At 37.1% G+C, this 232,366-nt stretch overlaps 3 protein-coding genes across 8 annotated transcripts; all 3 read left to right on the top strand.

Annotated features, from left to right (window-relative positions):
• The first annotated feature begins 5,873 nt into the window (after positions 1–5,873).
• Positions 5,874–37,567, top strand: helz2b (helicase with zinc finger 2b). Of its 2 annotated transcripts, XM_051882421.1 has the most exons (19): positions 5,877–6,014; positions 8,099–8,686; positions 10,723–10,830; positions 10,919–11,439; positions 18,068–18,718; positions 19,180–19,972; positions 20,292–20,367; positions 20,550–24,639; positions 24,861–24,946; positions 26,093–26,230; positions 26,332–26,487; positions 26,572–26,716; positions 26,843–26,965; positions 27,179–27,371; positions 30,238–30,372; positions 30,454–30,675; positions 31,388–31,547; positions 36,821–36,988; positions 37,152–37,567. In XM_051882421.1, the coding sequence occupies exons 2-19, from the start codon at positions 8,189–8,191 to the stop codon at positions 37,262–37,264; spliced, it is 8,376 nt and encodes a 2,791-aa protein (XP_051738381.1). In that variant the 5' UTR covers positions 5,877–6,014; positions 8,099–8,188; the 3' UTR covers positions 37,265–37,567. The 2 variants fall into 2 exon arrangements, with proteins under 2 accessions (XP_051738392.1, XP_051738381.1); XM_051882432.1 differs by lacking the exons at positions 30,454–30,675; positions 31,388–31,547; positions 36,821–36,988; positions 37,152–37,567 and adding an exon at positions 27,776–27,862 and having other exon boundaries at positions 5,874–6,014.
• Positions 37,568–76,630: 39,063 nt separating this feature from the next.
• Positions 76,631–192,811, top strand: LOC127506204 (adhesion G protein-coupled receptor L2-like). Of its 5 annotated transcripts, XM_051882486.1 has the most exons (23): positions 76,631–77,288; positions 96,048–96,251; positions 111,712–111,925; positions 115,243–115,352; positions 120,769–121,569; positions 136,799–137,080; positions 138,554–138,657; positions 141,159–141,344; positions 145,295–145,333; positions 152,064–152,247; positions 161,558–161,680; positions 162,170–162,375; positions 163,458–163,634; positions 166,711–166,920; positions 168,477–168,697; positions 169,527–169,593; positions 177,169–177,260; positions 178,612–178,780; positions 179,998–180,126; positions 181,883–181,979; positions 186,380–186,493; positions 189,690–189,725; positions 191,004–191,152. In XM_051882486.1, the coding sequence occupies exons 2-22, from the start codon at positions 96,176–96,178 to the stop codon at positions 189,722–189,724; spliced, it is 3,636 nt and encodes a 1,211-aa protein (XP_051738446.1). In that variant the 5' UTR covers positions 76,631–77,288; positions 96,048–96,175; the 3' UTR covers position 189,725; positions 191,004–191,152. The 5 variants fall into 5 exon arrangements, with proteins under 5 accessions (XP_051738446.1, XP_051738408.1, XP_051738419.1 ...); XM_051882448.1 differs by lacking the exon at positions 189,690–189,725 and having other exon boundaries at positions 76,651–77,288; positions 191,004–192,811; XM_051882459.1 differs by lacking the exons at positions 145,295–145,333; positions 189,690–189,725 and having other exon boundaries at positions 76,673–77,288; positions 191,004–192,811.
• Positions 192,812–209,844: 17,033 nt separating this feature from the next.
• prkacbb (protein kinase, cAMP-dependent, catalytic, beta b) lies at positions 209,845–232,121 on the top strand. Its single transcript, XM_051883052.1, has 10 exons — positions 209,845–210,222; positions 219,984–220,045; positions 221,857–221,985; positions 222,299–222,397; positions 224,174–224,256; positions 224,892–225,018; positions 227,905–228,000; positions 228,082–228,204; positions 228,294–228,458; positions 230,285–232,121. The coding sequence occupies exons 1-10, from the start codon at positions 210,177–210,179 to the stop codon at positions 230,408–230,410; spliced, it is 1,056 nt and encodes a 351-aa protein (XP_051739012.1). The 5' UTR covers positions 209,845–210,176; the 3' UTR covers positions 230,411–232,121.
• Positions 232,122–232,366: the final 245 nt, after the last annotated feature.

Raw genomic sequence — 232,366 nt, 5'->3', positions numbered from 1 at the left:
CACCTTTTGAATGCAATACCATATGCATACCACGTGATGAAATCAGATAGTCTTGACTTAGAAGATGCTTAGCACAGTAGAACTAACAGTTGTAAGTTTAGCTTAGATCATTATAACCAATGCCCAAATCAGTATAACTACATCACATGATATGGTGATAGTGTATAGATGCTAAAGACCTGAGCGTTCAATCATGTAAATTACTTACATCACATTAATTTATTAATGTAATTTAGTCTGCAAAACATCCATCGTATATTCTGGCATAATGTGTAGCGTGGCATTCCAATATTCTACTGTTACTGTTACACTTATATAACAATAAAATTGTTTTTCCTAGGAGCAACTTTGATCTGGTTGTTTTCATTGTACAATGGTTTGCTGTAATTATGTAACTTTCTAAGGTTTTCTGACCCCCAAACTGTTGCAAATTTGCAAGGTCAACTTGACTTTTAGTGTATGACATTGTCACGATCACCAGCACTGTCACAACATTTCCAAGCATTCCTCCTGATCCACACCTGCACTCTGTCAGCCATCACCACACCTGCCACAGATCACCTCCTGATCACGGATTCCCAGCACCTGCACGTTCTCATCAGCACTCTCTTTTACACCATTATTTCCTTCACCTCCTCGTCTGGTCCTGTCAATGAGAAGCACCACAGACCCTATCCTATGACTCACCTGAGTGCTACCTGTTTGCTCATCGGAATGTTACCTGTCTACTCACCTGAGTTACCTACCTGTTGTTCCTGATTAGTCTCCTGTTTTCCGTCTTCTGTTCCCCATTGTCGTCTTCCTGGATCCTCTGTTCATCACCTCGTCCCCTGCACCAAAAACACCGTGTCACACCCTGCGTTCCATTCGGAAGGGCTCATCCCTATGCCCTAATCCCTTCAAAGGGTTTACCCTCCAGAGTGAGATCTTCGAAGGGATGAAGGGTGTAGGCGTCAAAAAAACTATTTTTTTTTTGGAATGCACTTCTGCATCATCTTAACGAGACAATCAAGGAGGCACCTTCGTCGTCCATTTTGTACCCTGGTTGACCCCCCAAAAAAACGATGAGTAGATGGCGCAGCTTGCACATTTTTTTTAACATTAGTTTATTTATTTATTTTTGGTTTATCGCACTATATAGTATATTGTGTCTATGTATTTTAAACATTTGAATGGACTGATAAAGGAGGCTGTAAAGTATTTTTGTTGAAGTACAATGTCGTTTTGACCATAATAATGTACCAAATCTAACTCGTATTAATATTATTCATTCCGAAGGGCCCTTTGAAGTGGCCAGTTTTGAGCACTTCAGTTTGGAACGACCCTTCAATATGGCGGCCATGATTGTCTTAGTACAGATATGTAATAGTGTAAACTTTTCTTTTTTTTTTTCTTTAGATCTCAGGGCCCTACTCTTTCTTCAATAGACTTCAATTTGTAGGTATTATACGTGGATCTTGTCAATCACAACATTTAGTTATACTTTACTATTCTAATACTCATTTGAGTGATATCTTTTGCTTTTATTATTGTTCTTAAAATAAATATTTTCATTTGACTTTAAATTCAAGGTAGTTCTTTTATAAGATGTTATAATTTTATTATTATTCAATTTCATCTTTTAAAACATCTTTGACTTATCTGATATAGTATATTTTTATTAGAAATACAGTATATGAATTAAGAAACTGGGGGTAAAAGCTTGTTGTTTGGTTAATCAACATACCAGTCTATCCATTGTTTGGGAATTTATCACGTCTGCATATATTCTTCAACCTGTATTTTCTATCAGAAACCTTTTAATTTGTAATGTTATGAAAGTGAAATATTAATTAAATTATAAAAAAAAAATAAAAATAAAAAAAATTAATTGCGCATGCGCCACCATTTCTTTCTTTCTTTCTTTATTTTTTATTTCGAACAACAACCAATAAAAAATAAAATAAAATAAAATATGAAAATACAATAATTGTGTTACCACATAAAAAAAAAAAAAACAATATCTACGAATAATCATCAATTAATTACATGTGTCCGAAAAGGAGCGGGATGAAGCAAAAGCTTATTATTTACCCACCCCTTATACAACCATTCAAAATTCCAATATATATTAAATATTTTCTATATATACTATATATTCATTGCACAATAACAAATAAACCTTTTTTTTTTTTTTTTTTTTTTTAAACTCAAACCTAATTTTACCTTTTATACCAAACAACCCATCACCCTTTAGTCTTAATACGATCAATCTTTTAACCCACCCTCACATTCCCTTTTGTTCATCCTCATATCCTTTTAATAACTCGTTTTTATACAACTTTTTAAACTGTTTAAAGTTTGTACAATATTTTAACACCTGCTCCAAATTATTCCACAACCTCACCCCACATATAGTGATGCACATACTTTTTAGAGTAGTTCTTATGTTGAGCTTTTTAAAGTTTAATTCATCTCTCAAATTATACCCACCCTGCCTCTCCATAAACATTTTTTGTAAATTTTCCGGAAGTAAATTATTTCTTGCTTTAAACATAACTTGTACCGTCTTAAATTTAACCAGATCAATAAACTTTAGTGTATCTGATTTTAAGAATAGTGAATTTGTATGTTCCAAATATCCTACATTATTTATGATTCTGATTGCATAACAACTGTAGGTTGGTTTTGTAGGTATTTCCCCAGATTTCCACACAATAACTTAAGTATGGCACTATGAGTGTATTATACAGAATATACAATGATTTATTATCCAGAATATGTCTTGCTTTATTTAATATTGCTATAGTATTTACCAGTTTTGCCTCAATGTGTTTTATATGTGGTTTCCAGCAGATTTTGTGGTCTAAAATAACACCAAGAAATTTATTTTCATAAACTCTTTCTATACTAATATTATCAATTTTCAATTCTACTTCAGGTTTAGTATACTTTCCAAATAACATAATCTTTGTTTTAGCTGTATTTAATGATAATTTATTTACATCAAACCATCGTTTTAATTTAATCATTTCTTTTGCGATCGCCTCCAAAAGCAGCTGTAAATTGTCCCCCGAACAGAAAATATTTGTGTCATCAGCAAATAAAATAACTTTTAATATATTTGATACTCTACAAATATCGTTAATGTACATTATGAAAAGTTTTGGGCCTAGGACCAATCCCTGTGGTACTCCACATGTTTCTCAAATAGCTACTTACCCAGCCCAATCCAACTCCTCTGATTCCATACCTCTCCAATTTCTGTAATAAAATGTCATGATTTATGGTGTCAAATGCTTTCTTTAAATCTATGAATATTCCTAACACATATTTTTTAGTATCTATACAATTTGTAATTTCCTCAATTAATTCCATTAGAGCTAAAGATAATGATCTGTTTGTCCGGAATCCGTATTGACTTTCCACTAGCAGATTGTGTGTTTCAATAAAATCATCAAATCTTTCTGTAAACAGTTTTTCTAGGATTTTGGAGAACTGGGGCAATACAGACACAGGCCTGTAATTTGTGAAAAGGTGTTTATCCTCTGCTTTATATAATGGTATTACTTTCGCTACTTTCATTTTTTTCTGGAAATTTACCGAGTTGAAAAGACAAGTTAGCGATATGAGTTAATGGTTCTGCAATTTCTTCAATTACTTTTTTTACTATATCAATATTATTCCAGTCCATGGAAGATTTGTTTTTACACTTTCTTACAATATCTATTATCTCATTCTTTTCCACTGCTTTAAGAAAAATAGAGCTGGGGTTTCTATCCCAAAGATCCACATCCACCCCTTCTGTAGTTTCTGAATCATTTATTATTTTTGCCAGATTTGGTCCCACATTTACAAAAAAAAATTATTGAAACCATTAACCACATCTTCTTTGTTTTTTATTATCTAATCTTTATCAATAAAATATTCCGGATAACTTATATTTTTATTTTTTGTTTCATTTCTAATTATACTATTTAGAATGTTCCATAAACCTTTCATATTATTTTTATTAATCTCTAATATTTTATTATAATATTCTTTCTTACACTTCCTCATAATACTAATTAATTTATTCTTATACTTTTTATATTTATTTTCTGCTTCTGGGGTACGATATTTAATAAATTGTCTATAAAGTGTGTTTTTCTTCTTACAGGCATTTAATAAACCTTTTGTGATCCATGGACTATTTGTTTGGTTATGTTTGTTACTATATTGTTTTACAGGACAGTTTTTATCATACAATGATGCAAAAATATTTAGAAATTCATTATATGCTTTATCAACATCATCCTCTTCATGTACTACATTCCAGTTTTGTTTTAGTAATTCATTCTTGAAAGCATTTATGTTTTCTGCCATTCTTACTCTTTTGTATGATGTGATATAACTAATATCATTAGATTTCCTATACTTACAATGATAAACAATAAAAACAGGTAAATGATCACTAATGTCATTATATATTAGTCCACTCTCTATATTGTTATCCATAATATTTGTGAATATATTGTCAATTAATGTGGCACTATGAGATGTGATTCTACTGGGTCTACTGATTGTTGGATACAAACCCATGCTATACATTATATTAATAAAATCTTCTGTCAATTTATGCTTTTTTTGGATTTAGTAAGTCAATGTTAAAGTCTCCACATATGAACACAGTCTTTTAAAATGTTTTTGTAAATATTTTTTCCATCCAATCATTAAATATATTTTAATATTTGATCCAGGAGTTCTGTATATACAACTCACAAATGTTTTTTGACTTTTCCATACATATTTCTATTGTAATACATTCCAACAAATCATCAACAGCTGCTGTCATACCCTCCACCACCTTATACTTCAGACTGTTATGCACATATATTGCCACACCTCCTCCACTTCTATTCACTCTGTTTTTATAATTCAATTCATAGCCATCAATCTCAAAGTCCAACCCTTTTTCATCATTAAGCCAGGTCTCTGAAATTGCTATGATGCTGAATAGATTCTTTAATTGTCTTAAATAATCTTTAATGCTTTGGAAATTGGCATATAGGCTTCTGCTGTTAAAGTGGATCATCGAAATGTCGTGCACTAGTTGGAAGGTTATATTGAATTGTTCATCTGTATAATAACTGCAACTGTTATTAATATTAATAAGTAAGTTATTTTCTGGATCAATATTATTTTCTATGTCCTGCATTTTATACTCTGTATATACAAAGTTTACTAGTCCCGATATACATAACTTTTTATGTTCAACAAATGACATAGTTGTCATTTATGTTCTTTTTATTCTTTCTTTACTACTGGGTTTATTGTATTACCTTATCTCATTTTCCTTATTGATATTTCTCCAGCTCCTCCAGATCCCTAATAACTTGCACTTTGGCTTGTTCTGGTGTTCCATTCGTCTTGATGAATATTTTACAATTGGCTGTCCATGTGGATTGTATTGTTCCAGATCGGCCACCCGGTTTTCCAACGACATGATCCGTTTGTCTTTCTCAATGTTTTGAAGCCTCAGGGCTTTAACTTCCTCCACCAAGCTCATGATGGTTTTCTGCTGTTGTCTTACAACAGAAACCTCCTCCGTCAACATGTCGAGTGATCGCTTTATATCGTCAACCTCCTCGGCCTGTGCAGGATACTTTTTTGGTGGCATGGCATCGTTTTCTCAACAAAAACAATTCTCCGAGTTGATAAGATCATTAAAAATACCATTAAAAATAAAGCAATAAGATAATGAAACAATGTGGCAAGAGTTTGGGGATGAGCCAAAAAAGAAAAGGAGGAGAACACCTGTGAATGAGGTCATTGGTGTATCTGTTGTTATGCAAAAAAAAAAAAGAAAAAAAAAAAAAAAAAAGGACGTGACCAACGATATCGTCACCCCTTACTCCCTCCCAGGAAAACGAAACTCAAGCGGCTGAGGGTTAGCCTACTATAGAGGGTCATGAAGTTGGTTTGCGTTGTGCGCACTTGATTGAGATGGTTTCGAGTGCAGCTGACCGCACGTTTCCCTCCTCAGAAATGTAAAGGTGGGTTCAAAAGTTAATTAAACTGCTTTATTGTGTGGAACATGTGTGTTGTTCCGCATAACGCTTTCCGTTTTTACAGTAGGGTACGTCAGGCGTCTAATTACAGAGCGCGCTGCTCTTGTTTTTTGTTCATTAGCGCATTATAAATCAATATTTTAGTGTTCTCAAAGATATCGCTGTCTTTAATTAGGCTACTTCTTTAGAACTACGTATAGGTTTAAGAGTTTTTTCATTTACTGTGGTGTATTTCAAAGCCAATTTTCATTATAGTGCAATATTGTCGTATTCTTGCATCGGCCGTTGGGTGCGACGCGGCAACTGTAAGTGTAACCTATAATTTACAACAGAAATTTACAACATGGCCCTTTACAATATTCATAATAATACAAAATTACTCTCGTTGCCATTTTGTCGTAACGGTCATACAAGCATTTTCCACCTGACGTTTGACAGCAGGGGGAGGATCATTTGCCTATACTATCGTAGGCTAAATGAAAATAAGTCTGCACCTGCTGTCTACTTGTAAGATTAACATTTAAAATATCACAATTAAATAACAAAGAATGTTTCAGACAGAGCATTTCAAAATTTACCTACAAACTTGGGTAAACACACATAGGAAATAATGAATGACTGTTCACCCATAACTCTAAATGGTATGAATGTGTGGAATGTGATGTGTGGGAAGATATGGGGCCATTCTTTGGCTTTAAAGTGATAAACTGTTTATTTAAATGGAATATGAGAGCTCAAAAGCCGTTAAACTGGTCAAATTTCCTGGTGCCACCACCAAAGCGTATGCATTCTTATGACATGAGGACATATGACAGTACTGTATACAGTACTGTCAAAAGTCCTCGTGTCATAAGTATGCATATGTATACAGCTGTTGGGCACTGTTTAAAAAAAAAAAAAACCCTCAGTATTTACTATAGGCAACTAGTCTGAAGCAACAACCTCATAATAAGGCAGGGCTGCCCAGCAACAGCTGCTGCGTTTTGATACCTGAACTCTGTCTGTGTACCACAAGATAAATATGCAATTAAATGAATCCTTAAGTATATATGCACATTTTGTGTAATATTTACAAAGGCACTTTACATAGTTTTCATTACATAGACTTTTTCATTACATATTGACCTAAAATAATCCTTACATGATCTGAAGCCAACATTAATCTGAAACATTAATCTGAAAGCCACTTAACCCAAAACCTGTTCTGTGGCAGTTCACATGGAGTTAATATCCCTTTCACACACCGTTTAAATCTGGTTGCTAGGTGTTTCGAGCAATTGTCAAATAGGAAAATAAGTCTTTTGTTTTGTCTTCTGTCCATGATAAGCTCAACCTTGTATTGTAATCCCCAGCTTTTCTTTCTCACATAGTCTCAATAACAACAGCTCTGGCCAACAATTACAAAATGCTTGTCTTTCTACAATTTAATCTTTGCTTGGTACCAGTAAATTAAAAGTATAAATATTCTATTCTTTAAAATGTGCAGCATTTAAAAAAATGTTGGTATGTGACCAGACCCCAGTTATATGCACACATTTGCATACAGCATATCAAATGGGAAATCACAACTTTAATTTTTGTTTTAATGTGATCTAACAACTCAGCAGTTATTATCAGACTGTTTTATCAAAATGTTCAAAAAAGCACAATTCATTTACATAAATGAATTGTGCTTTTTTTAAGATAAAATTAATACATTTAAAAATTAAAATGAAAGAATTACCCATAAAATAGTTCAAAAGCTAGTTACCAGCAATATCATTTTAAGAAGCAACATCTGAAATAAAGGATACCTTTTATAAAACGTGAGACACTGCACATACAATATGAGCAAAATGTCAAGCGGAAAGTTTATTGTTATCTCTTCAAACGAAGTCATAATTCATACTTTATACTTCCCTGTAGCTGTTTAAAGGTCTAAATATAGTAATTGTTTTCACTGGGAGTTTTATGTTCTTTTGAATGGTATTTGCATACTCTCTCTCTCTCTCTCTCTCTCTCTCTCTCTTTCTCTCTCATGTGAATACAAGTCATCTGATGAGTTTCCTCTTCCTCTTTCCTCACCTTAGGTTGAATTTACAGCAGTATTTGAAGCTGTGGGTGCCAGTTTAAGGTGTTCATGTCAGACTTTATGTGTGTTATGGCTTGAATCTGTAGATATGTCTACAGTACAGTCTAGAGATGCTCAGCTGCAGGAGTTCATGCAGGTGTATGAGCTGAGAGCTGCTTGTAATGTCTGCACTCATAAACACTCTCGCATTTCCTACTCCATCATTGCAACACCTCACCGTTGCTCTCACGATCTGCTGCTTGTCAGAGCAAAAGTCAGAGGTCACAAATGGAGCCCTGTGTTCTTTCGTCCCTCTCATCTACGACCTATTCGCTATGAAGTTTGTTGGTATTTCAAGGAGGATGTCGGATGCTATGTGCATCATGACCGTTGCACCTTTGCCAGTAGTCCAGGAGAAGCTGCGGTGTGGAACTTGCAAAAACACACAAACCTTGACCACAAGAGTTTAATTCATCTGATCACTCAAAGAGAACGACTGGATGAACAGAGCAAGCAAGGAGATGGTCAGTCGAGCTCTCATGAGCTTTCCTCATACCAGGAGAAACTTCTGGAAGAGTACAGACGCAGCAGCAATGAGATTCTTATTGTGAGTAAATCCTGCAGATTGCAACTCTGCACAACTCCGCCCATGTAACTTTAATGATATCTTTTAAGTGTTTGAAACCATGTAAATTTAAGGGACAGTTCACACACACACACACACACACACACAAAAAAAATTTGTCAAAACACTTAATTATATTTCATTTAAAAGATGTAATGCACTACACAACTTTTGCACAGATTTTTGGTCCAATTTGCAATCTGGACAAGTCGATGCTAGTTGCCGAAAGTCATAGCCAGTCTGCAGATTTTGGGCAGTTGGAGTTACACAGAAAATTCCATATGTATCATGGGCACAGACAATTTTTGATTCCATCCAGTTGGAGGATATCGAACATGTTTAATATTTTGAGCTGATTTTAGAACACATTGTTTTCATTTCAATTGGTTTCATCGAGTTTGTGTTCAGACTTGAAAGTCTGGTAGTGTGTGATACTCAGTTGTTTAGTGTATGATGCTTAGTTTTTCTTTGAAACCATGGTAGATTTCCCCTACCACCTGAATAAATTAAACCAGGTGTCCCCCGACACCTCCAAATTTATCCTCAGGTGACCCCACTCTGACCGCAAAACCTGGATGCCTAAGAATAATATTCTGACTGCATAAGATGCCTAAAGGACTGTAGTTACTCTGACTGCATTGGCCCCAGATGAAATCTGATTGGCCCCTGCCCTGTCGCTCATCGCTGATCTTTATCAGTTCAACCCGTGTAAACACTGCTCATTCAAAGACGTGCGTTTACTGTATGGACGGCGCAACAGCTTAACTTAAGGGTCTAAAATGAATGTGCAGTTGAATGATAAAGTTTGCGCTCTTTAACTGCCTATTTTGGGGTGGGAGAAAAAATGCGCTGATTTGGTGTGTGTACACCTTTAAATGGTCGTGCTCTCCACCCCCAAGCTCACGACTCCATTAAACATTGCATAAGTACTACAGTAACTCTCACAATATAACAAAATATAACTCTCAAAATGGATCTTTACAAACTGTTTGTGATGCAGCATATCAGATCACGTAAGCATGTATTTTTGTGGATGTTTGCTAAAATTCGATTCTGAATGAGTTTAATAGTGTGCTGCATGGCTAACTTGGCTAAAGCTACACACTGTTGGAGAGACTCCCATAAGAATGAAGATGCGTTTATGAATTATACAGACTGCAAGCATTTTCAGGTTAAAAATGAAAATAACAACATGGCTCTGATCTCCGTGAATACAATAAGAAACAATGGTAACTTTAACCACATTTAACAGTACATGCTAACGAAACATTTAGAAAGACAATTTACAGATATCACTAAATATATCATGATATCATGGATCATGAACAGTTATTATCAATCCATCTGCCATTTTCGCTATTGTCCTTGCTTGCTTGCTTCACAATACCTGCAGAACTTCTGATGATTCGGCTGTGCAGCTCCACAACGTTAATACTGCCTTGCCTTGAACATGAGCTGGCATATGCAAAAGTTGGGGGCGTACATATTAATGACACCGACTGTTGCATCACAGTCGGTGCTATGTTGGGGTTCGCCTGTTTTTCAGTGGTCTTTTGCACGAATGAGATTTACATAAGAAGGAGGAAGCAAAGGTGTTTGAGACTCGCGGTATGCGATTACCATGTACAGAACTCTAATTATTCATTTATGCCAAGGTAAATACAGTTTTTCATTCTAAGGCACCTTTAATGTCTTAATGACAGAAATTTCATTTTTGGGTGAACTAACTCTTTAAAATCTGTTCAAATGTTAAAAGTTGTGTAGTGCATTCCTTCTTTTACTCGCTAAATATGCTGACATTGATGATGTTTGTTCTTGAAATGATTATGAACAAAATCACAATATACCAAGAATCAAACATATGAGTGCCATATAATAGAAATGAAACTTTCATTTGTGTATTTATGTTAACTTTTAAGTTAGCAGTTAATTATTTTAATTAACTACTAACTTAAAAAGTAACAAAATCCACAAATGTATTTTCATGTATATCTTAGACATGCGTGTGTATTTTGCAGATCTCTGAGCAGGTGGACGATGTGTGTGTTACACACGATGAGGATCTCAGTTTAGACTGTTTACAAGAAGACAGTGAAATCAGATGGAAATTCACAATCACTACTGAGGTCAGAAAAAACAAACTAACCTGTATCATCTTCAATCAACAGCCTTATTGCACACTATAACCTCCTTCTTTTTCTTGTGAATGTGTAGAGGTCCTTGGCTCATGTGGCTCTACTGAAAGTGGAAAATGGTGCTGTTTTCTCTTTGAGTGACAGTTTAAAGAACACCTTCCCCCCAGTCACACATACTGCAGGCCATCACCTTCGCTCCTCTGACTCCACCTACCAGCTGAGTGTGTCTTTCCTGTCGTTCCGCCCTGGTGTGTACGAGCAGTGGTTGGTGTTTGACTTTGACATGCGACCAGTTCTGCTCAGGAAACTGAAGGTGAGAGTCGGTCAGCAGTTTTACGTCCAGCCAGATGAGGCAGAAGAGAGTGAATGTGCTGAGATTCTTTCGGATGAGCGCTGGAACAGAGGAAACAAGGTTATCGTGCCCTTCTTTGCCAGAAAGGAGGACGAGCAGTTGCTTAGTGAATACAAACCACCCCAGATGAACCTACACTTCAATCCCCATGCAGATCACAGTTCCCCACTTCACCGAGACAACTACAGAGAGAGAGCTCACCATTTTCTGTTCAGAGAGGAAATTGCAGAGGAGAAGCTCATTAGCAGGTACAAACAGCTTATAGAAATAGTACACCACTTGAAATGTATGCTATGTTGTAAATTTTCTAATTTACTGTATTTAAATGAAATATAAATACCAGTTAAGCACAAATCCCATCCCACAGTTGATTTCATTGGTCACCATCACATAGTCATCTATCACATAGTTCAGACTTAATGGATTCAGTTTAGAGTTCAAAAACACCATGGATGGATCCGATCACGGCAATGCTATTTATCACAATCACTATCTTACACAAAGTAAAAATGGTGTCGTGGAAATTCCCAATACTAATCTAACTTCACCACTGACAATTCAAACAACCTCCAGTTGTCAATATAATATAATACAATACTACAGTACATGCCTGTAGGCAGGGGGGGGTTCGGGTGGTTCGAACGAACCCCCCCCTCACTGCCAAAGGTCCAGAATTTAAGTCGTTTTTTTTTTTTTTTTTTTTTTTTATGTGATTATTGTCATCATTGTTTTAATCAATGCTTGTGACAAATATTCTGGGTTGCTGTTTCAAATTAATATGATACATTATTGTAGCTGGACGTGTGTGTGTGCCGCGCGTGCAGTTCAGAGAGAGTTCGTTAAGATACCAGCAGACAAGCTAATCCAGCACAAATTAGTGCATAAAAGGTCACCAAAATGAAGTATTTGAACCTCATAATTAAATACAAAAGGAGTAGAAAAACTGCAAAAAGGTCCACTTTTTGAAAAAAAGAACCCCCCCTTTCAATAGGCTGGCTACGGACCTGCAGTACCAATACAGTACTACAGTACCTTCGAGGTAATTCCCATCCCGAATATAATAGAATATAATACTACAGTATCTCGAGGTAATTCCCCTCCCAAAGTAAGGTGACAGCGTCCCGTCAAGAAGCTACTATCACTACCTCAATCACACATGAGCACACAGGTCTTTAGCATCTACACACTCTCACCGTCCTTCTCAGGTGTACGCTGGTCCGACACAGGATCATTAAAGGGTTAGTTCACCCAAAAATGAAAATTCTGTCATTAATTACTCACCCTCGTGCCGTTTTACACCCGTAAGACCTTCGTTGATCTTCAGAACACAAATTAAGATATTTTTGTTTAAATCCGATGGCTCCGTGAGGCCTACAAAGGGAGCAATGACATTTCCTCTCTCAAGATCCATAAAGGTACTAAAAACATATTTAAATCAGTTCATGTGAGTACAGTGGTTCAATATTAATATTATAAAGCGACGAGAATATTTTTGGTGCGCCAAAAAAAACAAAATAACGAATTATTTAGTGATGGCCGATTTCAAAACACTGCTTCAGGAAGCTTCGGAGCATAATGAATCAGCGTGTCGAATCCGCAGTTCGGAGCGCCAAAGTCACGTGATTTCAGCAGTTTGGCGGTTTGACACGCGATCCGAATCATGATTCGACACGCTGATTCATTACGCTCCGAATCTTCCTGAAGCATGTTTTGAAATCGGCCATCACTAAATAAGTCGTTATTTTGTTTTTTTTGGCGAACCAAAAATATTCTCGTCGCTTTATAATATTAATATTGAACCGCTGTACTCACATGAACTGATTTAAATATGTTTTTAGTACCTTTATGGATCTTGAGAGAGGAAATGTCATTGCTCCCTATGTAGGCCTCACGGAGCCATCGGATTTAAACAAAAATATCTCAATTTGCGTTCCGAAGATTAACGAAGGTCTTAAGGGTCTGGAACGGCATGAGCGTGAGTAATAAATGACAGAATTTTCATTTTCGGGTGAACTAACCCTTTAATACTAACTCCGAGTATTACAGCCTCACCCCAAGGGCGACTCTATAGTCTTCCAACACTATCACTGTCTCCGCTGTGGTCTTTTGAGCGCAGAATCTTTAGTACTTCTATTCCTTAGCTGCGCAGCATATACCTAACACAACTTCCAAGTTGATCTTTGCAGAAATGAAGTTTTATTTTACGGCCCGGAGGTCACTCGTCACAACAACAGAGTGAGTCTCCATGAATAGAAAGATACATGCACATTTAAGTCTTACAGTTGAGTAAAAATCAATGTCTTCTTCACTGTGATTTGTTCTGGTGATTGGTTTGTAATGATCTAAGCTAATCATATGACTGGTCTTTGACCTGAGCATCCTTAGTCTGCATTTTCTGTACATTTCATGTTGACATAAAATATTTCTATCACAATAGCCACACCCACTCTTGCATTAAAAATAAGGTGGATATCACAGAGAGCTGACATGAAATACTCTCAGAAATTTGTCTTGCATTTTGCTATAGCAGTTACAGCTAATTCTTTCTAATTTTTAACGAAGGACATATTATGTTTTAGCTACCCATATACATATTTACTTGTTTTTAAATGTAAATTCAAGCCAATAGCTGTTCTCACGATAGTATGAAACATGGGTGAAGTTGTCATTAAAATAAACATATCTTGCTGTAATACATAGATAAAATGGAGAATGGAGAAGTGGATAAACAGGTTCAGGTTGGGGTTCACACTGAACAGGTGGATTCTATTATAATGATTGGTTCTTTAGTTCTAAGGGAAGTTATATCCTAATATGGTTATGGAGATCCAATGCAGTATGCGACTGTAAACACTATTAAAGGGATAGTTCACCCAAAAATGAAAATTTGATGTTTATCTGCTTACCCCCAGGGCATCCAAGATGTAGGTGACTTTGTTTCTTCAGTAGAACACAAATTATGATTTTTAACTCCAACCGTTGCCGTCTGTCAGTCATATAATGCATTGAAACGGTAACACCATCTATGAGAATAAAAAAAAACATGCAAAAACAAATCCAAATTAAACCCTGCAGCTCGTGACGACACATTGATGTCCTAAGACACGAAACGATCAGTTTGTGCGAGAAACCCAACAGTATTGAAGTGATGTCTCGCACTCATTGAAGTATAGGCGCGAGACATCACTTCCGTTGTCAGAGCGTGTTCAGACCTCACCAACCGGATGTGCAAGGCAGTTGGACATAGTGGAGGCAAAAAATTATGTGAATACTGTTCGGTTTCTCGCACAAACCTATCGTTTCGTGTCTTAGGACATCAATGTGTCGTCACGAGCCACAGGGTTTAATTTGGATTTGTTTGTGCATGTTTTTTTTATTCTCATAGATGGTGTTACCGTTTCTGACAGACCGCAACGGCTGGAGTTAAAAATCATCATTTGTGTTCTACTGAAGAAACAAAGTCACCTACATCTTGGATGCCCTGGGGGTAAGCAGATAAACATCAAATTTTCATTTTTGGGTGAACTATACAGATGAGTCACAGACTTTGGCTTAGTGTGGGTCACATGGTAAAAGTGTTTTACCACATAAATAAACTAGTCAGCAATTTTACTCCTTGAATAGAATTTCTACTACTAAAATAGTGTATTTTATTGTTACTTATTTCTCATCACATGCCTCTAACTCTGGAATTTGAACTCATACTGGGATCAGAGGCATTTCATGTTATCATATGATAGTACTGGGCAGGTATAATTGCTGAATTGAATATAAATGTTACTGAAAGCAAACTGAATGCAAAGATTAAAGGCATTCTTTTCTAACAACTTAATTGCTGTTTCAATGAATGGATGAAACTTGGGCAGGGCAGTTTCAAAAATCAACAAGCGCTGTTGTTATGCATAGCTAAGACAGCGTAGTAGTAAAAGATGAACATATTGCTGAAAGGAAAGGTGGATGAATGGGTTGGTGTTAAGATTCAAACTGAATAGGTGGAATGTATTATGAATACTCATTTATTGTCAGTACTGTTGTCACCCTTTTGAACTCGAAGAACAGCCAAACACTACACTACAAAACAGGAACGTGTAATTGAGAGCATTCTGAAAGACTTCGTATGTGTGTGTTATCAACATGTCAATTTACTATAAGCAACACAAGACTTTAACAGCCAATGACACTTACAGCTGGAGAGACTGGACTGATTTTCTACTGTTTAGTGTCAATCACCATCTAACTCAGCCAGTTAGGATCTAAATTTAGCCTTAAATGTTATATTAATATAGTCCATGGAGCATAGGTTTTATCAGCTGGCAATTTTCAGTGCACATTTAAGAGTGCAAGTTGCAACTTCACAGTAATGGAAAGATGAGGCTTATCAGTATGTCACAATATCACCCTGTTTGGACTTTGTTTTCTGTTTTGCATCATTTCCTGCCAGTTTGTCATCATAGCAAGGCCTAGTAAAAAAAAATTTAGGAGCACAGTCAAAAATGTAGGAGCACTTTCCGATCAATAAGAGACATGAACTTTCCCATTGCAGGGCGATATTTGCCCCTTTAAATTAATAAGATAGACAGATAGACAGACAGACAGACAGACAGACAGATAGATAGATAGATAGATAGATAGGCCAATTCTTAATAATTTTTTTATATAACAGTTTTATCTTATTTTCCCTTTCAATAGAATGCTACTATTTTCACTTTTCTACTGTCCAGTGACAATTTAGAAAGTAAATGCGACGGAAGCCTATACTGTTTTAGTAATGAACACAACTTTATTTATGCAGAATGGGGCCGTTCACATGGAACACGTTTATCAATTCCATTGTGCTACTATTGTTTTTCATTGTTTAAACCAGACCCGGTTCTTGGCAGCTAGAGAAGGGTGGGCTGGCAGATATACTGGTTGGGCAATTTTTTTTTTCTTCTCCAAAACACAATTATTTGCCCCCTTTTATTAAATACTTTTTGCAACCTCCTTTTGCCAAGATAACAGCTCTGAGTCTTCTTCTATAATGAGTCCATTCCTTCATACAGAATCTCTCCAGATCCTAAAGAGTCCCAGATCCATGTTGGTGCTTCTTCTCTTCATTTCACCCCACTGACTTTGACCGTTGCGCTCGCGTCTCGCATCCACAATTTTGCAGCGTCTCTTGTATGATGCGGTGTTCTAAAAACGTGGCGCTTAAGTTAAAATAAGTTCAACTTTTTAAAAAGGCGTCTCTAGACGTGAACTGACCTGTGTCTTGCGATTTTAACCACAAAAACGCGTTCTGTGTGACTGGTCCAAATATAAACAGCGCATTCTTACTTCAGCGTTGCCTCGTACATTCAGTTTAACAGCATTAACAGCAAGCCAAAGAGGACAAGGTTTCAAATGAAATATGCATATGCATTTTAAACACTTGCATTATATTCTTGCTCTGTCCATGCATGCTCAAATCAATTTTCACTGCTCATCATATGACCCATTTTAGTATGCGCCGGCAGCCAAATGGCACTTTAAAATCAATCAGAGCTATAGAAATGTATATAATATTTACAAGTAATTTAGGCTACAACACCCCGTAATTCGCACCTTCATAGCACGCAAATTTTTCTGCCCATTTTGGCTAGTGTGATCGCCAGCCTCTGCTTTTCCGCAACACACTGAAGCGCATGAGTGTAATGCATCTCACCTTATACATTCAGCTAAGAAAAGAAAAATTAGCCTACTGCAGTTTTTCTTGTTATTTCTATTATTATTATTATTATTGTTTGGGCATTCTACAGCCCTTTATCAAACTTCTCAACACACAGCCCACCTCAGACTGTTTTGATTCAATGCACAAATCATAAAAAAACTGATATACGCTGTCCTAAATTATGATTGGGTAGGCAAGAGCCTAGAGCCGGCCCTGACTGATGCACCTAAATATTTTTTCACAGTCGCGCGTAGTTATTTTCACTCGCAAATGCGCCCGAAATGGTCGCAGCGTAGAGCCCTGCATAGTTATGCATTTCGATTCACAAGCTTGCAGTTCGATTCAATATCAGTTATTTTGGATACACTGTATATCAAGTACAGTACAGTCCTGAGGTAAATGTGACATTGTTTACAAACTTATTAACGTCTTTCCGCGGTTGAAACACTGATTAATTCATTACACAAGACATGATATGGATTTCGTCAAGTTAACATACCTTCAGATGTTCATACATGTTTATTTCACGCTGTAACTGGTATTAAAGCGGAGGAGAGGATCAGTTCACGTGCGTGATCTGTCACGCTACATTAAAGAGTGGCAAAACGGTACTTGTTTTTTTTTCTTAGAAAAATGGGCAGAATTTGAAATGAGACTTTGTTTCATGTAAAAAGCAACAAAGCACAAAGTTTATTGCGATTTATTTTATGGCTAGGTATCCTTGCTCTTTTTTAAGTAGGTATACGGAAATCGTTGACCTTTCCTAGTGGGTATACAGCGTATACCTGTGTATCACGTAGACTACACCACTGGTGTGTAGCCACTATCACATTACAGTATTATTGTAATTCTTTTCTGACCTTTTTTTTTTTTTTTTTACATAGATGTCTATAGCTGGCCATATTACTGTATGGTAAAAGGTAGTAAAATTTGGCATACTAGTCAGTCTGTAAAGACATCAGAACAAATAATCCTTCTATAAACTGTTCAACATTCACCAAAGTTGGTGTCCTATAATCATCAGATCAGAAACCACATAAAAGTAAACAAATTGTTTAATGCTAGTATACACTATATTTCTGTAGCATATTGTGTTTTGGTCAATATTAAAGATTTTTTTTTTTGAGAATTCTACTTATATATATTTACAGTTGCTCACACTTTCTCTCCCCCCCCCCAATTTGCAGATTAAATATTTGTGGGAGTGTGTCTCTCACTGACCAGTTGAGTGATGGCATATCACGGTTTTTTGCTGCACCAGGGAAGCTCTTTGCCACTCTGAAGGTGTTTTGCTCGCTCACACCAGACTCTCCTGAAGGGGTGATGCTTAAACGAGGGGTGCAGATGGCTTTGGTGGATTGCATACCAGCAAAAGCCAGTGTGTCAGTAGAGCACAGAAACCAAGTGTATGAGGCATTGGTGCTCAAACAGGCTGCCGGCGAGGGTCACATCGGTCTTCAGCTGTCTGCACGGTGTGTGTCTGAGCTACATCTGAGGAAAGAAACCAGGTGTGAAATGGAGGTTCAGTTTCAGCTGAACAGACTGTCATTCTGTCAGATGCACCAGGCTATTGACTACCTACCAGACTTGCACAATGTTTTACCTGACCTCAGTAACTGTTGTGTCCCTGTGAACATAACCAAACAGACTGAATTGAACAACAAGCAGCAAATCGCCTTGAACTTCATCCTTGGCAAGTGCGAGGAAAACAAAGTGGCTCCACCCTTGCTGATATACGGGCCATTTGGCACCGGGAAGACACTCTGTCTCGCCTCAGCAGCCAAAAAGCTGGCTTTCCGTTCTCAAAACAAAGTGCTCATCTGTACATATACTAACAGGTAAGTTATAAATAAAGGATAATGCTGTTTCAGCCAGTCATTAGCACAAAATAAACCCTACAGAGGGATCAGGATCATGCATCAACCAAAGTTTATTTAGTTTTTAACTTTAGACATTGAAGTTTGAGTTATTATATATATATATATATTTTTTTTTTAAAAAGTTAATTTTACATAATTCTTATTATGTGAGAATAAAGAAACTGAAAAGTAATACTAGACATACAAAAATTATTTAGTGGTCATTATACAAAAATATTTGACCGCAAAACTGATCAATCAGAACTCATTATTCAAAAGAATGGTGTAATAAAGTTACTTACATGTCCATAAAATGCAATATTATCAATACCAGATATTTAAAACAAGAAAAAGAACAGATAGGCAGTAAATCTGCATTCAGTGAATATATAAGCTCCTGTCCATTTAAGAAATCTAATTTTGAGTTTTGTTCCTTATAGCTCTGCAGATTTATATGTCAGAGAGCACTTCCACTCATACCTTACAAATGGACACCCAAACCTCAAACTACTCAGGATAAAGGCAAACAAGGGTGGTGCCTCCATCAAGGCAACTGATGAAATCACTCTGAAATACTGTCTCTGCTCTCCAGATAGACAGTCCTTCATCCTCCCAGCACGTTCTGATCTAGAGTCACACCGCATCATTATAACCACCACATCGATGGCACGGCATCTCCGTGAGTTAAAGCTTCCTGAAGGTTTCTTTAGTCACATCCTGATTGATGAAGCATCTCAGATGCTGGAGGCTGAAGCACTCATGGCTCTGGGCTTAGCAGACAAACACACTCGAGTGGTTTTAGCAGGGGACCACATGCAGATGGCTCCAAAACTTTTCTCTGTAACTGATGACAAACGATCAGAACACACCCTGCTCAATCGTCTCTTCCACTACTACCAGGATGAGAGCAGCAACATTGCCAAGAAAAGCAGAGTCGTCTTTAATGAGAACTACCGTTCCACCACAGAAATAGTAGATTTTGTATCCACTTACTTCTATGTGAGTGATGGCATCAAGGCCAAAGGGAATGTCCCACCCCACCCGAGGCTATACCCCCTGATCTTTCAGCATGTCAGAGGAGAATGTCGTCTGAATTCCACCTCCATGTCCTGGTTCAATCTTGCTGAGGTCAGCAGTGTGGTAAACGTGGTGCAAGGGCTTCTGACTGACTGGCCAACGGAATGGGGTGATAGAGAGCCAACGCAGATCTGTGTTCTTAGCGAAGGCCGACAGGTACTTTAGTGATACAAAGCATTTATCACTCTGATATATGACAAATGTGTTATGACTAAAAAATTGTAATGCTATACCATACAAGTACTGCATGGTGACTTGTTCTATGAATGATAAATATAAACTTTTAATATTATTCAAGCATTTGAAAAAAGTTATATTTCCAAATATTGATAATGTAGTATAGTAGTATAGTGCTCAAATTCCATTACCATCACAAATGTAATATTCACGTATCAGGAGTGATACTAAAGTCACAAAAATACAAACCACAATTCTGTTCCACAAATTTTACCTGCTTTCTCTTTTGATTCTTCAGGTTGAGCTAATCAGAATTCATCTCCGTCAGAAAGGGGTTTATGGAGTGTCTGTTCAGAATTTAGCAAACATTCAAGGTACTGGGGGGTCAGAACATCATTGTCTACTAGAACTCAGGGAACTTGTTTGATTCATCAAGAAAAAAAAATCTCACATTTTATTTCATTTACAATTTGTGTCAACATGTATATCCATTTTAAAAAATGTATTACTACTATATTTAAATTACAACCTACCCATTAAAATTCTGTGTCTGTAGGAAAGCAGTTCAGGGTCATCATCATATCAACAGTTCAGACAAGAGACAGACTTCTTCAATCAGAGTCAAGCTGCCCAGAGTTTTTTGATGACATTCGAGCACTAAACACTGCCTTGACAAGAGCCCAATCAATGGTGGTTGTAGTTGGAGATGCTGGTGCTCTTTGTTGTTTTGGAAAGTGTTCAAAAATCTGGAAGTCCTACATAGAACGTTGCATCAGCAAGGGCAGCACCATACCAGATAATTTCACCACAGATGTTCTACAACAGGAAGTATTGGAAATTTCAAAATTTCAGAAGACAGAAACGGTAGAAATGGCTGAGAGTGATGTACCTTCCCAGGCCGAAACTGATACTATACTGAAAGAGATGGAAGACTATGAAAGTGATGTACAGGACTCAGATGAAGAGAATGAACAAAAGAGGCCTTTATTCTTTTCCTCTGAAAAGGAAAACCTCTTGGAGTTGGTCAGGAAACATCCTGCTATCTACAGGCATGGGGAATTGGTGATGAAAGGATACCAGTCAGCTTATGTAATACCTTACGACAACCCATCTGAACAAATTCATATTGAAGGGAGGAAAAACATTGGCATGTCTTTCCCTGGTGATGAAGTTGTGGTTGAGACCAGACAACATGATGCTGACCATCTTACTGGGACAGTTTTAGGTTGTACAAACAGACTACCAACATCCTCTGAATTTGTGTGTACATTAGAGGCTGAAAATTACCACAGACGAACACAAGATACTGACAAATATTTGGTGCCAAAAGTGATGATACCCCTCAACAACAACACTACCAAAATACGTATCTTGGTAAAGAAAGAGACTCGCAATTGTATTCCAATATACAAGTTTGTCAATGGCAATTGGACAATAACAAGAAATGTTCGTCTGGATGAACAAACAAAACAGAACTATGTTTTTGTTGTTCAGATTTTGGGATGGAAAGCACATTGTTCCTTTCCGCTAGGCAAAGTTACAGATATTCTACCAGTTGGGACATCTTTAGAGGAGGGACTTATTATTTTAAAATCAGAGTTCAAACTAATGTCTCCTCCTCTGATGCAAGAAGATGCATTTTCAGAGATGAAAACTGATGGAATTGATGACAAGAAAAGAAGAGACTTCAGAGGTTTACAAACCTTCACTGTTGATCCACACATGGCTGTAGATTTGGATGATGCCATTAGTGTTAACGATCTGGGAAGCTGCTATGAAATAGGGGTTCATGTTGCAGATGTGGCTAGTTTCGTGTCTAAGGATAGTTCACTTGATAGCTTTGCAAAAGAGATGGGAGCAACCTTTTATGGCCCAGGAAAAGAACCTTCATTCATGTTCCCAAAACATCTTGCCACCACCTTTTGGAGTCTTCTCCCAGGTGAAGAACGTAAAGCCATTTCATTAATTGTTCAAGTGGAAAAGCAATCAGGGATCACAAGAAAGAACTTCTATCTCTCTCTGGTCAATTCTAAAAAGAAGCTAACCTACAAGGAGGCTGAGGATATAATAAGTCAGTGCGATGGTGAGCTGAGATTTGATACTTTGGAGGACTGTGTCAGGGTGGCTTACCGTTTTGCCAGAAGCCAACGCAAAGCGCGACTTAAAGACGACTGGAACTATGCCCAACCTGATAAACAACGAAAAGCAGGGGAGAGAGAAGCAAATCTAATGATTGAAGAGTTAAACATAATGTTTAACCATGAAGTGTCAAAATTTCTGACAGAGAACACAAACACTAAACTCTGCACTCCTCTGAGGTGTCAGGCTCCTCCCGATGCAGAACAATTACAGATGATCAGTGATCAACATATGGAACTCGTTCCTTTATCCTCACACCTGACATTTCATATCAACAGAAATCGAATGGACCTGAATAACACAATCACCTTCACTGTTTATTCTCCAGGTTCTAGTGATGTCCACTCTGACAATAATCCTAACCCTGATGATAACCTCAGCCCTTTATCAAGCCAGTTACAAGATGCCATCTCTGTCAGTCACTCTGAATATCATTTTGAAATTGGAGTACACAAAGCAGATTTTTTTAGCTACGTGTCTGGGGACAATATTCAGAACTTGGGTGCACAATCAGACATGTGGAGTCTGATGCCAGGCAAAAAGCGTCGTGCCATCTCTTTAATATTGAAAGTGGAAAAGACAAAAGGCAAACTAGTAGAGCAAAAGTTGGTGCTTTCCTGCATAAAGTCAAACAGGGCATTGTCCTACAGTGAGACTGACAGGATCATCAACCAGCCAGGTGAAAAAGAGGCTGCATCTCTAGAAGGCTGCATCCTTGTGGCTTGCCATTTTGCACTTGATCACAGGAAACAGAGACTCTCTGGACAAGTGGACTGTTCCAATCCTGCTGATCTTGGATCATCAGAAGACAGCAAGTGCAGTTTAATGATGGAGGAGCTGAAGTTGATGTTTAAAAGAGCTAGTGATCAACTGATTGATCAAAAAACCCTGGTTCCGAACACCTTTAGCTGTCCAGTGACAGCTTCATGTGAACTGGTGAGGAGACTGAAGAAAGACAAGGAGGAACGCGAGTCCCTACAAGCACTGATTAATCATCTGGATTCAAACAGTGGGCAGAACAATGGAAGTTTCACCATTCTGACATCTGTGTGGAAAAAGATTGAATCAGCAGCTTCGACATGTGACTTTTACAAAATGGCTGACTTCATTTCTACAGATGACATTCATCCACAGTTGGTTCCAGCAGTTGTTCAGTTAAAGGCCAGTATCAAAAAAGCTTCGTTCATTCGTTCTTTCTCATGCACAAATGCTTTAATTGGCCACTATTCATTAAATCTGGACTCATACACACATTCATCCTCACCCATTCGCCGGTACATAGATGTGGTTCTTCAGAGGCTCATGCATGCAGTTCTCAGCAATCGTCCTGTTGAATATTCACAGAAAGACATTGATCTGTTGTGTGACAAGTGTAAAATAGGAGAAACAAGGGCACAGAAGTATGAGAGTAAAGCGGAGTCACTTTGTCTGGCAGTCAGTCTACATAAACAAAGCACATACAAAGTGGCTTTTGTCACAGTTGTTCAACGTGACAGCGAAAGTTTCAAATTATCATTTCCATTTGATAAAGGAACTTTCCCGGACAAGCTTCCTGTTAAGTACAGAAACTTACAGCTTGAGGATCAACCGTTATTTAACAAAAAACAAGTGAAACTGACTTGGAAAAAACGGATATATTCACTGAGCATGACCCAGAGCCCACTGCAGAACTTGAGATTCTGTTCAGAGATACAGCAAAGCACCTGGCACGCCATTGTTGAGGCAGTGAGAGACGAACAGTGGGAAGAGGCAAAGTCCCTCATACTGGCAGCAGATGTGCAAGATCACAGTGAGACCAATGAAATGCATACATCTCGATTGAATCCTGATAACACTTTTATGTCAGAAGTTGATCATTACTCTGACTTCACACTCTATTTGAAAGTTGGAGACACTGTCCAGGTCCAGCTGACCTCAGAAAAGGAGAGGGGCTACTGGGCGCCAACTGTACAATTATTGAGTCTGAGTTCAAGCTTTGAGATCTGTGTGGAACACACTGACAATCCTATAAAGTGCTTTTCCAAACTTGCAAACCACCCATCCAAAGGACACTATAAGGATGTAGAGGAGTATGTGCAGATATGGAAGCCCCTCTGTGAAATGGAGTCTGCTGCGACTGCTGTGGATGACAGTGATTGTGTAGTGATAGAGAATGTGCACATAACTTGGATGACATCCTTTGATAATTCCAAACTCTCTGGAAATTTTTCACTGCCTGTAGAATGTGTCAAAAAATGGGCAATTGAATTTGACCTGGCCAAGTGTTTCCTCTGTATACGAAAGAGAGTTTTGAAGGAGAGCCAAGCAAATCAGACAGAGCTGGATCCAGACTACTTTACTTGGGTGGCCCATGGTCTGACAACTCAGTGTTTAGATCCTCCAGAGATCAGTGTGAATAAGTCCAAAATTATTCACTTTAGCATAAACTATGCATCCATGAACATCCCAAAATTCAAGCGGGATGCCACATTCACAGTGGAGGTGATCCCAAAACTCATTCCAGACATGTAAGCATATACACATAACATCACAACCATATTATATTTCAATACACTACAACTAAGACCATTATACTGCAAGATACTGCATTACACCAGTCTCATTACATTACTTACATTTTGTATATTCATAAATCAGTTCATAAATATATTTTGTTCAGTGCATAGAGGCAAAGTCATGACAATGAGTTGCAATGATGTGTGATTTTTTTTCTGCTTGATTTATCCAGACGGAAGGAAAGTGCAGTGAATAATTTAACAGCAGCTAACAGGCTTGTTAAGAACATTGCACTAAGACACCGGATTGGGAAAGAAAGTATGCATTAAATTCATAATATGTCATATGTTGAGAGAATGTTTTTTAAATACATAAAATGTGGTTCTAAGAAACTATGCAGTCAAAAATTGTGATTTTGAAAGGTATTACAAAAGTAAAAAACATTGAAAAAAAACATTTGGTAGCATTTTTTAAACACGTTTATGTTCTTTGCACATTGTGCCACAGTGAAATGCAAAGTGTGATTTCTATTGTGAATTGAAACAAAGCTTAATAAAAGCAAAAGAAGCATCACAAAGCAAAAAAAAAAAAAAAAAAAAAAATAGCCAAAATAAAGCTCAAAGGGCCCTATCATACACCCGGCACAATGCGACGCCAGGCACAACTTATCATTTATCATTTTTAGTTTAAATAGCAAATGCACTCGCGCCCATCTGTTCGCCCGTGGGTGTGCTGGTCTGAAAACAGACACAGGCGCATTGTTGGCGTGTTGCTATTTTGAGGCAACTGAAAACAACTGCACCATTGACCAACAAAAACCTGGTCTAAAGTCACACAGGGACGCGCAGCAGCACACAAACATTTTTAAATTTTAAAAATAAAAAGATTCCTTTCTGGAGAAGCATTCAGTCTTTGGTGCAAGCGCAACAGGCTTTTAAAGGGAATGGGAGATGAGACTCTGATTGGTTTATAGCACGTAATGCCCAAAACACACCCATGACTCATTAAGAGACAAGGTATCACCCTTTTGGACCATGCTCCTGGTGTGCTGACTGTATTTTCCATCGTTAAACTAGCAAAAGTGGATTCGGACCTTAAGTGCACCTGCACCTTGCGCTTCAGACCATGTCCTTAGATTTGTTAAAATAGGGCCCAAAGTGTTGCAAAAGAATTGCTGCCAAAAATCAGTTGCAGAGAAAACTACAGCATATTCGTTTTCATTTTGATTTCATAAGAAACATTTAAATTTTATACTTGTTTTGTTTTATTTACTTATATAATATACCTACACAGGGTGTTAGTGTCTTGTTTAATTTTCTGATTTCTTTTTAATTCTTCATTGAACACCACATTAAACCTAAGTCATTATGTGAGCTTAAAATTATATATTTGCACTTTATATGTTAAACATGTACTGTACATGTACTTTAGTTCATTGGCTGTTTCGGCTCTTTCAATCCACAGGCTCCGAACCAGCTGTACACCTATATGTGCTTATGAGAGAGGAACCACCAGCAGGTCTGCCTCAACTGAATGAAAGCCAGTTTAAAGCTTTGGAGCGAGCTCTAAACAGCAAATTCACTCTCATTCAAGGGCCTCCAGGTTAAACATTCTGAGCATATACATTTTTGGTTATCCTTAAAGGCTAATTTACACTGCACCGACAGGCACTGACCATTCTTTTGTATGTTTGTCCTTTATAGGAACAGGAAAAACAGTTGTAGGAGCTTATATAGTGTACTGGTTCTCTCAGCTGAACTTTAAGAATCCTTGGAAGCTAAAGGAGTCGAAAGACAAAGAAAAGAGAGAGGTTATTCTTTACTGTGGACCCTCAAACAAGTCTGTGGATGTAGTTGCAGGTATGTTGATGTTTGTGTTCTAGGTAACTAGTATTTTTGTGAAGAAGAAACGTATGTATTTATGTGCTTGTGTTGTGTGCACAGAATACCTGCTCAAGTTTGGAGAGCAGCTGAAGCCATTACGTGTGTACAGCAGACAGATGGAGATGCAGGAGTATCCCTATCCCGGCAGCAACCTCCAGTTATCACACAAATCGCTGCGCCAAGAGCAGTCTAAATCTGAGCTCAGGTACTGCCAATGAACCAAAAATTGCCTCAACATCTTGTCACTCATCATCATGCTATTGCAAAAAAAAAAAAAAAAAAGGCAACATTTTACCTTGACATAACTCAAACTTTACATTGCTGTGTCTAGGAACATAACACTACATCATAGAATTCGAGACAACTCTGACAACCCTCATTCTCAAGCAATAAAGGACTTTGATATAAGAATTGCCCGTAACCCCCATTCACTGACAGATGAGGACGTAGAAGAGTACGTAGATGTTTTTGTTGTATTAATGCTGTTTGCTTCCACTTGAAAATGCTAAATGGTCATAAACAACTTTAAATACCTGTGGCTTAATTTCAATTGCCATCATCATCTAAATCAGTCTAAAACACATCTCTGTATCTAAGAGTGTGTCTACAAGTTTGTAACTGTGTGTGAATGCATGTCTGCATGACACCAAATTGTGTGTATTCTCAGATATAAGAAGCTGCTAAATTCTGCACGTTTGTATGAACTGGAAAGGCATGATATTATTCTATGCACCTGCACGGCTGCCTCCTCCCCCAACCTCACCAAGACACTCAGTGCACGACAGATCCTCATCGATGAGTGCGCCATGGCAACAGAACCCCAGACACTTGTCCCGTTGGTCAGCTTCAAACCTGAGAAGGTCAGAGTGAATCTTGACACATCTAACAAACAAGTCTGTCAAGAACAATATAAAATGGGCATAAATTGTACAGAAATGTTAAGGAACTTGCTGTAAAACACTAACACATAACCTAGACTTCCAAATAACCAAGACCCTGCACAGCCTAATTCACTGAAGCACTGAAACTAGATTTTGGAAGAAAGTTAAACTTAAGACACACTTTTTATAGCATACTAAACAAAGAATCCACAGGAAGCTGGACACAAAGAACTCCTTTTAGTTTTAATAATATTATGTTCTCATGCTCCTGCCATGCTTGCTTAGCTTGTCACTTTGTTCCTGACTTGCTCTGCCCCAAAAATTACTGCTTGCAGCTATATTTATGAATGCTTTCTGTTTGCCAACATAAATGACGTTATCAGGATGGGTATTTTGGGTGGAGAATCCCCTCAATGGCCTCTCTTGAACTTGTGACACAGTGAGGGGGGACTCTCTGTTCAGAAATATTGGTAAGCTTTTATATTAATAATTGCATTGCTCAATGCCTTTCTCGTTTTCTTTGCTAAAGGCCCATTCACACCGTGTACAATAACTATAATGATAATAATATAAATAATATAAAACTTTTCTAAATATAAAAGAATAGCAGAGTCCACATGACAACTATAACGATAACGTCACACTGGCACATAGAAACAATATTGTTGGATTCACTTTTAGAAAGAATTTTTCCAGCTGATGAACAATAAAAACATTGACAGCCAATCAGAATCCATCCTCCTTTTTAAGAGCTAGAGCATTTAAAGTGGCAGACAACAAACCTGCAGCACATGCTTGGAATACAAAAAGCATTATTGTTCGCTGGATGCTAATATAGTTATCGTTATGGTTATCTTTATAGTTATCGTTCTTGGTGTGAACGGGCCTTAAAGGAACACTCCACTTTTTTTTTTGAAAATAGGCTCATTTTCCAACTCCCCTAGAGTTAAACAGTTGAGTTTTGCCTTTTTCGAATCCATTCAGCCGATCTCCGGGTCTGGCGGAACCACTTTTAGCATAGCTTAGCATAGTTCATTGAATCTGATTAGACCGTTAGCATCTCGCACAAAAATGACCAAAGAGTTTCGATATTTTTCCTATTTAAAACTCGACTCTTCTGTAGTTACATTGTGTACCAAGACCGACGGAAAATGAAAAGTTGCGATTTTCTAGGCCAATATGGCTGGAACTATACTCTCATTCCGGCGTAATAATCAAGGAACTAAATAATATCATTGCGCCTGCTGCACCCATGGTATGGCAGCAAAGTTCCTTGATTATGAGAGTATAGTTCCTAGCCATATCGACCTAGAAAATCGCAACTTTTCATTTTCCATCGGTCTTAGTACACGATGTAACTACAGAAGAGTCAAGTTTTAAATAGGAAAAATATTGAAACTCTTTGGTTATTTTTGAGCGAGATGCTAACGGTCTAATCAGATTCAATGAACTATGCTAAGCTATGCTAAAAGTGGTACCGCCAGACCCGGTGATCGGCTGAATGGATTTGAAAACGGTAAAACTCAACTGTTTAACTCTAGGGGAGTTGGAAAATAAGCCTTTTTTTTTTTTTTTTAAAAGTGGAGTGTTCCTTTAAGAGCTTCTATGTCTGCATTTACTTTTTGCCTTTTTACAGTGCCTACCAACTCTCTCTATTCATGGACATCTAAAATAAATCAATAGCACAAATCAAACATTACAAAAATGCATTAAAATAGTAATATTTATTAAGTTTAACAAATATTTGTCAGTGCTAAACATTCCACATTTATCTGTATTATATGCTAAAATTGCTATCTAAACAGTCAGACTGTCATTCAGTGTAAAGAATGACACAGTCGTGTAACAGAGAATTTGCATCACAATGAATGTCAAAAACATTACTCTGAATGATAAAACTTCTACTTCAGCTTATATTGCAGGCTATCAAATGGCCACCTATGTCAAATAGTGAGCTTGACCAGTAAAGTTAATCACAATTATTCAAAACATTTCCTTGTTTTTCAAATAATCTAATAAAAGTATGTTTGGCATTTTACTGAATGACATGTTTTTGAAACTTAGGTTACCACACCATGAAAAGGTGAAATTATCGAATATTTATGAGCAATAAACTCACTTTGCTGTAGCACCACACAGTCTTCAGGGTGCCTTTTGATGATGTCATAGACTGTTGAATGACTATCAGTTTTTTATATAATTTCAGAATGGCTTCTTGTTCCTGTTACACTGAATGACCTATAACAAACTGCATATTCGGGACAAAAGTCCCCTGGTTATTTTAGTACTTTAAAAATCAGTAAGGCATAGTCCTTTTAATATAACACAGCCAACACTTATTTGAAAATGCCAAGAAACAAATATATTTTTTAACTTGGTATTTTATGTTTATTTAAAGATATAATGGTAAAATCAAAGTCCGGACTGCTATGCTGAATGACAATTTTACACTTTGAAACATTATTTCACCCATATTTGATGCAGACACCAAAAAGGTGACATCTCATCTTTGACCCTTAAGCATTTAAAGATAAAATAAACTGAAATGCAAAGAAAAAATGCAGTATATAATAAAAGATTTGTATTTTTTGAGTACTTTTAATTATATAATATGATATAATAAAATATAATTGAAATGTGACAGCAAATAGTGACTCAAGTCTGTTTTCATGCAACAATATATAATGTTTTCAACCATGAACGGTTAACTAGCATAAGCTAGATAAAGGACCTACTTCTTGCTACATTACTCTGGCCTTACTTGTCCATCAAACATTTTCATTCACAACCTTCTGTGAGAGTTTTCTAATCCTTGTCACACAGTCTAATATACTCAATCTTGCAGGTTGTGTTGTTGGGGGATCACAAGCAGTTGCGTCCGATCGTGAAGAACGAGCATGTGCGGAGACTGGGCATGACACACTCTCTGTTTGAACGTTACATGGATAGAGCACTACTGCTTGACACCCAGTACAGAATGGTACACATATGTGCTTCACACACTGTATACGCACTTACACACATTTATTACTGTTTATTACATTTATTACTCTTTCTTTAGCATGAAGAAATCTGCAAATTTCCATCAGAAGCATACTACCATGGTAAGCTGAAAACTATTGTGCCTGAACGAATCAGCATGCTATATGCCGAGACTGAGACAACAAGACAAAGCAAACACACTCTGTTTGGAGATATACGTGGAAAAGAGATCAGTTTGGTTGTTTCAACTGCACGGGGAAATGAGAACTCAAAAGCCAACTTGGCAGAGGTTAAGAAAGCTGTAAGTAAAATATAGCATGCAAACAAACAAACAAACAAACAAACAAACAGAAAAGACCCCATTTACACATAATTATGTGTAAATTCTACAAAGAATCCACTGCATGGTTGCAATTACTGAACTCAGCTTACTACATACAATTTTTAAATTTACCAAAATTTGGCACTTTGTTAACACTTTAGTATGGGGAACAATTCTCACTTTTAAGTAGTTCCTTACCAGCTTACTAGAATATTACAATAATAATGACTGTTTAGTAGTACCTATAAAGCATATATTAATGCCCTGTTTTGCATGACCTTATTCTACATCCCTTAATCCATACCCAATACCTGAACTTAAATGCTACAACAACTACCTTACAAAGCAGTAAATTAGGAGTTTATTAAGGCAAAAGTCATAGTTAATAGTGAATATGTGTTCCCCATACTGAAGTGTTACCAGCATTTTTACCAAAAAAAAGTGCCCCTTCCTGTTCAACATGCCAAATATTCATTAATTTTGTATTAAATAAAAAAATTAGATTAATCCTGGCCTGCTTCTCATATGGTCCACCAGTAATTTGTCCACTGATCACATTCTGAGGACTTAACTCAGTCTATAAATTGTCACCCATATAACATATTGATGCCAGGTTTTGGTGTTAATGAGCTTGCACCTACACAAATCAAGCCTACATTTTTTTTTTTTTTTTTTTTTTTTTTTTACGCAGGTTGAGATTTGTAGACAGCTGGTATCAGTGGGCAGTGTGAAGCAGGAGGACATTGCCATTCTGTCACCATATAACGCACAGGTGGCCCAGATCAGAGAAAGACTGTCCAGAGGCTCCCAAATGAAGAGAATCACTGTCACCACCATTACAAAGAGCCAAGGTGATACTCTAAAATCATCTCTATTTAGATCTCTGATTTTTTTTTTGTTTCCTTTACTTGATAATGCCAATGACATCTGTTAGGTTAATGTTCTATTTTAATCCAATTCACATTTATTTGTATAGCGCTTTTCACGATACATATCATTTCAAAGCAGCTTTACACGGAGTGCGTGTCAACATTACAATTTAGAGTTATCTGTTATCAGAGTTGACTGTGTCCAAATTATGTAATTTCAGAAATGTACATATATAATCACGCAGTTAACAATGTAATAATTTAGGCAATTTAATTTACAGTCACTGTTAGCAAAATAATTTAAGGTAAAATTAATGAATACATGTTAACAATAATTAGGATATGTTGGCGCCGATAGCCTAGTGGTTAGTGCACCGACATATGGCGCAAATGTGTTCACAGCGACCCGAGTTCGATTCCTGTCTTGAGGTCCTTTGCCGATCTTGTCCCCTTCTTTCTGCCCAATGCTTTCCTGTCTGCTCTCTACTGTCCTCTCCAAATAAAGGCACAAAAATCCCATAAATATATATATATAAAATAAAAAAAACAATAATTAGGATATATAGCAATATTTGGAATGTGCATATTGATCCAGAGTTTGCGTCATCTGAAGTTCTCGCAGGAGTTGGCGCCGTCTCTTCACAGGTGTTGGTTGAATAGTTTTGAATTATCAAATGTTTGGGAGTGTGTCACTTTACAATAAGTTCTCATTTGTTAACATTAGTTAATGTATTAACCAATGATAAGCAATACATTTGTTACAGTTTTTATTAATCTTTGTTAATGTTAATAAAAATACAGTTGGTAATTGTTTGTTTATGTTAGTTCACAGCGCATTAACTGATGTTAACAAATATAAATTTTGATTTTACACTTTTTTTTTAAATTGCTTACACACAAGTTCTGAAAATTTAACTCTTCTAAAAATAGTTTTTGTGTAGTAACTCTACACACAAACCATCAAATGATTAGCCATATAAAAGTCAAACTACACATGTCTATTGCTTGCTTAGTGTGCAGTGGAGTGTACAGGAGTTTGTCATAGCACTCACACATATGGGTATGTGCATAAATACACTGTCTATGCAGTATGTATGCACAGTTGTTCCACAGTTGATGAATTTTACAGTTATTGAACTGAACTGAATCAACACTGAAATGACTTGAGCTAATTAATGACACTATTGTCTTGTTAGAGCTGCTTTTTAGGAGAATTTGAATTTGTTACTACAGTTTTTTTTCAACTGCTTACAGATATTTTCAAAACTTTGCTTCTTTTTTCAATACTTTACACACAAATCCAAGAATTGCACACACAAAATGCAAAATGCCTCACATCTCTTGCAAAATGAAGCACTGCATGCAAAATATTACAAACTCAATCTCAAAAGCAAACGTTTGTCTTACGTTGCAAACACCTTTGCCATAATATTCTAATTTTGGATATACGGTTGCAAGAAAAAGTATGTGAACCACTTGCAGAATCTGTGAAAATGTTAATAATTTTAACAAAAAAGGGAGATAATACAAAATGCATGTTATTTTTTATTTAGTACTGTCCTGAGTAAGATATTTTACATAAAAGATGTTTACATATAATCCACAAGACAAAAATTGCTGAATTTATTAAAATAACCCTATTCATAAGTATGCGAACCATTGATTCTTAATGCTGTGTGTGGTTACCTGGATGATCTACGACTGTTTGTTTGTTTTGTGATGGTTGTTCATGAGTCTCTTGTTTGTCCTGAGCAGTTAAACTGAGCTCTGTTCCTCAGAAAAATCCTCCAGGTCCTGCAGATTCTTCAGTTTTCCAGCATTTTTTGCATATTTGAACCCTTTACAGCAGTGACTGAATGATTTTGAGATCTGTCTTTTCACACTGAGGACAACTGAGGGACTCAAACACAACTATTTAAAAAGGTTCAAACATTCACTGATGCTCCAGAAAAAAAACATGATGCATTAATAGATGGGGGGTGAAAACATTTGGAATTTGAAGATCAAGGTAAATTGTATTTAATTTGTCTTCCGGGAAACATGCAAGTATCTTCTGTTGCTTCCGAAGGGCAGTACTAAATGAAAAAAAAAAGATATTCAAGTGAATTAAGAAAAATTTGGACCTCTTCATCCTGTTCAAAAGTTTTCACCCCCCGACTCTTAATGCATCGTGTTTCCTTCTGGAGCATCAGTGAATGTTTGAACCTTTTTTAATAGCTGTGTTTGAGTCCCTCAGTTGTCCTCAGTGTGAAAAGATGGATCTCAAGATCATTCAGTCACTGCTGTAAAGGGTTCAAATATGCAAAAGATGGTGGAAAACTGAAGAATTTTTGGGACCTGGAGATTTTTTCTGAAGAACAGAGATTAGTTTAACTGCTCAGGACAAACAAGGGACTCATGAACAACCATCACACAACAAAAAAACAGTCGTAGATCATCCAGGTAACCACACACAGTATTAAGAATCAATGGTTCACAAACTTTTGAACTGGGTCATTTTAATAAATTCAGCTATTTTTTTGTCTTATGGATTATATGTAAACATCTTTTATGTAAAATATCTTACTCGGGACAGTACTAAATAAAAAATAACATGCATTTTGTATGATCTCTCTTACTTTTAAAATTTTGCACATTTTCACAGATTCTGCAAGTGGTTCACATACTTTTTCTTGCAACTGTATAATATACACACAGTTATTCAAAACCTAAAGCTGTTCTTCCATGAGCTCCTATGTACATTTCTGTACAAGATTGAAAGTAATTGGCAGAGAGATGTTGAAAAATTCACGGTAAATACGAAAGCATTTGTGGTTGTGAATACAGTACTACACAGTACGAAAGAAAAGAAATACATCAACCATGCGTAGTTGGACATGTAGGAAACTTTTTCCACACACTTCAACTGCATTTACATCTTTATCCATGAATCCAGTATTGCTATTGCCCTCTAGTCTACAGAAAGACTGTAAGTCAGGATAGCTTTCATCTGACTGTTGGTCTTTTGAGTCACATTTGGTTGAGGCTTTGTTAAGGCCCAACTTCTGAGTGAGACGAGACACTCGAGTGTGCAACTGTTTGTTCTGCTTTTCTAACTTAGCAATACGTTGGATTTGTTCTTGTACAATGGATAGAGTAAATTTTCTGTGGCAGCAGATAATGCCCTTCATATTTTTCTTCCGAATACAAGCACCAAGTACCTTTTTGCATTCTTCAATAGACCAAACTTTTTCTGGATGAATCCCAAATTTCTTTGTCAAATCCAATCTGACTGACTCAGTCACTATTGAGTCCATGTGCTTTCCTAACAATGATTTGAACTCACTATCTGTCCATAAAGGGGTAGCTAGTCCACCTTTCTTAGTTGTTGGAATTAGTCTAGCGTTCTTTCTCAACATTTTGTAATGTCTTTCTGGCACAACAATACACTTCAACACTTCCCTGACAGAGCAGAGGTTAACCTAGTTAATACACATCGTAATATATTCAACCTTCTCTGGTGAGCAGAGTAGAACCAACTTGCTTACACACTGTAACAGTTGTAACTTTCCTATTCTGTTACTATTCTGTTAACACACCACCTTCCCTGATTATACAGAGGATAAACAACCTTCCCTTATAAAGCAGAGGATAAAACTTCCCTAACTTTACAGAGGATAAACCAATATTAGCCCGTAATGCTAATCTTCCCTGCCTGAACAGAGGATAAACTTCATCTCTAAAAGAACATTTTTAGAGGGTAACTTAGTTAACCAAACCCTACAGCTGTCTGTTAACTCTTCTCTGACGGCGCAGAGGATAACAACTTTGTACTGGTCTTAATGGTTCTTTTGGATAGAGTATCACTCACCAACCCTTGGGTGTACAGGAAAATTCAGCTTGGATCTTCTTTTGGATCAGATCTTTGTTGTGCTTGAAGTTTCAATCAGGATTGAGGTGAGAAGCTCTATCCGGGTCACGGCTCAAAACTGTAGGAAACTTTTTCCTCGTCGAAGCAGAGACCAGGAGACGTTGGGATATCTTTCAAGCAGAAGTTACTCTTTATTGAGAAACGCGCTGTGCGTCGCTGTAGTCATCCAAGTCCAACTAAGGCAGTGTACTTGGTAGTTCATATACATTCAAGGGGGAGGGATACATAGAGCAGAGGTGGAGACAATCTAAACAAAGCATGCAAATGCAGTGCAGGAATCAGCCCATTCCCTACATTTCCCAGCCATGATCTAATCAGCATAACGGTGTCATTCAAATGCATAGGTGCTAATCCACTCAGTCTGACAGTATCAGCCCATACCTTTACATTATCATAGAGACAAAGGCACCGCTGTATCTTGAGCTTTGTCCTGCCAAATGGTTAGGAAGTGCATGAAGACAAAAGGTTAATGTTACAGACACCTGGGCTGCCTGCCTTGATCTCCTTAAATTGTCATTATCTTTACCTCAAAATGTTAAATACAATATACTTCACCTTAATATTTCATGTGAGGTTATGTCAGGATGTAGGATCAGCAGATCTTAAACAGATTCTTAAATTTGTAATCCCACAGACAGAAACAATAATTTTTGTGTTACATAGAGAATTATGTGTTGTGTTTTGCAAAAAGTGTTTTATGACTCGAAGGCTGATAATTAGTATGGTTTTGCAGATTTGGAATGTGGTTCTGGTGTTTGAGTGTCAGGTTTCAGAAATTGTGTGACAAGTAAGGATTTTGTGTGTAAAACTGTATTGTGAAGCTGCTTTGAAACAATCTGTATTGTATAAAGTGCTATAGAAATAGAGGCAACTTGACTTGTATGCATATTCAGTATATGTTTACAAAATAAATGCAATGCAAGGGTTAGTTTGTTAGTGTCAAGGCTGTTAGATTGAGTGATGTGTCTAATGTAGAGAACTGCGTTTAGCATTTTGCAAAAAGTGTAAAGCAGATAATGCGCTTGCCGTCTGGAGTTTTGCAGACTTGGTCTCAAGATTTGGTATATAAGTGAATGGTTTCACTGAGTGGGCCTCACCTTTTTTTTTTTTACCACTTAGTGTGTAAGCAATTAAAAAAAAACTGTAATAACGTATTAATAAATGTTGAAATTATCATTAGCTAATTAATAAATGCTGTAGAGATATTCTTAGTTCATGTTAACTAAAGTACTTAACTAATGAAACTTTATTGTAAAATGTTACAGTTTTTTTTCCTAAAAGATTCTCATGTTCTCATGTATACAAAAATCTGATGACAAGGAGCGTTATAATGATGTGACTGCAGGTAGTGAGTGGCGGTATGTGATTCTGTCGATGGTTCGCTCCTGCCCCAGCGAGGAGATTGAATCTCTGCCTTCAAGGGAATGGCTCTCCAAACACATTGGCTTTGTGGGTGATGAAAACCAAATCAATGTTGGCATCACAAGAGCACAGGAAGGGCTATGCATTTTGGGTAATCCCTACATTACATTCATCTAAGAATTATTTTAAATGATTAACAAATGACTAAATATACATCCCAGTATCCTAAATCACAATGTTTTATACAAAAGAATTTAATTTTCTATATTGACTATTATAAGATACTAATATATTTTTTAAATTCTGTGCTGTAGGTAACCAGGAGGTACTGAACTGCAGCCCAGCGTGGAAGAAACTACTGAAACATTATTCAGGTCATGGCTGTGTGGTCTCTGCAGACCAGATAACAGTACACAGTGTCCGTTAAATCAGATTTTACATTTTTAGTTAGATTGATCTTAAATCATTTTACAATCAGTGTAAATACTTATTTTTTAAGATTCTATTTTTAATTATACATTCCAAATTTCTTGTATCATTCCACACCATTTTAAAATGGTTATGATTATATTAATGAACTTTTCCTGACATTTTATATTAATTAATTAATTTAATTTTTCTATACAGCAGCTTATGAGAAGAATTTACACATATTGTAATATATATAACTATACAAACTCTTGTTAATTGATTGTATAAAATGTATACTTTAAATACATTTCCACAAAGACTTGCAGTGCATTACTTATCTTTCTTTTATCTCCCTTATCTGTGTTGTCTTTAACTTTCAAGATAACAAAGTTATCAAACAGTTTTTAAACAATGAACAAAGCTTTCAGAATCATTCTGTAATTTTGCTTGATTTTTTTTTAAAATTTTTATTTTTTTATGGCAGTCAATTTACCACAGTCCAATTGTAGTAACTATTGTTGTAACAATAAGCGTAGCAACTATTTTTGTATGAGCACTATATCACATTCACTTTGAATTATAAACAGAATTTGGCTTATATATTAATTAACTGCTTTTATTTTGTACATTTATGAGTAGAAAATTAAGTTATTAAGGCGAGACACCCCAGGTGAATAGGGTAAAAAATTAACTAATAGATATCACCATACTTCCCCAGCTGATTGATTACATTAAAAATTGCAAAAAATTTTTGTATTACAAGTTTTCTAAAATGGTATGTTTAAATATGCAAATGAGGTGTTATCTAATTAAATATGCACTAATTTGCATACATTTCTAGAACAAAAATCTGAATATTGGATGACATCAGGTTCAAAATTCTCATTTAATTTTTTGGACATATTATAATTTTCACATTTTTTTTAGGAATAAAATGTTGTATAAAATCAGGCAAATTATGTATTAACAAATCCCTCTATAAAAACTTTCAGAATATAGATAGGAATAAAACTGTAAAGTTTGGTGCATGTAAGTTCTGCTGAAGTGGAGGTTTCTGACTCAGAGCAGGAGAAAAAACTCATATTGAGAAAACGGCCTTTAAAGATATTTACTGTAATTGAAATCTACAGATGTAAATAGATAAAGTGCTATAAAATACACACTTAAAAGTGTATTTTGGATGTTTCCTTTTCACCAGTCCGAAAAAACACTAAGAAAAGCCAAAAAGCGCAAAATCTCAAAATTGACAAGTGCCTGAAAAAACAGTGTTTTTGCCTGTAGTGTCTCCCCTTAAACATTTACTTGCAAAATATATCAACCACTTGCACTAATATTGTCTGGTGTCAGACTCCTATTCTATTGTCACTGATGTAACTGTAAAGCACAAGTCCTGAAAAGTGAAGCCAAAGCATATCATTCGCCTCAAGGTGGTTGGTCCCAGTATAGGTCATAAACCCCACCCTCTCCATGTGATTTAATGCGACATGAGACAAACTAAACAATTAAACTACACTTAAAATGATTTGTTTTCCATTTTATGTAGTTTTTATCATGCTGATGTAAGTTCAATTTTTTTTTTTTTTTTTTTTTTTAAATAAGTTTGGTTTTAGTTAGTTATTTGATGCTATAAGGGACCATTCACATATCGTGTCTTTTGTGCGCGCAAATTCATTATTTCAAATGTAGCCGCGCGGCAGGCGCGCTCATAATGGAAGCTGCAACTCTAAAAGTATTCAAGATATCTTAATATTCTTCTAGATTCTCATTCTTAATAAACTTTTCTTCTATAATCTTCATTTTTAGTGCCCTATATAGTTCAGTCCCATAGATATTGGGACCCCAATGTGACTCCATGTTCAAACTGTTGAATTTTACCCATTTTTAATGGTCAAAAACCAAATGTAGGTAACTTTTTAAACAGTGGATAGTTATTGTGTTTAAAAAAGAATGTCTGAAGAACAAATTGAAACTAGAAATGTATCTTGTTTCCCTCTATTAAAAATGCCAAAACCAAACATTTTTCCAAAGTTTACATGTCTTTAATTCAAGAAGTGTTAAAGATATCTTAATGTCATTTTAGATTCTTGTTCTTACGAAAGTTTTCTTTTGGAGTCTTTATTTTAAAGACCCTATATGGTTCAATCTCATAGATATAGGGATGTCAATGCGGTAACGTATAGCTACGATACTGCCTATTTAAACTCTTGGTAGCTGTTAAAATGAACAAAATCCCATAGATTCTAATAATACATGTTTGAGAGCAAGTTAATTTGCCTCAACTTAAACATTTTCAGTGGATTTTTTGACAGAGGGAAACAAGATACACTACAGTGCATGCATAATTATTATGCAAGTTGATTTTCTGATCATATTTTTTTCCCAGGCACATTTTACCAATTCCAAACCACATCAATCTTAATAACTACTATTAATTTTGTATTTAATCATTTACAAATGATATATAATTTTTCATGAAGGCTGGGAATGAAAAACGCCTTATATTCAGGTGTGCATAATTATAAGGCAGGTTTTCTTTTACAGGCAAAATGAGCCAAAAAAGAGATTTAACTCAGACTGAAAAGTCAAAAATTATTAAATGCCCATGAGAAGGATGCAGTGCTAATGTAATACTAGACATTGCAGTTAAGGCATGACCATTGGATAGTGAAATGCTCATTGGGTCAGCAGGGTCAGACAAAAACAGGTGAAAAAGAAAAGACATGTTAACTGCAAAATAATTAGAATTAAGGTGAATAATTAAGTGTGAAAACATCAGGAATCCTTTAGTCTCCAACGCCACCATTTTCCAGAATTGCAAACTACCTGGATTCTCCAGAAGTGCAATGTGTCAGGATCTTAAATTAGATTAATAAGAATCCCCACTTAATGAGAATCACACGCTGAAGTGTAAAATACATGAATACTGGTTTTTTATAGGCTTTATAGACAGACAGATTGAGAGTGACTCTTGAAGGACCAGCACCACCCTCTCTTATACCACTGTTTGAAGAATTTCAGAATCTGGATTTCTTCCAGAATCTGGCAGTAAGTTTTGGAAGATCATTTTTATCATGGGCGTTCATTTCTAAAAATGAACGCCCAAAACTTAAAACCACTGCTCTACCTGTTGCTTTGGTCTTTGTCAACACCCGCTTGCACCACCTGCTGGTGAGCCGTACTCATTCCTACAGTTCACCGATGTGCAGTGTTGACTAATCTGCTGAATTTGAACCACTGAATTTGTGGAAGTGAATTTGTACAGTGAAATAAAATGGACCAGAAATTACATATATACAACCATGTTGAATTTCAGACCCTAAAAATAAAACCCTGAAAATACAATGCATTAAAATGCAAGCACTGTTAATGGACATTTTGAAAGTAACTGCAAAACAAAACTGCAGTGCGGGGTATCCTCATTGCCAATTTGTAATGTTGTAGGATGTAAAAGAATGAAGCAAATGATAGATCCTATCATCTGTCTCTAATGTCAGGAAGCATCAACGAACAGATTATCAGCAACTCAATAACTCAACTTCTGCTTTAATTTGATTTATTTACACTACCAGTCAAAAGTTTGGAAACATTACTATTTTTAATGTTTTTGAACAAAGTCTCTTATGCTCATTTTTTTTTTCATAATAAATACAGAAAAAACAATAATATTGTGAAATATTGTAATAATATTTCACAATATTATTTTTTTTTCTGTATTATGAAATAAATGCAGCCTTAATGAGCATAAGAGACATTAAAACATTAAAAATAGTAATGTTTCAAAACTTTTGACTGGTAGTGTATTTATTTTATTTTTATGTTATTTTTTATTTATTTATATTATTTTTCTCCTTGCAACCCCCCTTAAATGTTTGAAGATTATGCTTTTTTTTATTGTACTAACATGCTGTTTCATTTTATACACATGAACCTATCTAAGCATAAGTCTATATGCACATATATACAAATGGAGATTTAATTACATGTCATTTGTGTATATTTTCATATGCATATTACTGTTCCCTACTTAAGTTTGTATATTGATAGTGTCCAATAATAAATAAATAAATTTAAAAAAAAAAAACTCAACTTCTTCATCTCATAGCTTTCTTATTAGGTTTTACTGCCATCTAGTGATAATACTCAGAATCACAATGATTCACCGAACACAACAATTTGGGAAATATCTAAGTATCTAAGTATCTACTTACCTGAAGTTGTCTCCCATGGATTCCTTATACTCCTGAGATCTCCTCATATACCTCCAGCGTTAGTATGACTCTCCAATTACCTTCCTATGTTTCCTCAACTTTTCCCCACTCTGCTGCTCACATGTTCCAACTATCCAAGAAGTGTGTGCTCTCCAGTCTCCTCCACTCACCGGTCATTGTCATCGACATCTGCCTTTAGTGATAAAGCTCTAAACTGGCCTGCTATAAGAGCAAAAGATGGTCCTGCTTTGAGATCTTGCACACTTTTCTTGAGAAGTGGCTTCAATACAATGCAGGAAGTTGGTTATGGTGAAGATATGGATATGAAGATATTATGCAGTAAACTGCAGCAAACATAAAGGTCATTGTGTCTAAACCGCCTTTAATTTATGTGACAAATGGAGATTTGTTACCTGCAGCATACAAGAAAATGACAAACGAAAGCCAGAGTTCAGGGATCTCGTCGCATTGAGAAACAAGCACAAGACGTTCTTGATCCAGTTTTTGAAGAAATTCAAAGTCCAGCGGATAATAGAAGAATTCCTAAAACATAACAACTTAAAAACTCAACAATAAAATGACCAGCAGGGGGAGCAGTTTTGCCACAGTAGTCACTACAGAGACTGAACAATCCAGTAATTAAACTAAATTAAACTTCAAAGAAAGACCAATCAACGCTTTCTCAGTTGCTGTTAGGAAATTTCATTTTGTGGTATAGACCACACAATGGAGATCTGTGACCTGTTAAAAGGGAAATCCAAAAAAGAAAAGGTGGAGTTCTTGAAAGCCAACTGAATGTGCTTTGGGCTCTTGAGCAGCAGTTGTCAAAGATGTTTGATATGTCAGATTTGTAATACCAATCATCCTACAGTACTTCATATTGATAGAAAGGAAAATCAAGAAAAATCTAATGAATCAAAAGTTTGAATCAAAAGAATCATCAAGTGTTTTAGTTTTCCATGGATGCTGGAAGCCATGGCTAGTCTCACGTAGCCAGACCTTCAGACTGACGGCAGAAGGTCTGGACTCTATCGCAGCTTTCATTAGCCAAGGACCACCCAAGAGGACATTTGACTGACATGTAAGGCAACCAATCACAGTTCGCTTTGTTCCGCGTCATGTTTAGGGGCATGAAAATGTGAAGTCGATGTCCCTATGATAACAGACCGGTGTGCATCTAATAAATGATTCATTTAAGAACGCTGTGCAAGTTTACTGCAACAAATGAGCCGCAAACTTCACATACTTTTAAAAATCCAGCGTTTATTTGATCCTGGTAAGCGCTCATTGTCACAGTTGTAAACATGACAGCGTTCTTCTTCCACAAGGGGGTTTGGCGTCACGGCATTTGTTACCAGGCGGACCATTAAAGAACGCGACACACACATCTCCGGGACATCCTGTAGAATTCAACCAACCAGATGACGACTTAGAAAATCCTGAAGTGTTTCCAAAAATCTCTGGAGATATGTAGTGGTGTCAGGATGCAGATTGAGGAATGAGGCAAGGGCTCAAGGATGCAGAATTTGGGCTTTTTATTAATCAAAAATTAAACAAAAACAAACAAAAACTAACCGTGGGGGGAAACATGACTGGCAACTGGACAAGACAGAACTGGGCAAGGCAAACAGGGAATAATAAATAGGGTGCAAACAAGTCACGTCAAGTCAAGTCAAGTCAAGTCACCTTTATTTATATAGTGCTTTTTACAATGCAGATTGTGTCAAAGTAGCTTTACAGTGATAACAGGTAAATAATTTTGGCTACACAGCAGCTCTTAAAGAAAATGGTGTCATTGACCAGCTTAAATAAATTCAGTATTGATTCATTCAGTTGTAAAAAAAATTAATAGTTATTAATTTAGTTAATTTATCTATATATCAGCACTGGAGAAAACAGTGATGCCATCGTCCAGCTCAGTTCAGTTTGCATACAATGGTGTCAATGCAGGCAGATCAAAAACATTGTTGAATATCAAGTGTCCCCAACTAAGCAAGCCAAAGGCGATGGCGGCAAGGAACCCAAACTCCAACAGGTGACATCAGCTGACAAGCAGGTGATAAAAATGGAGAAGGAGACCAGTTCTCATCTGGCGAACAGTGCTTGATTATGATTCAGGCAGCTTTACAGGTCATAAGTCCGATTGGGATTGCAACAGTCAAAATATTTAATCCAGTTCCATCTAGTTGAAGATCATATTCATCACACCGGTATGGGACGGTTGTTGGGAATCTGTGGCACTGGCTGTCGTGTCGGTGAGGCCTTCACAGGGGATGATGTAGTTGACACAATCAGGCTGACACTTCAGGGCTGCGTTTTCATTGTGTCTAGGTGCGGGTCCTCCATCTGATCTGGATACGACCCGGATCCGGCTGACTACGGTAAACCTCAGGATAAACAGAGAGACTAATATTAATGTAGATGCCATTCTTCTGATGTAATGAGTACATCTGGTGTTATAGGAAGTGTTCCCGGTTCCAGCTGACCTAATTTATGCAGCCTAACAATCCTTTAACGGATTTAAAAACATAAATTGGTAATGTGTTATGTGTATGCCAGGTTAAAGAGATGCGTTTTTAGTCTAGATTTAAACTGACAGAGTGTTTCTGCTTCCCGAACAATGCTAGGAATATTGTTCCAGAGTTTAGGTTCCAAGTAGGAGAAGGATCTACCACCTGAGGTTGATTTTGATATTCTAGGTATTATCAATTGGCCAGAATTCTGAGATCACAATAGATGTGAAGGACTATAATGCGTTAAGAGCTCGCTCAGGTACTGGGGAGCTAAACCATTTAGTGCTTTGTAAGTAATTAGCAAGATTTTAAAATCTATATGATGTTTAATAGGGAGCCAATGCAGTGTTGACAGAACCGGGCTAATATAGTCATACTTCCTGGTTCTAGTAAGAACTCTAGTAAGCTGCTGCGTTTTGGACCAGCTGTAGTTTGTTTATCAAGTAAGCAGGGCAACCACCCAGTAGAGCGTTACAGTAATCTAGCCTTGAGGTCATGAACGCATGAACTAACTGTTCCACATTTGTCATTGAGAGCATATGTCGTAGTTTAGATATATTTTTAAGATGGAAGAATGCAGTTTTACAGATGCTAGAAATGTGGCTGTCAACTGAAAGATTGGTATCAAAGAGCACACCCAGGTTCCTAACTGACGACGAAGACTTAACAGAGCAGCCATCAAGTGTTAGACAGTATTATAGGTTGTTATGTGCAGAAGTTTTTGGTCCAATAATTAGAATCTCTGTTTTTTTTAGTAGTAGGAAATTACTGGTCATCCAATTTTTTATATCAGCTATGCATTCCATTAATTTTGTGAATTGGTAAGTTTCGTAAGGGCGCGAAGAAATATAGAGCTGAGTATCATCAGCGTAACAGTGAAAACTAACGCCATGCTTCCTAATGATATCTCCCAAGGGTGAAAGGGTGAAAAGCAACGGAGCCTTGCGGTACTCTATATTGAACTTGTGATCGATATGACATCTCTTCGTTTACTACTACAAACTGATAACGGTCAGATAAGTATGATTTGAACCATGCTAATGCAATTTCACTAATGGAAACATCATTTTCGAGTCTATTTAAAAGAATGTTGTGATCGATGGTGTCAAATGCAGCACTAAGATCCAGTAACACTAATAGAGAAATACAACCACGATCTGATGATAAGAGCAAATCATTTGAAACTGTAATGAGAGCAGTCTCAGTACTATGGTACTGCCTAAATCCTGACTGGAAACCATCGCAGATACCATTTCTTTCTAAAAAGGAACATAGTTGTGATGATACTGCCTCCCTCGTTTCAAGGCAGGTAACGAGGGAGGAAAGTGGGGCAAATTAACCAATAATCAGATGACAAGAATCAAGGGGTTACACAATAGACATGCGAGCACATGGCATAAAGAAACAGACATGACAAGCCATGTGCTTACACAAAAGAAAACAAAACAAAAACACAAGCACATGGCCAGCGAAAACAATCACAAGCCATGTGCTCAAACAAAACTAGACACGAACACGCAGTTAATGAGAACACTCACAAGCTGCATTCACACAAAGCATAACATAAATACATGTGGCTGATGTAAACATGAACCCGACCTGTGCGGTCTTAACAGAACACATGGAGCACGAATGCCCGAACCCCGACACGGAACCGAAACCAAACTAGACCAAAGTGCTGGGATCCGAACATCACATTCCACACACAAAACGACTCACGTGGAAGGGAGAGCGTACAGCCCGAGCAAACTCGGAACCACACACTTACGTTATAATACATCCATAATGCCTTATAATTATTATGTTGTAGGTTGTTTATAAGGCATTATGCATGAATTATAATGCATTAAGGATACCTTTATAATGCATTATAAATACAGGCTTCATAGAAAGTGTTACCCTAAATTTTCCATATATTGTAATCATTCACAACTCATAATAATTACTTGAACAAGCTCATTGTTTCTGCTTTAATACATTGTTAGCTAACTGCATGATTTATATATGTACATTGCAGAAATACATTACTTGGACAAAGTCACCTCTGATAACAGATCACTCTAAATTGTAATGCAGACACATGCATTTTCTGTACAGCTGCTTTGAAACGATATGTTTTGTGAAAAGCGCTATACAAATTAAAATAAATTGAAATTAAAAGAATTGAAAACTCAGATATAGAAGTAAAAAGTTAATTTAAAATCATTAGTGCAGCATTAAAAGGTAGTTTATTATAGAAATGTGGTTATTTTGAAATTGTACAATCTGATTTTAAGGTGTTTATTCTTAAACTGTACAATTTACAGCAATATAGGTATGTTAAGAAAGTTAAATTAAATTCTTATGCATAAAAGAATGGGTTTCTCTAAGCTAATGGGATATTAGCAAACTAAAATGACACGTTTAAAAGTTAAAGTGTCAGTTTTAAAAATTGGCCCTCAAAACATTTGCATATACACAATAAAATTGCTCCTTGCAATGGGATATGGAGAACAGCTGCAGGCCATGGAGATGGTGACCAAAACACAATAATTGTGAGTCAAATTTTTCTTGACACTGATCCTGCCTTGTATGGGGACTGTCCCAGAATGTGAGGCGTCCTTGGCAGCTTCTTCCTGTCGTTCTGTATCGTTACATGTCAGTGTGCTGTATAATTTTCTGGCACCCTCACGCCAAAACAGCACTCCCTGTATTGTTCGCGGTGACATAATCTATTTGTCAGCAGCCACTCCTCAGCCTCTTTGCAACATTTCATCCTGACATTGCTTACTAGGTAAATCCACAGAACGTTCAGTTTTCATGTAAATACAGCTGTCAATAGCGCAATTGTTGCGGGCAGTAAATAAAAATACACTAAACACAACAGGCCCGGCTAGCACTACTTAGACAAGTAAAAACAAAAACAAAATATGTAGCATAATGTAAGCAAGATACTAAACCAAATAACCACAGCAAGGATGTCAAAAAATACTATATCCAATTTACTGAGATTAGTGTCAAACCTTCTGTCAGGCTTGTTTGAAAGATAACAATGGTGAACTCTACAAATCACTGCTACACACAAGTAAATGTCTCACTACACTGAAAGAAACAATTCTCTTTTTAAGGTGCAATTTTGTGAAAGCAACAAACTTCGTCTTACCAAAATTGTTGTTATTGATATATATAAAAATATAAACAGAAGAAACATACATGCATAAAGAAAAATACTAGAGAAAAGGTGGGGATAAAGTAAATATGAGTGGGTTTGAACGAAGAATTTTATTAAAAAAAGTTTTCAACTAAAAGAAAACAAAGAAAGAAAACAAATGGGAAGAACAAAAAAAAAAAAAAAAAAATTATATTTAGGTAAGGGGCCTAAATTTCTTCCAATGGTATCTATATTAATTATTTCTTCTAATGGTACTTGCAATATTAAAATGCAATATTTCTTTTAGCAAATGATGAGCATGAAATTCAAAGAGCAAGTAATACCTTATTTTATTTTTAAGGTATAATTTATTGACTTTAAACCGGCTGTGAACATCAGAGAGTTTTGAATAGAATGAGTTTAACTGCAATGTTCATTTGTTTGTTTTTATAACAGTCTAAAAATCGTATAAATCATATAACTGGTAAGCGTTTATACTGATTTAGTTTAAAAATACAAAAATATTACAAATGAATTCATATTAATTTTGGATGACTATTGAAAAATTGTAAATATATCCCCTTTTGGTAATCACTCAAAATCATATTAATAATCACAATATTAGATGATCATTTCATGTGTCTCTGTGTGTGTGTACATTGAATGCTATTCCCTCTCCATTTTGATTACTCTTTTACTTTCACTTTCAAAGATATAGGCCTACAGGTAAGATTAGATTAGTTACAGTGGCTTTGATGCTGAAGACGTATCCGTTTCCCCCACTTCATTTTGTGTTTTCTTTTCCTCTTTCATTTTTATCTGTTCCAGGCTGTTTATGAAATGGAATAAAAGCACTGTCATTAAACACTGTAATGTCGGGCATAGTAGCCAGGATTAGGATGTATTTTATACATAGGCCCAGTGGTCAAAAAAAAATTTATTTAGCTATTATAAATTAAATAGCTAGCCTTACACAAAGATTACAAAATCTGTCTAATTATTATAACATTTTTAGTAAGTTTTATAAATTGAATTTTTAGCCATCAAAACACATTATTTTCCAATATTTTCACAATATTTTCAGGGTTTATAAGTGTTGGTTCCTCTCCCATTTCATCCTAATCATAGCTTTATCTGCGGAGGTTAAATGAGGAGAATAAATAAAAAGGATACATAGGAATTGTTCTTCTGATAATGTAGTCTTAATGAGCAGCAGACTCACTCTTGATGTTCACTCTCACTCTATAAAGGGTTTATATTGTACTCATTATCACCAAGCTCATTTTAAACATACTTTTTAATAGAAATAACTCTAAAGGTAAGACTTTTCAGTGCTGCAAAGCTCTCACAGTGAAAGGTAAAGACTTTACCATATAATGGTAAAGATATGGTGTTAATTTCTGAAAGGAACAATCTTCTTTTTCCCTCAGAATTGTCGTCTCTCAGTCCCTCAGTAGCTCAAGTTAAACTAAAATCAGATTTTTTAAAAATAAAATAAAGAAACACACTTAGCCTACATTTACCTAGCATATGTGTTTTAAATAATTCAACGTAACCTTGACATCGATCTATCAATGAATCAACGTACTTTATGTCTGTTATTCTTTCTAATGTTACATCAGAAGAATGTCCTGAAACACTAAATTTACCTTCTGTTCTCTTCTGTCTTCCATTCATTTTATTGAACGTCAAAATATGTGCACCTTTCTTATGGCCGTTTTTGAAGAGCGCAAATCTGTGTGACTTGTGTGACCTGGTACACAGCTTGTTGTAATACTGAGATCCAATTGGACAATCACTGTTTATTTATAATTTATTAAATGTAGAGAATTTTAATTTTTCATTTGCATGATAAGTTTTACATAATGTAAATGGCACTATGAATGTAAAGAAGATGGTCAGGGGTGATTTTATAGAGAGGATGCTTTTTTTCCCAACAAAAGTGGATGCCATATCCCCTCGAATTCCCCTTAATTTGCGCACGGATCTATTCAATATCAACCCCCTAGGGTCGGCGGTGGTGCTGGTGTGATCACTTACATTTTTTCCTGATAACGGCGAAAAGAACTTAAAATATTCCATCAATTTTTGTCATACAGAAACAAGTAATACATCAGTTGAAACTGTAAAGGTTTATTTTTATTTGTGTACACTCACAATCATGACAAAACTTTTTGTAGATAAAGAAAACAAAAAAGGTGCGCTTTCTGCCACCTCAGTCTCTGTGAACTTCTTTCTGTCACAATAATTAACCGAAACTCAGCAAATACTTGCCACACAGACTGTAACATATTAAGCAGGGAAGAAGAGAGGCTGGATCCAAATGCAAGGAGAAACTTAATAAAACAAGAGATAATCCAAACATGAACAAGAAATCTGGAAACTGACTGACAAAACTGACTGAAAGACACACAGCTTATATAGACCCGGGTTAACAAGATAATGATGCACAGGTGGATGTAATCACAATACTGAGTCCAGGCAAAGGTTTATGGGAAATGTATTTTGTGATGCAATAGTAAAGGACTTGGGAGCAGTGCCCTCTGGTGGAGATTAAGGACACTCCAGCTGGTGGATGTGACATAGCCCCCCACTTAAGGAATGGATTCCAGACACTCCTAAAAACAAGAGGACCAGGAGGGTGGTGGAGTGGAGGCAGAACCAGGGGTGGGATGGAGGGCCAGGTTCATGGAATGGAAGAGGGCTTGGAGACTGAGGCACAGCAGGCGGTCAGGGCGGAGCAGGTTGAGCAGGTGGCCAGGGTGGCACAGGCATTGTAGATGGGCTTCAAGACCCCCACGGTGGAGCAGACAACCACCACAGCAGAGCAGATAGGATTGAAGACCCCCACGGCAGAGCAGACGACCACGACAGCAGTGCAGATGGGCTTGAAGGCGTCCTTTCCTTTGTCTTCGCTGGTCCCGCCCAGCTCCATCTCTCCTGCGTTTCTGCTGGTCCCACCCAGCTCCATGTCTCCTGCATCTCCAGTGATTCCACCCAGCCTCCCTCTCCCACCTCCTCTTCCTAAGACAGTCAGTTCTTCGTCCCCGCCTCCGCTGGCTCCCTTCAGTCACTCGACTCCTCCTCTGACTCCACTCTGCTGCGTGGATCTGCCTCGGGTCTTCTGGTCTCCAGCTCGACCTTGGCAAGAGGATCCCCTGGCTCTGCCTCCAGCCACAAAGTCTGTCAGTCCACCACGGCTCATCGGTCAGCTTGCTCCTCCAGAAGTGCCAATCTGTCAGCAGAAATTTCCTCCAGAATTTGGAGATTAACTGGGGTCCCCTATCAGAGACCACATTCACCAGAAGACCGTGGATCCAAAAGACATGGTCTACCACCACCAGTGTCGTCTCCTTAGCAGAGGGGTGCTGGACCGCCTTGGAAAAGCGATCCACCACAGTCAGGATAACTGAATTGCCACTAGACGGGAATATGAGACCACGGATGGGAGGAGATAGGGAGGGGTTGGAGCAGATCAGCAGGAGGCTTGTTGGAAGATTTGCTCTGGGCACAGACCTCCCCAGCAGCCACAAACTGACAGGCCTCCCCAGCCATAGAAGACCAAAAAAGGTTTCAAATGGATGCCACTCATAGGTGGCAAGCAAGCTTAGATGAGTGGCCCGACTGAAGGACAAAGGGATGGATTATTTTAGGTTCAAACAAAAGGTTCTCTGGGCATTCCTCAGGCACCTCAGCCACCCAAAGGGCCTCTCAGACCTGTCTCTTCATGTCCCAAATGACAGCCGCCATCACATGTTCAGGATGTATAATAGGTTCAGGAGTGAGGCTGTTGTCTTCGCCAGCAAACTGGTAGGACAGGGCATCTGGCTTGACATTTTTGGATCTTGCATGATAAGATGAAGTAAATCTGAAGCACACAAAGAACAATGCCCAGTGAGCCTGTCGAGAATTGAATCTCTTGGCTGAATGGACATACTCAATATTTTTGTGAAATGTCCAGACCAAGAAGGGTTCTGCAGCTCCCTCTAACCAGTGGCGTCACTCTTCCAAAGACAACTTAAAAGCCAGCAGCTCCCTGTTACCTATGTCATAGATCCGTTCAGCTGGGGACAGGTGATGAGAGTAATAGGCACAAGGGTGCACTTTGCCATCTCCCAGGGACTGCAGGGAAAGGACTGCCCCAACCCTGACCTCTGAGGCATCCACCTCCACAATGAACTGCTGCTCAGGATCTGGAAAAGACAAAATAGGGGCAGAAGAAAAACAAGCCTTAAGCGTCTCAAAGGCAGCCTGAGCCTGAGATGACCGCAGAAAGGGAGTCCTAGTAGAAGTGAGAGCCATCAGGGGTGCAATGATCGATCTATAATTCTGCACAAATCTGCAAATAAAAATGACCAAAACCTAAGAATCACTGCAAAACCTTCAGGAGTCGGCCAGTCAGAGACGACCCTTACCTTGGCTGGGTCTACACAGATCCTCTCCACCGAGATGATAAACCCCAGGAATGGACCTAGCATGGAACGAGCACTTCTCAGCCTTAACATACAGCTGGTTCTCCAGCAGCCATTGCAACACCTGTCTGACGGATGTGTACCTGGAGGAAATGGGAAAAAATCAGGATATCATCCAGGTACACAAAGACAAAATCATTTACCATGTCTCTCAGTACATCATTGACCAGGGCCTGTAAGACAGCTGGGGCATTGGTCAGCCCAAACGGCATGACCTGATACTCAAAGTGACCCGTGGGAGTGTTGAAGGCTGTATTCCACTCATCCCCCTCTCTGATATGGACCAGGTGGTATAAATAAGATGGATGGATGAGGCCGGATGCCAGGGATCGCTGATGTACTTGTCCATGTCCTCACGGTTGGCACGTGAAAGGGAGCACAACCGCCCCCGAGGAGGAGAAGTGCCAGAGACCAGATTAATAGCACAATCATAGGGACAATGCGGAGGGAGACACACAGCCCAGGCCCACTGAAAACCCACAGAAGATCATGGTAGACCACCGGAATGCCAGACAAATCAGCTGCCTCCTCCTGTGAAACATAAAACAAAGCCAGGAGACAAGGCAGCACTCAAACAATGTTTAAGACAAAAAAGGCTCCAGGAAAAGACAGAATTTTTAGCCCACTCATTGTGGGGGTTGTGCTTTACCAAGACTTACAGGGACAGTAGAATGGGAAATGAGGGTGAGACGCAGCCCATTGAGTGCGCAGGCTATCAAGGGAACTTGAAGAGGAGTGGTAGGGAGACCCTACTTAGCAGCCAGGGAAGAGTCCATAATGTTGCCCTCAGCCACAGAGTCCATGAGAACAGAGCATTAGTGAAAGGAGTGATCTCACTGAAGAGTTGGAGGAAAAAGAGTGGGTGCTGTGGGAGGTTCATTGACAGGAGTTATGCTTACCAGTACCTTCGCAGCTACTGGCTAGCATTGCGTTTTTACAGACAGGTTGAAGTAAAGTGTCCAGATCTTCCACAGTAGAAGCAAAGGATTTTGGCAATGTGGCACTGCCTCTCCTTGACCATGAGTCGGGTCCGGACAATTTGCATGGGCTCAGGCTCTGGCAAGGAATCAGGACAGGGGGTGAGAGATGGAACTTGAGCACCCCCTGGTGCCTAAGCCAGACTGGCAGTCCAATTATGGCAACGCAGCACCAGTCGATTATCCACCCTGATAGCCAAGTCCACCAGGTCATCATGTCATAGGAAGCTCATGGGCTTCATCCTGGATTTCATCAGTGAGTCCATAAAGAAAATGGCCCATTGAGCCACTGCATTCCCATTACAGAGTCGCCCTTGGACAAATATTGGCTGTCCTCAGCCAACAGCACTGTGAAAAGTCATACATGAAGAGTTGTAAATACTCCCACCTCACAGAAAAATAAAGCCAAATTATGAGAAATACTGACATACATGACAGTTTTTAACTCATCTAAACATTTCATCCAAGGATACAAAAAGAAAAGGTCATAAGCAGACAGAAAAAAAATTACATTAGGCATTTCATAAACCCATGGCAAAATACCTTTTACAGGATAAGTTCTCCTTTTATGTTCATGAGAACAAAACAAAACATTGTTAGTTAACCTAAAAACAGTCAACAAAAACCAATAACAGTATGGAATGGTGTCATGTTATTAAAGTAGACACTAAACAATACACACACACCACATTCACACGCTCACTTTAACCGGTCTGTGTGAAATGCTCGGGTCTATCTATTGGTTGACCAACCTAAATTGAAATCCTTCCAACACTTCCAATTCTTCCAACACACTCGCTTATGCCCTCTCCACTGACATCATTAAATAAATCAGACAGAGAAACTCTGACATCAGATTCCAAAAGATTGCAGACATTGTCATTAGGATAGTCACAGGATTTCACACCAGGACTTTCATGACAGGACCCCCCTTCACCCCACAAGGTACTGTCCTCTGGAACTTCCGGAGGTGGATCCACAGGCATAACCTCCGACACATTACCAGAATTCCATGTACAAAAGAGTTCTATGTTTACTACATGAAACACCCTAGCATTCTCCCTTGTAGTCACATCAGTAAGTCTATAATTTACATCAGACCGCTTCTCAGCGACACAGTAAGAAAGAAACAAGACGACGCCTCTTGTCATAGTAGTGACTCACCTCAAAAAAAGACCTGACATGATCAGAAGCCTCCTGGACTGAATGATTCAGGGCATCCAAAGAAGTATGCTTGATTCCAAACATACGCTCTAATGGCCGTTTTTAGCGTTCGATTTACTCTCTCAGTGACATTGTTCTGAGGGTGGTAGGCTGTTCTAAGTCTGTGCTCAGTACCCAAGGCAGAAACTGTGTGTTTGAAGAGATCACTCATAAACACAAAACCTCTAGTTTATATCAAGTACTTTAGTGCACCATGCAGAGAAAAAACTTCACTGAGCAGCTTACTGGCAATAAAAGCCTTAGCTTCCCTCACAGCACAACCTTCAATCCACTTTGAAAAGTAATTTACAAACACAAGGATGTATGCATTACCACTTGGTGTCTGAGGCAAAGGGCCTATGAACTCCACCCCTGTGTACTCCCAGGGATACTGGGGATAGATTGGAACCATGAAACCACCAGGCTTTCTCTGGGATGGCAAGTGAATTGGCAGACAGCGCATGAACCCACATACTTTTTCACATCTGACAGCATGTTAGGCCAGAAAAATCTCTGTTTAAGTCTTGCCACAGTTTTAGTCACAACCAAATGACCTGCTGTGATCATGAAAGTACTCCAACAGAGACCCCTTGATAGTCTGAGGAGCATAACTGTTTCATAGGGTGCAATGTACAAGAAGATTTTGGGTCTTTGTGATATAGAAGACCATCAAGAACAGCTTTCAGAGTATCTTCTCATGGAGACAAACTCTCACCACCCTCCAACACCCTGAACACCTTCCCAATGTCTGGATCATTCAGCTGTAAACTTCTCAAGTGATCCCTGTCTGTAAACAAGACACACAGCAAGGAATGCAAGTCCAGACTCCTCAGGAAGAATGTCAAGCGGCTGATAGGGGTTGAGCGACTTCAGATTTTTTAAAGTCGACATGTCATGAAAGTCGAGTTGACATCGACTAATCGCTGATGACATCATTAAATAACAAATAAGCTTGAACCTTGAGCTGACAGCTGAGACTCCAATGTGTTGCCTTGTGCACAGCTATGGCACATGACACAGCGCTGCCCACATGGCTATTGCTCCTACATAACAGCTAATTTTTATCAGTTCTTTTGTCTTTGGGTCGTTATATTTTTCAGAGACTTCTGCTCGTTCTAAATCAGATACAGATAAAGTAGCACAGAGCACAGCGAGCGATTGCGCATGTGAATTAATTCTACCTGGCAGTGTCTCTCTACTAATAAGGAAGCTGTAGGTTTTAGTTACTAAGAAATACATGCTGGAACTTTTCAGTTTCTAAGCTGTTTTATTGAGAAATCACAGAACAGTGTTGACAATACATTTCCGTGCTACTGAAAGATTCTGTGCACACGCAATCTGCATGTGATGTGCGCGCTACTCTGTATGTGTGTGCGTTACAATGCAGCACAAGTTTAGAACGCGATTAACTTACCTGTACAATAAGCTGTTTAAAACGTGCATTCTAGCGTTCATTCTAATCTCAAAATCAAACTTCGGCAACCGAAGTGACCACTGAGCCAACCTTCCAGTAGGGTTTGGTCATGACATCAACCACTTCAGACTGTTGTGGTCAGAAAAAACTGTGACGTGCAGTCCCTCAGTGTACGGTCTAATACTCAAGTGCCCAAATCACCGCTAGGCACTCCTTCTCGGGGATAGAGTACGGCCATTCAGACTTGTGCAAAGCATGGCTGGCATAGGCCATCTACCTTCTTCATCCCTCTGCTTCCCTCTACATTAGGCAGTTGTGGCCTAATGGTTAGAGAGTCAGACAGGTAACACAAAGGTTGCGGGTTCAATTCTTATTACCAACAGGAAATGACTGCCGTGCCCTTGAGCATGGCACCTAACACCTAATCGCTCCCTGGGTGCCACAGCAAAAAAAGAAATGGATGCCCACTGCTCCGGGTGTATGTGTCACATTTTGCAGTGTATGTGTGTTCACTACTCACTACTCCTAATATGTGTGCACTAACTTGGATGGGCAAAATGCAGAGAACAAATTACGAGTATGGGTTACCATATTTGGCCTTCACATGTCACTATCAAAGCACCACCCAGACCAACATCACACACGTCCACGTGAATGAAGAATGGAAGTAAAAACTGCAGAAACCTCAAGATAGACGCAGATGTCAGTTTATTTTTGAGGAAATACATAGTATTTTGACAGTCTTGTGTCCACACAAAAGGAATGTTGGTTCTCATAAGTGTGAAAAGAGGTTCAGCATGTTGTGCATATTCGTGAATGAATCGCTGGTAGTGACTCTTCAGGCCCAAGAACTGTCTCACCTGCATTGCATTTACTGGAGTTACAAAATAAACCACCGCCTTCACCTTCTCCTCGTTCATTAGGATACCATCTTTGGTGACTCAATAACCCAAGAAGGTAAGTTCCTTCCTCTAGAACTGACACTTCTCCAACTTGATCAACAGACCAGAAGACTTGAGCCTTGCCAGGACCTCCTCTAGGTCTATCAGGTGTTGCTCAAACGTGGGCGAGGTGACTACAATATTGTCCAGATACACTGTGCATGACTCGTAGATAAGGCCTATCAGCACAGTGTTCATGAGCCACTGAAAAGTGGCTGGGGCATTACACAGGCCGAAAGGTAGAACATGGAACTGGTACAACCCACAGTGAGAAATGAAAGCCGTCTTTGGCCTTGATGATTCCTTCATGGCCACCTGCCAATAACCCCTGGCTAAGTCAACTGTAGGGCAAAATTTCCTCTAGCTAGAAAATCAAGGGTCTATTCTCGGAAGTGGGTATGAGTCTTTCACCATAAACCGGTTCAGCCCACTGTAATCTACATAAAATCTTTGTTCACTGGAATTCTTTGGAACGATGGCATGGCCCACGGCCATGACGCTGTTTCAGTAATGCCTTCCACCAATGTCGATTTGCCTCTCAATCAACTCTTTTTTCGCAGGCAAGTAACGGTAGTAAGCAAGATGATAGGTCTGGCCAGTCCTGTGTCAATTTTGTGCTCAACCAAGGATGTATGGCCTAGATGTCCGTCGAATAAATCAGCTAAAGATCTCAACAACTTAGCAAGCTTAATTTTTTGCCATCACTTGGAGTAGCCTCGTCAACTGTTGTGGCCAAACTAAAAGAACTGGACTTTAAGTCAAGCATACTGTGACTTGCCGTCATTAAGTCACCTCCTTTCAGCTCATCAGAGGCCTCTGGCACATCACCCAAAACAACTGTTCTGGGAGGAACCCAAATCATGACAGAAGCTCTCATCATAAACCCATGCCTAAGACAAGCACCTTTTAAAGATTTTGGATGACTGCAAAATGATGGTAAAAGAGTTGGCTCATGAAACCAAACTGTAACCAAGCTAAACCTGAGGGACAGCACATTGCCCCATCTGCAAACTGTAAAGGAGGTGCAGACCAAGCTGTTGTTTTGTAAGTCCCCCCAGAAACAATTATAAAATATCCAATCGCACGGCCAAAACAGAAGCACCCGTATCCAGGGTAGCTTCAAGTACCTGGCTGTGAAAATTGACCTAAACATGGAAAGGTGTGTTCCAGTAAGATGAGGATGTGAGGTCTTCCATATGACCAAGAGCAGGTAAGTGACGCACAATTACTATCTTGCCCCTCTGAAACATCTTCCCCCATCTGAAGTTTCCTGACCTGGGCCTAACTGAGGTACCCGGGCCCGCAACTACTGTACGCAACACACTACTTGAGTGTTCCAAACTCAGCATTTCTATAGTCTGTTTAATCTGCTGATTGGGCGAACCTCCTGAGCGCACATTTAGACTATTCTGGAGTCTACAGGATGGACAGTTAGGGGAAGTATACCCTGGCGACAAACACTTAAAACAATTTGCCACAGGAACTGACTGCGGGGCTTGGGGTGCATAATGACCACACAGACCCAAGACTGCATGCAGCTCATGCACACACAAGAGAAGGTCCATCACAGACATTACTGCAGTATCATAGAACGCTACTTGGTATTTCTCCACAGCATGCTTAAATATTAGCTCGATTTGCTCCAGCTGAGGAGGCATTCTCAATTTTCAAAATTCACTCAGCATGTGGGTGACAAATTTAGGCAAAGGTTTGCTAGCATCTGAACCCAGTCCAGGATACCCCTCATAATGCGTTCCTGATTATCGAATGGCAAAAAAAACTACCTAAACAGATCACAAAACTGAGACCATGTGGAAACATGGGAGCTCAGGATATTAAACAACTTCTTCAGCTCCTTGGAAAGAAAACAGGGGAGCTCAAGTAACATCTGGGAATCAGTAAGGTCTAGTAAAGTCCTTTATATGTTGACAGACTGAAGCCAATCATCCAGACTCATCTTTCCTTCACCATCAAATAATAGAAGTTCAAGATGCAAATGATGGAGGACAGAGGCCAAAACCCTGGACGTAGCTGACAAATCAGCCAAGGCTGGTTGAGCCACCACAGGCACACATAGCAAAAACTGACCTCGAATCTCCAGTGCCGATCCTATACTTCTGGGGGCCCTAAGCAAAACTTTGTGAAGTGGACCCTGTCAGTGCATTCTTAAAAACCCCAAAATTTCCATAATCTTAAGTAATAGTTACAGTTGTTTTCAGTATGCAAGGTGCATTGCCTGTTTTCTATAGGGTAATGGAATTAAGACATCAAAGAAACAAACTGCAAGTTATGAAAAATGTAGATAAATGTGTTTTTAAAAGGGAAACCCATTAAAAATTGGCAGTAAAAACAATTAATTAAAATTAAAACCAAATTTTCGTTGACAGCTAAATAAACGTTTTTTTAATAGTAATGCTCTGACCCAAATCTGGGTTGAAACAACCCAGCATTTTTTAAGGCTTAGGTAAACATACGAAAATAACCTATTGACTAATGGGCATTGTTTTTAAAGTACCTGAGTCTCATGACAGCTTGTAATACTGAACAGGAATGTCTAAGCAGCTAAAGGATAAGATTTTGGTCGCGACTCAACAGGAACGATACCTTCATCTGAGATCATAAGTCTCCATCCTCACACCGAGATGTGCTCTGTCTTGGCAAATAGTCAGAACATGCCAGTAAGTCAAGTAGTTCACGATTTTCAGCCATCTTGTACATGTGTGGTATAACAGCAAATTGCAAAACTATTAACGGAAAAGCAAAACAAAACATTATATGCAGATGCACAAAATTTACAATGAATCATCAGGATATAAGCAGAATAAACAGTACATCAACCAGTATGTTCCCTGAGTAAATATGCTTGTGCTCATGTATGGTCTCTGTGTTAAAGCACTACAAACAATTAACTCAGAGAAGATGCACAAAATACAGTACAAACTGAAATAAAGTCCAACAGATGGCGTATTTTCCCCAGGTTTAATAAAATGACTTAAGCACCATCACACTCACTGACAAAAATTGGTAGAGCAGTTATCTCTTATCCTGTTCACCTTTCACATCTCTTCCAGAGACACCCTCTATGTATATGCACAGTTGTCATTCTATTACAAATTACCATAAATGGTTTAAGTGACTTTTACAGTGGTTGTGTTTATTTATTCTGGTGTTACCTGGTTGGATTTATTAAAGCCTGTTTTTGTTCTCTACTCCTTTAGTTGTGTGCCATGCTGTGACAATCACCTCCTAAATGATACTTACAAAAATTTGGGATTAGTATGATTTTTTTTTTATTTTTTTTATTTTTTTTTTTAAAGATTCTGTACTGTCCAATGCTGTAGAACTGTACTCTATTAGTATATTTTAAACTTTTTTTTTTTTCTTTTCTGATGGTAAATCTCTATTTTCAGTCATTACTTCAGTCTTCACTTCATCAGCAATGTTCAATTTGTGACATATAAAGAGGACAGGAAATAAGCAGTGTAGATTTACGGGTAAGGGTCGACTGTAATTACCATGGTGGTCCTGGTGTAACCGTGAATGCTTAAAAATAGTGGACACCATGTATAAAAAAAAGGGTTAATTGTAGAAACAACAAGTCGGTTGCACTTTCTTAATTTGTGACCCTGGACCACAAAACCAGTCATAAGTTGCACGGAGGTGCATATATATATTTGTAGCAATAGCCAACAAAACATAGTATGGGTCAAAATTATTGATTCTTCTTTTATGCCAAAAATCATTAGGATATTAAGTAAAGATCATGTTCCATGAAGATATTTTGTAAATTTCCTACAGTAAATATATCAAAAATTTATTTTTGTGAGTGGATATGCATTGCTAAGGACTTCATTTGGACATCTTTAAAGGTGATTTTCTAAATATTTAGATTTTTTTGCACCCTCAGATTCCAGATTTTCAAATAGTTGTATCTTGGTCAAATATTGTCATATCCTAACAAACCATACATCAATGAAAAGCTTATTTATTCAGATGATGTATAAATCTCAATTTTCAAAAAATTGAGCCTTATGACTGGTTTTTTGGTCCAGGGCCACATTTGTGATTTAAAATTAATACCATTTTTTTTTTTTTTTTAATGAATGGGTTATCACAAAAAAGTGCTTCCTATTGTTTCATTACAAGATAAATCTTTGATCATAAAGCTTGAACTGCTCCATATAAATCTGCAGCATTTACAAAGTAAGCTACCAGTAGTCTGCACATAAAGCTGTTCAATGATTAACAATAGATTCAAGTCCCTGGAGCACATTCATTTACAATCAGGGGACCTACTAATTAACAAGGACTGCTAAATCTAATAAAATTGTTTTTTAAAGGGGCCATGAATTGAGAAATCAAATTTTCCCTGATCTTTTGACATATAAGAGGTCATTTATAATTATGTAGTAGATGGGCTGGTACAGGTCCTGAACTGATTTTTAGTCCCAGTCTATCCCTGGCAAGGAGTGGCAGACCTGACTGTGTTTTTAGTCCTTGAGGACACCTTATGAAAGTATGTTTTAAGAAAGACAATACGGTGGATTAATCACTGCCAGAAATTTTAATAGAGTTTAATCCGCTGAGAGTTTATAAGAAAGTTTTTAAAAGAAAAAAAAAAAATGAAATAGAAAAAGAGAATTTGGTCCCTTTTTATATTAGGTGGCCTTAACTACTATGTACTTACATTTAAATTAATAATTTGATACAATGCACTTACTGTGTACATACATGTTTTTACATTGTACTTATATTTTTAAATTACCTGCATGTAATTACATCTGTAATTAATTTCTGTAATTACATTTATAATTACATTGTTGACCCATCCCTTACATCTTAACCCACACTTAAAGCTACCCATACCACCAAATCTGTCCCTAACCTTATCCATATCCCACCTCAAAAGCAGCAAAAGTGTTTTGCAATACAATACGAACACAATTAGTACATTGTACTTTTGATTTTTTGATGTAAGTAAATAGGAGTTAAGGCCACCTAATATAAAGTGGGACCGAGAATTTTTCTAGAACATTTCATAGCCACAGATCTTTATTCTATTGCACAAATGTGACTAATTTGTAGTCCCTCTGCGTCCATCCATGCATTCATTTTCTAAATCACTTTTCCTATGTAGGGTCTCAGGGATGCCTGAAGCCTATTTGGGCCATGGCCAGTCCAACACAGGGCTAACACACACAGACACACACATTCACACTCTCAATCACACCTACAGACACACCTGAAGAAAACTAAAACTTTCAGGAAACAAAAAATTTGCATTTTCAAAAATGGTAGTAACTCTTCTTTGCTGCACAAAATATATGTAGATTCTTTTTAGGCATATATTTATTCCTTTGACAACCTAAGTCCCCCAACTTTCTTTATGCCCCTCAAACCAAAACACAGTGCTGCAACATTTTGTATTTGGAAAATCAGACTAATCCTGTTGGTTGCATTCTAAATAAGGACAAAGAAAAAAACATTAAAGTAAGGTTTGGCTGGGTAACAATCAAGCTTTTGTTCCAACAGTTAGGAGCACAGCGATGAGTCGTCCCAGGGTGGCAGCTACAACACAAGGAACGAATAGTGAACTTACAGATTCCAATGTCCTGAGCATTTTCCTTGGTGTAGGCCTACAGGTTTTCCAGTCCTCAGTCTCTGTCTGGCATCTTACCCTCAGCACATCCTGTGGGAGTAGAAGCCTGGTTTGAAGCAGAGGCTCTGCGGCCACATCAAACAATGGCTTTTTGTTGTAAACAAAGACAGGGCAGGCTGCCTGGGGCCTCCATCTCTCTCCCTTTCTGTCGGTCTCTTTTACTCCACACACCAGTCATTCCCCTTTTGCTCTCCTTTTCTCTGTATAGCTTCTAGCCCTCTGGATTGTGTCCAGTCTGCTTCCCCATATGCCACAAGTCTCAACTGTCTGTCTAACAAATTCACACTGGCTTTCACTTTTATTTGTATGCATAACCCCACAAACTTGTCAAACAAAGAGAAGTGTGTGGAGGTGGGGGAAATCAGAAGAGAATGTAGCAAATGCATCAAAGCACTAAAACAAAATAAATCACATTTACTAAATATTAAAGGGAGACAGAGGCCAGTTGTATATTTTTTAACATATACACTGCTCAAAAAAATTAATGGAACACTTTGAAAACACATCAGATCTCAATGGGGAAAAATATCATGCTGGATATCTATACTGATATGGACTGGGTAATGTGTTAGGAATGAAAGGATGCCACATTGTTTGATGGAAATAAAAATTATCAACCTACAGAGGACTGAATTCAAAGACACCCTGAAAATCAAAGTGAAAAAATGATGCAGCAGGCTAGTCCATTTTGCTGAAATTTCATTGCAGCAACTCAAAATGGTACTCAGTAGTTTGTATGGCCCCCACGTGCTTGTATGCATGCCTGACAACATCAGGGCATGCTCCTAATGAGACGATGGATGGTGTCCTGGGGTATTTCCTCCCAGATCTGGACCAGGGCATCACTGAGCTCCTGGACAGTCTGAGGTGCAACCTGGCAGCGTCGGATGGAACAAAACATAATGTCCTAGAGGTGTTTAGTTCAGGCGAGCGTGGGGGCCGTTCAATTGTATCAATTCCTTCATCCTCCAGGAACTGCCTGCATACTCTCGCCACATGAGGCCAGGCATTGTCGTGCACCAGGAGGAACCCAGGACCACTGCACCAGCGTAGGGTCTGACAATGGTTCCAAGGATTTCATCCCGATACCTAATGGCATTGTCTAGCCTGTAGAGGTCTGTGCGTCCCTCTATGGATATGCCTCCCCAGACCATCACTGACCCACCACCAAACCGGTCATGCTGAAATATGTTACAGGCAGCATAATGTTCTCCACGGCTTCTCCAGACCCTTTCACGTCTGTCACGTGCTCAGGGTGAACCTGCTCTCATCTGTGAAAAGCACAGAGCACCAGTGGCGGACCTGCCAATTCTGGTGTTCAATGGCAAATGCCAATCGAGCTCCACGTGCCGGGCAGTGAGCACAGGGCCCACTAGACGATGTTGGGCCCTCAGACCACCCTCATGGAGTCTGTTTCTGATTGTTTGGTCAGAGACATTCACACTAGTGGCCTGCTGGAAGTCATTTTGTAGGGCTCATCCTGTTCCTCCTTGCACAAAGAAGCAGATACCGGTCCTGCTGATGGGTTAAGGACCTTCTAATGCCCTGTTCAGCTCACCTAGAGTAACTGCCTGTCTCCTGGAATCTCTTCCATGCTCTTGAGACTGTGCTGGGAGACACAGCAAACCTTCTGGCAATGGCACGTATTGATGTGCCATCTTGGAGGATTTGGACTGTCTGTGCAACCTCTGTAGGGTCCAGTTATTGCCTCATGCTACCAGTAGTGACACTGACCCTAGCCAAATGCAAAAGTAGTGAAAAACAGTCAGAAAAATAGTCAGTGGCCTCCACCTGTAAAACCATTCTTGTTTTGGGGGTCATCTCGTTTGTCACACCATGGAAAAATGTGTTATTAACCACCCATCCATATTTGAATGGTTAAAAAAACGGCAAGTAAATGAAATAAGTTATCAAAATCTAGAAAAAATAAGCAGTATTCTCTGCTCTAAAATGCTGGGGGCGTGTCCGCCGTTAGCGCCGGAACCACACCTACTCGCGAGAAAAAAGCCGTGTCTCTCAACTTACTTGTTTAATGAGTCAAACATACTGATGCATTTAAACAAAAGAATCAGGGTTATAGGGTTGCAAAATTTAGTAGTTACCGTGGACTACCTACTAATTATAACATAAGAACACAAGGCAACTTACACTCATTGGTGATTGGTAGGCACGTACTGCCGACTGTGGCACCAGACGTCGGTGCCGCGAGACGGGAGGATGAACGCCGGCACGGGAGATAGTCAGTCCGGCACCACATCATCTATTGTTGGCGGGACGGGAGGATGAAGACCAAGGCGGGAGATTGTCGGTTCAGCCCCATTCACCAATAACAGCGGATTATTAATGAATCCCAGTTGTCTGTGATGAAAGTTTGTAAACCTGTCCGCTGTCCGGTGTTAAAATATTACTGCAGAGGCGGGTGTTGGTGCTGATCGTCAGAGAAGATGCATCTGAAGTGGCATTTAGATGTATTAACACAGAATGTTTACAAATGCATAAATATTGTAATAAGATTAATGTTTTAAATAAAAAAATATATTGAATAAAGAAATATGAAATTTTGGAAAAAAATGAAATAATACTTTAAATATGAAACTAAAACCACCAGTAGGTGGCAACAAGTCATTGTTTAAATAAATGATTCATTCATTCATGCATTCATCCAATTTGTTCAGAACGACTGATGCATTCAGGAAGCAAGTTTATGAATGGGTCATTGAATCATTGACTCAGGCGATTCAATAAAAAATCATTCAAGAACAAAACACCACTGTGTTCAGAAGAGATGCAAACGTTCTGCTGTGACTCTGTTTGGAACTATTTTGGAGTAAAAACACAGTATTGACAATATTGTGTCTAAAATGTAGGCTAAGTCAATTAATATTAGCTTAACCTCTTGATGTTCACTGACCTGACCTCAGGCTTGATGTCACTTTGTTTTTGGAAAACATTTACTATATAGAATACTGTCTAAAAATATTAAGAATGATAACAACTTATACTTACAGTATATTAATTCTGAAACTTGAAAAACAAAGCTCCATTTATATTCTTCTGACCACAACTATGCTCAAACTCTAAAGGGTTTAGGAAAGACAACCATTTGAGTTCAAGCATGTCATTTTCCTGTTTTGGGCTCAAAAGGGGGGTGTACATCAAGAGGTTAAACTTAACCTATGTTTTAATTTAACTATTTATTTATTAATTATATACCATTGGATAAAGTATAAAATAGTGATGATTTTAAAAGGAGGACAAATGAGCGTCTGGCTCAAGGCTGTGCCGGTAGACGGACATGGTATTTTAAAACCGGACTGTCCGACCTAAAACCGGACAGATGGCCACCCTACTTTACATTTTTATCTTAAACAGTTAGCAAATATTCCTGTAATGCTGCGCTGGAATTACTGCTTGGGGTCGACTTCTGCCTTCTTTGATTTGATTGGCCATCTCAAACATTTTGACATTGACGATCGCAGTTAGACCACTGCACAGAGCCAGAGCATGCTAAATAGGTTAATCATTTTGAGTCATGTGGGCCGCGTGGGCATTTGCCTGGGCCTGCGGAATTATATGTAAATACTATTATTCCTTCTTTATATATTTACGTAGCAACGGGCCGACCCAGATTGTCCAGCGCAGTGGTTCTCAAACCTGTCCTGGAGTACCACTAGCCCTGCACATTTTGTATGTTTCCCTATATCGGACACACCCATTTCAGGTCTTGCAGTCTCTACTAATGAGCTCATTAGTTGAATCAGGTGTGATAGATAAGGGAGACATACAAAATGTCCAGGGCTGGTGGTACTCCAGGACAGGTTTGAGAACCACTGGTCTAGCGGCCCACCGGAAAAACTCCCGGTGCTCCAGATGGCCAGTTCGCCCCTGGTCATGTCAAATGACCTGGCCAATGGTCTCTCCATATTTTAGGGCTTTATGAAAAAAGTTTTCCAGGATTATTTCCACTGCTTCATCCTACATCCTAGTATACATACATACATCGAAATGAAATCTGTTCATCATATAAAGCGATCGTGTCTCTTCTAGTGATGTTCGGTTCTTGAACGAATCGTTCTTTTGAGCCGGTTAAACCGGTTCATAGGAAGTAACCGGTCAAGCCGGTTCACTAATCGAATTGAATCAAACTTTAGTTCCGGGTTGATGACGCAAGACGCACAAGCCGAAGTAGCACGTCCGACTCAAAAAGAACCGAATGAGCTGGTTCAACCAGCTGTCAAAGTTTCCCGAGGATCACCGAGAAGTCTGATGAGTGAGTTGACGATACCATGCAAGCCTGAGGCACGTAGCTACTGGAAATATGCTTATTATGACTACTGTTATTAAATACCATTTTTTTAAACCTGTAAAAACCTTTTTGTCGAGAGATGTAAATAAATTTTACTGTGGCATATTATAAATGCAGATTATATTTTAAGTTCTTAAGTGAAACCAATGAGTTTATTCTTTCTATACTTTAGACATGCAGAACATATCTGCATTTGTGCATAAACGTGTGTTGTAGTTGCGAATCTTATCCAAGATGTAAGCTAATAAATATTGATCAGTCATATCCGACATAAAGGATCCGCGAGACAATGAAGCTGTGACCACAAACTTGTGTGAATGTGAATGAAAGTGAATGAAAGGCAATAATCAGCAATATGCGTTCACACAAATAACTTTTTATTTGAATGTTTCAGTATGTGTTGACACAAATGACTTTATTTGAACGTTTCATTGATATAACATGACACTTAGTTGTTAGAAAAGAAATGCATAGTGGCATCAGAGCATGATGACATCAGGAACCTATGAATCAGCTTTTTGAACCGCTTCATTGAGCCAAACTGTCCGAAAAGAACCGGTTCGCGGAAATGAATCGGACTTTGCATCACTAGTCTCTTCAGAAGACTTGGATTGAACCACTGTCACGTCTGAACAGTAAAATGATGAGATGAGGCAAAGCGGATCTATTTGCAGCAATTTTACTTTAATAAACAAATTTAAAAAAAAAAAATACAACAAGGTGAGAATCCAAAGAACACAATAAGCATGCAAAAGTGTGACCTATACACAAACTACACCAGACAAAGAACAGAGCAAACTGATGAACTAAACAAAGAGCAGGTGAATGAAATCAATCTAACAATGAGTAACTATGACAACGAATGAGAACTTTCTTAGAAACCATGACAACAGAAAGGAAACACAGGAAAACAATGATGAGAGAGTGACAGGACCAGCGGCAGAAGAGCAGGCAGTGACATAGACAATGGAGGAGCTGGCAGAGGAAGGAACCACAGACAAGCTGGTGATGGAAGAGCCCACAGGGAATTTTTTCTCATGACCTACCTGGATATACTCAGCAGGGCTGGCCACACCTCTGCAAACTTTGATAGGGGCTGAAGCACTTTGTACAAGCCAGCTCGCCGCTCGGAGGTAGGAAACTGTTCATAGTGAGAGTGAGTGTGAGTTGAAAGTGGAAAAGAGCTCTGATGTTGAGGTGTATTGTGCATTTTTTCAACTATATTACACTGCACAGTGGAACAGCTGGAACACAATAACACTTTTTGCCCTCATCGCCCACAAGCGATGACAGTGGGATGTGAGCTACATAAAAACAACAAGCAGACTTTGCTGTCGTACCATGTTCAATGCCATACAGCAGTTTCCTCTTCTGAGCAACACTGTAGGAACAATGTTTTTTCTCAAGCTTGTTTGTCACTTGGGTGAGGACCTTCACACTCTGGAAAGGGGTGGTACTATGGCCACAAGAACTTGGCCTTTACAGCTGGCTCAGGCTCTCTACATGGGGCTGAGGCAGAGCTGGCTGGTGGTCTGGCAGAACGTCGCACAGATAAGGAGCGATAGCGAGTGGGAGGGGGTGCTCCGGCGTGCTTTAGCATGAAATGATGACTTCTGCCTTTTGTCTGCTTCTGAGTATCTAGGAAGCACTCTGATTCAACCGCATCCCCAAAAAGGCTAAATGTGCTGTCTCTCTGGTCACTCAGAGCCAAATCCATGGCACTGCAAAGCTACTTAATCAGCACTGGGTTCGGGCTGGGAAATAAGTGTCTGGTTTCTGAGGCCCGACTAGAGAAACCACTTATCCAATCAGCTCTGTGAAGGCTTGACAGAGGAAGACCACTCTAGGCCAAGTTTCTCTACCAGAACTCAAAGCAATTCAAAATCCATGGGGACAGAAGTATTGCCTGCTTTGCCGAGTATTGCTGCTCCATCGGGCCCACGCAGGAATTGTACTTCTTGAATGACATGATGAGTTGTCCTTGCCGGAGTGCTTCAGAGGAGCAGTGAAATGTTTTTCATACTCTGAAGTAGTGCAGATCAATGGCAAGGAAGTTGTAAAGGATTTTTTTCAGACGGAGCACTGTCTGAAGGAGAAAGTTTCTAATGCAATGTAGCCTTATATTCAGGAGGTGCCACATTACATACCGGGTAGGCTCACCTCTTTTTTGTACTCTGAATGTCATTGGTCAGTGTACTTATGTATGATTCAGTAAGGTCAGCTACTGACTCAAATGTTGAGCGAACTGAAGTTGAAAGAGAACCATGAATGTTATCCAAAAATCGGCTAATACAAGGTGAAGATGACAGGTAACATAGTTGACAATATCACCATTTTAACTCATAATTCAATGGCATGCCTTATCTGGCCATCAACATCTTATTTTCTTGATCAGGTTAACCTCAAATTTGATTTGAATTAAAATCACAAAGTGTAAACCATAACAATGTACCAAATCTTCACAGGTCTAGACAGAGACAGAAGATAAACTCAAATGCAGAATTTATTGAATGTTATAGTAAATGACAGGAATGCAAGTGAGCAGACAGATGAATAATGATACCAAGGCCTTAACTCAGAGAATAGCAGTCTTTCTTTGCAAATGCTGACAGAAACAAGAGAGAAAACACAGAGAATCAATGATGGAAAGAACAGGTGATGGATTATCAATCAAAATAAATTAACATAGATTCCAGGTGTGTGTGCATTAAAAATTACTCTGGAAAGAGTAAGCAGAGTGTGCTGGGAGAGGGGCTGTGACATTAAGTTGATGGTCAGGTAATTTACTCTGTGGACAGTGAACATGAAACACACCATAAATTGTAGTGTGACTCACATGCACAAAGTACTTAGCACATTCAAAAATTCAAAAATCTTCAAAAACCTACAGTGCACAGGGCCCTAATCCACTTATTATGTATCGATTACTGTTTCCGAGTTCAAGCCTCTTCCTTGTTTGAGAATACCATCTCAACAGTCTTTTATGTGCATAATTCAAACTTTTAAAGTGATAGTTCACCCAAAAATGAAAATTATCCCATGATTTACTCACCCTCAAGCCATCCTAGGTGTATATCTTCTTTCAGACTAACACAATCAGAGATATATTTAAATTATATCCTGGCTTTTCCAAGCTTTATAATGGTAATGAATGGGGGGTGCAATTTTGAAGCCCCCAAAAATGCATCCATCCATAACAAAAATAATCCATATGGCTCCAGGGGTTTAATAAATGCCTTCTGAAGCGAAGATACTGGGTTTTTTAAGAAAAATATCCTTATTTAAAATTTTATTAACTAAAATAACTAGCTTCTAGCAGACGGCCGTACATATCAATTTGTGGCGGAAGAGTAATCCCTGATCCGAAGAGGAGTTTGAGTTTGTTACACAGCACTACTTGTTTGAACCGTGAGAGGCGTCAGGATGGAGGAGTTTACGATACTCCTACATCCTATGTCATACATTGCGTCAGTTGTTACTCTTGTGGCGCAAGTCTACTTGCGCAGTATGTGTACGATCGTCTGCCGTAAGCTAGTTATTTTATTATTTAGTTATTATTTTATAAGGTTTATATTATATGGATAACCCATCACTTCGCTTCAGAATGCTTTTATTAACTCCCTGGAGCCGTATGGATTATTTTTATGATGGATAGATGCATTTTTTAGGGGCTTCAAAATCGCACCTCCCATTCACTACCATTATAAAGCTTGGAAGAGCCAGGATATTAAAATATATCTCTGATTGTGTTCGTCTGAAAGAAGATAGTCAAATACACCTAGAATGGTTTGATGGTGAGTAAATCATGGGATAATTTTCATTTTTGGGTGAACTAACACTTTAAGCTAAGTGTAGCATGGTTAGTTGTTCAGAGAAGAATGAGGCAGGAACCGGATTTAATAATCAACAAAACAAACACCAACACAAAACAAAAGTAAAAGCGGCAACCCCTCATGGATAACATACACATAAACAAAACATAACATAAAGTCCAGGCCTGGTCCTCTCTTCCTTCATTGTCATCACTCCTCCTTTTATGCTTCTGAACTCCTCTGTGAGATACGGGACTGGTGCGGTGCACAAGTGGCACTCATTATCAATCACACCACTTGCCTCGTCCCATTCTCTCTGCCTCATCCTTCCTACCACCTACCCCCATCGCCCCTCGCAGGCCGGGGGTACTCACGAGTCTGCGCTCTACTCACACCCCCACCCCGTTCCAGGGGGACCCGTCACGGTAGCCGCAGCATCTGGGGTTAAGGACAGACGAGGTGAGAGGAAAGGAGACGGAAGCATCAGGAGTGACAAAGACGAAAAAGGGGAGAGAGGAAAAAAAAATCTTTCCCGGACACACTGCCGCTCGGTCCTCAGCCAGCTGAAAGGCTCTCACTCGCGGAATTGATTGGATGGTTGTGATTTGCTATTGGTCGATCTCATGTGACTGACAGGTAAACACATCATCAGAGAAGAGAAGAGATGTCGCTGCAAGATGGAGGGGAAGTTATTCTGAAAAAGATTATGAATTATTCATAATATAAGTAATATTCCATAAAAAAAAGAATTGTCAATTTTGATTTCATGTTGACTTTAAAAACCGGATAAAATCAGTAGAAATACAAGAGGGTTCCAGTAGACACTAACTCAGAAGTCTTTTAAACTGAACAGTAGAAGAGATCTGGCTCATCAGATTTTGTTTAATTAGTGTTGAAATCAGCATCACTGTTTTCAGTCTCTCATAGATTAATGAGCAGGCGGGTGAAGGATAGAGTCGACTTCAACAGCAAAGAATGCGATTTAAAAAGTGGGAGATAGTTTGTGGGTGGAGTACATGGCATGTGCTTTGTGTCCCATTAAAAAGCACAGAAATGTGTTTCATCACAAAGTTTTTATGGAGAGTCATCTGCACAACATTGTTTTTTTTCAACCCAACTAACCAATGAATGACTCATTTACAACAGATATATTTTGCCACAGTTCTCCAGTGCTCTCTTATTAGTGGTGAAACACTTTCTGAAAAGTTCTCAGTTCTTTGTGAAGTTTTCCCAACATAGAGAACAATGTCTAAAAGGGAAACACATGTACAAATGGAGAGAGTACAAAGCAGAGGCTGGTGAGAAAATGAAACCCTGTGCATGTGAATGGAAAATTTTAAATATTTTCCTGCTGAAATTCTTCTTTAGATGTCATCATTTTTTTTTTTTTTTAGGCTACGCCTATTGTACATGAGAAAGATACAACAAATTAACCTTAATAATTAAAAATGGACAACAAACATATTGAACACTGATCATCAAGTGCAACACATATTTAGTTGTTGAATGCTATATGAAAATGTCCCTCCTTCTAATATCACTACTGCCACTAACTACAGTAGTAAGTGGCAATTAAAAAAGGGACTGTCCCTTCTAATTGCTATTTTTTAAATTGATATTGAATTTAGCTGTCTCTTTAATAGACACCACAGGTGCAAACTACATATTAAAATATTTTTCATGCATGACAAAAATGTGTGCAATATAATCACAACAAAACATTTTAATTATTTTTCTTACATACATGAACTCGTCTCCCATGTCCCACCAGCTTTGGGTTTTAAAAATGTGTCTGGATGGAACTGATTGGTGAGATTTGCCACTTGCAGTCGGGGAGGAAATGGAAACTGAGAAAAACTGAGGCAAATCAGACACTTCAGATACGTCTATGCTGCCTTCAAAAATTGATCAGATGAAGGTATCTCAGGAGACAGGAAGTGAAGCTAACAATGGATTCAGACTTGCCTTGATGCCTTCCTACCTTGAAATGTGTCCTCCGAAGGCAGCATTTTCCAGTTTTCGGACGCAGCCTATATCATCGTGAATCCGGCAAACCGCAAAACAGCTGTGTTTTCATCAGAGCTCGAACAGCAGCTCTGGAAAAGCTGCACAGAATGAGCCGGCCGACTGCTCTTGAATCACTCTCGAGGTACTTTGATGGCATACATCACAGTTGCTATGTTTCATCCACCTATTTTTATGCGCATTTTGGGATATCGCATTAAAAACTGTTGGATGGAAACACCAAGATGTGCATAGATTCTAAAAATGTGCATAAAAAACTAATGCGGTCATATGAGTCAGATACATTTTTTATGTGATACGGAAACATGCTCATAAACTGCAATAGAAACACTTTTACCGATTAAATTCCTTGATGCACTTCAAAAAAGACGTGACTTTGCGGTGGGACGGCATATCTGGACCAACTAGCGGACAGATCTCTTTGCACAGCACCTGAAATGCTGTTTTGAAATGCTGACATAGCATCGTTGCCATCTCAAGTTGGACAAAATTTCTAACCAACTTGCGCTGTTTCAAGTCAGATGCTGATTGGTCTGTGCAGCACTGCATAAAGTCAAACACACCTAAGGACTTGTTGTCACACCGGGAACTCAGAAGAAAAAGGAAAACAGAACTGAGCTCACCAACAAAATCATTCAAGGATCAAGACCAGAAAGATCAACAAAGACAACACAAAGCATTAAATAGACATGGGTTAATGAGGGGAAACAGGAACAGAACATAGCTACATACTAAAAGTCCCCAAAACAAGAGCATGAAGACATTAAAACATTAAACATAAATAAACATTGCCGCTCCTGGCAGCCCAAAAGGCACAAAAACATAGAACAAATGTTCTTTCGAGAGGTGGCGGTGGAGAGCACTAGGGGGAGGGATGGAGGGCCAGGACCATGAGGTGTAATTGGCCTTGGAGACCACAGTGGCACCAACAGAGATGGAGACCACCATAGGGGAACTGAAGGGGAAGAGAGGGTGAAGGCTTGGGAGAGCAACTTTGTGCCTGCCTCCAAAAGGCGCTACTCATTCACTGACCATAGCTGGCAGGACTGAGGACCAGCATTCTAGATCATCTGCAAAAGGTTAGTTGTGCTGGCTGGAAGGCCTGCCAGTAAAACATTACAGTAGTCCAGTCTTGAAATGACAAGAGCTTGGACAAGGAACTGCACTGCATACTCTAACACAGGGGTGCCCAATCCTGTTCCTGGAGATCTACCAGCCTGCAGAGTTCAGATACAACCCTGATCCAACACACCTGTCTGTAATTATCAAGTGCTCCTTGAAATCTATTAGCTGGTCCAGGTGTGTTTGATCAGGGTTGGAGCTGAACTTTGCAGGAAGGTAGATCTCCATGATTAGGATTGGGCACCCCTGCTCTAACAGGAAGGGTATAATTTTCCTGATGTTATAAAGCACAATTCTACATGATCAGGCCATATTGAAATGTAGGTGGAAAATCATTTAGTCATCAAACCCTACCTCCAGGTTCCTTGCTGTCCTGGTTGTAGATCCCAGTGATGTAGATCCCAAATGAACAGTGATGTTATGTTTGACTGACAGGTTTGCAGGGATTACAGGAGCTCTGTCTTTGCAAGGTTGAGCTGTAGATGATGCTTTATTCAAGCTGAGATGTCTGGAAGGCAGGCAAAGACATGAGCTGAGACAGTGGGATCATCAGGTTGAAATGACACAAAGCTGCATATCATCTGCATAGCAATGGTAGAAGTCATGTGCCTTTATGATCCATCCCAGTGTAATTGGAGAAAAAAGAGGTCCAAGCACTGAACCTTGAGGTACCCCAGTGATTAGCTAATTTGACTCAGACACCCCTCCACATGAAACCTTGAAAGATTTAAATTTGAGGTAAGACTGAAGCCACAAAGTATCTGTGATGACTAAGTCATGAAGGTTGGACAGAAGGATCTGTTGGTTTACAGTGTCAAAGGCAGAAGAGAATAAGAACAAATGATCAGAAGTTTGCTCTTGCCAGCCAAACAGTTTTAGCAACAGACATCTGGGCGGTCTCCGTTGAGTGTCTGGTTTTAAAGCCTGACTGGTTGTTTTCAAATAGGCCATTCTGTGAGAGAAAAGCAGAGAGTTGATTTGAACAAAACTCTTTAAAGAGTTTTTGACAGAGAAGGAAGAAGAGAGACTGGTCTGTAGTTTTCAACTGCTATATCAAAGAAGGCAAGCTTGATAAATTCTATTTTTGATTGAAACATTCAGGTTTGAACCAGATCAATTTTCCAGTTTTGGTATAAGATGTTCTCACTGTAGGTAAGCTGTAGTTGGATTTTCCTTTTTTTTTTTTTTTTTTTACAGTCACATTTATACATTTATTGTATATTCATTTATTTGATCTCTGTAAAAAACGTACATGCATTTGCTGATTCATTAGCTGATTGAGTATTTTATATTTTACGCTATTACCAACGCATAGTGAAATTGAAAATGAAAAATACTTATTTATAAATCTTTGTTAATGTTAATTTCAACATTTACTAATAGGTTGTCAAAATAAGTTATTTTATAATGATCTTTTAAAGTTATATCTGTTCATATTATTTAATACATCAGAGCAAACATAAACTAACAATAAACAGTTGTAGTTTTATTAACTATTGTTAACAAATGTTAATACTTGAAAATGTAATCTACAACCATTGTATTATTCAGTGTTAGTTAAGGTTAATGCATAAACTAAAGTTAACTAATGTGAATTTATTGCAAAGTATTACAAAGTTTTTTCAAATATTCTAATTTTGAAACTTTGCATTACATTATAATGGAGACTGACTTTATGTTTTTAATAATAAATAGTTTATAATAAATAGATAATTATAATTATAAATAGATAATTTGCATATATCATGCAAATAAGAGTTAGCTTTACACAAGAAAACTATAAAAACACATTGAATGTCAGTATCTATTTCCTCCTGTTTGTTCGACCCACTTAAACATTTTTTTGCTCAAATAACAATATGTGGCTATGGTGGTGGAAACCTGCGGTATATTCTGCTATTTTGTATTATGTAAAATTATGCCAATTAATACATGAGAGTACACCACTAATCCACCTTGTGAATCTGACCCAAATTCATAGCTTCCCTTGTGTGCTTCCTTTCCTTTTTTAAAATATTATTAATATTGACACCACATGAGATCCTATGACCTATGTTCTTATTCTTGGAGTAAAAAAGAAAAAGATGGAAATTAATTTTTCTGAAGCAACGTGAAACTTGTTTTTGTATTTGTGTAAGCACAGTAGCAGAGTGAGTTCTGGTTCAAATGAGAAAATCTGTCATTCCTTCAGATATATACTGGTGAGACAATAAAGATGGTGTGTTTGAAACCAATCAGAATGCTTAGTGGTGTGATATAAGACAATTCCTTGCGCTTTTTAAGACTTAGATTCCACTGAACTACAGTCCTCAAATTGAAAGTTGTTCTTTTCACAATCACACTGAATCACAATGACAAAATGCAGTCTGATATGTTTCAAAGAACTGACTATTGTTGCAGCACATATCATTTGTTCCCTTGGCTATCTTGGTTCCTCCTGGAAGCGGGCTGGGGCCCCCAGAGGTATTACTCAGGGGAGATACTACTGACACCACTGGGAACAAATGGCTGGACAAACATTTTTTGTTGGTTGAAGTGTTGAGATGACTGCATGGGGCTCAAGTTACCACTGAGTCTGCCTAATTCATTCATCCCTCCTGTTCCACTCTCCACTTCCTGCCGATCTGACTCTTCTCTAAATCTCATTCATCAGCCGAAAGGATCTTTCCTCAATGTCCTCCTTCATCTAAGAGAAATGATTCAGCTTGTTTTCCTTCTTGATTCGAAGGGAGAGTGGGATCAAAATGGCCAAACATGATGTGCAATAATTGGAGGTAAAACCATGGATGTCACCTCATTTCACTGTAATATGTTAAAATGTGCAGTTATTTTTTATAAAGAACTTTTGTAAATAATTTAACCCTTAAACTAACCATAAAATAAAATACTTAGTCATATAAAAATACTTTGACTTAATTAAAACCAAGTTTAATTTCTTCAAAAGTTTTTTTTTTTTTTAATGTTTTAAAAACTTTTTTTCTTGCCAATAAGAACATTAAGGGAACATTCCATTTTAACATTCTTCAAACATTATGGGAATGTTATGTTTGAATGTTCTCTGAACATTCTGAAACAAGTAACATTTCAAAACAAAAAAAGAAGAAAAAATTTAAATTAACAGTTTATAAGTGTTATTGTGCTAACGTTTTGAGAACATTTGTAAAGGTCAAATAACTTTGAACGAACATTCATTAACGTTAGTGGAGGAACGTTTGTTTATAACTTTGAGAGAACCTTGCCAGAATGTTAGCTAATGTTCTCTTTTAGCTGGGCAGACATGTTTTACTGTATGGTTGTGAAAAACAGCCCACAAAACTGTAATAGTTGTAATGAAAATACAAAAAGTTCTCATTCTCATATGATTCATGAATCAACAAGTGTTAAAATAATTGTAAAGTGATTACACAATTGTGATGTGTTTAATAATAGATTGTGATGTAATAATCACACAATTTCTATACAGCTGATCCCAAAGTATTACTGTAATAGTGTAGACTAGTGCTCACACAGAATTTAGACAATAATATTAAACAAAAGTGTAGAATGAGCAGTGTGTGAGACGAAGACAGATTTTATATCACTATCCCAGAGCAAAGTTTTGGCAGTGTTTGAACAGTTGTTGAGAAGAGAGACTTCCGTGAGGTTTATGGCCCCTTGAATGGGCATGACTCCGTAGGCCAGGTGCTGCTCCGGTCCGTCTTCAGGTCTGTGTGAACTCCAGGTCGGGTTTTCCAGTGCGCCTCTGCAGTGAGACACGCAGCCGGCTCGACGCTCTAGCCGTCTTTCTGATCCTGGATCGAGACTCACTTTCCGCAGTACGAAACGAGTGGAATTTCCTTAAGTTGTTTTTTTTTAAATACATTCTTCCAATTGAGTGTGGGGCAAGTACCGCCTCGGTACTGCAAAACGGGGGTTTAGAAGTAAACCCGTCGGGCCACCACGACGACGGAAAGGCGCGTGGCTTTGATTTAAACGGACATTCATCGCGCTCTCCCCTAAACCGAGTGTTGCATGGAGCAGGACAACTCCGGCTGCTGAAAACGACGAAATGCTCATTCTAAATGAGCACTCGGGGTTCGTTTTCCTCAGCATTCCATATTGGTAGGCCTAATGGGGTTATCTGGACTGCACGGATCTGCGATCTACCTGCGCGAACGCACTGGACGCGATGAAAGTCTTTGTGCGCTGATTTAGAGGTGACTTATAAACCCTCGTTTTATCTTGCGTCAATAGGTCCGCTGGGACTATTCCTCAATCTGTGAGTATTATTCACCTTGCATATTTTCATTGTACGGTCACAGTGTGACTGAATGTCGTGTTTTTTTTTTATTTCATGTCTACACATTTAGCGACTCCATTTGAGTCTTAAGACACTGGGACAACGAGCATCAAAACTGCAGTGTTTTTTTTTAAACAAAACATCAGCAGGATGAAGATCTTTCTTAATACTTTTTAAAGATTTAATGTCTAAAGGGGTGAAAGCATGCAGGGACGGCTAATGGCGCGTGCATTGTTTTAGTAATATTGATAACACGGCAGTTTATCTTAGAAAGAAATGTTTTTTTTTTTCTTTAAAAAGAAAAGGATGAGGGCCAGATGTGATTTCATAGGAGGCTATACATCATGCTTATCTGTCCAAGAATTATCTCTATAGGAGAAATATAGAGACCTGTGCAATAAAACAAAAATTTAAGGGGCAAAACACTATGAGAGACTATGATGAGTATAGTTTCTCAAACTATAGCTACAACAAACAAAAGCCCACTTTCATTCTGCATTGTAGCTCTGTTTATTTATATATATATATATATATATATGCATAGAATGTAGAAGCTTTAGTAAAATAAAATGAATACAGTAGTAAACTTTTTATTTAACAGAATGGCTTATGAGTAGTTTAGAGTGGGATATTTTGGGATGAGCCCTTTCTTGATAAAATGGGAATAGGAGTTTATTTCAGATGACTTTTGAAGGTCCGTGTGCTGCAGCTACATTAAGATCATTTTACTGCACATGCATTATTCACCATGTTATGAGCTACACATGTCACAATAGCTCATGAGAGACAAACTCATGGATGAGCCTATAATTTGTCATTTGAATAAGAAGTCATAAAAATGGCACTAAAATAAACAGCAACATGGTTGTCAAATTTGAATTCGGATTAGAAGGTGTTCACACAGGATGTGTTTTGTGTTCAAAAACAGTAAGAAGGAGCGCAGCAAAATAAACCTGAAAGCAGACACACGCGTCTGAACGTGACATGAGCAAAACAGTTAAAAAAGAACATGTTGTCTGAATGAATCCTCTTTAACCAAATGCATTTTACTTGAAATAATTCTGTAAGTGTGGATATAAAACAGAATGGTATAGAAAAAGGACAAATGAAGGACTCATAGTTTACATTTTAAATGTATGTACAGTTTAAATGTATTTCAGATCTGTATTATGAGTCATTGTTTAGTGCTCATTCATTTGAATTCAGAGACTGAACTTGCATGAACAAATGCACAGTTGTGGAGCGCTCCGTTTGTTGAGGAAGTGCCATCTCAGCTCACATCAACTGCCTGTGATTTCTGCTGCTTCATTTCCAAGCTTGCATTTACATAACAAAGTGGTTGAATCTCAATTGCGAAAAACTTGAGTCGCCACCATCCCCCTCCCAAAGTATGGCTGAACTGAGGCACACAGTTGTGTTCAGAGATCTTTGAAACTTACTGATTTGCCATTTATACTAAAGTACATTAAATCTGATTTTCTTTTTCATTGAGCCTTTTGTTTTCAGATACTAAAAGATTCAATTAAATGAGTTATTTTCCAATTTTCCAAAAATTCCCTAGTCAGAAAGGATCCAGATCTTGATTGTCAGAAGATTTAGGACTTTTTTGACTTTGCATTGTTCTTAGATTTAAGTTAAACGACTTTAAGAAATGTAATTTTATTGTGAATTTGTAAAAATGCACTATAGCCTCTCAGTATCTCGATTTGTTGTTTTTGTTTTACAGCAGTTGTGCTTTGCTCTTCTGTGCATTAAATCTGATGGTTTGCAGTATTCTCATGGCTGATTGTACCAGAGTTTTCACCAGTATTGTCAATGTCAAGTCAAATTTATTTGTATATAGTGCTTTTCACAATACACATTGTTTCAAAGCAGCTTCACAAAGCAGCTTTTACATTTTGCAACGATTCAAGCAATCAAGCTGTATATCATAGTTTATACAGTAAAACAGTCCAAAAAGAAGCTAAATGTCTGATTGTTGAAGTCTGCTAAACTTCTTTTAAAATTTGTTTAGATTCTAGTAACAATGGTTGGTGGAAACTTTAGTTATGTTTTTCTAAGTGTTATTCTAAGGAGATAACAGTGATCTGATCAATTTTACATTTTTATTTATATAGACAATTTCAATATCACCTAACTGATTCCCTATCAGCACTTCACCATAATGATTAGGCTACTGGTTTGATGATTTAATCACGATCATGCACTGTAACACACATAATGAGTTGTGGCACATAGTGAATGCAGTTTCACACATTACATTACACCGTTGGTGTGAAACCGGCTACTTACTGTATCTTTGAAACAATGCTGTCAGAGTCTGTAGTCTTGTGGGATGTTCTTCAACACACTGTGCTTTTAGCGTCCCAATTTTGAGTCCTGGTGGCTTGGGGTACTTTTTCTGATTCTCTCTCTCTCTCTCTCTCTCTCTCTCTCTCTCTCTCTCTCTCTCTCTCTCTCTCTCTGTCAAACTCTCCTCACTGTCCTTTTGAAATAAAGCTAAAGAATGCATATACATACATACAAACATATATAAGGTATTCTTTAACTTTATTTTCTATATGCTGTGAACATAGCTGCACAGAAGAAAACGTCATTGAAGACAAAATTCAGCTATATCATATTACACCGCTGGTTTGTTTTACCACTATTTACTGACTCCATCCACCAAAAGACTTTGTCTGTCGAAAGCAATAATGGCTCAAGAACTTGGGGCGAAAGGCAGAACGAGGTTAGTACTCGGAGTTGATGGAAAAAATGGTATGGAGCTGTGTGCAATGAGGAATGAAGCATCTGGAAAAGTTCAATGATGTTTTGTACAGTGGGAGAATTCAGTTGTTGCGCCGACTACCTCATGCATAAGGAATGATGATAATTATTTAATGTTTCTCATGTTACACAGCACAATGAATGGATGTCATAGTTTTAATCTTTAGTATTATGAATTGGCAAATGTGTGATTTCGTGACCTAACTTGCCACTTGCCTGTACCTTTTTAATTGTGTTTAAATTAACAGCTCCCCGAATCTGTTTCACTCTTTAAAGTCGATGAATGAAGATTGATCTCTGTAGTTTGCTAATGTTCCCACAGAAATGATCTGGATTACTCAAGTGCTTGACATATCTTATTTCTACTGTCCTAGAAAGTCTTGTGTTTTTCTCGCGTTACTACTTAGACTTCTTGATGCATGTAAGCAAGCTGCCACTATCATGTGGTGTTTAGTAACCAAAAATCATCTATGGTTGGTTACTATATAACACTATACAACATGGCTTATTGCACACAAACAATTGCACTAAACCCAGTATTACAGTTTCTACATCAGTAACACATTATCTAAGTTGTTTTCTCTTTACTAAAATGTTCTAAATCATGCGACAAATTCAGTAACATATTAGGAAGTATATGAGAGAGCAAATGGCAGCCATGCAGAAGAAAGCCAGAACTTTATGCATTCGTCTTGCAGTACAGATGTATATTTTGTCAATGACAAAACAAATAGAAATGTGGACATAACCTAAACTTGCATGTTCATATTGTCTTGACATGACCAAGCTCCCTATTTTGAATTTAGATAGCATTTTAATGCTCTTTTCTAAATGTAGATCAACATAACCATAATTTACTATTACGTTTAAGCAGAGTTGTAATCTATAATTGGGATGTTGTACTTTTTCAGGTACATAAATAACATTGTAATATTTCCAAATTAATAACTTTTATTTTATTTTATTTTTTTACATTTCAGGACACAGCACACATTATAGAGAATATCAATAGCAAAAACACAAAAAAATTAACAAAAAACAAAACAGATGGAGGTCAAAGAAGGCCAAGTTGTAATTGCATGGATAGAAGACACTGGCACAAACAAGTCACTTACATTCATACATCTGTAAGTCATAGTAATATAGCTAAATAGCCAAAAGACAGCATGAAAAGTTACCGGTAGTAGCTTTTGCAGTATGTAATTTTATGCCCTTATTTTTTATTTATTTTATATTTATACTCCAATGCAAATGCGTTGTGCATGTGGTGAAAATATTTTCCATGCTTTCACAAATCTTACTTTGCTTTTTTTCCCATTATTTTACTTTGATAAAAAAAAAAAATTGGTGAGAGTCCGTATATCCGTATAACCTTAAGTAGCTGCAAAGTAACACATAGTGCTCTTTGAGTGACAATGGTGAAAGTTATTGATACAACTTTTTTTTTTTTTTTCAGATATTTTGGGAACAAACAACATAGGCCATTAAAATAGTTTTTAAAGAGAGCTCTGTTAAAAACCTCTCGTCTTGGTTTTTAGTCTGTTCAGTGTTTTGTATTACGAGAGGCCAAACAAAGCTCTGCCGGTCACATTTATTACTGATCTATACATGAAAGAAAGCTAGTGTCCGCATTCCTGTTACTGCAGTTCAACTGGTAGAACATGGTGCTAGAATGCCACTGATTCCTATAGAGAAAACACAAACTGTTCATATGGCCTTCATCACTTATTATTTCTCTAATGAAGGCCAAATGTTGGAGAGGAAAAATTTACCTGGAGAGGAAAAATTTACCTGTAGAAGAAGCATATCTCACCAATTAATCTGTGTGAAAAAAGACTGGAGAAATGTAGGGAAAGAAAATGCTGGTTGGAAGTAGCGCTGGACAAGCTACAATCTGTCAGAAAACATGTAACGGTTGTGCGTGGATGCTTTTGTTCAATGTTTTATTTTTTTATTTAACACTGAAAATGTGTTTTCACTCATTTAATCCACAAGATTAGACATTTGTGTGTGTGTTCGCAGTCACAATGGTTGTGAACAGTCTTTAGAAAACTCAGAATGAAACTTATAATCTCTCTTTAAACATTTTTAATCTTTTGTTATGAATACACATTTCTATGTCTGTGAAGGTGTCAGTCAAGTCAATTATATATATTTTTAGTGCTTTTCACAATACACATCGTTTAAAAACAGCTTCAGAGAAAATCATGATGCTAATGTTTATATCTTTATCTTCATGGCTAAACGTTAGTCGACGAGAAGAGACTTAGTCGACCAAAATTTTGTTAGTTGCAGAAAAAAAAACTGCACAGGAAGTGGCGAAGTCGTTAATAGCGGGTCCTTGTGGTAATTACAGTATGTCGGCTAGGAAATCCAAACGTTCGCCTATCATCTATCGACCTCAAATATGGCTTATCATTTGAAACGTAAGTAGTAGCAACTTTAAGTGATTACTCTTAGCATTTTAAGCGATTAGTCGACTAATCGCACATTTATTAATAAACCATATAAATCATAATAAAGAGCCTTTAATGCCTACAGCCTAATCAGCGTTCAAGAGCACACATAAAGCTTGCCACAGCGCACCGACAAAAGTAGTGATTATGAATGCGTTGGGGAAAAACAGCAAGGAGATTGCTTTAACATTTTAATAATTAATTGATGAACGAGTGTTTTCTGTATTTTCGGCTGCAGTGAAGAAGTTGACGGTGCTGACTCGTCATCTCTGCAGTTGTGGACGTGCCTATATGCACGTTTTATACGGATCACATAACCTAAGAATATTTGTTTTCCATTTGAATTGGTTCATTTAAAAGTAGACATTTCGCTTTCTATAGATATGTTTTTCATGTCTGTGAGGGAAGTTTACATGGAGTTTTGGTTCTGTTTTTCAGAAAGTGCATCCTGTGTGCTTTCATTATTTTACAAAAAGCATGTTTTCTTGTTATTGTGAGTGCACACAAATAAAAGTAGACTCTTCACAGATTCAAAAGATGTATTAATCTTATCTGTATGGCCAAAAATGAGTATTTTAAGTGCAAGTGATCGTACCGGCGCCTCTGTTAGCTGTCATGCAGTAAGTGTGCTACTATTCAGCTTTCACACTCCGCACAAACACTTGAATAGTTCACATTTTTCTAGGTTAACGTTAAAGCAAGCGGCCATGTAAAGATGCTACTACTTACATGTTTCAGATGATAAGCCATATTTGAGGTCTGTGAATGATAGGCGAGCTTTTGGATGTCCTGCCTGATGTACTGTAATTGCCACATAGACCAGCTGTTAACGATCTGTCTGTCATAGACTGCCTGACTTCGCCCTTTCCTGTGGAGTTTTTTCCTGCGACTAATAACATTTTTGGTCGACTAAGCCTCTTTTCGACTATAAAGGGGCAGCCCTAGTTATTATTAGGCCCTAGTTGTTGTTGTTATTATTATTATTATTATTATTATCCAAGTGTTTGTGATAACAGCGTAAAATACTTAAAATACTGTTATTTTTGTCATACAGATAAGAGTAATACATAATTTGAAACTCCTTTTATTTGTGTAAACTCACAATAACAATAAAACGTTGTGCTTTTGTAAAAAAAAGAAAAAAACAGGATGCACTTTCTGCCGTTTTGGTCTCCGTGAACTGGAGCGTGTCAAAAAAATGGCTTAAATGGAGGACTACTATTTGACTAGAAATATCTTTAGTCGGGGACAGCCCTTATATAAAGTATATAGTGCTTAAAATGCTTTAAATTAGATGCTGTCAGTATGTTAACTTTGTATGCTTCATTGGTGCTAAAACAACACTTCATACAAATGTATGAATACTAATAAATCATGTTGGTGAAAAGAGTTTGGAGAATTACAGAGAAACTTAAGTGTAAAACCAAGCTTCCAGTTTGTTGGGTAATGTATTGTAACCTCACCTTTGTTCTCTTCTGTAATCTTGACATTTTAAGTAATGCACAATGACGTGTGTTAGAACCTGTATTGCATACCTAGCATGAGTTCTTTCCGCTGTGTTGGTGAACGGGACACATTAGTCCTCCATGCAGCTTTTTAGAGAAGAGTCTTTTAATCACACCCTGTTGGAGCTGCCAAGATTGACGGATGGATATTTGTGAGACCCTTTGGGTTATGTATTAAGCGCTCTGTGTTGGGGCAGCACATCCAGTTGGAGCTGTGGATAGGAGGTTGATGAATGGTTAAAGGTCTTGTAGCTCCATCTATCAGAGGATTAGCATTGACCTGTGAGACCTCTCCACCGGCCCCTGGGCTCTGCCGCACAACAAATGGCTACATTAACATAGATAAGAGACCACAAGCTCTTCAGAGGCTAGTGCGATAATGTATTTGTATACCTCTGTGGGAATTTCTAATTAATTTTTTTAAAAAAATTTTAGCTGTGAGGACGCATACGGTGGCTGGGAATGTTACATCTGTTGTGTTTGTTTCAGTTAGGGCTGCCCCCGACTAGTAGTTGTTCATTTAAGCCATTAGTTGACTAGTTGCATGTTTATGATTTTAATTGCTTCGGAAAATGGTTTGAGTTTCAGGGCTTATATTATATGTAATATTGCTAACATTGTTCTACATTAGAGAAATGAACTGAACTAGAGCTGCATGATTCTGATTAAATTGAGAATCGCAATTTAATTTTTTTTGTTTTTGTTTATTCGTTTAAAATCAAGATCATGATTCTGAATGGACAACTAAACAAATAATGTAATTTACTACAGGTTATGACAAAATGTTAATTGCTGCAGTTTATTTAAAAAATTAATTTTTATGAATTATTTAAAAATAAATGGATTGAATGAATGATTCAATGACTCACTCATAAAGACTTCACTTGTTTCATTACTGAATGAGTTTTTTTTAAAGAATCTCTTGAAAGAATAATGACGTACATTTGTTTAATAGTCACTTGTCACCACCTACTGGTGAAACAGTGTAATTAATACAATCTTTATTTGAAGCATCAACTTGCTTTCAAAAGGTCATTTATTCTATTTTGATCACTACTGTAGACATCAGAACTATAAACTTTTATCCCAGTGCTTCTGTGTTTATAGAGAGAAGTGCATGTTAAGTTAAATATGCCATGCCATGCCATAAGCACAGTACTAATTTAGCTTCCACACTCTGCATGAACACTTGGATATGTGCCTAAAAATAGGCTACAACTTATGTGTTTCAAATGATAAGCCTCATTGAATGATATGCAAACGTTTGGATTTCCTGCCCGACATAATTGCCACATGGACCAGCTGTGTTAACGATCTGTCCGTCACAGACTGCGTGACTTCACCAACTCCAGTAGAGTTTTTTGGTGACCAACTAATTAAAATTTGGTCGACCAAGCCTCTCATCGGCTAATGTTTGGTTAACTATTAGGGCGCAAGCCCTAGTGTCAGTCAAGATGATACTAGAGGCAGTTGTCTTCGCCATTTTTGCCACATTTTCTTGAAGAGGAAGGCAGCACATGTGGAATCAATTGATGTGTTAATGCATAGAGCATTATTGTATGACACTCTCTTGATGAACCTGTCTGGAAAAAAAGAAAAAAACCCACAGAAAAAACGCATATGTGGAGTTAGTTTTTGCCCTTCTAAAAATATATTTCTGCAGCATTTGTGCCTGGTATTTATTTTTCTCTGATAGAACACAGTTGGCTGCATTTTGTGTTTTATTGTGCCTTGATTTCTTTTTTTAAATCAAATATTTTCTTGACAGATGCTGAAAGCCACATAGCTGTGGTGTTTAATTCGTTCCCTCCCTCTTGATTGCCTCTGAATTGTTCCATTTTAAACAGGCTTGTGGAAAAGGAGGCATGACTGTCTTACTATAGATGCGTTGCTAAAGCGAGTCTGTGTTGATCAGCCAGGCGAGCAGTAGCATGATTGCTGATTGCTCAGGGTTTTAATTATGGAAATCATGAGCTCTTAAAAATGCTCAAAGCTATTTGCTAATGGTGCAAGTCATAAAAATGGTGTATCGAATATTGTTGCCCTACATTTACAGATGTTTAACGCTTGAGATTGCTTGTGGTTGGATCCTTTAACATACTTGGAATTTTATTGAATTTTTATTGGATTTTGATTTTTTTTTTTTAACACATTTATGCTTTTTTACCCCATTGTTCCAAAGTTCCAACATGTAAGACTGCTTTAAACATCTCTCAGGAAGGCTTTTTGTTGTCACTGTTTCAAGTATGGTACATTTTCTTGAAAATGAAGGCTGTGCACTTTATCACTGCCACCTATTTAGCATTGTCACATTTTGTTAATGAAATTTGAGGTTTTATTTTATGTAGCTGTTCACTGTAAGGTGTTTTTTTTTTGTTTGTTTTTTTGTTTTTTTCTCCTCAGCTTGCATTGCTCAAGCTGAAAAAACTTGAATCGGCGCATACAGTTGTGTGAAAGGCACACTCAAAACAAGCCTTTTTTCAAGATTTACACATTTCGGTTAATAGTAAAATTCCATCAAATTGAATTGAATAATCTTTACATATTATGAATTAAGAAGAAAACAAACATTTTTGTATAGATCCTAAACTTAAATTTAAATTTAAACATTTTCATTCTTTAATTTATGAATGCGAATCACATAAACTAAATGGTCCATTCCCTTGTTCCATTAAGATTTATACAAACTGTTTTATTAAGCTCTAGTTTTTTTTTTTTTTTTTACTAATTTAAAATTCTTAATTCATAATATGTAAGGACTATTCAATTCAATTTGATGGAATTTTACTATGAAGTGACATGCGTTAATCTAGAAAAATAGCCTTAATTTTTTTTTTAATGTGCAGGTGCTTATGTTAATTTCACTTTGCAACTCTTCAGTTGTCATTAAGTTATTTGAATTTCTTTGCAAGTAAAATGAATCAGTCTTGGTCACATAGCCATTCCTCTAGTTAGAAGGTGTGGTTTTAAACACTAAAAGAATGGACTACTACAATAAATATATGGATCTCTAGATTCAGTTAGTCTGAATTGTCTTGATTGCTTCCTTTTTTGGCCTGTTTGCCAAGAATAAACCTTCTTCCCATCTTGTCATCATGCTCTTTTCCTGACCTGTCACAGACTATGTTAAGAACTAGTTTTTTAGATAATGCTACTAATGATTGTGAATTATTGAACGATTTGTTTTAGAGTGGGACCTGGCATTTTTTTGTATCACTGCTTTGCCTTGTTCTCTATTCGGTAACTAAGGGATGGTACACAGACACAAGCAGGAATTATGTTCTGGGGGACAGAAGAGGGAAAAGGCTGGAGTGGAGGATAGGGGCAGAAAATGGATCCAGCAGACCCTTTTCTTTTGTTGTATTATCAAAAAAGCTACTTTCTTTCTTTCTATACAAAATACATAGATACAAAGCCAATGAAGCTGAAGCTACTGCACATTTATTATGATTTTCCTTGCATTAATGAACAGAACATTGATAAAAGGTACAGTTGAAAGACTGGTGTCTTCATTATTCATGTGAAATGTCATGATTTAACGCTTATTCGTTCTTAGATGTTGAAAGTTTTTCACATCCTCATTCCATACCATGATTTGGTATTTAAGCTTACATTTTTAGACCAAACGTCCACATAGATTCCCATGGCATTTTTGACAAAAGTAATTTTTTAATAAATGCGAACGCAATGACAAATTTATTAGTAGAAGACTGAATTTTCTTTGGGAACTAGGGCCGTGCCCGACAACCGCGGCATCTTTATGGCTGAGCATCATTGGCGGTGAAGTGTTTGTTAAACGGCAAAACCCAATTTTGCACATGTGAAGGTTGCTGGTTTAAGCAGACATTGGAACATGAGTAAAGGATGAAGCTTTCTCAGTGAGGTTTACCATCATCAGTAGTTTATTGATACTATGTTATTTTTGTTTTTATATTACTTTTATAATAGTTTTATCAATATTTTGAATGAACCTTTTTGTATTTTTAGTGTTCATGTTAATTTTAGTCATTTTATGTACATTTTTAGTCATTTCATTATGTGCTTTTGCCATTTTTTTTTTTTTTAATTTTTTTTTATAGGTTTATTTCCAGTTAATAATTCGTCACCTTGGAGTTATAAGGTTCTATCTGACATTTTTGTCAAAAATTTGACGACTATTATTCACATATTCGTATTCTGTGACAACTTATTTACATTATGTGATGTTTATTTTTTAGTTTTTTTTTTTTAGAAAAAAAGGTTCTAGCTGCAAAGTCGAACACTAGCTTGGTTCTATAAGGTTCTATCTATGAGCCAATCAGCACAACACAAGAAGACCAATGAGCCAAGACTGTTCAAACTCAAACAAACAATTGTTAAAATTCAAATTTAAACACCAAGAAGCCCTTATAGACTAATTTAAGCTTCCATTCTACCTTCCTACTTATACCTACAGTTCTAGCTTTTAAAACTACTGAACTAAAACTTAAAACTAGGGATGCACCGATACCAAGCTCGTGTACTTGTACTCGTACCTCACGTGACGTAACTGACAGAATTTTCCGTGCAGAGACACCGACGGCAGCAGCAGAAACAATATCAGCCTCAGAGGTGTGGAAATACTTAAAAAATGTAATGATGAAAACCCACACATTGCGCACTGCATGCTTTCAATCACAATTTGTTATCAATAAGTGAAGGCGGGATAGGCGGAATCGCGCTGAATGACACAGACCAGAAGCGCTCTCTCTCTTGCACGCTCTCTCTCTTTCTTGCACGCGATCACAGTTCTCTCAGACAGCGCGCGATCAGTTCTCCTCGTGCCTGAATGGTCAAATGCACGTGTTGAGTAACCATAAATACAGTCGGTTATGGCTTAAGTGGACGTAAACATTTGGGTGAAAACAGGATATGTGTCAGTATCCATGGATTCGGTCTTAAAGGGACCATAGCCTATATTTGTCATTAATGTTAATAGAACAACAAAATGTTAAATAAATGTATACATGGTAAATAAACCTACTGTATCTGAAAAACAAGTTTATTTAATTTGTATCTCTATAGTATTTGTTGTATTGTTTGTAATTTGTTTGTAAATTTCTTTAAGTTTGTGACAAGCACATAAAAATGATTACTTTTTTCATTAGAGTAATAATAAAAAAGCTGTCCTACATTCATTAGTCTCACTGTGTTGTGCTTGGAAAACTGCAACATCACAAAAAAAAAAAAAGAGAGAGAGGAATTAATAAATGTATGGGTATCGGTATCGGCGAGTACTAGGAAAAAAGTATCGGTACTTGTACTCGGTCCTTAAAAAATGGTATCGGTGCATCCCTACTTAAAACTATTTTAAACTTAAAACTTTCCAATCCATACTGATCTCTAGAGAAAAAGCCATTTTACCTGTCCCACTTTCTGTGGAACATTATTATTATAGTAGCTGTTTTCTGTCTAACTCTAAACAACAAAAAAAAAAATTAAACTAATGTTTCCTGCAATAATGTGTTTAATTACCCACCATATTTCTGCCTAAAATGAACATCTGCACTGGACAAAATATTTATCACTGCCTTTTATGCTTAACTTGAACAAGAAAATAATTATTCGTCCAAAAAATATTAAACAAATGTCATAGAAAGCATTAAATTGATAAACTTTCTCATACACGACACATTGTTACAACACTAATTTTATGTTTTAAAACAAATAAGTAAACCGTACAATTAATGTTTTGCAAGATAGAACCTTATAATTTCAAGCGGAAAATGATTGTTTAGAATTAGAAGGTTCTATCTGCATTTGACCTGTTCCAAAAATCCCCATTTACAAATTTGAGAGGATTTTGATATTGTATATTTAGAATACATTTAGGGTCTCTGTCATTTTTATGTATGAAAGAGACAGGGATCATTTTTTCCCCATATCATTTTTGCTATGGACTGCAAAAACTTGGAAGCTCAATATCTCAAAACTGCTCAGAATGCAGATAGAGCCTTACAATTCCAAGGTGGTAAATTTTAGTGCTTCTACTTAAACTTATTTCAATTTCTTGCCATGGCAACATTTCTAATATTTGTTTTTTAACTAATATTTATATATAATTTCAGCTTTATCAGTTAACATTAACATATTTTTATACTCCTCTGAACAGAACAGATACAATAGCATACAGATTGGATAGTTGTGAAAAAATGTAAATAACATGGCTTAATACAGTTGAAAAGATTACAATGCCATAGCCAAAAATCAGTGAAATCCATCAGCTAAAGTGGAGATGAGGATGGAGGTGTCAGTTTGTTTATGTAAGAATGATGAATGAATGTGATTGAATTTAAAGGGCCACTGCAACAAGTGTCTAAACCGGATTGTTACATGTCAGATTAGGGTTGACTAATGTGGAATGTTAGAACTAATGTGATGTTTAATGTTCTACAAAACAAATACAGTTTAAAACCAAATGTTTGTAGGGGTAGTCAACCCTGCAGCCAATACTCCTTCATTCCCAATCAAACCAGCTAATCAAGGTTTTGCTTGAAAACAGACAGGTGTGTTGGAGCAGGGTTGGAACTAAAGTGTGCTGCTCGCCAGGAGCCATAAATAAACACTTAACACTCAAAGTAAACATGTAGCACAATTAGTTTAGTTATCAGTATAGCATAATAATATAGCACATACATTCCTCAGCTCTGAGAATAATTAAACAGAGCACCTGTTGTGAAACTTCATACACTCCAGATAACCATTTTTTTTATTTTTTTTTTTTTTATAAATAATTGTGGTTTGTGAATTTAACATGACGGTAATAAAAGCCTGTCAAAAAAATTAGGCAAAATGTGTAAATTAACCAATGGCATTAGTCAAATAAATTAAGGTGGGATAATCGTTGATTATCTACATCCATTGATCATAATCAGTGACCACATGTGTTGGACACACTGATCAAAATCACATTAATATTTTGGATTACTAAAGTGCTAATTTTAGAAATGCACGATTGACAAAGTAAGTGATCACAAAAATGTTTCTCACATTTTTGCATCTTAAATAGTCTCTGTTCTCTCAATGCGAGTCATTGTTATACAGGGCTTGACATTTACTTTTTTCCCAAGGAGCATTTGTGCTCCTAAGTTTAAATTTATGATTTCATTAAAAAAAACTTTATAGGTACAATGAAAATATATCAAATAATGTGTGTTTTGTTAATAAAGGGAAACAGGAAGACATTTACAAGCAGAAGTACACTAGGTTTTTTTTTAATATTTCTGCTTTAAACTGTATTATGTAATATGTAATATTACATTTATGTAATACAATTATGTAATATTTATACACATACATACTGTAATAAACAGGTTATTGTGCCAGCACTAGTAAAATTTATATATTGAATAATATGTTAATGCTCTTTCTTTCCTATGACAGGGCATCACAGACATGAGATACAAGAGTTTACATTAAATTGAGTGTTAAATACAACCATCTACAACATATTACAAAATAAACATCAAGTAAACATTGTCATAATTCATCAACAGTAAATCATAAGAAATCTAGTGTCATAAATGCACGGTATTCATTGATTACGAACTGCTTTGAATCCACGTCCCTGTAGAGCGCACAACACCAAGTTTTCACCTTGAAATGTGCAGCGCTTATTTATTTAATGAAATCATAGCCTTTTGAAGTTTAATAATCGCATTAGTTTGTATTGCAAAATTTAAGACATCTTAAAATAATTAAGACATTTGTTTTACCTTTTATTTTTATGACTTTAAATTTAATTGAAGACTTAAGAACCCACAAGCAAGTTTTATTTGCACACGTTAAATACAAACATTAAATGCATTTTATATTTATGTTTTATAGTTACACACATCTATTTTTAGATGTGAGTGAAATGCTTGCACTGTTGAGCCCTGTTATGACAGATGGATTAGTTTATGAAAATTGTACAGTCCATGTTTGAAAGAGTAAGTAGTCTCCAAAAATTAAAAATAAATCTGGTCTTGTCTTTATTTAGCTGTGTTTGAGCTTAATTGTGAATGCAGCTTTACATCTCATTTGTGCCTGCTTCACTTGCTATGCATGTATGTATGCATTCTTTATTTTCTCCCATCTTGGGCCTGGCAATTGAAAATAAATTAACATTCCAGCTCTTTTATGTTCTCCTCCTTTAAGCCTGTCAAGAATACTTGGAGGTGAACCCTGAGAGGTCAAGCGACACTCACTAGTTGTCAATCTTCCTGGTTGACCCGCCCACCCTTTTCTTTTTCTTTTCCATTCTTTTCTTCCCGTTCATTCAGTTCCACCCCGTCTTAGAAACCGGGACTCTTGGGCATTCTTTCTGTGTTCGCCTTTCCAGCCTGAGACAGGAAGCTCTGGGATGAATGTCACATTCACAAACAGAGCCATATTTGAAGTCCTCCTGCCATCTCTTCCCTACCTATTCATTTTAAGAGTATTTCTTTAATAAACATGTATTTTAATTAAAAATGGCCAAAAATCAAAAGGAAGTCCCACACACTATCAGAGCTAACAAAAGTATCAAATTTTTTATTGCAACGTTTCAGTCCCATGACCTTCATTCGGCATATCCAGATAAACTATTCAAAGCACAGAAATATAGAATCAACTCAACTCATGACCAATCACATCAATTTAAAATGGACAATGAATCTAATGGCCAATCAGAAAATTTTTCAAGATTCCAAGAAACGTTGCATTATCAAGGGTTGGCGTCTTGAAGTTCTTTGGTGTCTATGAAGTTCTCAAATGGTTCATTTTATCCGAAATTTCCAGCATAGTCAAATACAGGGGCAAACTGTGATTTGTGACATTGAATCAAACGGCTAATGTTGGTTTGTCTCATTTCATGTGTGGAAGTAAATTCCAGATCTCTCCTTCGTGCACAGAAAAATCCTCAATGGCTCAGTCAGGAATGGCACAAAGCTGTCTAATGCTAATCACTTAATCCTTTTATTTCAAGTCAGAACAAATCCAGTCCAAAATCTGCCAAACAAAGTGGTGTTTATGGGGATGATAACAGTTGGCTCCTGCGATTAAGCCTCCAGACATAAAGCGAGCATGTTTCTCAGCGGTGTGAGGGTTTGCACACAATGATGACGGGAAGTAAAGCATGTTGAGCAGACAGTGCAAACCTTCACTCCACGTCTCTTGTCTGCCGGGATCAGCATCTCTGCAGGGTGTGGGATTTTTTTTTTCAGCAGGTTATGGCCGTGGTTGCAGATTATTGAAGAACTTGTAGATTCACTCTTTCTTTGGGATATTTGGAATCCTAATCCCATAATGCAGTGCACTAAATGATTTTCCTACCTGAATGCTTAGTCAGAGATAAGGCTGATTAGCTTATATGATTAGGCATTGATTCGCCTAATTTAGTGTATTAACGACAAGTAAAAATATTCAGCCTTAACCTCCCAGTAGGGCTGTTCTATGTCAGAAATCATAATCACGATTATTTTGGCTGTTATTGAAATTACGATGATTTAACACTATTAGTGGTGGGCAATATGATCAAGCTCCTATTTCACAAGTAATTTTAGACATCAGTGAAATTTCACAATTATCAAGAACAATTTTGATACTTCAACAAAAACAAATACTAGGTTAACTAGTGTAAGTAAACGGTCCTAAAACAATTGACATTTAGCGAAGAACAAAAGCTCACAGTTGGAAGGTGCAGTAAATGGAATGCAGCACAATAATTGTTTTACCTTGATTTAGGGCTGGGCGATATGACCAAAATCTTATATCACGATATGAGTAATTTTATATTGCGATAACAATATATCGCAATATAGTTATTTTTGCGTTAAATAAGATTTTTATGATATCAACATTATCCATTTCATTGAAGTTTCATAATTATCATCAATTTCAATATAATTAAAAAAATTAATACTAGCCTAAAAAACTTACTGAAGACAAATAAACTGTGATAAAGAAAGAGCAAAGAAGACAAACTACAATAGAATAAAGAGACGAAATAGACCTACATGAAAAAACTTAAAGCACTAGAAAATGTATAAAGTAATCAAAGGTATAAAAAAACAATGCATAGTCTTTACTGTGTAAATTAGATATACATTTATTCTTATTGAAGTTACAAAAGCAAGCAGTGAGAGATTATTCTTTTTTGTTGTTTGATTTGCATTAATAATGACAGCAGGTACATTTGGATGCTGTCCCTTTAAGACTGACTGCACCGATCCATTAACTCGAGCCTTGTCTTTCTTGACTGTACCTTCACTTAAGGCATAAATGGCTCTGTTTACTTGCACATACGTGGTCACTTTGGGACATAGGTATGTGTATTTAACCGTTCAAGCCCAATTAGGCCTCAAAAAGCACTCAGTTCAGTCCTCACGTGCTCTATGAGCAGCGGCAATAGTGCAATATATTTACATACTACGATATATACGATATAGCAAAATCTCTAACGATAGACATTTTATTTCGTGGTAACGATATATATCGTCATATCGCACAGCCCTACCTTGATTGTTGTTTTCATAATTAGTGGAAGCTGAAATCGAAAATAAATTTATTATTAACAGCCCTATGCTGTAGGTGCTTCAAAGTTTGCAGTGTTGTTATTCGGTGTTGTTATTCAATGTGCCCCTGCCAATTATTTAACAATAAATATGCTCTGACTATGAGTGTTTGATTTTTAAAACCACACACAAAAACAATTTTTGCCATGTTAAAATGTCTGATCTCCAGTGCATCTGCAAAGGAAAGAACATTTCGTATAGCCGGATTCGTGATGAAACATAATTAAATTTTGTCTGCTGTATGGAACGTTTTGTTCCAGCTCTTTCTTTCTCTTTTCACCAATGTTTGTAGATGCAAATGTTTTATATTTAGGTTCATTATAAAATCATTGCACTTGATGGCGGGGAAGGCTTTGATGAAGCACACTTCAAAGTGCAACATTCCACAGGATTCCCTACCTGCGATGTAAATGCTGAGCCTGTGCGTTATGGAAATTTTCTGAGAAAGATGAAAGCATTGTTTAGTTTGTGGGTGGGTGTTTGTGTGTGTATGTGCACATGTTAGTGGGAATGAATTTGTGGACAAAGTGAGCGTGACATGTCATCTGTCTTCAACGTTTGACATTGTCTTATAAGATTCTTGGGCTCCCCAAGGTCTCAGTTATTACCTTTTGCCAATGCAGGCAAAGACTCTGAATGTGTTTTGTGACCGTGAGATTTGCTGGAAAAAGCAAAAGCATACAAAAGAGAGGCGATTTTAATAGTTTATCAACTGAACTTGTTGCCATAGTAATTATCTACTTCAGACAGGGTTAGTGGAGGGAATATGAGAAATCTGTCTGTAATCTTCATGAAATTTAAATGTAGACTTGGTATGTGAGTGCAGTGTTGTATCCTGTTGTAGTTGCAAATGTAGTCTAATAGATGCCCTCTTTTGAGTTCATTTGAAACTTTCTACAATGTTACACAGTTAAAGAGTGATCATGTTTAGTCTTACAAGGGTACTTGTGAACTTACAAGGGTAAGTAAAGAACTGGTTGTTTCAATAAATACTGTACAGTGTTTCCTTTACTCTTTACTTTAAAAACTATGTCAATAAAGGGTTATATTGTATGTATTTTAGCTCTGAGATGTGGGAACAGTGAAGAGAGAGAGGTCAAATAGTTTGCAGTTTAGCTCAGTATTGCTGTCTAATCAGCCAATGTTGTCTTAAATATCCTGCATAGCACTTCATCTTTTATAACATGGGATTTTGACCAAATGTTGATTTTGGTAAAATGTTGCAACATTATATGTTATTTCCCCTGTTTTTTTTTTTTTACAGTTTTACAGTTTTACATTTGTAGTTACTTTAAAAAAAAAAAGGGGAGGGAAAAAAAAAAAAAAAAAAAAAAAAATATATATATATATATATATATTTTTTTTTTAAAGTAACTACAAATGAGCATGTAAAGCAAATATTTATTTTAAAAATTTTTGTGCTAATTTTTCTTTCTTTCTTTCATGTGCTTTTAGATGGAGAATGAATGGTGAAAGGAGGAGAACAACAGATTGCTGATGTCCACGTGACCTGCATACTGTCTAGATCTTCTATACAATCTAAACTATTGTCCAGCATCTGGAGACGGACTTGAATAACCAAAATGGCTATGTCACTGTGGAAATGTCCCCTCTTGCATGGACTCCTGTTTACTGTGATTTGTTTACAATCTTCAGAAGGTAAGAGCAACTCTTTTGTGCAATGGTTTAAGGTTGTGAGTGTAGACACTTAAAGGGTTAGTTCACCCCAAAATGAAAATTCTGTCATTAATTACTCACCCTCATGTCATTCCACATCCGTAAGTCTTTCATTCATCTTCAGAACACAAATGAAGATCTTTTTGATCACAGAATGCTGTCGAATTTCCTTCCATTGACTGAACTTCCAAAACTTCATAAAGAGATCAGAAAACTAATCCGTATGAATCGAGCAGTTTAGTCCAAATATTCTGAAGAGAGAATATCTGCTTTTTTATGATGAAAAGATTTAATTTAGGCTTTTACTCGCATGTAAATATTGATCAGCGAACATAAGCAGAAGCTCAACCGAACCTGCTACATGTGATCAAAAAGATCTTCATTTGTGTTCATTTGAGTATGGAATAACATGAGGGTGAGTAATTAATGACAGAATTTTCATTTTGGGGTGAAATAACCCTTTAATCATAGTTTTTTTTTTTTTTTTTTTTTTTTGGACATCAGTGACTGTGGAACACTTTTCAAGCACACTGTGTGGGTGTATTTGGGGTTGATCATTTAAATTGTTCTGCTTTGATTATGTGTGTTATTTCATAGTCCAGCACAGTGTTGTCAAAAGTTGATCATATACAGTTTCACTTGTAATGCTACAAGTCTTACGGTAGTACCGAGTATAAACTCAATGGGCGGAGCTAAAGAGTGACGAGCACGCGCAGCTTTTGCGTAGCGATCGTCTGCAAGCTATCAATGGTCAGCTGAACAACTGTATTTAAACACACACAATACACCATCGCATTATCCCTGGATAACTTTTGAATCACTATAATGAATATAGCGTATAATGAATTTATGAATTCACTACTTTCGTGTTGTTTACATTATATGCACTTAGGCGCCTATTGCCAACAAAACAGACATTTGAAGCAGTTTTACTCACCACCTGCGGTTCCGACTCATGACCGGGATCATTATCACTGTGACCGCTCCATCTTTCAGTTTCAAACGATCTGTAAATCCAGCGTAGAACTGGGCATTGTTTATGAAATCATAAGCGTCGATCCTGAGGGCTCGAGCAGCCACGGAAAAACACACGATATTCTCCATTCATTTTAACCAATAAAAAAGTGATTGCAACTATCAGTTTCTATGGATATTTTATTAACAAATATCAAGAGCGCATCAAAGTAATGCGTGAGCACAAAACTCTCAGCTCCACTTAACGCTGGGTTCTTTGGGAAGCAAGGTTATCTTTCCCTCTCTCGCTCTGGTTGACGTGTGCGCGCGAAGTTTGAGTCCAACTCGTGTTTTGAAACTTTGGCCATGTTTAGCATGACAATCCAACTCTTTAACAGTGTAAATTAGTCAGAATACATGAAATAGCATTATACATAGACAGGATGATACTCATTTCATAGTTGTCAAAGTCATAACGTTCCTAAAAATAGACTTCATTTTTATGCGAAACAATGTCTTGTTTTTCTTTTGATTTTGAGGTAATATTAATTATTTTTCTGATTTTGGCTTGTTACTTTTCCCCTAGATGATCCTCTTTTTCTCCATCATTTCCTAACTTATCTCTACCATACAGTACCATATTATGAATAAAATTGGCAAAGCCAAAACAGAGTTAACTGCACTGTTTGGCATATTGTCCAATGGACTGACACTTCTCATTCTCATAGTCCTATTGTTTTGGTCTTGGATGAGTCTGATTTGGTTGAGGGCTGTTCGTTCCTAAACTATATAAACACCCATCTGTGAAACGCTTTCATGCTGGGCTTGTCTTTTGTTGAATTTTAGCTTTTGGTAGCTCATGTCTGTTGGGTGTATGTGACATGGCTTTCATGAATTAGCTCTGCTTTGCCATGGGGAAAGTGTCCACAAGCACACAGAAGATATGAGTTATCAATCTTTACTAGTGAATAAGAAATGCTGTATCTTGAGCCACAAAAGCTGGCCAGAAAAAATGCTACTCAAAACATGTCTTTGCTTTTATGATCTGGATTTCGTCATAGTAAATAGATTGTGCGTTGATTCTCTACAAATGTCTGGCTTGTCACATGGCTTCTAGTGAAGGCTTTACTGACTACTAACTACTACTCCTCTTGGCAATTGGAGGATTTTTTTCCTTCAAGAAGTTCAGAAAAAAACACCACCATGATTAGCCAACACAATTTATTATGTTTTGATTTTAGTTTATCTTTTATAACTTGGGTATTGCAAGATTTGGATCTGGAATTGGGAGCTTTTTGTTTGTTTTCGTCTGTCGTGCATCATCTCCTAGCAACGAGGCGCATGTTTCTGCGTGAGTTTGTTTTGATCTGAATGACTTATGAATAAACAAGAAGCTTAAAAGGCTAACTTTTACAACAATTTCACACCATTAACCCCCAGCTGACTGCTCGTTTGGTTTATCTGTTGAGTACTCAAGTAGACAAAATGGTGCAATTAAGATCTCAGTGTTTTACTACAGTAAAGAGTATCCTTAAATGGGTCATGACATGAGAAATCAAATTTACCTTGATGTTTTCACATATAAGAGGAGTTAGTACCATTAAAACATCCTACAAGTGTCATGGCTTAAAACATCCTCAGTACAAAAAAAAATTATGTAACCAAGCTCCAAAAATGAGTAGGGTATTCCTGCAGTTTCAGGACAGCAGTCCTAGGACCCTCGTTTATTATTTTGGTAACACTTTACAATAAGGTTCATTAGTTAACTACATTGGTTAACATGAGCTAATAATGAACTGCACTTATACAGCATTTATTAATCTTTGTTAATGTTAATTTCAACATTTACTAATACATTAATAAAATCTTGTTAACATTAGTTAATGCACTGTGAACTAACATGAATAAACAATGAACAACTGTATTTTCATTAACTAACATTAACGAAGATTAGTAAATACAGTAACAAATGTATTGCTCATGGTTAGTTCATGTTAGTTATTACATTTAACTAATGTTTAACTAATGTACCTTATTGTTAAAGTGTTACCATTATTATTATTTTTTGTATGTAACAGTTTATAATATTATTCAATTCTGAATTTAATTAATTTTCAGAAATAATTTAGTTGTTTAATTATTTCAATTTAATTGATATATTGTCCCAACCAACCCCTAACCCTAAACGTAACCATTGGTAACCGTCTTGAAATATTTAACCTAACATATGAGTTTTAAATTCAGTTTCCTGGAAAGAAAAGCCTTATTTTTCAACATGGAAGTAACACCGAATCTACACCAGACGCGAGCAGCGTGACAAAAGACAATAAAACCCATTATAATCAGTGATGTTTTCTACACTGGATGCGACGCGACACGACAAAATCTGTGACAGACTTAATGGACAGTAAACCGTAAAACTGTTTGTGTGTATATTACACAAATGAAAATATGAAAATAGATACTAGTTTGCAGTGTCAAACAACTGTTTTTGCAGCTAAAATAACTGGAGATGCCCTTACACATTCACGTTTCAAATGACGCACCCGCTCTCATGTTAAAAATAAGGTGGAAAGATAATAAAAATGTAGTAATTTCTGTGGGTCTGTTTTTCTCAGCTGTTTGTTTTAGGTTTAATTCAGGTCTCCTCTGTCTGAGTAGAATTGTCTAGGTGGCACTGTCACAAAAAACTAGGGTCCTAGAACTGCAGTCTCCGGTATTGCAGGAATATAGTATTGCCAAAAACGACTCATTTGGTGTTCTTTTTTTATTTTTTAAGTAAAGTAATATTAGCAACCAAAGACTCGTTACGTCCACCAATTTTAACTAAGGTTTAACTTGGTATTAATCAAATAAAATCGGTGAAATAACGGTCACTTAACAGTTTACCAGTTAATTATATGCATCCCTATTATGTTTTTATTCAATATAATACTGTAGAAAGGGAATGAGTTCATTTTATTTAATAATGGTTTGTTCCAGTTAGTGATGGTGGGAAAATGTGTATTTAAGCCAGTTGTCACTAGAAGGGAAAGAGTAGCCTACTAGTGAATGGATTGTGTTTTGAGTGAAAAGAAACAAGGTTACTGCCAGTGAGGGCTAAAATAGTCACTTTTAAGTACACTTGCTACAGTGTCAGACAGTGTTTCATATCATTTTGAATGATTAGGGATCATTTTAAAAGTTTGCGCATAATTTGGGGTACTTATCGAACTGACTCAGTCTAACTACAGTAAGCCTGAACAATTAGTTTTAAAGCCTTCTCATTTCCTGGAACATGTCCAGTAATTGTAAATTCTACCTCTGTGTTATGAAGAGCCTTATTATAGATTACTTCTGTAATCCCTTGAGGATTATGAGTATATGCTTCATTATGATTCAGCTCTCTGCTGGGAAAACCCGCTTTACCTGTGATTGCCTGTGATGCAAGGTCAGTTGGTCTATTAATATAGATTTGAGCAATACATTAATCAGGATTACTTGTGATTAATTACACCTAACAATAAAAATGTATAATGTATAATCGTATAAAAATGTATAATCGTAAAATTCAATACACATTGAATATCCAAGTATTCATCAGTACTTTTTTTTTTTTTTTTTAAATTTCTGAGGTGAAAACCATAAGTTTTAATAGGTATAAACTGCTAATTATTAGACTAATGTTTTTGTTGACCATTTATGACCTTTTTTAGAACATGATCAATCTAATGGGCTTTTAATTTAAATAAACTTCACAATTAACAAAAATATTTAGCGTTGCCATTATTTAGAGCAAAATAACTCCAAATGACATTTCTCTTTCTCTCCAAACAAAGCCTGTTTGAAGCATTAATTTTAATGCTAAAAAAGTAATAAGTCACTAGTTAAAACCACTTAGTAGTAATATTTTCATGAGAGGATTGACTCGATACAACATCATTGAAGGTATCGATACTTCTACATTTGCATCAGTCAGTATTTCCGAACAGTAAATCTTTGTCCATGGAAGCAAAGATTTGTTTCGAATGATTTTGTGGCTGAATGAACCTCCATTTGAGATTGAGGCTAGCGTTGGTGTGGTTTTTATCTGTGCGCATAACTGCTGGAGAGAAAGATCAAGAGTTCCAGCAAACCAAGGTTGGACCTTAAACCCAGCAAGCACAATGTATTATATCACTGTAAGCTTGAGCAAAATCCTTTACTGATTTCTGAGGCCTGAATCATTGCACACAATCAGTCATTCTCTGACAGTCCTGAGGAAAAAAAAAAAAAAAAAAAGAAGGCCTGCCATATTTTTATATTCCAATATGACAGACCACACACACAAAAAAAATACTAAGGAGACACTTCTAAAATGACCAACTTAACTATTGCAAAAATTACAGAATTGTTTTAAGTGCTTCAGGTCATTGAGTGCTTAGCTTCAGTTGAAATCAGTTTTCAGTCTAAAACAAACTAATTTTAAACCAGCCAAGTTGAAGCAATGTCACAAAACATGAGATATATTCATAAAGAGTGGTTATTTGTAGGCGAGTACATTTGCCATTTCGATTTTGGGAGTTTCTTCACATTCATGAGAGGAAATGCTTTCCATCTAATCACTGCCCTGCATTATGCATGGAATCCAAGGAACCAGTAGGTTGGGGATAAATGTTCAACAGTTATTTAAAAATTATAATACAGCTGTGTATACAGCCAAAACAGCTAGACACTAATACGCAAAAGTAAAATCAACTTGTACATGTAATGGCAAAGCAACAGTTATACAATGAAATTGCTTTTTCAATGAACATCATTGAATAAATATTAAATTAGTTGAATTTAAGACCACATTTCTTTTCCGACAATGAAAATAGTTCCTCTAGTCCCACTATCAAATCTTATTAGATTTTCTTTTTCATAATAGTTGTTAGTATTATGTCTCTAATGATAAAAAAGATGCTTGACAGTTTGTTGTCAAAAGGTCATAATTAAAAAAAATACAGCAAATGGTTTCTCTAGTCTCATTGTAATGTTTATTCATCCCTATAGTGAGTTGTGTAACAGGTCTGTTGTAGATTAGTTACAGTCTGGAACCCTGTTTTGTCTGTCAGGGTTTAGTTTTGCCCTTCAGTTCCTTTAGAAGCTCTACTACTGCACTTATTTTTTTGCACACATTGTTCATATTACTGTCATTTCCTGTGGTGGACCATATCTTTACTTTGTTACTGTACTTAACTGCAAATTTCAAGTAGTATTCAGAGTATTTTGGAAAACTTTTAGCTAACTACATTCCAAAGTATGATACTTTTTACTTAATATAATAATAAAACATTATTACTCATTAGCTACGTTTACATGGACACCTTTTAAATTAATTCCGATTGATGAATCAGAACATAGTGTTTACATGATCGCTAAATTAGTGATTGGGTTGATGTGCGTGTTTATGTCAAGCTTCAAATCAGAATAGATTTTTTGACATGCACTCACTGCATGAATATGAAAATATATATATATATATATATATATATATATATATATATATATATATATATATATATATATATATGAATGAATATAAAATACTCCATCATTTTGGTCATACAGATAAGAGTACTGAAAACTGTAAAGGGTCCACTTTTACTTCTGTAAACTCACAATAACAACAAAACGTTGTGCTTTTGTAAAATAATGAAAACAATCAGGATGCGCTTTCTGCCGTCTTGGTCTGTGAACTTGAGCACGTCACAAAAATGAACCGAAACTCAGCGCATACTTGCCTCACAGACATGAGAATTATATCTATAGAAAGCTTGAAATGTCTACTTTTAAATGAACCAATTCAAATGGAAAATAAATATTCTCCAATTATGTAATCCGTATGAAATGTGCTTATAGGCGGGTCCACTACTGCGGAGATGACGAGTCAGCATCATTGACTTAATCTCTGCAGCTGAAAACAGAAAACATTATCAATAATTTAGTAAAATGTTTAGACAGTCGTCTCCTGTTTCTTTTCATGACATACATAATCATTACTTTTGCCGTTGCTCTGTGGCAAGCTATGTGTGCGCTTGAGCGTTGATTAGTATTAGGCTATATATAGGCAATTAAAGGCTCATTATTATGATTTATGGCTTATTAATATATGCGCGATTAGTTGACTAATCGCTTAAATGAACGACTACTAGTCGACTAGAAAAATCTTAAGTCGAGGGCAGCTCTACCTCCAACATTGCTATTTTAATTTTCTTTATTTGTGGTTTTATTAATATTTCGAATTAGCTTTTATTTTTATATTTTTAGTTAATTTTTAGTCATTTTATGTGCTTTTTTGATTTTTTTTTTTTTTGAAGAAAACATTGCTGTTTAGGTTTAATTTATTTTTATTTCATTTAGTTTTAATTTTAGTTCTAGTTCTATTTGTTTTCAGTTAATAATTTTAGTGCTTCGACTTATTTCAGTTTATATTCAAGGCAACATTTAGTTTATTTTTCAACTAATATTGATATTTTTTCTGCTTTATTTCAATTACCGGAAATGTTTTTAATAGTTTGAGTTAACTATAATAACCCTGACCTCCAGCACAGATAGTCTCGACCCAAATCATGCCACTGATGTGAGTCACTGTGTTGGGAGTTTTTGGATGCTGAAATAAGCAGATTAGTGTTTTTATGATGCCACAAAGTCACTGTGTGTGGTGTTCAGTCGACTATAGCTTGTATTTGCCTTGTGGTGTATTTTGGCGTAAGTACTTTTTCTGAAGGCAAGGATTCCTTGAACAACAGCAAAATTTAGTGGCCCAGATGCTTAGAAGAAACTAACCATAAAAAGAACCCCCCCCCCCCCCCATCCATCTGAATTCTTTCAGAAAATACAGTACAATACAGTAAGCCCTGTATATTGGATTATGGGCACTTAAGAACAGTTTGCACATTTTCCTTTTCTTCTGAAGACACTTGGTGGCCAGTAAAAGGGAACAAAATCACAAATAAGACAAGCAGGCTCAAGAAGTCCCTGCTGGGTCTACTGTGGGACCTCTCAAACTTTTCTAAAGATGACACCATCCTTTTTTCCTCTCCACCCGTTTTTCTCTCTGAGAAATCCCCCGTGGAGACTGGAGTCTGGGACACAATGGAGGCTGGTCGAGGGGGAGTGTGTTGGATTTGCATGCAGCTGTTTGCTGTTCCTAAAGCTACAAAGGCCAATAAAATTTGCATTAATAGAGGGTGACAGGCAGCACCCAATGCCCAGGAATCCTGCTGGAACCAGCCCTTGCACTCACTCGCTTGGTAGCCGCATTGGTTTTCTGCCCATATGGTCACTGAGCTGGGATCTTTCCTTGAGGAAAGCTGGAAAGGATTAAAAATGTTAACAACAAAATGGCAAGCCAAGACATTTGGATGACTTGAACAGGTCAATGTTAGTTTGTTACTGGTTAGTTTAGATAACTGGAATGACGTGTTTGACGTGTACAGTAGTAGTTTATTACAAACAAAATTACTTGCCTTGAATAAAAGTTGATTTTTATTTTTTTTTTTTTTTAATTGAGATAGTCTGAGATAGTGTAGTGTAGCATTTATTTTTTAAGGATGCTGATAGTAGTGATGCAACCAAAAATATTAGTCCGAAATGGTTTTGGAGGGCCAAAATCATTGACCAAAATGGTGACGTTTAATTTAAGCTCTGCTCCAGTGCTGTGTTTTGACTGTCAATGTATATTTCATGCACACATGGATCAACTACAACAGGTAAATGTCAACTTTGTGGACATGTTTTTTTTAATCAATCTTCATTTTGATAAACTGATATCGATTCTTTAATCCAAAGATCAATCTTTTATTCTACATGGTTTTTAGTTGGTGTGTGAACAAAACTTCTAAAAATTATGTGCTTTGTGCTTTGTTACTTTTGATATGAAAAAAAGTCTAAGCTTTCAAATTCTATCCACTTTATCATAAAATATGTGGTTTTGGTGCTCTTTAATGTGGCATGACAGATCACTGTAGCATGTGAACCGATCATTTCTTTCTCTTTACTACTAGTTATTATAGCACAAATTAAACATGAATGAACATCAGAAGGAATGCTGAAAGATACAGAACAACTTACTTTTTATAGCTTGTTGGTTAGCTAGAAAAAACTCTAGAGAGGGGCAGTTTTTGCTATATTGTATACAACTTTTGAGTGTTTTGATTATTAAACGATTTTGAATTATTTTGGTGCATCACGTGTTGATACATTTTTATATAGTTGAGATTGGTCCAACAGAAAACGGGGTTGTTGAAAAGTGCTACATTGTGCGACAAAATTGGCTACCACTGACTTGAGCCCTATGGCAAACTCCAGGAGGATGCATAAGAAAATGACTTTTCCAGCCACTGACCAGAATTCCTGATAAAATTCCAGTGTCAGCAAGAAGAATGAGATCACAGCCAATTGCAATCCAGATAGAACTGTTGCCATGGCAATACAATTGAACATTCCATATAATATATTATTTATGGCTTAGGATACCCCCTTATAACATGGTTTAATTTAAAAGAAAGGGTGAGAATAAGAAGCACAAGCTTTGACAGGCTTGTTTAGGGCACTGTTGCTGCTTTTCTCTCTGCCTTCCCAGCTCAGATGTAAATCTTGACTGCTGCTGGCAGTTCTTTGCAAAGGTGAGTTTGAAAAACTAGGCTGATACTTGGAAATATATATTTACTCTAGAGAGCTGGTAAGAGGGACAACATATTTCAGACTACAAAATAAAGCAGACTTGTCTTACGGAAAGCAAATTTGAAACCCTGCTTACTTTGCACTATTCTTCTGTGCATGTTTTTCCCAAAGACATCAAAAGCTCATTATAAAATAAAGTAACTTTCTCTTCATCTGAAATGACACATGTAGTCAAGGTCATGTGGGCTAACATTCAAATTCCAAAGGACAAAATTCTTGCCCTATGCGGCGTTAGTAACCCCAATGTTTGGAGTTCTTGATGGTTTTGTAAAGGGTTCAGTTCCAGTATGTTACTATTTTTAAGGAATATCACAATGTTTCATTCATGTTTTAATTTAAACAGTTAATCTCCATTGTGCAGCACTTTTTTGATCACAAAAACAAAAATGAAAGGAGTTCATTTGATTATATTTATTGAAAGCTTAATTAAATTGTTAAACTTTAATGCATTTGATTACCCATTTTTTTTTTTTTTTTATAATATATTTGTATTAAATCTTAGAACACACTATCCAGAAAAACTGAAACAGACAGAACAGAATCTTTGAAAAAATAAAAATGCATCTCATAGGAAACTGTTATTGTTCAAATAATAATAAAGTGAAATGGATTAAAACAGAAGGGGGGAAAAAAAATGAATTTGGCAAAGTCACAAGGGCCTTACAACAGAAGGGGCCAGATTTACTAACGCATTTTTGTGGCTGACCTTATTGCATATGCATTTGTAGGAGTTTCTCTGCAAAATTTATGGGAGGAGAGTATTTACATGAATCATGCAAGGTTTAATAAGGTTTGCGCTAGTCAATTTACTGGTATTTGCACCATTATTTAACAGCAAAAAAAGCATGTCTTAAACCAGATGTTTATTTGCACTGATCTTGGTAGACTGAGTTGGTCATTATGGAAATGATCAGGCTGCGCCTGTGTTCTTTAATTTGCGTGCCATCAGTATATCACGTGCAGAACTTTCCACTCCCATCAGCGCTTCTTTGGAATTGCTCGCTTGCTAGCAAATGCAGTGTAAAGAATTTACTGGGGTAATTAGTATTTAGCTGCTAAGTGAGTTTGCTAGTGCATGACTGAGCCATGAGCGCACGGCATTATGAGAGAGTGTCATGTTTTTTTTCCCCCTTCATGAAAGCAACAGTCTGAGCGAGACTGAGGAACAGAGAGCAGAAAACAACTGGCAGCTGGAGCTCTTGAGATGAAGTGTTACTGTGATCACTAAATTTGGATGTTATAACATCTCTCTCACTTTGATCACAAACAAGCTCATGTGGTCCAGGTGTATTTTTTTTTTTTTATAGACATACACATGGACAACAGGATATTCTGGGGATTCGCACAAAATTGTTCAATTCTGCCCAAAGCCTCCTGGGTCCCACTGTCCACATACGAGGACATTATATTATAGTGAATTATTCTGACACCATACATGTCACAGTTTTAAGTCTGGATGTCCTGTAAAGAAAACATTCAGGGCTTTTCAGCGATACCAAATGTTTGGAGGTTTTACCAGGACAACAACTCCTCCTTGGTCTTTAAAATTTGCTGAATGATAACATTTAGCACTATTATGGAAATATGATATTTTGTAATTATCATTTAAATCTGACTCATTTTCAAATAGTTTGTTATAAATCAACATCTCAGGAAAATGTTGTGGGGTTTCTAATCAAAATACGACTTTCTGTTACAAAAAAAAATTAAATCAAATGGCATTGATTTCATGTTCACTGTAGAGGACACCAGGACTTAAATCATGTTTATCAGGCATTTTAGGAGACACAACAAGTGAATAGGGAAAGCAATTACATATCAATACATGCCATATTCCTATGAAATATTAGATGATATTATGAAAATGTTGCCAACTATTGCTCCCATTATTACGCTTCTTTTTTCATTACATGTTGCTCCAAGAACACATTAATATGCAAATTAGATAGTGTATAGATACATTGCATTGAATGAGAAAACCCACGTATGGCTATTTTACCAAGATATTGCATAAAGTAAAATGATATATCACTTTTTTTCCGTTATATATTTCATAACATAGTTGAGAATCATCTTTAAACAAAGTTTGGTTAAAAAAATCCTGAAACCTACAAAAAATCTCATTGTTCTTACCTTGTCATTTCATGTCATTTTATTTTTTTTTAAACAACTGAGTCCTGGTGTCCACTTATGATGACATAGTATAACATAAGAATAATATATCGTTTTTCAAGAAATTGTTTTTTTCCTGGGTCTTAGGAGGATAGAGCGATACAGCTAAAGCCAGTCATAACTGCAACAGTTTACTCAAGAAAAATTTTATTTGATATATATTTTTTTTAATGCAAAAGTCCCTACCAAGTTATAAAAAAATGTCTGACAAATCTCAGAAAATTGGACCCCAACAGCCTATGAAATTTTAGCAGCTAATAATTATTGTCCTAATCATCCAATTAGAACACAGTCAATTTACATTTGTCCATTTCATGTAGCTTCAGTATATCCAGATAGGTTTCCCTCTCACAATATTTAAATTACGGCTGCACAATTCATAAAATCTCTGTCCACATGCAGAGAACTCTGAGCATGGTTTCACTAACTGCCTGGTGAGTGTGGATGGGATGTGAGTGAGAAATGGAAATCCTGGAGTGGATTCGTAGCAGCACATACAGTACTCTGCCTGCTAGAACGGCATCTCAGCCTGTGAGGGCAATAGGGACAGTGGCTCCTGTGTAAAATACATAAAATCACACTTCATGTGCCGGGATTTATGTTCTCTAACACACTATTTTCCATTTTCTCTGTCTTTTACTCACAAATATGTGAGTAGTATCACAAGTATTTGAGAAGATATGCAGTGAAAGCTTTGAATACTTTTATTTAAATGAACTCTGTGTGTTTCTGGTAGGTGCTTATGGTTTGCTTTAGATTTGAAGTGTATAAACAGAGTGTGTAATGGGATGAAAATTGCGGCACATTGACAAACAAATGACATGACTTGTATGTGACATCATTCACTTGGGACATTAGTACATACATTATGACAAGCACAGAAATCAAGTATAATCTACAGACCTTGATGGAATAATCAAATTGTTCCTAAGAGACAAACCAATAACATTTTGGTAGATGCTACTTATGCTAAGTGAAAATAGCAGTATTTTTTTTTAAAGTGTAAATAGTTGTTAGATGCTATTTATACTTAGAAACAGATACTATTTGCACCTCAGTGTATTGTAGTATATTATAATAAACAGTATTCAATAATAACATATTCAGTGTATATGTGTATATTAAAATCATAAATTGATGCTTCTTTATTGGGACTTTAATTCTCTCTGTTCCTACACCAACCCCTAACCCTACCCGATAAACACTATTCCCACTAATAAATTAAAAGTTAAAAACTTAAAAACTAAATAAAGTTGAATTATTTCAAATAAATGCTTCTCTGAGTTATGCAATCGTAAAGAAGAGTTCAGAAAAAGCCGGATTATCAGTTAGTCTGAAAACAAGGTGTGCCAACCTCTGCCAACCTATGATGGACCGGTTGACTCATATAATCCATTCGCAAGGTCCACACTGTACAAAACTTGATACGCAAAGACAATGTGACATTCTGACTGTTTTGGCTGTGCCATTGGTGCTTGGCCCCATATGTTATTGCTTGCACTTGTGTGTAGGCACGTACAGTTTGTTCTCACAAAGTGGGAGTCTATGGCAGCCCATTGAATTGTATGCTTACAAGTTATGAAATTTGGCACAAACTCGGAGGACATTCTCAGTGTAAAGCACAGCTAATTTGGAGTTTCTACCTCAAACCCTATAGCATCAACAACAGTTTAAATTGCACAAAGTTTCTGCTTACATCTTTTAAACCCATGTGGTCTAGAAACAATATTGTGCAGCATTAGAACTGCACGATTAATTTGTTTAAAAAAAAAAAAAAAGAAATCACGATCTTGATTCAAACAACCCACATGATCTCTCATTCCTAAATGACAATGATTAGGTTATGTCTATTAAACCTTTGACAATAACACAGAAACATTCCGATCTGCTTTTGTGCTGCTGTTGACCCAGAGAAAGCAGTTTATCTAGGTATGAAACAGCTTCACAACCACACACTGGGGAAAAAAAAAAAAAAAAAAAAGTAAAATGTACTTAATTTTTCTTTTGCAAGTTTTTGCACGCATATTTAAGTAAATTTCACATATCGAATTAAGTAAATTAATACAATAGATATTGTGTAGACACCATATCTACATATTAGAAGTAACATGGCACCTGAACACAGAGACCTCAATACTTTGTACACAATACACGATGACGGTAATATTCGATTGGTCGTTTTTGAATATGTATTGAATGTGCCATTTTGAGTAGAAAATGAACTCCAAATGTCACAAAATGGCTAAACTTAACAACAAAAGCAATGATAAAACAGTGTAAATACAGCTGGAAAACTCAACCTCATTAATTAATCAAGGACCAGTCCATGATGGGAACACCAGTATCAGAAAAGTTCAGTAGTTTTACTTAATTTTATAATGTTGATATTTACGCTTTAATTTCTCAATTCAATACTCAATTCAATAGTAGAATTTACTTAGTTTTTTAAATTCTTGCCTGAACTAACTTTATGTAGTTTGTTTATAGTTCGTATATATACACTGATGTCTACGGCAGCGATCAAAATGAAGTAAAGTAGTTCCACTTTTTGAAAGGAACTTCATTCAAATAAAGATTGTATATTACATCATTACACCAGTAGGTGGTATTTGTCATTGAAGATTCAAGAGATTCGTTCAGGAACGCTGATTCATCTAGTAATTTTGAATTTGAGTATTTGAGTCAGTCATTGAATTACTGATTTTTTTTTTTTAATTTATTATTATTTTTTTTTATAAATATTTTTAAGTTGACTGCAGCAATTATCCTAACATTTTGTCAGAACCTCTAGTAAATGACTTATTTTGTTTAGTTGTCTGTTTAGAATCGTGGGAGAAATGCGTGATTCTCAATTTATCCTGAATCGTGCAGCTCTACGCAGCATTATATAAATATCTCAAATATGGGATGCCAACAGAAAACACCTCTTTATATTTTGGTCAGTAATATCTACTCTTCCTCCCACACTTAACAAAGTTTCCTGCATCTTAGAGAAGTATGACTAACCACATGGACTTAACCATAACTCCTACATGCACTCAATATAATTATATCTTATAGTATGATGGCCTTTTGAGAGGATTCAAAACAAACATGTAATTTTTATACTGGGTAAATGCAAGGATGTTTTTATGCATTAATAACAATTAGAAAACATTTCTCTATTTTTATTGACATCGTCAGTTGGACCAAAAGACATATGCTGACCCTTCTATTTCATATGGTACTCAGGGCGTCATGCTGATGCAATTTAAGAATATTGTTGGGACATTAACGCAGTAGCTGTACACATGATACATGCTAAAAGTGTGTATTTAGACATGACACCAAGCCTAGTTATTACTTCATGCTAGTAAATGGCTGGCAGATCAGATATCAAAATAAGTGGACTTGTGGTTAAAATGGAAGCCATTTGCTATTAATATGACAACTGATAAATATCTAGTAGCTACTTACGAATATCTAGTACTTAACACAATTCTTTGTGGTTAAGTGAAAGAAAAAACTGTCATGGCATAAGTAAAAACAGTGTGTTCAGTGTGGCTTGGGCATTAAACCTAATATCCTTTTTTACCCAGCTCTAATCTCTAATATTCCTCTCTTTTTTTTTTTTTTTTTTAATTTTTAGCTTTCAGTCGTGCAGCACTGCCGTTTGGTCTGGTGCGCAGAGAGCTGTCCTGTGAGGGCTACCCCATTGATCTCCGCTGCCCTGGAAGTGATGTCATCATGATCGAAACTGCCAACTACGGCCGCACAGACAACAAAATATGCGACGCTGACCCGTTCCAGATGGACAACATTAATTGCTACCTCCCGGATGCCTATAAAATCGTATCTCAAAGGTAAAGGTTTGTGTGCCAAGCATTGCCTGTAGTCCAAATGTGGATTCTATTTCCTTGTTTCCTATTCGGTTGTAGATACTGAAGTTTGCTGAGCGCATGTTGTGTCGTTGTTTCTTTTAGTGTTCTGCTTCTAGGTGATTACAGAAAGGCTCTACACTCTAAAAACACTATAAAAAAATTGTAAATAAAACAAGATTATTGGAGTGTTTTACAAGAAAATACCATTACTAGTCTTTTTTTACTTCAGAATTTCATGTTTAATTCAATGCGTTACTTGCCCATTTTTATTTGTAATTATTTGCATTTCTGAGGGAAAATTGTTTCAAAGTAAATCCTACATAGTTTTACAATCCTACAAGTTTTAGCATATAAACTCAATTTTAAGTTCCTTTCAGTTTGTTTTAACTGATTGTTCTACCCAGTGTGTCCTGATCAGACTTTTTGAAGCTGTCATGATTATTGATATATCGTCTATTCATGGTTATTCATTCTATTCAGTTATTTGAGATAACTACATTTTAATCACATCCCATCCAAATAAAGGAAATTTAAGCACTCAAAGAAATGCCATCAAATGTGCAATTTAGTGTTTTCCTTTCAGTATGTTAGGAAGAAGCAGGGGAATAAAGAACATAAAGGTATTGCGCACTGTATAGCTTTGGCACCGCAATGAGGGATTCATCCCGCAAAAATGGTGTCAACCCTGCTGTGGAGATATCAGGGTTTAGAGAGAGAATAACCTGAAACATTTTGTTTTTGAGAATGAAAATGCAGTGTCCACCAAGTTAAAGTCAGCATGAAATGGAAGTTGCGATAGTCTATTCTTCCCTAAATGGCTTCTAGAACAAGAACAAATGTAGGGCGGGGCTTAATTTTGTCTATGGGGAATTGATTAGATAGTTGGATAGTTGTAGTTTGCTATTGGTGGATTTCATGTGAGTGACAGGTTGCCCCGCCCTTGTCATCAGAGAAGAGATGTTGCTGCAAGAGGGAGGGGAAGTTATTTTCATTCAAGACTATGAGGCACATGCATTTTAAAACAATATTGATGTGCACGGATAAATCATTTTTCATATTTTGGGTGAACTGTCCCTTTAATGCCATGTTGTTCTGCTGGTTAACTCAATGACTGAATGAGTAACATTGCAAGGGTCAAAGTTAAACCTCTGACAGCCGAATCTTCAGTTTTGTGCAGCAATCATATGGACATGTTCCTCTCATTTGATTGGTTGATGCAATCTTACCATTACCTATGAACTGCATCACAGAGAAGGAAATTCATAGATTGTATTTATATTCAGTGCTGGAGGATTTGAAAGTCCTTTAGGGCAGGGTCGGGTCTCAAACTCAAATTGGCTGGGGGCCGTTGCTGTGATTGACACCTCATAGGAGGGCCATTTTAACATTCAAGCACAAGAAAGCACAACATTTCTGAAAATTTACTTTCCTTTGCATTATTTCTCATTTACTTCAAATTTCATTACTAAAATATTTTTGCCATACTTAAAAAATGTAAACAGAAGTGTCTATCGTTACATACAGTATTAGTTTTTAACAGTTAGTGCAAATATTTTCTCTTACTTTATTTTAGCTTAAATAACATCAAAATCTTGCACTGAACAACACTGTACTGAGCAAATGCAATCCCTGAATACATTTGTACACTCTTCTATTTCTTGCCAGACACCTGGCAGCGCTTTTGCTCACACAGCTGAGCCACATGTGTCCAAGATGCCGTTTGAGCATCGGTAACGTTTATTGGTAGCATCGGACACGTTTCGGTGGTTTAAATCGACGCTCGCGACTTGCGCGAGAGCTTTTACTGTAATTTAGGCAAGCGTATGCGGTGCGACGCGCTCGTTTTTCCAGGTGTGCCTATGCCGCGGCGAGATGAAAACATCTCAACTTTTCAGAATGCCGCAAGCACACCACAGGTCATGTGACAAGGACCAACCGATGAGCTTCGGCCTTTCCTTAACAGCATCGAAATCTCAGCCAAACAGCTGATCATAGCTGTACAGGGCGGGTTTTTATTTCTCCATAAATCCAGAAATCGATTTTCACTTCCTTGTCCTTCGCTTTGGAAAGAAGGAGAAAGCGGCGCATATGTGATGCGATATGTGAATGGCCCCTTAGAACGACGACTTTTTCTTTGCATATCAGACAGGTAGCGTTTCCATTAAACCCCACGAAAAAATACTACAATGTCCATCTTTCTTGAAACTGTCTGTGTTCTTCATCCACTTTCCTTTTCGGTTTGGGAAAAAAAACATTTATTTCATTCGCACTTTGCAGCCAAACAATAAACAAAATACGAAAGCCCCGAACCAGCTCTCATCAAATCTGCTTGCTTTTTTTTTTTTTTTTATAGAATTATGTCATTCTTTTGAATATGGAATATGGTATGAGACAACTAGAGAATAATAATAATAATAATAATAATATTAATAAATAATTTAGCGGGCCGGATTATGTTTTATTTTTGAGATCAGTTGCGGGCCGGGTGGAGGTGGGGCCGTAAATGGCCCGCGGGCCGGCAGTTTGAGACCACTGCTTTAGGGTTTTCTTCTTTTCTGTTTTATATTCCCTGTCAGAATAGCTTGCAGTTGCCCCGGAGTTAGAATTAATGAAATTTCTTGTTTTCTTAATTATTTTTTTTCCTGGTTAGTCCATAGCCAAGCTGTCTGCTGGTTAACATCTAGGATGTGTAATCATGGCATGAATACAGCCCGTCCCAGTGTTGTAGAACGTGATGCAAAGAAGGTGCAATTAACAAAAATAATACAAGATGTCTTTATGCCTAGGTGAATATTCATAAGCTTGATAAGAGTTTGGGATAAGGTCATGTAGGGCCATAATGTGAAGTTGTATTTTCAAATCTCAGGGAAGGTGCGTTGTTGAGTAAACCCTTGAGGCAGTTCATAACTATTTCAATATTTTGGTGAATTGGCAGTTAATTTGTATGAATTTGTACCATTTTGTATATTTTTGTACAACCTGTTTATGCCCCACTGATGGTTAGGTTTAGGGGTGAACTCCAATTCAAACTGAATCTTTCTACATCAAACTAAACAGAATGACTGAAACTTGACTTTTAATTAATCACCACAAAAATGCCATGAAGTTAAGCACTCAAATCAGAAGTAATCTTTAAACTTTATATTAATGTTACATTTTCTTTTAAAATAAATTGAGTAATCTTAATTTTATTTACTGATAGCATAATATACTCTAGTAAACTAACAGTGAGAATGGTAAACACCTCCCAAGAAAATGTTTTGTCCATTAATTCTTCTCATTAATGCTTGGTTTTTCAGGTGTAACAATCGGACTCAGTGTGTTGTCGTCACTGGCTCGGAAGTCTTTCCTGATCCTTGTCCTGGGACATACAAGTATCTTGAGGTCCAGTATGAATGTGTGCCATACAGTAAGTTATCTTCTGACAAATATTCTGTAATACTGCACATGATACCAAATAATGAGTTTATCTTGTTTATTTTACTGTAAATTGTTTGCCAATACTAGAACAGTAAAATGCTTAAATGTGACATTATGGAATTTGGTATGACATTTAAGAAGTTTTGTAAAGATAAAAAAACAAAACAAAAAAAAAAACACTTAAAGGATTCATTCTTTTTTTAAATGAAAATTAGCCCAAGCTTTACTCACCCTCAAGCCATCCTAGGTGTATATGACTTTCTTCTTTCTGATGAACACAATCGGGGAAATATTAATAAATATCCTGACACATCCGAACTTTATAATGGCAATCAACGGGACCAACGAGTATGAGCTGAAGAAAGTGCTTCCATCCACATCCATCCATCATAAACGTACTCCACACGTCTCCGGGGGGTTAATAAAGGCCTTCTTAAGTGAAGCGATGCGTTTGTGTAAAAAAAAAAAAAAAAAAAAAATCCATATTTAATTAGTTCTGAAGTAAAATACCTAGCTTCCGCCAGACCGCCTTCCGTATTCAAGTTACGAAGTGTAAACTGGCGTCGCGTCAGACTTTTTCCGTAAGTTCAATAGGGAAGGCGTAGGACATAGTGTAAGCTTTTTGAACTGCAAGAGTTTTACACTTTCTTCGTACGTTGAATACGGAACGCGGTCTGGCGGAAGCTAGATATTTTACTTCATGACTTGTTAAATATAGATATTTTTTACACAAACGCATCGCTTCGGTTCAGAAGGCCTTTATTATTCCCCTGGAGCCTTGTGGAGTACACGTTTATGATGGATGGATGTAGATGGAAGCCCTTTCTTCAGCTCATACACATGACCCCTGTTCACTGCCATTATAAAGCTCGGATGCGTCAGGATATTTGTTAATATTTCTCCGACTGTGTTCATCAGAAGGAAGAAAGTCATATATACCTAGGATGGCTTGAGGGTGAGTAAAGCTTAGGCTAATTTTCATTTGAAATTGAACTAATCCTTTAAGCCACATAGGTATGTTTTGATGGTGAATAAGTTATAGCACTTCACAAAATACTTCAAGTAATTGTATTTATCAGGTATCAGGTATCAGAGTGCAGTTCTGTGTTGTATCCTAACATCATAGCTCTGTTCCAAAACATAGTGAGCTGTCCTGCTGTCTGCTACCTACATAGGTAGCATCCTAATCGAAAAGGATCCTCATAAGTGATTTCACACTTTCTTCATTAATGGGCAGCAGCTCTATTAACAGTCAAAGTTGATGTCACCATGTTACCAAGCAAACAACACAATGATCTAATAATAAGTACATTAATAAAAACACAAACCAATTATAGGTGAAATACTGCATTTCTTTACTGTATAGAATACAAGTGAATACATTATATGTAGTCTTTATAAATGTCATTTTCCTGGATCTTAAATTAAAATTTTTGGTGTAGCACATTCTTATTTGTGAAGAAAACATGCAGTGCTGCCATAGATTTAGACCAAAATTTGGCATGTTAGCTATAGTTGCACTCCTATGTTTCCATCCACCTATTTTTATGCACATTTTGGGATATCCATAAAAATAAGCGCTGGATGGTAATGCCAAGATATTGGTAATGCAAAAATATTACAAATGCTCATAAAAAAATGTATGTGCTCAATTGAGGCGGATTATTTTTTTCTTTGATAGGAATATATGCACATAAACTATGATGGAAACATATATAAATCCATTGATGCACAACAAAATACTCATGTGACTTTGCCTCAACAGTGACATTGGATGAGACTGGATAATTGGACTAACCAGAATCTCAAATGTTGGTTTGGTGGTTCTGAAACGACCAAAGTCTGTCATCAGAATGATTTGGTTTAATTCCCTCCCAGAAGTGTCTCACACAATTGCATTCACACACAGCAGCATCCAAACACAAGATAACATGACAATGTTTTTTGCATGTAGTCTGCCGCTCTGAGGCACAAGTCATTTATAATGGAGGAAAAAAGAGCCACAGTTTCTTCCCTGATTGCAGCAACTTTCATTTTTATTACAGATATTTTGCTCCAATTTCCAGGAAGTGACTGTTTTATTCTCTTGAACACATGGGATTGAAATGTTGCTATATTTTAATTTGCGCATAAGTTAAATTCACAACTTTGGATGGAAACGTAGCTTATGAAGCCTTTAAATGCTGTGTATATACACTAGGAAGCTCATTAGGATTTGGAACAGAGCCACTGTCTGTTTCAGCATTTAGCTTCGTGCCATTGTTTCTCCATCAGTGATTAAATGGAAACGTGTTTACTCTGTGTTTAATATCTTCAGCTTACCTTTTGGATTTCTAATTCTCCGTCCAGTTCTGCAGCTGTTAGCCCTGATGGCCGTTGCATCTTTGGGGAATAACAAAATTCTCTTCTTTGTCATCTCTTCTACAGATGCTTTGTTTCTTGTGTTTGTCTCTCTATTGAAAGCCTTTGCATTTGCAGATGGTTGTTTCAGGATCATATCCATTTCCTGTTTTGGCTTTGATTTTCTTAAAGAACATATGTCTTCTGATGGAAGTTATTTTTTGCCTTTTTAACTTGTAGATTCAAGGTTAAATTAGGTCCTTCCTCATGTTGATGGGCTTAATTTGACTTTTTATTCATCAATGATGCATTACATTGATCCAAAGTGACAGTAAATACATTTAGAATGTTAAAAAAGAATAACATAAAATAAATGCTGTATTTGAACTTTCTTTTAATCAAAGTATCCTTAAAAATGTTTCACCGTTTTCACAGAAATATGAAACGGCACAACTTTGTTTAATATTTGTTTAAAATTGATGATAATAAGAAATTTTTCTTGAGCAGCAAATCATCATATTAGAATGATTTCTGAAGGATCCTGTGACACTAAAGAATGGAGTAATGATGCTGAAAATTCAGCTTTGGATCACAGGAATACATTACCTTTTAATATATATTCACATAGAAAACAGCTATTTGAAATTAATTTAAATATTAATGTTTTACTGCATTTTTGATCAAATAAATACAGCCTTGGTGAGCACAAGAGACTTCTTTCAACAGCATTAAAAATGTTACCAACCCCAAATGTTATTTCACTTTTCTTGCCTGAGGTTTTTTTTTCTTTCTTTTTTTTTTTTTTTTTTTTTTTTTAACATTATACATTAAAAACCAAAAAGAAGACTGCTTGCAATCCAAACTGTTTCTTTGGCAGTGAATTAAATGGATGAACTTTGCAGTAAGCAGTAATTGTGCTATGTCTAGCACACTCTTACCTCTCTTTCAAATAATTAGTTAAGACTACTGCACATACACTCACTTAATTAATATTCACGATCCAAACCTTCAAATTGTTCCTACACCTCTGATTTTTAAATGTTGTAGTACCCGTTTTTTTTTTTTTTTTTTCAGCATTCTTAGTCACTTTTTTGTAATACATAAATTGTCCAACAATTCATTTTAATTGATATATTCATATTGAATTAATATAAGCTTATATATATCGATGTATCTAGCATGTTACACTCTGAATTTGCCTATTGCCAAAAAATTAATGAAGTTGTTCAGTTGTAATATTATCTATTCTTAGATAATATCCGTAACTTTTAATTTTACATCTTTTTTAGTGTTTGAAAGAAAAGTTTGTGTGCTTTTCGAAATACCTATTATATGTCTACCTCTTTATCTTGCAGTTTTTCTTTCTCCTGCTCTCTTTACCACTCTAATAGCTTCTCTCTTTGTTGCTAGGTGTCCACTGATAGCAACGTGATTAATTAAACCCTATTCTCGGTAACACAGGTGCAACACTAAAAGCGTTTTTCCCTGAACAGTTTTTTTTTTCTGCATGTGCTGTATACATTTCCCCATTGGATGGTTTCTTATTTGACGTAAATGTATTGGCCTGTATATGTAAATGTAAGGTTTTTTTTGGGGGGTGCGGGTCCTCTTCTAATCTTTTCTCTCCCTTGACGCTCTTTTCATTCTCTTGTTTTTCCACGGCTCAAATAGAAGTGGAGCAAAAAGGTAAATGACTGCTCTGGCTCTCAGTCCTCAGCTCCTTGTTTTGTGTTGTATGGTTTCGAACCCTCCACACTGCTCCCCCCACCCCACCCCATCACCTACATGATATAAGGATGGACAAGATCTATCTAACCGAAGCCCAGAAAATGTTTTGTCGGAGGTTAAAATGCAATCATCTTTTTTTTTTTTTTTAATACACTGACATGGATATCTTCTATGGTCTAGATTCTATATTATCATCCATTTTCCAATTTGATGTTTGTAATTTTTTTTTAGACTATAAAATACTTTCCCAGTTTAATGTTTGGAAGCAACTATAAGTAAGTTATAAGTGTTTGTCTATTGATTTCCTGCGAAGTGTAAACACTTTTGGGCTGTCAACACATCTCTCTCTTTGTTTGAGTGTCCCGACCAACCCAACTTTGACTCAACCAGTGGTGAGATTTAGGTGGAACTGTTTTGTTTTTAAGACAGGGAAAACCAGTTTTGAAAACCTGTTTGGAAACACATTTTTTTTTGCCATTCTAGAGCCACTAAAAGCACAAAAATCACACAATTCACTTCGAGGTAAGATAGGCTCTTTGACATAGTTGGTTTAATGTACAATGAACTCTGGCTTAATTTTATTTGGCTTTTTCCTTCAATGGCACCTCTGGCCACATGATATTGATGGAAGAGAGAGGCCAATTACCTGTAGCCATCTGCATGTGATAAGCTGTTCACCACAGACTTTGCATTTCTAACTGGTTCTACGCCCAGAGACGGGTGCGTTTGGCCTCGCTCTCCTATTCATTCCTCAGAGACAAGTGAAGACACTTTCCTTTGGCTGTCATCCTATCTGTCCTGAACAGCATTATCATCCAGTTCCCTTGACCTTTGTGTCCTTTCCTTTCGCCTCTCATGTGTCGTCGGTTCTTTCCTCAGACATAATCCATGTATGTGTGCTTACTTTCGAAGGTGTGGCTTTTGCAACAAATACGACAACCCCGCCCCATACTGTTGACGTAAAAGAATCATTGCTATTAACGTAGATATTCCAAAATGAATTTTATCTGTCCATTAGTGTTGTTTCTCTCATCTTTTTTCATTTACAGGGCTTTTTCCCCTTTTGTCTGTTCCTCAGTTAAACTTGTTTGCCAACAATCTCAGGGAGCAAGGCCACCTCAAACAGTCCATGCAGTTTCTCCCACTTAACCTCTCGTTTTCTTTTGACAATGCACACAACACCAGATATGACACTGCTAGAATTATATTGTGGTACATTAGCCTCAAAAATCCTTACACATACATTGGACCCAATGAATGCATAGAAGATCATTACAGAGTGCATTACTGGTTCATTTTCTAACTCTAGTTCTTGCCTCTTGACCTTTTTTCCCCAGTTTTTATTTGCCCTGGGACTCTGAAAGCAGTAGGAGATCCAACCTTTGTCTTTGAGGCTGAACAGCAGTCTGGAGCTTGGTGCAAAGACCCCCTGCAGGCAGGGGACAAGATCTACTTCATGCCATGGACTCCATACCGCACTGACACTCTCATAGAGTACGCCTCACTCGATGACTTGAGAAGTGGTCGACAGACAACTACCTACAAGCTTCCGCACCGCGTTGACGGAACCGGGTTTGTGGCCTATGATGGGGCCATCTTCTTCAACAAGGAACGCACTCGAAATATTGTCAAGTTTGACTTGCGCACACGGATAAAGAGTGGGGAGGCCATAGTCGCCAATGCCAACTACCACGACACTTCACCGTATCGCTGGGGCGGGAAAACGGACATCGACTTGGCGGTTGACGAACGGGGACTGTGGGTTATCTATGCTACCGAGCAGAATAATGGACGTATTGTTCTCAGCCAACTCAATCCGTATACTTTGCGCTTTGAGGCCACATGGGAGACCATCTATGACAAACGCTCGGCCTCCAATGCCTTCATGGTGTGTGGCGTACTGCACGTGGTGCGTTCCACCTATGAGGAGAATGAAAGCGAGGCCAGTAAGAGCCAAATTGACTATGTGTATAACACCAAACTGGGGCAAGGGGACTATATCAATATCCTCTTTCCTAACCAGTATCAGTACATCGCAGCTGTGGATTACAACCCGAGGGATAACCAGCTATATGTGTGGAATAATTTTTACATTCTACGATACGATCTCGAGTTTGGGCCACCCGATCCAGGCGAAGGTAAGACTCATTATTGTCTCTGTTTGGTTTTGTGTGGTGGTCCAATTTTTTATGTCTGCAGAGCATAGGCTGCTACGGATGATTTACTTTTAATTTTGAGTACTGTAGTGATATAAGTATGTGATGGTGGAGAGACCCCTGGAGAGAGTCCTCTAAACCAAAATGGCTCAAGTGCAGGGGATTATTTAATCATCGTCATGTGTGATTGTCGCAGTGACTGCTTGTAAAGGCCAATTATCATAGTGAGGCAAGCAGGACGCTTAGTGACTTGACTTAAGTGGCTGATGAGACTTTGCAGGCCTATTCCCTTCTATTATGGCGTAACCCTGTAAACCTCACCCATAATTGCCATGTTTCGCAAAAAAGTACGTCATATCTAAAGTCTAGACATTGACCCTACTTAACTAAGTTGAAAATTGTCTCAAATTGTTCCCATAGAATCTGATTATTTTCCTAGAGAATGTATTTTCAGTTAATTTAGACAGTCTCAATATTGTTTGGTGTGTGGTAAAGGAAAATGTATAGTTTGTGCATGATTAGATGCATTTATCATTGGCTGCATAAAGGTTCAAGGAATGACGGCCATCTGTTATGGCCATAACCATATTAACCTCACTGCGAGGCTCACTGTGAGGCTGCACCTGCAGCATTTTTACAGTTGTACACAGTATGCGATAAGCTTAGCTATCTATAGTCTCAACTAGTTGCCATTGCTACATGACTGGTTTCTCCAGAAGTGTTAAAGGGATCGCTATTGCATGGCCAAATACATGCATCTTGCTTACAACCAGGCTTGAGGAATGACTTGCCAGGGAAGAAATGATTAGTCATCAAGAGCCATCAAATGTGTTTGTGCGCCATTATACAACACTCTTTTTCAGCAGTACCCATTCTCACTAGGCCTCTTTCTGTCTGCTCTTGAAGTCTGCTGCCCCCCTCCTTAAATACTGCTTCAGATACTATATCATGTTTGTGACTAAGCCATCTGACCAATCAGAGCAGAGAAAGCTCTCAGAAAGGAGGGATATTGGGAGACTGGATCCTTGATCAAAACTTTTTCAGACACTGAGAAAAGAGGTTATGCTGCAATGGATATTATGAGAAAATGAAAGTGCTTTTTGACCCTGGCTACATGTAAACCTATTGTAGGAGACCGCCAAAACAAAATGAACAACCTTTAATATAGCATAAAAGGGGCATTTTATCATGGGTTCAAACAGCAGCTTATCTTGACCTTTGGAAAATCGCCCATTATTAAAACAAAGAGACCTTGAACTGCTGAGAGTCTGAAATCTAAAAGTGACAGAGACCATGCCAAAACAAGATTTGCAGGCACTGCCAAAAAAATTGTTTTTTAATATTCCCAAATTTCTTCTGGAAAACTGGAGATTAAAACTTGTCTACATATGTATGTCTACAGTTGAAAAAGAAAATCTACTTAAATTACTACATTTACCCCCGGTTTCACAGACTAGTCTTAAGCTAATCCCAGATTAAAATGCATGTTTGAGCTGTTTTAACTAAAAGTAACTTGCACTTAAGATAATTAAGCAACCCTCTATGCACACCTTGGCAATAGAATCATTGGCAAGTAAATTTTTTTAGTTTACTCACCAGACTAATACATATATCCAAAAAAATCAGCTTATCTTTGTAAAATTGTACAGCTTTTTACATTGAAGGTACATTCATGATCTGAAAACAAAACTACTACACTTTTAACATCAGTCAATCAAGCATTTTTTATTTTTATTTTTTTACAATAGAACTTATTTAGAACTGACACGTGGTAACCATGTATGAATGAAAATGTATGAATGCATATTTTTCTATCATTTACATGTAGTGTGTCAATTCTATGTGGTATGTAAGACTGTCGTTCTCTGTCTTAGCGTGTGTAAGAGAGAAACACAGCGCACTCAGCTGAGTGACGGCGAGTCAGGAGCCTTCACGCTACAGTTTACGGTGCGTCAAATGTGCTGCGCATCCTTTGAGATGAATTACAATAGTGGGCTTTAAAGACGGAGAGCGAAACTCTCAAGTGCTCAGAGTGTTCAAAATGGGTGAAAAATATCTGTGCCAAACTTATACTTGGCCTCTAACTCAAACATTGACGAGTGAAATCTAACAATTTACTAGCCAATGGCTAAATAGACATTATTTAGTCGCCTAGCATGAAATTTTAGTCGCATATGCGAGTGGTTTACTCGCATTGTAGAGGGTTGTTAAGTAAATGTAAATCTTATTAATCAAAGTTAGATTTTAAACAGGTTAGATTCGACCTGTTATGATTTAAATGTGCATGCATTATAAAAACCATGTATTCAGCCAGTTTGAATATGAAATTTGAATTTGAAAATGAATCCACTTTTGAACAAATCAGGTGAATGAACGATTCAATGACTCACATTGACATGAATTACATTTTTATTATTTTAGAATATTACCTGAGGTTCATTTATAATGTTCATTAGTAAATACACCTAAATTACACTTCAAATGCAGCTTCTGATCCACTTTTGCAGTGCAAAGATGACTTTTATTGATACAAATTTATTTTGATTGGTAGCAGCCCTAAAGTGTCTTATTATTCTAATTGAATTGGATTAAATGTAAGAATTGACATAAAAGATGACTGATACATTCAATAAAGTTAAAAAAAATAGCCATAATAAAAGTAAAAAATGCCCCTGGATATCATTTTAAGTGGTCAGAAATGGAAATGGAAATGTTAATTTCTGCCACCACTGTTGTTATAAAACCAGAGCTTAAACTCAAACATCTGCTCTGTTGATGAAAATATAATTAGAAAATTCTTTTCACAGTAGCAGTTTTACATCAGTGAGCTTGTGCTGAACATACACAAAACACTTGTTTATTACCTTTAAACCTTTAATGAAATAATTTAATGTTAGATATGTAGTATTTCAGTATTGATTGCAATAAAATATTTTTCTTAGAAAATGTAATGGTACTTGCAGTGTCTCTAGCTAGAATGGAATCTCTGAGCGCAAAGATAAAATTAGTTGCTTGCATTAATATTCACTGGGAATGTGGTAAAACCCCATGGCATTACCTGCCGGCAAAGCATCTGTAGAATTTACACCATCCAGAACTGATGATGTGAGATGCATCTATGGGAACGATTAAATCTCATTACCAGACTTTATGAGCTATGTATTACACCTCAACTGTGAGCTGGGTAATTACACGTTAGCTCAATTTCCATCCTTTAAAAGTGTACCAGGGACACTGTTGTGCTCTTAAACCACTGTAACAAAACCCTGAAATGCTACTGCAAGTCGAGGAGCAGAGTGTTAAATGGGTGGTGTTGTAATCCTCCTTTACAATTCTTATAATTCCATGAGGGGCACAGACCGACATAAAACATATCTGATTTGTGAAAAGGGACCTTATAATAAGACAATTTCTGTTTCTCTTCCATAGTAGATAGAAATCATCTTGCCATTTCACACAAATTAGTAAAATTATCTCTTAAAATGAACACTATAGCATTTCTATAGTGTCTTAACAAATGTGAATTTGAAATGCATCTGCGTCTGTTCACACCAGGACTGATAAAACATTTGTTGGGTTTGATGAACAAATGGGCCTTATGGTATAACTAATTTGACATAACTTTTAATCTTCTGTGTCTTTTCTAAATCTGTGATTCCCGTGTTTTTTTTTTTTATTCATTTGGAAGGGGAATGTGGTGTTTTAGTTCAAGTGAGATGATTGAATCTACCTCTAGCCTGTGTCTACTTCTGTTGTCTTAAGTTTTACCATGGTAGTGCCATGTGTGGTTTTACCTGTGGTTATCATGATCTACAAATGTATGATACTATGGAAGATAAATGGTTAATTTTAATAAGAGAAGAGTCCTTACTCAGTCAGTCAGAATATTACTCTATATACAATTTTTACATATGTTACTCTTTTTGTTAATAAAAATATTTACATCCGCATGCCCACTCAAGCGTCACTTCTTTAATAGACCAAAAAAGAAAAGAGAGCAAGTCAAAGCTTAGAACTGTAATTTTTCAAGTGTAAAAGATTTAAAATTAATACTTTTGGTATGAAGAACCAAAGAACCAGCCACCATTGAATTGACAGTTGTTTTATTTATTTTGTTTTAATGCATTAAGTCATAAAATATAATTAACAAACCCATTTTGGTGCATATCACTCCAGTTTTGGAGCCAATAAGAGACTAAAATGTGGCTTTCAATGGCCAGTGTCCTCTGAGAGTATCCCACAAGAGTGCCTCTGTGTCTTTTGAGTTTCAACACAACACATATTTAATGTTTAATCGAGGCATTCGCAGCAAACAGAACTGAGAACAGCAAGCAAGAAAAAGGAGAGTATTGTTCTGAGCTTTTCTCCGCCTCCTCACTGTTTGCCTCTGTTTTTCATTCTCCTGCTTCACATACGGAGTATATTCCTAGAGGCAGTGTCAGTCTCAAAGTTAATAAGCCACATTTCCACTCTCTTTGGTCTTTAGCACACATACATCAGAGTTTCTAAACAGAGTCTCTGACTCTGGCACCAATTTGTTTTTTTTTGTTTTTTTTTCTAATGTGCCTGTAGCTATTCACAGGAACACACAAGTCAACCTGGTAATGTTGTTTGGTAATGGAGCGTTTGACACCTGTTAGTCTGTGGTGATTAGTGGAAATGTAGTGCCCATGTGGGGTCTAAGACTTTAAAACTTTAAAGATTCTGCAAAACAGGTGTTTCTCTTTACACGTTCACAGAAACAAAATGGCTTTAGGAAGTACTGCATGCTTTACTGCATGCTTTTGCAATTGTTTTAATTTGTTTGATTGTATTGCACCTCTTAGAATACACATTGTTTTTAAGAAGCTTTACAGAAATTCATGATGTTAATGTGTATAACACCTTAATGCCTTAATTGCCCAAATTTATCAGTTTTTTTCATATTCTACATAAGGTGATAATATAAATAATCAAGCAGTTGAGATTTGTTATATAGTATGCGTTGCTTTATGTGATTATTGGAGTAAATTTTGCTTTGTAGTTGTATGTGAAATTTATTAGCAATTTCTGAGTGAATTTTTTTAACACCAAATTTATTTATTTTTCCAGTGTAGTACATTAATACAAAATATCTTTAAGGCCCAGATATACTTCAAGCGAAATCGAAGAACAAACTGGTTTGATTTCTTTTGTTGAGATGGATCTGACAGGCTCTACTACCTTTAGTATCCCAAGGGTTGGGGGAAATATAGTAACACCATGAGATTGCTAGTGCTTCAGATGGTGTGTGCTGCTCTCGGTTAGTTACCAACTCTATTTTTTTTTTTCCTAATTCAGTTGGAAAGATTAGTTTAATGAAGTTTAATGGGTCTTTAGTATTGCTTCAGTATTGCTGTTGCTCATACTTGGGATTAGGGATTTGAATAAAACACCTTGCTGTGCAACTTCTGTTTAACTGAAAATTAATATGCAGTTTTATAAGATATGCAAAGAGATTGGATTTAATTCCCATGATTGTTCATTTTCATAGAACTTTGTTTGGTCCCACTTTATATTAGGTGTCTTTAACTACTATGTACTAACATTTAAATTAATCATTTGATACATGTGTTTACAATGTATTTTATTTAAAAAAAATAAAAATAAAAAAATACCTGCATGTAATTACATCTGTAATTAATTTCTGTAATTACATTTATAATTACACTGTTGACGCATCTCTTACACTTTAACCTTCCCTTAAACCTACCCATTCCACCAAACCTGTCCCTAATTTTATCCGTATCCCACCTCAATAGCAGCAAAAGTATATAAACACAATAAGTACATTGTACTTATTTTTTTGATGCAAGTACATACTTAGTTAAGAACACCTAATATAAAGTGGGACCATTTGTTCCAATATGGACTAGACCCCGATACTCAGACGTGAAGTGCCTTTTCCCTTAGATGACCTGATAGTCTCAGTCACACATTACTGCTAGAGATGTCATGGAAGTTGACTCTCAGTCAACAATGGAAACAGATATTCAGTCATTTAATCAATAGTAGAGCTGAAACCCTTCTGATGAATTTTCCCTTGAGGATTCTTAGGAATGGCATAGACTACAAAATGGCAGTCTAACTGACGATTGATGAAACTGTATAAATGCGAAATGTCTGAAATGGGAGAAACTAATTTGGATATTTTAAACTAGGTGTGTTACGATATGATATTTAAAAATGAAATATTGTTATTGTGTTACTTAGGGGTGTCGCAATATACCAGTATTGGTGATAGCCTTAATATTTAAAATTAATAATACACGCGTCAGTTATCCACCTTAAAGGGATAGTTCACCCAAAAATGAAAATTTGGTGTTTATCTGCTTACCCCCAGGGCATCCAAGATGTAGGTGACTTTGTTTCTTCAATAGAACACAAATGATGATTTTTAACTGTCAGACTGTCGGTCTGTCAGTCGTATAATGCTTGTCAATGGTAACTCCATCTATGAGTCAAAAAAAAACATGCACAGACAAATCCAAATTAAACCCTGCGGCTCGTGATGACACATTGATGCCCTAAGACACGAAACGATCGGTTTGTGTGAGAAACTGAACAGTATTTATATCATTTTTCACCTCTAAAACACCACTATGTCCAACTGCCTTGCGCATCCGGTTGGTGAGGTCTGAAAACGCGTTCTGATGACGGAAGTGATGTCTCGCGCTTATACTTCAATGAGTGCGAGACATCGCTTCCGTTGTCAGAGCACATTCAGACCTCACCAACCGGATGCATTTTTTTTTTTTTTCAAGAATTCTGTTAGGGCTCGACTATAGATTTTTCTAGCTGACTAGGCGTTCATTTAAGCGATTAGTTGAGTAATCGCACGTGTATATTAATAAGCCATATAAATCATAATAACGAGCCTTTAATTGCCTATATATAATACATAGCCTAATCAGCACTCAAGCGCACACATAAAGCTTGCCACAGTACACTGGCAAAAGTAATGATTATGAATGTGTCATGAAAAATCAGCAAGGAGACTGTCTAAGCAGTTTAATAATTTTTGATAATGTTTTCTGTGTTTTTCTGGCTGCAGAGATTAAGTCGACGATGCTGAATCGTCATCTCCACAGTAGTGGACCCACCTGTATGCACATTTCATACGGATTACATAATCTGAGAATATTTATTTTCCATTTGAATCGCTTGACATTTAAAGCTTTCTATAGATATATTTCTCATGTCTGTGAAGCAAGTATACACTACGTTTTGGTTTATTTTTTATTTATTTTTCAAGTTCACAGAGACCGAGAAGGCAGAAGGCACATCCTCTTGTTTTCTGTATTTTACAAAGGCACAACATTTTCTTGTTATTGTGAGTTTACACACAGAAAAGTAAACCCTTTACAGTTTTGAATGATGTATTACACATAGGACCAAAAATGGAGTATTTTAAGTTGTTTCTGCTGTTATCAGGAAAAAGTGCAAGTGATCGCACCGGTGCCTCCATGTCATGCAAGTAAGCATTAGGGCTGGGACAATCCATTGATTCTCGATTCTTCATTCGCGATATAATGATTCTGGATTGATCCTGATATTGTCTCTCTCGAATAGATTCTGAGCTTAGTTTTAACAGCAGATGGCGCTCTAGGCTAGTTTTTAATCGCACACTCAAATGCTCACGAAGAAGAATGCTGGACAGCGATCGTGCGTTCAGCTGAGTTATGTAAGTGGTTAAATATACTTGCACCTCAGCTCAGAATGATTTCATGATGTAAGATTGTGTAAACAGCCCACTGCGAACATAATTCGCTTCAACCTTTTCGAACTTTATGAATGATTATTTTAGGTTTAAGTGGTTTGTTTAAAGGAATTCAAAGCAAGGAGAGTACGAGTGTTTCTAAAGCGCGTAGTGCCATCTGCTGTAAAAAACTAAGCTCAGAATCGTTTCGAGAGAGGATCTTGCGATACATTGTATGCGTGCTATACTTTAGCTTCCACACTCTGCACAAACGCTTGGTTATGCGCCTAATAATAGCGCACATTTATCTAGGTTAACGTTAGAGCGAGCAGCCACGTAAAGTTGCTGCTACTTACATGTTTCAAATGTTAAGCCATATTTGAGGTCGATGGATGATAGGTGAATGTTTGGATTTCCTGCCTGACATACCGTAATTACCACAAGGACCCGCCATTAACAATCTGTCCCTCATGACCTGTGTGACTTCGCCACAAGTTTATTTTTTCTGCGAATAACTGACTAATAAAATTTTTGGTCAACTAACGATTAGTTGAATATTAGGGGGCAGCCCTATTGAAAAATCTGATATCGTGATACCTGTTTTAAACCATATTTTTATATTGGCCTAAAGCTGTGTTTATTTAAACCCATGTGCATGTTGATACAACAAACAATTACCACTTGAAAAATCACTTCTGCGTTATTATCTTTTCAACTTATTTTTGTTGGTCTTTTTGTTCCATTTTGATGCCACACAATTTTGTTAGACCTTGAGATAGAAATCTTGGAAGCACCAAGAACTGGCATTTATAATTTAGTGCTCCTAGACTGCACAAACACATGCTGATCCTAAGTCATGTTGTTGTGATGCAGTCAGCGTGTAATAAACCCACCTCCAAATGACAGCCACCAGAAAACTCCAGCTGGAAGAAACTTTGGACAAAGACTACATTTGCATTTGGCAACTGCTGCTTGTTGCCTGAATAAAAAAAAGAAAGAAAAGAAATTGACACCATTTTGCCAGTTATTTTTCTTAATGTTTTAGTCTGTAAAGGCTCCAGAGCAGTAATAAGCACAAGCCAACATCAATTATGTGACAGATTTGTTTAGCAGTCTCACCACTTTTCCTCTTGAAATCCCAATTTCTCAGCAGACCATTCAGGATTGCTCTTCACTGTGGGACTCATGTTATTCTTAATCGTTGTGAGCTGCTGAGTGGTCTCGCCTTTGATATGCTATACGTCCTTGCGTTCTGCAGAGGGTGATTTCAGTGACACTGACTGAAATGACAGCTAATTGAGGCTACTTTTCCTGAAAGCTCTGATGGACAATGCCTTGCAATTCCTCCTCCTGCCAGGCAGTGAAATTGTCTGGCATAATAAAAAGAAAATTGTAGAGGCATGAGCCAGGAGATGTCAAAATGAAGCAACGAGGTGGACTCAGCCATTGACAAGCAGTTTACCTCTATTTATTTTCTCTCACTTGTTCACTCTTTGTTTTTCACTTTGCCAAAGAAGAACATTTAAGTGGACACAAGGTGAATGCATTTGCCACGAGGTTTAAGAATTGAATGGTTTTCATCTAGAAAGCATTGTGTTGATGTAGGGCGGGGCGGTGTGACGGTATATATCGAGATCGTTGTATGAAGTGTCTGTAGAATATTTACATTACATTACGGATGTCAAGCAGTTACAATTTTTAATCTAATTAATTAATAACCACATCGGGTAATTAATCTAATTAATCACAAATTTATCAGACATCAAATTTGGCTGAGAAATTATCCCCCAAAGATAGTCATTATTGTGTTAAATGAGAAAAGCATCAAATAGACATTACAAAAAGTAGCTTTTAGAAAGAAATATATATGTTTTTTGATTCAACATAAAATTTATTACACATACATTTGTAGGCTTCACCGGCCATGAGGGTGAGTAAATGATGACAGAATTTTCATTTTTGGGTGATCTATACCTTTAATGGGTTTTTTAGTAATATGGAAGTATGAAATAATTTTCTAATGAAATGATACTCTAAATAAGAAACTAAAACTGCCAGTGGGTGTATGCATGTGCGCGTGTGCGCGCATGTGTGTGTATGTGTATATATGAAACATACATAATCTAATCATACATATTTATTTTTTTGTCAAATCTTTTATTATTTGAAGTTGTAATGTTGTTTAAATCATAGTTTTTACAGTCATTTACTGTTCAGCATGTTAATTATGTTGTTTCAAAAGAATGTTGTGACCTAAACAACATGTAGTTATATTCCAAAATCAGAATTTGCAGGTGTGAGCAAAGCTGACTGGATCAGTTTAGATAAACCGTTCAGATACAGCAAGCTTTCTGTCTGGTGTCATTTATAATAATAAAACTTTTATTTATTTTACTTTTGGTATCAAAATTGGTATTGAACACTGAAATGTCACTGGTATTGTTATCGACTGCTGAAATGCTGGTATTGTGACAACACTGCCTGTAAGTCAATGGTTACACAAACACACACTGGGTTGGCTTCCAAACCACCAATCTGGAACAATACTGAATTTGTTTGTGCTATTAACAAAATCAATTCATTGTGATCCAGATCTTTCCTGAACAGTCCAGTGTGCAAAAATAACCAAGACGAGGACTCAAGACTGCTACAACAAAGGGAAAATTTGTCCTGCTTGTGGCAGCATGAGACACTATTTGCCATTTTTGAAGTAGCAGACGGCTTAATTAAATAGGTTCACAGTCAATTAATTTGTTTAATGTGTTGACCATTCACTCACAATCAGCCACTTTTCATTTACTAAAAAGTTCCTACTCTTCAAGGGCTGAACTGCTGTGTGCATAATATTCAGTAAAAACGTCAAAGGTACATAACAAAAACAGCATACTGTTTCTGGTGGAAATGAAAGCATTCGTTTCTAGTTTTATCTTTATAGCTCAAAAATGTGTTTTGGCGTACCACCTCTGGTGGGGTGGTTGTCACACTGACCGACGCAGCCCTAAAAAAAAAAATAATAATAATATTGAACATTAATTTACTATTATTTACATAGTAGAATAACACTGATCATTTAAAACAAACATAATAAGTAATTAATATTTCATTGGTTCTTTCTTGTTTTTGCATGTTCATAATTTCTTTGTAAGAGAGCCTGGCCAAAAATGATGTCCATACAATTTGGCATGTTTCATTGGGTTATCACAACTAAAACAATTGACTCCAAATACAAATACGCAATATTCTTACAAAAATCTTGAACAAGTTTTTAATAATATTTGAATAAAGAAGGTGAAGATGTCAAGTTTCCTAGGCCGGACATTACCGCTACACAGAGTTTTTTGCCATTATTGGATGGCAGGCGCCAAGGGTGCTCCGATCCATCGGCACCGGTCATTATAGGTTGATAATAGCTTTATATACTAGCTTTAACGGTGGTCTTTATAAAGGCCTATCAGAAGAGCCGGTCAGATGACGCAAAACATTTTTCTAAGCGCAGCTAAAATTGCTTCACTACATTCACCCGTCTGGGCTGCGTTTCCAAAAAAGTACACTGTCAGAAAAAAAGGTACGGCGCTTGTCACTGGGGCAGCACTCTAAGGTACAAAAGCCAAAAGGTACTAATATGTACCTTTTAAGGTACTAATGCATACCTTTAAGGTACTAATATGTACCATTTAGGGGTAAGTAAGGTACAAAGATGTACCTTTTCACTTTTGTACCTTAGGGTACTGCCCCAGTGACAGCAGTGTTCCTTTTTTTCTGATAGTGTATCATAAACGTATGTTAATCGTAGAGACCACTGGTGGCAATTGTTCTATGATCAACTTAGGCTTACGATGCTTTTGGGAAATGCAGCCCTGGCAGTTCTACCAGGTGTCTTAAAAGGACAATAAATTTGCAATGTCTTTGCGGAGAGTTGAGACATTGCAACGACAGCAACTCTACAGCAATGAAAAGAAACTAGGGCTGTGATTTTTTTTTTTTAAATTAATTAATTAATTAATTAATTAATTAATTAATTTATTTATTTTTACTGCATTTCTTTGCTTCACAGCTGTGCACTTTCTTTACTCCCTAAAAGCCCAAACTTAATGTCAAATTCAGCAAAATCAGTGATTGTAGTAAAATACAGTCTACTGTTGCTAAACTGCAGGACATGCTCAATAATAAAAAAAAAAGTTATTAAAACCGCTTTAAGCCACGAAAGAGATACTGTTCCCTATGCGGCTTTCTGTTCGTTCTGAGACAGAGTGGAACACAGACAAACAAAGCTTCAGCTTAAATTAAATGGTTAAATACACACACAAATATGTCAAAATGATGGTGAATATTCACTTAAACACCATCGGTTATGTCTTAAGTGAACATAAACAGTTGGGAAATAAGTATATGTATCAGTGTATATGTTTGTATCAGTATATCAGATCCATGCATTCGGTCTTAAAGTGACAGCAGCCTAATATTCCTGCTGTCGTCTGTATCATTAAAGGGTTAGTTCACCCAAAAATGAAAATTGTCATTAATTACCTCATGTCCATCCACACCTGTAAGACCTTCATTCATATTCGGAACACAAATTAAGATATTTTTGATACAATCCGATGGCTCAGTGAGGCCTCCATTGACAGCAAGTTAATTTACACTTTCATAAGCACAGAAAGGTACTAAAGACATATTTAAAACAGTTCTTGTGACTACAGTGGTTCAACCTTAATGTTATGAAGTGATGATAATACTTTTTGTGTGCCAAAAAAAACAACAAAAAACAAAACAACTTTATTATAACTTTATTCAATAATATCTAGTGATGGGCGATTTCAAAACACTGCTTCATAAAGCTTTGAAGCTTTACAAATCTTTTGTTTCGAATCAGTGGTTTGGAGCGTTTATCAAACTGCCAAAGTCACATGAACCATTGAAATTTCTAAACACTTATGACATAATTGAAGCCTCGTTTACTGAAATCACGTGACTTTGGTAGTTTGATACACGCTCCGAACCACTGATTCGAAACAAAAGATTTGAAGCTTCATAAAGCAGTGTTTCAAAATCACCCATTAAAATCGAGAAATTAATATTGTAAAAAAAAATATTGTCACGTTGTGTCCTAGAAATAGACGCTGAACAAACAAATCTGCCATCAGAGGAGTGCTAATTAAACATCTATTTCGGTCACTGATTTTGGCCCGTTTCCGAAAATAGCTGTTTCGGCCGAAAATTTTCTGTAGCCGAAATTTTGGTGCATGCCTACTTCTAAATGCCTGACGTATCATTTATGCCATTTGGAATGCAGAATATACTTGAAACAAGAAACTTGCTGTCTTGACAGGTGGCTACTTTCAAATGTGTGTTCTCAGAACAGCGTCCACGGCATGCGGCTGTGTGCGACTGTATGTGAGCGGGAAAATGCACTTGCAAGTGTTTGTATGATGCGAAACTAATGTAAACACAATCAGTTATGTCTTAAGGGATTGTAAACAGACATGACAAAACTAATGATGTGTCAGAATAGATCATTAGTGCATTAGTGTGAATGCAGCCTATTAGAGTTGCCGCTGTCGACCATGTCATTAATAATAATAATCAAATGGCAATAATGCTAAGAAAAAAAAAAAAATCACTGCTTTTGTCTGGAAAACACTTTGGTTACTTCTACCTCTAGAATAAGATTCTGAAAGCACTCTTCAAAACTCTCTTCTGTTTTGAAACTATTTTGTTAGTTGGAAATGTTAGAAATGGATTAAGTGTCAATATTTTTTAGTCTTTCTTTTTTTTTTTTTTTTTTTTACTGATGGTTAAAATATAGCATGACAGACCATGATAACCCAATCTGTCAAAGTGACAAATAATGATTATAGCCTAACTTGTGTTTTTATCACAGTGATGTGAATTTTGTCAAGTTCTTAATCATTTTGTTGGAAGGAAAAGTGTGTGCGTGTGCAGAGATTGCGTTACACATATTCATTATCAACAGTTTGACAAGCTGGGGTGTACATTTTCCATTTTGTTCGTTTTTTTTTTTTATCTGTCAGTAAATATTCTATGGTTTCTTAGTTTTATTGTGACATGCACATCACACAAGAGCTTTTGTTGCAAGAGCGCTTTTATTTTTATCAGTCCTAGCATTGTTTCAGGTTCTTGGTTTTGTGTTTTGGTGTCCCCTTTTTTTTTCTTACTGTGGGAGTATGTGAGAGTTTTAAAACACAATAGACCAGAATTCAACTTTATTTGTTTTATCTGTCAAAATGATGGAAGCACTTTGAATTATCTACCAATGTTCTTAATTCAGTAAAAAAATAACTTTTTCTGTTAATGCAGACTGTGTCCTCACCCTTCTAAAATCCATTCAGTATAAAGCGATAAAGCTTTGGGATGACACATACACATAAACACACAAGCAAAAAACTGAAACCTTGGTCTTAGAGGCCCGTGGGCAGTTTTGTTATTGTGACTGCATTAGAATGCTGCAAATAGAACGATGGCCACAAAAAGCGATTCGACTTCATTAACATTCCTCATGGATCACAGTACAGCACACGGCTCTGAATCTACTAAATATCACAACATCCTGCAGAATTTCAGTTCCCATGATGAAGGGTCACGAAACCCTAAAGCATATATATATGTATATTTTTTTTATCATAACAGATATGTATGTGTTGCACATTATTAAAAACAATATCACACATTCCTTTGCTAGTTTTTCATAATTTGAACATTTTTTTTTTTTTTTTTTTATGTGTACAACCCTAGTTCCCTGAATGTGTTATAACTGTCGTCCACAGTCTACAATCATGGCTTCACTGAAAAGCCCCTTCTAAGACAACTGAGCATCCAAAAATGTTTGTCCTTGTATCACAGAGAGAACAAGATGGTGCTGAGCTTCTTTATATGTATGACGTGACACACACGTGAAGGGGCGGGACTTAAGCGCCATCTGCCAATGAATTGGTGTGATTTTCTGCAGTTGTCTCTCCTGAGTGACTGACATGAAAGGGAATATTTTGATCTGAGCACATTCGTATCTTGAGATATTCATCTCTACGACTTTCGTGCTGTAATTAGAGACCAATAGCCCGAAAATGTTAAACCAGTCATTGACTTTTGTTCATCAAAGCTCATATGATGTTTATGATAGTTGGTAGTATTTTGTATCTTATGATAAAGAAATTAGGACAAGCAGTAGGACAAATATGATAGAGCAAAGATTTCAGCTTTTTGTTATTTTTTTTCATTTATATTTATTTTATTTCAGTTTTGCTTTTGTTTTGTTTTTTGTTTTTTAATTTTATTTCAGTTAATGTTTATTTCATTTGAAGTATCAAAAATGCATAACCCTGGCAGTAACATGTTTCAAATTTGTAGTGAAAGAATTGGTCTCTGACTGCATACATCACAAACCATGTCAGTGTGTTACTGTGTGTTTATGAAATTAAAATGAAAGAAAGAAAATTTTCTCTCTGCTCATGCAAACTGACTCTCCTGTTCCCACAGTACCGACTGTCTCTGATGTCACGTCAACGCTACAGCCTGGAAGATCGACACCTCCTGTCATGATCACAACTACCACCATTGCCCACAGACCTGCGGCGCACATGACCGTCACTCCCAATCCTGTAGCAGTGGAGCACCCGGATCTGCCAGCGGACCCCACTGCTGTCAGCCTCCCGCCCTCCAGCAAGCGCTTCTGTGACCGCACAGAGAGAAGAGGAATATCCTGGCCACAAGCACACAGAGGAGTGACGGTGGAACGTCCTTGTCCTAAAGGAACTCGAGGTATGTCTGCCGTGGAAACAAGCATTTGAATTATTTTTACAATTAGCGTCAGGCATCTTGTTGTCAATAGTGTAGAAGTCCACACCTTTGTCCGCTTGTGCTGGTATCAGACATGTGGCGTTTCTTATTTGAGTAGTATCCAAGTCATGATGTCAAAATTATTGGCAAGATTTGCATTCCATAACTGAGTTAATAAGTAAATGTTATACAATGCTGTTTGTAATAGAAACTGTTTTCATAGCATAACTATTTTATACAAATTCCACCAGATATAGTCCAAACATTTTAAAATGTTTTAATCTTGAAATTAATCAATTTTTCATGTGATACTGTGAGTATTTGGCCAGGGTTAAAAACCGCAGTTATTAAATTTAAATTCATAATTATTAAAGACAGTCAGTATAAGGATGACACTTAATCAGTTCTTTTATGGATATCAAATAGGACAATGAACAACAAGTTTTGGTTTAAAACATTTCTGTTGAAGCTCAGTTCAGATCTTGATATCACATCTTATTTTAGTATTTATCATATCCCAAAAAAGGAAAGAGAGAGAGAAACTTAAATCACAAAAAATTTCAGGCCCAGGAACATTTACCACATTTACCATTTACGACAATAATAGATGAGTGACGCTTAAATAAATCAGCAAATAATTGAATTCAAACAATTAGATTTAATATTGCCACAATTCTTATCCAGGAACAACCTCCCCCTTTATTTATATATATATATATATATATATATTATATATAAAGAAAAAACAAAATCCATTCATCAAATCAATTCATACACCTATACAAAAATATTTTATTTAAGATTTACTATTAAAAAAAAAATTAAACAAAACAGCAAACTTTCATTTTTAAACACAAGCAATATTAAAATTTAAAGAACAGATATTAATTTGCTTACTGTGTCACTCGTTGAACTACTGGGCCCAGAAAAATTAATTAAAAACATCAAATAATATTCTGCGTGCAGCAGTGAAAACTAAATATTTACAAAATAAATCTGCAACTCGAGTGCCAAAATAAATAAATAAAAAGTCCCTGCACCAAAATCCTCCTCAAACAAACATTACATGTAATGCACTGAATTAACTATTAAACCACAAGGTTACCTCAGTCTACCGAATTGGAAAAAGTTCCCTCACAGTATGCTCCATATACACGTGAACCACTCTCTCTCAAACACAACTTTCCGATGCTTTACGAAATTCAACGAAGATAAAACATGTTCCTCAAAATAGTACAAAAAGTACAGAAAAACTCAGGACTACAACAACTTTCAACAAGTGTCTTTAAGAGAGAGAGAGAGCAACAAACACAGTCACACTTCCTTAACTTCCTTAGCCCCCCCAAGTACTAAATAGGAAAAGAACTGACAACTGTCACAAAGATGGAGACCTCCAAACTAGTGCTGACCTTAAAATCAGTGTTGAACAGATTTGCCTTTTCTGTGGTTCACCAGGAATCGCGTTGTTCCTCTGCACGACTGCCGACGGCATCTGGAGTCCAAAAGGTCCTGATCTCAGCAACTGTACTTCGCACTGGGTGACCCAGGTGGCACAGAAGGTGAGTCTAAAATAGCTGATGGTTGCTATAATGTCAAGTCAAACTTATTTGTGTAGCGCTTTTTACATTACGCATTATTTTCAGTAAAGCTTCTTTGAAACAATGTTAATGTTTTTAATATCGGAATATCTCCATGCTTTATAGTCGCATTTAGTCAAATTAGAGATGTGTGATATTATGATTTACATTTTGCAATAATACAAGCAATAAAGCAGTTGAGATTTGCTGTATCTTATCACCTTAAGGTAGTATATTGTATGTACAGTATCTTACAAAAGTGAGTACACCCCTCACATTTCAGCAACCATTTTATTATATGTCTCTCAAGGGACAATTCTATAGAAATGAAAATTGGATATACTTTAGAGTAGACAATGTGCAGCTTGTATAGCAGTACAGATTTACTGTCCTCTAAAAATAACTCAACATACAGCCATTATTGTCTAAATAACTCAAAAGTGAGTACACCCTAAGTGAACATGTCAAAACTGTGTCCAAAGTGTCAATATTTTGTGTGAGCACCATTGTTATCTAGCACTGCCTTAATCCTTCTGGGCATGGAATTCACCAGAGCTGCACAGATTGTTGCTGGGATCCTCTTCCACTCCTCCGTAATGACATCACAGAGCTGCTGGATGTTAGACACATGGCGCTTCTCCACCTTCCGCTTGAGGATGTCCCACAGGTGCTCAATAGGGTTCAAGTCTGGAGACACACTCCATCACCTTTATCTTCAGCTTCCTCAGCAAGGCAGTTGTCATCTTGGCGATGTGTTTGGCCCAGTTTCTGAAGGGAGGGCATTGTGTTCTGCTTCAGAATGTCACAGTCCATGTTTCCCCTCAATGAAGCAGAGCTCCCCAGTACCAGCAGCACTCATGCTGCCCCAGACCATGATGCTACCACCACCATGCTTGACTGTAGCCAAAACACAGTTTTCTTGGTACTCCTCACCAGGGCGTCGCCACACATGCTGGACACCATCTGAGCCAAAAAAGTTTATCTTAGTCTCATCAGACCACAGGACATGGTTCCAGTAATTCATGCTCTTTGACAGGTTGTCTTCAGCAAACTGTTTGCGGGCTTTCTTATGAGCCAGCTTCAGAAGAGGCTTCCTTCTGGAACGACGGCCATGCAAACCGACTTGTTGCAGTGTGCGGCGTATGGTCTGAGCACTGACAAGCTGACCTTCCGCTTCTGCAACCTCTAAAGCAATGCTGACAGCACTCATGCATCTGTTTTTTGAAGCCAGCTTCTGCACCTGTTGCACAGCACAAGGTCTCAACTTCTATGATTCAACTTCTTTGGCCTGTTCCGAGTGGAACCTGTCTTGGAAAACCTCTCTCTGTGACCCTGGCCACTGTGCTGTAACTCAGTTTCATGGTGTTACCGATCTTCTTATAGCCTAGGTCAACTTTGTGGAGAGCAACAATTCTAATTCTCAAATCCTCAGAGTTCTTTGCCATGAGGTGCCATGTTGAACATCCAGTATGAGAGAATTGTACTTAAAGCACCAAATTTTAACTGCTCTAATACAAGATCCACACAAATCTCAAATTTCAACTGCTATATAGATGTGTGTGTGTGTGTGTGTGTGTATATATATATATATATATATATATATATATATATAATTAGTTCTACTTGAGTGTACAGTATGGATGCGGCTAAAGTAGGATGTACTATATATCCATCTTTTAATATACTGCTGGTATGATGTGATGCAGTTTAATGATAGCAAAATAGACAGATGTAACATTTCTAAAATCAAATACACACTTTTTTCATACAATATTTCCTCAAATTTACAAAAGCATGAATTGTTTATTATCCATTGACAAGACTGTCAGAGGTGAACTAACACTTCTGTTTTTTGGGCAAACATCAGCTTAATATAACCAATTGTACATTGAAATGCTTGTAGTGAGGAACAGGTGTTCTAGAGCAGTATAATACAGGAAAAATATCAGTGAGTAGAGGGGAAGATAAGATAAATTTACAAAGTATAAAATATAAGCCAAGCAGGCACAGTTATGGGTAGATGCCATTAACAAGCCCAAGTATTCACTGAGCTGATATACCAGAAAATTAGTATTAGGACGGTTGAAAATAATGATTTCTCGATATTAATTGATTCTCATTTTGATGAACTGATATTGATTCTTAAATCCCAAGAATTTTTTATTCTGTGCTGTTTTCAGTTGATGTGGGAACATCTAACCTGTAATATTAATGCAATGATAGTAATGCACTGACTGACAGGGTTACCTGTACAGTTTACAGTTTTAGGTCAAAAAGATTTTTTCCGTAAGAAAACTGACATGTACTGTACCTGATATACAGTATATCTAAATGAATCAATATTGAATTGCAAGCTTATGAATCAAAATAGTCAAATCGTGAAATTTGTGCCCATGCCTAGCCCTAATTTTTAGTATAACTCTCCAGTCAGTTACATGGCTTTTTAACTCAATCGTTTTCTTCTGAACTTCTTACAACTCCAGATCCGCAGTGGTGAAAATGCTGCAAGTCTAGCCAATGAGTTGGCACGTCACACTCAGGGCCCTGTGTTCGCTGGGGACATTAGCTCATCTGTTCGGCTCATGGAGCAGCTTGTGGATATACTGGATGCACAACTGCAAGAGCTTAAACATGACGATAAAGATACAGCAGGACGTAGCTTCAACAAGGTACAGTACACTCCATGTCTGGTTGTGTGTGTTTTTTTTTTTTTATTTTTTTTTTATGGGGTCACATGATTGATGCTTGGTTTGATAAAGTTTGTAAAAGTCCTAAACCTCAACAGTTCTGGTTTGACAGTCTCTGTGGGAGATGCTTTTAACATGACAAATTCAGTTGCCAGGAAAAGTACATTTACGCTTTAAAACTTTAACGAAGTTGATGAGTGAGGGGATGCCAGTCCTTATTGTTAGCTGAAGTGTCATTTCTCATTTTGAGTCAAGCTTTTATGGCATTACCACCATGGCTTATATTGCCACGGAAATTCCCAAGGCTGATTTATCCATCATTGCACCTAGTCAACACTCTCAAGAAGTTTCTTCTCTGTCATAAGGCTTGTGTCCCACCCAGACAATTTTTTGACACAAAAAAATTGTTTACAATTGACATCATCCATCCATCCATCCATCCATCCAGAAAATAGAGCTCTATATAGATTTATAGGGTATAAATATAGAATATAGATTTTCTGAGACTCCAAAACCTTCAGTCAGTTAATAGACATCTCAATATGAACATAAATATACAAACATTATATTGTCCACAGAATTTGCCAAGATCACATTATCTAAACTGTATGTCATCCACATTCATTGAATAGCTCTGTACTCTGTATGTCATGTAATTTGATACTTAAAGATCTGTTTGTAATTTTTTTGACTGTACTAAAGCATAAAAATACCATATGTTTGCAGAGATTTTGGAAACATGCTCATGCAAACGTAGTTCAAATACTTATTTCTCTGGAAAACAATGCTACAGCTAGTTATTCTACTTTGAAATGTGCGTTCTGTGTCGAAATGTCTGTTTTTGTTTTGGTTTGTGTGATTCTCGCACACTGCGAATTTACCCAATAGTATTTCGACACCCCGGATTGCCAGTGGGCGGAAAACACAGCGTATTGAAGCCAGCAGACAAACTGGGTCTGAGATTGCGGATTCTACCCGACCTAAAAAGCCTCACTGTCCATCTAAAAAGCTTGATGACGTGGATACTTTGGCTGATCAACTTAGTGTAAGGCTTGTCACCTTCCATTAACAGTTGCACTCGTTCCTGTTGCGTGTCCTCAATCTGGCAACCAGCGTAAGCATGGAGTCCTAGTAGGAGGGAGCAGGAGAAACAACCCTCTCCAATATTTTGAATTTGGACTGCAGTACCCATTTCAACTGCTAGCTGTCAATATTACATACTGAACCTTTCATTGAAGTGACATATGAAAGATCAGACTCTGAGCAAAACATTTTTCCCCTTGGGTTCTCACATGTGGAAATGTTAGGCAGCAGAGAGAAACAGAGGTGACAGTTAATTCAGCATCATTGCATCATCCAGGCCTGCAAAAACATCTTGGCACAAGATTGCCACAAAAAAACAAACAAAAAAGAACCACTACAACCACCAAAAAAACTTAGTTCAAATTTGTATATATTCACATTATATTCATTTTAATATATGAAGACTTCAGACGCAAAAGCTGCTAAACGCCACCTCCATCAAAAATGAGATAATGATATTGAGCGAATGCTCTCTGCGCATAGTTATGCGTTCATCAAATACTTTTGCTTCAAATCCGCTAAATCCCGGAGTCAGAAACCGTTGGCAGAAACCGCTAAACACCACTTCCTTTTGTCAGCAAAAGCCTCTAAGTCCACAGAAGAATCCAATCGGAAGACGCAAATCGAATCATATGATTTTTAAAATGAATGATGTTGTGCGTATGAGTCATCTTTCAATTGCTAAGCTGCAAGTTTTTATTATGTTTTGTCCATTGCTACCGTGGCAATGACAGGATTTCACGAGTAGCAAGTACACATAATAGTGTTCCTTTTGCTGGTTTAAAACTGACAGATGTTTTGATATGTCTTGTTGTCCAAAGAGAGGTGGACTTAGAGGTTTTTGCAAAAAAAAGTAGACATGAACTTAGCTGGTTTTGCAGCAAAAGACAGTCAAGTTATTATGCCCCTTTTCACAAGATGTAATATAAGTCTCTATTTGGGTGTGAGCAACAACATGCCGTTTTTATTTTTCATAATATTTTTTTCCAAAATATCGCTTGGACAGAAATGCTCCTTTTTTAGCAATCGAGCTTGCCAGGGTCAACTTGCAGGCCATCCAAGCTAACGAGGCTCTAAATAGTGTTTTGTGCTCGTCTGTGCAGCCAACGACAGAGCAGTTAGTATGCTTTTGTTGTGGCTTTAGAACTGGTACAAAAATGACAGCGCTGTGGGTGGAAACATGCAGATTAAGGGGCGGTAATATTATAATAAGATCCACTTCCTATGTCACAAGGGGAGCGAAATCTGAGCGGCTTGTTTTTTTACATGCTTGCAGAGAAAGGCTTGCCAAAACAAAGTTACTGGGTTGTCCTTTTTCATGTTTTCTGGGTTGGTAGATGCACCGGGGACTTAGCACTTAAACAAGTCAGATTTTCATGATATGTCCCCTTTAAATACCAATGAATTGACTAAAGTGACATTTTTGAAAATAAGGCATTTCAATAATTGACTAATAACACTTTCATTGCCATTAAAGTGAAATTACAGAACCTAAACATAGGAGCCTGATAAAAACTGCTTATTTAAAATAAAACATTTCAGACAGACTTAGAGGTTTTTGCATTTGAGCTCTTTTTTTTATATATATATATATATATATATATATATATATATATATATATATATATATATATATATATATATTATATATAAAATATATATATATATGAAGAGTTCATTTGCAAAAACAGTTAACTCCATTTTTATTAATTCTCACAAATCATGTTTTTTTTATTGTGCATTCCAAGTAATATCAATCAAACTGCAGTTGGGTTGTTTTAAGTAATAATAACTCCAAAAAATACAGGTAAATAAAAAAATTAAAGTTCATTGAAAGTATGTTTTTTTTATATATAATAAAAGTTTGTTTTTTTAGCAAAAGCAGACAACTCCAACAGTTGTTTTTTGGCATGTTTCAGAGTTAAAACCAAAACCAAGTAATTGCTATGTAATTGCATTTAAAACACTCAAACAAACACACACACAGACACACACACACACACACACAACAGATCGGCACACGCGTATACTCACACACACACACGCAAAAGGACAACCAGTTTCAGCATGTATGTCGTGTATGGTGTACAAGGACTATCAGGAGTCAGAATTATAAATCCTTGATCACTTTTACTCAGTTTTGACAACTTCCCTCAGCTAGCGCGTCTTTTTTAAGTGACTAGAAGCCTTGTCACCTGACCTGAATACTGTGCACTGATTCGCTAAAACGGACTTATCGGTTTCTGTACACAAACAACAAGGGCGCCTGTCGGTTTCTGCTGTAAAACATGAAATTGCGATGCCTGACAGTGGACAAAACCGGCTTTTCTGACAAAACGGATTTAGGGCACAGAACGTGCTATATGTGGAGAATAACGCACAGCACTTAGTTCATTTTTTTAAAATGTGGCGTTTATCGGTTTTTGCAAATGAACTCTTCATATATAAAATCTTTTTTTTTGTGTCATCCTTTGGCTAGCGTTACATTATATGATCACACTATTAATTCAAGTGCTATTAAACCATTCCAGCATAATATGCAATAAAAGAATTCAAATCTGTACTGGCGCACTGTCTGTGAAAGGGCTCTCTTTGAACAAACACCCGAAATGCTTAAGAATGTGCATGTAAATATGCTTCATATTTTTAAATGGAAAAACAGTGGTCTTCATCTAAGAAAAAATTACATAAAAATCACTGGATCCAAGCTTATAGTTGAAGCAGCACCCATACATGAAATGGCTGGCTCATATTTGTTCTGTTTCTGTTTCTCTTTCCCTCTCTCTCTTTCCCTCTCTCTCTCTTTGTGTTGTTCCTAATCTCCCGTCTTTGTGTTTGGGGAAAAAAAGCGTCAAAAAAGAGAGAGGACTTGCAGGGCCTATACAAAGGTATATACGGACACACTCCCAGTATTCCTTTCACCTGCTCAGCTGCATGCAGCTTGTTTGTCTGTGTGTCTGGCTGGAAATCCATGTGTCTGTTGTCCTGCTGGCCCGTGTGAGTCTGTCTGATTACGTGCAGCTCTCTTTTAAGGCAGTCTCGTCTTTCTGTTCTGTTTTGTGTTGCTTTCCCTTCCTCCTCCTCACCGCTTTTCTTCCTTAACTTCACACTCTGTGCTTTTCTGTTCATACCTGAATGATTGGATTTCTTGCTGGTTTATACTCTTGTTCTTTGCCTGAGTAATTGACATCCCACAGTCATAATCGCTCTGGTCTGTCAGCTGATAGTGTGATCAAAGTGCAAATGTGGCCACTTCCTCACCCACACCTGAGGGCTTCACACTGCCGTTTCTTCCCTCTGCATTTCTTTTTTTTATCTTTTAAGCATATCTATCCTGTAGTTTTGTCATCCTGAATTACTTGTTTCAGTCAGTTATTCAAAGCTGCACTGTAAAAAAAAATAATGGCATATCACACACAATACACAATAAAATTTTTTTCTTTCCTGTGTTGATCTATTTCCTTTTGAAACAAGCTTGGACTGATACATATTGGAAAAAGAAAACAAAACAATAGGCTTTAGTTTATCGCATCCATTGACTGATTTGAGCTGGTAGCCGGTCGAGTCGGTTCACAGAATTGAACTGAATCAAATACTTAAAGAGCTGATGCAAACTTCCACATTGATATCTTATGTTTTCTTAAAGGGCAACTATTTTTATGTCTCAGGTGTCCCCAGAATTTGCCTGTGAAGTTTCAGCTTAAAATAGCTCACAGATCATTTATAAATCCGTGCGTGCCGCCCCCTCTCCACGATCACAGTTTCTGCCTCAATAGGATTCTCTGCCAAATACTAACAAGACATCTGCTTGGTTTTGATTATCATCTATATTGCGATCACTCTCACAGATAGCATACTTCTTTTCTCATTAATTAAAGTTTATTATTTCTACACGTTTTAAAGCTACATCAGTTTAAACTTCAAATGGATCGTTTTCTGAGCGCACTTATCTGAAGCGCGCACACACAGACAGCTGGCTGTCAAGTATCGTGAGTAACTTCTTTCACATTTTTTGTTGTGTTTAAACTGTCAAATACACACAAGGTTCTGTCAAAAAAAAAAACACAGTTCACATAAACACAGCCAGTTATATCTGTGAACATAAACAGCAGGTAATGTTACAGAAATCGTATGTGTATATTAGATCTGTGGCACATTCCCTTCAAAAATAAAACTAATCCATTGCGTTCAGCGGCTTAGATGTCAGGAGTAAATGAAGACTGTTATGTTCACTCTTACATCCAGCAACAAAACATTTCAATTACTTACCAGACATTGTTGTCTCTACAGCTGCTCAAACGCGGAGAAAATGGTGGACAGTGTTAGGGTTGCCAACTTCTGGAAAGGAAAATAAGGGACAATCGTGGTTCTTTATAGAAAAATAAGGGACAGAGTAAGGGACACTCAAAATATTTGTACTGTACCACACAGTATATATCATTGCAGTATCTGAATTACAGTTTGGCGTCAGATTACAGGGGGGTAAATTGACTTTAGAACAACATAGTTAAATCTGTTGACTTTAGCAATCTTTGTTGCATTATATGCCAACAGTTCAAAAATGGTAAAAAGCACATCTTGTGTTTTTCTCCCAAAGTTGGCATTTCTGTAACTCATATTACAGATATCTTAATATCCTTTTAGATTCTAATTCTTAAAAACTTTTCTTAATTTTTAAGGTCCAATATGGTTAATTTCAAGGGATCTCAATGCGCCTCCATGAGTAAGGTCGCACATTTTTCTAAAGAACAAATAATGTTGAAACTCGAAATGTATCTCATTTTTTTTCTATCAACACAATTGAACATTCCTGTCTGAGTGCCATAAATAGTATTTTTCCAAAGTTTGTGTGCCTGTAATTCCAAAAGTATTAAAGATATCTCAATATCCATCTATATTCTCATTCTTAATAAAGTTTTATTTTGTAATCTTCATTTTAAAGGCCCTATAATATGGTTCAATCCCATATAATGTGGCTCCATGTTCAAATTGTTGAATTTTACCCATTTTCTCTATATATAGCTACACCAACGGATATTAAACATCAACCTCTATTCAAAACCATAAACTTAAACCATAAAAAAAAAAAAAAAAAAAAATTGTCAGGAAGATAGGCCTACATAGATGGCATAAAATCTTTGAAATTTCAGCCAATAAAGCATTTTTTTGAACAATGGCACTTAAAAGTTTGAACTAAATGTTGTTGCAACCATGTATGAATAAATGAAAATGCATATTTTTCAATTGAAGAGAAGTAGAGAACTTAGAGAATTAGCCTAGTATGGGCTGATTTTGGTGCTTGAGACTTTATTATTTTGTTTCAATAATGAGGTTCAAGAATAGCCTAGGCTACAAGTTAGGCTACTTAAATGAGCGTAACATGTTTTTCTCTATTTACCAACATTAGCAATAGTGAAAGACGACTTCCCTTTTTGATCACGTCTTCTCTCAGGGAGATTGCATGTTTTCTTGCGTGGCTGAATGTTGCTGAAATCAAAACGCGAACAGTGAAAGGTATTTGCCGTCAGCGCGAGACCCACTCGCTGTGAAGCAGGAGCGACCAGCCGGCAGAGGAGTCTGCTTGGTCTTAAAGCCTTCCGTGAACGGCTATCTTCGCAAATTTGTCTCAAAGGAATGATTAGTTCTCAATTTAGAGCATATGCCTAAGAATACGGGACAAACTGCATTCCGTATGCCTTTCACACGGAATGCTTCATTGATGCCTTAAATACGGGACGATTCGTATTATACGGAACGGTTGGCAACCCTAGAGAGTATACAACTCGCTGAGGGTGGAAACTATGGTAATGCAGGACTGTCAGTAAGCGGCCGTGGGCGGGGATTCAAAACTGCTTGACTAATGAGACTGCTTTGGTTTAATGGGGATTTAAAATAAAAAAAAAAAAGGAGTGGCTGGATTTTTAGTCATTGTAGGGTGGTTGTGTTCACACACTGCCAACACACATTTATGTCCAAACACCATATAATGGAACAGTATACCACTGTCCACGTATTTTGAATGTCTCTTTACCCCTAAACAAAGAACGAAGAAGAACTTTGCTGTGAGTATATTGGGACCTTTACTGTGTTCTACTCCGTTCTTGATTGTCTTGTAAAAACACCCAGCTACTGGATAGTGAGCTGGGTTTTGTGTGACATTGATCTGTGAATGCAGATACGATGGTTAGATTGTATTTACATTACACTAAGATACAATCACAATACGTCTTCGAACACCTCTTTACCAGGACACACAGATCGGATAACATTCTGATAACAAACGTTTTTACACTTGTCTTTTCAATGTGTATGTGGACAATATCCGGATTCTGGTCGCATGTTAATGCCAAGTTTAAACGAGCCCAATGATTGAAAATTTTTCACAAACTTAACTGCAGAATTACTTCTTGCTGTTATTTTTGTCTGTCTTTTGGTAAGGCCGGATGTCGTCATAATTGGTAGCAGCGCATATGGCTATATGCCTTCTGCAGTGCGTCAACTCTGAAATAAATGTTACAGCCCACAAGGCCACTCACACTTCAGACAGCCCACACAGTACTCTATCAATTGCTGTACATAATAACTTGCCAACCAGCAAGAAGAGGGCTGTGAATACTACTTGTGGCTTAGCAGATGCTTTTGACTTACTGTAGACTAATTGCAGGGGAAGTCTCGCTGGAGGGATCATGGGTTTAGTGTCCTACAATTATTTAATGTCATTCAAGGGCTCTGTGGTAATGAGATCCTTTCACAATCTCAACAGGTAACAGGTCACCCCGTCTGGGACCCAGTGCATGGGCTTTTGCAAGTCCTTTAGAAGTTCAGAGTGAAGTTAAAGGTGAAGTATGTAGTTCTGCGACACTAGTGGCACCAAGTGGAATTACAAAAATAAAACATATTTTGCAAAAGCTCCTTTCGTGCGTTGGGCCTCCCCAAACTCAAACATCACACATACAGCTCTTGCGGGTGCTTGTGAAGGCATGTCTCAACAGGTAAAAGTAGGCTACATTCAATAACAGGCATAACATTTTAGGAATACTTTTAGCTGTGTAGATACATGTCATGAGTATGCAGCTGATTAGACTAACACTGTCTAAAGCGAACGCAAGCAAGGCTGAGTAAACATTATGAACTGGTACATTTGTCTTTCTGGGGTGCGTTTCCCAAAAGCATCGTTAGCCAGCTATGGTCGTAAGTCCCATTGAACTCTATTGGTAACAACGGAACTTGCGATCATAGTTCGCTTTGGGAAACGCACCCCTGAACGGGTGCATGATGATGCTGTATGTAGTATTGAAGTGTCCATTGTAGTGCATAGCATCGCTTTGCCCTGTTCGCTTTGATGTGTTCATGACCTATTTAAACTTTGAAGGTCTAAATGCAGCAGCTTGCACTTCTATAACCAAAGCTGTATGTTTTTTTTCCATGTAACGTGTTAGTCATGGTGACAGTGATAAACACCCTCTGGCTCTGCCTGCTACTGTAGCCACGCCTCCAAACTCATGCTATTGGTTGAGCAGACATACTAAACCCAAAAATGGCAGAGAATGTATTTTAACATAAAATATCTTACATACTTCACCTTTAAAATTGTAATAAAATTGTTAAATGATAAATTGTTTACACTTTCAATTTATATTTTGTAGATTATATTATACTAATTTACTTATAGCAACATAACATTTTCAAAATGTATTTTGAAACTTTTTATTTTTTATTTTATTTTAAAAGACAAATATTAATTTTAACCATCTTAAACATACATTTAGAATATTTCCTTGCAAATCGAAGCGAATTAAAGCTTTAGAGGAGAAATGGACATAATGATTTCTAAAAACTACAGAGCTTTGATCATAAAACTTAGCATTAAATGTCATCTTACTAAAACACATTATTAGCAGATACAGAGTAATAGTCATGTGAAAACAAAAGTACACCCTCTTTGAATTCTATCTTTAAAGGTCTTAAAATTAGGTAAATACAACCCAGATGAACAACAACACATGACATATTACACCGTGTCGTCATTTATTTAACAAAAAGTAGGTCAAAATGGAGATGTATGAAAATCTAAGCACTCCCTTACTGCTTCCAAAGGAATTAAGAGGGTAAACCCTCATTTCCACCAAAATTGCCCTCTAACAGTTTGTCCATGGAACTTTTTCCCCCAGACCTGTTGCTGTCTGCGTTTCCATCGCGGTCTAATGTACAGTGAAGATTCGTCCGGTGACGTACTGTAGGACTGCGCATGACTTTCCAGTTCCCACTGATTGCGTCATCCGCATATAAGCTTAATAAAGCCTGAGCCTTGTTGTCGGTCCATCGGTCGTAATTTTTAAACTCCATTGTTGATTCGAATAGCAAACAACTCGATTGCACGCACAGGGGGAAATTTTTACCCAGAACTTCATTTAGACCCTGGTCCCTGCGGTTGAAACACACAGAGTACCACCCCAGAGCCCCTAGTTCCTGGGGAAAGTTCCTGTGGTGGAAACGCGGCTTAAGTAGCAGCTGGGTACTTCTAATCAAACGCCATTGATTAATTGATCATCAGCAAGTATTTAGTATTTCATACTATTGAGTTTGTCACACATGGCTTCTATATTTTGTCTTCATTTTTGTTAAATAAATAATGACAGTGATGAAATATGTCATGTTTTTTTGTTCATCTGAGGTTGTATTTACCTACATTTAAGACCTGCTAATGGCCAGATGATTTTTTTATTATATCCTGATACATAAAACCAAACATTCAAAGAGCGTGTACTTTCTTTTTCACATGACTGTATCATACTAATTGGACCATAAAAGTCTGATGTTTCAAATATGATACATAACATAAAACATAATTTCTCTGACTATTATTTCATATGTCAGAGTTTACAGGGTTAAAATCCTCTTTTAAACCCAGAAGAACTGCAGTGTTAGTCGCCTTGGGATTCTTTAATTGAATTGCATACTAATGATTTTGCTTGGATACAAATGAGAACATCCCATTTTCTGGAGTCTTTCCTATAATCTGCAAGCCACTTCCAGTCTGATCATGTTTTTACTTTACAGAAAGATTTTTATGACAGCATTGCAGTTAGATCCTGTTACAGATAGGAAGAAATGCATTATTGATCCCCATAAGGGAATTTAATATCACAATCAAGCAGATTGTGTAGCAGTGGGTTGTTGCTGGGAGCAGAAGGGCTCCAGTTTGTGTGAGATACCCAAATGGACCCTTATGTCCAGTATAGATGCAGAGAAAAAAAGACACCATGCAGAAACTGTTTGGAAATTACAAATAATAGGTAATGGAATTGGATAAGAATGTTATTTTGGAGCCTCAAAAGATGTTTACAGTCCCAGTCATCTCTAACGAAAGGTGGCATGAACACACACACAACACATTAAATGTTGAGCCATGAAGTCAAACGGCATATTATTGCACAAATTACACTACTTGTACAGTTTCAGAAAGTGTTTCATTTCCCATTATAGTTGTTGCATGTCACAAGTCTCATTTGCTTCTGCTGTCCCCAGCGTATTCCATGTGCTGGATCCTTTTTTTTCCAGGGAAAGTGTTGGAAAAATATCAACTGCCTGTCATTTCTCTTGTTTCCATGGTTACAGGCTATTGTGGACACGGTTGATAACCTCCTGAGGCCAGAAGCCCTTAAATCCTGGGAGGACATGAATTCCACAGAGCAAACACATGCCGCCACTATGTTACTAGATACCCTGGAGGAAGGAGCCTTTGTCCTTGCAGACAACCTGATAGAGCCCGCTGTCGTCAGAGTGCCTGCCGAGAACATCAGTAAGTCATTTCATCTGAGCCGGCATCTTTTGATTATAACTGATGAAGTTTTGATTTGAGCCACCTGTCACAACTGCCACTTAATGACTAATGGAGTCTTCCATGAGTAATGGCTAATTATGAAAACCAAAGCAGAAGGAAATAGAATTGGCAAGAATGCTTGGAAGAGGAAGTAAGGTCAGTTCATACTACTCTAAGAGGATTTATTAGAGGACTTTTTCTTTTTTGTAAAACATATTCTCTATGTAAGTGTGTGCGGTTTCTGAACTTCCTGAAATGCCACCATTGTAGTCTTGAGTTTTCTTCCGGGAGCGAATACATCACTATATTCCTCATTTAAATGATTCCTACCCAAGACATGTGCAAAATAAAGGGGTGGGGCCTGGTTGAGTTAGTTAGTAGTGTGTTGAAACTCACCGTTATGGTAAGAGGCGGGACGTTTCCCAAACATGCTCAAAGCGGGTGACCAGTCACAACTAGTCAAGCTGACCAATCAGAGCACATTGTGCTTTTCAGAAGGTGGGGCTTCATAGAGACAGGAACTAAACAGAGTGTTACTGACAGACTGAGAAGAGAGGAGCTGCAGCAATTTCAGATATGGGGAAAATGTTTTTTTTTTTTTTTTTTTTTTTTTTTTTTTTTTGAACATTCAAGCATGAAAACCTGTTCTAGTAGAGCCCAAAAACAGAATCAACACTTTGAAAAAAAGGGCTAGATCTAAGTACTGTGTCAGTGTTTGGATGTAGAGATCAGTCTTGCATTGCAATCTTTCTTTTCTTTGAAGTTCTTATTTTATGAAACTTTGAACCCTTAATACTTTTGTGGTATAAATGCTTTGCCAGTCCAGTTGAGTTTAGCTGTTTGTCGATCACTTTAAATTATGAAGCTCACTACAAAGGCTTTCAAATGAAAATTTGTATTTTGAACATTCAGCAAATTTAAGATTTAAGTGCACATTCAAATACAAAAGTTGGCATATGGCAAGCAGTTGCTAGCACTGAAGAAAAAATTAGAAAAAATGTTTATAGTTTCAAATCATCCACTCATAGTCAGGTTCAGGGATCGGCCCACTGTTTAGGGCTAAAGCTGAACAGTGAATAAACACCGGTACACCAAAGCGTTTTTCAGAATGTGAACATCGTGCTATGAATGCTCTTTTTCCACAGCAACGCACATTACAATAGTGTACTCTTTGTGAAGTTTCAATGTTTTGTTAAATGTTTATACATGTTCAAAGGTTTCAGGTCAAAAAGATTTTTCTTTTTTAAATACTTTTAATCAGTAAAAATGCATTTATTTGATCAAAAGTGACAGTTAAGGTTGCAAAATATTTCTGTTCGAAATAAATGCTGTTATTTTGAACTTTCTGTTGTAATATTTAATCAAAGAATCAGCTTTGATCACAGGAATAAATTACATTTTACTGTATATTCACAAAGAAAACAGTCATAAATTACAATAATATTTCACAATATTGCTGTTTTTGCTGCATTTTGGATCAAATAAATGCACCCTTAGTGAGCAGAAGAGACTTCTTTCAACAAAATCTTACTGACCCCAAACTTTTGAATGGTACTGCACATTAATATGTAGAATGTTTGGTTCAGTTTAGCATTTTCTTGTCATGCTTATTTTAATCAGCTGAAAAAGTGAAAATTAAAATGTTGAAATATTGACCAAACTAACAAGAGATATTCCTCAAAAGTAAATGTAGGACTAAAACAACTTTAAAGTGCCCCTATTATGGCATTTGAAATGTCCCTATTTTTGTTTTGGGAGTCCCCAACAACAGGTTTAAAAGCATGCAAGGTCAAAAAACACTTTAATTGTCTTATAATATGCATTTATTGTTACCTTATTTGCTCAACGACTCCCAAACGATTCACTCAACGATTCATTTTGCCGAACCCCTTGTTTGCGTGACGCTAATCTGCGGTGATTGGTCAGATGACTTCTGCTGGTTAACACGGAGTACAGTATACAGTGCTTGCATCACTTACATTATATTATAATAATGACGGTGCTCCGCTCTGTTCTAAAAATAAAGGCTCAGAGAGGAATTAAGTTGTTTTGTGTTTATGTTAGCGAACCTAGCCCACAGCTCGGTGATTAACACCCAAACAGTCATGGTATATGCTGGCCCGACGCAGAAACGTATTGATAAAGCACTGCAGTTGTACACCAACATATTGCTCTATTCTTTATCATAACTCCAAGTAATAACAATGAAAAACATTTGACACATTTCTAGACAGTTGCGAGCGAAAACATATTGCTGTTAGCTGGTTAGCCGGAGACCTACAAGCTGCGCGGAGCGTACACAACACACACAACTAAATACGTCGTATTGTACATGTTAACAGAACGTGGTGATTCTGGCTCGGAATTTGTACGCGGAGACGTCACTGGCATGTTCGGACTGAACCGTATAAGGGTTTCAGTCCAGTAACGTTACTCTACTTAGTCCATTGAACTGAAATTAGAACCGTGTGGATGTTAGACACTGGATTTTAGTCCTTGCTAATCGCATATTTGTCTAGAAGATTTTTTATTTATTTTTTTACTTAGAGGACATATAGACTTGTGCTGTTTCAGTTGGATTGCACATCAGAACAAATGAGTCTTTTTGTTTGGGGGCAGTTTTATATCTTGGCTCCTTAAAAACTTAACTAATTTAAATTATTTTCTCTGTGAGAATTATAATTACATTCTTTCCTACAAAACAGTCAGTCTGTCAAACGTGGCAACAATTATTAATCGTACTTACAGGCAGGGGTGCTGCTAGCAATTTTGGGCCCTATGAAAGAATTTGAGGTTGGGGCCCCTACCGCACCAAACATACAAATCAACCTAGCTATTCAAAATCTTTGTCTGCAATTTAATAATAATGACCTATTATTTTTGCTATTGCTTTTGACCACTAGGTATCAGTATTTAGTCAGAGACCTCCCATGGCTGTAGCTAGCGCTAGCAGATGATTTATTATGCAAACGTAAATGTAATAGAAAAATACAGCTAGTAATCAAATACTCATATTCATACATTCTTAAACAAAACCAATTGTTTAGTCAAAAATTCAAGAAGGTCCATATCCTAAAGCTCTAACTTGTACTTGGCTTTAAAATAACATAGTTCTTGTAATTGTTAACTATAGCATTTGTTACAATAAGGATATAAGTACAGGTAAGACCATTTTTTCTTTCTTTCTTTTTATAGCATTTGTTATGAAAAATAGCAACACAGTACACAGAAACTATAGCTACAACATGCCACAGCTGTAATATAAATCTTTAGTGAAAAATTTGTTCCCTTAACAGATTATCTATAATAAATTCTACAACTAGTCAAAATTTGCCACAATAAATACAACAGAACGTGATAAATTCTAGTAAATGTGGTCTTCGTGAGTTTAAAAAGCTTGCAGGATGATGTTTTCCCCTCTTTTCATCAGACATTTTAGTTTCTGTTTTAGATCATGTTTGACTTTCTCCGTAGCGTTTTACTATTCTCAGTAGAATCCAAATGGTTCACACATTTTAACATCAGCGTCGCATAGGAACGGCTCATGCAAATATTAACACTTTTGGAGCGCGCTGGTGAACGCGCTTACGGTGATTCGCGCCCCACTCATGCAAAATTCAGTCACAGTCATATTGTGCAGACAATTGATCCATTCAATTTGTAAAGCTTATAAAAGCTCTGAATGTGCGATGTACAATTAATTAATAGTCTGATGATTCTACGTTTCGGTGTGGGCGTTCAGAGTACCGGCAACATGTGACAAGTGCTGCGTACCGGCCCACTTCGAGCACTGACTGTTACTACTAATAAAACCAATCTCTGGGGGCCCCGAAAAGTGCGTGGGCCCTTAGAATTGTCCTAACTTTCAGAAGTTAGGACGATTCTAAGGAAAGTTAGGACAATTCTAAGGGCCCACGCACTTTTCAGGGGCCCCAGAGATCGGTTTTATTATGCAAACGCTTACAGGTTGTGATTCGGGCGAGGAAAGAGCTGGTCCAAATAAACTGGGTCCAAATAAACTGACGTCAGAACGAAACGGCTTAAGATTCGTTTTACAAACGACTCGTTTAATTGATTTAGAGTCGACTCTTACTTTTGAGAGACAATAACTTTATATACGGTGCACTTTCAGATTTAAAACTTTGCAGGATGTTTTCATTCACTTAGAGCTATGTTACACACTACATGAAAGTTAATTTTCAAAAATCCATAATAGGGGCACTTTAACAAATTACAACAAAAAATTAACACAGGAACTGGCCTGAGAGCTGAAGTTAGATTTTTCATTTCGCAATTGTATGCACTTTACTTTAAAATAAATGCATTTCCCCTCTTTGCAATAAATAATATATTGTAACATGGGGCTTTTAGGGTTGTATTTATTGCACCCTTTTGTGGACTGTTGTTTAAAAAAAAAAAAAGGTATTCACTGATCTTTTTCTATAACTGAAATAATGCCTTTTAATATTTTAGTGAAAAAATGAACTTTTCAGCCTTGTTGACAGCCCTGTTACAATAAAAGTGTTGACATTGGTGGTAAAGGAAAACTTGGAAAACGGATATAGTCTTTTTGTACATTGCTGCAGTGCAGCTAGAACAGTTAAGTATCTGAAACAGGCATATTTAGGACCAGCTCCTCAGAGGTAAAGAAATCGTATGGAGAGCAGCTACATGATTAATTATTCAGGCAACTAGCATATTAGACAGTATGCAGATCCAACATACTGCAGCAGCTGAACGTCTTCAGCATTTCTTGCTGTGGCAGTTTCATGTATCCTGTTCAGCTCTCTGAGCGTTTCTGGATAATTATGTTTGTGTTCATGTATGAATTTAAACTATGCTTATCTGAGCACAAATGTTTTGTTACTGTCTTTATCTGCTTGCTGTGGTCCTCTACAGCTGGAGAGCTTTATAACAATTTATTATTCAGTCAGTAGATGTTCTTGGCTCCTAAAATGCATTTTTTTTTTTTTAAAGCATTTTGTTTCTTATGAAGCTTTTGATTTTGTACATGCTTAGATTAAGAAGGTTATTGCCGGATTAATGAATATGCTGTTCATGTTGTATCAGGTGAAATTAAGCAAGGTCACAGTGAAGTGTGTTTCGGGCAGTTACAGGTTACAACTATGTGTTTGCAGAGTCTTTTAGATGACTGTAACCAACACTGCTTTTGTTACCACACACATCCATCTCTGCAGATATCAGCTTTCCTGGTGAGTCTGTGGAATGAGCAGAAGAAACTAAGCAATCCTACACGACACTAACATCGTGCTGCTTAATTTAGAGAACCTTTCCCGGCAGATTCGATCTGGCCTCAAGAAATCATTGTGCTGATTGCTATTTACAGACACAGATATGAGAGTCTACTGTGAATAATGCAGGAATTTGAGGCTTTGACAGCTGTACAAGAGTTTACAGAGAATCTCAGGTTGCTTTTGTCAGTTTGATTTCAGGCTGAATGTAGAAGTTGACCTTTCTTGAGTTTGCTAACCAAGGTTTAGCATTCTTCACTAGCTTTAAAAATTTAATCAGTTAATATCCAGCTCTGTACACTGTAATCTGGATTACATAATCTAAACCTATGTACTTACGTGACGTTTTAAAATACTCACAATCAGAATACAGCTACTTTTTTTTTTTTTTTCTTGATTACATATTATTCACACAAGTAAAATATTCATAAATGTATTTATTCCCTCGAATTCTTCTTATCTCTTTTACATTTACCATTCTAAAAAAACTACTGCTTATATAAACCCAGGCTCATTGGAAAAACGTGCCTGTGTCGACATTTCTACTAAATATTTTGCACATTTTGCATGTTTCATGACTGTTTCAAAGTAGGACTGGACGATTAATCGAAAAGTAATCGAAACTGAAATTCAGAACCTCTAACCGATGTGATTTTCCCATGTCGGTTATTTCGTTTTTTTTAATCCTGTTAATACTTCCCCCTTAAAAACATACTACCGCGTGTGTAGCCACGTGACTCTGCCCCGTCCAGTCAGTGGCATAAAAGCAACACGGAGGTGAACGCCGGTTCAACACACAGTGATGGCGCATGAGCGGTGAGCCTTGCGTCTTCACTAAGCTTTGTCAGTTGTATTTGTTTTAAGGTTTGCCAGTTTGGACATTCAAGCGATTTTAGACGAATGGATGTATATTATTTCGAGCTACCATGTTCGCGCAGCTGCATTGTGGCTCAAACACTCATACAAACAGTAGCTTCACAAAACGTGAAGGTCGCGCGCACAGAGAGGAAACTAGTTGTCAGCGCTGTCCTGTGATTTATCACTAAAGTAGCTTAGAAACTCAAAAGTTATTATAGCATATATTTTTCTACTTTTGAAGGAACTATTTACAACCCACATCTTCGCAATTAATAGAGAGACGGTATGACTACTTCACAAACGCAATCACTCGTACTGGTACTGTACTAATTTATCTTTATCTGATGTACAACGAACAGAAATCTGTAAGAAATGTTAAGAAACATAGATACAATAACTGCTGAAAGTGAGCTGTTATGTCAGATCACTCTTTCAATAGGAAAAAATATCCCACCTTTAATAGTCAGTCATATTTACAGTACAAACCTTGTCAGTGAACTATGAGGCAAAAAAAAAAAAAAAGAAACAAAATAGTCGTTCATCAATTGTAATCGAGGTAAAATGTTCAATTAATCGAGGTTTTGATTTTAGGCCCTAATCGTCCAGCCCTATTTCAAAGTGACATGTCCAGTGAGTGGCACTAAAAGCGTGTTAGTTTTATCCGAAAAAGATGAACGTGAACCTGGAAGTGTTTTATTATGTTGGGTCTTGTACATATCTCGGCAGTTCAGAAATGAAATTTCCGGTGAGTTTGTGGTCAAGTCAAGTTACCTTTATTTCTATAGCCATATACCAATCACAACACACTGGTCCAGCCGACCAATCAGAGCACATTGTGCTTTTCAGAAGGAGGGGTTTCACAGAGACAGGAACTAAACAGCGTTACAGACTGGGAAGAGAGGAGCTGCAACAATGTCAAATATGGGGAAAATAATGCATATTTGAACATTCAAGCATGAAAAACTATTCTAGTAGAGCCCAAAAACAAAATCAAGGGCAAAATAGGTCCTCTTTAAATTTTAAATCACCAACAATTAGAATGATTAAATAAGTGGTAAAGTGCTTATAGGCATCAGGAGTAGAGTCCATAGAAAAATTAAAAAAAAAAATGTCAAGATTGGGGTTGAGCTATTATCTTGAGTGTGTTAAAAGGTGGATATTGTTCTGTTTGTAATATTTCATGTATGCATTCATCACTGGTGAAGTGCTGAAACCAAATAGGTTTAGCTCTGGTCTCAGCATGTGACGGCCTTAAACCATTCACACAGTAAGAATTCAAGCCAGGCCCCTGCCAGTGGAATTTATTAGTAATATGATCTCATTCATATAAGTCAGCTTTGTGCACTCATCTGTCATTTCACTATATAGCCCTTTGAATTACTGCAGACCAACCCCCCAAAAACCTTGGTTCAATGCTTTTTCACTCACTTGATTTTCAACCTCAAACTTGTGTGAGTGCCTGTTTTGTGTTGTTGTTTTAATGGCTCATGAAACCCTAAAACACATTTTTTGAGATGTTGACAGATATGTGCAGGCTGCACATCACTGAAAACACTAAAAGCACTCATACATTTGGTCAGTAATTGGAAATTGGTTATTTTTGCGTTTTTCCTAGCAGTTTCGTTTTTCCGGGTTGAAAAGCATTGTCCCTGAGCTAATCTCTGCATTTATTCATGAGAATTAACTCTTTTAACCCAACCACTGCGCTGTATTACGCATGAGATCGCATTACAGCGGAGAATTCAAACAACATGTGGAGCGCACACAAGAGCGGTTTCTGCGCGGAACGGCACGATGAGTTTAACAATGCTCACCACATGGATCATATAGATTAGATATTGACCGGCGCGAGCGCGTTTCAAGTTTTTTATGGACATATTTCTTATATTCAAGTGCTCTAAACATGAACAGTGTATGTACGCATATTCAATCACGTCGTCTTAAAATGAAATATATGTGCAAATAAGGACACTGATAATGCCGTACGTCATGAACGCGATAACATGATAGATTATTCTGATATACAGAAGACAATGTAGACTGAAAATTCAAAAAATTGGCAAAAAAGTAACTATGCCTTTATTCTTTGTGTTAAACTGGTGTGTATTGTTTGTTTAGAGACTGTAGTGCTTCTAAATGTATTGAAAATATTATCAGACCTTTTAAATCCTCTTCCGCGTTTCTCCCTCGTTTTGGCAGTTTGTTGTTATATAGGGTTAGATTTTTAAAATGCATCAAGGTGCCCTCAACTGTTTTTTTGTTTTCCCCTCACATTGACATATTTAAATATTCATGTATCTGTATAATGAGTGTGTTGCAGGTCTGTGTTTTATTGTTACACACACACACACTCCCATTTTTCCACAGCTTTACACACCCATTCCTAGAGACTTTTTCCAGGTCTGAGGTGTGAATGACAGGTGAAAACAGGGGCTTTCATGACACTTTAAATTTGTTCACGGTTGTATTGTCTGATATTAGAATATTAGTTAGTGTGAATAGTTGCTAAATTTCTTTCATCATTTATACATTCCAAAATCATATCATTGTTTTCTTCTGGTGTCAGAAAAAGAGAATGCCCTGGCTGCTCTTGTATATACTTTGAAAGTGAATGAAGATGGGGTCTGTCAAGCCGTAGCTCTCAGATCTCTTGCTTTCACATCAAAAGGGAAATGAATGTCAGAAATCACAATACTCAAAGTGGTGGCTGTAAAAAAAAAAAAAAAAAAAAAAAAGCAGAAAAAAAAAAAAAAAGGATGTGTCATCTTTCAGTTAAAGGTGCCAATTTTAGTAGAAGGTAATGAAGTAGCTTTTTTTTTTTCTTCTTAAATTTAGGCACATGAGAAAATATTCTCTGCTTTCATTAGAGAATACACCTTTTTATTCTCTACCTCTCGTTTGAAAATTATATGATGTGCTACAAATTCAGCTTTGTAGAGAATTAGTTGGCTGTGGCCTGAGGAGCATTAAGAAAACTTGAAACAAGCACAGTTCTATTGCTTTCTTCTCAATTCAGTCTCTTTTATGTACACAATGTCTTGTTTTAATTAAATTACCTCACATAGACTTAACGAGTCCTTAATTTCCATCTGACAGAAGAATGTGAGAACTTCCAGAGCAGTTTATGCAACAGCAATTGTTTAGAATTTTGTTTCAATCTGATTTATTTCTTCCTTCAGTGTTGGACGTGTATGTGTTGAGCACTGATGGCCAAATTCAGGACTTCAGGTTTCCACAGACCAGCAAAAGAGGAGCCACAATTCACCTCTCAGCAAATATGGTCAAGCTAAACAGTAAAAACGGTAAATAAATGCAAGATTATGGTATTTTAATGCTTGAATGAAGCTACTTCAGATGCTTAATGAAGTCAATGAATTTCCTGATCTGTAGGATGTAATATAGGCCATAAATACTCTGCACAAGTACTTAGTGCATTGCAAGTTACTGTTATACACATTTTACATGCATTCTTGTGTTACTATGTCTGTGATAAACATCAGTACTCAAGGGTACCATTGCATATTTCTACATGTTTTGTTATTCTGGTTGCTAGCAAAAAATGCTTGTAAGTTCTTACTTGTTCAACATTCTCTTCGATCTGTTATGACAGTAGTTGACCTGAAAAAGAAAGTTCAAAATAAGAAAGAAAATGTTATAGATATTTTAAGAAGGAAAATGAAATCCTAAAGCCATTTTACCCAAATTGTTTGGAGAAAGGTAAGTTCTGTTTGTCAATTGCAATCCAACAAGAAATGACATAGTATCTTCTCTCATCGTTTTATTTTCTCAAGGTATTGCCAAGCTGGTTTTTGTCCTTTATAAGCACTTGGGGCATTTCCTTAGTACGGAGAATGCCACGGTGAGACTGATGGGTGAGGGCGGAGTCAGAAACCATACCCTGACTGTCAATTCCCACATCCTCTCCGCCTCCATCAACAAAGAATCCAGCCGCGTGTTTGTGTCGGAACCAATCATCTTCACACTGGAGCATTTGGATGTAAGAAATCAAATAAAGACTATTAGTCTTTTAATGTTATTTTTGTTATTTTTTTTTTTTTTTAGTTTTTTCACAGGTAATGGTGCTTTATTTTGTCTCTTTGTGTGCATCAGAGTGTAAAAAGAAGAAATTTTTTTAAAAAATTGTTCACATTTCAACTGCTAAATATTTGGTAACTGGTATTTGGTATTGACCTTATTGTTGTCATTTAAAATATGGGGCATGTTATTTTGAATTGGCAAATAATCCGTGCCTTCTGATTCTAGGATTTGAGTTAAGGTTAGAGTTAAGCCTTGAAAAACATTCTTAACTCTTTCCCCACCACTGACAAGATTTTCCGTCATTTATGACAATGCTTCCCCGCCATTGACGACAATGATTCCCCGCCATTGACGGGTTTTTCCAGCATTCCGTGTTTTCATTGTTATACGGTATAGGGCGCTGTTACAGGTCTTCTGAAATAGTACAGCATCTCCAGATCCAAAAACAAATAAAAAAAGGACTCTGTAAACCAGGAGGAGATAAAAACATTGCTCACACACGTAAGCTAACGCGAACATCAAATATTAAACGGTGTATAAATCAAAACTTCTTAACGTTAGTGAAGGAAATGTCGAACCCATGAAGTTTAACTGTGAAGCTTTGGGGGTGTTGATGGATTCTGTCTACTCCATCTATGTTTTGGTCATCATTCTGAATCCCATCCGGATGAAGTCTTTTGACAAAAACTTGATTTTCTGTTTTTTGTTTGTTACCCACATTCAAGTATTGATATAAAAAGCTGGATTTTGTTTTGTTTTGTTTTGTTTTTTCTTTTGATATATTGACTGTTTACATATTCATTCAACAAAATATTCTGGGGGCCATGGAAGTTTGTGAATATGATCAAAAATGCTGGTGTTGACTGGCAACTTAAAAATAAAACGCTGGTCGGGGAGAATTAATAGAGATTGTTGATCAAGGAAAACATACTGTTTGGGTATAAAACATTGTGCCTTTGTTATTGGGAGGTTTTAATCCCAAAACCTTGCAGATGTCACCCATCACATGCAAATAAAATGACATGTTTTTTCGTTTATCAGACTGAGAACTACTTCAACCCAAACTGCTCATTTTGGAACTATTCAGAGCGGAGCATGGTGGGATACTGGTCAACACAAGGCTGCAAACTCCTAGCAACAAACAAGACTCACACCACTTGTTCTTGCAGTCACCTGACTAACTTTGCAATCCTGATGGCCCATCGAGATGCACATGCGGTGAGTATCAATTGGTCCCAGACCTGCCCTGTGGTGGGACATCTGGTAGAGGAAATCAAAATGTAGTTCAGTTATGTACAGTAATTATAAGTCACCAGCGATTCCTCAATGCCCATTTTCTGCTTTCTCCATGCTTTTCATATAACCATGAGTCTGTTGAGTTTCCTTATCTCTCTACAACAAAACAAATGAATATAATGGAGCACTTTCTTAATAATAGTATAATTCTTAGTTTACTTTGATGAATGAAGCTGTTGTGTCACTAGTAGGTTTCTGGGAACAATGCAATTATATGTCAGTATGACATGCCAGCAGTAGCAGTTGTCTGATAACACCAAACACTATATGATATGATAGCGTAGTAATCGTTTAAGCTGTAATGAATATGAAAATTATAGGTTTTGTGGTGCACCTGCATCTTAAATCACATCTATGGAAGTACATTAATGACAAAAGTCTTGTATACCATAGTCGAAGTGTTGAGGAAGTGAATTTATAAGGGAAAAAAATAGTAAGTGTAAAAGATGGTGTTATTTAAAACAAATTGAACTGAATTCAGGTAGCTCAAAAAAAAATTGCTGAACTGAAAAAAAAAAAATTGTCTGAAATGTTTTCAACTTAAATATTCACTTCTTAAATGCAAGCTGTGAAATAAAAGAATAGTTTTCAGCCACCAGAAATTGATTAGGGTTAAGGTTTAGTTGTGTTGAACAAATCCAGCATTAAAATATATTTTTTCATTGAATAATTAGTCCTTTTATAACCCTTTGCTACCATTGTTCCATAACACTATCTTTAAGTTCTGAAAAAACTTGCTTCTGAAAAAAATCTTTATTGACAGTACTCACAAGATTGTCAAAGCTGTGCTGTTAGTAGGGTTGAGAAATGGAAATCATGCCAAATGAATCTCACATTATTTCCATAGTTTGAACAAATCCATCCGATAATTCAACCAATACCTACAGTACTGGAGAAACCAATTAAAAGCTTCAGATGCTGGTCTGATGTGAACCTAAACAACAAGTGAAACAAATGAGGAGGATGTAATCCCTGGCCTCAAGCACATCAACAATACTGCTCACCCAGGAAAGACAGGGCAGAAACCCAAATTGGAGGCACCAAAGTTTCAGATTCGCTGTCTTTCTGGCCAATTACCTTCTACAAGGTCACCCTTTCACAGGTCAACAAGCTGGACTGTTTGATTAGCTCACACATGAGGAAGTGGCTTGGATTGCCAAGATGTCTCAGCATGATGGGACTGTATGGAAACAGGGTAATTTCACTCCCAATTACTAGACTTACAGAGGAAAACAAATGTGCTAAAGTTAAGTTAGACATGATATTTAGACAGTCCAAGGATATTGTTGTGGGAGAGCCCGCTCCAATCCTGTGGTAACAGAAGGAAATGCAATCTAGCATTAGCGGTCCATGACACAAAATCAGCCCTTTTACACCGGGACATTGTTGGCCAGGTACAACATGGAAGAATGGGTTTTGGGCTAGGAACAAAACAAGACCACCAGGCAAAAGGCAACACCAGCTGAATGTCGACAACTTGTGGTGGAGGACGTACGCCATCAAGAAGTGACTAGGATCACTAAAGCAATATCTCAAGCCAAACAAGACTGTTGGATGAGATTGGAGGGCATTGAATTACCTAGAAAGACCTGTGGAATTCCACCTGTGGTGGAATATAGAATGAGTTTAACAGATGTCCAGCAGACAAACAATAAAGGCATTCTTGGAGGCCACCAAGCGAGGCAGTCATTGGCTATGGCTGAAAAGGAGGAACTCCACAAGGTCCAACAATTGAGCACTGTAAGAGACCAAAAAGTGGCTTGGGGACATACATCTGAGCTTGATCAGCCCACTGCTTGTTACTAGATGGCTCCTCTCAGTGTTAATCTGTGTCATGGCAGTCATGCATTTGGAGTAGTCATTAGCGATGGCTGAAAAGGAAGACACCACTTGGACCAATAGCTGAGCACCATAAGAGACCAAGAAGTGGCTAGGGGACATAAATCCGGGCATCATCAGCTCACTGTTTGTTAAACTAGATGGCTTCTCTTAGTGTTAAACTTTGCGTCATGGCAGTCGTGCACTCTGAGAAACTACTAAAGAAAAAAAGAGGCTAGCAAGTTGCTGCAGGACACATACCTGAGCCTCAGCAGAGGGTGTATTGAAAACACCCAAGTACACTGATGTACGCAACTAAAGATGCCTCAATAAAATCCTTTAACCTTCTGCCCACCATCAGAACATTCCTAATTTAAATGAAATGCTGATCTACAGGGATTGTAGCACCTAGTCTTTACTAACTAATCGAAATGTGTCAATTAAATAGTCATGCAAAATTGTAATGATCTCGCTTTTTTATTTCTGATAAATTTTTATCTTGATTTAAACAGTCATAGTTTAATGCAGTGTCATTGAAGACATAAGCCAACTGAACTAGCCTTTTCAGTAAATATAACAGAATTGTTTTTTGTTTGGACGACGTGAACAGAACCTGTGTTAATGTTAAAACATCTTAGGCTTTTTTTATTTATTTATTTATTTATTTATTTGTATAAAATATATATTTATGCTATGTCTGAACAAAGGCGTAAGATGAATGTTTTGAGCAACAGGCTCAATGTTAAAATGTCTTAAGCTTTTTTTAAAATAAAGTTCTGTATTGAGCTATGTGTGAACAAAGATGTAAGATGGATGCTATAAGCACTAGGAGTTTTGAACGCTCTTATTTTTGAAGCCTGCTGTCAGACCCTCACTCTGTTCCAGATGTGAGCTTCCATTGTAATCAATGTAACAGACTCCACTGGAACTGAATTTTGTTGCTGATGTGTGAATAGTAGAAATACATATAAAAGATGGAAAGCCATTGCATGTGTGACTAGCAGATGTGATACATTTACTGGAAAAGGTAATTCATTTTTGCATATGAAACAGGGCCAGTTTTTCTAGTTTCTACGCATTCAAAAACAAAAAGTCAATTCTCACTTATATTCTGACAAGTGAAGCGTTAGAGTTAAGTAGAACATGGCATAACTGTTAATGCTAATCTTTATTTTTCAAGGGTGAGGGGAGCGTTCACGAGCTCCTGCTGACGGTTATCACACGGATGGGCATCGCTGTCTCGCTTGTCTGCCTTGCCATTAGCATTTTCACCTTCTGCTTCTTCCGTGGCCTGCAGAGTGACCGCAACACCATCCACAAGAACCTCTGCATCAACCTCTTTATTGCAGAGCTTCTCTTTCTTGTAGGCATCAACATGACCGAACCTCCGGTGAGTATACTTCCTAAATTATAATATTGAAAACGTTTTCTGTAAAGCTGCTTTGAAATAGTATGTATTGTGAAAAGCGCTATACAAATAAACTTTAACTGAATTGAATTAAATGTTTTTGTAGTATATCATTTTCAACCCTAGTAAGCTGCAACATTTTTGACATAGGCACGCCCACAAGAGCCACCACAACCCACAGCGACATGACGTGGTTGAGTAGAAATGCCTACTGGCTACCAACAGAATAGCAACTTGCCAAACTCTAGTCAGTTAGTTCACCCAAAAATGAAATTTCTGTCATTAATTACTCCCCTTCATGTCGTTCCAAACCCGCAAGACCTTTGTTCATCTTAAGAAGACAAATTAAGATATTTTTGATGAAATCCAAGAGGTTTTTATCTCCCATAGAAAGCAACAAAATTACTACATTCAAGGTCCAAAGAATAGTCAATTAAAATAGTCAATGTAACTACAGTGGTTCAACCTTAATGTTATGAAGCGATAAGAATACTTTTTGTGCGCAAAAACAAAACAACAAACGACTTTATTCAACAATTTTTTCCTCTTCCATGTCAGTCTTCTATGCAGTTGGCGCAGTGAACGCAGTGCAGAGCTTCCGTGTTCTATGTCAGGACACCGACTCTGTATTGGCTGGCTCCTGTGTCAGCATCACATGCATGCGTCGTTGGTGCTCACGTGAACAGTTTCGGCCGATACTGACAGGGAAGAGGAAATTTTTTTTAATAAAGCCGTTATTTTTGTTGTGTTTTTGCACACAAAAAGTATTCTCGTCGCTTCATAACGTTAAGGTTGAACCACTGTAGTTACATTGACTATTTTAACAATGTTGCTTTCGATGGGAGATGATAAAAAACACTCAGATTTCATCAAAAATATCTTAATTTGTGTTCCGAAGATGAACGGAGGTCTTGCAGGTGTGGAACGACATGAGGGTGAGTACTTAATGAAAGAAATTAAATTTTTGGGTGGACTAACCATTTAAGAAAGCATCAGTTGAACTTAACAATATGCGACCGTCAAACTAGAATCAACAGTGATTATATCCAAAGAAGTGAACTTAACATTCACTTATCATGAGGTGCAGTAATTTGACCACTGAAGGAGTTTTAATGATGTTACTGACTATGAATAGAGTTTCAAATTGTTTAGGATACTAGCTTAGTAATGTCTATTTCTCACAAGGGTTTGAAACAAAAAAAATTTGATACAGATTAAAAATGAGAAACGTTAAAGATGTTCAGTTAGATGTTATAACAGGGTTCTCCAGCCCTGGAAAAATACCCTCCTGCAGAGTTCAGTTCCAACCCTGCTTCAACACACCTGCCTGTACTTTTCAAGCAAACCTTGGTTAGGTGATTCCGGTCTGTTTGATTAGTGTAGGAGCTCAACTGCAGGACTATAGCTCTCCAGAAGCAGGATTGACTACCCTTGTGTAAGAGGTTTGAATATGTTGGTTTGACTCAAGGTTTTTGGTGAATAAAGTTCTTATAAAAACAGCTTTGAAGACTAAACTCCTCTAATTTCTTTTTGCACAGATTATTTGCTCTGTGATTGCTGGACTTCTGCATTTTTTCTTTCTTGCGGCATTTTCCTGGATGTGTTTGGAGGGCGTTCAGTTGTTCCTCATGCTTGTGGAGGTCTTTGAGAGCGAATTCTCTAGACGAAAATACTATTACGCATCTGGCTATCTGTTCCCCTGTGTGGTGGTTGGCATTTCGGCAGCCATCGACTATAAGAGCTATGGGACGAGGAAAGCGTGAGTAATGTTCTTTGTTGATATCAAAATATTGAACTGTGCTTCCGGTCTTGCAGTTTAAATGCAAATACAGACATCTGTCTGTATCTGTCTATTATGTTTTTAATATTAATTACACAATTGACCCTTCGCCGGGAGTTTGATTGACAAGTGATCTAACCAATCATAATGCCGAATCCACCATTTTGTCCGACAAAGCAGTCAGGAGTTAGAAGATTAACCTCGGTGGACTTGAACTTGAAAAATGGTGTGTACTGACGTCTTTCCGCGTTTGAAACAACATTCCTTCTCATGTTCATTCATGTTTATTTGATGCTATAAATTAACTAGTAAGAAGAGATCGGTGCACTACAGCAATCTGTCACGACACATTAAAGAGCCACAAAACGGTTTTTATTGTTCGAATTTCTTAAAAAATTACACAGTTTGAAAGCTGGGACTTTGTTTAATATCATAATTAACCTGCTCTGTCTTGTCTGTCGACGTGTTGTCAGTGTCCTCTTTGTTCCGCAATGTATTTTTCACTCTCTGAGGCGTGACAGCGCCATGGCTTGTCGGACAAAGCAACAGTAACTAAGGGGGGGGGCGGGTCTTTGCAAAGGGTCAATTAGTCTCATTAGTACTATACTATAGTATTAGACTTCAAAACCTTATTTTGGATGGGTTGGATAAGGGAGACATCCAAAATGTTTACAGGGTTAGGAAATGCTGATTTGGGAAAGTCATTCCATCCAATGAAAGTGGTTGTCACTCTCAAAACTTTGCAGTGTGTTCATGGTTGTAAGTAATTGCTTCTGTGGTGGTTATTTCTCTTTTTCCCTCTTTCCAGCTGTTGGTTGAGAGTTGATAATCATTTCATTTGGAGTTTCATCGGCCCTGTTACATTCATCATTATGGTAAGTTTTGCACATTTAACATGGCTACCTTTATTTAGGTGTTTAAATCTTCCACTAGAAAGGTTACAAAATCATTGAAATTACTTAAGTGATGTTGTACTTCATTTTCGCCAGTAAAGAGATAGATTGGTGTTTTTTTGCATCATGTTGAATTGTGAGATATGCATCATAATGTCTATGGTTTTTTGAGATATTTGATAATACTCAACCCTGATGTGTATGTTGTGTTCCCATGTCTTGGTAACATATGCTGTTTTCCTGTAGTTCAGTAAGATAAGCTTTCTTTACATTGGTCGAAAATTTATGCTGTTTTTTTTTTTTTTGTTGTTTCATTTTGATTGGTCAGTAATGTATACTGTCTTCCCATGGGTCAGTCTTCATTCATAGAGTGATCTCCTATTTACTTTCCATATTCCTGGAGAATGACTCCAAACCTGAAGGTTAAAATGGAATTTCGATTCTTGAAAATTAAAGTAGAAAGAAATGATTGTATGGAAATAGTTTTCTTTGACACAAGTATTCAGACTTACACTATATTGCCAAAAGTATTGGGACACCCCTCCAAATCATTGAATTCAGGTGTTCCAATCACTTCCATGGCCACAGGTGTATAAAATCAAGCACCGAGGCATGCAGACTGCTTCTACAAACATTTGTGAAAGAATGGGTCACTCTCAGGAGCTCAGTGAATTCAAGCAAGGTACTGTGATAGGTTGCCACCTGTGCAATAAGTTCATTCATGAAATTCGTCCATTCGTGAGATTAGCTCAAGAACAGTGCGTAGAGAGCTTCATGGAATGGGTTTCCATGGCCGAGCAGCTGCATCCAAGCCTTACATAACCAAGTGCAATGCAAAGCGTCGGATACAGTGGTGTAAAGCATGCCGCCACTGGACTCTAGAGCAGTGGAGACGTGTTCTCTGCAGTGACGAATCATGCTTCTCTGTCTGGCAATCCTATGGATGAGTCTGGGTTTGGCGGTTGCCAGGAGAACGGTACTTGCCTGACTGCATTGTGCCAAGTGTAAAGTTTGGTGGAGGGGGGATTATGGTGTGGGGTTGTTTTTCAGGGGTTGGGCTTGGCCCTTAGTTCCAGCGAAAGGAACTCTTAATGCTTCAGCATACCAAGACATTTTGGACAATTTCATGCTCCCAACTTTGTGGGAACAGTTTGGGGATGGCCTCTTCCTTTTCCGACATGACTGCGCACCAGTTCACAAAGCAAGGTCCATAAAGACATGGATGAGCGAGTTTGGTGTGGAGGAACTTGACTGGCCTGCACAGAGTCCTGACCTCAACCCAATAGAGCACCTTTAGGATGAATTAGAGCGGAGACTGCGAGCCAGGCCTTCTCGCCAACATCACTGCCTGACCTCACAAATGCGCTTCTAGAAAAATGGTCAAAAATTCCCATAAACGCACTCCTAACCCTTGTGGAAATCCTTCCCAGAAGAGTTGAGGCTGTCATAGCTGCAAAGGGTGGGCCAACTCCATATTAAACCCTACGGATTAAGAATGGGATGTCATTAAAGTTCATGTGTACGTAAAGGCAGGCGTCCCAAAACTTTTGGCAATATAGTGTAATTCAGTTCCTCATTTGGCAGCGGTTACAGCCTCAAGTCTTTTTGGATATGATGTGATAAGCATTGCACACCTGAATTTGGGGATTTCTACCATTCGTTTCTGTAGATCGTCTTAAGCTTTGTCAGGTTGGCTGTGGACAATCAGTGGGCAGCCATGTTGAGTTCTCTCCAGAGATGTTCGAATGGATTCAAGTCCACTATATTCCCTAAGCCACTCTTGCATTGTCTTAGCTGTGTGATTAGGGTCATTGTCCTGTTAAAAGGTATACCTTCGGCCCAGACCGAGGTCCTGAGCATTCTAGACCAGGTCTTCCTTAAGGATATCTCGTATTTTGCTACATTCAGTTTCTACTCTGACTAGTGCCCCAGTTTCTGCCTCTGAAAGGCACCCCCACAGCATGATACAACCATTATCTTTGGTTTTCTCCAGATATGATGCTTGTAACTGAAATTCATCAGACCAAAGAATTGTTTCTCAGTCTGGTAGTCCTTTGGGTGCTTTTTGGGCAAATTTCAAGTGTGTGTCTAGCCACTCAGATTGGTGGAGTGTTGTAGTGATGGTAGTCTTTCTGCAAGTTTCTCCCATCTCCACACATGATCTCTGGAGCTAAACCAGAATAATCACTTGGTTCTTGGTCACCTCTCTTACCAAGGCCCTTCTCCTCTGTTTGTTTTGGCTGGGTGGCCAGCTCTAGGAAGAGTCCTGGTTGTTCCAAACTTCATCCATTTAAGATGGAATTTAAAAATGTATGTATGTAAACTGCATTTAAAAATGGAGACCAATGTGCTTTGGGGAACCTTAATGCATATTTTTTGTAGCCTTCGCCAGATCTTGACAGAATCCTGTTTCTCAGCTCTGCAGGCAGTTCCTTTAACCTCATGACTCTGGTATGCATTTTCAGCTGTTAGACCTTATATAGACAGGTGTATGCTTTTCTAAATCATGTCCAATCAATGGACTCTAATTAAAGATGACATGATCCAGAGAAATTGGATGCACCTGAGCTAAAAAGTGTAAAGGCCAGAACACACCAAGCCGACGGTCGGCCGTCGGGCAGTTTTTGTTCATCGGCCGACTAAGTTTTCTCAGTGTGTTCCGCACCGTCGGCTGCAGTTGGTCCTCGTCGGCTTTTTTTTGGCCGATTCGAAATGTTGAATCAGCGTCGGAGCTCGTCGGGCCATCTGATCATTCTGATTGGCCGTTCAGCTACTGCCACCTGCTGGTACAGAAATGCATTTCATCTTGCGCAGGCGCAGAATAACGTGCTACTTGGCCGTCGGGTGTCGAGCGTCGGTTTGGTGTGTCAGGGCAACTTTGGACACAGACACTGCCGACGTGAGCCAACCCCGCAGTCTGCTTTCGTCGCCACTAGTTCGTTGGCGTCGGCTTGGTGTGTTCCGGCCTTAATAGCAAAGGGTCTGAATATATACGTCGGTGTAATATTCCATTTGTTGCTTTTTAATTAATTTGCAAAGTTATCACATCAGTTTTTTTGCCTTGTCATCATGGGGTATGGAGTGTAGGTTGATGTGTAAATTAATGTGATGTGAACATTTTTCCAAGGCATTAACATTAAATTACAACATTATAAAATGTGAAAAAAGTGGTATTTTTTTAATACACTGTAACAAGTAAGAGCCATTTACAGCTATGGATAGATAAAGTTATTATACTGATATGAATTATGGCATCACTATGGGGATAATTTTTCATAGTGTGAATGTTTTTTTGGGGTTTTTTTTTTAATGCCCAAAGATAGATAAAAAAAAAAAAAATGACCCAAGCCATTTTACAAAAAAATAGATGCAGTGAGATGCTGAGATACTGAAGTTTAAAGTCAATACTGTTTAGTTTATATTTGCACATACTTTGAATGTGGCTTTTCAGAACAAGAAACACACTTTATATTAGGTGTCCTTAACTACTATGTACTTACACCCAAGAATAAGTACAGTGATTATATTGTATTGCAAAACACTTGTGCTGCTATTAAGAGGTGGATACGGGTAAGGTTAGGGACAGGTTTGGTAGTATGGGTAGGTTTAAGGGTGGGTTAAGGTGTAAAGGAATGCTCAGCTGTGTAATTGTAGATGTAATTACATGTGGGTATTTAAAAAAACATGTATGTACACAATAAGTGCATTGTATCAAATGATTAATTTAAATGTTAAAAGTTAAATGCATCCCATGTACCTTCTGTGTCGGAGAGATCACTTCCTGTAACCAGGAATTTAACACGTGGGTGCATCACATATAAAGGTTATGTTTTACCCCAAAACTAGGAGTAAAAAGAAATTCTTGTAGGACCAATTCATATATTTTGTATGTGACATTTTTGTATGTGGCACTTGTTAGTCTGTAATTCTCAATCATGATATCTTACGACGATGGTCATATTTCATCTCAAAACCATATGAGGAAAAAAATAAGAAATTATATTTTGCATAAAGCCTATTTTAGGACATTTATATTTAATTAAGCAGATCCTCTCTGTACTCTCACAACCCATGAATTACAGATATATTTCAACAGAAGAGTAACTTGTCCTCTTCAGGTCTCTGAACTCAAGCTGGTTTATATTAAACTTGTGCTTGTTGGTCTATTTTGGGGAGTGGAAGGGTGAGATGGAGGAGGAGGCCGGGAGGCACAGAGGAGGGTTGAGGTGGTTCGGCTAGCTTGGCTTCCTCTTGTGCCATGCCTGTCCTGCCTGGCTGTCTCGTCAGATCTGTGTCATCACTCCCAGCTGTGTTAAATGCATCTCCACTCAAGCCGGAGCAAAGCAGCTCCTGGTGGCTCAGCAGCAAACACTCAACAGCACCATAATCAGTGATCTAAAGACCCACCCTCAAGCTCTCTCTATTAACCCTCACGTCTTTTTTTTGTGTGTGTGTGTGTGTGTCAGTTGACCTGTTTCTCTTACCATTAGTAATTTCCTCTTCACCACAACTCTATTCATATTTACTGCTAAATGAAAAAGTCTTACTTATTGAATTACCGGGTTGTGGGAAATAGGGTTGGGTATCGTTTGAATTTTAGCTATTCCGATTCCAATTCTGATTCTGCTTATCGATTCCAAAACTTATTGATTCCTAGTTTCAACTCCAAAATGGTAAAAAAATGAAGTCAGACATTTAGATATCAAACATATTTATTCTGTGTCTTTTTTGCAAAACATTCTGTTGCAGCTGAATACCATGAACGAAAATCAGCAGCCTAAAGAACAACTAATAAACTAGACTAACTAATATAAATTTCAAACATCATTAAAGACAACACAGTCAGTAATACAAAAAGAACAAATAAGCAAATTAGCAATAGTACAAATAAATACAACTGAAAGTTCAGAAATTGAAATCAAATGTAAAATAACTGCAGTTTTCTTTTTATAAATAAAATATAGAACAATCCTTATTAAAGTTACAAAAGTTATTCAGTCAAAATCAGTGAGTGATTCTCTTTTTCTTTTGTTCTTTGATTAATAGTAATGACACAGATGACAGCAGGTTTATTAGGCTGCTGTCACTTTAAGACCAAATGCATGGATCCAATATACTGTTACCCATGCTGTTTATATTCACTGAAGACATAACCAACTGTGTTTATGAGGATATTTTGACATAATTTTGTGTGTATTTGTCCATTCAAGCGCAAGATGATGCCAAAGACAACTCAATTCAGTATACGTGCACTATATGAGAAGCAACAGAAAACAGCGAATTGATTTCTCTTTCATGTCTTCTTGCACTTGAATGGTTTGAAAGCCACATTAAAATGCACAAACAGGTATCGGTAAGCAGAATCAAAATTTTAATTTTATAACATTTTATAACCCATTAATGTCTAATTCACCTACAATTTACTTGGGTTGTGTTGCGTTGAGTTATTTCTGTTATTTTGACAAGTACATATATTTGATCTACAGCCTTTTTTAACCTTATTGGATGCAAATATAAAGATTCAAATAAAAGGGGAATAATCTAAATAAATTCCCTGCAAAATACAGAGGGTGAAACTTAATTAAGGATTTGTGAAGAGAAATGAAAGAATCCATGTAGTTAAGTGGAATAAATCATGCAATATTGCTAAATTTGTGAAAAATTAGGTGAGCAGCTCTCAAAACAGAATATAAAGTCAACATATGGCTTAATCCTATTGGCTCACGTACCTCTCATTTCACACAAATGCAAATCTTTTCATATTCACAAAGTAAAATGTGGTTGCTAAACTATCATTTCTTTTGTAAACATGGCTTTGTACTTTACTTGTGTCCCAATATCCATATAAAATAGAAACCTTCACATATACAAAAAATGTACTGTACAACAAACAGTATTTAAATAGAGCCTGTTGTCTGCATTTTATTTTGATGGGTAGGTTAAGAATATGTCATAAAATATACAGTAAAAATCTAGTTTATTATATATTGTATTATATATATGTATATATGTCATTAGAAGATTTCTTTTTCTTTCTTTCTTTGTTTCTTCTCTTCACTTCTCCCAGTAACACTCTTTCTTTCCTTCTTTTTGTTTCTGAGCAGGGGTGATCTGCGCATTTGAAAGGCTCTGAAAAATTGAGTTGGATTCTTTGGTGTTTACATGTGGTTTGTGTTGATGATTGACAAAGCAAAGAATTCGGTGACTTTCTTTTCAAAGCCCGTACTCTGTTTCTGTCTTTCTGTGCCTCAAAAAAACAACAACAAAAAAAAAAACAGATGTGTGTTTTTCATTCTCTTGTATATAAAGCTGTAATGCGCTCACTTATTTGTAATTTAGGTTTTTTCCATTTTGGATGGAAGTCAAACACAATATACCAAGTTAACAACATGTGCCCTGTTACTAACCTATACAAATAGTCAGTACTTAAATGGAATGTTTTCCCCAGCTGTCGTTACATTATCGATATGTGACCCACATTTTGAAGTAAAATATGTAGCTTTTCAAAACTCCAGAAACACATGATTTAACCTAATTTTTGAAGTTGTCAGTTTGCAAGATGTTTTCCACTTATTTAATGCCATTTTAGAGTCTTGTTTTTGAGAATTTGATGGAAAGAAAATTGTGTAGAGAGAGGTTCTAAAATCAGGATGATGATATTATATTTTAGGTTAGTTTTTGAAGTTTGGAAAGTCAAAAGATAGACACCACTACCTCTTTTAACAGCTTGCTCTCTTCCTGTTTCACATATTTAAAATAGATGATTCTTTTTTTGGGGGGGGACTCATTTTTTTATTCCCCGTGTTTCTTTAAGAGGTCTTCTCTGGTCAGCATGAATTACATTCCCATGTTCAGGGTGGTGAAGAAAAACACAAGCTCTTGCCAGCAAGCAGACATTTTCAGGGCCAGAGTTATGACTTACACTAGTCTGAGAAGGCGCCTACGCGCCGTTTGTCTGCGATAATCTTTAAGATCAAAATTAGGAACAAATGGTAGCACTTTATTTTCCTGTTGGTAGTTTATGTCTCAAGAAATATTAACATTCTTACAAGCTTCTGTACTAACTTGAGTCACAGCCTCATTCAAGATCTATTTTAATTATCGTGTTAAGAATTGAACACCTTTCCAAATAGCCTATGCGTAATACCGTCTCATTCCAGGTTATAAGATATCTTGGAAACTCCCAGTAGGGTCCATCCATTCTTGTATTGTGACATTTTTGCAGATGCTGTCTACTTTATGAATTATTGAAGGCTATACTTCGTAGTTCAGATCATAGTGTACTGCAGCCAACATAAACCACACTTTATTTTTATTTTTTAATGTTGTTGTTACATTCGTCTAACAGCACAGTGACCACAGGACCCAAGAAAGATGTTCTACTATTCTTGCCCATGTAACTGTCACGTGGTGCTCTCCGGAAAAGTTCAGCTGCAAATATGAATATTAAATGATGTTTGACAAATATGCCATCTGAATGATGAATTGCAAACGTGAGTTCCAAGAACTGTGGGAAAGCTGTGTGGTCTTCTCAACATGTTTTATCTTTTCCAACAGCTCAATCTCATCTTTCTGGCGGTGACTATGTACAAGATGGTAAAACACTCAATGTCTATGAAACCTGATTCCAGCAGACTGGAGAGCATACGGTAAGATCAATCTTCAACACTGTCGAACACACTTAGCAGCTTTGTTTTTAGCCCAGCTGTCTGCACAATTTCACATTCTGACACTTTCTTTCATGTTTAGAACTCAACTATTTTGTTGTCCCAGCTTTTCATCTTGATTTGCTTTATTCAAAGTGGCAAGATCTTAAAATGATCACATTTTGATTGTATCTCCACAATCTGGCTTCGTGGCACTGAGCAGCTTTCTGCAGTAAAGATTGCACATGAGGTAGAGGTTGCATCTGGAGCTGGACTGTAAATACTCAAATACAGCTAATTGGGGTTTATGGGAATAATTAGAGAAAGCATTAACTTTTCAAGCACCGTGTTATTAACTTATTCGTTCACTTCCTGCAATGTGATATCACAGTCTGACCCTCTCATAAACATTTTCCTTGGGAGCTACATGCATATTTCCAGATGGGCCATACAATGGAATGATACGCAAGATGTTTTATTGGACCCAAAGCCATGATTACTTTTTTTAAAAATGCAGCAGGAGACGGAGAGAAATCTCCCCTTGTCGTGTCCATTTGAAGAGCTCATCCGTTCAGGACATTTGAGCCACAGAAATAGTTGTTGGAATCTCTATTGGGAATGAGTCCAGTGATATACTGCTGTCTTAGACTCTTTTATATCTGGGTGGTCTAATCGTAGGAGTGGGTTAAAATTATGAATGGATTTTTTTTTAATCATTAATTTGTGTGTTTGTGTATTCCGAGCAAAACTGAGCAAATAAATGCAATAGCCAATCAAAGGCAATTAAATTTCTCGCTCACAGAGAGGAAATAAGCTCAGTACCACTCAAATCGCAAGAGTTTTGCTCAGCATGAGCTCACTTGAGTTCTTCACTCTTGCGAATGCTCTCGTTAAAATCAACAAGGTGTAGAAACAGTGTAAATCAGATTAATCAATGCATAAAACAGCTAGTAAACTAATTCAGAAACGCGCACACACAAAAAGCTTGCTGTGTGGCCTACATATAAATAGGTACAAACAGAACTGTTTGATTGGCTGATGAATCTAATGGTCTGAAATTAGATTGTAATCATTTGTCATGCTTTGCTTGTCAAGGAGGACTCTACTTTGATGGAGTCCACTTTGATGGAGTCAGATGTTGTCAGTCTGTACACTGACAACATCTACAATTGTACAAAATCAGGATTAGAAATAGATTGTAACTGCATAAAAAAATAGAGAAAAAAGAGATCTAATGGGACAAAAATGTTTTAATTTTTAAACCCGTTACGCTGGCAGAGAAGGCTTTGCTGGCCTAGATATTGTTCACAAAAGCTATGGAATGTATTTTAAACCATTATCCTGTCATTTTCAGGTCCTGGGTGTTTGGTGCTTTTGCATTGCTGTGTCTTCTTTGTCTGACGTGGTCGTTTGGCCTGTTTTTCTTGAACGACTCTTCAGTAATTATGGCATACCTCTTCACTATCTTCAACACCTTACAAGGGATGTTCATCTTCATCTTCCACTGTCTTCTGCAGAAGAAGGTAAACCCAAGCCCACTTGTGAAAAGCTACAGGAATTGGTTTTCATACACCACATTCTTCATTAATGAATGCTGATGAATGTGTTAAATATTAATTCATAGAGCCATTTTCTGGCTGCAATGTTTATTTTTCGATTTTAATTCAAACAAAATCCTTTGAGTTTGTCGTACTTTAAGTCAATAGAAAATTTGAAGGTTGTCTTTTTTAAAGGCTTGTTTAAAGAGGTTATATCCTTTATGTATTAAATAAAATATATATTTAATTGTAACAGTTAAAGTCAACATAAAAAGTGTTTGCAATCCAGTTTTATTTCAGGCCCATTTGTGAGTGTAATATCTGTCAGTGTATTGAAAAATTCAATAATGAAAGGCATTAGACTTTTTCATTTTCAAAAAGTCGCTTACCCTGAATCTCTTGCTCAAGTTTTAAGTGTTACACAGTAAAAGAAGTTTAGAGACAGAATTGCCTGGTTTTTGATGATTATTTATCATATTTATTTATTATGAATAACATATTATTTATATTATGCATTTAATGCACTACATGTGAGCAGTTATATTTTGACAATATCAAGCTTTTAATTTAAAAAAGCTTGATATTGTCAAAAATACTATATATAAAATACATATATATATATATATTAGTCAAACCAAAAATTATTCAGACATTTTTGATATATTTTTACTAATGGGTGCAGGACACTATAGTTAATTTATGTAAGTGAGGATAGCAAAATAAAGTGAACTGTGACATATACCCAAAAAGTCTTCATACATTGCACCACCAGTAAAATTGATCAATTTGGAACCAGAAATTATTCAGACACTTTGACCTGACCATGTTTTGCTTAAGTGTTATTTGACATAATTAAGATAAATTTTTTCTGACACAGTTTAACTCTGAGATCTTGTCATATTTTATTACCCTTTTTTTAAACTATAGTGAATAAACTGTATTAATGAAATGTTCAAGGTGTCTGAATAAATTTTGGTTTGACTATATTTTATATATATAAAATGTTTTCCTCATAGTTTGATGGTTTAATCAAACTTGAAGGGTCGTTAAAAACAAATATCCCCTCCAGACGTTACTCTTGGCCACTACTGTACATTGTGTATGTCTCCTACCCTTTCCTTTGCTGTAAATAGTGTCATCTTTTTTGCTTGGGTCTTGCGTTTGGTTGTTAACTGACCTGATGTTGGATCCTGTCATCATAGGTGCGTAAAGAGTACAGCAAGTGTTTCCGGCAGTCTCGGTGCTGTAGTGCTCTTCCCTCTGAAGGACCACACAGCGCTAACAAATCCTCGGCCTCCAGGTCCACAGCTCGATATTCATCTGCTACACAGGTACATTTATAACTTCTCTAGTTGTATCATATGAAAAACCACACACAATAAACCAGGGTTCCTCAGATCCGGTCCTGGAAGGCCACTGCCCTGCAGAGTTTAGCTCCAACCCTAATCAAAGACACCTTAGCAAGCTAATCAAGGTCTTCAGAGTTACAGGCAGGTGAGTTTGATCAGGGTTTGAACTAAACTCTGCAGGGCAGCAGCCCTCCAGGACTGGATCTGAGGAACCCTGTAATAAACCATCTACTGCGACCTACACTGCAATGTGCTTTGAATGGAATTTAAACGTATGAAATGTAATTTTTTTTTGCTGTTATTATTATTTGTTTAGGGATATAATCTCTCTGTTTTCTGCAGTATTGTAAACAGTAAGGTTTTCTCTTTACTATCTGGTCATGATTGATTGTATTACCTTAAATAATTTAAAGAAGCAATCATTTAACGGTTAAAAAAAAAAAAACGTGTTTAATTAAAACTCCTCTGAAAATGATCCAATGATTCAAAGAGGCCATATTATGCCCTTTTTCACAAATTTACAAGTTTTACATATTTTGAATCTTGGAAGATGCATAAGGCACTAATTTGCATAATTTGAACATTATTTATAGTATTTACCTAGCCTACCCTGTACAGACAGTGATGTGAAAATGTGGTCATGCGCACCACATTCAAACATTTTATACACTGGATTTAAAGGAACACTAACACTTTTAAAAAATAGGCTCATTTTCCAACTCCCCTAGAGTTAAACAGTTGAGTTTTACGGTTTTCGAAGAGTACAGAAGAGTCAAGTTTTAAATAGGAAAAATATCGAAACTCTTTGGTCATTTTTGAGCGAGATGCTAACGGTCTAATCAGATTCAATGAACTATGCTAAGCTATGCTAAAAGTGGTACCGCCAGACCCGGAGATCGGCTGAATGGATTCGAAAACTCAACTGTTTAACTCTAGGGGAGTTGGAAAATGAGCCTAGTTTCAAAAAAAGTGGAGTGTTCCTTTAAACAGCTCGTCCTGTTACAGCAGATTTACGTCACAAACAACTGACATTACTTTACTAATAATTATTATTATAACTTAATTTTTTCAACATCTGCCACTCAAAATTTCATTTTGAGCTGGACATGAACAATTCAGTGAGTTGTTACCAGAAGACTTGTCCTGAATGGATCATAAAACCAGTGACTTGTTGACAGGAGAACAGCTGCAATTGTAATCAGTCCAATTCACATTTGAGTCAGTTCAACAGGTGAAAAGAACTGACTTGTTCACGAATCAGACATGGCTATTGTGTCTCAAAACGGATGTCTATTTCTTCAGTACCAAATATTGAGTAACTATGTTTTAATGAAATGTAAAAAGTATGATATGATCTGTGAAATAGATATACTCTGGTAAATTACAGATACTTCAAATTGTACTCAAGTATAGTAACAGAGTAAATGAAAGTGAGTGGTTGGTCAACAGGGAGAATACATATTATTCATTCATTCACGACCCTCAGAGTGCATTATGGGTATTCTCTAGCCGTCATCAGTTGTACACTCGTTATTGCGGTGCATTATGGGATTGAATGAGAACACTCCATAACATTCTCTGGTTTCGGACACCACTACAAATGTCTGTCCCTTCAAATAGTGCCCTATTTAAGGCTATAGGGGGCGATTTCGGACACAGCCGAGATTGCAAATCTGTTTGTCATTCTGCATGAATATTAGCTTCAATAATCAGTGAACGTGTCTTTCTCTCACCGCAGAGCCGCATCAGGAGGATGTGGAACGACACTGTGAGGAAACAGTCAGAGTCTTCCTTCATCTCCGGAGATATCAACAGCACTTCCACACTAAACCAAGGTGAGAGATCTTACTCAGTGAAACACTGTACTCTCAGATACGCTACTATAGATTTATAGACACTGTTTTTTTTTTTCTGCTTGTTGACTGAGAGTCTGATGTTCAGTAATGTTTATATGAAAGTTATAATTATTTTTCTTGTATCTTAGTATCTTACTATAGGGTTAGGAATAGGATTTGATTTATGGTATGTGCATGCTGTGGTGGAAATTCACCTGTAAGATTAAAGTCAGGCCACTCAATAGTAAAATTATCAAACCAAATTTATTTATGAAAATCAAAATTCAGGGTAGTCTCTCTTACAAACGAAACATACCTCAGAGAGCTATGAAGTGAGCTCCAAACAAAACAGAATATTTATTCAGTCAAACATACATATTAATTTTTCAGCAAACAGAGACTTTCAAAATTGATTGGATAAACAAATGAATAAATTATCATAAGGCCTTTTACTTCCTTCTATCATATATGTACATTTTCTGGTTCATTGACATCCCATAATAGTCGTGCCCAGCTGACGTGCGTAAATATCTGACTCCCTAAATCTCTCCCGGCCCAACTGACCTTGACTGCAGAAAGAAATCATTGTTTCCAAGCTGCCTCTCACAGCATTTGTAGATTAGCTTTGAAACATCAAAGAGAGTGTGAGAGAGTGAGTGAGAAACATAAAATACAATATATCTGAGTTTTTGACAGAAAGAGGTGGCCAGTGCTCAGTACATACAACATCTCCATGCTTATCAGTGAAAATCTAAGCCTTACGTGTACATTCTTAAACAGTTAACACTCTTTTGAAACCATTACTTTTGGCCTCCTTCACTAATCCCTCTATCAGAAACAATATATTTTAATAAACAATAAAAGTAGAAAATCTGTTTTCTGTACATGCAATGGTTACACATGTCTATGTCAAAAACAAATGGTATCTTATTTAAAAGTTATTTAACGAAATCTATGCAACTCATATGACTAACAAAATTGATCATGTATAAGCAGTAGCATTGATTGAATACACATAAGAAAATAAAATTTCTCATGCATTGCAGTTATGCACAATTTATAGTAATTATCATAGTAACAAGGACACAGTACAAGAGATCATTAAGAAACAGACAATTTATTACAGTATGATGATTTATACAGACTGCTGAAGTTAGCTGAATGTAAAATAAAAATCGTTTATATATATATGAATGCAGATGAAATTATTTTATATAGACCCACAGCAAGAACTTAGCCTTATTTATAAAAAAAAAAAAAAAAAAAAAAAAAAGGTATTTATGAGATCAGACAATGCATTACATGGCATAAGTAATGCATTAAAAATACTTTTATAATGCATTATACATAAAGGCTTTAAGGAAAGTGTTGCCACTATTTTAATTAAAATATTAACTTAATTACTATTATTTTATTACTAAAGCTCCAAGACAAAGCAGCAGTGAACAATGCTTGCAATTACCACTAATTTAAAAAGTGAACACTTGTATTATTGTAAGAAGTAATGAAAGATATATTTGGTGTACCGATGTCTCTTTTTTAAATTTAGTTATATACCGTTTGTTCATGGCATTAATCCATCTAACTAGCTATTCTATCAACCTATTTATAGCACTGCAAAGAGTATACATGTTTGTAACAATTATAAAGAAACAAATCAGTTCAGTTTTCAGTCACATGACTGGTACAGAGACCTGGTGAGCAAAACATCCATCAACTGCAGCACAGGCCTGTCAATTTCCCATCTGTTTGAAGGCACGAATATTTAGATCACCTCTCGAAAGAGGAAAAACAAAAATAAGTGAACAAAATGCAAGTTTTGGGCTCTTTTGAGTTATTTACAGCACCTGCTGCAGTATTTTTATCACTAAAATCATGACATTCTAAAACGCTGAATATGAAAAACACTTAAAGTGCCTTAATGTACTAAAACAGTGTTATTAAATGATCAATAGCACTAAATAGTTTAACAAGAAAAACGCTTAACAAGAAATGTTGTTTATATTCTGGGTTCATCTGCTTGCCTTTTGTCAAATCTACTGGTACAAGTCAGTAAAAAAAAAAAAATGATGATGGTACCAGCATTTCTGCAGCACCGGTAGTATCGAGTACCGGTATATTCAGTAACTGCTGATAGACGCTGCTTTTAAATGCTCTCGTCTGTGTTTAAATGCTTTCTGAGTGTAAAAGGTTTCTATTTACAACATGTTTTTACAAGCGTTGAGCATTGTAGGCAATCACAATCATATCTGTTGAGCGCACGATCTGCATGCTCCCGAATTCTTCCATTTTAACCAACAAAGTGTAAACACGATGTAAATAAGAAATTCATTGTTCAATTAAGACAGCTTTTTTTTTTTATCAGCACTGGAGTTTTGGCGAGAATGCGGAATTCAGTGAACAGCCTTAGTGATTATAATGGGAGGCTCGTCTTGCTTTCTGTTTATTACCCATTCAGTCTAAATACAAGTTTAGTTTTTCATGCTGACAAGCACACTGCAGAGTTTCTGGATTGACAACCATATATAAATACATCAGAAAATCAGAAACTGTGGTGATTGACATTGATGACCAATGGATGAGACAAAATGGGACAACATTTTTTAAAGTACTTAATTCAACAGTTCTGCTCTGGTACCGAAATTGGTACTGAGAACTGGAAATTTTTACTGTAAACTATGAATAGTAGAATGTGTGGCTTAAAATGCTTAATTGCTTAATAGTTTCATTTTATTAATTTTCTATCTCTAGTGGGATCAGACAACTCTATCAGTTATGTCTAGCTTGACCAGAATATTGAGACCCAAGCTGAGCTGTGTGCAAATAGTCACTTTGTTCTTTTTTCATCAGCACTCTACATGAAGTCTTGAGGCCTTTGTCCTAGGTTGGAAAGCGACAATGCAGGCTGCTTTTTAAAACTAATCAATTATTTAGGCTTTGCAAAAGTGTTGCTAATGAGAGTATGATTTCCAGCTCTCAATGCCCTCTTGATAGATGTGACCGAGCGAGAGCTTGAGTGTGTTTGAGTCATACTGACCTTCTAATATGCTCAGCTGTGATGCAGGACAAGTTTAGCTTTTCAAGTGTTCTTTGCTACACTTAGGCCCTATTTACACCTGATATTAAGATGCATTTTGTTTGATCGCATCAAGTAGATGAGGGAGACACATTCCAGTTTATACCTGGTGTGTTAATCCGTCTTTTTTGTCCAATTTCGACCAGTTCTGTCCTGATTTCTTTGAGAGAAGGGTCTGTGGTTGGGTAATGGGGTGGAACGACATGTCGATGTAATATATTACATTGATTACAACTTCATTGCGAGTTCTTTGAGAATGTGGTTGTGAGTCCTGAAAATGTGCAGTTCGGTTATAGAATGCGGTTATCATGCTCATAAAAAAACAATATGCATAAAAAAAAATAAAAAAAAAACACATCCGTATTAAGAAGCGCTGCCATATTATCCATTAGCATCTGCTCTAGAGTTTTGTTTTGTGTGAAACATGAGCATTAGGGATGAACATAAACAGTGCATAATTAGTGTAATTGATTACGTCAGTGTGTCGTTCCAGCCAGAGTGGGTAAATGTATGGGAGTTTTCAGATCTTTCGATCTAATGGACGAATTAAGCGCTCACAGCTTACAGTAAATATGAATGCTGAAGGAGACAACGGAAAAACACACAGAGAGCAGCAGCTTTCATTTCTGCTCTGATAGCCGCAAGACCACATCGAACGCTGTGAGTGCGTATTCGAAATCAGGCTTGGTGAGAATACTGTGCTAGTACATTTTTCGTCTTCAAACCAAACTTGGGTCTTCAGCCGACAAAGTTTAACTCCCATCTGGCTAGCACGCCTCCCATAATGTTTACGTGTTAGGTTAGTAGGCGGTCTTTTGTGGCTGTTCGAGCACAGGAGAGTTCGAATACGGTCCAATCCGGTCAAATATGTTTTCGACTACCTCTGGAAGTGGTTAAAATGGACAAGCTCAAAACGTTTTAGCCCCCTTTACACCCGTGTTTAGTGTAATCCACTTGTGATGTGATCGACGAAAACGTTCCTGGTGTAAACAGGGCCTTAGATTTGGAATGAAACTTCATCTAGCCTAATACTTTTCAGATCAAGTGTTTTTGTAGCACTCCTAATTATAATCTAAAAATATTTCGCTGTATTTTGGCATGGTGAAAGTTGTTCACTTCTGTTCAAGTACAGCATTTGGTTGGTGGGCCGTTCTGTTCACATATCTGAAATATGTGATTCTGAAGTTCTCGGAACAACTTGTCACTCAACTTGTGGTTGTCTCAGATCACCTTATGTAATCCCATTTTCTTCTGTTCTGCTTTCCTAAACCTCTCTTGTTCACAGTCATCCCTCTTATTGCTCCTCTCTTTATCTATTCAACAGGAATGACGGGCAACTATCTCCTAACTAACCCTCTCCTCAGGCCTCACGACACTAACAACCGCTATAACAACCTTCTTGCCGAAACCATCGTCTGCAGCACACCTTCACCTCCAGGTGCTCTACAGGGCTGTTCTCATTCTGCCGTTTGGGAATGTTGAGGTGGTGTGGGTTGGAGAAATACAGCACTATTAACACACAACTGTCATTTGCAGAGGCTGTAATGAAATCACTGCGGCCATTCTTCTTTAAAAACAATTGTTTTTCAGCTGCATGAATCTTTTGCTTTATTACCATTACCTCCAATTTATTAGTTCACCCTTTTTGTTAATGATTTTGTGTTTTTTCTATTCCTGCTTTATATTGTTAACCAGGCAGTTGTGTTCATTGGGAAACAAGTCATCCTATCAAACTACCCACAAAATATTATTTATTATAAAACTTTACTGTAATCATTTTTACAATGCCTTTTTTAACGCTAATAACATTGCACTTCCACTTCATTCTGAAGTCCTGCATGGCGTTCAACGTAATCTGTAACTTATACAGAGTGACGAATGGATTTGAACCATCTTTGTTCTACAAAGCGTGAATCAGTGCCTGTTCTCTGTAGTGCTGTTGTTAGTGAACATTATGAGAAGGATGTGCTGTGTCAACGTATTCAGTGCAGACACACTTCAGATGCAGCTTTGATCGCTTCAGATCTAAACACAGTCAAAGAAAGCAATGCCATGCCTCTTTATGTAGTAGACTAATGGATGTGGTCAAAGGGAAAAAGAGAAAAGGCTTCCTACATGTGTTAAACCATTGAACCACAGGTCACTTTGTTTTAGTAATCTAAGTAGTCAGCATTTCCCATTTAATATTCTATTATCAAAAAAATGCATTTAATCAACATTTTAAGACACTTTAAGTATAAAACGAAGTGATGATCTACTGTAGTCTGAATTGAGTAGACAGAATTAAATAAATTATACAAATATTGTAGTTTTTTACAAAACCATTTATTCTGTATTTTATGGTACAATATGCAAAATTCACAGCATATGATGAAATTGATCATCACTGTGAATGAATCTTTGTGAATAAATAAGAAGGCAGACAAGATTCAGTGCTGTTTACGGACATGTGGATAAATGTATTCACTCTGCTAATTAAATATACTAGTTTTATTTCTTTTTGTGAGTCTTTGTAGCCACGTCTCGGGGCTGTCTGCAGCATGAACGTATTCCGCGATGCCTGAAGCAGGAGGAGAGAACAAAAGAAACTCTTTAGTAATTGCATCTGAACAGCTCGCTCAGACCAGAGAAAGAACAATTTCCTTGAGACCTTCGCTCTTTACATTCCACTTAGGCAAACACCAGCAGCAGAAGAAAAGAATATCCGTGCCCATTGTAAACACTGAGTGCATGCAATACATTTCCGACACCGAACAATCAAAGATCTGGTCTGGCTTTTCTCCCAGAATTCCTGCTTTCCAGCTTGTCCAACTGCATTCTGTCTGCATCTGTTGGCCAGGCTCTCCAGACAGTACCAGTCTGGATTATACCCATCGCCAATGCATAAACAAATGCAAATAACCTTGGCTCAGATAATGTTTTATGCTTGTTTGCTTTATTTTTGTCCATCCTTTCTCCCCCTCGGTCCCGCTCTTCTCCCGTTCAACCCTTTGATGCCTGTTTCACACTCTAAAAAGAGACTCCTTATTTCGCAGCAGAACACAGATATATTTTTCACATCCCTGCTATCTTATATTATTTAAATTCATCCTGTGCTCTGCATGAAACTGAGCAGCAGTTTATAAAATGTATGATTTTCTCCACTTTCTGTTCTATCACCACTTTATTTTTATTACTTAAGTGATACTGTTGATATTTTGTACTGCTCTGTAATTATGACTCGAGATGTTTATGCATTCATATAGGCCTAAACAATTTTTTTGTAATTAATTTTGTTTTAAAGATTGTTTGGCTAAAACTTACACCTGCCACATTCTGCATTCAGCCGTCTGATAGATTCACTTACTACTGAAGTCAACTCACAAATCATTAAAAAAAAAAAAAAAAAGCTCTATTGTTTTACACATTCACATTTTATTAATGGCACTTCTATCATGGACATTTACTGGTATAATTTGAGCCGAATTAAAATATTGATCATATTTTGTTGATTATTTATGATCGTGTCGGGTGCCATTCAAAATTCAATTGTGACATATATTTTAAATTTTAATTCCTGTATTTGAATGTAATTCGAATTAGGAAGAAGTGGGGGGGGGGGGGACTATTTCTCTGGATCATCTTTGAGATGTTTGTACACTTTGATTGGAGTAAATCTGTGGCAAATTCATTAAAGATTGGACAATTATTAAAGTAAACACCTGCCTATATAAAGTTTAACAGCTGAAAATGCATATCAGAGCAAAAACAGAGCAAGTCATGAGTTTGAAAGGACAGCCTGCAGAGTGGAGAAACAGGATTGTGTTGAGGCACAGGTCTAAGGAAATCTACAAAACTTTTTGGTGCATTGAAGGTTAACAAGAGCACAGCGGCCTCCATTATTCTTAAATGAAAGAAGTCTGGAACCGGCAGGACTCTTCTAAAAAAAAAAAAAAAAGTAGGAAACAGGATGGAGAATTGTAATTCAGTTTTGAAGTGAATTCAAATGGAATGAAATTTAAAGAAATTCATATCATTGCTCTGTGTAGTTTTAATACTTTTTTCATTTCACATTTCAGTATAATCACCCCATAAACAAACTAATATTAATATTGAAATGCTTCAAATTAGAATATACTTTATGTACATTTCTTTAATAAATTAACATTTATTTTTATGGGCAAGGGTGTATTATTAGCACACTTGTGTGGTTATAATCACTTAAATAATAATCACTTTTTATAGCTGTTAATAGTTTTTAATCATGTTTATACTTGATTTATGTCAGGAAACAGCAGGCTGTCATTGTAAATTGCAAACTTTTTCCTAATTAACTTGGTTAAAACAAAATGCCAATTTATATGAAAATAATAAGGGCACAATTATGTTTCATCACAAATTACGTTATTAAATTACAATCTTGTGGCGTCTGGCCAATTCAATTCAAATTTGAGCTTGTGAATTAAAAAAGAGCCAATTCCTATTTATCAATTTTATTTCAAATTGTGAGTAAAATAAAATGTGTGGTGGATCTTGATGGGCTGAATTCAGACGTTTGTAATTTGCTTTTCTGCTTGATGATTTCTCACTTTCTGTCTTCGCTGCAATTTTCTAAAGAAGGCGTTATTTGACTCTTTCTTTTCGCACATGGGCAGTTCTCAGGTCAGCTAGCCTGAGCAGACACACATGATGTGAGTGTTTGCACCCTGCCTGCAGTCTGTAATCGGTGTGGTCTACAAACATGCTTCCATTCTGTTGTGTTCTATACAGACATTTACAGCATGTTTTGTGTCTGTGCTTTTCGCTGTTGCATCTGGCATTCATTTACAATAATGGCTCTTTTTGTGTTTTTGCAAGAGGTTCTTTGGCTGCCTTTTAACATTCTTTTTCTCTGTGCTATACTGTTAAGGACATTAGTTTATGGAACAGTGAACATTTTGTTTGAACAGTTTCTGTTTAGTGACATGCATCTCTACTCTTTAAAAGAGGACCTATTATGCCCAAGTCTTGATTTTTTTCAAAAAATACATAATTTTTCTCATACATTGTTGCAGCTCCTCTCTTCCCAGTCTGTCAGTATCACTCTGGGCAGTGTTTCCCAAAAGCATCGTAAGCCTAAGTTGATCGTAGCTTTACGATCAGCTTAATGTGATGATACACTGCAAATTTTTGACGTTGCCGGGCAGTGTCGCCGAGCGATGATGCTTGGGCACTTTCCCATTGAGAATGGGCAACAAATTTCTGGATATCTGGATACTTTAGATCGAAATTTGTTTCCCATTGTCAATGGGAAAGTGCCCAAGCAATATCGCTTGGCAACATTGCCTGGCAACATTGCTCAAAAAGTTGCCCCGTGTATCATCACCTTTAGGCTTACGATGCTTTTAGGAAACGCAGCCCTGTTTGGTTCCTGTCTCTATGAAGCCCCTTCTTCTGAAAAGCACAGTGTGCTCTGATTGGTTGGCTGGACCAGTGTGTTGTGATTGGTCAAGCGCTAAAAGCGTGCTTGGGTAATGCCCCGCCCCTTACCATAACCACGAGTTTCAACACCACTAATTAACTCAACCAGTATTTTGCCTGTACCTTGGGCGGGAATTATTTAAATGAGGAATATTGTGCCATGTTCATTCCCAGAAGAAAACTCAAGACTACAGTGGAGGCGTTTCAGTGCGCACTGATATAGAGAATAACTCCCTTTGGAGTGACTTCGTGATTTGGAAATTTGCAGACCTTTTTCATGCTCAAACTGTAACATTCCACACTAAAGAAAGTTGAACATGGAAAAAAGCATAATAGGTCCTCTTTAATTTATTATTTTAGTTTTTAATATGTTATTTTTAGTTGGCATTTGGCATGTAATGAGTGGGATGAGAAATATCATGTCTTTAAATAGTAACAAATACCCAGTATTGTCTGTCATGCTACTTACTATTTGTTAATTTCACTGAATTTTTTGTTTTTCATTTCAGGCCAGCACTCGCTGACCAACAGCCGTGATGTCAGCACCATGGACACACTTCCTCTCAACGACAACTTCAACAACAGTTACTCCCTCCGAGAGGACGACTACGAAGACCCTGCATTGAGCTGCCCGACTAGTTGCGCTGTGCGCCTGGACGACGCTGCCTTTGAAAAGATGATCATCTCCGAGCTGGTTCACAACAACCTGAGGCCTCGCAGGTTGCCGCAAAGCCAAACCAGCTCAAAATGCCAACCAGGGTCCGACAGGGACAGAGACCTGGCTCCACAGGAGACCTGCGTCAGCGTTGACGGGGGTGTCGGGAACAGAAGCGAGAATGGAGTCGACGTCATAGTTGCTGATGCCGACACCTCCGCTTTGCCACCATCCGCCAGCCATCAGGCACTGGAGCTTCTTCTCCTTCACCCAAACGACCGGGAGACCCTCGAGGTTCCGCTTTTGCCCCAACGAACTCATTCGCTCCTTTACTGCACTCAAAAGGCATCTCAGCAGGCCGTCAGGCCGCAGAAGGACAGCAGAGAGTCAGAAGAAGATGAGCAAACCGCGAGAGAGGAAGACAACGCACCCTCGCCAAATAACAGAGACTCATTGTACACAAGCATGCCCAATCTCAGAGACTCTCAGTCCTCCTCACCTTCTGAATCCCCCGACCTGGTCAGTGGACAGGAGGATGGTTCCCCTTGCTCATCTGCTCAAAGTGAAAATGAGGAACACTGCTACAAGAGCTTGCCCGACTTGGGAGATGGGACTCAAGCGCTTTCCTACTATCAGATTAGCCGAGGAGGCACTAGCGAGGGCTGCATTGGCCCCAGGCTTCCCGAGGGCTGCCTTCCACTAGAGAGCGAACCCACTAGCGATGGACAGATGCAGCTAATCACCAGCCTCTGAGCCAAGAATGTCAACTTTTGTCCGTTTTCTTCTTTTGCCTCACATTCTGTCTATTCAGCCACAAACGACAGGAAGAGAGGGACTAGTCAACGGCACAATGACTCTTTCTCACTTGTTTTTTTTTAGTAACAGAACTGACGGTCTGGTCAAACTCACGCAGAAAGTGTCAAGACTGGCATCATCTACATCTGCCAAAAGCTTTGTACAGTATACTGTAAAAAAGAAAAGAGAAAAAGAAACATGCCAATGTCTGATTTTTGTAGAACTTTGAAAACTCTCCCAGCCAGTTTGCAGGTGAATCTTCCCTTCTTGGAAATACAGAATGAATGGAGAGAGACTGTGATACAGAAAATTAAAAGAATTAATATCCCAGACTCAGGCCTTATATTTTCTCTATTGCACAAATAACTGTTGTACGAATGACAACTAAAAATATATTTTGCAGTACCAAGTGTAAAGAAAGACAGTTCAACCCATAATCATCACATCTCCACTTGTGAATGATGTGTTCAGATATGGATTTTACCATGAAAATTGTATTTTGCCAATGTATATGTACAAAAAAAAAAAAGCTTCCTTATTTTTAATTTTTTTTTTTTAACGGAAGCTGTGTCTTGCACAGATTTGGTATGAATTGGGCTAATATGTAATTTCTTTTACTTAAAAAAAAAAAAATGCTTTGACTTTGTCAGGGATCAGTAACATTCATATGTGTCAACGCAATGTCTTAAGAACATATCTCATTATTTGGCACTAAATAATTTATTGTATGAAGTATGGAAATAAAAAGGGTTGGAATGAGAGTGGGTATGATGTAACACTGTTGATATTCATTTCAGTCTTTTTTAAGACCCCATTACAGATGTACATTCAACTCTTGTTTGATATTGAATAAATGTGACAATTTTTTCTTGTTTGCAGATATATCAATCATTCAGTGCGCCATTAAACATGCAGAATGATTTTGTTAGAAGTATGACAAATGAAAAAAACTGCAGAGATTGCCTGATTACTTATTTGCAATATATATATAAAAAATGTTGCTAGTTGTTTGTTTTTCTAATCTATTAGCAAAACATCAAGTCAGCATGAAACTCCATTCATAACCCATTTTACTACACAAATGTGATGTATTTCACAGGGGAAAAGACTTTTATTCATACGTCTAGATCTGATTTGGAATAAATAGCTGGTGACTGATTTGAAGGCTGATTTTGCCTTGTAAAGGTGCAGTCGCATTAGTAAAATTTTACTGTAAAAAAAAAAAAAAAAAGTCCGTTTCAAACCAAGCAGCTTTCTGTTTGTCTACCTGGCGAATTCACAGGACCAATTTGAACCCACTGGGAAATCTTTCACCCTCACATGAAATTCCCAATCGTATGGATTCCAGAAATTACTGTATTTTGGCTGTGAAAATGTCAAAAAAAAAAAAAAAAGTAAATTGGTTGGTCTAAAGGATTAGTTCACTTTCAAATGAAAATTAGCCCAAGCTTTACTCACCCTCAAGCCATCCTAGATATATGACTTTCTCCAGGGTGGTTAATAAAGGCCTTCTGAAGCGAATCGATGCGTTTGTGTAAAAAAAAAAAAAAAAAAGAATCCATATTTAACAAGTTATGAAGTAAAATATCTAGCTTCCGCTAGACCGCCTTCCATATTCAACGTACAAAGAAAGTGTAATACTCTTGAAGTTCAAAACGCTTACGCTACATCCTATGCCTTCCCTATTCAGCTTACGGAAAAAGTGTAACTGATGCAATGCCAGTTTACGCTTTCTTCGTAACTTGAATACAAAAGGCGGTCTGGCAGAAGCTAGATATTCTACTTCATAACTTGTTAAATATGTATATCTTTTTACACAAACGCATCACTTCGCTTCAGAAGGCCTTTATTAACCCACTGGAGCCGTGTGGAGTACGTTTATGATGGATGGGTGTGGATGGATGCACTTTCTTCAGCTCATACTTGTGACCTCTATTCATTGCCATTATAAGGCTTGGATGCGTCAGGATATTTATTAATATTTCTCCGATTTTGTTCATCAGAAAGAAGAAAGTCATACACCTAGGATGGCTTGAGGGTGAGTAAAGCTTGGGCTAATTTTCATTTAAAAGTGAGCTAATCCTTTAAGAGATATTAAAAGTTCCAGAATGATGAACCACACATTTCTACCACAGTTCATGCAACTGAATATAAGAGCAGTTAAGCTCAAAAGCTTAAACACAAAGAAACCATCCTACGTTTGATCTTATGATCATTTCTCCAGTGAGCGTACGTGATTCAGAGAACAAACGTATGCACAAAAAAACCTGCGTATGCCTCTCTTACAGGTGTGAAATTTAAAAATCGCAAATGATCTTGAAATTTTGCCCAGCTGAATGGTTTCCGATCTCCACTTTGTAAACGCCACCTAATTAATGTCATTAACATATAAAAGAGCACCAGTCAACATCCAAATCCTTTACTTGAGAATGGCAAGTGGCAAGAATTGCTTTGATTTCCAAACACCTGCAGTACTCCAACTCACTGCCACAAGGAAATGTGCGTAGGCCTACCTCTGTTTAGACCCTGACGTGACGCTAAGCATTTTTCCACATCAAAGAACATTGTTATAAATATGAATGTTGCCTTGGATTTCGTTTTATAAATGAGGCCCCAGATCTCTTGCATTTTCTATATCATGAAGACATTAACCAAAAAAAAAAAAAATCCTTTCAGAAGATGACTGGGGAGGATAAGATAACATGCAGAAAGTTTTAATATTGTATGGTTATTCTGTAATCTTCTATGTACTTGTTTTGTTCAGTTTTTTGACAGTATTTTTTGAATTCTTAACATTAAATGGCAGTGCTTAAAAATGACAAATCAGACCCTATATTCTACATCGTATTCAATTATTATTAATTATTATAATAAATTATTATAAATTAATATAATTTTGTTACATTGTGGACATAATTAACTAAATAACTCTTTCCTCTTCAGCATTTTATTTTTAAGTTGCCAGTCAGCGCCAATATTTTATCATATTTACAAATTTTTCATGGCCCTTAGAATATTTTGTTGTATGAATATGTAAACGGTCAATATATCAAAAGAAAGAACAGAAAAAAAAAAAATTCTAGCTTCATTCGTTCTTTTTTGACTGTTGGTACGTTTCATTAAAAAAAAAAAAAAAAAAAAACATTTCAAACAAAAAGCTTAGAAAATCATGTTTTTGTTAAAGACTTGGGATTCAGAAAGATGATCAAAACAGATGGAGTAAAGTGAAGTGTAGCCAAGTATGGTGTCCCATACTTGGAATATGTGCTCTGCATTTCACCCATCCAAGTGAACACACACACCTGGAGCACTTTTTAAACCCACACGACCTTTTTATTTGCTGTGGCACCCCGGGAGTGATTGGGGGTTAGGTGCCTTGCTCAAGGGCACCTCAGTTGTGGCTACATTTCCTACCAGGAAATGAGACTCAAACCCACGACCTTCATGTTACAAGTCTGACTCTCTAATCATTAGGCCACAACTGCCCTAATTGAGTATATTAACTGGTGTCATTTCCTCTTCATGGGTTTGACATTTCATTCAGTAACGTTAAGCAGTTTTTATTTATATGCCTTTGAATGTTTAATGATCACATTAGCTTACTTGTGCATAAGCAATGCTTGTGTCCACTCCTTCTGGTTTATGCCATAGGCTGTAAAAAAAAATATGGACGTAGCGTTTGTGACGTCACCCGTAGGTTTCTGAAGAGCATTTTTGAAACCTAAAGCTGGCCGTTGCCATCTTGGCAGCACGTCACCACGCATCACTACCAGATGGGCAAAGAGGCGGGACGTGGGTGGAGCTGAGATGACATGACGGCAGCAGACAGACGGCTATTGGTGACAGCAGCGGCAATCCACCTGTCACTCAAGTGGCCGCGCCCTTAATTATGCAGAACTTTAAGGCTTAATATAATTTAAACGGATGAGTTATAAAAAAGATTCACCCCCCTCACAGTTGTCATGAAGGGCAAAATTAGCTATATAGACCAAAACCACCATTTGTACCAGGCTGTAAACATGATTTTTTCTGCTGTAAAGTTGGGCATTTTAACATGAGGCTCAATGAGATTCTGCTCTCTTTTGGAGCCTGTCCCTAGCGGCCAGTCAATGAATTGCAGTTTAAGTCACTTCCTTATTGGCTTCAAAAGAAATGGGGGGAGGTTGCTGCTTGGTTTATGCAGATCTTCTTCTTCACTTGTTTTTGGATCCGGAGATGCTGTAGTATTTCAGAAGTTTCGTAACAGCGACCCCTACTGTATAACAGTGAAAACGCAGATTACTGCAACAACTCGTTTTGTCACAAATGAGGGAAAATGAGCACAAGTGAGCATAAGTGATGGGGAAAAACTTGAATCTTTAAAATTAATTCTTAATTCGTGGCTAAGATATCTTGTTTTCCGACAAGCATCAAAAAAGACGTGACTATGTCGTGGGATGGTATAACTGGACCAACCAGCAGACCGTTCTCCTTGCACAGCAACCAAAATGCTGTTTTGGTCATTCTGTAATGCCTGAGCAAAGTCTGTCATTAAAGTGGTTTGGTGCCTCACATGATTGTGTTCACAAACACCAGGCATCTGAATGCAAGATAACGTCTGCGCACTCTAAGGCACAAGTAATTTATTATATACGAAAATTATTATATATAGTGGCTTCTACTGCAGCAACTTCCAGTTTTCTTAGTGGTATTTAGCACCAGTTTATCAGGACTCACTGGAAGGAAACTTTATTGCTTTTATGCTTTATTCGCAAATGTTTTATGCGATATTCCAAATTTGCGCACAAGTTAAATTCGCAACTTTGGATGGAAACATAGTTAATGTGTTTACTCAGCTGATGCGAATAAAGGCTCTGCATTATGTCTGCATGACATGAGGACGATATTTGTGTTCACACAGACTTGTGTGCGGACAACAGTGCATTTGTGAATGATTTGAGATCTTGTAAAGACAAGATGGAGACTTGAGTGCTCAACTGTGTGAAAAATGGAGCAGAACGCAGAAAATTAAGTATTGTTGAGCCTTAAGTAAGCCACTTTTGCTTCCTCAAACTCTTACCAAATCCTCAACTCCACCTGAAAATGCAGCCTTCATTCTTTAAACATGACTTCCTGGTGCAAGAGCAAGCCTGCACCACAATTCAGATGACCTTGGACCTGCACCGCACAAATGGACAGCAGGTGACGGCTGCTCCAGAGAGCATGCAGTGCCAAATCTACTGGATGTGACTGCGCTTCTCTGATGATTTATGTAGACGACTGTCTCAGTGCTGTCAGACTCTTTCAGTATGTGAAATCACTACACAACTGAGCAAAAAGCTTTGAAAGCCAAGAACACAAGCTGGATTATGTTCTAAAGTACCCTTGTCAGGTACTGCAGACCAGATAACCAACACACAGGCTTCTCCAGAATTTTAAGAACATATCTGCCATGACTTTGACCCAAGGCAACCTCCCCTTAAGGCCGAGATACACCAAGCTGACGGTTGGCCGTTGGGCAGTAACAGGCCGTTTTTGAGCATTGTTAGGCTTAGTTTTTTCGGTGTGTTCCGCACCATTGGCTCTAGTCTGACGACGTAGGGGTTTTTTTTGACCCGATTCAGCATGTTGAATCAGCGATGGGCTGTCGGTCAAAGAGAAAACTCTGATTGGCTGTTTAGCTTAGCGAACGAGTCGGTGTGCGAGAATAAAAGCGAAAGCGATGAAAGCAAGCAAAGACGTCAAGACGGTACAGACAGAAGGCTGTTTTAATTTTACGTCATCTTACCTGGGCATTCAAATGCATAAATAAATAACTGGAATGAAGAAATTAGTCAGCGTGATTGATATTCAAAATGGTAAGCAATCGCAGCTTTGTTTACAGTTTGTATATCTGCAGTCCTAGTTTCGGTTTCCCTTTTTGAATGACGAAAATAGACTATTGATGCCTGCTGATATAGACAGATATATCATTACACGCAGGCACAGAACACGTGCTAGTTGACAGTCGCCTTTAGTCCTTTTGGTGTGTTCAAGCGCAAGTGGTGTGTGCAAGACCAAGTCGATGAGATGTGACAACACAGTCGGCTTTCATCGCCTCTAGTTCTTTGAAGTCGACTTGGTGGGTAAGCCCAGGATACATTGCACGATTTTAGCAATCCTATAAGATCATTACTTTATCACACTGTGTGACATGGATCTACTAAACTTGGGTACGACATGCATGTAGACTGTACGATCATGACACCTATTGACACCTATTGACTTTCTATAAAAGAATAAAATGTCATCAGCATGCGCTAGTGGTAAACAAAACACCATGTTGAATCACACTTTGGCAGTTGTAGTTTTTATGTGTGCTGAAAATAAAAAGGAAGCGGCGAAAGAAGAAGGGAAAAGAGCATGAGGAAAGCAGTTTTAAGTTTTAGCGCCATGTCGCTTTGATTTCATGTCGCATTTTTATTGGCTGGTCAGTAGACTTAGGTCGTAGCAGCAAACACTGTGCGATGATCAAGCTGAATTTCTGACACTGTCAGAAAATGATCGTAGGCTATCTTTGGTCGCAAGACCGGGAAAATGGCCGTCTTTGAACCTCTCTCACTGTACGACGTAGGACCACCGATTAAATCGCCACGATTGTTTCACAATGGCAATCTTTCGTCTGGGACAGCCAAAAATCCTGCAGTGTATCCCGGGCTTTAGACAGTCCTTGCCCCAAAAGCCTGGGACAAACTAAGGCCCTGTTTACAATGGTGCGTTTTTGTTTTAAAACGCATAAGTTTGGCTACGGTTACGCCTGTCGTTTACACTACACCGGCGTTTTCGAACCTCGAAAATGGAGACTTTCGAAAATGCTGCTGACCCCGTTTTAGTTTGAAAAGTCAGTATAAACAGACCAAAACGGAGACTTTTGAAAACGATGGTGTGGCTGCCCACGTTCGCTCTACATATCCTTGGCGACCATCTAAACAATAACATGGAGACTGAACTGCAATCTTTCTTCTTCTTCTTCTTCTTCTTCTTCTTCTTCTTCTTCTGTTTTTTGGCGCGTTGCATCCTGTGTGCATATCGCCACCTACTTTTGCTGTTATGCAGTCATGGTTTATTTTTAATCAATTTCTTCCTTGTTTTTGCTCTTTTCTAATTGTTCACATATACTTACATATCTAAATAAATATTCATACTTACATTTTTTGATGCTCTATCCTATTCCTTCTTCCCACGACCCACCTGCCGCTGCGTGTTCAGCTCCTCCAGACTAATTCTGTGGTCTCCTAAGATCCAGAATAGACTAGAGCATCCGCGTTCTATTTTTAAATCCCTTCACTTAACCCAGTAGTATATATATATATATATATTATTAATGTCCTGTATCCAACTCTATCTCTATTAAAATCATATCCTAATAAATATTCCAAATCCTTATTTACCTTTCCTTTTTTGTTTAAAAATGATATTAATTCCTTTCTTTCTTCATCATACCTTTTACAATCATATATTACATGCTCCACTGTTTCTTTCTCCCCACAATTCTCACACAGACCAGTTTCATGTATTCCAGTTATAAACAAAACTGCAATCTTTGCTGGCTTTGTTGTAATTTATAGCAGCCATTGTGCAGTTAAACTCAGCATTTTTTTAATACTGCAGCTGCCTGAAACGCTGTGGAAACACCAGTGTAGACGATTTTAAAACACCGTTTTAAAACGAAAACGCACTAGTGTAAACGGGGCCTAAGCCAACTTAAAAAGAACTAGCTGCGACGAAAACCGACAGTGTAGTCCCCTCATGTCGGCTGCATCTGGACCAAAAAGCAGTGCTTGCTTACCATTTTGAATATCAGTTATGTTGATAACTTTCTTCATTTTAAGCTGCTCATGTTGTTATGAAAATATTTTTGGAATGCTCGGGTAGGATAATATAACATTAGACCAGCCTTCTGTCTGTGCCGTCTTGCCTTACTTGCTCTCTTTCATCATTTTCGATTTGTGCACTGACTCGTTCGCTAAACTGAACATCCAATCAGAGTTTCCACTCTCAACGACGGCCCCGGGCAAACTGCTGCTGATGTGAGCCCAACGAGAGCTGACTTGTGGGACACACCACAAAAACTAGCCCGACAGACGCTCACCTACTGCCCGACTTTGGCCGACGACCGGCTTTCGGCTTGGTGTCTCCCGGCCTAAAAGCCTGGTGAGGTCCTAAGAGGGTGACATGAGGTGGGAGTTAAGGTGTCTCTCTATCACCTACTTTAAAAGAAAGTACAAGACCTGGTTCCTAGAACATTTATCATGTAACTCAATGTCTTTCACGCCTTCAACCGTCCTCAGAAAATAGTGTTACTGGCTGAACATCTACAATATTGAAATGTGTTCAAATGTAATGTTACTTGGAAAAAATATCAGAATACTGCTGAATGGCAGCATAATATTTTTTTAAACTACAAAGTGCAATTTTGTGGAGTTGCTAATGATGGAGTTGCCAATTAATGGAAACATCCATAAAAACTTTTGTCCCAAGTGCGCAAAATACAACAACAATCCACCTGCATACACACTAACCAGATGAGACGCATAAAAGAGAGCCATAAACAAGCAGACAGCACTAGCACTCTTTTATCAGCATGTTTTTAAGACACAACACCAGGCTTAATGAAAGTCTTAAACACCTTCAAAAAGCTTTGTAGGGTTTCTATGCATATATATTGCCTCATTCTTACTCTGAAAAACAGCCCGTCTCATCCTATTTCTATGTAATTATCACCCTTCAGGTGGAGCAGATGGCAAATTAACCGCTGGATGCAAACTGCTGACAATGTTGTTGTCTTATCCATTTTGCATGATGACAGTGTTAGTGTTTTATGCACATCCTGATTACAAGAATTTTGACGGTGGGTGGTTTTTTTCAGGGACTTAAAGTATGGAATGATTTCTGCAGAAGTTCTAAGGCTGCTGTTTGTGCGTGTGCATGTGTGTGTGTGTGTGTGTGTGTGTGTGTGTGTGTGTGTGTGTGTGTGATATAATCAAGCACCATCTTGAAATTTGTTGTTTGCATAAAGAAGGTTCATTAGTAGCACTTGTTATGCAGTACAGACTCATTGGTTATCATTTGGAGAGAGAGCTTTTCTTTTAACACCGTTCACATTTTTGAGAAAGTGTATTTCCTTTTTTTTCATTAGGCTTGCAATGTGTGTGTCTAAGTAAATCAATTCATTTTGTGAATGAGTGCACTGGGGGTTAAATTTGGCCGCATCGATCTGGAGCACTGTAACAGACACAAATCTGTTGCAAGGCTTTATAGACAGTGTCCAGTTTTTTTCCTTACCCCTGGGGAGTATTATAGTGTCCAATTCACTTCATAAGTAGAGTAGAGTAGTTGAGCCAGTGAGAACTAGCATGGTGTTCCAGGTTCTCAGCCAGCTCTAAATCAAATCATTGTGTGGAGAAACTATGGTTTTGTAGTAAGGAGTTGTTTTATTTACCCATTTTGGGAAAATGTTTGTATTTTTTTTAATAGATCATATGAACTTGGTCAATGAAAAGTAGATAAAAACAATGTTAAAACAGTTTTAAAGTGTAGTTTTAAATTTTAACACATTTACACTATACAGTTTCAGCTACATATCAATCTGCTGTATCTTCCACAGTATAATGTGTTGCAAAGTCAGAAGTCATCGCTAATGAGGATTCCTTTTGTTCGAAACAAAAGATTTGTAAAGCTCCGAAGCAGTGTTTTGAAATCGGCCATCACTAGATATTGTTGAAAAGTCATTATTTAGTTTTTTTGGCGCACAAAAAGTATTCTCCTCGCTTTATTATATTAAGGTAGAACCACTGAACTTACATGAACTGTTTTAAATGTTTTTAGTACCTTTATAGACCTTGAGAGGTTCAGTGGCTTTGCTCTCAATGGAGGCCTTATTGAGCCATCAGATTTAATCAAAAATATCTTAATTTGTGTTCCGAAGATGAACGAAGGTCTTAGGGGTGTAGAACGACATGAGGGTGAGTAATTGATGACAGAATTTTCATTTTTGGGTGAACTAACCCTTTAAGGAGTACATCTATCTGTCAGTCTGGGGGGATTAAGCATCCACCACCACTGTTTGAACTCTTCCAGCACCACTGTGCTACAATGATGGAGTGTGTTATTTTAATGTAGGAGAGCAGCTGCAGCACTACCTGAGGGAGATAACATGAAGAATAACAACACTAGAGGTATCATTTAATATAGATGAACTGCTGATTTTCAAAAGCAGCAGGGCACATCTATTGCCATTCTCTGTACCATTCATCTGACACCCATCAGAGACTTGTCACTGACACTTGATCCTTGGATTTTGTTAAGCCTTATGGATACATTGAGGAATGGATTTGTAGGGAAACTAATCAAAATTGTGATGTGTTGTCTGTGACACATTCGAAAGGGCAATGGTAAAACAAGATAAAGCAGCACTCAGGATATTATGGGTACAATAAATTTACCCTTATGCAGAGGCAATAATCTCAGTTCCCAAACGAATGATACACACCATGCTGAAATGGCAAGACGGCAGGACAATGAGGCCATTTCAATATCCTTATTTTTGAGGCTCCCATTGAGCACGATTAACCAATTTCCAATAGACCACATGTAACAAGTCTGTGTGTGGGTTACAAAAAAATAAAAATGATCACATAGTGAATAAGAAGAGACAGCAATGTGTGAATGTCTGCAAGACAAATTACTGAAGTAACACAAAAGCTGCTGTCACTCAGAAAGGTCATTCTAACGTTTTTCACAAGAGTCTTGAAAGACGTAGATAGAAGGATTTCAACTGAACTGCAGCAGTTTGCTGTGTAACTAAAGGGCATTCTGGGCGATAAGTTGTTTGACCATTTCATGACATTCAGTATCGCCTTGGGCCTTCGATCTTCTTTCACCCATCTTGGCACTTGGCAGTGGCAGTACTGAGTACTGAGCTGATGATGCTTCATTGCAAAAACAAAAGAGCTAAATGGAGATCACATTATTTGAGCTTGTCTCCAAAAGAGAGGACATTTGGAGTCTTTCTCTGGTGAGAAAGCTGGAATTAAAGGGAGAGATATCCAAATCCAGTATAGATAAAGTGCTAAAAACAATCCAAATCCAGTATAGATAAAGTGCTAAAAACAATCTCTCTTTTACAGAAATAGTGGGAAAGATTTTTGAAAAAAACTTGCTTGAAAAGAGCCAAAGATTTCCAAAATCTCCTTCTGCAACTATCATGCATAGGATAGCTTCTGCTCTCTGGCATAGGCTGGTATGCATAAACCCCCCTGCTGGGCATTTTGGAAAATTGCAATCTGTTATTGTTAACTTCATTTGGGATTACTACATTGGGTGCCTCAAGGTGTGCTCTTTAGGAGGAAACAGGGGGAGCAACCTTTCATCTTCAGTACATCCAAAGATACTTAACTGGAGAAAAAAAAGAAAAAAAAATCGGTACACTTTACTTAAAGCCCTTGTGTATAATGCATTATAAAGGTATTCATAATGTATGTTATAATGCATTATATCTTTTCGTAGATAATTGTAACCAAAAGTTAAAAAGCATTATAATATTTGCAGATTCTGAAATTGGTTGTTTGTCGTGTGTTTCAATGCATTGTACTTTCTAAAGATGTGTTCAATTAAGTATTGTAACCACGTTTACAATTATTCATGAGACCATACAATGCATTGTGAACTAACATGAACAAACAACAACTTCATTTTTATTAACTAATATTAAAATAGATTAATAAAAGCTGCAACAAATGCATTGCTCATTGTTAGCTGATGTTAGTTGAATGAGAGCTTATTGTAAAGTGTTACCGATTTCCATATGTCTGTAAGTACTAGTGTTTCTATATCCTAAATTAGTAAGAGACTGAATCCTCTTGCTCATTTCTGTGGCATTTGGAAGTGTGGAGAAATTTGCCGTCAGCTGACTGAACTTTAAATTTGACTCCTTTTCTTCATTGAGCATATTGGTCTCTTTATGACTTCAAGCTGTCCCCCACAACATTTTAATGGCAAAGAATGCAGGCAAGATTTAATGCAACCTCTGATCAACCAACAAATAAGACTAGAGGGTGCCCTTGCATTCCTGAGCTCAACAGCACCCCACATTTTTCAACATAAATCTGTGGTGAAATATGAAAATGCAGTGCAACACCCTCTAAATATGTGTGTTCTGGGGACCCACCTCACTGTACATTTTGAATGTCTCTCTAATCTGACACACTCAGTTCATGAATCTCTAAACTAACAAGCAGTTGATCTGAATCAGGTGTGTTAAATAAGGCAGACATACAAAATACAAAAATCCAGGACTGGAGAAGACCATAGTCCGGCTTCTCAACTCTGGCCCTTCAGGTCCACTTTCGTATAGAGTTTAGCTCCAACCTTGATCAAACTCACCTGTCTATAACTTTCTAGTAATCTTGAAGACCTTGATTTATTGACTTCACCTTGACTTAAGGGTTGGAGCTAAACTCTGCAGGAAAGTGACCCTCAAGGGCTAGAGTTGAGAACCCCTGCCGTAGTCAGATGTTGGCAGGAAGGTCAGACACCAGACTGAGCAATGCGTGAATGAGAATATGCTGGCAGATGGATAAGACTCAAGCTGGGCAGAGCACTGGAGCTAAGTGAAGCAGACAGAACAAGACTCTACCTGAAGCAAAGGGCTAGAGAGAAGGTGAGTAGCAGAAAAACACTAGGAAAGGAAGCAGAGAATGAAAGAGAATATTTCTAGTACCACTGATGAAAGTAATTTAATTCACATGTCTCTTTATTCCATTTTAGGTGGCACATGGAAACTAACAACAAGGTGCTACTGACATCTAGTGGTTAGACTGGACATATACTCTTTAATGAAATCCCCTTTGCTTTAGATGTGAACAAGTTAAAGGGAGAGTTCACCAATTACTTACCCTCATGTCGTTCCACACCCGTAAGACCGTCGTTCATCCTCGGAACACAAATTAAGGTATTTTTGATAAAATCCGATGGCTCAGTGAGGCCTCCATTGCCAGCAAGATTAACACTTTCAAATTCCCAGAAAGGTACTAAAAACATATTTAAAACAGTTCATGTGAGTACAGTGGTTCAACCTTAATACTATAAAGTGACTAGAATACATTTTGTGCACCGAAAAAACAAAAAAAAAACAAAACATTGTAAACATTGTAAAGATGATACAGAATGCATGTAACTGAATCTTTAGAAACATTTACATTCGCAGTCAGTCCCAGTAATTACTAATTTAACACTGAGTGGAAGGTCCAAGGAAGATGAAGATGAATATAATATAATAGAAGGTTTATGAGATAAATACAAATATAATAGCCAACATGGTAGACAGCATGTAAACGTGACACGGACAACCGTACATCGAACTGAACACAAGCAGGAACTTAAACACACAGTGATGACGAACTAAATGCTGATTAGTTGTAAAGATGAGTTAGTGTCCATGGTGACTGATGAGCAGTGCTGTCAATCTAGCGACTTCCCCGCCCTTTTTGAGACTTTTTTCAAAAGCCTAGCGACAAATCTAGTAACTTGGACAAACCTTACCTAGATTCCCTGACTTCTACAAACCCGATTCCAAAAAAGTTGGGACACTTTTTTATTCACAAATTGTGAATAAAAAAGGAATGCAATGATGTGGAAGTTTCAAATTTCAATATTTTATTTAGAATACAACATAGATGACATATCAAATATTTAAACTGAGAAAATGTATCATTTTAAGGGAAAAATAAGTTGATTTTAAATTTCATGGAATCAACACATCTCAAAAAAGTTGGGACAAGGCCATGTTTACAACTGTGTGGCATCCCCTCTTCTTTTTATAACAGTCTGCAAACATCTGGGCACTGAGGAGACAAGTTGCTCAAGTTTAGGAATAGGAATGTTGTCCCATTCTTGTCTAATACAGGCTTCTAGTTGCTCAACTGTCTTAGGTCTTCTTTGTCGCATCTTCCTCTTTATGATGCGCCAAATGTTTTCTATGGGTGAAACATCTGGACTGCAGGCTGGCCATTTCAGTACCCGGATCCTTCTTCTACGCAGCCATGATGTTGTAATTGATGCAGTATGTGGTCTGGCATTGTCATGTTGGAAAATGCAAGGTCTTCCCTGAACGAGACGACGTCCGGATGGGAGCACATGTTGTTCTAGATCTTGGATATACCTTTCAGCACTGATGGTGCCTTTCCAGATGTGTAAGCTGCCCATGCCACACGCACTCATGCAACCCCATACCATCAGAGATGCAGGCTTCTGAACTGAGCGCTCATAACAACTTGAGTTGTCCTTGTCCTCTTTAGTCCGGATGACATGGCGTCCCAGTTTTCCAAAAAGAACTTCAAATTTTGATTCGTCTGACCACAGAACAGTTTTCCACTTTGCCACAGTCCATTTTAAATGAGCCTTGGCCCAGAGAAAACGCCTGCACTTCTGGATCATGTTTAGATATGGCTTCTCTTTTGACCTATACAGTTTTAGCCGGCAACAGCGAATGGCACGGTGGATTGTGTTCACCGACAATGTTTTCTGGAAGTATTCCTGAGCCCATGTTGTGATTTCCATTACAGTAGCATTCCTGTATGTGATGCAGTGCCGTCTAAGGGCCCGAAGATCACGGGCATCCAGTATGGTTTTCCGACCTTGACCCTTACTCACAGAGATTGTTCCAGATTCTCTGAATCTTTGGATGATATTATGCACTGTAGATGATGATAACTTCAAACTCTTTGCAATTTTTCTCTGAGAAACTCCTTTCTGATATTGATCCACTATTTTTCGTCGCAGCATTGGGGGAATTGGTGATCCTCTGCCCATCTTGACTTCTGAGAGACACTGCCACTCTGAGAGGCTCTTTTTATACCCAATCATGTTGCTAATTGACCTAATAAGTTGCAAATTGGTCCTCCAGCTGTTCCTTATATGTACATTTAACTTTTCCGGCCTCTTATTGCTACCTGTCCCAACTTTTTTGGAATGTGTATCTCTCATGAAATCCAAAATGAGCCAATATTTGGCATGACATTTGAAAATGTCTCACTTTCAACATTTGATATGTTATCTATATTCTATTGTGAATAAAATATAAGTTTATGAGATTCGTAAATTATTGACTCGCCAGTATGACATCATCTAGCGACATTTAGCTACCAGTTTTAGCTACTTTCAACTGAAAGCAACTGGCAACACTGCTGATGAGTGGCGGGAAACTAGAACAAAGAAACGCGTGATGAATGAAAACAAAATGAAAGTCCATGATAACTAAGACAAACTGAATGTGACTGTGACAACTAACAGATAAAAGAAATTCCCTTTTGTCTTTATTTTTATTTTCATTGTGAATGCTCAAATGTCTAAGTTCAGTTTAAATTACTATCCACAGGTTAAGCCTATCAAGAAGATTTACTGTGCGTTTGGATCTTCTCAACACCGGTGAATCTTCTTTCTTCAGCTAGTTCCTTGTTTTGTGGGGCTGGTGATGTTTCAGATGTTGATGGTGATGCACCCAAGTCTGTGTTATCTGCAGATTTATTCTCTGGCAATGTCTCTTGTGTTTTCGAAAGACTCCTTTGATTTCTCCTCAGGATTTGACCATCTCCAGTCCTGACCATGTAAGATCTCAGGTTAACTTCCTCCTGGACGCTGAACAAACACATCTTGACAAACTAATCAAGGTCCTTAGGATTACTAGAAAGCTACAGGCAGGTGAGTTTGATCAGGGTTGGAGCTAAACTCTGCAAGAAAGTGGATCTCGAGGACCAGAGTTGGCCAGCCTTACATTAAGATCTCAGCAGGTGTTCAGGATTACTACATGATGCACTTGTGCATCCTGGCTAATAGCTCCTCTGGAAGCATCCTTACTCCTCGTTCCTTGCCTCCTTGTGGTGCAATTCGAGAATTGAGATGTTCATCAAGATGGCTAACTTTGATCGGTTTCCAGGTCACAGGCTGGAGGATGGGGGAGCGAGGAAACGGGTGCTAGGGGCGCTTCTCAAATGGAAGGCTGCATCCTTGTAAGGCTGCAAATCTTGGCTGCCACATCTAGGCTGAAGGCCATCTCAATTTGAAGGATCCTTGGAAGGATTTTTTTTGTGTCCTCCATTCAGCTCGGGGGGGACAATCTCATTCTGTCGTTTAATGCTGAGGAGGACTCTAGCCTACAAGCCTCCGAAGGACTGGACTAGGAAGGACACACACAGGGTCCTTCTCAATACTCTGAGGATTGATGAGTCATGAGCAAGGATACACAGGTGTATCCTTCCCTCGCATCCTAAGGGGGTGGGGCTAAGAAGCGAGGAAAGGAAACGAGGATGCACAAATAAAAAATGAGAAGCACCCACGCCTCACTATGTTGCAGCATTCCATTTAAGAAGCACTCTAGGTCTCCACATGGAAACTGACAACAACACTTCTTCAGATGTATAGAGTATTTTCAGCTTACAGATGAGTGAGCTGCTATTGACATCTAACCACTACACTACATATATACTCTGTAATAAATCCTAAACTTTAGTACAAGAGTATGTAATGAGAATAAGTAAAAAATAACAATAGCAAAAACATTAAGACAAAACATTTAGAAGGCATGGAAGAGTTTTGAAAAAGCTGTATTCTAGTGTTCCTCCGAATTTGAGTTTAATGTTGTTACCTTCAGCACTCACAGATTCAACAGTTTCCTTCATGTCATTAAGCTGCATGAGGCACCCACACACTACAAAGTAATGGGGTCGATTTTGGGCCCAATTCTCCCCTTCCAACAATATAGGTAAAGTCCAGGTTGTCTTGATGGTTCTATAGATTATCTGATCAGATATTCCTGTGGTATGAGGTGTGTTAAGAGTGATTGAATCTGCTCGGAACAACTCAAATCGTAAATATATTTATTTATTTGTACAACAGTTCATTCTGGTTCTCGAATCTGATTGTGGGTCAAGGACTTTTGAAAGTAATGCATCCCTTATGGGCTTCATATTTGATCATGGGTTTCATATTTGAAATATATAGGTTTCATGTATTTAGATCACGCTGCTGTGGTTGTTTGTCATCTAGAAACCACAAAGTGAGTCAAACTAGCTTGATCAGAGGCCTACTGCTATCAGTAATTTTTCTACATGAATGGAAATGCTTATAAACACTGCAACTTTAAAATTGGAAAAGGACCACGTGAACTCTTTTACAGTTGTGGCCTAATGGTTAGAGAGTCGGATTTGTAACCTGAAGGTTGCGGGTTCGTGTCTCAGTACCGGCAGGAAATGTAGGTGGGGGGAGTGAAGGAACAGCGCTCTCTTTGACTTTCATTACCCACAACTAAGGTGTCCTTGAGCAAGGCACCTAACCCCCAATCACTCGCCGGGCGCTGCAGCAAAAATGGCTGCCCACTGCTCCGAGTGTGTGTTAACGGTGTGCACTTGGATGGGTGAAATGCAAAGCACATATTCTGAGTATGGTACACCATACTTGGCCACATATCATGTCACTATCCCTTTTCACTATTTTCATATTTAAAATATTGTATATCAGCATGCTGTGATTACCTACAGCACTCAGCCTGCTGCCTCTTTTTTACAGTCTATGGCTGATACACAGCCAATATCATGGTACTTTTGTGATATTGCTCATATATTTAAAATATGAAACCCATGATCCTTATTATTATTATTTTAAATGAAATAAAAACAAATGTCCACAAAGGATCAGTTGCAGAACCAGATGTGAAAACAGTGACTGGCAGACGGCCACTTGCAGCCATATTGTATTATTGATTCTTTTCAACATTTTATTTTTTACGTTTTACCTCATGTTATTCCTTTTTATTGTTATTATTATTTAGCTGTTGCAGTTGCTGCCCAACTGTTATCACTTAATTTGACCCTCAACGTCCAGCAGGTGGCAGTATCAAGCCTCTTTCTGGTCGCAATCGCCATGTCTCTCCAACAGCAGAGGAAGATTTGGCTTAGTGGGTGAAGAACGCTGTGAGAAAGTCAAGAGACTCCGCGATCACCGTGGCGGAGACGAGAGGCTGCCATCTGCGGCAAGGAAGGAGAACCGCTGCCGAGGGATCTGTCCTGCAACCGATTTCTCTGTCTGTAGATCGTCGTCCGTGTAAAGTGTTGGTCCATAAGATACGGCCCGAGGTGTCGAGTTCAGGGAAGCTTCCTCCAAGGACTCGCTGTCGTCTCGTCCGCGCTCACAGCTGAGAATCGCCCGTGTCTCCCGCACTATGGGAAACGCAGCAACTGCCAAGAAAGGCAATGAACTGGAGAGCGGTAAGAGGAGGAGCGTTTGATTCACCTGATATTAAGTGGTGCATTACTTTCAAAAGTCCTTGCTGTTCTTAGAATGTCAGTATTTATTTAACTTTGTAGCCAGGGCTAATGTTAGTTAGCTGCTTAGTGAGTGCAATGCAAATGTTAAGCAGGTCTGGAGAGGTGTGTGCGTTTCCAAACTGTTATTGCAAGGAAATCATTCTGTGTTTACCATAGCCAGCAAAAAGGTTTTTGTATTTAGATCGCGCTGCTATGGTTGTTTGTCATCTAGAAACCACAAAGTGAGTCAAACTAGCTTGAACGGAGGCCTAAGGCTATCAGTGGCGTTTATTTTTCTACATGAATGGAAATGCTTATATAAACTGAAACTTTAAAACGGAAAGAGGGCCGTGCGAACGCTTTTGTTTTAATAACTTCTACTTCAAGTATGCAATGGAGCCGAAAGGTTAGAGGCTAATAAGCTATTTGCTAGGTTAGAGAGAGGCCCAGACCTGCTGTTACGCCTGTATCAGGAAAAACACTCGCTCAAACACGATTTCTTATCGTTCACACATGTTTTCTGGATCTCTAGTTGCCATTAGATAATGCACATAAAAATGAACAGTTGATCTAGTTGTGGTGAACTGTAAAATCAGGGCTGCAGGATAAATAAATTGTACACTGACTGTCAGGTTGGGCCTATTAACAGCAGTCTACTGCCTCTAGTAAACAACATGAAGCCATTAAGTTAATTAAACGCCTGTTGTAGCTGGTGAGCATATAATAAACTAGTGAGCATATAATAAACTAACTAAAACGAGTGGTTTCTTGCGGTGTTTGTTAATACATGTGAAGATAAGTGGCAATGGCTAAACGTTTGTTTTCATCTTTTACTGCAGGGTTGCTAACTTTTGAGTTTAGCTTGAAATGAGAATTATGGAAGGGGAAATAACAATTTGTCAAAACATTTAGTAACCAAACAGTTTCATTAAGTTTAGTGACAACATGTTACAATGTTTACATGGTACAATAACTGTAGCCTACTGTTTTTATTAGTGCTTGACACAAATTTCACGATTTTAATTTATAAGTTTGCGATACAATTCCGATCTTGATTCAGTATCAATTCATTTGGATAAATATCAGGTATAATTACATGTTAATTTTTCTCAGGGAAAAAATCTCTCAGCTAATGTTGTAAATGTACAGGGAGCCCTGTCAGCTGGTATTATTATTACAGATTAAAAGATCATTATAGGGATCATCGTAGGGCTAAGCCCCCCTTGACGTCGGGCCTGTTGGTTCAGACTGGTCCAATCAAGAGGTTGCAAGTCTTCATTGGTTTAATTAAAACCTATACCTTGTCAATGTGTGTGTTCGACTTAATGTGGCGCTGCTTAGACCGAATAGCATATGACCTCAAAATACTGCGAGAGCAACTCGAAAGAACAGCTTTTAATGGTTAATCATACAGCTTTTAATGATTAATTGTGCAGCTCTAACACATAGTAACATCAAGCTGGATGTTAACAACAAAGACACTATCTAAGATTTTTGGATTAAAATACCATAATAAAACCACTAGTGTTTCCAACAATGTTTTAAATCCAGAGAAACCAGCGTAATGGCCCCTGTCATTGTGTTACCTGTCAGTGGTGTTATATCCGCGTTACCCTTGATAGTAGAAACCATGGAAACACCAAAGATGCTTTAATATATTTTATTAAGCAGGTGAGCAACTGTTTGGATATCTTTATCAACAGAAAACTAATCATTGTTATATAGATCAACACGGTTAGTCTTACTCTTCTTCTTTATTTACTGTGAGTAACATAGAGGCATTATCAGCAGAAGTCAAAATGTGCACAGTACCTCCTATGGATCTAAAACCAATAATTCATTTCTATATTAATAACAAATGGCAAACAGAATGGAATTTATATTCTATGAACAAACTTCATGAAATCAGACCCGATGTTGGAAGAAGTTTCTATCAAATCTCAAACTGATTGTACAAGATTGTTTATACCCGTTGCAGAATAGGCCATTCCAGGATGACACACATTTTTAATACAAGGAGAAGATCCACCAAAATGTTCTTTCTGTCAAAACTCTTTGTCATTGAAGCATGTTTTATTAGATTGTGCTGGTTTTAACCCTGTGAGAAACCTTTTTTATTCAGTTAACACTTTTGAAGAAGTTTTTAACAAAGTTTGAGTTTTTAGCAAAAATAAATTGAAAACACCTGATATAGTTTTACCATAATTGTTCTCGCCATGAAAATAGCTACAGAAGCTAGCATGGCGTTAAAAACAAACAAACAAGCAAACTGCGAGTAACAAGTTTGTATCAGGATTTCTGATCCGAGTTCTGTCAGATTGTTTTCCATCGTCTGTGGAGGTGAAGACAACAACTCCCATGATTCCAAGCTCATTTATGGCATCATCAAGCTACACCTTTGTTATTGTTTTGAATAAGCAACCTCTAAACCTCTACATGCTGTGCCTTTAAGGCAGGTTGCATGAAGCGCAAAAAAAAAAAAAAAAAAACCCTCCCTAATCCTAATGTTTTTACATAACATTACATGATATACTTGGAAAACTTTACAGTTTTCATAATTGTAAGTCATTAAATATATCTTAGAATTCAAAGGTCTGTCCCTGCTGAAAAAAATAAATTAGGGCCCGGTTTCATAGACAGGGCTTAGACTAAGCCAGGATTAGGGCTTAGTTCAATTAGGACATTTAAGTAGCTTTTATAAACATACCCTAGAAAAAACATTACTGGTGTGCATCTTGAGACAAAACAATGACACTGATGTATTTTAAGATATGTCAGTGCAAGTTGCTTTCAGTTAAAACAACTAAAACATGCATTTTAGTCTAGAACTAGCTTAAGCCTTGTCTGTGAAACCGGGGGGAAATGCTTAAACCAGCCTAAGCTGGATTACTTGTCATAACTGTTTTAAGATGGTCTCTTGACCAAGCTGTTATTCATCTGATCTAGCTGGTCTCCCTGCCTGGCTTAGCTAGCAAGTGAAAAGTGCTAAAAAATCTCAACAGAGTATCTTATTTCATGTGAAAATGAAAGAGAGGAAAAATTACAGATTGCTTCTTTAAATCATTAATCATGTTGGTACAAACTGGTATGATCAGTATATAAAAATTAAACCGGTTGAATATTTTATACCAGTTTTTAAGGGTGCTCTGATCAGGATTTTTGGGGCAGATTACCGATCACTGCAAGTGGTACTGGCTGCTACTTATATTCGATATTCAACAAAATAAATAATAGACCAACTGTTCTTGACAGCTGTTCTTTATTTATTGGCAAGCAGCATGTGCAACATATTCCATTCCCTTTCTTAGAGGTGGTTAGGAACAGCTTTGAGCTTAACAAATATAGCACTTCTGTGAGATAAATAATAAAAATAAAAAACAGAACAGTCTTTATCAACAAAGTAAACAACACTGCATAGTCTTCACTGTATAAATTTCATATAAATTAATCCTATTAAATCTACTAAAGAGCAATGAGTGATTTTCTCTTTGTCATTTCTTGTTTAACATTAACGACCCAGATGACAGCTGTCACTTTAAGACCGAATGCACAGATCCAGTATACTGATAAACATGCGACTTGTTTCCCAACTGTTTATTTTCACTTAAGACATAACCGACTGTGTTAAAGTGAATACTCACCAAGCAAGCTGGGCATTTTGACATATTTCTGTGTATTTAACCGTTTAGGCATAAACCCGAAGCTCAAAGTTTACTTTGCTTGTCCGTGTTCCACTCCGTCTCAGAGTGAGCGCACAGAAAGCCACTTGGAGAACAGTATCTCTTTCGTGGCTTGTTGTAGTTTAATACCTCTTTTTTGTTTTAGAGCACATCCTGCAGTTTAGCAAAAGTAGCCTGTATTTTACAACAATCACTGATCTAGCTGATTTGGACATTAAGTTTGGGCTTTTAGGGAGGAGCGAAAGCGCACCACTGTGAAGGAAAGAAATGCACTCAAATATCACAGCCCTAGTTTCTTGCTGTCATTTATGTAGGGTTGCTGTCGTTGCAATGTCTCTGCCCTCTGCAAAGAAGTTGCAAATGCATTGTCCTTTTCAGACACCTGGTAGAACTGCCAGACCGGTGAATGTAGTGAAGCAATTTTAGCTGTGCATAGAAAAAATGTCTCACGAGTTTTACGTCATCTGATTGGCTCTTCTGATTGGCCCTTATAGAGACCACCTATAAAGCTATTATCGGCCGATAACGATGAGTGCCCGGTCAATCGAAGCACTCTTACAGTTTTTCCTTTTAAACTGGTGTACTTCCCCCTTTACTGGTATTATATGTGACCCTCTAGAAACATTAGAATAATAAAAAGGCATTTCATGACCTCTTTAGAAAGCAGCAAAGTGGGGCACAAAAACATGTTTTGTGTGAATCGGTCCTCACTGTTTGGAGTGAAATGAAGGTGATTAATGATAGCACTTTTATTTTTCAGTCACCTTTTCCTTTAAAGGGATAGTTCACCTAAAAATGAACATTCTGTCATCAATCACTACCTTTGTCGTTCCAAACCGATAAGACTTTTGTTTATCTTCGAAACTCGAAACTTAGTAATGAAACCTGAGATTACTGTCCCATGCAATTAAAGCTTTCACACGTTAAAAAGTACAAAGAGACGTAATCCATATGAATCTAACTGTTTAATCCAAGGCTTCTGAAGAGACATGATCACTTTCATGATGAACCCATATAATTTGGGCTTTTATTCACATATAAACATTGATCAGTGCACATACGTAGAGCACATCAAATATGGTAAACAGATGCTCAACTGACCATACTTGATGTGTGAGAACAAAACTCATTGGTTCATGCAGAAGATCTAATGTTCTTGTGTGTGATTAAAAATCTGATATTAAAAACCGATTGTTGTAAAAAGTAGCTTGTAGCTGAAAAAGTTATGTTATTTTGAAAGCTGCTGAGTTACTCTCAAAGCTACTTATGTAAGTGTTCAGTGTGTCACCGTCATAGTCTTTCGCTGGTATTGGTTTAATTGTCATTTTATTTAGTGGAAACTGTGCCCACAGGTCAGAAGACTGTTGTTACTGTTATTGTGAAAGAAATAATAACTAAAAAGTGAGGAAAAAAAATGGCACAATATGAAAATTATATACACTTGACAGATAGTCTGATTATTTTAGTTTTGTTGGTAACACTTTACAATAAGTTTCATTAGTTAACAACATTAATTAACATGAACTAATAATGAACTGCACTTATACAGCATTTATTAATCTTTGTTAATGTTAATTTTAACATTATTAAATTTTATCATTATTAAAATCTTGTTAACATTAGTTAATGTACTGTGAACTAACATGAACAAACAATGAACTACTAATGTTTAACTAATGAACCTTATTGTAAAGTGTTACCGTTTTGTTTTATTTCCAGACCATTAGTATATTTTGGCAGCTTTTATTAGGTGGACCAGTGCCTTCCTGGCCTTTATGTGGCTTCACCCCTGCAATACATCAAATTTTAGGACTGCTGTGACCTTCCTAAATTAAGCAAGTTTGTAGATGTTTGTTTTTGGCCTAAACAGTGAACATAAACAGTCTCTAAAGACAAATGAGTAGTGGTTTCTTTGTTTCACGTCGCCACCACAACAACATACCAGTCACCTGTAATCTTAGTACTATGAGAGCCTTCCAAGCCTAAGTACACTTAGCTGTGGTCACTGACGTGAACATCTTGTCATCTTCAGAGGATAAGAGTAATTAGTAGATTTGAAAGGCTTGATAGAATCAACTGCAATCAACACTGTTAGTTTAAGTGGCACACATCCTTACCCCGAATGCACTGCTCAGTGTGATGGACCTACATCTCCAAATGCAATGTGGACTTCAGATTTGAAGTGCTAAAACCAGCATTTTTTACACTTTCTTAGGTGGCTTTAACTACTATGTACTTAACTATTTGAAAATGTATTGGCCACATATGATGTACATACCTGTTCTCCATTGTATTTAAATTTAAAGTCCTTGCGTTTAATTAACATTTGTAGTAGGGCTGCACGATAATGGTTAAACTGATAATCACAATTATTTTGCTCAAAATCATAATCACGGTTGTTAATCACGATTATTCTATCAAAAAGGGTAATGTAGTTATGGCCATTTTGCATGTTCTTTACCAACCTACACTTCACCCAAAAGGCCTGTAGGTGACACACCGACTTCATTTAACCAGCTATGATAACTTCGTTAGATGGTAAATCAATACAAAACACATGGTTTTGGTGAACGCTTTGTAATCTTTGTAATCAGAAAACGATGTTTTTTGATATATAAAAAAAAAAAAAAATGTCCCAGTGGCGATATAATTTTCAACTGATAAACATTATGAAAACTGGTAAAACCTTTAGGAACTTCAAAAGATAAAACTGCGAAACTCCTAATATTATTTCCAATAATTCCAAACTATGTTCATTTTCCTGATTGAATTGTCACATAGGTTGCATTCTGCAAACAGTAAGGTGGAGAACCGTGTTGCATTTGTTGGAATTCATCACTGAAGGTTTGAACATGGCAGATTTAGTCACACAAATAGTACGAGTGGCTTGTGAAGAAACAAAGACTGGCTGTATGACTCTTTCATTGAAGCAGAATTGCGCTGTGGAGATCGCTAAACTCCAGCGCACATGTTTGTTTTCAGATCATCAGCGCTTCTTCCGCATTTAGAGGGAGCGTGTGCACAGAGTTGCCAGATTGCAAAGATTAAGTAAAACACCGGGAAGACAGTATATCTTTTTAAGGGAAAAGCTCTATTTGGCGGATTTAAGCCCTTTGCATCTGGCAACCACAAGCATATCCCAAAGAAAAAAATTGTAATCAATCGAGAGAAGCAGATATCGTTATCGCGATTAAAATACGATTAATCGTGCAGCCCTAATTTGTAGTTACACTGTTAACTTTACCCCTAACCACAAACCAAACCCTTACCCCAATTCTAACTCCTAACTGTAACAGTCAGTTTTTCAGGGACGGAGGCAGGAACCGGCTTTAAAGGTTATAACACATTTTATACAACAGTTAGTTTCACTCCTTAAATCTGATTGGTCGAACAGTGTTATGGAGTACTGAGACTTTTCGCTGTTTTTTTTTTTTTTTTTTTATCAATCTGCCTGTCCATGTTTGTGCTCTCCAGACAAGCTGTCAGTCTATGTAGTAGTATTAGTGGGGATTTTCAGTGACTCTTTCTGCAGGTTACATCGCTATGCTAGTTTGAGGGGGGTCTTTATGAGGGAGTCATTGAATCATTTACTCAACTGGGCTGCGTTTCCCTAAAGCATCGTAAGCCTAAGTTGATCGCAGAGACCATTAGTGGTAATTGTTCTACAATCAATTTAGGCTTACGATACTTTTGGGAAGCGCAGCCCTGATTTGTCCAAAACACTGATTAATTTAGGAACAAAATACCAAATACCACTATAACAAAATACCACTATACCAACTATTTTCATTGGTAGAGCAGAAGCCCTGGGCTAGTGTACGCCCTCAGTCGAACGCACAGCCTTATAAAGTATACTTCATTTGACTCGTATGCATACACAGGCATCTGACGCATGCACAGTTTTGAGCAATCTCTCGCCACGAGTTACAACCCATGTAAACATCTTTGTATTCTTTCATGCTAGAGTTGTACAAATTAGGGTACTTTATAACCTCTTCACACAATCTCTCGTCTATGTAGGCCTCCATTGTCGCTGTAGCTTGCATGCGTTCCAGTCTGTTCTGTTATGAAAAATGCAGTTTTTCTTTGACTACCTTGTAAATCGACTCCCCCCAGGGCACAGTTGCCACCTTGTGGTTAAACAAAAAAAAAAAAATTAAATGCGCATTTGCGACCTGTGCGTACAAGTACGCGCGGTTACAAAATTCCGGCGGTGTGCGTACAGTATGTGCGTACTCTTCTGATGACGAAATTCGCGTCACGTGCAATGTACGTTGACCCTCGCATACGCGTAAAAAGTGAACTATACTTTGGGCTTAAGTGCCAATATTGTGCCTAAAATGTAACTTTAGGTTGGTAACACTTTATTTTGCAGTGTCCTTGTTAGCCGTTACATTGTACATAGCAATAACAATACATTTTCCATAATTACATGCAACTAACCCCAAACCAAACCCCAATCCTAACCCTATAGAAAGTACATGTAGTTAATTAATATTATTCAGTATTTAAATGTATAATTACACTGCAACAAGGACACCTTAAAATAAAGTGTATTCGTTCTTGTTTATTGAATGTTGTATAAACCAATAAAACATTTAAGATATTTTTTCAGAGAAGGTATATCTAATATGAATGTTTTTGTCTTGCTGCACTGGCAGATTTTTTACGCTAAGTGTAAGCAAGTTGAAAAGTAAAAATCTGCCAGTGCAGTAAGACAAAATACTTGTATATTCAAGATACAGTCTATGAAAAATTGTTAATGCTCAAGTAAATTTATGATTTTTAGATATTTCTTCTGGAACATACATACAGTCTGTGCCCTGACTCTCCTTGCTCTGTGTTCATTGTCAATATTTATAAATCATGTACTCAATTAAATTTTTTAATTCATTACAGTTCAGTAGTTTGCAATTAAATTTCCAGTTACCTCTGTTTACCTCTGTCTCGGCACATTTCTAATTCTGTCGCAGACAAATTTTGTCAAATATCAGCTAAAAATCAGTTTTTCTACAAAACCTTAACATTTCCATAAATTCTGTAAATCCTGAACTGTTCTAGTCTTTGTCTATAACCGTCTGTACCCATAAGCAGTCATACTTTACAAAATGGTTCGTTCCAGGCCATCACATACTTGCGAAGCAAGAACATACCATAAAAGGATGTGACAGTGAGAAGAGTCTTCCTGCAGGCATCTGCGGTTGTAAAAAGTCTTCAAACAGAAACTGTTAGAAAATAAGCACGCGTATGGTGCAGTGCCTAAAACCGTTTTGTACACATTGCTCTTGAATGTTTTGCTAAATTCTTGTGAACTGTGATTAGCATCCTCATATTGTCTCTAGTAGTCATCTTATTCAGCAGAAGTGATAAACATTTAACTCGACTTTTGTATCAACGTTTGATTTGTCTAGTTTCTTTAGACCTGTACTTTTGTCACGTCTAATCCATGTCTTGCACCGTCTAACTGATGTGATTGTTTGACAGAAATCTTTCTTTTGTATCTCTCTTTGTCTTTCTCTCCTTTTCTCTGTCTGATTCTTCATCATCCCATCCATGTGGGTGAATGTTCCTGAAAATCCTTGGTGATCTGTAGAGACTTTTGGTATGATCACGATTACATTAGGTTACCGCAGTGATGGAAAACATTTGCGTAAATTCTCTTGGCCAGGCTAAGAAAAGCCACAGTAAATGTAATGATTAGCTTTCTGATCATTTTTTCGTCACTGCGGTCAACTGAAGTCTGCTGTGTTGTTTTTGTTTTATGTGGGATTGTCTTAACTTACACTGTTGATGTCCTGTTCCTGTGTTAGTCAATAACAAAATATATGCATGCTTCACAAGAACACCTTTTCACCATTGATGTCCATGGTTGCCATGCCTTGTGAGATTGCCTGATTTTGTTGTAACTAGCTAGAAAAAATATTCCCTTGTTTACTTCTAATGTGTTGTTGATTTGAATATGAAGTATCTTCAAATGCCGATTAAAGTTCCAGAAACAGTTTGTACTGATTTTTTTTTTTTTTTTTTTTTCCCTCCTTGCAGTCAAAGAGTTTCTAGCCAAAGCCAAAGAAGATTTCTTGAGAAAATGGGAATCACCACCACAGGTGAGTTTTTTTTATTATTATTATTATTATTTTTATTTGTAAATCTTCCTCATTATGAGTGATGAAGCAAAGCATAAGCCCCATTCACACAGCCAGCCGCTAAAGCCTTGTTTATACTTTCACCTGGCTCTGCACCATAAACCTCCGCTGACTGTGTGCACTCCTCCCCAAACGGATGAGGCATTTATGCTTGACATGCCCGCCATTGTAGTACTCTTTGAAATGACAGGGGGCGACTCAAAGTAATTTTTCTCTAAACCATCAGGGAGCAGGAGTGAGAAGTAAGGTACACACGTGAAGATGTTTGTTTTTTATTACACTTCACCAAACCAATGCTACAAAAGAACCAAAGAATCGTGTGAAATACAGTAAACCTTGAGATTATTACTTGTGACATTACAACAAAATATATGGATATGAGAACATATGTATAAAACTAAATTAAACAGTCTCTTAAATATTTTCCTATTTCATTAAACATTTTTATTTGATTTCATTAATGTTTTTATTAAACATGGACCTTTATTTTCATTAAATAAAAACTTATTTCTGCTATTGTATGCTCATTTTGTAAATGTAAGAAATTAATTTGGACAAGCGCAAGCTGGGTGCCTGTTTGGCCAGAATCTAAACGAAGTCGTGCATCTTCGGAATTGGAGCCGTGCGCAAAGTTACAAAAAAGGCCGAACACACCGCCTCGCAAAATGGGGCACACTCCCTGTGCAAGCAGGGGGTCACAGGCGCTCGTAATATCATTGCACACATGGTACGGCAGCAAAGGTCCTTGATTATTACGCTGAAATGAGAATATAGTTCCTAGCCATATCGGCCTAGAAAATCACAACTTTTCATTTTCCGTCGGTCTTAGTACACGATGTAACTACAGAAGAGTCCATTTTTAAATAGGAAAAATATCGAAAATCTTTGGTCATTTTTGAGCGAGATGCTAACGGTCTAATCAGATTCAATGAACTATGCTAAGCTATGGTAAAAGTGGTACCGCCAGACCCGGAGATCGGCTGAATGGATTCGAAAACGGTAAAACTCAACTGTTTAACTATAGGGGAGTTGGAAAATGAGCCTATTTTCAAAAAAAGTGGAGTGTTCCTTTAAGCTTGGTTTATACTCGCCGCATCAAATAAATGCTCTTCTTTTGAACTTTCTATTCATCAAAGAATCATGAAAAAAATGTACACAACAGTTTTCAACATTGATAGTAATAATAAATGTTTCTTGAGCAGCAAATCATCATATTAGAATGGTTTCTGAAGGATCATGTGACACTGAAGACTGAAGTGATGATGCTGAAAATTCAGCTTTGCCAACATAGGATTAAACAGTTAGAAAACAGTTCTTCTTTTTAATTATAATAATATTTCACAATATTACTGTTTATTTTTAATCAAATAAATGCAGCCTTGGTGAACATAAGAAACTTCTTTTAAAAACATTAAAAATCTTACCAATTCCAAACTTTCGAATGGCAGTGTATATATATGTGTGTGTGTGTGTGTGTGTGTATATATATATATATATATATATATATATATATATATATATATATATATATATATATACATACAATTGCTTAAAATACGTAAAAATCAAGTATGTATTAATGTGTTTATGTAAATTTCTACTGGACAGCAAGACTAAATTTTTTTGGGTTGTCTACTTTATATGAATATTTTTTCTTCAATATTGTATTTAGAACTTACAATACAATATTGTATGTATCAGACGTTAATTTGTATCTAATATGGCACTATTGAAGGACAGATTCTTTTAATTATTTGTTTTTGTCCCTATAGAGCACAACTGGCTTAGATGATTTTGACAGACTAAAGACATTGGGCACAGGATCCTTTGGGAGAGTTATGTTGGTTAAACACAAGGCTACAGATCAGTTCTATGCCATGAAAATTTTGGACAAACAAAAGGTTGGTTGTAGTACGCTGGTAACCAAAATGTGTGTTTGATTTCTCTGTCAGTATTTGCACACCATAAAAATGTAATTTATTTAACAGTTTTGAAGAAAAAGTATCATTAATGCTTCCACAGTCTAATTATTTGGATCAATATGTAAGGGATAATAAACAGCTAGGTGTGCATGTGACATGATTCATTTGATTAAAATTCAGCTAATCAGAATCAAGGCTTCAGACAGACCATGATCTAAATAAATACAGTACGAATTATGCTGTGTAATGATTTGCTTAAGAATTCTTGTTTATTTATATATCTTTTTTCTAGGTGGTGAAGTTGAAACAAGTGGAGCATACACTAAATGAGAAGAGAATATTACAAGCAGTATCCTTCCCGTTCCTTGTCAGATTGGAATATGCATTTAAGGTAATTTACAGCACCTTCCGATATCCAGTTCAGCACCTTCCGATATCCATTTTTATAGCTTTGTGTAGTGATCAACAGATGTATCAGCCCGAGCTGTTCAGCAGACAATATTTGGCCAGTTTATCTTAGGGCTGGGCGATAAAACGATAACGATATGTATCGCGATAGACACGTGATCGATATCAATAAAAAATGTGTTCGATAAAACGTTCGATATTTTTTTTATTCTTCGTCGGAAGAAAACAGAGGTTGCGAAGCAAGTTTGGTTGCATTAACAAAGGCACTCGCTCTCTGGTAACCTAGCAACGTAGGGAGTGACATGCTAACAGCCAATCATGTAACAGTATCATGTTTGGTTGCGCCATATCGTTGTCTCGTGCTGGTCTGCTGGATTCCTCTTCAGTAACCAGCAACTGATAAGCAGAAAATGAGTGCCGCAGCGAGCGAGGAAATTGTAAATAAAAGAGGAAAAGTCAGCTCGCCAGTATGGCAGTTTTTTGGATATTATAAGTCTGACCGTAGTCAGACCAATGTCGTCTGCAAATTATGCAAGACTGGTAATACCACGAACTTGATGTACCACCTTAGCCGCGCTCACCCTTTGGAGCACAGCCGTATTCAACCAACAACATCTGTAGCTGCAACACCGCACAACATTTTAATTATTTGAGTTTTCCATGGTTGTTGACATTTCTGTCTTAATAACTGAGGGGATTATGATCAGAGGAAGGTTAAGTTTAAAATAAAAATGTTTAAATGTAATATATTTTTCTCCTGGTCCTTATTTTACATGGGTCAGAAAAAATTATCAATAATTATCGATATCGACCGATATGAAACACTGATATCGTGATACAGTTTTCAGCCATATCGCCCAGCCCTAGTTTATCTGAATTTATTGTATCCTATTTGGCCAAGAAAGAAAGTGGGTAACACTTAACAAGGTTTCATTAGTTAACATTAGTTAACTACTTTAGTTAACATGAACTAAGAATGAACAAGACTTATTATTCTTTAAATTAATTTCAACATTTATTCATTCATTATTAAAATCAAAAGGTGTATTTGTTAACATTAATGCACAGTGAACTAACATGAACAAACCATGAACAACTGTATTTTTTATTAACTATGATTAAAGGGTTAGTTCACCCAAAAATGAAATTTCTGTCATTAATTACTCAACCTCATGTCGTTCCACATCCGTAAGACCTTCAGTCATCTTCGGAACACAAATTAAGATATTTTTGATTAAATCCGAGAGTTTTTTTTATTTATTTTTTTTATCCCCCATAGAAAGCAACACGTTCGAGGTCCAAAAAGGTAGTATAAACATTGTAATTAATGACAGATTATTAAAAAAATACTTATTACTATTATTGATAGCATAAACAGCAGCAGGTCTGATGGGCTGCATTCACTAATGCACAGATCTGTTTAGACATCAGATATTTTGTCCAATCAGTTTACAATCCCTTGTAACGCAACTGTTTACTTTCAATGTTCATCATAAAGGCATTTTGAAATGCAAAGTGTATTTAAGCATCAGAGAATTGACTTTTTGTCCCACTGCTGAATTTCAAACAGAATAACAAGTTAGCCAACATATAATTATTAATTTTTTAAAATTATTTTATTATGACAGTAATTTGAACATGAAAAAAAAAAAAGTATTTCTAATGCCAGCTAGAAACAGGGGTATCGTTTACTAACTCTACACATCTTTAGTCTAGACTTGTGTGTCTCTCAATTTTAATTTCAGCTTTATTCTCATAGGACAACTCCAATTTGTATATGGTGATGGAGTATGTACCAGGAGGGGAGATGTTCTCACATCTTAGAAGAATCGGAAGGTTTAGGTGAGTGAAGACATGTTTAAGCTAACAAAGCGGTTTATTCTTTTCTGCCAGATCAATTGAAGTTAAACTCCAGCTCAGGTTTATGCAAACAATGCCCGTGTCTGATCAAATTTTTTGCATATTATTGTTATCAAAAGTGTTATTTGGCTAATGTTGCAAGATAATTACTAGTTTGTCAAGTTATTAAATTGTTTCAGGTGTTAATTCTGATTAATGTGCTTGCAAGTTTATTTATTTTTTTAAATGTTAGAAATTCCCAAGAGTTGATCCATTTTACAAAATGACTCATCCTGACAGCACTCACCAATAAATTCAAGTGTGTGCATGCATGTCAAATAAAATGTTTATTTGTGCTTGTTAATGTTATGTTTGTCATATGTCAAAAAGTGTTACTATATTCAGCAGTGTTCACAATAAAAAAATAAATAAAAATATATCAGTAGTCGTTCCCAATACCAGTTAAATGTAATGATTCTCTACGGATCCCCTAAAGGGGCATGATGAAAAAAAAAAAAATGAAATGAGAGGAAAAATTGGAAAACCTTGCTTCAATAATTTGTATGTCTTATGTCTTGCTGTCATTTAGATCTCCTGTTTTGTCTCTAACTCTTGGATGTGATTTCTCTGATCGACAGTGAACCACACGCACGGTTTTATGCTGCACAGATTGTCCTGACCTTTGAGTACCTCCACTCACTAGACCTCATCTACAGAGACCTGAAACCTGAAAACCTACTCATTGACCAGCATGGATATATACAGGTAACCCTTTAAAAATATTTGTATTTTGGCATTGATTCCTAATAAAATGTTATCTGATCCTAATTTAACTCACAATTATAGACAAACACATTCTAACTAATCTAACGCACAGACTGTTGTACTTTTCACATTTATATTGAATACTTTGAGTCATTCACAGTGCAGGGTGGAAAAAGTAAGTGAACCCTTGAATAGTAACTTGTAGATCCTCCTTCAGCAACAAAACTTCCATCAATGGTTTCCAGTAGCTGCTTATAAGACTTCTGACCAATTTTGGACCATTCCTCCCACAAATCTGTTTGAGTTTATCAATATTTCTGTTTATCAATATGTCAGCCTTCTTTAATTCATTCCACATCATCTGAAATGTAAGGCCTCAGGGAAACATGCATTTTCTTCTTTTTCAGACATTCTTTAATGGTTTGGGTTGTTGTCTTGTTGCACCCAACCTCTCTACAGTCACAAACTGTTATCTTGTCATTCTCCTGCAAAGTGTTTTGATACTCTTTTGAATTCATGATTCAGTGATTGCAATGTAACTAGACCTTGAGGCATCAAAGCAGCACTAAATCATGATGCTCCTCCACCATGTTTCACAGTTTTGGTGTTGGTGTTGAGTGCCCTATTTCTTCTAAATTAGGCATTTTGTATTTTTGCCAAAACATTCATCTTCTGTCTCAACTGGGAAAAATTTCGGTAGACAGAAGCATCCATGGTTCACACTTAACAGTCTTTCTTGAAAAGAACAGATTTGTCAGTAACCAGGCTTTGTGTGGCTTTATTTAAAGGACCGGGAACAGGTGCAACCCACACTTCCAGTCTCACCTCCTTAAATGACTCTGCTTTTGGAGCAGTCATAAAACAGAAGTCCACTTACTTTGTCCAGCCTACCCTGTTGATGATCACTCAGTGTCTTTAATAAAATGTTGAACTGTTTGTGTGGTGTTACTGTAAAAGTCTCGAGTGCAAACATTTTTAAAGTGAATGGTTACTTAAAGGGATCATGAGTCATGACATGACTTTTTTTTTAGGGATGCGGTGTCTGCTGATAATCACATTCTATGACTCGATCAGGAGTCATTAAATAGGCCATCTCACCAATCGATTGCAAATTGATGACGTCATGTCATCACCAGTGTGAATTTAAGAAACAATTTGAAGAAACAATGCCTTGTGGTTCAAGAACAAGTGATTTGACACGCAGCAGCAAAACAGTGCTCATTCGATATGTGCACGCGCTGTCTGAGAGACGGGTTCTGAGCGCAGTCAGCACACACACCTGGAACGCGCGCACACAAAGCTGCTGCTCATACAGTGTGTGAGTACTTGTCTCACTGGGCTTTAACGGTCAAATACACACACTTGTGTGTCAAAATGACGTCTTTGCGAGTATCTTCGTAAACGTAGTCGTTTATGTCTTAAAGGGTTAGTTCACACAAAAATGAGAATTGTCATTAATTACTCACTCTCATATCGTTCCACACACATAAGACCTTTGTTCATCTTCAGAACACAAATTAAGATATTTTTGATAATCTGAGAAGTATGACTCCTCCATAGACAGCAATTTAACCACCACTTTCAAGGTCCAGAAAGGTACTAAAGACATCTTTAAAAAAGTCGACGTGACTACAGTGCTTCAACCTTAATATTATGAAGTGACAAGAATACTGTTTGTGCACAAAAACAAAACAAAAATGACTTTATTCAACAACATCTCTTCTGTGTCATTCTCCTACACTGTTTACGTTCAGCACCTCCGTGTTCTACGTCAGAACGCCGGCTCAGTATTGGCCGGCTCCTGCTTCAGCATCACACACATGCGTCGTGCTGCTCACGTGAACAGCCAACAATGCACACTGAGTTTTCTAATAATTCACTGGCCCGTCATCAATAATTCCTTATGTAATCCTGTGACACATTCTGGGACATCATTAATAATAAGCCATCCACTTGTTACTAACACTGGGGTCATCTGAAAGGTTTTCACATTGAAAATATAATTGTGCATCTGTCTGTTGTCCAGTGCAGGCAGCATTATTTATCACAATGGGTCATAACCTCTTTAAAGTCCTCCTTATTAGGTCCACTATTAAAGGGGTCATTGACCCTGGTCTTCAGAACACCCTGAATTTGTGACTGAAAATCAGTCAAGCAAGTCAGGCATTCAAATGAGCATGGTGTTTTATCCTGATGTAGGCGTCATTTGAATTAAATTGGCCATGAAAGATGCCTATGCTCAGCAATAATGTTTAGGCAACTTGAGGCTTTTCAGTAATGCTCAAATCATAGTAATCAGGCCACCTGAGTATATTGCCTGGCAAGTTCCCCACCCCGGCAATATTTCCTCCCTGAGCTGTCTGATGCAGACAAACCTTTCATCTTCATAGACTCTCCAAACTTCTCCCACACCTGAGTTTTTGCTTTCACATCTGTAATGGTTGCAGTCAGCCATTCTGGATTGCCAGTACCTGTCCATTGATTCAGGAGTCCTATGATCTGACCATATCCTTCAGCCTAATGGCTTCCTTCACCGCCAGTGTCCATCAATGCTTTAAATTCCTAAAATTTGATTTGAAAAACCCTGCAGATGGCCTGAATGTGTAATTGGAATTTGAAGTGCTCAAGTAATGGTGACGGCCATACTAGTTCCTTTGCCTCGGCATCAGGGTGAAGTGCTGACCCTGAATAGTGGCGAAAAACACACTGAAGGCAGTTGTATTTAATCCTTATGGAAACTCATAAAACAGTGTCAGTTGAAAGAATGCTATATAATTTTAAAAAATGCCATTCTGAGTTTGCTGTATTTTAATATTTGCCTGTTATTTTGTTATAAAAGATTATACAGTTACACTTAAATGTACTAAACTGTGGTTTCCTCCACAGGTAACAGATTTTGGATTTGCAAAAAGAGTAAAAGGCAGAACCTGGACATTATGTGGAACGCCAGAGTACCTGGCACCAGAGATCATCCTCAGCAAGGTCTTTTTCTTTTTCTTTTTAACATTCAGTTGAATCCAAATTTCCCACAGGGCAAATCACTTATTTGTTGTTCAAATTTAGGGATACAACAAGGCTGTGGACTGGTGGGCACTTGGTGTTCTCATATATGAAATGGCAGCTGGATATCCCCCGTTTTTTGCAGACCAGCCCATTCAGATCTATGAGAAAATCGTGTCTGGAAAGGTATTGGCAGGTTGCATTGTGCTTTACTGTATGTATACAGTTAAGATTTGTTTGAATATGCACTGAATCAAAATGAACATGTTTTGTAGGTACGATTCCCCTCACACTTCAGTTCCGATTTAAAAGATCTGTTAAGGAATCTGCTGCAGGTGGACCTGACTAAGCGCTATGGAAACCTAAGGAATGGTGTCAATGATATCAAAAACCACAAATGGTTTGCCACAACGGATTGGATAGCCATCTATGAGAGGAAGGTAAGATCCTCAGTCTTCAGTTACGTAGTTTGAGCCTTAGTTTACACACCACCATATTGAGTGTAGTGAGGTTTATTGCAATATAAAATATCTGTTTTCTATGTGAATATATTTTAAAAATGTAATTTATTCCTGTGATGCAAAGCTGAATTTGCTGCATCATTACTCCAGTCTTCAGTGTCACATGATAAATTATTGGTGATCAGTTATTATTAATGGTTCTTATTAATGGTTTGATGTTGAAACCAGTTGTTCAGATTCATGTTTTTGTGGAAACTGATACATTTTTTTCAAGATTCTTTTGAGTTAAAATTAAAATGAAAAAGAACAGCATTTATTCGAATCTATATATAAACTATGACTTTTGCCTCAAACTCCTAATTTACTGCTTATTAAAGGGTTAGTTCACCCAAAAATGAAAATTCTGTCATTTATTACTCACCCTCATGTCGTTCTACACCCGTAAGATCTTCGTTCATCTTCGGAACACAAATTTAGATATTTTTGAGGAAGGCCTTCATTGAGAGCAAGTTAAAAGGTACTAAAAATATATTTAAAACAGTTCGTGTGACTACAATGGTTGAACCTTAATGTTATGAAGCGATGAGAATACTTTTTGTGCACCAAAAAAAAACAAAGTAACAACTTTATTCAACAATATCTAGCACTCATCACTGAACTAAACACTGCTTCATGAAGCGTCAAAGCTTTACGAATCTTTTGTTTCGAATCAGTGGTTTGGAGCACTGCCAAAGTCACGTGAACCATTGAAATTTCAAAACACTTATGACACAATGAAGACTCGTTTACTGGCAGTTTGAGATCATTTGATGTACGCTCCAAACCACTGATTCGAAACAGAAGATTCGTAAAGCTTCGAAGCTTCATGAAGCAGTGTTTAGTTCAGTGACGAGTTCTAGATATTGTTGAATAAAGTTGTTATTTTGTTTTTTGGCACACATAACATTCATAACATTAAGGTTGAACCATTGTAGTCACATGAACTCTTTTAAATATGTTTTTAGTACCTTTCTGGGTGTTTGAAAGTCTAAGTTAACTTGCTCTCAATGCAGGCCTCACAAGCCATCGGATTTTATCAAAAATAACTTACAAATTGTGTTCCGAAGATGAACGAAGGCCTTACGGGTGTGAAACGACATGAGGGTGAGTAATTAAAGACAGAATTTTCATTTTTGGGTGAACTAACCCAAAATAGTTTGTAAAGTAATTAAGTTTAGGTATTGGGTAGGATTAAAGGATGTAGAATATGGTCATTCAGAAAGACATTAATATGTGCTTTATAAGAATAAATGAGAATGATTTCTGAAGGATCATGTGACACTAAAGACTGGAGTAATAATGCTGAAAATTCAGTTTTGACATCAAAGGTATAAATTTGTCGTTTTAAATTGTAATAATATTTCAAAATATTACTGATTTACTGTATTGAATGGCTTCAGAAGACTTAGAATATAGTGCAAGAAAACTTTTATGGTGCTTATAATGTGTTTTTGCCTTCTGTGGCTTACTGTAGCTTAACAGTAACAACCATGAGTACTCACAGTATCGGATTTGGATCGGTCCTGTCTGACCGATACCTATTCTGGCAAAAATTGCGTCTTTCAAAAACATTAAAGAAACTTAATTATTCCTAATTTTTGACTGGTAGTGTATAGTAAGAGAACTAAAATTTTTGCAATATTATATTGTTGATATAATTGTTCATTTGTGTATTTACCTAGGGAGATTAGTGAACAGTTAATATAGAAGTGCACAGGCATTATGATAGACTTCTGATTACAACAATTTCTCCAATCACCCACCAGGTGGAGGCACCATTCATACCAAAGTGCAGAGGTCCTGGAGACACAAGCAACTTCGACGACTATGAAGAGGAAGACATTCGTGTATCTCTTACAGAAAAATGCGCAAAGGAATTCTCAGAGTTTTAGTTATGGACACATCTAAGCTAGGCATATGCATATATACATATATTTACTTCTCTATATATGTGTATATATGTGTGTGTGTTTGTGTGTGCGCATCACACGACACGTCAAATAAGGGTATCTTTGCACTCTAAAGACATGGGATGAGCAGAGAGCACATCACCCTTCAACTTCTTGTGTACTTCCTTCATTCCATCCGGCTTTAGAGAGGTCACCAGGTCACCAGGGTTCTCATGCTCTTAACCATCATACACTGGCACATCTCTTACTCCTGTAATTCACTCTTTTCCTACTCCGTTATTTTTTACTTTTTTTTTTTTTGCTTTGTTAAACAACCTCAGTTGTTTGACATTGTGTTCCCCGTTCTACCGTTTTTTTTTTTTTAAGATGTGAAGATTTTAGAATGACATTTAAAAAACGGAAGTGTGGGAGGAAAAAAAAACACAAAAAAGGCCAATTCAGCATTGTTACTTTTTTTCATGGCAGCGTCACACAGTGTTGTGATTGGAAAGGTAGGCGTTGCCTGAACCTATTGGCATTTTTGGTGTTACACGTCGCTTTTATTTTCTTTTTACTTTAGACCAAAACAACTGACAACTTTTTATTTTTTTGTTACTTGTGCATATCTGTTGAATTCAGAGTGGTTTTTCTTTTATTTGAACCACCTTGTGTGTTGAAAGCATGACCAAAACCATCGTGTTGTGAATGGCAGAGGAGGAGGTCTTAACTCTTCAGATTTGCCTTAGAAAACTCGATATTACAGAGCCCACAGAATGATTGCATTACAAATGTTACAGTGATCTTTATCACAATGTTACAGTGAAGGTCCAGTCTCATGCATATACTGACAGATGTTGTTAGCAATATAAAATATATCTTATTTTACCACTTCTGTGCATTTTTATTCATTATGCAAAGGTTTTATTCTAAAATGTAAGATAAAACCTTAAAGGTTGGTTCACTTTAATCATTTTAACTGCTGTTTATTATCTGATATTTAAAACTAAGAAAAACAGCAAATGCATTGGTCCAATCGCTGTAGGATGAATTAGATCAGGGATAGGTAGCTTCGGTCCTGGAGTGCTGCTGTCCTGCAAAGTTTAGCTCAAACTCTGATTAAAAACTCACCAGCCTGTAGCTTTCTAGTAATCCTGAAGACATTGATTAGCTTGTTCAGGTGTGTTTGATTAGGTTCGGAGCTGAACTCTGTTGGACAGTGGTCCTCAAGGACCGAAGCTGCCCATCCCTGAATTAGATTATCACAGTGAGGCACTTATCAGTTACACATCAGTTACTTGTTCACTTTTTTTTGTCACTTTTTGTTAATGTTGAAGCTGTTTTGCAAAGTTCTCTCTTAACTGAAAATTGTAAAACTGCCAAAACTCCATGTTCTCTCTTCCATTGTTGCTGTTGAACTTCTGTCGTATTTTTTTTTTTTTTTTTCCGTATGACCGAATGTAGTGTTGAAAATTCTAGGTATGCATATTGTTTGAAAAGTTTGAATTTTGAGGTACATTCTCACAGACATATACTAAGAAACTGAATATGTTACGAAGGAAAAGAGAAAAAAAACAGAGGCTAGTAAGCCTCTTCTCCTTTGTATCACATATAATCCAGTTATTGTTCAGCTCATACTGCGTATATGCATTATTTCTTATAAATGTTTTTATTTATACACATATTAGAGAGATGCTAATAAATTTTATTTTTAAGATTGGTTGTTCTTTTGAATGTGTACAAATGATCTTTATACTTTTTATTGGACTAAATGCCTTTAAAAATCACCTTTTCGACCTGCAAGACTTTAAACATTCTTTCAGACAGGCTATTGTTTGTAAATAGCATGGTACTGTCACAAAAGGTAGCAGCATTGACACTTAAATTGCAATTAATTTAGCCACTACTAGCCTAAAGCCTGTTAGTGCTTGTGCAAATACAGCTAGAGATTTCTGTCCCTCT

This window comes from Ctenopharyngodon idella, chromosome 2, assembly GCF_019924925.1.
Source record: "Ctenopharyngodon idella isolate HZGC_01 chromosome 2, HZGC01, whole genome shotgun sequence".
NCBI lineage: Eukaryota > Metazoa > Chordata > Actinopteri > Cypriniformes > Xenocyprididae > Ctenopharyngodon > Ctenopharyngodon idella.
Note: the sequence above shows the minus strand (reverse complement) of the source record. Positions and strands in the feature narration are given on the sequence as shown.

Coding starts and splice junctions, on each gene's coding strand:
- helz2b (XM_051882421.1), top strand. CDS start 8,189: ATGTCTACAGTACAGTCTAGAGATGCTCAGCTGCAGGAGTTCATGCAG. Junction 20,368..20,549: donor GAATTTAGCAAACATTCAAG/GTACTGGGGGGT, acceptor CTGTGTCTGTAG/GAAAGCAGTTCAGGGTCATC. Junction 26,231..26,331: donor TCTCATTCAAGGGCCTCCAG/GTTAAACATTCT, acceptor TGTCCTTTATAG/GAACAGGAAAAACAGTTGTA.
- LOC127506204 (XM_051882448.1), top strand. CDS start 96,176: ATGGCTATGTCACTGTGGAAATGTCCCCTCTTGCATGGACTCCTGTTT. Junction 115,353..120,768: donor GTATGAATGTGTGCCATACA/GTAAGTTATCTT, acceptor TTTTTTCCCCAG/TTTTTATTTGCCCTGGGACT. Junction 161,681..162,169: donor CAAGCTAAACAGTAAAAACG/GTAAATAAATGC, acceptor TATTTTCTCAAG/GTATTGCCAAGCTGGTTTTT.
- prkacbb (XM_051883052.1), top strand. CDS start 210,177: ATGGGAAACGCAGCAACTGCCAAGAAAGGCAATGAACTGGAGAGCG. Junction 222,398..224,173: donor GATTGGAATATGCATTTAAG/GTAATTTACAGC, acceptor TTATTCTCATAG/GACAACTCCAATTTGTATAT. Junction 228,205..228,293: donor AGAAAATCGTGTCTGGAAAG/GTATTGGCAGGT, acceptor CATGTTTTGTAG/GTACGATTCCCCTCACACTT.